Source organism: Acipenser ruthenus, chromosome 1 (genome assembly GCF_902713425.1).
Source record: "Acipenser ruthenus chromosome 1, fAciRut3.2 maternal haplotype, whole genome shotgun sequence".
NCBI lineage: Eukaryota > Metazoa > Chordata > Actinopteri > Acipenseriformes > Acipenseridae > Acipenser > Acipenser ruthenus.
Window position 1 is genome coordinate 73,591,244 of NC_081189.1, and position 262,984 is coordinate 73,854,227.

Below are 262,984 nucleotides of genomic sequence, written 5' to 3' on the forward strand. Positions count from 1 at the left end.
GGAAGATGGTTAAAATTGATGGGAAGATGGATGGAGCCAAATACAGGACCATTCTGGAAGAAAACCTGATGGAGTCTGCAAAAGACCTGAGACTGGGACGGAGATTTGTCTTCCAACAAGACAATGATCCAAAACATAAAGCAAAATCTACAATGGAATGGTTCACAAATAAACATATCCAGGTGTTAGAATGGCCAAAGTCAAAGTCCAGACCTGAATCCAATCGAGAATCTGTGGAAAGAACTGAAAACTGCTGTTCACAAATGCTCTCCATCCAACCTCACTGAGCTCGAGCTGTTTTGCAAGGAGGAATGGGCAAAAATTTCAGTCTCTCGATGTGCAAAACTGATAGAGACATACCCCAAGCGACTTACAGCTATAATCGCAGCAAAAGGTGGCGCTACAAAGTATTAACTTAAGGGGGCTGAATAATTTTGCACGCCCAATTTTTCAGTTTTTTATTTGTTAAAAAAGTTTGAAATATCCAATAAATTTCGTTCCACTTCATGATTGTGTCCCACTTGTTGTTGATTCTTCACAAAAAATTACAGTTTCATATCTTTATGTTTGAAGCCTGAAATGTGGCAAAAGGTCGCAAAGTTCAAGGGGGCCGAATACTTTTGCAAGGCACTGTAAATGGTAAAACAAACCAAATATAGAAATACATTTTTTTAATTTCCATAAATGAACTACTAGCCGGGGTTAACTGTATACTAGAACAGCATTCAGAATTGCCGACCTGCAGACAAGCGGGCGTGTCGCTCGCATTCCTCATGCCAGCGTGGTTATTTTCTCCTGCTGGAGGTTCAAAACAGTTCAGAATCAAACCACTTATTTTACCTCCTCACAATTTATTTCATTACACATCACACTCCTGCTGTCCTTATTGTAATACAGACTACTCAAAACGTCTGACAAATTCGTAATGATCGATTTCACAGTCTTATGTTCTTCTTATGTTCTATATCTCTCAGGTGTTCCTGGTATATGTTCCCCTGTGACGTCACGCCAACTTCGTGCATCACCAGTGCGTTGTCGGTATTTTCCGGAATTATTGATAGTTTTACGTCTCTCAGGGGTCTAAAATTGATCATGGAGATTTAATTTCGTGTTCATTGTAAAAGTAAACCAAGTACGACCCCAAAGCCAAAAAATTATTTTCTGTGTGAGATATGGACTTTAATGAGTCTTATGATTTCTGACATCTGAAGTGGTGTCCTGCAGTCTCCACTTGCTTGCAACTTTCACAGATACTTAACACAGAACAAATTAAAAACAAAACAACCCCCCACAAATATAATGAATCAGCAAGCCAAGACCATTTCAATTTAATCACCAGTCCCACAAGATGAAACTGCAGGTTTGGAAGCAGACCCTGCTAGTTGGTCTGCTTTAGTTTGTTCTGTTTTTGCAGATACATTGCATCAGGCCTAACGTACAGATTTTGGAAATGTTTCACAGTCTGTACCAAAAGAGAATCAGTAACTCTTCCTGTCCGATTTCTACTTGAAGAATTGTATTTCTAATCTCTCTAAAGCTGTCTGTATCGCTGGCATTGACAGACCTGAGCGGGACAATACCGCTAGTCCTGTGGTGGCGCTGAGTGGTACCACTCAAATCGAAACCAGAGCGATTTTTTGTGACTGCCGCACGGTACAGTCGGTGGATTAACCAATCACAGCCAAGTACTGACAACACATGCTTGCCAGGAAAAATCATGAATGAACTGTTGCCTACAGAGGTGTCCAAGCACCCTGAAGTGTTTGATCATTCCCATATTTCATACAAGGACAGGCAAGTGAGTATTTTATATATCGCCCCTAAGCATCCTTCTGGTAGCCAATTTGATACTGGTATCACATTTTGACTTATTTTAAATTTCTGTAGTTCACTATTATTTCTACTAAATAACTGACTGTAAAAGGATATATTTTCTAACACCAGTAGTAGGCTGCTTGCTGTCAGCAATGTATTTCATGTTTCTTTGCTAAGCTGATCGCTCATTTCATACACCTGCATATAGATGACAGAAAAACAACTTTGAAAAACAAACCAGTGTTTTTAGTTAGTATTATTATTAATTTCTTAGCAGATGCCCTTATCCAGGGCAACTTACAATTGTTACAAGATATCACATTATTTTTACATACAATTACATTATTTTTTTATGTACAATTACCCATTTATACAGTTGGGTTTTTACTGGCGCAATCTAAGTAAAGTAAAGTACCTCGCTTAAGAGTACAGCAGCATCCCCCACCTGGGATTGAACCCACAACCCTCTGGTCAGGAGGCCAGAGTCCTAACCACTACTCCACACTGCTGCCCTAGAATATATGAGGGGCATTACAGCTATGGCCAAAAGTTTTGCATCACACCCTACAGAATTGATAATGTTACATTAACATACTGAAGTTACATCACTGTAGTTTTCCAAAAATTGAAAAATGTGACATTTTGAAACCTAACATGAAACACTGTACTACTACTATTGTAGACTTTAGAGATACTGTTTTGTAGTTTCTTAAATTGCATGATGTTAAATAAAACATCGAAATTATGTTCATATAGTTTAAAGATTGAGTGTTGGATTTAGGAATTATTAATTTAAGTAAGGCAGTCAAGTGGTGAAGGAGTAGGGGTTGACAACTTGGCTGGAAATAAAGATGGTCCATCTATTGCTCATTGCTTCGTTACTTACAACTTATTAAACTGCTCCCTACTTTTGTGCAGTCTCCCAGTTTTAAACTAGCCCTAAGGCACTTTTCTTTGAGTGTTCCCATTTCTTGCCTGTGCTGGTGAGAGACAATTCTTCTGCCACCTGGGGGATACAGTCATGGTCGAGCATCACGTCTTCAGTCACCTGTACTGGAATCAATCATGGGGTTTCCATGCGGGTCAATTTACACTGAAATGGCGATGCGCTTGCACGTTTGGGAGAATTACTCAGGTAAATCAGGTTTGTGGCCAAAAAAAAACGGCCAAAGAGAGGGATAGGGTAAATCTCATTTACTCGTGTAAATGATGAAACACACGGGAAAACCACACCCAGTTTCGCATGGAAACCCGCATTTCACGTGTAAATGTTAATGAGCGTGTTTATCCTTAACTATAAATATTGCAAGGGAGCAGGTCAGTTGTTACTGTGGATTCCAAGACAGCAGAAAGTAGTGGCTGATGGGCGATTTTATGGTTAGCAGTGGAGTAGTTCACCTTAAAGATAATGCATGCGGCCTTTTTTATTATTGTTTTTTGCTGTGTCTGGTCTGTCATGTTGTATATAACTTGTGGGTTTACAGTTCTGTATAAAACCACTTACCACGAATTGTGTTATGCATTTGTTATAGTATTAAAGCAGCTGTTTGAGAATACCCTTGCTGTAAAAACTACGCTAAAGTTAAACACGAAGAGCAAGTGAGCTGCTTAACTGAATTAATTCCTGTCCTTTTTTGATCCCAGCTATGTCCAATGACAATGCGCGTCTGGCCTCATAAGCCAGCTCGATCGCCCAAAACAGCACAACATCCAAGTTGTTGATGTCCTCTCAGAACTGACCAAATAAAATTGCAAATGAACGTATTGATTGTATTTTATTTGATTGCATCATTGATTTTTAATTCAGCAGTAAATCCAACACAACTTAAAAGAAAGGAGAGCATTTCTGACAGCACAAGCCTCCACAAATTGAAAAACAAGTTGGTCTAGAGCAGTAAAGCACATTATTAACCAAGCAGGCACAGGGTATTTTGCTTTATTACAGCAGCTTAGATTCACTCGTCTACCAGTTATCTGCGAATGGAAACCACATTTTCACAAAATGTCACTAGTAATCTTCAAAAACACCACAAGTACTTTACGCATATTTAATTTACATATCAACCCCCACCTTTCCCATTCATTTGCATGACGTCGGGTGAAAAGCCCGGTTTACTCAAGTAAAATAAACTAAGCGAATGGAAACCCAAAAAAGCATTTTACACAAGACATTTTTCTCGTGTAAATGTCTCGAGTTAAAAAAAAAACTTGCATGGAAACCCCATGAATGAGACCATTTTTTTTTTAAAAATCAAATCAGGCTATATTTGCATCCTGAACCATCCTGTTAAACTGGTAATTTCGTATCAGAGAAACTGGAGAAACAGATAATGACATACAACGTCTATACAGCACTGAAACACTACGTTTTAAAAAAATGAACTGTAACGCTGAACCTCGTCTTCTTTAATATTAGCATCAAAAGGGTATCCATCTCGGGGTTCTGTGACGGTTTATAAATTACTCGACCTTCGGTCTCATAATTTATGATGTCACAGAAACCTAGATTAAATTATTTTCCTGTAACTCACTGAAGCCCATCTATTATATATTGTAGCGTGCATGGGGGAAGTCAGAGGCAGGACTGGTAGGTGATATAATCACATACAAAGACATGAGCCCGATATACGCTCCTTGCAAAGGAGCCGGCTCTTTTGTACAGCAGTATTGGCGCTATGCTGCAGTGCGAGAGGTCCCGGGTTCGCGCCCGCCCTCCGCCTGTGTGTGGATTGCCTCGCCCTGTGTGATGCGCCTGCCTGCGGGAACCAAGATCACTACATTGGTGTCGGAAGTGGACGCAGGTACCCCTGTATGCACTCGTCGGAGAGAAATTCAAATCGCAGAAGTGGATGCAATCGAAGTTCCCTTTGTACTTCACCAACTTCACCATTTACAGCATGATCAGAAAATGTATAGTAGAAACAGTTCCTGCTATAAAGAGATAATATAAACGTATGTTTTGTGATGTGAGACAAATTAATGAATATTATAACGGGCAGGATTCCCCCCGCCCTCTCACAAAGGGGTTGTTAGACAGTACTGTATTTTGATCTGGAACAAAAATAGTTCAAATACTTGCACATATGGTCACATATCTCACTTCAACTACCTGTTATTAAAGCTGATTTATTCTCCTTAATTCAAATTAGGTTATTGTCTGTCCGTGATAGCCTTTCATCAATAACCAATTACACCTGCTGAAAATAACAGAGCGGTTTTAGGTTCATTTCAACTGTTTAGCTTTTTTTTTTTTACATGTTTAAACCTTTAGAATAAATATCTGAATATTTGAAAAGTATAATAACTGTGTGAAAAAAAGAGTCAAATCATTTTAATTTGTATTACAAATCATTCATAAGATAATTAATGACATGACTCGAAGGCGATTCACACCCCCTGACTAAGTGGCAGTAGCACATGGACTGACGATTGTATCTTGTTGCCTACATACTTCTTTGTCAGCCAAAGGTATTAGAATGATGAGAACTCACAATGTGTTGCTACGGGGATAGCAGAGTGGTTAGTGCATTTGAAATTGCATATGCAAAGGTCTTCAAAGGAAGAAAAAAAGTTTTGTAACCAGGGTTAAGCGACTAATAAAGCTACATGGTATTTTAATTTTAAAAATACAACTGCTTTTCCTATTATCATTTATACATCAATAAACCTTTGCATTTAAAACGTAAAAAAAAAAACGTGTAAGTCTTTAAACTTCCATTAAACTGTGTACACGTGCAGTCACCTTGAAATGGTTTGCATTAGCTGTTATACATGCTGCTGTCAAACTTTGCCAGAAGCTCCTGGGGAGGCCTGCTGTAAATTATTGTTGTTAACCTCCAACACGGGTGCTACTTGGAAGCAGTTTGTTTTATTCAAGGCAGAATGTGGAGTAGCATTGTTGATATGTTTCGTTGTTTTTGCATGTCATTATGGTGGGCTCTTATTTAGACTCTGCAGTATTTGCAGAAGCCATTGGCTGTGTCTCCTGGATCAGCAATTGAAATAGCCACCCTAAAAAAAAAACTTTACTTTTGCTCTTTACTTTCAATGTTTAAAGATGAGCTCTTTTAAATTACTTATTTTCAAATACAATGGGAACTGAAAAATATCCACAGGAATAAAAAGCTGTGTATTTTGTATTTGAAAATAAGCCAATTACTCTTAGTCATGCTAAATTCTAAGGGGCACTTTCTTTTATGAACTGTTACTTAGCTTTCTAATATATTAAATATTTCCTTTTTATTATTGTTTATTTCTTAGCAGACACCCTTATCCAGGGTGACTTATAATTGTTACAAGATATCACATTATTTTTACATACAATTACATTATTTTTTACATACAATTACCCATTTATACAGTTGGGTTTTTACTGGAGCAATCTAGGTAAAGTACCTTGCTCAAGGCTACAGCAGCAGTGTCCCCCACCTGGGATTGAACCCACGAGCCTCTGGTCAAGAGTCCAGAGTCCTAACCACTACTCCACACTGCTGCCCCTTTATGGGTTAGTTAATACAGTATAACTTGAATATTATTATTATTATAGTTAGCATTCCTGTATCTCCCTTATGTTTTCTTCCCCTTTCAGAATTTGATTGATCCCTGCTAGCCATTTAGCAATAAAATTGTGATAATGTATTTGTTCTTGCCTACTCCTCTCTTCACCACACTGCCCCCTCCTACCTACAATCCCTTGTCTCCCTACACCCCCTCTCGCCCTCTCCGCTCCTACTCTACTGGATGACTGATCATGCCTTCCCTCCACTCTCCATCCTCCTTCTTTAGATTTTTTTTTTAAGATATATTACCCAATCAACAACCCTTTGTAAATCAAATTAACATTTAAATGTAGGGCTAATTGTACTGCAGAATTTGCAGCTTAAAAAATTTGCATAATAGAAATGAAAGGAATATTGACCTCAATGACATTATAACTATCACTCAGTTAATCATTGGTAAAACTGTAACTAGAGCAAACAGTCGTCAGCAATCTCTACCAGGTACGGATGATCAAATCTACAGCAGGTATCAAAGTACTCATAGCACAGTTTTTCAGATAAGCAAGAATAACAGGTACATTTCAATATCCTCTGTGTATTTATCTAATTATTTAATGTTTTCATAGCTGTTTGTATGTGTATTGTGTATTTTATTTGATTTTTTTACAATGGGCCCTATCACACATCTTTAACTCCTTAGTATATTTAAAGTATGTTTTTTTACGATTAAGACTGTTGATGTGAGGCCCAATATCTAAGATTTATTATTATTATTATTATTATTATTATTATTATTATTATTATTATTATTATTATTATTATTATTATTATTATTAATGTGGTGTTATTGTTATTGTATGGAATTTATGACTGTGAATATATATATTTTTAATTTAAAAACACCTTTCTCCATTAACAGCAACATGAGATAAAAATAAAATTATTTATATTATTAACAGAAGCCCTGAGCTGCATCCATGGAGAAACCAGACCAGGATGACATTTGCCTGAATGTTCTTCTGCTGGGAAAGACTCAGAGTGGGAAAAGTGCAACAGGAAACATTGTCCTGGGAAGCTATGAGTTTGTGAGCAGACTCTCTGTGGGACCTGTGACTCAGGACTGTCAGCTTTGCTACAGAAACTTTCCCAAGTTCATTCGTCGAAACGGCAGAGAGGTTGCACTATGTGTGAAGGTGCTGGACACTCCAGCATACCCTCATTGCGAGCTCAGCCCAGTGGAGGTCAAGGAGGCTATTCAACGAGCCCTAAAACAGAACTTTGAACAGGGACTGCATGTGGTTCTGCTTGTGATGAGGGCAGATGTCCCGTTTTGTGAAGAGGACAGTCAATGTATACAACTAGCAGAGGTGAGCTGAGCACATTTATTTACCATGCCTTTTTATATTTAATATAATATACAATACCTTCCAACACTTGGATAGTACTTGGGGGTTAAATTGATGTATTATTACCATTAGCGGTCACTTACTCACTAGCATAATTCAAGAGTCCAGTTTGATTTTTGGCTGTTACCAGACTGGCATTTTCAACCAGCACAAACATTGCACTAGAAAATAGACATGCACAGTTTGATTTGTGCACTCACAACTTTTTGCAAGCCCTGCTTTTGACAATTACAGGGCCTCGGTTTTACTTTACTTTTTTTTATTCACCCAATTACAGTCAACTGCTACTCGAGAAACACATCTTTCGTCATGATAAGATCTGATGACAGCATTGTTTATTTAAACCATACGTTAAAAAATCCTTAACTGATTATAGATTCCACCCCATGGTTGAGACAGAAGTGCATGTATAATAATCCATGAACCTCAAATAATCAAACTGGTCATTTGGTGATCAGAGCCTGTGATTATGTTGTTACTTCTAAACAGTTTTGTTTATATGAGTCCCTAATTGATTCTATCCATGAACACCCCATGGGAGTAGATCATAAAATACATCCTCTGACTGTGCCACATCACTAAGGATGACAGTTTTAATTCTTGCAAGAAAACTGGAAAAAGCAATCTATGTATTTTAAAATATTAGAGTCTCGCCAGCCTAGGGCATCTGATTTTCAGGTAAAATTTATTTCCAAATTCGGGTAGAATTATTTAATGAAAAAATCGAGTGAAATCGGGTGGATTTTTTTGTATATATAAAAAAGAAAGAACACACATTCGGGTAGAAATTGGGTTGTATTTAGAAATAAATAAACAAATGCTTAAGCACAAAGTGTTGACAAAGTTGTCCTTGACAGTTTAAATCCCCAACGTATGCATATTTCCACACATTGGGTCTGCAAACTCTCTCTCTCTCTCCCTCTCTCTCTCTCTCTGAGGATTGTGGGAGGGGCCTGCTGCAAGCTGGGTTTGTGAGCTGTGTGAGAATAGTAGTGGTGAGCTATATCGCCATTTACTTATATATTTATTTATTATATATTTATTAAACGTTTTTTAAAAAATATTTTATTACTCCGGTGGGTTGGGGGGGCTTACTAGGCCCCACGGTTTTAATGTTTTTTTCTGAAAATAATGATTCTGTTGAAGTTTTGAAAATATCAAATCTGCCTCACGGATGAACAAAGCTATAGTCGTTTTCCTTATTCAAGAAAATCAGGTTAACAAAATTGTGGAAGAGGGATTTATGTTGAATGATTCTTTGGTAACTGTAACACTTTTATCTACGCCTCTTACCAAAGTAATATTGTCAAATATTCCCCCTTTTATTAATAATTCATTGATCGAAAGAGAGCTTTCCAGATATGGTAAGATAATGTCATCGATCAAAATGATTCCCCTTGGATGTAAAAATCCAGAGATTAAACATGTCATGTCTTTTAGGAGACAAGTATTTGTACTACTTGATAACCCGGAAAAAAGTTTAAATGTAGCTTGGCGTTTAATATAGAGGGCAGGGATTATGTTGTTTTTGCCAGCACAGAGGTTTTTAAATGTTTTTCTTGCGGGGAACAGGGGCACCTTAAATGGACCTGCCCCAAGCTACAAACTGAAAAAGAGGTTCAGACTTAAAAAATATGTCTGCTCAGTTCGGAAAACGTTAGCCGCATTTAAACATTTAAAATTGCTAATTTTATTAAGAAAACATTTATTTTAATATGTTTGTTATTTTTGAATAATCTATTTTTATCAATGGAGAAAATTATTTTAGGCTCTTTTAACGTGAACAGGTGCAGGGATTTTAATAAAAGAGCACAAATATTTGATTTTTTAAACAGCAAGCGTTCAAACGTGATTTTATTGCATCAGTCTCACTGGCAGTCTGAGTGGAGGAGCGACTGTATTTTAAGCCACGGTTCTAATTTTAGTGCTGGGGTTGCTGTTTTATTTTCTCCAGGATTTGGGGCGGAGATTTTATCTATTGAGGAGATTGTTCAAGGTCGACTTTTAAAAGTACAGATAAAACACGCTGGTATTTTTATTGATTTTATTAATATTTATGCACCAAATGTTGGGGAGGAGAGGATTTTATTTTTTAAAAAGCTCAGTCAGGTACTCTGGGGTTGCAGTACGGACAATTTCCTCATGGTGGGGGGAGATTTTAATTATTTTATTGATTTTAATAAAGATAGAAACCACGGGGAACCCCATCCCCAATCTGTCAGGGAGCTGGCCACTGTAAAATAAATAAATAGGTTTGATCTGGTTGACATTTGGAGGATTTTTCATCCCACAAGTAGACAATATACATGGATCAAATGTAATCAAAATCAGCTGTCAGGGGCGCACTTGGATAGGTTCTATACTCCACAACAGCATATTAACAAATTCACTAAAAGTAGTATGGCACCCAATAGCTTTTCTGATCATCATTTTGTTTCCGTCACTGTTTCACTACCAATCAAATCACATTCAAAATCATATTGGCACTTTAACAACAATCTGCTACAGGACAAAAACTTCACTGATTATTTTGAATTGTTTTGGAAAAACTGGCAAAATGAAAAAACTAATTATAGTAGTTTAAGACAGTGGTGGGATATAGGGAAAATTCAAATAAAACTTTTCTGTCAACAATACACACAAAATGTCACCGGTCAGTGGATGCAGTGGTCAGTGAGCTGGAGACAGAGATTGTTGAGTTTGAGAGCCAGCTGGTCAGCAAGAGTGATGAGGGGGCATATCAGGGCCTGCAGGAGAGGAGGCAGCTCCTGGGCAGCCAGCTGGAGAAGAAGGTGAAGGGCTTTCTGCTCAGAGCCCGCTTTACTGAACTCAAAGATTTGGACGCCCCCACAGCCTTTTTCTTCGGCCTGGAGAGGAAGACAGCGGAGCGCAAGACAATGTGCTGTCTGCGGCTGCCCGGGTGGAGAGAGGTCTCCAGCCCTGCGGAGCTCAGGTGTGTTGCAGTGAGCTTTTATACTGATCTCTACAAGGCTGAGGGCTGTGACCCGAGAGAGATGGAGCGGCTTCTCCAGGGTCTCCCCAGCCTGGACAAGGAGGAGAGCAGTGGACTGGACACTCCGCTGGCATTCCCAGAGCTCACTGCGGCCGTGGCGCAGCTCTCCAAAGGGAAGGCTCCCAGACTGGATGGACTGTCTGCAGAATTCTATCAAAAGTTATGGAACTGTGTTGGTGAGGACCTGTACCAGGTCCTGCAGGAATGTGTTCGGGATGGGGAGCTGCCGCTGAGCTGCCGCAGGGCAGTGATAACACTGCTACCCAAGAAAGGAGACCTTCTGTAACATCAAGAACTGGCACCCTGTCTCCTTGCTGTGCTCCGATTACAAACTGCTTTCCAAAGCTCTCGCTAATCGCCTAAAGACCAACATTGGATCAGTGGTGCACACAGACCAGTCATACTGTGTGTCCGAGAGATCGAGCTTTGATAATTTGTTTTTATTAAGAGATCTTTTTAATGTATCCAAAGTCTATAATGTTGATTTTGGTTTAATTTTGCTTGATTTTGAAAAAAAAGCTTTTGATAGAGTTGACCATGTGTATCTGTTTCGTGTTTTAAAAGCTTTCGGCCCTGTTTTTACTTCTTTTATAAGACTCCTTTATCACAATGTTTTTAGTGTTGTGAAGATTAATAACGGTCTGACTGTCCCCTTACCTGTGCAGAGGGGGATACAGCAGGGCTGCTCCCTCTCAGGGATGCTCTATGCCCTCTCTATAGAGCCCCTGTTACACCAGCTGAGAGAGAAACTGCCTTGATTGGCAGTACCAGCTGCGCCCAGTGCAACCCCTATCAAGCTCTCTGCATATGCTGTTGATCTGACTAACAACTGACTGAGACATCGCTGTGCTGGAGTCATTATTATTATTTATTTCTTAGCAGACACCCTTATCCAGGTCGACTTACAATTGTTACAAGATATCACATTATTTTTACATACAATTACATTATTTTTTACATACAATTACCCATTTATACAATTGGGTTTTTACTGGAGCAATCTAGGTAAAGTACCTTGCTCAAGGGTACAGCAGCAGTGTCCCCACCTGGGATTGAACCCACGATCCTCCGGTCAAGAGTCCAGAGCCCTAACCACTACTCCACACTGCTGCCCATGCATGATAATGTACGTAAAGGCAACCTCAGCACGAGTAAACTGGTCAAAAAGTGAAGCGCTTCTTGTTGGCACCTGGGAGGATACCCCCCCCCCCCCTCTCCATTACTGTCTTCAGTTTTAAGCTGGAACAAAACTGTGGTCAGACTTTTAGATATTTATTTTGGGAATGAGCAGTTCATGCAGCAGAACTGGGAGGGGCTGCTGGACAGGGTGAAGGGTAGGCTGCAGAGCTGGCAGTGGCTCCTCTCTCGGCTCTCCTTCAGGGGCAGGGACCTCATCATTAATAATCTTATCGCCTCCCTGCTTTGGCATAAGCTGGTGTGCCTGGATCCTCCCCTGGTTTTGTTAAATGAGATTCAGAAATGCCTGGTGCACCCGGCTGTTTTGTATCTCCCCCGTGAGGAGGGAGGGCAAGGGCTCATTGATATCCCTAGCAGGATGGCAGCGTTTAGGCTGCAGGCTGCCCAGAGGCTGTTGTACACCCCACAGCTGAGCTGGAGAGACCTGGCATTTTGTTTATTGCAGAAGGTAGGGAGGCTGGGTTTTGACAGACATTTGTTTTTAATATCTCTTGATTGTTTTAGTGATGCAGGGTTGGAGGGTTTTTATAAGAATCTGTTAAATGCTTGGAGACTTTTAAAGATCACAAGGTCAGAAGAATCACAGACCACACAGTGGGTTTTTGAAGAGCCCCTGTTTTTTAACCCAATTTTTAAATGTGAGGTTTTTAGCTCTGTTTTTTATCCACTTTGTTTTTTAAAGCCGGTTTTACTAAACTGGGGCATTTAATTGATTTTAACCTTTTTAGTTGGAAAGCCAACTAAAAAGAGGGTTTTAACCTCTGCACTGAATATTAGATCAGAGCGTTTCCTGGAGAAGGTGCTAAGTGATCTCCAGGCATCCCTCTGTCCGACACTCTCCCAGTTTTTGAGCAGGTTTCTGGAGGAGCGCGTGGCTCCAGAGCAGGAACCCCTGTTCCCCGCAGTGCTGGTCTCCCCTTCAGTGACAGTGGAGGAAGAGGAGGAGCCAGCTGGAAACCTGCTGTCGCTTATGAAGGTCACTGAGGTGGCTTTCCACACAATTGAGTCGAAGACACTATATGAAATCTGTGTGAAAACCAGACATTTTAATAAGTTGAAAGACCTGATGGACACTAAGCGGAGGGCTCACCTTGGTGTCCCTGTTGATGAAGTTTCTGTCTGGAGGGTGCTGTATAAGCTTCCCTTGCCTCAGCGCTCCGGAGACCTGCAGTGGAGAGAGCTGCTGCATGGCATTTTTGCCACAAATCGTTATCTGAGCCAACTGGAGCCGGGGGTCAGTGTCCAGCGCCCCTTCTGTCCCGCGGAGGAGTCCGTTTTCCACCTGTTTGTGGATTGCCCTCGGCTGCAGCCCTTTTTGTTTTTAGAGAACCTGCTGGCTTCCTTGGGGATTATTTTTACTAAAAAGTTTTTTGTTTTTAGTGTAAAGTATAATTTTGCATGGAGGGATAGGTGCTCATTGGTTAACTTTGTCCTTGGTCAGGCGAAATTAGCTATTTTAAAATCCCGAAAAAATAAGATTTTAGCCACTGGTTTTATAAATCCTATTAGTATTTTTAGGATCCTGATGGTCTCCAGGATCAAGATGGAGTTTGCCTATTTTAAAATGGTGCACAACCTGGACAGTTTTGAGAGGCGTTGGTGCATTGGGGAGGGGGATGTGCCATGAGTGAGGAGGGGCAGCTTGTTCTGCTCATGTGAGAAACACTCTCTGAAAGACTGAGCTCCCATTGAACTGGAATTTTTGAAACTGGAATGAGAAATGTTGGAGCTGCTATGTTATTTTGCACCAGTGTATTTTGTTTGTTTTGTTTGGCTTTATTTAGTTTTATATTGTATTCTAATTTATAGAATAAAGGGATTTAAAAGTCTCTCTCTCTCTCTCTCTCTCTCTCTCTCTCTCTCTCTCTCTCTCTCTCTCTCTCTCTCTCTCTAAATTACAGCAATATGGCTTTAAGGTTTTTGCTTTATATATATATTACACTAAGAAGCCACATTTTTCAGCTTACCGTCATCGGCGCCAGTTCTGCTCTGTTGCATTTGAATCACAGACAACTGTGCATGCGTTTATCCATATACAGTATGTGCCTATTCGAGAAGTTTTCGGATTTAACCCGAAGGCAGAAGTGGTGGTGGGGTGGGGTCAGGGGGATAAAACCAGGAAATCAGAAGCCTTATACATAGGTAGCTATGTCATTTCAAAGTTAGGTTTATCTTTGTGTGTGAAGATCTGTTATTTTCCAGATTGCGTGTCTGCAGTTTTAATGGCATCTGTGATGAATGAGGTAATTTCTGAACATGTAGAACAGTTTCCCAGATTATGTGTTGCTTCACCTCATAAATGCATATAAACACTGCCTCCCAGTAATGTTTTGCACACAACTGTCCACAAAGGCACGACATACTTGTAGATTGCAAATGTGGTTCCCTTTCAACAAGTACGAAATGTAACCATTACCGCATGGGTGTTTACCTCCTAAAGACCACAAAACCTGAATATTCTATACCAAAGCCGCTGAGCCTAGCCTGTGACACAGTCATGCCCGCTCCCGAGGGTATAAAGGACTGTGCACAGATCTCAGCGCCTTTCAAGATCTGACCTGACAGGGGGGAGCTTGCAGTCTCATTCCACAGTATCTCGCTGCCATTTTGGTGACTGGCTTCCCTCAGTCTCGTGTGGGTACTGACTGTGTGGTTTTGCCAGTAGTTTGTACAGGTGGGCATACCTGTACAGTGCTACCCACGGGAACTGCAAACTTGTGGACCCGTACCATACTGGTACCAAGGTCACCGACCTGCTCCTTTCCTGATCCGGTACTGTACCGAACCGGGACCGAGGTTACTGCACCGGTACCGTACATCCAAACTCGGTGCTAAAGTAACCGAACCGACCTGGTACCTTCCTGGTACCGTCCTGGTTCTGACCCGCTTCTGAGCAGCGCTTATATCCCCCCGGTCCGGTACCAAGCCGGTCTTGTTTGGGTCTTGAACAGCCCTGTTGCTATTTAAGCAGACTGAGGCATCACTTGTACAGTGTTAATGTACATTGCATTGCCACTTGCATAATGCCTGAGTTTTATCCCTGCGACACATGCAAGGCTAGTCTGCCTGTTGAGGACAAGCATGGCAGATGCTCACCTGCACAGCGCTCTTCCCCGTCACCCTCTGGTAAACTCTCCCAGTGATCAAGAGGGCCTCTGCAGTCTTGTAAGTGTCCTGGCCTACAGAAGGTGAGACAAGGCAGTCCGTCTTTGATTACGAGCCTACCACCTATCCCGTGTACCACCCCCCCACCCCCCCCCCCCCCCCAGTGCACCTGTACTTTCTTTTTGAGATCCAGCTGTCCTAAGGGTCACCCAGCTACAGCTCCTGCTGTTTCCTGGTCTATGGAAAACCTACATAGGGTACGCAATGCAGAGAATCTTGGCCTTGCCCAGTTTCTGCCGGTAGAGGCTTCAATTGCCGCACTGGTACAGGCGCCTAATTTAGGTATCTGCCCCAACAAACAGTGCTGGGTCTCAGAGCTGATCCTCAAGCATGCCTATTCAGCCAGTGCGTTCGCTGTATGGCTGGGCAACTTTAATAGTATTCTGGTAGTCTACCAGTCCTATTTGCTGAGGTCCCTCTCTGACAGTCACAGGCCCTCACCCAACAGCTGGATGAGCTGCGCCTGGTTAATAAGAACCTGTTCTGTCTGCCAAAGCTGAATGGGTAGGCTGTAGGTAGAAACCAGGCAGAAGCACGCAGGCAGCTTTGGCTTTCCCAGATACACGTGTCTGGGAACAAAGCACTGCTGTTGGATGCCCCTATTACACCAGGGCATACCTTTGGTCCCATGGTGCACAAGATGTTGCATCACTCTCACTGTGTGGGAATCCACAAAGGAGCTGGTGCACTTGCTTCTCAAGTGACCACTCCCAGTGTGCAAACCAGTGGCAAACTGGCAGCCTAGGCGCCAACAACCTCCAAGTCCTGCACAGCCGGCTGCGCCTGCTGCCAGAGGTGGTGTTCAGAACCGGCCCGCAGCTGGTCGCCACAGAGACTGCAATAGGTTCCACCGCCTGGCGCAGAGGCAGAAGCCACAAGGCAGGCAGCAGCCCTAGGGGTTTCCTGCCACAGGCCCAGGGCCCTATTCAGGGAGCCATCTGGAGTATTGGTGTCAAAGCACCACGGACATCTGGGTGCTTACTACCGTTCAGACCGGCTACTATCTGCAGTTCAAGCACGGTTCCCCTCCCTTTCGGGCCGTGACTGTAACATCAGTCACTGACCCACAGGACGCCGCAACTTGGCTGCAAAAACAGGCTATTCGCATGATAGACCGCCTCCAGTTGGAGGCAGGTTTCTACTCCAGGCACTTCCTAGTGCCCAAGCGGAATGGTAGCTTCAGACCGATTCTCAAAACCTACCCTCGACCCCACCTCCCTCCAGAGCTACCGTCCTGTCTCCCTCCTACCCTTCCTCTCCAAAACCCTCGAGCGGACTGTACACCGCCAGCTCTCTGCTTTCCTGTCTGGCTTCCGCTCTGCTCACTCCACTGAAACCGCTCTCCTGTCTGTCACCAACTCACTTAAGTGTGTCCGAGCTGCCTCTCTCTCCTCTGTCCTAATTCTCCTCGACCTCTCTGCTGCCTTTGACACTGTTGATCACTCTATTTTACTATCATCTCTTGCTGACCTGGGGATCTCTGGCACTGCTCTGGCCTGGTTCTCCTCCTACCTCTCCAACCGCACTTACCAGGTAACCTGGCGTGGAGCAACCTCCACACCTCACCCTCTCTTAACTGGAGTCCCCCAAGGGTCAGTCTTGGGTCCTCTCCTGTTCTCTCTCTACACCCGCTCCCTGGGCCCCCTCATCGCATCCTATGGTTTCTCATACCATTTCTATGCTGATGATGCTCAGATTTTCCTCTCCTTCCCCACCTCTGACTCCACCATCTCCTCCCGTATCTCTACCTGTCTGTCTGCTATTTCCTCCTGGATGCACTCGCATCACCTCAAACTCAACCTCTCTAAATCTGACCTCCTTTTCTTTCCCTCCTCCTCCCCCTCCTCTGATCTCTGTTCCTCTGGAATCTACCACACTCTCTCCCTCTTCCTCAGCTAAGAACCTTGGAGTCACCCTGGACCCCTGCCTCTCTTATTCCCAGCACATCTCCACTCTGGCACGCACTTGCCGATTCTTCCTGAGCAACATCCGAAGAATTTGACCCTTCCTCACCAACTATGCTACCCAGCTCCTGGTCCAGGCCCTGGTACTCTCCCGCCAAGACTACTGCAACTCCCTCCTGGCTGGCCTCCCTGCGTCCGCCACCCATCCACTCCAGCTCATCCAGAACTCTGCTGCCCACCTGGTGTTCTCTCTGCCTCGCTTCGCCCACGCTACTCCACTACTCCGCTCGCTCCGCTGGCTCCCGATCACCGCTCGCATCCAGTTCAAGACTCTTGAACTAGCCTACAGATGCCTTGACCAGACTGCACCCAGCTTCCTCCAGACCCTCATCTCTCCCTACACCCCCACTCGACCTCTCCACTCCGCCTGCACTAGAAGACTAGCTCTACCTCCGCTACGCTCCCCTGCCTCCAGAGCCCGCTCCTTCTCCACCCTTGCTCCGCAGTGGTGGAATGACCTTCCTACAGGACTGCCCAGTCCCTGACCACATTCTGGCGCCTCCTTAAGACTCACCTCTTCAAACAGCACCTGTAGAACTCCTCTGTTTATATCCTGGGACACTATCACCCTTCATGTAAATGTGCTTTATTTTGCTCTTATCTGCCCCCTATTTTACTGCATTTAATCCTGTACTTCAGAATACTGTAATCTGCCAATCCTGATGTCACTATCACTATTATCTGCTGTATTATTGAATTGTGGTTTGTCACACTTGTACTTTGCTTGAACAAAAGTTATTGTATTTCTTGCTCTTATTGTAACGCTTGAAATGTATTTGCTTACGATTGTAAGTCGCCCTGGATAAGGGCGTCTGCTAAGAAATAAATAATAATAATAATAATAACCTCAGACAGGTCAACCTGTATCTGAGCCAAAGGAGGTTCAAAATGTTGACAATGCAACAGCTGTTGCAGTCAATCAGGCCAGGCGACTGGTTCACCACAGTGGACCTCAAAGATGCCTATTTCCACATCCCCATAAAACCAGCGCACAGGAAGTACCTGCGGTTCACCTTTCAGGGAACAACGTCTATCTGGCTGGAAACAGTCTGTCCATCTATGCCTTGGCATAGCACTGGGCAGTGTTACGAGAAGGAAGGTCGTCACCATTGATGCGTCCAGCCTGGGCTGGGGTGCTGTGTGGAATGGCAGGGGGGCGCAGGAGGAGTGGAAACCCCCTTGGCAGGGTCTCCACATAAATGTTTTGGAGCTGCAGGTAGTTGCCTGGCCTTGCAGCATTTTTGGAAGGAGGTTCGAGGGAGACATGTGCTTGTCCATACAGACAACACAACAGTGGTGGCTTACATCAACCACTAGGGCAGCCTCAGGTCACCCAGTCTCTGCTCTGGGCACACGATAACCTCCTCTCACTGCTGGTAGTACATCTGCCCAGGGTGACAAACTGGGCGGCGGACCTCCTCTCATCGAGAGTTCCCAGCGCCCCGGAGTGTAGGCTTCACCCCGAGGTGGTGAGCCTCATTTTGGAGAGGTTTGGGAGAGCATAGATAGATCTCTTTGCCTCCCAGGAATCGACCCACTGTCCCCTCTGGTTCTCCTAATAGGAGGCAGGGACCCCCAGTGTTTTATGCCTTCCCACCACTTGCCCTGCCCCCGCTGTGCCTGGGGAAAATAAGGCAGGATCGGGCCAAGGTGCTCTTATCAAACCTGATGCAGCTCCTGAGCGGCCAGTCGTGGAGACAGCCCAATCGCCACAACTTTTCAGGCAGAGGGAACCTTATGGCAGCCTGTAGCTCTAGGTCTGGCCCCTGAACGGCTTAATTTGAACCGTCTGGGTTCACACATTCCCAGTACGAGTACAAGTGGAGCGTCTTTTAGGCGTCGTGTTCAACCCCACAACTTGTCTCATAACAGTTATGCAGCTTGCCACGTCAAAATTGATGATCTCCTGAGGAGCTCAGTTTCTGGCAGGGCAATATTTGACAGGAGATTGGCGGCTTCGGCCGCCTATGAAGGATATTGTTCCTGTGTGCTGGATGCACTCAATGCACTCCATTTGAGCCCTTGCATTCAGCTGAGCTGAAACTGTTATTGCTCAAAGCGGCTTTCTTGCTTGTAATCACCTCTGCAAAGCAGGTGAGTGAGATGCAGGCATTTTCAATTGCAGAAGCCAGGACAAATGTTATGCTCTGTACCGATCCTGCTTTTTTGCTGAAGACTATCTCGGCATTTCATGTCAACCAGTCTGTGGAATTGGAGGCTTTCCATCCACCTCTTTTGCAGTCTGACAGGGAGCGACAGCTCATATGCTCTGCCCAGTGCTGGCCCTGGCGTACTGCGTTGACAGGATGAAAAGTTGGAGGCAGTTCGAACAATTTTTTGTGTGCTATGGGGTGAAGTCCCATGGTCAAGCCCGTCTAAATAGAGGCTGTCCAAGTGGATAGCAGATACAGTCAGGACTGCCTATGAGTGAGCCAACTTGCCCCCTCCAGAGAAGCGCACTGCCTATTCCAACAGGAGCATGGCAACTTTGTGGGCTTTATTCCAGGGGGTATCTGTCAAATACATATGCAATGCAGTGGTGTGGGCTACTTCCCATACCTTCACTAGGTTCTACAGACTAAATGTCATGTATCCTCAAAACCCTGGCTTTAGAACTAGTGTTAAGGGTGGCTTCAGAGTCGACCCTTATAACACAGGCATTCCTCAATTTTTTAGCCTTAGCTACTTGTTACTGGGGTTCTGTATGGTAATGCACAAGGCAGCCTCTCGACTTAAGCCTTGTAGCATTCCAGTCGTTCTGCAAAATTGCCCTTGTGATGGCTGTGGTACACTTACCCAATGCGGTAATGGTTACATTTCGCACTTGAAAGGGAATGTTAGGTTATTATCATAACCCTGGTTCCCTGAAATAGAAACCATTAACATTCAATGTCGCTGCGTCCATGATTGCAGCTTGCTTGAAGGAAAAATGACGCTGAGATCTGTGGGAGCAGTTCTTTATACCCTCGGGGGCGGGCATGACTGCGTCACAGGCTCGCCTGAGTGACTTTGGTATAGAATATTCAGGTTTTGGTGTCTTTAGGAGGTAAACACCCATGCGGTAATGGTTATATTTCTATTTCAGTGAACCAGAATCATGATAATAACCTAATGTTCAGAAACTCTGATTTCTTTTAGAATTACAGTAATTCATTTTACTTAGTGATCTGTAATTTCAAGCAAAACATTTATTTCAGATCTGTATTTACAGTAAACAGGAGGCCAGTCTCAGGATCCAATCAACTAGAAATTTAAATTTTTGTGAACAAAAACAAAGCATCCCTGGGGTGGTGGCTGCAGTTTTGCTAAATTGCTGATATTGCCAAAACTGCATATTTAATATATTTATCACATTCCTATACGGAATTAGAGGTTTCTGGCAAACAGTATGGTGGTTTGACTATTTAAAGTAATATTGTCAGTAATTGCCTTAAATCAATATAATGTTTTTAGTTGAACATTTGATTTAAGGTAAACAGAGATTCAACAAGATCAATTAATATGAAAACAGTAGAGTTTATTATGTAAAGTTAATTAATAAACCAGAAATAAACAACTCAGATGTTTTATTAAAGGAGCTTATAAGTAATTTGAAGTTGTTTCTTATATGTTTTAGAATTGTATGTGCTTTTTCAATCCAGAAAAAAAAGTCTTATAGCGATTTGGGGTAAATAACTTTGTGAATCTGTCCCTTGATGTTTTATGGCTCATAAGTGTATCCTGGTCCCACATGGTACAAACCTTCCTGGACCCCTTTTAGCTTTTTGATGTGCTGGTCTGGCTTGGACTGTAAAAGTTCCTTTCTTGATAAGGGAGTTTACACCTCTGTACATATTCAACTGTTCTCAACGACAGACTGTATTTGGCCACAGTGGAAAATCAGGGCTAATATCTGAAGCATTAGGTCTTTATCAACCAGATACCGAAAAGTCACATGATCACAATGCTGTTAGATTTTGCTGAAAACCTAATAAAGCCATCTGAAATGTTTTTATCAACACAGCTACCCAATTCCATTTTTACGGTATGGTTTTAGAAATGTATTCCGTTTTTGTTTCTGCAGGAGCTTCTTGATCCAGATTGGAAGACATACACCCAGATTATCCTCACCCACAAGGACAGCCTTGAAGAAGCTAGATTTAAAAAGGAAGATTATATAAGCAAGGCCTCTGGAGCCTTCAAATCACTTCTGGAGTCAGTGGAGCACAGGTATCACTTTGTGGACAACACTGCAGCCTTTCTCCAAAAAGAAGGCAGACCAATTCTAGAAAAACTAATCTACCTTTCAGGGCAAAATAAATACAAAGGATTTACCGTGAAATAAATCTTGGTTGGACACCTCTCCTTAACCGTAGTCCAAAAACAAGAAAGTACCTTTGATCTTACACCATTATGATGAGGGTGGTGTCAAATTAAATTATGCATTTTGTTTCTAAAGGGTGTAATTTCTAGAATCTTGCATTTATTGTATACAAGTCCTCATTTTATCACTGTCCCCTTTTTCCTGTGTTACTATCCCAATAGTCAAATCTACATTAATAATAACTACCATATATGTTTAACACACTCCACTTGAAACAAGCCCAGGTGTATGCCAATACAGTACATCATCAGTATCACTGGACCAAGTCTCTTTCTGGTACTATGTAATACTACATAATACTTCAAAACTTTAGGTTACAGCAAAGCACTGGTATTTTCCAATAACTACACAATGCAGTTGGTGATGTAACCTGTGGTTATAGGAAGTTATTCATCACAGCATGTGTCTTGAAAATAATCTGAAGTGGGTTTGGACCAATACTCATTGCTAATTCAAATATGGGTTCAACTGGATTTAAGATTTAAAACGGATACACAAATTGCTGTATGGGAATGTAATTTAGGACAACTTTCTGGATATTTTTTATTAATTATTTGTTTTTTAAACAAAATTGTTTCTTCAGCTGATTGAGCACCATTCAAGAACTTAGATCCACTGTTCCAGTTTCTCTGCAGTCATACCTATTTATATCGACCCCCGGTTAAAAATAGTGGGTGTGAATTTCAGCAAAAGCAGAACAAAAAAAAAATGGCACATACATTATAATAAAAGAAAAAAGCAAGCATAGCACCTCTGTTACACTTTGCTATTAACATTAAATATCACAAGCTATTGGGAGAATTATATTCTAGGGATATATGGGTGTGCTGAGCTTTGTAGATGCTGTTGCCTTTGATTTCAAAGCCTGCCCCCTTTATGTGAAATTAACCTTGGCAGTAACATTATTTAGCACGCTTACACTTTTGCATGTATCTGGAAAACCGTTTAATAAATTGTGATGAAACTTGGTATAACATTATTTAGCATAAGTTATTGGGGGGGATCTACAGAGTTGTACATTAAGTCCCATAGCCCTCCACTACTCTGTGAAGTTAAGAGTTTTTGTTCAATGGTGTTCATTTTACGCGCAATACATGCAACTAGAGCAATTTATTTTTGATTGTCCCACGGAAGCCATGTTTTTTACTGTAGCAACTTCACTTGGGAAATCTTTAACCCTTTGCGGTCCATTTATTTCAGCACTCGTCAGGCACGTCAGATCCAATTTATTTTCACACGCACTATTTAAAAGTTATTTTATTCTTAAGTAAAACAGGTTTAAAAGGCACTGCATATCAACAGCACACTCAGTACTGCATCCCCAGCCCCGCCCCACCCCTTGTTCGCTGTATTTATCACATACCTCTTCATAGTCGTGCATACTGATAAATCATCTCCTGATCACTCGTTTTATCACCAAACTCCTCAGTAATGCGATCCAAGTCATTATTTTATTACTATAACATCTCAAAAAGCTTGGTAAATGTCTGTGATATTCTTTGAGTGCTGGCTGCGGAAACAGCGATCTTGTTTGTTTGTGTCCGTGTTATGTCTGTGGTGAAGGGACTATGTGTATTGCTCAGATCCGCTCCCCATTTTTTTTCGGCTCCTATTGGTCTCACTTGGACATTGAAAGGTTTTCTCTGCTCTTTCCAGAGAAAAAACGACGAGAGACCTGTGCTTGATGTCTTTTTGATGATGTATGACCGGAAAGGGAAAATTGTAATGTCGGACCTGGTCCGACAAAGGACCGCAAAGGGTTAAAAGAAAACCATACTTGGATCATGTATGCAAAGTTTTGCTTTGATCAGATTAGCGGTTTTGGAGAAAAATACATTTGTGTGTTAATTAGGTTATCTAACATGGCCGCAATACAACCAATCAGCTTCATTTCGAGCACCGTGCATCTTGGACAATCCCTAACCAAGTATCCCAAGTTTCAGAACTCTGCAATACGTGGTTTCCGACAAGATGTTTGTAAATTGTCCCCATTAGCGTCTACAACTCTGTGAAGTTTTCGTGCAATGGTTTTCATTTTATGCAACTTCTAAGGTTTTGTTGGTGGAAAGAAAAATAATGAATCATCATCATCACCTTAACAACAACAATAGGCTTCCCAGCCATGGGCTTGGAAGCCTAATAATAATAATAATAATAATAATAATAATAATAATAATAATAATAATAGCAGCATTTGGACTTTCAAAATCTTTATTGTGCTTGATCTACAGTCATTAGCCCCAGCTTGGGGCTCCCCTTTATTCTGGCACATAAATTGTTGTTCAAGGTAAAACCCCCTTTTTTATTTAATTCCACTGTTGCTCATGGTCTGAGCTTTGCAGACCCCCTTGCCTTTGATTTCAAAGGCTGCCCCCTTGTATGTTGCGATACACTGACCATCAGTGCGGAGGTCAGGCTGGATTTGCTCCCAGACCTTCTTCTTGGGGTTCAGTTCCTTGTCAGGTTCACCTATAAATATAGAAGTGAAACACAGACAAGGGTTATTATATAAAAAATAATTATATATATATATAAAAAAACAGATAAAAGAACAGCATAACTAAGATCTACACCATTGCCAAGTATGTTATATGATTCACAGCAGGGGGCTCATATTCTTTTGCAATATTTGTTAAATTAAAAGGCACATTGTTTCCATACATAATGGCTGACAGGAACAATCAAGATCATTTTTGAGTTGAGATATTTATTTCCTCTTCTCTCTTTTTTCTATACTTGATTGGGCTGAATAACCAATAAAACTAACTTCTCAAAGAGAATTACATTCTTGACTTACAATCAGAAAAAAATCTGTCATAAAAACAAAAACAAACAAACAAAAAAAACCACACTAGAATTTGAGAGGTCAGTCAAATCAGTTTAAAATAGAGGTCCAATGGTATTAACCAGAATGTAGCGTGTACATTGTTCACATACAAGCAGTACAGTACTTGCCGATATGCAGTACAGTTGTCCCGCGTTATACCGCCGCCCTTTATAACGCCACCCTCGCATACCGCCAGCTATTCTCTCTGAACATATGTCACCAGTATAAAAACAGTGCTATTTGTACCTGTTATAACGCCACCCCGCTGTTAGCCATCCGCCAACTTTCCAAGCCAAGCAAACATAAATATAAGCATTGTAGTTTACCTCATTGTAGCGCCAGCGAAATAATCATGGCCAATTAAAACAACAAAGTTATGCAGTTAACCTTTGACTCGCTTTCCTAATTCGTTGTTAACTGAATGTTCATACCAAATGTCATCAACACTCCCGCTCCCAAAGCAAAACAGAAAGTACAAAATGGCGAGTTGACCCTACAATTAACACCAGAGCAAAAGGAAAACATCTGCATGTATGCATCTGAAAATAAGAAAGCAAGACATTGCAAATGTTTTCTTGCCTAAGTAAGTTAATCGAAGGACAATTGGAGACATTGTAATGGATAAAAATGGCTTCCCTTGATGGAACGGGTTGATTTGTTTAACCTGAAAAAGGCTTCACGCAGTCTAAAATAAGTGACTTGTAAACCACAGTAAAAAAAAAATTATAAAGTACGGTAAGAGGTTTGTTTGTTTATGTGCAACTTTTGCACAAATGAAGGCTGGTATCAGTTTTGTAAACAACAGAATATATAATTTTTTGTTTAAAAAAAAAAGGTGTTTGCCTGTACATAAACTGCTTAAAAAAAGAATGCTGTTGAGCTTAAATTGCTTTGTGAAATAAATAGATGTTCAATGGGGGATAGTATTCAGAAGGCTTACAGTACAGTTAAAAAAATAAAATAATAATGGTAAGCTTTGTTTTTTATGGAATTGTTGTTTGGGTGATTTGACACTAAATGAGTTTATTATTAATTTTTTTTTTTTTAAGTATGAACTGTTCCTCAAAAGTAACCATGTATGTTTCATACGGATGGGAAAAGATGATAAAACATCACTAGTAGACCCACTGTTGTGTTAAGAACTAGTACTGTAGTTTTAAAAAATGTTTTATTAAAATGGCCTGGAGATACTGTAATTGTATAGCTAACATAAAATAAAATATTTGAATTTATTGCAAACATAGAAGGTTGTGAGTTTTTTTTTTTTTTTGGACCCTCCCTATAACGCCACCCTCGCTTATTGCCCGTTTTTTGCCCATGGCCCTTACCAGGTGGTATAAAGAGGGTTGACTGTACTTTAAAAAAAATTAAATAAAAAAATAATATATTATTATATAGTATATACACACACACACACATTTATATTTAAAAAAACAAACAAACAAACCAAAAAAAAAACACAGGGCCATCAAAATGCATTTGTTTTTTTTATGGAACAGTTACATACCAGGAAAGCCCTCAAAGGTGACCCTGTCCCCAGGTACAGCTCCGCTGGGAGGGTCAAGGATCTCCACCTTGTCAGGAGAACTGGCACACATCACCATGGCCTGAGACACCACCCCCCTCATCTTGGCAGCCTTCAGATTACAAAGGAGCACAGCCATCCTGTTTTGCATCTGTCAAAACAAGAGGAAAAAAAATATATATATTATTTAATCCATTTAGAATTCATTGAGGCATATTCATTGATGAAATACAGCCATTAACATGACACCACAATCTAACTGAATTCAAATTTTCCTCAGCAACACAGTTGTGACTGTACACAGGGAATGTCCGAAATAATGCCAGACACTATTTCAACATCAGATTGTTCAGAAACTGATAGGGAGATGGAATTTGTGGTCGAATTCGATTTTCCCACTTAAAGGTGTGCAGATGATTGTGCGTGTGTTGTGTACATGAAGAGAGAGAAGCAACTGAGGCTGCCTAAATCCACAGAACTGTGGTTATTTCTCCAAGATGTTTGGGCCAACCTACCTTCAAAAACTGTGTGCAAGTGTACCTAGAAGAATTGATGCTGTTTTGAAGGCAAAGGGTGGTCACACCAAATATGGATTTGATTTAGATTTTTCTTCTGTTCACTCACTTTGCATTTAGTTGATTGATAAATATAATCTATAGTAAAAATAGTCTATTTTTGAAAGCATTCTTACTTTACAGCATTTTTTCACACCTGCCTAAAACTTTTGCACAGTACTGTATATATATACACAGTGTATATATATATATATATATATATATATATATATATATATATATATATATATATATATATATATATATATATATTTATTTGGGGGGACGGACGGACGACACGGGACGACGACAGTAGGCAGTGCATTTTTGCACTGTCTACTGCTCCCTGTCTCTGCTGCTTCCTAACTGCCAGTTTGTCCACTCTATCCACGATGACCTTCTCTGCTATCCCAGTCCTCCTCTCCTCTCGTGCCTGCAAAATCTCTCACCAGCACTGCACTAACCCTTGCAAACTAATCTCTACCCATTGATCCCACCCCCCATCCTCTGCTCCGTCCTCTTTCTGGTGCCCTCTGGAACAAGGCTGACTTCCTCTCATCTCTCTCTCAACTTTCTGTCCCCGACAGCAACACAGATAACCCTGGTGAACACTACTACCCCAGCTACTCTCTCCTCTCTGTCTCTCTCCCCAGTGGGGGAAACTGGATTCTTACTTTCTCCATCCTGGAAGGTTCGATACCCCCTGCTCTCTCCTCTATCTCCGTCAGCACTTTTGTGTTTCACATCGTCAAATAGCATTCTACCTGCCATCTGCTTCTTATTGTTCTCTATCGCTCCCCTGGTCCCCCAGCTCACTTCCTCGACTTCTTTCTCTTGTCTATCACCACCTCTACTCGTATCATTTTGTTAGGTGACTAACATTCATCTCTCCAACTCAACTCATTCTTCTGGCTTCCTCCCTCTTGATTCTCTCTCTCCAACGCTCCCCCTAGCCGCCTACTCACAAAACTGTCCGCCAGCTGGACCTGATTTTCTCCAGAAACTGCTATCCTCCTTCTACCACCATCACCCCCTCTTCTCCTTTTCACTTCTACCTCCTCTCCCATCCACTATCCCTTTCTTTTTGCTGCTCCCTTTCCCCAACCACCTTTACTCTCCCCCCACTGACCCTTTCTCTCTGCTTTCTGCAGACTCTGCCACCACGACTCTCTCTTCTTCTCTTACCATGATAGAAGATGTAACATAGTGGTTAATTAACATCCGAAAGCCGCAATAAAAGCAAAAAGGGGGACACTCGAAATATTAAAGAAGGGGTGCCAATACTTTCGTCATGAACGAATACTTTAAATTTTAATATATATATTAAATCAAATATTGTTCGGAAAGTTCTTCCCAACACTGTTGCAGAAGTTCCCACAAATGTGTTGCACTTGTAGGTTGCTTTGCTTTCACCCTTCTGTCCAGTTCATCCCAAACCCGCTCGATGGGGTTTAAGTCTGGAGACTGTGCTGGCCATTCCATGATTTGAAGCCTACCGTCTTGTTCTTTTCTTCTAAAGTAGTTCTGACATAGCCTGGAGGTATGTTTTGGGTCATTATCTTGCTGTAGGATGAACCCCTGACCAACTAGGCGTATACCAGAGGCGTATACCACTGCTGTGGTAGCAGTTTTGGTTCAGGGTGCCACTCGCTCTGTGCAAGTAGCCGACTCTGGCTCCAGCAAAAGAGCCCCAGACCATCACGCTTCCTCCTCCATGTTTGACAGTTGGTGTCACACACCGAGGAACCATCCTTTCACCTACTCGACGGCGTACAAAAACCCTGCGTGATGAACTGAAGATTTCAGTCTTCAGTAGTCCACTGGCGGTGCTTCATGGCCCAGGCAAGCCTCTTTTTCTTATTTTGCCATCTTAGCAATGGCTTTCTTACTGCCACTCGACCTGTCAAACCTGCAGCTCGAAGTCTTCTCTTCACAGTTGAAACTGAGACTTGCTTACTTCGACCAGTGTTAAGCTGTGCTTGAAGCTGTTGTCCTGTGAGCCGCCTATCACGCAAGCTGTTGACTCTCAGAAACTTCTGATTCTGTTGTGGCTTTGGGTCTGCCAGACCTCTTCCTGTCAGAGTTTCCTCCAGTTTCCAAGTGCCTTTTGATGGTGTAGGAAACTGTACTCGCTGACACCTTGGCTTTCTTTTGTTAATTGCCTTTTTCTCGCCATTATGAGAGCAATATACTACTTCCTGCAGTACAATACTGTCCAAATAATGCTTAAGAGGGTGTAGTAACACAGTCTGTTCCAACACTGCTTTTATACAGACAGAGGGTTTGTAAGTAATCAACAAAAGTTGGGACACCTGTAGGAATTGTTAGCATCAACTTTCAAGGCTTAATTTACTTCCATTGCTATAGAACAGCTGTAAGTTGTTAACCCATTACTTGTTCCCTGAAAAAGGCCTTTTTGTATAACTGAAATGTACATTATTTTTCAGTTTTTGGTAACCTAAACTTTTTTTTTTTAACCTCTGGCAGTTTACCGCTTACCTTTGTACCATTCCAGGTTATTCACTGGACTTGAACTGCTTAAATTTCAATAAAAACTGGAAAAATGGGGGTGTTCTAAAACTTTTGACCGGTAGTGAGTGTGTGTGTGTGTATGTATGTATGTATGTACACACACACACACACACACACACACACTAGGGATGGGACGAATACAATGGTGCCGAATAACGTTCCTTTAAGGTCTCACTGAACTGACACATTTCACAATGAAATTGGAATTGAAAGCCGGTTAAACTTTTAAATCACACAATTAGGTTGTGCTGTGTTTATAATCTCCAAAGTTCTTTCAATTAAGAACAAATTGTCAGCTTTTAATCTGTAAGCAGGTGAGTTTTGCATGGCAGATGCAGATCCACATTATAAACACATAAGCATAACAATAGTGTGTAACGTCTTCCCGATCTAGAAGTATTTGTATCATTTGTACCTTAAACTGTAATAGTAAAACTAAAAAGATATGGTTTATCAGCTTTTGTTTCCCCCCTCCCCTCCCCATGCCCCATCATAATGACAAAGATGACCCTCTTGGGGGAGATGGCAGTGCAATCTCCCTGAGAAACTGAACACTCTTCAATAAAACATAACAAAATAAACCATGTCAGCGGCCCTGGTTCCTGCGACTGCAGCCAGTCTCACCGCAGGAGGAGCATGATGAAAGTGCGTGCACAGACGATTGGGAGACAAGCACAGAATACTGTGATTAGTTGAATTTGGACCCCAGGGCCTTCCCAGACAGAAGTGCTATACATAAGATGTCCGTGCTTTGGCTGGACATCTTTACAAATGCACAGAATAATTTCACAAACCACTTATCTGGCCATTGACACCGTAAATGACCAAGCGGGCACAAATGGGCAAATGGACAGTTTTAGGACTGATGCCACAGTGAGGCATTGATTAGACAGTGCATCAATGCCAAAGGTCGAGGCATTCACTATTCTTTTCATTTTTTTCTGTGGGATTCAAAAGATGAATAGGATTTTTATTTTAGGTGTTAGCCTTCCACATATCTTTAAATAAAGTTTTCCAACTGGGGGGGGGATTGAAAGCATTTAATGAAAGCAACAAAACGGTCAATTTGCATTTAATGATTTTAATAATGATACTTAACAGTGAGAATAACAATACATCGGTTTAACAAACTTGAAGACAAAACAAAATGTTGGTCTTCCATTCAGAAAAGAAAGGGTTATATGTTTATATGTTGTAATAGTGCAAATACAAATTCTGTATCTAAATGTTTCAGACCAGACTGTTGGCTCATGTTCATTATTATAAAATTAATTCCACACATAATCAGTATCTGCTGATGGGATTTATGAAGCATCAATTCGAGGTTATTAAAACTAGACCCTAGGAAGGCATCTACAAATATAATATACATTAACAACAACAACAACAACAACCTCCTCCTCCTCCACCAAACTGTAGTTCTGGACTGAAGATTCTTCTGGATCAGTGCCCACATGGCTTCATCTCTGAAGTGGCAGTGATATAAAGCAGATCCTCCATACACTGTGTGTGTCCCAAAACCAGCATGTCACCGCAATTACAAAACTTTGTGTTGTGCATGGTCCGGGAAAAAACACAGCCTGCGTAAATGTGTGGTTTCTGGGCTGGGAACGCCAGAGGGAAGCGAGGGATTTTCCTCTGTTCTTTCCATCCACAAACCACAGCCTTCCTGCAGTGTGGTCCACAGTAATGCAATAAGAAATGGAGGAATGAGTCCATCGGACACTGACGACTGGGAGCTTTTACCACCTCAGGGCTTGTAATTTATAATGGCTTGTATGTGTGAATTGCGGGACAATTAATATTAGAAGACTTTGTAACAGATTACTTAATCTTTATAAAGCAACCAGGTACAGCAATAAAGAAAACATTTAAGTTTGGTAAATGCCAGTGACACTGTTTGCTTCCTACTACAATAATCACCCAACAAGTAAATAAATACCCTCTATTTAAATTTTGTTTGAACAGTACTCATTAGATAAATATAACTAAACAAAACAAAACATTACTGTGTAATATAGTAGAATAAGCCGATTCCCCAAAGTAACCGACCAATTTTAACTATAGTATACAAAAACACACTATAGTAATATACCATACTGAGAAAGAAGTCAGTGATTTTAAACAATCTCTAAGTACTCAAATAGGATTTCAATTGACCCAACGAAATAACTACTTATATATCTTGAAATTCTACTATTAAAGCTAGCAGCAGAATTAACATCATTAACGTACAGCATAAGACAGTGGTGAAATACACAATGCAGTTCTGTAAAACATGTTGAAAAATAACGCAAACCCCCCACAAGTTCAAAATTAATGTTTAAAGTTCCAAGTATCCTCACAAAAAAAAAAAAACTACCTCCTGAAACAACCAAAACTGAATTTCCATCCAACACAAAAAATGTGTACTCTCTTTGGAGATTAATTTTTTTAACGCATGTTAAATCGTACTCCTCTGTCTTGACCCTCTTAGCATTTCTTAACTCATTCCCAGCGTCACCATTTTAATATACAGTACTACTCGAGCGCATGCAATGCAATGAGTGCAGTCGGCATTTTCATAGAAACTTATAGTCCAGGAGCCAAAACTCAGAAAGATCTTCATTTCTGCGTTGGCTGCACCCGTCAGACAAAGTTTTTGTTGGTGTCAGTGAAATGTACTCATTGCAGTGTAATATGTAGTTCCCTGTGAAAATTCTAATTTCTGAAAGAAAATATTAAAAAAATGTAGAGCTTAAAAATACATACAACAAACGTTTGCCATATTTACGCACTACCTGTCTCATTTAGTTTGCTTCAGGTAAATAATTGAACAGTGTATAGAGCTGCACAACTTCTTTAAAATGCCTTCAAAACGCAGAAACCAGCTGCATCAAAGACTGGAAAAATTTCTACTAGAGATACTCTGTTCACAATTTTTACAGTGAAAAAATACAACCCAGATTATAATCCATATAATTCTAAAGTTTTACTATTGATCCACAGTCATTCCAGCAATTACATGAAATGTCGAGATCACATCTCAAGATGACAGTTACCAAAAAAAAAAAAATGTATAGCAAATAACTAGCTAAAAAACAAAACAAAAAACTATAATGCGTTTTATTTAAATTCAGTTACCCAACTTCATCTTCTAACAAGAGTTGATTTGTATTCCAGTTTATACAAAACAAAAAAAAATACTAAAGTTCTCATATCGAACATAAAATACTCCAAGTTACCTTACATATGTTAGTAACTCTACCTATGCACTGATCAAATGATGTGCCTACTTTTAAAATTCCTAAATTGAGATCTGATATGGGCCAACGTGGCTTTGTATATCAGGCATCTCAACTCATTGCCTTCAAACATAGCTTTTAAATAACCAATATTTATTATAAATCTGACTAGGGTTGCAAATCCTATAAATACTGACTATGATCAAGATCATGTAAATTGAAATTGCTTCACTGTTTTATGGTTTTATTTGTACTTAGGTTTGTATGATTGTTTGAAGTGTTTTTGCCATTTGAATTACTTATTGATTTTATAATGTTATTTCTTGTTGCCTTCTCTTGAAATAACATGTATATCTCAAGGGTTCTATCTTGAATAAATAAATGTGAATTTTAAAAAAAGAAATGTGGTGGTGTGGCGAAGTGTGTCGCCCCTTTGTATATTTTATGATTTATTGTATTGTTTGTGGCATTGACGAAAAAGCCGCCGCCATTATTTGTTATTGTTTTATTTTATTTTAGATACCTCGTGAGACTGCGTGACAGTCAGCTACTGATTAACTAGCTGACGGTCACTTAATAAACTCGTGCAGACTATGGGTGAGGGGTAAAAAGATAATTAATACCTCTGACAGAATTATAAAAGGACCTGCGGTTTGCGGTGATGAGTGTGTGGAAGTGTTGAGAGTTGTGAGAAGAAAAAGAATAAGAATGAATTCTACCAGCCAGCAAACAAGGTACTTTTTGATATAAAAGCAATCATTTGTTATTTACCTGTTTTGTTTGGCCAACGTGCCCTTTTCTTTGTGTTTTTGTTTAAACTGTTCATTTTTGTTTAATAAAACACTGAGCGCCATAGAGCCTCAGTTTCACCCATCAGTACTGCCTGTCTGTGTGTTCCTTCCTGGTCTGACATCACCACCAAAGCCAGCTTGTTCACAGGTGCATATAGGGAATTGCATTGACTTGGATCTAGGTGCTTAAAATATCTCCTGTCACAATCCGAACTGGTTCTTACTGGTTTGATAACGAATTACTTATTACACAAGATCCTTATCTAATACATTAATATTATATTATTAAAATTAGGTTGCTTTGTTCCAATATAAAAGTTATTTGATTTTGTTTAAAATAAATCTGCCGACTGAGATTGGGGGTACTGGGAGCAACCCCTAGTGCAGTGGGTAAACTACACTGCATATGTTTACAAGGATTGTTGGCACCCAGAAAATAACTTTCTTATTCTAGAATTGTTAAATCATCATACGATCACTGCGTTCCAAGCGTGGAGGGCCTGGAGGGGGTAGGCCAGTGCCACTTTGGTATGATTAACATTGTTCAACTTGATGCAATTTGACACACGGAACAATCATCATTTTACTGAGACAGAAACACACTTCCTTATCTCCTGTAATCTTCAACACACAACTTCAGAACAAATAAATGTAACTATCATAAGAGTAAACCGAAACATTTTCTTGCAGTGTAAACTCTGGAAGTGTGCACGTACCTGTTCTATGGGCACATGCTTCACTAGGCCGCTGACGACAGTCCTGGGAGTTGCTTCTCCCACGTCTACCTCTTCCACATATAGAGAGTCAGCATCGGGATGTTTCTTCGCCGTCATGATCCTGCCAACACGCAGGTCAAGCCGAGATACGTCAATTGGCTTGGATTCATCCTCCCCCCCTATAGACTTCTTGTTTTCTCCTGCAAAACGACAAGGAAATAGAATGTAGTTAAAACAAAAAGTGACTGATCAAGTCCAATTTATGTGAGCTGTACAAAGGAATTACATGTTTTGTGTGCTGCTTTGTCTAATGTGACATTTTGTACACGTGAGGCAGTGAAATATGTGGTCTGTTTTATGTACATTATTACTAAATAAAAGGTTAGTATCCTGGATTTTTCTATTTACAGGACTCTGATTTCAAATGATGTTATAAGTCAATGGCATTCTGGGTACTTGGAAGTTATTTTGGGGGCGTCATGATCACGCATAGCAGCAGAAAATGGCTTCAAACTAAATATTTTAACCCCAAAATGTAAGGGGAGGGCGAAATGCCTCTCTGTAAACGCCAATAAAACCAAAACAATAAAACATATAGCAGTCTTACAACAATTAATTCATTAAGGACACCCCCTTGAACAAAATGATGTAGCACAGCACCTTTTTTTATTATTATTTTCAAACTACATTTATATACTAGAGGTGTACATCGTTTAGAGTTTAAACATTAGTGAATTGTAAAACATTTTTTAATTTTGCTTAATTGTTTAAACATTGTCAAAAATGTGAAGGTGAAATATTAAGAAGCGGGTGTCTGCAAATAATGGCTACTCAGGTTTAAAAAAAAAAAAAAAATTAATTACTTCCTATCTTTGTCACGTGGCATCACTGTCACTGATGTTTACCTTCCAATATCTAGAATGCTTTTGGTCATGTGACTAGTTTGCTTCTACTAAAACTGGATCTAGCGTGGAGGAGGTGGGGCCCAGACATGCAAGCGAAAAGTTAGGAAATGCGATAAAATTCGGGCTGAAAACATAACATGGTTGATTGAGACAGTTTCAAATGTGGAGGATATTGGATTCAACTTTAACGTCTTTTGTTGAGCCAGATTACAGATGGCTGTCTTGATCTTTTTTTTTTTTTTTTTTTTTTTTGCTATTCTGGGACAGACTCCGATGGAAGCAATCTTCCAAAATGGAAGATTGCTTCCATTTTGTTTATTTTTAGGTCTTTTATTTCTACTGCTGCCAGTTAAATAAGTACAGACTATTGCTATTAGAATATTATTATAATTTTTTTAAATTGGAATATTGATTCTTTGAATTAACGTGATACTGTACTTGGAATAGTGAGTTTGGTGTGAACATAACTAGTTCTTGTCTCTTATATACAGTCATCATCATCATCTTCTTCTTCTTCTTCAGCCTTTTTCAATCCACTGCTGGATGAAGGCCTCCCCAAGATTCTTCCACAAAAGCCTGTCTGCTGCGTCTCTCACCCACGTTGCTCCGGCGTGTTTCCTAATTTCATCTTGCCATCTTCCTGGAGGTTGTCTTCTTGGTTGCTTTACATCTCTTGGGATCCAGTCTAGTATCTCCTTAGTCCAGCAATGGTCTGTACTTGCTACATGTCTGGCCCACTGCCATTTCATTTTTTTCGCTCTTATAAAAACAGCACATACTTTTGTTTGTGCTCTTATCCATTCCGTCTCTTCTCGTTATTCCCAGTACACATCTTTCCATACTCCGTTGAGTCGTTTGTAATTTGAGTTGTTTTGGATGAGCTTCCAGTTTTCGCATCCGTAAGTTAGCACTGGCAGCACACATTGGTCGAAGACTTTCCTCTTGAGGCATAAGGGTAGTTTCCCTTTCAGGACCATGCTTAATCCTCCAAAGGCACTCCAGCCCATTTTTGCTCTTCTGTTGATTTCACACATTTGGTTCACCGTTGCCGAAACTAACTGTCCTAAGTATACGCGGTTATTGACTTCTTCAAGCTTGGTCCCATTGACTTCAATTGCCTGTGGAGTGGTATATTTATTGAAAATGACTTGAGTCTTCTTCAGGTTCATTTTCAAACCCGCTTTGATGCTAGCCTTGTGTAGTTCTTGTATTCTTGTTTATATTATATACAGTAAGTAGGATAAATGAGTGATTTGTATTTTAGCACTTTTTGAATAATTAGACTGCATAACATTTCTGTAATAATGCAATTACTGCTCGCCCTCTAATCAAAACAGACCATTATCGTACCGCCGATGCTATTATTTTTTCATATTGCTTCACTGTTTTTATACATTTATTTATATATAGGGATACATTTAGTCATTTATTTGATTTAATTTAGTTATATTTTTCTGTCAAACAACTTAATGAGCTTTTAAAAAGACCAAGCCTTCATTTTTCACGTACAAACGAGATCGCAACATGTTAATAAGTGACTAATCTTTTTTAACGCTATAATGAAAAATAAAGCGTTTTGCTGGACACACTATTACAATTGTTATGATGAGTAACAATTTAAATTAATAAAAATAAGTCGCTTTGGCATTTAAATGAAAAAGTAAGACTTACGATTTAAAAGCCTATTTAGTGGCTTCATACACAAAAAAAACTTAAACCAATTTTACTATTGACACATTTCTCAGCTGTGATTGAGATATACCAGTGGATTAACAGGTATCAATTCCATTTAAGGAGAGTAGAAAAGCCAATGTAAGAGACCTATTTATAGACATATATGCATTAATTTATATTATCTGTTTCAGTTTTGTACTCCTAAAAAGCCATTACAGGAGCATCGTATCACCAGTCTATCATTCTATCACCAAATAATAAAGAGGAATATTTGTATGCCTTTGTGTTATGTAGGCATTCACTTAAATCCAGGCCACTGGATTTCAGTTTACAAAAGCTCCCTTAATTTGAAAACTAAATTGTGACAGGTATGTGAACCCACTTTCACAGTCAGCTATGTTCGCTGAAAGAGTTTCCACTGAAAATATGTTTGGTTCAAGCTAATGTACGGAATGACCACCCCTAAGTCACGTGAACGGGACCTAAATGACTTTGAGTTATTTGGCATAAGCATTAATATTAGTAACCGGACAACCAAGAAGTCGGGTGGCAAGTGGCAAGTTTGCCTGCGTGTATGGAGGAGCAAGACTTTTTGACTTATAAAAAGAGTGGTTTTAACCTATATTAAAACCAGCTCTGGTGCCGTCTTTTCTGCACCGCTGCTGGAAACCCAGCACACAGTCGCTACATTGTCAGAAGTGGAGGCGAGGCAGGCACCCTTGGCAAAACTAGATTGGCCTGAGCAAAACTAGACTAGACCACTGGGTTTCGCCTTATATATATATATATATATATATATATATATATATATATATATATATATATATATATATATATATATATATATATATATATATATATTATTGTCCAGGCTTGCTCTAAACCAAATTATTCATTTGCAGTGTATGAAACATTTTTGTTCTATTATTGTTCTTGCCATTACAGCAGTGTGGAGTAGTGGTTAGGACTCTGGACTCTTGACTGGAGGGTCGTGGGTTCAATCCCAGGTGGGGGACATTGCTGCTGTACCCTTGAGCAAGGTAGTTTACCAAGACTGCTCCAGTAAAAACTCAACTGTATAAATGGGTAATTGTATGTAAAAAATAATGTGATATCTTGTAACAATTGTAAGTCGCCCTGGATAAGGGCGTCTGCTAAGAAATAAATAATAATAATAATAATAATAATAATAATAATAATAATAATAATAAACGTTGCTTATTTTGTCTACATGGGTTTTTTTTCCTGTATCTTTTACACTACAGTACATTCACAAATATATGTCCTACTGCCGATTTGCTTAGATTGGTTATTGTACAATGAAAACGATTATGCTATGTACAGAATACTGGGGTGAGAATTGGTCAGAGCTAATGTTCATCCTCCCAGAAGAATACTGGGTGAGAACTGGCCTGATAGGGTGAGGATTAGCCTAGGACAGAACTCACCCAGGGTGACAATTAGCCTGGGGTGAGAATTAGCCTGTAACACCGGCACTGCTGCTGACAGTGCCGAGACACTGAATATCCGGTGCCAAGAGGCGTATGGGAGTGTGTGCTGGCAATGTGATTTAAATACACTACCTTTACAGTAAATACACATACATAAAATGTGGTTATGTGGCTGTGTTATTTAATCATAATTGAACCGCATGCATATGTATGTATGTATCAATCAATACATAATACCCTTGGCTCTGATATTATTGAAAACCGCAAACAAAATTTCAACAGATTGTGACTCCTTTGTATCCTGTAGCATAAAACAAGGCAGGCGGAAAGTTTATTAATGAAGATGCACCCTCAAAATGAGACAGAGACAGCTGTGAGGTGGAGACAGGGGGGACAGTGGGAGGATGAAGCAAGATGACAGTGTAAACTGTAAACTATCACTTGCCACTTTTACTAGCTCACGCTGCTCATTCTGGAAATAAAAAAATAAAATAATATGAAAAGTTTTACCTACCTACCCTATTTTTTTCCCCCGGCGTAACCAGAACCACATTATATATATATATTTATTTATTTGGCCTAAGCATGAAGGGAACTGTGTCTGCAGTTAGAAAAGATTGAATCAAAAGAGTATTTATTTGTTTTTCCAGGTCTTTTTGTGTATGGGTATGTAAATATACAAAAATGGCCACTGCAGTATTTAAAAATTTGACATAAAAATATATACATGCACGATCACTATGATCTAACACATGGCTGTCGTAACATGTTCAGTTGCATGATCTCTGACAGTTTAATATTGTCTGTAGACAGCTTGTGAACTCATTTTTTGTATTTACAAAGTTTGTACAAAGGAGGCGAAAAAACATTAAACACATTTGGGTCAAAAACACAAAAAAAAAACCAAGAATAATTCAGCTTGTCTGACATCTGGACCACATAAATACAAATTATTTCAATCAATGAACCAATCAGTATTTGTTGTTGCCAGAAACACACAAGGCTTGATTACACATTTGGACATTTCTTTCTTTAAAATTAAAAAAAATAAATAAATAAAAATAAATAAAATAAAACAAAACACTCCAATAAACCAATCATTTACAGCAATAAATGTTGAGCATTACAACTTTTCCTTACTGGAATGAAAATGTCAATACATAATTTGGCTGCCATTTCCAACATGCCAGTTTGTCTTGCAACCAAAAGTAAATGCAGCATTCACCCAATACCTAAATAACTGGGGGTATGTCACCCCTACATCTATAGAAGTGTTTATTCAATTGTTGTGTGGACCTTTACCACAAGTGATGCTATCACAGGGTAAATGGAGAGGATGGTATCACTCCAGAATAGTTTTTTCCTTCACAGCGAGTTCTGGGCCAGCTCCCTACTGTGATGGATTGCAATTGCACACTAACTGGTCAAGAAGTGAATCCAACGATAAAATGCTATGGTGTCGTAGCAAGGCTACACATAAATGTAATAAAAATATCTAAAAGGGCCCTTTCAGATTTCAAGACAGTTACTTGAAATAACATGAACTTATGTATTCTGTAACTTATTTCTGTATAAAGTAGTCTCCGACTAACAGAACACCCTTTGGGAAGCAAGCAAAGTGTTCTTATAGCCAAAGTGTTCTAAGACGGAGTTAGCCACCATGCACAATATGAAACAATCAATCAATAAATATGTATTACTTGTCATGGCGCACGTGCATCAACATATGAAATTACCTGAATAAGAGAAAAGCAATAGGCAAGTGTATATTAACAAACTATAATAAAGTAACAATCATATTAACATTAATAAACTGTCAAACTAAATTAACACAGCACCCCTACACACGTTAAATGCAACAGCAGCAAGATATGCACATTATTTAAAAGAATGGTGAAGCAACTCACCAGAAGGGGAAACACCAAATTGCTCAGCGGCTTGTATCCGATTCCGTTTTTTTTCAAGACTCAAACAATTTCCAACTTTGTGTAGAAACAGAAACAGCAGCACATTTCCCTGTTTATTTACATGCCATTTTGTAGCAATGAGGTACACTTGTGAAAATCAGAATACAAAACAAGTCAACAATAGGACGGCGGTTCTGGGAAGATTTAATAAACCAATCAGTGTGCCTCGACATGCTCGTGATGACAAGTCGCTTTTGAAAAAAAAGTTATCAGGTTACAAACAAGCAATATATCCATTATGAAAAAATTGCTAAATCGGTGCCAAAAAGGTGTTCTTTTAACCCTTTGCAGTCCATTTATTAAGTGCGCGTCAGGTCCAATTTATTTTCACACGCGCAGTTAATTTTAGACGTGCTGTTTAAAATGTATTTTTTTCCACAGTCAAACGGGTTTAAATGGCCCTGCATATCAACAAAGCACTCACTAGGCTTCTCCAGCCCCGCCACACCCTTTTGTTCGCTATCGCTTTCATCTATGTAAGAAATAAATAATAATAAAAATAATAGTCGTATATACCGATCAATCATCTCCGGATCACTCGTTTTATCACCAAACTCCTCAATATTGCGATCAAAGTTATTATTTTATTACTATAACAACTGAAAAAAGCTCTGCAAATGTCCATGATAGTCTCTGTGCGCTGACGCACTCAGCCAACTTGTTTACTATGACCGCCCCGTTATCTGATACCAGAGCCATATGTATGACTATTCATGAGATAAGCCTTTTTTTTTTCCCCCCCGACTTGTCTCGGCTCCTGAGGCTACCACTCGGCAATTGAATGGTTTTCTCTGCTTTTTCCGGAGAAAAAACGACTAGAAACACGTTTTTTGCGTTGCTATAATGATGTCGGACCCAGTCCGACAAAGGACCTGAGAGGAATAATTGCAATGTTGGACCCAGTCCGACAATGGACCGCATAGGGTTAAGCGAAGTTCCTGTTCCTTTAGCTGGAGCATTTACAATGGGAAAAATCAGTTTCAGCACAAGGGTGTTCCCTTAGGTGAAGTGTTCTCTTAGGAGGTGTTCCTATATGCAGAGACTACTGTATTGTAATAAGAGTGCTGTATGACCAATGGAAAGTTTGACTAACACAAACTTAATTACTTAAAGAAACAAAAAGCCTGGTAGGTCTCCATGCCTGAAATTAACTTGCGCGATTGTGTAATTTTAAACACAAAATTCTGCTCTCCTTTGAAATACATTTATTGCATCATTTAAAAAAGACTCAACTTATGAATTTGTGTATGTTTCATTCTTGAATTTATACTGTTCTGTGTGTCACACAGCTGTTCTCCCACACAAACTGATGTTATCTTGCTGCTTCCACTTCAAAGCACAAGGTAAAGTTCAGTACCTTTCTTCTTCTTCTTGTCCTCATTCTCTTTCGGAGACTTTTCTTTGTTGGCTGGTACTGCTGGAGCTGTGGAGGCAGCTGGTTTCACAGTTTCGGAGACAAGCACTTTGGAACTGGACTGGACAGCAGCCGCTGTAGGCACTGCAATCTGTTTAACTAAAGGTTCAACACAGTTACATGTCACACAATGAAATAAGCTTTGCAGTTAACTAGTGTCAATGCAAGGGTTTGTACAGTATGCTACTGTATATTAAAAGCTAATTTCTAAAAAACTAAAAAGGATAATAAGAATTGTGAATTATTTAGATATTGAGGATAAGGTATGGAATACCTAAACAAATATTGTTAATTAAAATAATTAGTTTGCACTGGGGGTAAATAAAGAACAAATATCCTACAGAGTCATTTTACATTTGGTAGTAAATGAACATCTGGGTTGTAACTGCACTTGAGAAACACTGCTTAATAAAATGTTATTTATTTTTTATTTTTATTAATTTTTTTTTTTTTTAAAGAGGGGGCAATTCAGGGAAAAGTTATTTCAGACATAAATAAAAATACATATACTGCTTGTTGGCAGGTAGATCTACTTCAAGAGTGGAAAGTTTTCAATATATCTTTGGTATATTTATGTACCGAAATATAAATAAATTTGTGAAAATACAAAAATGACTTATTTCGGTCCAATAAACATCAAGTAATACTTGTTTTGAAAAGCACTTTTACCTTCCTGCAGAAAACATTTCATACAGCAATGCAAATGCAAATATAGCACGTGTGTACCCACGTGTGTAAAGTCTGACGTAATCACAGATGCCTTAGTACCTCCATTCCTTTTTTCTTTCTCGATCAGCTGTTTTTTCAGTTCCTCAACATCCTTTTTCAGTTTAGCATTTTCCACTCTAAGTTTTTTTTCCTCTCGAATCGAGGCCTGCAAGACTAAATGGACAAAAACAAGTTATTTTGCATTCTATTGATTGTACAATAGAACCTTATCGTGATTACAATCTGAAAAATTCTTAATGCAAAAAAAAAAAAAAAAAAGTTAAAAACACATTGGAGAAAAATAAGTCTGGTAAGGTATGTACAACGGGTAAAACTGACCCAGTGTCTATTTCAGCCGTCAGGAGCAATATGATTCATCAGTTATGTGTAGGGTACAGAAACATGGATGTTCTTCTGCATACAGTATGCATATTGTTATGGCCAGATGAAATCAGTATAGGAATTGACAACTGACTTGCATTTGAAGCACAAAAGAAAAATTGCCACCATGAGCATATATTTACAGGGAAGGCAATTGTATGTTTCATCAAATAAAAAATAAATAAAAAAAATCAGTATACTGTGTGTCCTCCCTATACAGCAAACCTGGGGTGTGTTCAATAAGCAGAGCGCTCCAGAGCGTTACATGGCGCTTTCTATTGAATGACCTGCACGCCGAGAGCGCTTCCTAACAGTAGCGAGTCAAGCTCAAAGCTGCCTCGCTGGAGGTCTAAAATGGCCGACCTGCATTATCAGTGCTGTGGCTGCAAATTGATTTTTTCAAATAAGAATTTGTGTGATCAACACACGTGTGATTTTTGTTGTCATTTTTGGCTTTTTAAAAACAGATTATGGTATTTTTTTAAGTGATTGTATTAGAAAAGGAAACATGGAACTATTCATAACTTGACAAATATGACTGGTGCCTCAAGATGCTAAACAAAATTACATAAAAAATATACAGAAATGTCAAAACTTGCTTAAAAGCAACTGTTTTAATACACAGCGGTGTATTGCCTGTTATTGAGAAACTGCTCGCTCCTAACAGACCGTTTAATAACTGCTAACACATCGTGCAGGGCACCAAGAGAAAGCGCTCTGCTATTGAACGCAGGGCTGTACTACAAGACCACCAGCAATAAGCCTATTTCAATGTAATTTGTGTTAATAATCATTCACCATTTCCATGTTTGGTAATGATCAATCTTGTATAAAGAAATGCCAGGATTTGAATCACTTAAGTGCATGCTAAAATACTATCAAATAGGTGTGTTATATTTTAGTGAATACCAAGATCTTTTTTTTTTTTTCTTAAGTGAAAATGAAAAGAAAACTTTTAACAGACCCATATTTCTACTAAGGTGCCCTACAAATCACACCATTTAATAATCCACATGGTATTCTTACTGGCTTTTTCCTTCAGCAGGAGAACTTGTTGCTTCAGGTATTCAATAACCTCGTCGGCTTCCACGGTCCTCTGCTCCAACCTGTTCAGCACAGGGTTATTAGCTGACATCTTTATTAATGAGCGTGCTAAAAACCTGAAAGAACAGAAATCCAGTTATCTGATGACAATTCCCCCTTGTTGTAAGTGTTATTATGCATGAGAAAAACCAATAGAGATCTGCACAATTATTCTAACGGGATGGCACATATTGCCACCCAGCGAGAAAACAACAACATTGTTTTACAAGGACAGTATTATTTTAATTTTGAAACAAATGAAAGTCTTATGACACAAACTCTGTAGAAACAGCTGGTTACCAGTCTCCACTATTGTTTTACTTGGGATTTGGCAAGATTCCCTTTCTGACAAAGGATTTTACACGGAAAAATAAAGACTAAACAGAAAGTCAAGTCTAGGGTGGTGCTGGAAAACAATTGGCACTAGATAAAAAATAAAGCTCAGATGAAGAAATTAGAAACATCAAAAGGGCTGGAGTTGGTAATATCATGGATCAAAGCATTCCATTTGATGCTCACCATGAATTCAAACAGGCCTGCGGACAAGTACTACAGTGCTTCTACTGTGCCTGTATTTTGCAGATTATTATTTTAAAAATGAGTAAGTAAATACTTATTTAATATTTTGGTGCTTGTTACTTTAGCGCTCATGAAAAAGTGAGTGACAATAGAAAAGGCTACATCGAGACACAGAGCTAGCAGATGCCAAGAAAGGTTCCACGTACAGCTCTATGAAAGCACCTTAATCCAGACCTGAACAACCCCTGGGCCTTGCAAGCAGACTGTCCATTTTTGCCAAATTAGGTGCAGTAGTTGTTTTTTGATGCAGATTAATGTCCACTGCACCGGGAATAAAACTGACAACTAATTTATACTGAGCTGAATTTGAGCCTTTGCCTCAAGAATGAAATCCTTATCCTTATGATTCTCAATTTGTCTGTTTCTATATCACTCACTGGTGTCTTGTATTAACAACAGTAAATCCAAGCTTTCCACAGGGCCCTCATTGTAGACTGACTCAGTCCCTTGTATCATTTTAGAATATTGGATTTCCAGGATTAAACACTCCTCTGAACTGGTCTTTTTTTTAATCCTTAAAGTGTTCAGCAGTATATTGGAAGAACATCTGAATACTGGTAAATTAATTTGGAGAGCCTCAGATATAATAATTGTATACTGCATGCCAGAAATCCAGGCCTTCCCTTGAAAGGAATTCAGTGCAGCTGTGCTCCTGGTAATTCAGAGACTGGCTTGGACAGCAGAGGTCTGTGCAGGCTGGCACTAAACAGACAGCAAGCAGCTGCAACAATTCCCAGAGACACCGGCAGTTCCATGTGTAGTACTTTAAATGCACATAGCTTCAGCAAAGGCAACTTTGGCCAGCAGCTTGTTTGAAAATGACATGTTACTCAACTAAATATATTAATATTGAAAAACAAGAAAACAAAAACCCTTCATTGAAATCTTAAAACCCTTTCCACTACACATGCATTACAAAAGGCCATGCAATACTGATCACGTGTTTCCATAACGCATGGGAAATAATTAACATCACTCTAAGCAGTCACCAATTATAATTCAAGAATAAAAAAAATAAATCAAATAAAAACAATATTATTTAATTACCTCAATGAAGAGTCTCTTGTGCTTTATGTTTCACTCACATGATCTCCCCCAACAACTGATCCACATCATGTGTCCCCCTCTAGTCTATGGTATCTTATCACATTGCTCTACTCCAAGTGGTCTGACACAAGCCTATTGCCTCTGATCAGTCGACCAATAGTCAGTAGCCTAGACTCAAGTAGAACATTTCTGAAGGTTGTGCTCCATAACCTTTTTTTTTATTTCAGAAAAACATTCAAAAGTTTAAAACTTACAAAACAAAAAAAAAAAACACCATCCTACTTGATTAACAACCACCTCTACATATGCAAGTCAAACAAAAAAAGGATAGTGGTTCAAACATACCAATTAGTAATAAAATACTCAACTACAGAGGTTGGTTATTTAATACTGTACAGCACTGCCTAATGCCTTTTAAGGCTTCTCTCATAGAACAGTTCCTGTGTTAAAGTTGGCATGCAGTTGTTCCGTAAGATCATGAACAGTGACTGAGGGATGAAAAGTGACTGGAATGGACAACTGACGCCATTACTTGTATTGTACACCTCTCATTTCTTTCTTTTTTGTTTTACAACAATTTGTTTGCGATTTAGATATTAGTTTTTAATTTCTTCAAGTACAGATAGCTGAACCTGGCCAGATTAATATAAAAATAATATTAAGACATCAGGCATATTTTTACAACTGAGCTGGAAAAACTAGACTCCCAACCCTTTATAAATCATGACAGTTATGATATAGGAGATTATATATCATACCAGATCCATTCAACATTTTAATGCACATAAAATCAGAGTGAATCAAAAAACTTGTGAAGTTGCAAAAATATCTACGTTTATTCAATTAATTTTAGATTTCGGCAGCATATGGTATCTGCAACAAACACATTTTAAGAAAGCCTAGAAATAAAATGATAACCAACGTGACAGTTATATTTAGCAGATACAGTTAACACTTTTCAAACACTTATCCTAACTAAGCAGGTTGAAACTTTCACAAGTCACATTCCCATTTTACCACGAGGTCCAGCTGAACAAAGCGTGGTTTACTTTTGGGGGGGGGGGGGGGAAAAAAAAAAAAAAAACCACACTGCGCAATAAAATTTAAAGTGAAACAATGGGTCTGGGTGTATTCTTTTTTTCCCCTCAAATTAACAGCAGGGATCGAAATTAACGGCGGCCATGCGGCAATTGCCATGAGTGCCCTTATCAATCAATCTTACGCCGGGGCTCCGCCCATCCTAGTTACTGTTGCTAGGTCCAACAAACAAACGTTAGGTTACTTACTGTAACCCTGGTTCCCTGAAAGAGAAGACTACCACTAAAACATTACTTATGGGATATGCCTTCCTATTGGTAGGTATTCACTGAGCTCTTTATATCAGAGCTGCCGATTAGCCCCTTGGGGTGACGTCCTCGATCCCGCCTACCGAGGGATTAAATCGTCAGCCCGCGGAAGCCATGCTCTCTTTTTGCATCGAACCTGTGACGGCGACTGATGAGACCTCACTGGTTGGTGGTCTTCTCTTTCAGAGAACCAGGTTTATGGTAAGTAACCTAACGTTCCCTTTCAATTACTTATGGGAAAGTATACCAGAGCCGCCGCGAGGGAGAAGGAACGGCAGCATATGAGGGACGCATCAGAACCGCACAACCCAAGGTTAGTGGTGCGAGCATGCAACCTCAAGGACCCTCGTCCCTAATGAATGCAAGGAAGGGTTTGTACGTAGTGACACCCTGCTGCCATCGTCCCAAATACGCATCCTGGAGCGATACTTCAACTCTATGGAGTGTATGGGCTCAAACTGGGCCTTCGTGAGAGCCTCCAGTACAATATCAAGGCTCCATTCGGGGAGAACGACCCTCCTTGGGGGTGTAATCACCGAGCACCCTTAAGAAAATGGGTTGCCAAGAAATGCACACCCGGAGATAGAGTCTATAGGGGCATGGCACGCAGAAATGGCCGCTAAATACACCTTCAATGTAGAAGGTGACCTACCAGCATCGAGCAGTTCTTGCAGAAACTGCAAGATAACTGGCATAGAGGTGGAGGGAGTACCACAGGGGGCAGTGTGTCGTCTCCCCCGAGGCGATGAGATCGACCTGCGCCTTCCCGAATTGTTCCCAAATGTGCTCCACCACCTGAGGGTGAAGCCGCTACTCTGACGGATGAGCACCCTCCCTGGAAAGGCCGGAAGGAATACAAATATTTATTTATTTCTATTTGGCACTACTATCACTCAACAGCAGGGATACAGCAAAGCCTAGCCCCGGTGGAGGAACTGTGTTCTCCCCAAGAAAGTAGGCAGAAAAGACACACACACACACACACTCCTTTAAATCAATACTGCACAGGCAGTCGCTCGCATACAACAGACAGTAAGAAAAGGCAGCCTGCAACACAAGCAAGGCAGGCTGCTGAAAAAGGAGAAAAAAGAGGCTTTGATTTAGAGCCGCTAATTCCACGAAAGTGGCAAGCTAGCTGTCAGCCCGAATGCAGGGGAACTGCAGTCGACTCGGAAAAGCTATTTCTGAAATACGCTGTTTCAACACAGAGGTCTTACCAAAAAGAGATAATTTTGTACTTCAAAACCTTGCAACACATGTTAATGAATAAATACCAAAACAGATGTGGAAAATAAGTATAATAAAATAAATATTTTACTATTTTACACTTTAAGATGTGTAATTTAAACCATTATTGTCATAATAAAAAACAATCATTGTTGAGCAAATATATCTGAATAATATAATCTTATTAATTTAGTTTGTAAACTTAATGTCCTTCGCGCATTTTCACATGTATTACTGTGTAATCCTTACTTTAAGTTTGTTCTTATCGTATAGCGACAGTTTGTCATATTAACAGATCATATTTTCAATACATTATTTTAACATATCCGTCTACCTAAATCAAAGAAGGGACACCAGGAATATGTGCCTTGATTTATCTATTTATTTATTTATTTATGTATTTATTTAAAAAAAAATGGACAATTGTTTTTTTTTTTCCATAAGAACTTTGGGGAGTCGTGTAGTAATTTACATTTCTATACAGTTATAGACTTTTAAATAAATTATTCAATATTTTTTTGATGTCTAAATACATATATTCTTACCTCGGTGCACACAAAGAAATGCTTGTTCCCATGAACTTTATTTACGTTCAGCTGGTCATGAGGTCGGCTGCATAGCTTAATCCAAAGCTGGCATTTTTCTTTTTGCGACATTGGTTTCAGAAAAGGGATGAACTTCATTTTAAAGATACGATCAATGATTTAATTGTCTGACTGTCGCCTCAGTGTATTTCTATGGCACCACTTTGTTTGTTTTGTCAGACCACGGAACACGTGTTCTTTGAGCTAGCGCTGTGATTGGTCGAGTTATGTCACCAGCGTAAGATCAATTGCTGTAATGCCCCTCAAAATGTCTATTCACAGCCATTATGGCCACAGTGCCCTTTTAGCTACAGCAACTAGAGACGCCTGCACAAAGATCTTCTATATAGACAAGATGGTCAACTCCGCTGACTTAACATTGGAACTTCCGTCTATGCCTAAGCGGTGAATCATGGGAATCCAGAGAGTTCCGGTAGCAACTTTTCCCCTATCTGTAAAATTGCCTCATTTCCTATTCCAAGCTTTCTCTTTTTAAAACGATTGCACTTTTAAAAACGATTCACCTAGATGTATTTAGAGACACCCACCCTTAATATACGTGTTATTATTTCTACAATCTATGTTTTCACCTGGCCTGACAAGAGGTCTTTATCGCCTAAGTGGGGCAGCAGTGTGGAGTAGTGGTTAGGGCTCTGGACTCTTGACCGGAGGGTTGTGGGTTCAATCCCCAGTGGGAGACACTGCTGTTGTACCCTTGAGCAAGGTACTTTACCTAGATTGCTCCAGTAAAAAAACCCAACTGTATAAATGGGTAATTGTATGTAAAATAATGTGATATCTGTATAATGTAAAATAATGTATAATGTGATATCTTGTAACAATTGTAAGTCGCCCTGGATAAGGGCGTCTGCTAAGAAATAAATAATAATAATAATAATAAAGTTCTGTCAGAAATTGCCACCGTCATGCATATTCATGAGCAGTCAAGACTGGGGCGTGGTTTGGTAGAAGGGTAGATTAGGTCTATTATTATTATTGCAATCACTACTACATAGTACTAATGCCTCAGGTGTTCTGCATTTAATTGTGGCAACATTGTTTACACATTATTAAAAAGCGTCTATTAAAAATATAATGTCTATTATTGAAAATAGTGCCTATTATTAAATACTTTGTATATTTAATGTGGAGAGCTACTGTGGCTGCTGGTTTTCGTTTCAACCAATCTCTGTTACTTAATTGAACCAATTATTGGATTAATTAGTCAAGATTAACAGGTGTTCCAGATCTTTAGCCACTGATGATGTAAAGACACCTATAAAACCTGCCGAATAGGGGCTCTCCAGGACCAGGGTTGGAGACCCCTGATTTAAAAAGATGTAAATTTAAAAAAAGATATAAATGATCAGATTGTATTTATATTCTTAGCTCAGTTCTCAGTTACGGTTGCAATTCACGACTGAACAGTTTTGAATACTCTAACAATAGTAGTTCTTAATGTATTTTATGTATGTTTTACTTATATCCTCTTAAACTTTAGATTTCATTTACGGATATCAAAAGATCATCACGTGCAAAAAATGAAAAGGGAGATATTACTATTTTTTTCCAATATTGCCACAACCTCCGTGGCATTATACTGTAGTACTAGTTGTTGTCTTGCCTTGACAACCAAACCACGCCCCAGTCTTGACTGCTCATGAATATGCATGACAGTGGCAATTTCTGACAGCACTTCGGAGATAAAGAGCTCGTCAGGCCAGGGGAAAACATTGATCGTAGAAATAATAACATGTATGTGTTAAGGAGGGGTGTCTAAATAAATCTAGGTGAATTGTGTTTAAAAATGCAATTGTTTTAAAAAGAGAAGACTTGGAATAGGAAATGAGGTAGATTTTACATTATACAGATAGGGAATAAGTCACTACCAGAACTCTTTGGATTCCCATGATGTACCACATCGACAGGAACGGAAGAAAAGGCGGAGTTGACTATCTTTTCTATATAGAAGATCTTTGGCCTGCATTAAATCCAAACCATAACATGATTATATGTTTTACATAGTTGTCGTATCAACGGGGAAAAAACAACAACGAAGACATTAACACTACCCTTTCAAGCACATAGATTTCTATCGAGTGGAATAGCGCAACCTCAGAAGAGTCCAGAAAAAAACAAAAAAAAAAATTTGAAAGCCCTGCTCAATCTGCAATGAAATGTGCAAAACATGACCATTTTTAAGTCATTAGTCCAGAAATGTTTATGATACTTAAGTGGTTTACTTTCAGGTTTTAAACAAATGATTTACTGTAACCCATGCCATTATCCCCTTATTTTTTAGCACACGACACCAAACAGGTTTTTAAAGTTGCCCCTAAACTGAATGAAATGAATCAGTAATTAAGTGTTACACCTTTGAAATATTGACATGTTGCTTAATTACCGTGAGGTAGCATAATGATACAAGTCTTATGAAATTCCAACAGTAAAGCATCTTAAATATGATGAGATCTTCACAATAGTACTCAAAGAAATGAAATAAGTTATTTACAAACCGCTAACCCAGATCATGCAACAGTCTCTTGACACAGGGGTTGTACCGACAGACTGGAGAATTACAAACGTAATACCGATCCACAAAAAGTGAGACAAAACCGAACCAGGTAACTACAGACCAATGTAAACTTATGGAAACTATAATAAGATCCACAATGGAACATTACCTATATGGTAACAGTATCCTGGGAGACAGTCAGCATGGTTTTAGGAAAGGGAAATCGTGTCTAACTAACCTGCTTGATTTTCTTGAGAATGCAACATCGACAATGGATAATTGCAAAGCATATGACATGGTTTATTTAGATTTCCAGAAAGCTTTTGACGAAGTCCCACATAAAAGATTAATCCTCAAACTGAACGCAGTAGGGATTCAAGGAAATGCATGCACATGGATTAGTGGTTCACATGTAGAAAACAGAAAGTACTGATTAGATGAGAAACCTCAAAATGGTGCGAGGTAACCAGTGGTGTAACACAGGGATCAGTATTAGGTTCTCTGCTATTCCTACTCTACATTAACGTTTTAGATTCTGGTATAGTAAGCAAACTTGTTAAATTTGCAGACGACACAAAAATAGGAGTGGCAAACAATGTTGCAGCAGCAAATGTCATTCAAAATGATCTAGACAGCATTCAGAACTGGGCAGACACATGGCAAATGACATTTAACCCTTTGCGGTCCATTGTCGGACTGGGTCCGACATTGCAATTATTCCTCACAGGTCCTTTGTCGGACTGGGTCCGACATCATTATAGCAACGCAATAAACAGGTGTTTAGTCGTTTTTACTCCGGAAAAAGCCGAGAAAACCATTCAATTGCCGAGTGGGAGCGACAGGAGCCGAGACAAGTCGAAAAAAAAAAAAAAAAAAAACATATCTCATGAATAGTCATACATGGTATCAGGTATCAGACAACGGGGGCGGTCTGAAGTAAACAAGTTGGCTGACAATCAGCGCACAGAAAACACGGACATTTGCAGAGCTTTTTTGAGATGTTATAGTAATAAAATAATGACTTGCATTATTGAGGAGTTTGGTGATAAAACGAGTGATCCGGAGATGATCGATCGGTATATACGACTATTATTATTATTATTATTATTATTTATTTCTTACATAGGTGAACGCTATAGCAAACGAAAGGGTGGGGCGGGGCTGGAGATGCCTAGTGAGTGCTTTGTTGATATGCAGGGCCATTTAAACCCGTTTGACTGTGAAAAAAAATACTTTTAAACAGCGCGTCTAAAATTAACTGCGCGTGTGAAAATTAATTAGACCTGGCGTGCCTGATGCGCAATTAATAAATGGACCGCAAAGGGTTAAGGCAATAAAAATGTGCATTATAAATATCATACGGGAGATACTATAAAATGTGCTACTTATTAAAATAATTTAAATGTAACTATCAATACAACAAATAACACACACACACAAACATGAATCTCACTCTGTGACTAAAATTAAGGATACCAAGTAAATTAGATTTAAATAAAAACAATAAATCTTAATTTAATTAATATAAAAAAAGGTTAATTTCACACTAAGGACAAATATCCTCTTGTCTTTCTGATTGCTAAAATCTAAAAAACCTTCACAGCCCTGAGGGTGAGAATTGGCCTGTCAGGATGAGGATTAGCCTAGGATAGAACTCATCCGGGGTGAGAATTAGCCTGTAACACCGGCAATGTTGGCACTTCCTGTAGCACAGTGCCACCACTCAGCTCTCAAAATGTTCTAACCCCTTCTCTATTTCTGCGTACTGGTAAAACACTTGTACGGAGTACCGGCAAAATATTTTGTCGGGGTAATTTTACATTTTGATTTATCAAAAATTATTTTGTAGGCTAAATATTTGTTTCTTTGTATTTTAATTCATTTCCCACCTCCCGGCTGCTTCTTGGTTGTCTGTTTACTAATATTGATGTTTAAGCCAAATAACTCAAAGTCATTTAGGTCCCGTTCATATGACTTAGGGGTGGTCGCCATGGTAACATTAGGGGTGGTCATTCCGTACATTAGCTTGAACCAAACATATTTTCAGTGGAAACTCTTCCAGCGAGCATAGCTGACTGTGAAAGTGGGTTCACATACCTGTCAACATTTAGTTTTCAAAATAAGGGATTTTTTGTAAACTGAAATCCAGTGACCTGGATTTAAGTGAATGTCTACATAACACAAAGGCATACAACTATTCCTCTTTATTACTTGGTGATGGTCGACTGATAGTCAATGGGTGAGCTCCATCCCAGCGGTCAAGCCAAACAACTCTTTACACCAGTCTGACCTACAGTAAGCATGCGATGTTACAAAGATATTGAACCCAGATGGTGAGGCCCTGGGAGATCTCTGCTTGGACTCTATCAGGGTCACTGAAGCACAATTCCCTGTCAAATTCCCTCACTAACCCCAACGTAGCAATCCCTTTAGCCCCCGTCAAGATCAGCAACTTCCTGTCCATGGGATTCTAACCATGTTCATGTGATTCATTCACACCATACTCCACACAGCAATGCTTTTACTACTACGGACCCCAAAAAAAGTTTTTGAAGCCTTGATTTAACACACAATAATGAAATAGCAGCATTGCAGATGTTTTATAAAATGCATTGCATATTGAGTGATAACAGCTCTGGTTTCAATCTGAAGGAACACAATTCAAAAATGATGAAAGGCATGTTATAATGTAAACCAGTAACAATGCATGAAATTCTTGAAATATGTGGTTTTGGCAAACTTCAAACATCAGTGTTTTCTCAGACAAACTGGCTTCATTCAATTTCAATAAGCATCCGACAACACGAACCTGTATGACCTGGCTATGCTTTACAGCCTTCAACATTTTTTGTTGTTGCAATCTACAAATGTTTAACCTTTTATTAACAGACAGTTCCAAGAAATAATATTGTTTCTAATGGTAATACAAAACTGAAGAACACGCAATAAATACATTACAAAATCTTAACAGCATGTTCTCTTCTGTCAGGTCAGCTGTTAGACTTTTAAGGCCTGGTCACGTGGGCAACTTTTGACAATGGCAACAAGAGAAACATATTTGTTGCCTGCGTGTTGCCTTGCAAAGCAATCATAATGCTAGTGTCTGTCACGAGAAGTAAACATGCTGCGAAGGAAGGCTACGATATAAAAATGTACTAATTACATTATAACAAACAAAACAAATAAATAAATACATAAATAACAAAATAAATAAATAAAAATAGAAATAAATTACATCTATTTATTTTTTTAATTTTGCCACACATTATCCTCCATAACTGCATATACAGCAAATTAATTTAAAATAAAACATTTTAAAAAATAAGCTACACGTGTATTTTATTATTGTAGAATTGTATTCATAGCTTAAATATGTTATTGTAATCACGGACGTTAACCACATACACACTGTATTGCATATCTATAGACTACATATATTGGATGAAATGCAGGAATCAGAATGCATCATATACACACTGTCTGACGTTATGGTCGAGCCTCATCATCAGTTTTTTTATTTTTCTTAAAAATATTTCCCTAACATAAAACCAATGTCACCTTACAATAATTGATTTTGAGTTTCAGCGTTTTAAAACAAAATATCAAACAGAACAAAATTTCAATGTACCATTTGTAATTCAGTAATATGAGAGAATTGGTCAGGGGTCTGAATACTTTTGCAAGGCACTGTATATGTACAGTTGTAATCAAAAGTTTACATACCCCGATGGAAATTTAGAAATGTCTTGAAAACAAATAATTTTAGGAAGAATCTTTTGTGGCAAAAGTTTTGCTTTTATGGATGAGTTAAAAAAGTTACAAGAAAAAGATGTCTACAATTATTTATTTCAGCAATTTTTTGGCAAAATTCAAACTTCTATTTTCACCCTGCATTGCGTATGCCCAGAATTTTTTTTCCCTCAAGACCGAGGACACTCATCAAAAACTGCTACTTATTTTTTTGGATGACAGAGTACGTGTTTTGTAAAGTTACATTTCACTCCACATGTAACAATTAGTTTTATATTAAATATAGACAGTTGGTGTTAACGAATACTAAAGTGTACTAAACAGCTAGGCACATTTTTTTTTAATAAAAAAGCAAAAGATAAAAAGGCAACTATAGGCTGACTGCAATTAGTTTTACATTGAAGCGTAGCGTTTTCTTGACACTAAGTAACCCTTAAGAACACCTTTGTAAAATTGTTTTTCAAAGGCAGTATTAATATTATTAATCGTCTGAATATATTACGTTTCTCTGGTATCATTTAAAAATGTATCAGATACAATGGAAGACAAATTTAAATTCATTTGAAATTATATTTTGAAAAACGTTCACCCAGAAGGCAAAACTCGTGATGCTTGGCTGCTACCTTATCTATTGAAGGTTAGTACACTGATTATTCATTTTCTGTCTATATCCGTTTTGTTGTTGAAAAATTATTCTTGCCATTTCGCACCCATCAAATTGTGCTACCTTCATATATTGAACTGGCAAGGTATGATCATTTGACAGTCGTTTCACACCCATCAAATTGTGCTACCTTCTACAAAGAACATTATCAAAGCATGATATATTTGTGGCATCAATCAATTACATTTTCACAACAGAGGATTTGATACATATGGTAACTGTATGAATTTATATTTATGTTGTATTATTATTATTAGAGATATTTCCTGGTGTGAATTCCAATCATGTTGTTGATATTTGTTTAAAAATAAGTACTGTTAACTATATTACATTATTTTAGTTCTGCTATATATTTTTTTTAGAATATTTTCAAACTACTCTCTATATAAACCATCGAGATGAATTGTCAGATCGTTATTTTTTGGTCAAGTTAAAACATTTATAGATAGATTACATTCTGATACAGGTATCTGATTTGGACAAGGTAGCAACATGTGATGCTTGCACATGTCATATTTTGCTACCGGTGCAGTGTTATAAAGTGGTACATCGTCACAATATGGTATGATAAATATTTGCATACTGTTTTCTTAATGGTGGCATTCATTTAAAAAGATGTAAAAGAAGGAAAACAGCATAACGTACCAGATATGAACGGGCACTTCCGTGTGTTCTTAGCGGAAGTTGTTTAGGTATGCGCGAGCAAGCGCAGTGCGATGTGTATGAATTTTACCCGTGTACCTGAAAATAACAGTACACCGGTAGCAAATTTTTACAAAGTAGCAAACATTTACATTACACAGGTAACCCAACAAAGTTTGTATACTGACGTGTATTTTTTTTTTGCAAAGCCACCAATAATCATGAAATATTTGCAGTAAACCTGTATGCCAAAAAAAATAAAAAATTTACCACCATGCTTAAGAAAGAACATGCGCATCAGTTTCTGGTAGCATAATGTAGGTCTGTATAAAACACTCAGATTGTAAACTATAAGATTGAACCTAGAATGTTGTGGCGTGCCAAATGCTGCTATGGGTAAATTTTTTTTCTTATTTTTCACCCCCCAATCCATCATATTCTGGTAATCTGAATTATTTTGGTACTAATTAAGATAATTAATTACGGCCATATCCTGATAGTTAAAAATAAAAATAACTAATTAACAGTAGTTTTTTTGCTTTTCTGCTGTTAGAATGTGTATTCTTTTGTACTTTCAAAGTCTATAAAAATAACGTCAGGGTTACAGCGTCTAAATGATACAGTACCAGGGTATTCTTTTTTTCAACCCAAACCTAAAAAGACCACGCATGCGCATTGATGTAGACTATAAATGCACTGCAAATATTTGTGTGTTTAATTGTTTAACTCCTCTTCTTATAAGTTATTTAAGTTTCACTTTTATATACCTACACGCAGTCGAGAAAAGCATATTTTCAACTATAAACTGGTAGAGCACGTTACGTTTACCAACAATAAAAATATTACAAAAATACACAAAATAACAAAACAAAAACAAACCACACGCACACTACATACCATAACATTTTATACACTTGGCCTAATAAAAATCCTATACAATAATAAGCTAAACAAATATATTACTCACATGTATTTTACACTGAGGGCAGACACGCCCGCTTCAGGCGTTTCATGGGGCTTTCGTGAAAGGAGAAGGAAAGTTGTCTGTCGAGCGCCTATATTTACTTATTGTATGTAAGTAAATCCATATTTTTATGTAATGTTTAAGAAATTAGTATATTATTACTATTACTTGTGCTATTTTATTGTGTAGAACAAAATAATAAAAACACCATGTATTTTGCAGCTCAACAAAATTATATAATTATAATTTAAAACATTTTCTTCAAGTGCGTAGCTATAACTGTTTCAGCAAATACAGTATATTTAAATTAATACATATAAAATATTTTACTTAATTATTATTAATCTATTTATTTTACATCTGGGTCCTTTTTCGCACCTCGATTGTCACTGCGATTTGCAGTAGAACCAACCGACCATAGTCTGTGACGTAAAATTAAAAACAGCTGCAGCTGTCACAGATCAGAACTTGAGGAGGAAAATGCAGTAACAAAGTCCACTTAAAATACGGAAATAGAGTAATAAGGATGCATGTTGGACGAAGGTAAACATTGAATGTGAAATTATCTATCTATCTATCTATCTATCTATCTATCTATATCTATATCTATATCTATATCTATATATATATATATATATATATATATATATATATATATATATATACAGCTCTGGAAAAAATTAAGAGACCACTGCAAAATTATCAGTTTCTCTGGTTTTACTATTTATAGGTATGTGTTTGGGTAAAATGAACATTTTTGTTTTATTCTATAAACTACTGACAACATTTCTCCCAAATTCCAAATAAAAATATTGTCATTTAGAGCATTTATTTGCAGAAAATGACAACTGGTCAAAATAACAAAAAAGATGCAGTGTTGTCAGACCTTGAATAATGCAAAGAAAATAAGTTCATATTCAAACACAATACTAATGTTTTAACTTAGGAAGAGTTCAGAAATCAATATTTGGTGGAATAACCCTGATTTTCAAGCACAGCTTTCATGCGTCTTGGCATGCTCTCCACCAGTCTTTCACATTGATGTTGGGTGACTTTATGCCACTCCTGGCACAAAAATTCAAGCAGCTTGGCTTTGTTTGATGGCTTGTGACCATCCATCTTCCTCTTGATCACATTCCAGAGGTTTTCAATGGGGTTCAGGTCTGGAGATTGGGCTGGCCATGACAGGGTCTTGATCTGGTGGTCCTCCATCCACACCTTGATTGACCTGGCTGTGTGGCATGGAGCATTGTCCTGCTGGAAAAACCAATCCTCAGAGTTGGGGAACATTGTCAGAGCAGAAGGAAGCAAGTTTTCTTCCAGGACAACCTTGTACTTTTTGCAGTGGTCTCTTAATTTTTTCCAGAGCTGTATATATATATATATATATATATATATATATATATATATATATATATATATATATATATATATATATTATCTTCTATTACTGCAGCATTGATATTGTTTGAGCAGTGCCAACATACGATGTTCCCCTTGAAAGATGCACAGCTTGGAGCCTTCACCTTCTTTGCTTCTGCTCTCCCACATGATGTTTGTGGGAGCAATGGGCTGCCCCTCACTCCAAACTCCATCAAGATACTGGGGAGGTTCCAAATCCTAAAGACCATAACCCACCCCAGGCTCTGCCAGTATGTGGACATCACGAGGGGAAAACACGGTAAGCTGCTTTCTCATTATCTTGAGAAAGTGCACCATTCAGACGATTTTGATGATTTTTTTTTTTTTTTCTGGATTTTTATTTCCCCTTTTGAGAAACATGTGCTCTGCCTTTGTACTTGCCAGAGAGAGGAAAGTTAAGGGTTGAAGAATCTGAATTTGTGCTGTTTTACTCTAGCACAGCTTGTCATTTCTGTTGTTTCAGAGAGATTGGTGGTAGTAGCTGAACACCATGAGAGCAGTGTGGAAGACTTGCAGAAACAGAGGAAACCTGTGAGGTAGTATATCATATATATATATATATATATATATATATATATATATATATATATATATATATATATATACACACACAAACATGTTGATTGTGTGGTAGTTCAAACAAGACCTGAGGAAATAGAGATCAGATAAAGGCAAGCAGGTTGTGAAGAGATGTTTCTGAAACAGTAATTTAAAATGAATGGCAGTAGTACAGTATGTTAAAGAGCAGAGAGCAGTTGAATTTATAATACTGGGTCCTATTTTGAAGCAAGTGGAAAGGCAAATGCAAAATTCCTGTGAGAAATAAATTGAAACAGCATTTTTTCCATCGAACCCGTGAGGGCGACCGGAGCGACCTTGCGTGTGGTGGTCATCTTCTCTTTCAGGGAACGAGGGTTACGGTAAATAACCTAACGTTCCCTTTCAATTCGAAGACGACCACCACTACATTAGGTATGGGATAATGTATACCAAAGCCGACGCGAGGGAGAAGGAACGGCAGCATATGAGGGACGCAAAGGCACTGTCTAACCCAGAGGTTAGTGGTGTGAACTTAGTGAACATCCAGTGTGACAGACGCTGCTTAGAGAGGGGCTGTCCTAGGGTCCGTGTTCCGTGACAGACAAAGAGCTGGTCAGATTGATGCAGAGCTCTTGTCCTAAGCACGTAACATCTCAATGCCCGCACTGGGCAGAGGAAATCCAATCTCTCAAACTTCGTCGAAGCAAACTGAGGTGGATGAAAAGACTCCAGTTTCACAGACTGGTTAATGTGGAAAGCTGTAATCACCTTGGGGAGGAAAGCGGGGTTGGTGCGCAGCGACACCCTGCTGCCATCCTCCCAAATACACATGTAGGAGCTGTGCACAGACAGCGCCTGCAGCTCACTGATCTGCTTAGTGGAGGTGATAGCTAAGAGGAAGGCTGTCTTCATAGACAGGTACTTCAGCTCTATGGAGTGTAAGGGCTCAAACAGGGCCTTCGTGAGAGCTTCTAGTACAATATTAAGGCTCCATTTGGGGAGAACAGTCCTCCTAGGAGGGCGTAATCGCCGTGCGCCTTTAAGGAAACGGTTAGCCAAAAAATGTGCACCCGGAGACAGAATCTACGGGGGCATGGCAAGCAGAGATAGCCGCTAAATACACCTTCAAGGTGGAAGGTGATCTTCCAGCATCAAGCAGTTCTTGCAGGAACTGCAAAATGACTGGCATAGGGCAAGTGATGGGGTCATGGTTTCTAGCCAAACACCAAGCTTGAAAATACACTGAGTGAGGTAGAATACAGTATTGGTGCACCGAAGCATCGGGGGCACCGAATGCAGGTGTTATTGACATGCTGTGGTGCTAAGCACCGAGGCATGGAGCATCTAAACACCGAGGGCGCCAAAGCACTGCGAGGCACCCAGCTTTAACCGCGAGACAACACAACCCGGGGTAGCGCATAGCATATGCCAGGGTGGAGCACCGGCTCAAGGAGCTGTGGCATGTTAAGCAGGAATAAAAGTGTACTGCTTTTTTTTTTTAACTGCAAAGGCAGTAATAGGAAAACATACAGGCTTATACACACAGCCATTCAGCTATGGGAGAAACACGTTCACCATGCCAGGCGGGTGGCCAAGCCGGCGGATTCAACTGAACAGCGAGGCACAGCAGAGCTGGGTCCCGGTGGATATCATACTACATTTTCTTTTTGAACTGCAAGGCAGTAAAGAAAAAACACATATACACACACAACAGCAAGGTTGTGAGGGTAAAATAGCAGTCACGACGGCAGCGCGTGTAACTGCCTTTTTTTTTTTTTTAAACAGCGCACCGAGTAGGCAGGCTGAAACAAGCCGGCGGAAGCCACTCAACAGCGGGGCCAGCAGAGCTGGATCCCAGTGGAAGAATCACGCTTGTATTACTTTTTATTTCTAATCTGCAAGGCAGTAGAGAAATGAATACATACACACTCCACAGCAAGCTGTGCGGGTAAAAATAAGTTACAACAGCAACGCGGGTAACTGATTTTGTTTTGTTTTTACCAGCCCACCGAGTAGGCGGGCTGAAACAAGCCGGCGTAAGCAACTCAACAGTGCGGCGCAGCATAGCTGCGTATTATTTTTTATTTCTAAAATGCAAGGTAGTGAAATAAAACCACACATACACGCGCACAACAGCAAGCTGTGAGGGTAATACAGCAGACACCACGGCAATGCGGGTGAACTGGATTTTTAAGTGCACGAGAGGGTGGGCTGAGGCAGTCCAGCAGAGTCAACTCCACGGCGGGGCACGGCAGAGCCGGGGTCCGGTGGAGGATCACGCGTCTCTTTTTCTTTTTAAACTGCAATAGCAGAGGAAAACACAAAAGAGCGACCGCTGTAAGATTTTAAGCAGACTGGAATCGCAAGTAAACACAGCGTAGTAACTGAACAGGGGTGTCTAGCCTGGACTACTTGCAGTCACACAACCGGGACAGCGCGTAGCCTACAGCGGAGTGGAGCACTGTCTACAGGCAGAGGGCAACGAGGCAACGAGGCACCTCGTGCACCGAGCACCATGGAGGCGCTGGGCACCAAGTGCCACCGACCACTGCTTGCTGTGTAGTAAGCAGTGCTTACGCAACGAGCGCAAAGTGCACCACGTGCACTGCTTGCCCTGTGCATCCCAAACGCCGTGCGCACTGCGTACCGTACACTACGTGTACTGCGTACCATGCAGCACCGTGCGTAACCTCACTAGAGTGATAGAGGTCCTAGCACTTGCGCACCACGTGCACTGTGCATACCGAGCACTGCGCACACCGAGTACTGGGGCACTACGTACACCACGTACCGTGCAACGCTATTGTGCACTACCACTGAGGCGCTGGGTACTATATGCCTATATGATAGCAATACATTTTTAATTTTTCAACAGCAATCGGTTTATTATCAGATGAGCAAAATCAACTGCACAATGCAGATAAATAAACTTAGACAAAAAAACATTTTATAGACTTTATAGAAAAAGTTATATATATATAATTTTCTTTTTTTTGACAAAAGGGTATTCCTTTACCTTGAGTCTAAGGTTGTTCACAATCAACACAGATAATGGGCTTCTCCATGCAGCATTTTTGCACAGGGCACAGCTGTCCGAAGTTTTATTTTTATTGCACTTGCCAACATGTCATTGGCATCTTTTGCGGGTCTCAGCGGGGTTGCCAGCTTCAGCTGTTGATACACGCTTGGCAGTCTCCTTCTGTTCCAAATGCTTCTTGCGAAGTTGCTGTGCAAGAAGCTGTAAAATATATTCTCTCCTTAGTAAATTCTTCTCTGTGCATTCTTTGTAAAGTATCCAGGACTTGATGGCTGCTAGGTCCAATACATTGTAAAACACCTGAACAGACCACCGTCCGGAGCCAGCTTTCACGGAATACTTCCATGCCATCTGATCCAAAACATCAACTCCATATTTTGTTGCGTTGTAAAACTCCACGGTCCCTGGTATTTATTTTCACTAGTCATGATAAATGCATGAAGTTAATTGAAAGAGACACTCTGGTTATCAGGCAACTGAAGTCTTTCCAAACCCTCACATGCATTGGTTAAGAAATATGTTTGCTGCTCTTTTGCTGTTGGATGGATCACTACGTGTGTGGCTTACAAACCTTATGTGTCAGTATTTCCTCAATCACTTGCCACCCCCGCCCCCTCCAAAAAAAAAAAAAAAGTAAATTTCAATTTTTATTCCCTTAAAAAATTGCCTTTGCCTTGGTAATCAACCTAACCTAATAACCGTCCCTTATTAGAAAGCAGAAGTTCAAATGCACGGTAATAAAGGGGGCACTGAAAATGGCACTCAAGCCTATGTAGGAACATAGATTTTAAAGTCATAGTTTAGGCTGCACTGTAGTACCTGTTTTATGTCATTTAAGATAACTGTTTTAGTACAGACTGGTGCTGGTACACCACAGTTGTGTTTATACAGGGAGGTTTGCTCTGTTTGATTATGGACATTTTCCAGTCCACAAAAACATCGAGCTAATTACAAAAACATTACAGCATTGTGGACCTGTATCCCCTTTGTCATTTATTATCTGCACATGCTGTTCTTTTTAAATATGAATCATGTTTGGAAGAGTAACTGCTTCTTTGTTTAATTGGGGAACAACCACTGCCACATAGGGCCGGACCAAATCAAAGTTAGCGCTTAGCGAACGAGGACGCAAAAGCATTCGTGGTAATAAAACTCCAAGTGAAATCTCGCAGAACCAAACAAGCCCTTTTCACCCTTCAAAAAGCAGCTATCGCTTGTTGACTATAACTGGGTTGAGAAGGGGGAGTGGTTTGCTATCGCCCGACCAGATCTGCGCTATTCCAGCTATAAATCACTTTGCAAGTCTTTCACAGGACCGGATTTTATAGTCAACTAGGAACTTGTCGAAAGCTATCGCTTATTAAGCAAATAGTAAAAAAATTACACTAAACATCCTCATATTTGCAAAAAAAAAAAAACCAGTACATGCCTCAAGATGACCTCATATCGAACACTTGCACACAACACTGAATAATTTAAAATGAATAATTTACAGTATCAAATATTATTACCGTGTTTCCTCGAACTTAAGTCGCCCCTGAATTCAAGTCGCACCCCCAAATACGGACACCAAAAAAAAAAAAAAAAAAATACCCTGAATGCAAGTCACATTTAACTCTTAATGAAAAAAAAAACACCAACATTAATGGTTAAATTACTTTTTAATTTCTAGGTGCCAGCAGGGAACACTGTATTACTGTACATTAAAGCATCAGAGTACGTCACCTACTAGATTACAAATGGGAAAAGAAAATATGTACAGTACAGTACTTTCAGTATTGAATGACAGTCATTGCAATTTATGGTAGCTGTGAAAGGGTAAATTACCTTGAACTTTATTTCAGTCAGCTTTATTGTCCTTGTTTGTTTAATTTAGCCAATGTGACTGTTATGTTCGCAAGCAAAATTAGTGCAAGACAGAAATGTGTCATTCATTTTAGGTTTGAGTTAGGACTTTGGCATTTACACTAGTGGTGTTCCCGTAGTTAAACCAGGCACAGACCATAATAACAGTAAGTTAGAGAATCAAAGAGCGATGGAGAATCCGCCATTATCTTAGTTTTCTTCAGCAAACAAAATTACTTTTCTTTTAAAAGTTGCATTAAAAAATGTTCATGAAGTTGGCTGTGCAGCCATTTTAATATACCGGTACTGTACCGAGAGTAATATCTCTAGTGGGCAGTACTGTGTACAGTTGGTCTTGTTCAAGCGCACCAGAATAATTGACAAGCGCAAATGTAAATTGGTACCCTAACTAAAAACCTTGAATCCAAGTCATCAGATAACAGTGGCCATAAGGAAACAAGCTGGCTGATACTGAATCAGCGCACAGAGAATATCACGGACATTTGCAGAGCTTTTTTGAGATGTTATAGTAATAAAATAATGACTTGGATCGCATTATTGAGGAGTTTGGTGATAAAACGAGTGATCAGGAGATGATTGATCGGTATGTACGACTATTTTTATTATTATTATTATTATTATTATTATTATTATTATTATTATTATTATTATTATTTATTTCTTAGCATATGTGAAAGCTATAGCGAATGAAAGGGTGGGACAGGGCTGGAGATTCCTAGTGAGTTTTGTTGATATGCAGGGCCTTTTAAACCCGTTTGACTGGAAAAAAAAATACTTTTAAACAGCGCGTCTAAAATTAACTGCGTGCGTGAAATTAAATTGGACCTGACGCGCCTGACGCGCACTTAATAAATGGACTGCAAAGGGTTAATAAAGCAATACGTATTATTTCTTTAATACATACAAACAATAAACCTTTTTCTACTTTTTCTACTGCATGGAGCAGTGTCTCTTTCAGTGATGGTAAAGCTTTTTAGATATATTTTCTTTTATTTCTTGTCTTTGTTGTAAGCTACGACTACGGTACATTTTTAGTTTTAAGTCCATGGACATACTCGCACGTCATCTGTGACGTCACCTACTTCTGTTCAAATTATTCATTTCTTAAAGGCACAGTGCTCCATTACATTGAACTTCGATCAAACTCGAGGAAATGTAAACAACTAGAATACTAATAAAGAACATATGAATGTTTTAACCACTTTAAAGATATTTTAGTTTTTAACATTTGGTTACTCTCGTAAAGTACTTCAACGTGTTGGCCTACACAGAAACATTATGAAGCCCAAATTCTCAGCATGTAAGAACAAGCCCAACGTTCCAGTACAAGGGAGCACACATTTTATTTTGGCTATACCGTGTCAGCATGCCAAGCGGTCCCCTCGAAACGTGTAAATCTGTGTAGATAACTAAATTACGTAACATCTATAATGGTAACATCTATAATGGAGTTTTTAAATTTGCTTTGGGTTTTTGACAGAAGTAGTAGTAGTAGTAATAATAATAATAATAATAATAAATAATAATAATAATAATAAAATACAACTACCCGACTGTCCGTTTAAAAAAAATAAAAAAATCTGCTCACAGATTTTTTTAGAGGATAGTGATGCTCACATGATCGATATGATCTGCAGTGTGGGACTTCATTCATGTATAATCCAGTTAATAGTATTGGTGAGTGATTACAATTTAGGGCTTTGCATTTTGTATTCTTTAAGATGAATATACAATAGTTAAACGAAGTTGGAGTGTTGCATGCATTTGGAGATAGAAATGAACGAGGGAATGCCAGCACATTCTTTTCGGACCATTTATCAGGAATTAATCATTTTTCATGTTTATGTTAATCTGTTGATTAGATCTGGACAATTAAACGTGGAGAAAAAATATGACAAAAAAAAAGCTGCGCTCAGAAAGAGCAAACAGCTAAATAATAATAAAAAAGAAGAAATAGGCAAAAAACGCTAAAAACCCTCCCCTAAAAAACACCTTATTGTAAGTTAAGGCTTTTGATTGGAGATTTGTATGGTCAGATTTAAATGTAGGATTGTCTGCTGTAGATGTGCAATGTAGGCTAGATGAGTCAAAGTGTCCTTATATTAGTAAGCATACGCACAATCTAGTACACATAATTGTGTATTTCCAGATAAATAAAAAAGTTACTTTGCCTGATCTTCCAAAGATATGTCAGGCAAGTAGAACTGAAGAGCCGCTCAAGTAAAGCACAGAACTACATAGAATATGTGCTAACAGTATACAAATATAAGGAGACAGTAAAAACAGAAGAAAATGAAATCTGAAGGTGCTTGCTCTTTAAATATATGTATGCTTTGAATACAATAAATAAAACGTTAACTGTCAGAATTCTTACAGAGGAAAATACAAAACAACACAGACATTTTTCCATGTTGTATTTTATGTATTTCCAAATATTACCCTACAGTACTTGTATCAATGCCCTGCAACTGTGAAGCTACAAATTGAGTACACAAATTAATAAATCAAAACAAAACAATTTAGAACAGTGAAGCATCATAAAAACCATAGTAAGAAACAAGGTAAACTGCAAATTTACACTGCAAACTACTGTGGTAAATTTTTCTAAGGGAACATTCGATACAATTATTTGACTCCTCTATGAGCTATGCCTTTGCACTTGCTTTACAAATTAATCGTTAGCACATTTGCATTTGCACTTGCATAATAATACAGCCCTATGAATTGTGTTGTACTTAACTTTTTTTTAAGATGTTTTTGTCTTTCTTGACTAAGTAAAGAAAAAAGACTTCTGTCATGATAAATGCATGAAGTTAATTGAAAGAGACACTCTGGTTATCAGGCAACTGAAGTCTTTCCAAACCCTCACATGCATTGGTTAAGAAATATGTTTGCTGCTCTTTTGCTGTTGGATGGATCACTACGTGTGTGGCTTACAAACTTATGTGTCAGTATTTCCCCAAGCACTTGCCACCCCCGCCCCCTCCAAAAAAAAAAAAAAAAAGTAAATTCTTGTTGACTGCCACATAGGGCCGGACCAAATCAAAGTTAGCGCTTAGCAAACGAAGACGCAAAAGCATAAAACACATAAAACACAAGAACAGTTCCAAGTGAAATCTCGCAGAACCAAACAAGCCCTTTTCGCCCCTTCAAAAAGCAGCTATTGCTTGTTGACTACAACTGGATTGAGAAGGTGGAGTGGTTTGCTATCGCCCAACCAAATCTACTCAATTCCAGCTATAAATCACATCGCAAGTCTTTCGCAGGACCGGATTTTATAATCAACTTCGAACTTGTCGAAAGCTATCGCCTATTAAGCAAATAGTAAAAAAAAATAAAACGCTAAACATCCTCATATTTGAAAAAGAAAAAAAAACAGCACATGCCTCAAGACGCTACACTGACCTCATATATCGAACACTTGCACATAACACTGAATAATTTAAAATTAAGAATTTACAGTATCAAATATGATTATGTATTATGCCTATTATTATCATAATATATGTTGTGTTTGTTGCATCATTTAACGAAACACACACAAGACTGTTTTCTTAAATGTTTAATAAAGCAATACGTATTGTTTCTTTAATACGTACAAACAATGTAGAACTGGAATTATCAGCAAAATGTTTTACTTTACCAAAAGATATGTGTCAAAAGCACCAAAACAAATGAATTAAAATAGACATGATAACTGTTATTTTTTAGATGTTTAATTAAAGGAGCTAACCAGTCTGAAGGTTTGGGGATATAGCGATAGACAATTTGCATGCTGGTGAGTATTTTGCAGTGCTGTGCACATGAGGGTCCTTAATATCATCTTTTTACCAAATATCTGCAATTTGCAATTTTTTTGTTTCGTAAAAAGGAAAACAAGTCTATTAATTAGGTTATTTAAAAAGTGTTTTTTTTTTTTTTTTTTTTTTAGTTTTTAACATTAAAAACTAGATTTCTCTGTTTGCAAAATGTGTTTCAATTTGCACTTTTGCTCCTGTTTCCTGGTTCTTCCCTCCCCAAAAACTGTGAACTTGCACCAGACCAGTGACTGGTTGTGTTAATCAATAACATGAAAATGGTTTGCTCTCTGTGGCATGTTTTCAGATCATTTACTCCAGTATATAATTTACTATTTTTCCAGCACATTACAGTTTGGAGAGAACATCAGACTTTTAAAGTTTTTTTTTTTTTTTAAATACTGTCCCCACCGTAGCCACATTCCACAGCAACTATAAGGATTAGATTACTGGTGATGTTAAATGTAGATGTTTAATCTAATGTAGTGTCTTATTATTTACCTTGTTTGTCTTTCTCTTATATCAGCTTCCAGGGTTTGTTTGGGTGTCAGTAAATTTGAAAGTTCTCTCTGGAGATTTGACACTGTGGTGTCTTATCACTTGGAGTTTACTATTACTACCTAATTAGATACTTACAAGCTTGCAATATATGGTGGTTTTTTTGTTGTTGTTGGTGGTCTGTTTCTGTACCCTATCTAGCAACAATTGGAAGAGCTAGGTAACTTATTGTTCTGAGCAGTTATTTGCAAGTGTTATACTGTTCAGATCTGTTGTATTCCTTTCAAATCTTTGTTTTGATATGGTGCCCTACATTTTTGAGAAATGTATTTAATAAATCATTCAGAAATATTTTTAATAGCTGCGTCCATTGCCATCTAGTGGAAGCAGAGAAGTGCAGTTCATAGTTTTTCCTTTATGCAGCACAATTAAATTGAAAGTACAGTACTTGAGAAGAATACTGCCCTCTAGTCTGTAAATTAACATGATGTGTTTGACACATCTAGAAAATAAACAAAACTGCTATTGTTGCATTGCTTAACTTGCCAGGCCCAAGTGTAGGAAAGATTCTTTGATCCCTAATAGTTCTACTGATGTGCTACAGTTGTCTACTAAATATATAACATCTGCTACTGCAGTATGCCGGATGCAAAGGGTTAAGGGGAAGAAGGTTACTACTGCATAATGTTCTGATCATATTTGATTTATTTCACTTGAAATGTAAACACTCAGCTAAAGAAAATATTTGATTGATATACTCACCTGCTTGACCTAGTAAGTACTTCTCATTGCTTTTGTTCCAGCCATGTGAAGGTCCTCCAAATTGCCTATGAGGTATTAGAAGGACTGGACTACATGAACAGGCATGGGATGGTTCACAGAGCACTAGGACCTCGCAATATCCTCATGGATCAAAAGGTGTGTTCTTTTATCAATTCTATAGACAGCTTATATATGTTTATAGATAGTGCATATGTACCTTGCAGGTGCTCCATAACTACTGTATTTGTTTTGTGGCATGCTAGGATATGTTAATGTGTCTAAAATTATACATCTTCAGTCACTCTAAAACAATAAGTGGGCTGCAGTGGTGAGGTTACATTCAAATAGGTTTCTGTCTTGTTTTGCAACATTAATGGACTTCAGCAAAAATATAATACAGTATCTGGCTTATTGTTCTGTAATGCTTTTCATAAGTGCATATGAAACATCCTGATGCTTTTCTGTTAGATGCTTAATCTGCAAATTAACCAGCATGGTTTTCTTTTTGGTTTCAGGGACACATAAGACTGGCCAAGTTTGGTCTCTACCACATGACTGATCATGGTGCTGATGTTGACTTTCCTATTGGGTATGAACAAACTGCATCTGCTGTGTTTAAACAAATAGTCTGACAGAACATTTTAAGAAGGCACTTCCCATTACATTTGCAGAGCGTGGCCTGTTTGAACACTTTCTTACAAAACACTTTCTCATGCTGTACCCCCACATTCAAATACTTTCTTACTTTAGGTTCAGAAAGCCTTTTGCCACACACACACACACACACACGCATCCAAACCTGCTTCTTTTGAACATCTCTCTTTGTACCTGTGACCTGCCATCTACTTTTGACATGTCAGATAATATAGTACAGTCAAAACCATGACATATTTAAGAGGATACAAAGTCTTGTAATCGGACTGTATCTGATAGCTGAAGCTTAAAGGTAAAGGTAAATAAATTAGTGCTGGGACAAACATGGGATTTTCATGTTCGGATAATTTAAATATTTGTTCGGATATTCATTTTTCAAAAAGTAATAAAAGCCATTATATTGCTCTGATCGCAGGCAGAGACAGCATAGCAGGAGGGGCAGGGGGCGTGGCCATGGACACTGTGTGTGTCTTTATTTTACAGCAAGACCCTACAATATGTTACATGTTAAAATAGAAAAATATCCCAGGAGTAAAGAATAAGTTGTGTAGGACTTTGTTTACCCCAGTGAATTAACTACAAAACAAAGGATGCCAAATAGCAGTTCAAGTTAAACGTTGTTTTGTTTATTCCCGAAATGGTACATAAAGGTGACAACGCATTTTAGTTTTTTCCTTTTTTTCATTTCTTGCCATTGACGTTTCTTCATAGTAATCAGTGACCATAGACACGTTTTCATAAAGTAATAACATGAGGTTTACTTGTGCCGTTTTGTAGCTGAAGCTTCGATTACATATTGGTGAATCAATGCATCAAATTAGAACCCAGTTTGAAGTCTCCCATTGCTGGTTTGTGTTAAAACCTTGAGTGTGTGAGAGTGCGCTCCTGTTAGTGCTAGTACGGTAGATTAGCGCGTTGCTAGGATACACACTTTAGACGTCTACATTCGCGTTGGACAAGTCAAATCAGAAGTAGGCCTATTTAGTAACATTTTCTTGATTTAAAAATGAAGGCAATAGAAGCTGAATTTAGTACGATAGTTAAATTAGTCAGGATTTGTGAGATTAATTCAGATGCTTTGCTTTTGGACATAAAATGTTAACAGTAATGAACAACCACAGATCAGATAGAAATTACTTCTGTTAAAATATAGTATGTTTTTATTATTATTACAGTGTTAAAGGGACATCTGATGCGGACGCATGTATGTTCTTTTGTATGTTCTTTTCAGTTGTTAAAAACTCAAGTCCTTTATTTCTTATTTCTTTTTTTACAATCGGAAGTGTTCTAATTTGAATATAAGTTGTGCCTTTTTTGTTTAACTATTATGCGCAACAGTGTTTTTAGTTATTGGGTCTTCTGTTAAAAAAAAAAAAAAATTTAAAAAATGAATGTTTGTTCTTTATTTTGAAAAATAAAACGTCAATGCATCGATTATCGTTGAGTAATTAGAAATGAGGGTGCCGATTGCACCACTAGAATATATAGTCTCAGCAGCCTATCCAATGGCCAACGCATCACAGACTCACAGGGTTTAATGCAGTTCCTCAATCAACAAGAGCTGAGGAGCTCTGACAAGTTGGTCCCTCTGTAAGAAGCAGAATCTGGGCGTGAATTGGCAACTACAGTTCCCAATCAAGCATCTTAATAACTGTACAAAAGGTTGGATCCCGCTGGACCAAGCTCATCTTCCATTGCTTTATCTACAGTACACCCACAGAAGGCAGCAGTATTTTCAGTAAGTGTCATGCATGATGCAACACTGCCAGTGACTTAATTTTGTTACAAAGAACAAGAGGGGAATAAATATGCAACACATACATATACAATGTAAAGTAAAAACTCGGTATTTCATTAGTATAATGCACATACTTTAAATCCATGAAAATAATACACATTTTTGAGTTAGGCTTTTCAGACTTCTAAATACCCTCCATCACTGATGTGTTTTTTTCTACTTTCTGCTGTAGCACATTCACAACGGCAAGTGATGTTGGGCAAACAACAGACAGCTTCAAATCTTTAAAAGGCGCAGTTACCAGTTACAGTACCTTCTTATATTGCAGGCTGGACTGTATATATCATTGTATATGAAAGATCTATGGCCTCAATAATTGGCAGATAGGCACCAGGCACTGTGCTTTTGCCTGTAAACGTTCCTAGTTTCCAACATCGTCATATTAAAAATATATTAATCTTTAGATTTAATCTCATAATTCATTCCAAAAAGAGTACTGCTGGTGAAGACCAAAGGTGTGTTTCACACTGTTAATATGAAAATGTAGGCGACTTAAACCTATTTCACTACATTAAGAAACAGACCCTATAATGAATGCATTGTTAGGCATAGTTGCCTCTATTTACAATTGAAACCACGTGTGGGTAATCTTGGGGACTATTTCAGTGCGTTTGGCCATGTGTTTATTGCTTATAACTGGAGCCACATTCAAAACGACAAATACAATAAAGCCTGTTTCCGTAACATCCTATTACAGAATGGAATGGAAGCTGATTGACAATTTATTTGTGTGTTGAAGAACCCCTTAAGCCATAGTATCCACTTTCAAAGAGACTGCTGTGGAAACCTAATAAATCCAGACATTCTAATATTGTGCTTTGTACTGACTAGTGTACTGTATATGTTGAAACTATATACAGTTTCTAGCATTTACAGAGTTTATATTTATACGATCCACATGCTTAAGTGTAAAAAGTAAGCTAATCTTAGGCATTTGAAATATGATTTGTCTTACATTTTCCTTGTAATATAGTATATAAAGTATATGGGCAGTTTTGGACAGGGAGCATCTGCAGTTCCTAACAAAATCGATCAGTCTTGCCTATTGTGAGTGCTATTTGCAATAGGGAGCTGCATATGTAACCAAATGGCAGGCGTTCCATTAGCACTAGAGGGACAGCCTGTTTCTAAAAATTTTGTGACATGCCTGAACTAGAAACGTTTAGTTTTAGAATGAACAAATATAAATACAACTTGGCTGGACAGTGGTTCATCATAGTCATGACACCATTGTGTCTTATAATGTTTTGAATTTTAGAATGCATATCACATTATTGTAACCCTATACTAGAATGGTGTAGACTACACATACTGTACATAGTTGTCATAGACAGGTGTATTTACTGTGAAAATAAAAAAAACAAAACTATTTGTTTCTTTCTACTTTTAGAAAGATTGATTTATAATTAAGTTTTAATATTGTGGTAGCTTACAGGGCTGAATATGCGCAGCTGGTTGTGACACTTTGCTTTGTGATTTTATTTATTTTCCCTGCAGCTACCCCTCCTACCTGGCCCCTGAGATCATTGCTCAGGGCTTTGTCCACCCGACTGATCCCACACGGAGTGAGAAGCTTCTGCCCTCAGGCCCCAAGAGAGACGTGTGGTCCCTCGGGGTGATTGTCTTTGAACTCTGTGTGGTAGGTAGCATTGTGTACAGCAGGTAGAGCCCCAGTTACAAGAGGTCACTGACAATCCCTGCAAGGTTTCACAATATTGATATGTGGATGAGTCATCTTTTACTTCACAGATTATCTTATTTTAACCGAATTTCAAAATGCTGCTTTCCGGTAACAACATACCTTATATTGGTCCTGTAACTTGCCTTGTACGTTTGTTTCTGGCTCTTATTGGAATAGTGTAACTTTTTTTTTTTTAAATAAATAAATGTGTATGTTGCCTAAAAACAGGATGAATATGAAGTACCTGAATAATTCTAAAATTAATAAATACAAGTTATAGGCTGGTTTCATAGACCCTGATTAGCACTAGTCTTGGACTACCATACCTAAAGTAACAGGAGGCAGTCCAAGACCTGTGCTAATTGGGGTCTGTGAAACCAGCCCTATATGTTTTGCCTAATCCAGGTACAGTACTTGCTGCCGAAAGCTACAGTGTAGACTGAATACAGTTGAACCTAAATACAATACAATATACAGTATGAAACAGTAAATATTTTCTGGTGCCACTACATTTGTAAATCTTCTACTACAATGTTATAATCCCTTGTCAGCTTGCACAAAAATACAGCATATTCAATGACCAGGCAATACCTGTGTGTGGCCATTCAATGCATTATTAGGCATAATTGTTTTGTTTAATCATGTGTATTTCATCCTGTTCTGTGTAAACAGTGTACAGTTGGTTTGTTGAGAATAGAGCGGAAGAGGTATGCCACATCAAATATGAAAAACATGCTTTTTTCCAAACATACCATTTCTTGAAAGTAATGTCAAACACATGCTTTTTTAAACACTGCTTTAAAGTGTATAGCCCTTCTTACAAACACCTGTGAAAAATAATACCTTGGAAAGTGAACTGCCTATGGTAAAATACAGGTGCAAGGTTTATTAAGCTGTGTGTTGAGTAGGTGTTTGGGAGGTCTTTTTTATTTTACATTTTATAAAGGTTATACAGGACTACACTATTTAGTAAAGAAAAGTCTTGATTATAAGTACAGTAGTACATTGCGTATCTGACTGCGGTGGGACCAGAAGGGTGGAAATGTAAAAAGTCGGATAAATTAATGCTGTTTTAAATACCATTATACACAGCTGTAACAATTACTATATTCACACAATTGTTTTGAGATTCAGCTTTTATTAAGAATTTCCCATAAGTCCCTTGTTTAGAAAGATACAGTGTATTAGGCCTAATGCTTGGGACAGGGAAGCCATCTGCTGTGTGGGTGTGTGCATTCACTACAGAGTGACAGGCGGTTTCAACTTGCTTACTCACTCTTCAGTATCGATCCCTGGTTGTGGTTCTGGTTCTCACTCACTCACTCACTCACTCACTCACTCACTCACTCACACACACAGCAGGCAGGCTCTCCCGTGAGTGTCAGGTACTTCATTACATGGACTGAATTATCATTTTTACGCAGATGACACTCCAATCTATATTCATTCTAAACCTGATATTGATGCTGCTGCCTCTGTTCTTACTGCCTGTATCTCTGATATAAAATGTTGGATGCTGCAAAATGTTTTACACCTAAATTGTAAGAAGATTGAGGTTATGCTGTTAAGTACTTCCCATCAGCTACGTAAAACCAATGCTGTAAATTTGTCAGTTGATGGTACCATGCTTGAGTTCAGATCTAAAATTAAAAATTTGAGTGTGAGTTCTGATCCTGGGTTAACCTTTGAACTGCATGTGTTGATTACTGTCAAGGTTTCATTTTTTCACCTCAGAAATATAGCTAGGCTTCGACGTATGCTCTCTGTATCTGTGGATGAAAAACTGGTTCATGTGTTTGTTTTTTCTAGGATTGATTATTGTAACGCCCTGCTCACTGGTGTCTCTAATAGCATTCTCAACAAATTGCAATATGTTCAAAATTCTGCGGCTAGAATTTTGTCTAGGTCATGCTCTAGAGATCACATTACACCTGTGTTGGAGGCCTTGCATTGGCAGCCTGTTAGGTTTCGAGTGGATTTTAAAATCCTTCTCCTGACCTACAAGGCTCTCCATCGGCTGGCTCCACTTTATTTGTGAGATCTTTTAGCCTTTTACACACCCACTCGCAACCTCCGCTCCACCGATCTTAGACTGTTGTGTGTCCCTTCTGCCCGCCTGCACTCTATGGGCGACAGGGCCTTCTGTTGCTATGCCTCAAAACTGTGGAACTCTGTTCCGGTAGAGATCAGGGATTCAGCAACTTTGAGTGTTTTTAAATCTAGCTTAAAAACTTACTTTTTTAGAAAGGCATTTTTATGATTCCTTTTCCTTGTTTATGTTTTTGTTTCTATGTGTTATTGTTTTGTTGAATTTATCTTTGTTCTGTGAAGCGCTCTGAGACAATTGCTTTTAAGGGCACTATATAAAATAAAGTTTATTATTATTATTATTATTATTATTATTATTATTATTATTATTATTATTATTATTCATTAATTAATTACAACAAATACACACTATTTACAATATACATTTACACAAAAACCCCTCTCCATGTGCAGGGCTCCTGCCCTGCCACAGTGCTGTATACACTTACATTAGTGTCTGGTAATTTACATGGTAGCAAAATGCATAAGTTTACGGAAAAAAAACAACAACTTTTAATTGTAACACAACTGGCTTTTGTTTTCCTGTAGCCATTTTGCATTTGCGCTGTACGCGTGGGTGACGTTGCTGAAGAGCTTGATCATGGCGGATAAACGGTTAGGGTGGATATGTGACAAGCGGATACTGACACCCATTCTATCAGAAGAATATCTCTTTCAAAGATAGTACCAGCATATTAAATGTATGCAGTAGCATGTCTATGCAAAATGTGATAAATTAAACATGCTGCTAGTTGTCTTTCTTAGACAAATTGATTTATGATGTTTATTAATACTGATGTAATTCTGTTTGCAATGCAGGGAAATTTAAATTACTTCTGTCCTTTTTATCTTTATTATTTTTTAGGGGAGAAGACTTCTACAAAATATAGAAATAAACAAGAGATTAAAATTCATTCTCAACCTGGGTAAGTTTTTACATCCTTCATAAGGTTTAAGTGCAGCCTCAGATCTTGGCTGAGGGCCCACAGGAAGCGTGGCATTGGCCTTTGCACTCCTGCTTGCATGAGCCGGGGAGAGTTTACTGACTCTGCAGCAACCTCTACTGGTAAAGCACCTGGCAAGTACAGGCAGAGACGTCCGTTGTGTAGATTCTGCTTGGATTGGCTCGACAGAGTTCATCTGTGTTGATCTTCAGTCCCCCTGATCAGTAAATGGGTTGCAGCAGTGAAATACCGTCAAATTGAGAATTAAAAATTGAGAAGAGAAACGGGTAACAGAAAAGAAAAAAATCTAAAGTCAAAATATTGTCATTTTAAAGAGCATGGTAACGTTTTGTGGGCATTGATTTGCAGGTTGCATGGATGACATTGTGACTGTCCTGGCTGAAGAACATGGCTGCTTAGAACTGGTTAAGGTTTGTTTATAACACTCATCTCCCATTGTAACAATTACAAACCTCATCGGTTATCTGAGCCAATATGTCATACATACAGCCCTCTAAGATTAGCTGTAATTTATTTATTTTATTTAATTAATGGATTTTTCAGTCTGGTTTTTATAAATACAATTTACAGTGATGAAGATAACAACAGACTAGTGCTGTCTCATGAATATTACATTGTATTTAATTTAAAGATTTGTGAATGGGGCCTATTGTTTCTGAAATGAATACATTATGAAGTCGTTTCTAAAAAAATGAAACTTTTTCTGACTTCTTCCTTTGATACCCTAATTGAATGTTGTACTGTACTGTTAGTTCTCTTTTTTATTTAAATGAAAAACTCAGTGTTAGTAGAACCATTTACAAATAGTGTAATGCTTTTGCCTTTTTATCTCTGACAGGAGCTTCCTGAAAATGTTTTAGCTTTATTGAGGAAATGCCTCACATTTCTGCCTTCCAAAAGGTAACTATACTGTACAAAAATGGCTTGGCCTATACTATTAGGATTTTTGGTGCGAAGCTGCAAAATCTAAATCTGAATAACAAATATATATGCTGTATGGCATGTATTAAGTGAACGATAATAATGGTGTGTTTTTCCACTCTTTGTTGTTTTAGACTTACTCCTGCTGAATTGCTGAGAGACCGTGTGTTTGACGAAATTTCTTCCTTCTACAAACCTTACCAGAAACCGGTCAGTCTTTTCTCCTCCTCTCTGCGTTGTGCTAATCTAACACTCCCAGAGGACATCCGTGAGCTTTGCAAAGGTAAAAGTATTTTTTGTTGCCTTTACATGAAGGCAGGCCTTTAAAAATATGTGGTTAGAGAGCTTTGTTTTCTCTGCAGATTGAATATTGATGAAGATACTCTTATTAGTAAAGGTGCATTTTGTGTTGTTTTTTATCACTGCTGCATTTATCGTTATTTTATTTACTAACTTGGTGGCTTTATATATGTGAATAACACTTTTTACTTTTATTCTAGCAGTTATTTTATTCTGTATTTTTTGGTGACAGGACATTAAAAGTCCATAGATCTTAACTGTCATACATTTCCATCCATAATGAGGATTGCATATGTTCAATTTTAAATGAAGCATAGCAAAACAAGTATTCTTGTTATTTTTTTTATTATTATTATTATTTTTTAAACTGTATGCCTTATTTTGGGTTAGTCTTGAACTTCCTAGTTCATTTGACCTGGAAAATGAAACTGCACATATAAGATGTACATTGCGAATGGGAGTGCTCAACAGGTAGGATATACTGAATGGAATTTTCAGAAGATATACAGTAACCACATTTAAATGGGTGGTTCAGTGAACAAATTAATCAAGCTTAGAAGACAGGTGAAATTAGTCTTGAGCTCTCAGATTTGCAGTACAGTCAGCACTCGCATATCCGACCCTATAAAATTTTGACTTCAGTGATAGTTAAACGTGTGTGACGCATATCTGATTATTTCATTTTGGCCCATTCCAACCCTTGTATCTTTTTTGTGTTCCCTGAAAAACTGACAATATCAAAAATACTTATCTGAAAGGACTGTGTTTAAAATAAGTAGGCTTCCATTTAGATGTACTGTATTGGTTTTGTTGGTACAATACAATATTTTTAACAGAAGTAGTATTTTAATTCAGAACGATATGATTCTGAAAATATCACTTGCCAAATTAAAGAGACTACACGTTAACACTAATACAGTACATACTTTTAAATCCGGTATGTATTGTAGCACTATGTAAAACTTCCCATTAACGACCTAACAGCAAAATGAAATCTAAATGTTATCCATGCACAGAACTGTGTAAAACGTAAAAGGTAATGCAATTTAGCAAAACCAAAAAATTTTAAAAAAAAAAACAGTTTCCCGAATTAAAACTTTTTTTTTTTTTTTTAAACGCGGGCTGTGACAGATAGTCAGATCAATTGTAACCTTGAAGAGATGGGCTTTGTATCAGAAAACTGGTGACAGAGTCAGAAATTGAGTGTGACGGGTAAGTGCGTTAATTTGTTACATATATATAATGGGGATTGATTTTATTATTAATTCATGGTGAATTTGTTAGAAGTGAGGGAAAATGATTTGTAGCAGCTTGAAGAGTGCCATTTACTTTGAAGGGGGGAAAGAATGATAGGAAAGCAAGTCTCAGTCTAGCGATCGGGAACCTTGGTGACTGAAGGCTGGTGACACCTGAGACCTGTAAAAAATAAAATGTTAGTCCCCTACGCACTGGAGAGCCGCGGCGGTGACTTGGATGTGGATGCAAACCCATAGGGGGAAGAGGATATATGACCCATCTCGGCGGGCAGAATGGACTCACGATTGTGCCCTTGAAAAGGAAAAGAATAGATATAGAGAGACCCCAGCGTTTAGGTTGGCATCGGCAAGACATAGCAGAATAACTTGACAACCTAAAGGAAAGCCATCCGCGCAGTGGAGAGGAAAAAACACCTTTATTTTTTCTTTCTTTAGGTGGAAACCTCTGGTGGTCCTGGCAGAGAGGGTGCCCCACTCTGAGCTAGTTAACTAGGGATTGTTGGGCAGTGACAATGTCTGAGGGAACTGTTCGAATATATGATTCAACTGCTGACGATGTCCAGCGACCTAGAGATTTTATAGTATGTTGGTTAAGGCCTGCTCTTGCAGCAGAAGTTGCTGCTCCGATTCTGAAGGAGTGTGAAGTGAAGAATTGCTGTGGCAGGCCTGCTTTAGCTATAAGAGAGTACAGGGAAGAGAACCAGTTTCTTGTAATGATGGTTTTTGCACAGTTAGAGAACATAGGGTCCGATTGACTGGCGTTCTTGAGTGCTAAGAGTTTTGCTAGAGAGCTGTAGCGACATAAAGGAGAGTTAATCTTAGACAGTTGAATACAGTGACCAGAGTGAAGTTGATCTTTTTTTGATGATCTCAGGAATAGCATGAAGTGCGGATCTTGAGCGCAGTAGAGGTCTCTATCTCAAACTCCTGATGATGGGAAGTTGGAGGGGGATGAAACCATGAATTCATTGCATCTTAGGAATCTGAAGAATGCTGTTATGCAGATAACTTCCATTACTATATTGTCTGAGGGACTGAAGCATCCTCGACGAAGGATGGAGACCACTTTGAAAAGTATGTCCGTCGTGATTGGCAACTTGTTGGGAAATACAGGAGAGACAGTGCAGCAGGGCGGTAGTAAGCCCTGCTAATTTAAATGAATGTATTTATTTTTAGAACGGGGTCCCCCTCCGCCCCTGTATTATTTTGTATTTGTTTTGTATTATTATTATTATTATTATTATTATTATTATTATGATGATGATTTATTTATTATGTATAGAAGACGGCGAAGCACCACAGGTTTTGTTATTGTTTATTATTGTATCCGAAAGTCAGGCGGACAGTAGGATCCTGACATTCATTGAGCACAGAATCAAGAGTATGCATTCCATGCAGTACGATATGATGTATTGGTAGCAGGAGCCAGGGCTGCAGACATATAATCCTGAGTAGCAGACAGGAAAGCAGGCGCAGCTGCGCTGGAAGAGGTGGCAAGAGCGGAAGCTCCGAGAGTAGAGGCGGGTGTAGGATGCAGACTGTGTTCTGATAGAGCTGGGCCTCCACTGCAGGTTCAGAGCCTTAAGATATAATGTGTGTTCACAGCTCCTTAATGGCAAACAGAAGAAAAGTCATGCGTTAGCTGCAGCAATATATATATATATTTTTTTTCATATGTATATATAGACTGCAGTCATCCCTCTATAAATATAAAAGCAGCTTTTCTAAATAGCGAGGCATGCAATTGAAATCACTTAGATAGCAGAGTAAATGACAGGTATTGCATGATTCATTTAAAGTATTACAAGATTTGTCATTGATGTTGAGAGGGTAAGAGATCAGAAAACCATATGTGTTGCTGCTGATAAAATCCAATGATATTTATCATGGGTTAAACAGCGAAATATAGCAACAGATTGAAAGCACTTAGCTGGTATGGCAGTGAGATGTAATATAATGACAAGGTACTATATAGCAATGAATTGAAAACACTTAGCTTTGATCAGCAGCTGGTTGCCATGGAGCCGGCGCTGGAGCGCATGACGTCACCTAGAGACAAGCAGGAGCATAGGCTCTGATGAAGCAGGACAGGCTGCTTTTCGAGCGTCAAGCCTGATGTTGATGGTTGACACAGCCTCGACCAGCGGCTGCAGTTAGTCCTTGATGTCATCGAATAACTATTCGAAAGAATGGTCCGAAATCTGTAAGCAAGGGAGATCTGAAGAGCGAGGGTTTCAGCCAAAAACAATAAAGCGAAATGGTCAAACCAGGTACATAGTAATAATAGTAAGGAATCGACACCAATACAAACAAACTCAAAAGAGACCGTGTAGAAAAAAAGAGAGTGTTTTATAGCAGGTAGTAGATTGCATGAAAGATCAATGAGATCGGGTTACAGATCTGGTTATCGTGCTGCAAGGGAACGTGTCATGAGCTGATAGGGAAATCAGATTACAGTGAAACTCACAAATGCACCTCGAAATTCAACCAAAGTTAACACTACAAGGGTGACTGACGTGTATTTGGGTAACGGATATCCGAGTGCTGACTGTATTATCCATGTCACAGAACCTCAACACAGTTCAGCATAAGTGGCATTGGGCAGCTTTACAGGTATGCTAAAAAATAAAGAGGGCAAAGATAGGATGGGCATGACTGCAGGGTAATGTGGAAGAACATACACTGACAGTGTTTTGTTACGATATAGATTGTTGGAAAATGGTTTCATTACGACTATCTCAAGTAAGTGGCTATCCCAATTAAACAGAAACAAAATGAATCGCTGTTTTATTTCTACATGAAAGGAAAAATAATGAAATCACATCTCATCACAAAGCAAGGCACCTGCGATGTTCAACAGCAGCCTGAGAAACCATAGGGTACTCCAGCTCCTTCAAACGTTTAACGTGACTTACGCAAGTCGCAGCGCAATCATGTACTCACATGCTCACTGTGCTGTGCGAACCTGTCTTGCTCTGAAAAGCGTTCTCTGTTCATCAGTTGAAAATACTGTATCCCAAGTGACGTCCCAGTTAAGCAACATAAATAGCATTGGGATGAACCGTCTCCCAGAGTTGAATCCCATTTAAGCAGAAATCCTGATTATTAGTATCCTGATTAGGTGGTGCTGACTGTATTAGAAAACGTATGTCATTAATGACTGTTAATTATCTTGCAGCAGAAGAAGAGGACTACCTAGCAGAACGATCTTTTGATGAGGTATATTACTTGTGGTGTCTGGCTGGAGGAGATTTGGAAAAAGAGCTCACAAATAAGGGAATAATCCAATCAAAGCCTCCCATCTGCACATTGCCCAAGTACGTTTGCATATATAATTATATATATATATATATATATATGTGTGTGTGTGTGTGTGTGTGTGTGTATATCTCTTGTTTTCATTTATTCGATGTCTGTATGAATCTGGTAAAAAAGTAGGACATACAGTAAGACAGAATGGGGGGTGGGGGGTGGGGAAACGTTAATGTAACCCCGATTTTGCTTTCAGTATGACATGTACATATACCCATAATGATTGAACTAGGGAAGCAGGTGCATAAGCCTAAAACCTATAGCTAAATCATTTTTTTTATATAATAATTGCATTAATGAAAGATACATGTCATTAGGGCTCCATGAAAGTTTTACAGATAGCACCTTGTTAATTCCCAGTGAAAGCATGTGAATGTGGGTATTGTGGTGTGTTACTACTTGACAAGTGTTAGTGGAATCTGAATTTAGCAAGATCATTTAAACAAAGCATCTCAAAGCATCTCCTAAATTGTATTTTATTTTTTTTGTATGTTTAAGTTTTCTCTTAGAAGATGGAGAGGTATTTGGGCAAGGAAAAGACAGGAGCTTTCTCTTGGATGATACAACTGTGACTCTATCATTGTGCCAGCTTAAAAACGTAAGTATCTCATCAGCCTTACTTACACCCAAAAATAGTTGTGAATAAAACTATGCTGGCAAAAGGCTGTAGATGATTTGCACATTTACAGTGGCTCTCAAAAGTATTCACCCCCCTTGGACTTTTATTGTGATACAACATGGAATCAAAATGGATTTAATTAGGAGTTTTTGCCACTGAACAACACAAAAAAAGTCCATAATGTCAAAGTGAAAAATAAAATCTACAAATTGTTCTAAATGAATTACAAATACAAAACAGAAAATAATTGATTGCATAAGTATTCACCCCCTTGAGTCAATATTTGGTAGAGGCACCTTTGGCAGCAATTACAGCCATGAGTCTGTTTGGATAAGTCTCTACCAGCTTTGCACATCTGGACACTGCAATTTTTGCCCATTCTTCTTTGCAAAATTGCTCAAGCTCCGTCAAGTTGGATGGGGACCTTTGGTGAACAGCATTTTTCAACTCTTTCCACATATTCTCAATTGGATTGAGGAGGGCCACTCCAGGACATTGACCTTTTTGTTTTTAAGCCACTCCAGTGTGGCTTTGGCTGTATGTTTGGGGTCATTGTCCTGCTGGAAGATGAATCTTCTCCCAAGTCCCAGGTCTCCTGCAGACATCAGCCGGTTTTCCTCCAGGATTTCTCTGTACTTTGCTGCATCCATTTTGCCCTCTATCTTCACAAGCTTTCCAGGCCCTGACGCAGAGAAGCATCCCCATAGCATGATGCTGCCACCACCATGCTTCACGGTAGGGATGGTGTTCTCAGGATGATGTGCGGGGTTAGGATTGCTTCAAACATAGCGCTTAGCGTTGAGGCCAAAAAGCTCTATTTTGGTCTCATCAGACCATAGAATCTTCTTCCACTTGGTCTCAGAGTCTCCCACATGCCTTCTGGCAAACTCTAGCCAAGATTTGATGTGAGTTTTTTTCAACAATGGCTTTCTTTTTGCCACTCTACTCTCCCATAAAGGCCAGTTTTGTGAAGCACCCGGGCTATTGTTGCCGTATTCACAGTGTCTCCCAGCTCAGCCGTGGAAGACTGTAACTCCTTTAGAGTTGCCATAGGACTCTTGGTGGCCTCCCTGACTAGTGCCCTTCTCACCCGGATACTCCGTTTTTGAGGACGGCCTGTTCTAGACAGATTCACAGTTATGCCATAGTCTCTCCATTTCTTAAAAATGGACTTTACTGTGCTCCATGGGATATTCAGTGCCTTGGAAATGTTCTTATATCCTACCCCAGATTGGTGCTTTTGAAGAACCTTATTCTGGATTTGCTTTGCATGTTCCTTCGTCTTCATGATGTAGTTTTTGTTAGGAAATGTACTAACCAACTGTGGGACCTCCCAGAGACAGGTGTATTTAACCTGAATCATGTGAAACACCTTAATTGCACACACGTGGACTCCATTCAACTAATTATGTGACTTCTAAAGACAATTGGTTGCACCAGAGCTTATTTAGGGGTGTCATAGCAAAGGGGGTGAATACTTATGCAATCAATTATTTTCTGTTTTATATTTGTAATTAATTTAGAACAATTTGTAGATTTTATTTTTCACTTTGACATTATGGACTTTTTTTTGTGTTGATCAGTGGCAAAAACTCCTAATTAAATCCATTTTGATTCCATGTTGTAACACAATAAAATGTGGAAAAGTCCAAGGGGGGTGAAATACTTTTGAGAGCCACTGTACCTGTGTAAAGTAAATGAATGTATATAGAGTCAGTATATTAACAATTTAACTCAATATATTTGTTATATGTACTATTTATTTGTCTTTGCAGAGATTGAAAGATGTTGCAGGAGAAGCATATTATCCATTGCTGGAAGATGAGTAAGTACATACAAAGACTTTTGTACACTATTACTTTTTAAATCTTTCACTCTACAGGGCCATATGTGTAAAGTTCCACAGTCTAAGAGTTGTTAACACATCCAAAACACAATGATGTTGTCTTTCTGAGATTATGTCTACTTTTAAGCCTTAACATTGAAAAGGTAATACAGATGCATTTAAAACCTTTATCATAATCTCCCATGGTTTCTACTTCATTTTGATGTATTGCTCATTGTCATACTCCTACAGGGAGTATTGGCTTGGCTCCGCCATTTTGAAAAACCTGTTATTCACAGGAAGTGGACAGTCCAACAACATGGCTTTCCAAGAATCTGTAGAAGCCCCATAACACACCACGCTAGCAGGATTTTTCTATATGTAGTGGGTCACAAAAAAAATTGCTGATTTTGGCCACATTTGGCACTTTGACTGTACGCATGCAATAAAATGAGGCAGCGATACTAAATACGTGTGTTTCATTTAAACAAGGAAAAGGAAATTGTGCGTTCATGTGTTCAGCGTGTTAATGTACCAATCACTCACAAATTTAATCTAATGAAGTACTAATAAATACAAGATGATGTTAAATAAATGTAGACAACACATTTTAACAAAGATTTTGTCAGTGTCATATGAAATAAAAAAAAAAAAATGTACACCATTTTATAACAAACCAAAAAACTCCATTAACCCATATTTACATAAAACAATGTTTTAAAAATTCATGAATCACAGGAAGTCGTCTTTGGCCTCCCTCTGTGTTGCACAAAAGTTTACAAACAGGTAGCTTTTTGTATTCATAGGCAGTCAAATTTACCCCAGTCAAACAGCAGCAATGAGCTGTCAACCGCTGCAACTCTTCCTCTCATCATTCGAGAAAGAGACACTGAATACCAGCTCCACAGGATCATTCTGTTTGACAGGCTTCTGAAGGTAGGGACTTAGAAATTCATAATCGTTAAAGTATTTGTCACAATTTTAGTGTCACCAATTAGTTAACAGGTTACAACAGAAACTGCCAAATACAAAGTGGGATTAATTACTATGCAATTATTCTTGCATATCTTATTTTGAAACAAAATTCTATAGGTGGTTGATTACTGTACATGGTATTTGCACTGACCATACTATGTTGATAATATAAAATGTTCTAAATCAGTCAATATATTCTTAATTTGTGAAAAATATTAAGCCTTGTCCAAAATAAAGAATCTGTTTTTTCTACAAAATTAAATTAAATACTGCTGTCACACCAGGGAAGTATACTATATTTGGGTTATCACTAACCTGAGGGATATACAGTAAATTTGCATACCTATTCCTCAATTATTATTATTTTTTTTTAAATATACCGTAGCTTCAGTTTAGTTTATTACTACCAAATATTCAGCCGTTCAATATACCCTTATACTAAACCTAGAGATATCGGCCACTTAATTGATTCAGTATGTTTTTGTCATTGTGTGGGAGGGTCCCAGTATTATGTTTCTTTGACTGTGACAAGTGGAATCTGTTTGTTTTTTTTAAACTGTGTTCATCAGCTGATTAGGGTTGCCGTCTTCGCAAACATTTCTGTCAATTAAAAACTGAAATAATTGATGTTAGCTTTACACAAATTGAGGTCAACGTTGACACACAGGCAGAAATAAGAATACAAGGACTGAGAAATTGAGAATGTTATTAAGGAATACTAGGAAAGATTTCTAAAGGATATGAGGTAGTTTCTTTTATTTCCGACAGACCTTTTAATTTGCAATTTGTTTTACCTACTACCCAAGTTGTGAACCTTGTAAAGGTGTGAATAAGTACAGTCAAACCTGTCTAATCCAGCCATGCTTGGGGCAGAGAAGAAAAATGATATACTGCACTGGTTTATAAACAAGGATCTTACTATAGATGTACTGTACAATACCCACAGTACATGTTCGTATTTCCGCAACATACTTGACTATAAACTTAGAAAACAAAAATCACATGACATGGTGCCAGACTGCAGAGTCAGATTTACATTGATTTTAGGCAGCAAGATTTACAAATTATGCCAGATTCGTGAATAGATTAAATATAACACTAGTTCAGGATTGTAGAGGGTATTAGCTTCAATAGTAATTTGGTCAGGGCCCAAAAATAATGCAGAATTATACAGAATTACAATTTGTAGAGACGCTGGATTAGACAGGTTTAAGTGAAATCACACTTGTAAAGCACTTAGGTATTGTTCTGTTTTCTTAACAGGCATACCCATACAAAAAGAATCAGGTTTGGAAAGAAGCACGAGTTGATGTCCCCCCTCTATTAAGAGGTCTGGCCTGGGCGGCACTGCTGGTAGTTGAGGTGAGAATAAAAATCATCTGGGTGACCTATGGCCCTCATTTTTAAGGGTTGGTGCTTATGTATATGTGATAGAGAGAGAAAGGATTGATGCTGTAAATCTCCCTCCCGATTAGAAAGGGCGCTGTGTAAGAGGGAAGGTAAGCTGCCTCTTAGATCTGCCTCGGTGGTAGGTGGAAACCGGAAGGTAACCATTATTATTATTATTATTTATTTCTTAGCAGACGCCCTTATCCAGGGCGACTTACAATCGTAAGCAAATACATTAAGTGTTACAATACAAGTAATACAATAAGAGCAAGAAATACAATAACAATAAGAGCAAGAAATACAATAACAATACAACCATATTAGGAGGGGCGCGTAGCTGCAAGTACTCAGGACAATTCCATTGCAGTCAGCTGCGGGGCAGCCCTCTATTGGAGAAACCATGCGACGCGTTGATTGCAGGGAGGAGTTTTCTGGGTACAAAGGGGAAGCAGCTACATCAGTATCTCCCCTTGCGCTGAGACAATAATTGACCGGCCGGAGCTGGTGTATGTTTGTTTGTTTTGTTATGTGTTTGTGTGTCTTCGTAGAGGAGCAGGAGGACGGGAAGCTGTCACTACCAAGCCAGCATTAACCCCAGAGCATGCCCCTCATCGCACAGCACAACACAGCACAGTGCACGCACCACAGTCCCCTTTGGAGAGAACACAGTTTCGTGCACGGAGGATTGTGGTTAAGAAGTGTCTTTTTGTTTGTTATTTTTGGAACGTGGACCTTGTTTTGTTTTGCCCTGATTACCATCGCTGGTATCAGGGTGTATTATTTTCCTGTTTGGATTGTTTTTGTGGATATTTCTGTTCTTGTGTGGATTATTAAATTACTTGTTTTGGGAGAATACGTTTGGACATTTGCAGTCTTTTGCACCACATCATTCATCCTGTCGCAGTATAGTATGTATTAAATCTGCATCACTTTCACCACCTGATATCCCAGAAAACATTTGCGATATGGATTTTATACTCAGTTTGGATGTATAAACTAATTGTGCAAAACATGCCACCAATTTTGACCTAATATGACTACTAATTGGGGTTTTGTCACTTTTTGCTTCCCTGTTGAGTGTACTTCAAATTTTACCTTTGGTGTATTTTGTCTTGTACATGATATATCCCAGTGATATACATCATCTTATTGATTTGTGTCAATAATGAAAAACAAAAAGGAATATTAATTCTTATTAGAAAATCCAGAAAGCTAACCTTAAAGTTGAATAAGCAGCAGCAAATTGTTGTAGTAAAAACTTAAAAAAAGACTTCATACCTTTATTTATGCATTGCTATGTATTTATCAATGTATTTGTTTGATCCTTAAAGATGCATCAAAACTGTTAAGTGTGTGTAGGTATATATATATATATATATATATATATATATATATATATATATATAGTACCAATTCTATTATTATTCCCTTCTGTTCTTTCTGTAGGGAGACATTCAAGCTAAATATGACGCCACTGACAAAGACACACCTATCCCAACAGACAGACAGGTATGTGGTGCAGAATTGTGTTTGAGAGCAAATCAGTCCTGTCTCAAGCTTGCCAGTTCCATACCTGTCAACTTCTCAGTCTCTAGAATGACAGACAAAGATAGAGATTGAATGGAAATATACACATAACAATTTATTTGTAAATTTCCCCGAATTTGTTAGATTTCTTACTTAACAAAAAAGTGATTTACTTCTGTTCCACAGATTTTGTCAACAGAATTCCATTTTTTAATATCTACTTGTATTTGTTTCTGTCTGCATTACAGTAAATAAGAGTACTGTCATGCATCCCCAGGTCTTATTTTATTGCTTTATACGGATTAGTAAAATAATGTGAGAGTTCACAAGTCCAAGTTAAATAAGCTACACTAAATACAAGGACAAGTTTATTAACATTTTAAAAGCACTAGTAATACTGGATAGTATTTCTTACCAGCAATCATTACAAAACTTTTCAAATTTGACCTTCGAAATACAGTAAAAAATAAAAACACGCAAAATAACACTAGAAGATTATCCCTCACATTGACATTTTAACCCACTTGTGTCAATGCTCCTCAAATGTGGGACCCTCAAAATACAAAGCAGGAATTTCCCTGTACAGATTTTTTTTCTCTTGTGTTGGCACGGCTCCCATTTCCTTCCTTAGTGCTGAATCTCTGTGGTTCCAGTATATGTTCTTTAATCTTCATCTGTCATTGTTGGATGTTTCACAGATTGAAGTGGATATCCCAAGGTGCCATCAGTATGATGAGCTGCTTTCATCCCCCCCAGGGCCACGTAAAGTTCAGACGGGTACTGAAAGCATGGGTAGTGTCTCACCCAGATCTTGTGTATTGGCAAGGTGAGCCTTTCTGTCTCCCAGTTATTATGTAATGTCTCTGTGTGGAGGCTGGTAAATGGCATTCGATTATATAATGATCAACTGGTTGCATAATTATTCAATACAGAACAGTGTGGGGTCTTTTATAATGATCTAACCACCCCACTTCAACACTTTTACCTGCTGGTGTTTCATCCAAGGTTTTTTTTACATCACTACATACAATAAAAAATTATGCTGGTAGGTGACTTCGGTTTTAGGTGTGGCAGCATAGAAAGTCTACACTTTTTTCACATTTTGTTGTGTCAGTGCCTCAGAGTTTCATGCATTTAAATGAGGATTTTTTTCCACTTATCTACACACCATACTCCACACTGTTAAGGGGAAAAAAGTTTTTATTGAGAACAAATTTATATATTAAAAATACAAAACTGAAAGATCATAATTGGATAAGTCTTCACCCCCCTGAGTTAATACTTGGTGGAAGCACCTTTGGCAGCAATTACAGCTGTGAGTCTGTTGGGATAGGTCTCTACCAACTTTGCACACCTAGATTTTACAAAACTGTTCAAGCTCTGTCAAGTTCCTCGGGGAGCGTTGATGGACAGCAATCTTCAAGTCATGCCACAAATTTTCGATTGGATTTAGGTTGGGGCTCTGACTGGGCCACTCAAGGACATTTACCATTTTATTCCTTAGCCACTCCGGTGTAGCTTTGGCTGTGTGCTTTGGATCATTGTCATGCTGAAAGGTGAACTTCCGTCCCAGTTTCAGTTTTCTTGCAGGGGGCAGCAGGTTTTCCTCAAGGACTTCTCTGTACTTTGCTCCATTCATTTTCCCTTCTATCCTGACAAGTGCCCCAGTCCCTGCCAATGAGAAACATTCCCATAACATGATGCTGCCACCACCATGCTTCACAGTAGGGATGGTGTTCTTTAGGTGATGTGCTGTGTTGGGTTTACACTAAACATAAAGCTTTGCATTTATGCCAAAAAGTTCCATTTTAGTTTCGTCAGACCACAAAACTTTTTTTTGCATACTTCTAACGGGATTCAAGGTGGGCTTTCTTGAGTAATGGCTTCCTTCTTGCTACCCTACCATACAGGCCAGATTTGTGGAGTGCTTGGGATATTGTAGTCACATGCACACTTTGACCAGTCTTGGCCATAAAAGCCTGTAGCTCTTACAAAGTTGCCACTGCCCTCTTGGTAGCCTCTCTGATCAGTCTCCTTGCTCGGTCATCCAGTTTGGAGGGACGGCCTGATCTAGGCAGGGTCTTGGTGGTGCCATACACCTTCCACTTCTTAATAATCGTCTTGATCGTGCTTCAAGGGATATTCAAGGCCTTTGATATTTTTTTATACAAATTCCCTGATCTATGCCTTTCAACAACTTTGTCCTGGAGTTCTTTTGAAAGCACCTTGGTGCTCATGGTTGAGTCTTTGCTTTGAAATGCACTACCCAGCAGAGGGAACCTACATGAACTGCTGAATTTATCCTGAAATCATGTGAATCACTACAATTTAACACAGGAGGCCACTTAAGTTGGTGTGTGATTTTGAAGGCGATTGGTTACACCTGAGCTAATTTAGGATTGCTGTTACAAGGGGGGTGGACACTTATCCAATCAAGCTATTTCAGTTTTTATTTTTAATTAATTTTCTACAAATTTCTAGAATATTTTTTTTCACTTGAAAGTTGTGGGGTAGGATGTATAGATAAATTAAAACTATTTTAATGCATTTTAATTCCAGGCTATAAGGCAACAAAAGATGACAATTTTGAAAGGGGGACTTTGTAGACTTTCCATGGGCACTATATATATATATATATATATATATATATATATATATATTAGATGATTTTGGTGGATTTTAATGTTAGGGATTTTTTTAGACTGCTTAGGGATTGTTTCTAAATAGCTGGCCTTTATGATTTATGCATATGTTAAAATGGAAATTACATCCCTGGATATGATTTACACACGCTAAAATAATACACCATAGAAGTCTTTGCCTGTGGATTTGTTCACTACTTTCCCAGTAATACTGTATAAACAGTATTGTATATATATATATATATATATATATATATATATATATATATATATATTTTTTTTTTTAATGAATCACATTACAACAGTATATAGAGAAACCTTTATTTTGGCTTGTCTGCATTTTAATGTAAAAACAACATTGGTTTAGTGGTTTGTGTTAGTTGAAATTACTGTGCATGAATGGTGTCTAAAGCATAGTAATAAAATACATTTTACATTCTTTTTTTGTATAGGTTTAGACTCCTTATGTGCTCCTTTCCTGTATCTGAACTTTAATAATGAAGGTAAGTAGCATATTGTATTTCCAGTATGTATATTGTTTGCACTATTGTTACAATCATTGATTGTAATTGAAGCCGCCAGTGCTAGTGCTTGAAAGGTCCAACTTTTTTTAACCAATATTTTTTTTTTTTTTTTCTGATATACTGTACATTTTTGCAGAAGACTCCCTTCTTGTGAACAACTCCATAAAAGCTATTAAGATTGAAAAATCTCCCAGCCTTTTCTAAAGATTGTTTACAGTCACTTTGATGGTCGTAATAGAGGGATTCCGCTGTATAGGAGTCGATTTGAATCAGATTTGGAAAGAAGTTCTTGCCCCGATAGGTTACCATAATTGATATTGAATGGATTTGATACCTTGACACACAAAACTAAAAGTTACATTATTTTTAATACATGTATTCATTTATAGCAACACAATGCTTGTTTGGTTCATTTTATTTTCTTATTTCTTCTTTCAGCCTTGGCCTATGCCTGTATGTCTGCATTTATTCCCAAATACCTTTATAACTTCTTTCTTAAGGACAACTCGCATGTCATACAAGGTACGTGATCTCCCTAACGTGATTTCCTCCAAATGAAAATGAACAGGTACAGTACATATTCACAAAACTGAAAACTCAAAGGAATCTTTCAAACCTCTCAATTCACATAATATTTAGGGCAAAGTATAGAAGCATGAAAGTCATCGCAGAACAGAAATGACACCTTGCTTTTACTATTTACTATTTTAAACAAGCAAATTATCCATGGGTGCTGAAACAGTAAAAAAAAAAATATATATATATATATTATGTCCTTACAGAGATATAAGGATATTTATTGAGAATGTAATAAAGTGTGTAATAAATGCCCCATTCACAAACAAAGACAGGCACTCTAGGCTCTGAGATATCTGTTTGTATAGTACAGTTCAGTCATTATTGTATTTTGTCTTTCTTTTTATGAGGCTGTAACCTGTAACCTAGAGAAATAAATAGTCAGTTGCATAAAAACAACCTTACAAGTATGAGTTACTTACTTTGCTAGCGTTGTTTTCTACCATAGACAAATTGTATACACACTTACAAAATAGACAGATGACAAGAGTAATTATAGTAAAGCCTCCCCTTTGCATGCTAGGAAAGCAAGAAAGTTGGGATAGTATTAGTTAAAGATACTTGGCTTTTAATAAAGGTATTATAAGCATGTATTCTTAGATCAAGAATAGAAGACTATACAATTTCATGTGTGCAGGGCTCAACAAATTACAGTAGTGTTCCGCATTTTCTTTTTTTATCTTTTAAAAAAATTCTCGGGAATTTTTCAGAGTTTATTTTACATATATTAAAATAGGGATAAAATTTGTAAAAAAAAAAATGATTTGAAACATCGGTAAAAACTGGGGGAAAAAATCTCAGTATACACACTTTACATGTGGAATATGAGGCGTAGCAATTATGGTTTCTGATTAAGCTTAATGTCCCTGGCATGTATGATGAATTTGGCGTCCACATTTTCCCAAGTTAGCTGGCACTTTGCGAACGTTTGGGCAATCACTGTGCTGACGGAAATAGAATCTGCAGAAGGTATGAACATGACATCAGCACAAAGCAAGCCAGGTTCATTTGCCTTGAAATCATAAAAAGAAAAGAAAATTGACAGAACTGGACAGTGCAAGACGGGAGACACATCAAAAATCACACTGGAGGTTTACCAACTAAAGCATCACCATTTTCTGTCAAATATTTACGATTGATAGTCGGCGTTAGGCAATGTTTTAGCTGATGGACAGTACTGTCGCACAAAGTCACCAGTACATACCTCTCTGCAGTAAACAGTGGCTGTCCAGCAAAGCACAGCGCTCTGACAAACTCATTAACACAGTCATTCTGCGCTCTCTTTTATTAAAATGTGTGGAAAAGCCACAGAAATGGATTGCTTGTCTCTCAGTTCATTTTCTTGTTTTAGTTTAATGTGTCGCTTATTTTTCAGTATGTTCTGCGTTCTCTGCCTCATCTGACCTACTTCTGCTATTTTTGCTTTTTGTATACTTCGAAACATTACTTTTTCTTTTGAATATTCATAAACTGATTTACATTTTCTACCAATTCCTCATCTGCAAAAAATATTATATTTTCATGTAAGTGTTTCAATTTAGTTTCTGATCAAGGTAGTAGTTACTACGCTCAGCAATTGCCACAATAATCAGACTTTGATTCGCCAACATAATCAGGTGATAGAGAACCATGTTTGAATGTTATTTGATCCTCTGATGTATAAACATACCTGCTGTATCCTAGGATGCAATGTAGGGCTATTTATTACAATGTCAGAGTCAAAATAATACAGCATTTTAATCAAAATATTGTTTATTTCCTAGAAAATAGTACTGGGAAAATATTGAATAGAAGACAAAAATTGGGTATTGTGACGGGGTACTCCCCGCCCCTGTGCATATTATGTTTTGTGTTATTTTGTATTAGTTGTATTATTGTAATGTACTGTTTTGTGTATTTAAAACACACCGTTATTTGACATCCAGATAAAATCATGAGAATGCGTGGTCAACAGCAAGTGATTATTGACAAACTGGCTGTTGACCACGCAGATGAGAAACCCTGTGCCGAATGTGGCAGAGGGATAAACTAGGTAATTAAGAGCCAGTTAATCTCTCTGCCATAATATAAAAACCCACAGCTTTGGCTGAATGGGGTAGAGTGTTCAGAGGTGGAACAAGAGAGCGAGACAGTAAGAACTAAAACTAAAAGAATATAACAATTGCTAGGCGTGCTGGCTTTTCACCAGCGCGATACTTGTTTTATTTAGTGCTCGGTTTGTTTTGTGTTTTGTCTGTTTGTTTTGGCAATGAGCCGTTTTAGGAGTTTAAAAAGGTTTTGTAAAGTGTTTATTTTTGTTTATTCAAACCTTTAGCGCATTCATGCTCCAGTCTGCAGTTGATTTTCATTCTTTTCCTGTTCTGATGTCACAGCAACGCCTCCAGAGACTCAGGCCAGGGAAAGTACTGTGGGTGACTTTTTTTTATATATAAAGAAAAAACAAAACATTTTTTGTGTGAGAAGAGTGGAGGAGAAAAATAAAAATAAATTTAAAAAAATGGACAACTGGATCTGGGGGAACCGCGACACAGCCCAAATTAAGTGGGATGACGGGCTGGAGGACCTCCTCAGTGGCCTTGAGGAGCAAGGATGGTGCCTTGCATGTGGTGAGTACAGGCACACGGTGGTATGCTGCCCCCTCCAAGAGGAAGTGGAGGAGCTGCCGTCCCAGGAAAGGGGGGAGCTTGAGCGTCCAGCGCCAAGAAGGGGGGACCAGGAGTGTCCACAGCCCAAGAGGGGTAAGACCACATCTCCAGCACCCAAAAGGGAGGAAGCCAAGCATCCACAGCCCAAGAGGGGTAAGCCAGCATGCAAGAAGGGGAAGCCCATGTGTCCAGAGCCCAAGAAAGGGAAGCACCGGTCTCCAGTGACCGAGGGAGAGCCGTACCGGTCTCCAGTGACCAAGGGAGAGCAGATCGTCGTTGCCGGGGGATGCCTGCACGTCGCCACCCGGGGATGCCTGCACGTCTTTTGACAGTCATTTGATGTTTGAAATACTGGGTACTGAAGAGGCAACTAACATGTGGTTTGACATTTAACAGGTTAAGAAGGGCTACATGATGTTTTTTGACCATGAAATGTGACCATGAAATGTTCCAGTATGTTCTAGTAAAGAGATAAAAAGAGATGTGGTTAGGGCGATGTTTTGTCTACCCTGAGGCAAAACTAAAAACAACCCCCTATAAGGGAATCTTCATTTTTGAGAAAGTTCTATAACCATGCTGGCATGTTAATCTGCCTATTGTTGCTACGCTAGTAGTGTATAAATAGAGACTCAGGCCAGGGAAAGTACTGTGGGTGACTTTTTTTTATATATAAAGAAAAAACAAAACATTTTTTGTGTGAGAAGAGTGGAGGAGAAAAATAAAAATAAATTTAAAAAAATGGACAACTGGATCTGGGGGAACCGCGACACAGCCCAAATTAAGTGGGATGACGGGCTGGAGGACCTCCTCAGTGGCCTTGAGGAGCAAGGATGGTGCCTTGCATGTGGTGAGTACAGGCACACGGTGGTATGCTGCCCCCTCCAAGAGGAAGTGGAGGAGCTGCCGTCCCAGGAAAGGGGGGAGCTTGAGCGTCCAGCGCCAAGAAGGGGGGACCAGGAGTGTCCACAGCCCAAGAGGGGTAAGACCACATCTCCAGCACCCAAAAGGGAGGAAGCCAAGCATCCACAGCCCAAGAGGGGTAAGCCAGCATGCAAGAAGGGGAAGCCCATGTGTCCAGAGCCCAAGAAAGGGAAGCACCGGTCTCCAGTGACCGAGGGAGAGCCGTACCGGTCTCCAGTGACCAAGGGAGAGCAGATCGTCGTTGCCGGGGGATGCCTGCACGTCGCCACCCGGGGATGCCTGCACGTCTTTTGACAGTCATTTGATGTTTGAAATACTGGGTACTGAAGAGGCAACTAACATGTGGTTTGACATTTAACAGGTTAAGAAGGGCTACATGATGTTTTTTGACCATGAAATGTGACCATGAAATGTTCCAGTATGTTCTAGTAAAGAGATAAAAAGAGATGTGGTTAGGGCGATGTTTTGTCTACCCTGAGGCAAAACTAAAAACAACCCCCTATAAGGGAATCTTCATTTTTGAGAAAGTTCTATAACCATGCTGGCATGTTAATCTGCCTATTGTTGCTACGCTAGTAGTGTATAAATATTGTGCTACCTTGTCAATAACCAAGAGAGCGTGTGTTCATGTGACAGCTGTTGCTCTTCCCTTGCGCATTGTAATAAAGCTTCTTGAGCTGCTGCCGAGTGGAGTCATCAGTCATTTCATACTACGGGGTTTTACCTACTACAGTACTAGAAACATTATAAAATTATATTTTGTTTAGGCCAGATTGTTTTATAGTTGGAAGATGTGTGTCTGTATTAAATCAAAATGATAGCACTGCCATAGTCTTTGATTTATAGGCTAGGATGTTGGGAATTGAACAAAATACTTCCAGAAGGTTGAAAAGCAAGTAGCTTCAATTGTCATTTTGATCTCTTTTTTTATATTGCACCTATTTGATGGTGTTTTCAATCATTCTGAGGGTTCTGAATTTGCTCCAATTTTGAATTAGCATTGTTCTCTAGATCTGCTGATACTTAGCTTTGAACTGCTTTGAGCTATAACCTTCGTCCATCCAAATCATGTGAAAATGTAACCCTTCAACTCTGCTTATAAATGTAAAGTAGGTGGGGCAGATACAGTAGAGTTGAAAGGTCACATTGTCATGATTTGAATGAAATGAGGTAGGCTCGAGCTCAAGTTTATAGCCCAATTTAGAGAAAATGACAGTAACTCAATATTTGAACAACAGAACCTAGAACCATTTAAATTGCCTTTTGAGCTCTTACGCTTTAAGAAAAAAAGAATGTTTGTCACAAAGAGTAGTACGATGTTTCAAATCCATTCCAGCGTCTAGAACGTTTTGAGAAAAGAAAATGCAAAGAAACATGTTTACAAAGGGGCTCATGTTGTCTTCTGCTAACATAGTAGACAATCAACGTTTCTCACCTGGGTTGTGGAAAACTTCAGTTACCTCACACCATTGAATTACTATAGATTATGTAGCTCATCTTCTTTGACTAAAAAATATACATTGTGTCTCACCACAAAGTCTCTCTGAACCAAACCTATGATTTTCAGTCCCACGTAAAAAGGCTGTGTAAAAATGTTAAAACCTACTGTGCGCATCCAGTTTAAGGTTTTCCGTCATTAGTGATAATTGCATGTGCAATTTTACTTCCTTGCAACTTTTTTTTTTTTAATAATCCATTACATCCTTTTATATAATTGAATTAGGATGCAAATACATTATTATCATTAACTTTTAAAGAACCCTTTAATCAAAACAATACTATATGGATTTGCCTAAGATCAGACAGTAGACACAAGAGCTAGCTTGGGGCTGTGTTTTACAACATGTCATGAAATCAAAATGTATTAACATGCCAGTCATGCTAGTTCAAGTTCACATACTAACATATTTTTGTGTAATGGCAGATGCTACATTTTTAAAATGATTCAATTTATTTTTATTTTATTTATTTATTTTATTTTATTTATTTTTTGTTTAACATTTGAGCCTAGAATTCACATAAAATGTGCACAAAAACTATTGACGATTCAGACCTGGTAGGTGATGTAACATGCTTGGGAAATGTTGTTAGAACAGTCCTCTTTTTGTACAGACTGACAGCACATTGAAATCTTTGCTGGTTGATGGTTGTTAACGTAACATTATTCAGCAGGTTTCATTTGACTTTATGGAGTAAAATTAGTTCATTCTATAGGGTGATGCCAAACATTTGGCCATAGCTGTACCATGTACCAAGTAATGACTGTTTATAAATTATTCTACATTCTGTTCTTCTTCCACAGTATCTAACCGTGTTCTCCCAAATTATCGCTTTCCATGACCCTGAGCTGAGTAACCATCTCAATGAAATTGGCTTCATACCAGACGTAAGTATTTGGTCATTGGCATTGCTCACTAGAGGACACTATATTGCAAGACCTGTGGTTCTGACCACAGTCAAGCTTGGTCAGGAACAGAGCATTTTCAAATCTCTGGTTTTGACCTCAGTGCCTAGTCAGAACCACGACTTGGAGGCTGGTTGTAACTGGAGAGATCTGATTTCAAAACGGTGGTTTTGATCCATAATGGATAATAAGTTCATTCATTTTTGGGAAATTAAAAAAAAAAAGGGATTGGTTAGGAAAAATAAGTTCAGCCTGTGTGAATGTTTTCTACCTCACATTATTGTTTTTAGTGTAATACAATCTGGGTAAATCCCAAGACTGGCACTCATCCGTTTGCTTTAGGCTAGGCAGTCCTCTGAAACTCTCAGGAAAGCTATCAATAACAGCTCAAATAAATTCACATACTTTGAAAAATTAAACGGCACCTGTTTGTCTCCTTAAGTAATGTTAGAACCCTTGATAACAAAGGGTTTGAGAGTCACAGAGCCTTTTGGTTTTCTCTCCCAGACCTCCCTATTTATTTATATAAGGTTAAACTAATTAAAGAAACAGTATATCATTTTGTGCACATCTGTTTTACTCTGCAATGGAAATATCATCATATTGTTTATCATGTGTGTTCCTTAAACTGTCATTTATACTTGATCGCTGTGAACTTATAAAGTGATGCGTTTGTTTAGGCCTGACTAGCCTTCGTGACAGTATTCATGATTTAAATAGAGGAAATATAGCTGGTTGGGTTAGTAAAATGAGAAGGCAGTCTCAGAGGGTTCACATTTTTATATTGTGTTGTCTGAATGCATCTTTGGACAACACTTTACAGTGTGTGAAATACAGCCACCATAATAGGACAGCCTCTGTTTTGCCTACTGTGAATAGAGGTCACGGTTTGTTCATCTATCCACATCAGTAAACTTTATTTTTGTTTCTACAGTATATCTTCAGAATGTTTGAGTGTTTATAGTATAGATGTATAGTAAACTGGTTTACCTTAGTATTAATGGATTTTATGAAAATATACTTTTTTCCCCAAGACCTGCTAGGTGGCAGTGTTTGCAAAGGAGATTCTGTGAAACTGAATTAATTACCCTAAGACCTTTTCTTTCTTTTTTTCCTAGCTCTATGCCATTCCATGGTTCCTCACAATGTTTACACGTGAGTGTTTTATAATTTTTTTTTATCAATATCTTTATTTTTTATACCATCTTGTAAATCACTTTGTCTCTCCATACCCCAATGTCTACTTAATTTATCATTATAATACATTATTTATAAAAGCTAAACTGATATGTGTCCCAGTCACAATATTTGATTTAATAAGGTTTGGATTTTAAAAGTAGCCTTGGTGGTTCAGTGGTTAAAGAAATGGACTTGATACTAGGAAGTCCTCAGTGACCCTGAGCAACTCGCATAACCTCCTTGTGCTCCGTCCTTAGATGTAAAACTGAGGTCCTATTGAAAGTGACTCTGCAGCAGCAGTTGTTAATGCATAGTTCACCCCCAAGTCTCTGTAACTCGCTTTGGATAAAAGCATTTGCTAAATGACTAATTAAAAAAAACAGGGTACGTCTAATCAATTTACACATGATAAAGTTGCACAAACCCTTTTTCAATCCCAGTTTAGTAGTGAGTTTACAATCAACATATACATGTTTCACATGACTGAACAAAAAGGTGCTATCATATCCTGCCAGTGCTTTTCTCACATAAAACTCCTTTCGGCTTTAGAGTGGGACTTGTGAAGCCAATAACCCAAAAAACCTGTTTTGTTTGGCAATGAGACCATATCATTGGCACTGTGTTCATTTTGCTTTTCAAATCATCAAGTGCAGACTGCTAGAACAGCAATTTAATTTGCTACTAGCAAAGTGTTTTATATATATATATATATATATATATATATATATATATATATATATATATATATATATTAGAAGATATCTGCAAGGAATATGGTCATCTGTATTATTATTATTTATTTTTTTTAAATTATAACAAAATGCTTCCAAGTATTTGTTTGAACTGATCTGACAGGAGAGTTGTGGCAATGTGCCCTGCCCCTGTGTTTTATTTTGTGTTTTATGTTGTATGTTGCGTGTGGTAATGTTGGTATATTGTAGTTGGTACACGGGATATAATGTGGGTAATGAGCACGAGTGTTTAAAATGTATAATGGTATTTAGGCACGGGGATTGCACTTCACTTCACGTGCATTTAAAGTATTTAATATGTGAGCACAGGGTTGCACAGAATTAGTTCACGTCCTGAAATTCAAGTGAATAATTAATTAGTAATTGAATCCCGGCACAACAGTATATATAGATGCACGTTTTACTCACTCGGGGTTGTGTGTTCGGTGAGTGGAGAACGGGTGTGGAGAAGGAGGAAAAGTAAAGTATACTAAAAGAATAATTGTTATTTATGTATTCTTACTCACCGTGTTTGTTGGTCTGTTAGTCCACTATTTGTTTAAGTGTTAGTCCGTTTTGTTTGTCTATTTTATTTTGGCGTAAAGTGCCGTGTCCTGTTTTCTGTTTTGTTCAAACCTTATTTATAATAAACCAGTGCAAGCAAGCACCTTCATCATTTCATTTCACCACTCAGCCAACCTGTTCACAAGAGTCTATTCAGATAAGTACTGGTTACTTTTTCTGCTATAGATTTTCGCATTTATTGTGATTTTAGACAAAAGCCCCGCTGTTGGATGCCCCTATTACACCGGGCATACCTTTGGTCCCGTGGTGGACGAGATGCTTCAGCGCTGTCACCGTGCACGGGAATCCACAAAGGATCTGGTTTGCTTTTTTCCGAAGTGACCACCCACAGTGCACAAACCAACGGCAAACTGGCGCCCTAGACCCCAGCAGCCTCAAAGACTAACACAGCTGGCTGCACCTTCTGCCAGAGGTGGTGTTCAGAACCAGCCCTCAACTGCTTGCCGTGGAGGCTAAAATAGGTTCCACCGCCCGACGCAGAGGCAGAAGCCTCAGGCCAAGCCACAAGCCATGCAGCAACCCTAGGAGTTTGCTGCCACAGGCCCAAGGCCCCTTTTCAGGGAGCCATCTGGATTATTGGTGTCAGTGCACCACAGACATCTGGGTGCTTAATACCATTCACACCGACTACTCACTGCAGTTCAAGCGGGGTCCCCCTCCTTTTTGGGGCTTGACTGTAACTTCAGTCACAGACCCACAGGACGTCACGGTGGTGTCTCAGGAGGTAGCAGCTCTGCTGCAAAAATGGGCTACTTGCATGATAGACCCCCTTCAGATGGAGGAAGAGATCTACTCCAGGTACTTCCTAGTGTCCAAGTAGGATGGTGGCCACAGACCGATCCTCGACATCAGACAGGTCAACCTTTATCTGGACCTCAAGGATGCCTATTTCCACATCCCCGTAAAACCAGCGCACAGGAAGTACCTGCGGTTTGCCTTTCAGGGAACAAAACAAAAGGCACAAGGGCCAAAACAAACAAGGACATGGACGTCAATACAGTACACAATGCCACCCAATATCCACCCCCCACCCCAAACACGCACACCCGTGCTTCGGCAGAGCTCAAGGGGAGTTCCCAGCACTTTAGAATGGAGGCTTCACCCTGAGGTGGTGAGCCTCATTTGGGAGAGATTCGGGAGAGCAGAGATATGTTTCTGGAGAAAATCTGGCAGAACCGGGCCAAGTTGTTCTTAGCAGCCGCTTATTGGCCCAGGAGACTCTGGTCTTCAGCCCTGCTGCAGCTCCTGAGCAGCCAGTCGTGGAGACTGCCCAAGTGCTGTGACCTGTTCAGTGAGGCGCGGGGGACCTTATGGACCTTCTATGGGGCGAAGTGATTGCAGCAGGCTTTGAAGGAAAAATGACACTGAGATCTGTGCGCTCAGTCCTTTATACCCTCAAGGGGGCGGGCATGACTTCGTCACAGGCTCGGCTGAGCAGCTTTGTTATATCTTATTCAGGTTTCAGGTCTTTATGAGGTAAATACTCCATTCGGTAATGGTTGCATTTCTATTTCTGGGAACCATGGTTATGATAATAATGTTTTGCTACGTTTGCTCAAGCAAGTTTTTACATTACAAAAAAGGTAACATTCTGGTCAAATTTTCTGAGGTCTAGTCTTACTTGATAATAAACAGCTGGTTTCTTAGACCCAGATTAGCACTAGGTTTGGACAACCTTACCTAAGGTAACATTAAGCAGTCCAAAATTAGTTGTGTATTAACTGAGTGGCTGACTTTTTGTAATCCTGATGATGTCTCTACAGTATAACTACAGCATGTGAAGTTAAGAAAAGTAATTTTAGTTAGCTGCAGGCCTTTAGTCATTTCTAAGTTAAAAAAAAAACAAAAAACATTAAAACATTTATAATAACAACGTTAGTTATGCATCATTGTCAGTTTCATTGTTTAATAAATTGTAAGTCTCGGTTTCTTGTCAGGTTTGAGAGACTGCAGTCATAAAAATGTAGACACAAACTGCCCGAGACGCACCAGATGATTATTCCCCCCCCCCCCCCCCACCCCCCCGAAATATTTGGAACATTAATGCCAAGTGCACTTAAAAAGACCTTCTTTACATTTTTTTGGTTTGCTTATTTTGACACTAATATGGAGCTTTGGCCCAGATGTTGCACATCATAATGTTGCTTAGTTCAACATTACAAAATGTTACATACTTTAAGTTCAATCATAATTGCTGGTGTTTCCAAAGAGGGAAGCTGCCATATTACAATTTTAAATGACTGTTGTATTGGAGAGTTTTAAATTGTTTGACCTAACTGTATTAGGAGAATATTTTCTAAGTATAACTAAAGAAACTTTTAACATTAGAAAAGATAATTACTGATAGTAAGTATCTATTTGGGGGTAAAAATGATCTGTTGATCCCCAATGACGGCATTGCTATATGTTTTGCCATTGCTAAGGTGTTCTGCACACCTTTTGGCAGGGATCAGCTTTTATAAGACACATGTTGGGGGGGGGGGGGCTAGGCTAACTGCTTTATTGGGTAACTTAGTGATTCATTTATATTTATAATGCTGGAAAATGTCAGTAGGCTTAGACTCTGAAATTACATGCGCCCAACATGAGAGACTGGCAATACACATACATAAGTGCATTTAGTGTCTGGTCTTGACCTGCTGTGCTTCATTCCTTAGGAGGAAAGCCAGCAGTGTTGTTTTTGCCCAGTGTGGATGAATCCCAGCTGGTTGTTGATGGGGCCACCTTGCTGAGGTCATGAGGACTGCAGAGCTGTGCAATTACACGCTCTCCCACAGGCCATGTGTTTATTCAGAATGTGGGACTTGCAACCTCAAGACAGGAAATAATTGGAAAATATTCTCAGATTACGTCAAAGCAATCATTATTACTTAAAGCTTCTTTTAATAACATGGTATATGCATGTCTACAAGGCACCCTTGTATCTGTATCTTTCAGTTGATGCTCTACTATAATATCCATTAGGTTAAAGTGGTTGTTGCAAACAAACAAAAAAATCTCTAATCGAAACAGACTTCTCGAAAGTAAAATTAGTAAACTGTTTGCTGTAACATGTATTTCAGAATTGCACAATTGAGATCTAAAAAGCAAATATAAGTTCAAGACAATAAATATTTATGGATTATTTATTTTTATTTTATTTATTTTTTAAAGAGTGACTTCTAATCTAAGGGTCCATAACATGAGCAGCTTTCACTTTAACCTATATTATAAACTAATTGTGACTTCTTTGTCCTCTTATTTTCCTGCAGACGTGTTTCCCCTGCACAAGATCTTTCACCTGTGGGACACTCTGCTCCTTGGCAATTCCTCGTTCCCGTTCTGCATAGGCGTGGCAATTCTCCAGCAGCTGAGGGACAGGTTGCTTGCCAATGGCTTCAATGAATGCATCCTTCTGTTTTCAGATTTACCAGGTAGGCATATCTTCCCAATTTAGCATTTTAGGTCATTGTATTGATTCTGAATGCAGAAGACACACATGCAGTGTGTATGAAAGTATAATCTATCACACTTGTCAATTTGTGGTTCCCTTGCTCATGAAAAACTCTGAAGAGAAGACAATCTTAAGCCACAAAGAGACAAGCATGGCTTTTAATTTATGATATGTACATCGATCGTCATTTGTCTATTCACTTTTTATTATTTTCCCCTGCAAGGGGGGGATGTAGTGGAAGCAGTCGTGCGTATTTGCATATATCTGAAGAACTGCTTGACCATTTGTCATGAATCTTGGTATTAAGTTTATTTAGCATACGTTATAGAGAATAGCAGGTTGTGGGGATATATGGAGGCGTTTGTCCGTTCTTCCATCTGTCTCCCATGTCACACATTTTTTGCATATATCTGGAGAATCACTTATTATTGTGATAAAACATTTCATTGCTAATTCTTATTTTATACTGTTCTGTAGATACTGTTGGAATCTGTCATGGTCATCAGCGTTTTCATCATACTGATAGCTCTAATTTTGAATTTACAGCTGTGCTGGGGGTATAAGTTACTGACATCAGCATTTTGGATTTGTGAATTATTGGTTATTGAAGGGCACATCTGTCTGTAATGATGACATTGTGGTCTGATGGCCTGTTTTAATGATTTAAACAGTGATGCATCTGGATACCACCACCATACAACTTGTTCAGTAAACCAGTTTTATAACGGATCTATTCCTGTCATATTTTATTGTATTTAATGATCTTAAGTGGGACAATAAATTGCCCATGCTGGGAGGAAACACCCGTTTTCTATAGTGTGCTATGAACCCCAGTGTGGTTTTAGAGGTAAAAACAATATATGATCTCACTGCGTGGCTTTTGACAAAAGTTCAATGTTAGGCACAGTTGCCAACTACAGTAACAGCTCATTTCCAAATATAAACCAGCACCAATTTTTTAGATCATGTGATTCACGTTACTTTGTGTTGACATGGATTTTATTATACTTGCAAGTCAATGCCGGTTAAAGTCATGATGGTAATTGAAACAAATGGAGGGGTATTAGTTTTCGCATTGGTATGTACAAAGTGCGGTAAACCGGAATATCCAATATGTTCAATTTAACCTGGCTGTTGTAATTAAAGCATTTAACTTGGTTGTTACTATTTGTGATTTAAATACATCCCTGTTACAAGTTTTATCTTGAAAAGAACTCTTGGCAGTGTTGGTTTTCTAAATTATTATTATTATTATTATTTATTTCTTAGCAGACACCCTTATCCAGGGCGACTTACAATTGTTACAAGATATCACATTATTTTTACATACAATTACCCATTTATACAGTTGGGTTTTTACTGGAGCAATCTAGGTAAAGTACCTTGCTGAAGCGTACAGCAGCAGTGTCCCCCTACTGGGGATTGAACCCACGACCCTCTGGTCCAGAGTCCAGAGCCCTAACCACTACTCCACACTGCTGCCCTGACTAAATGCTCCCTGTTGACAGAGACAAACAGATGTTGATTACCAAAAATATGATTTTAATGTAATCCATTTTTGACTCATTCCTTTATTACATTTAACATCTGTTAACCATTCATTTAATGATGAGGGAACCTGTGTTTTAAATGTGCTTTCTTACCTCTCATTGGCCTGTCAACAGGCTCAAAAGTCCCCTTGTCTTTTACAAAATATCTTTACATTTTCCCAAAGTTTATTTTTACTTTGAGTGATTTAAAGTAAGGACACTACACTATTATTCAGCCTCAAAAACAATTCTGACTCCATCTGCGCACCACTCCTCACTCTGTTTCGCGCATACTTTATGGCTGCTGAAGGGTTAACACAAAGATCTCCACTATTTCTCAATTTCACTATTTGTGCTTTACTGAAGACTAGTCCCAAGATAACAAATGCATCTATAAAGCTGGGGAACCCATGATTTTCTTCAGTTGATCAGCTGTACTGCAAAAGAAAGAACTGCAGAAAGTGCAGTAACTTTGCATTTGTTAATTGCAAATGTATTGTTGTCTTAAAGTAAAAGATAAAAATAAGGGCATGAGGCTGGTTCACATCACTAGGCTAACCACTAGATGAAATAAGACCGTATAAAATCTTGAAAGATTCTGAATCTTGTAATCCATTTCCCAGTGGAATAAAAAGCCATAGCACATTGAAGAAACGTGCATAATATAAATAGCGTGACAGATATATTTCACCAGAATAGTTGTAACTTTGCTGTAATAATTTTAGAATACAGGCAGCCTTATCCACATAGTAAGTAAAGTCTTTCCATATAAAAGTAAAATACAATTTCCTGAGGCAGTATAAACACTGACTAGCACTGCTTTTTATAATGAAAGGCCCTTATTGTGGCCTCGGGCTGTCAGCAGTTACAGCAGTTGAACAAGTTTCTCAATTCAGGCTGAATTGAAAAAAAAAAAAAGAAACATTTTCAGTGGCTGCTTTTTTTCTTCTTTTTAATGGCTACTCATTCCATGTGCATTATGTTTTAAAAGATTTTGCTTGTAAATTACACTTTCCTTCCAATATTGAATAACACTTTTTTTTAATTTTTTTTTTTATATTGCTTAGTGGATAAAGTTTTTATTAAGTACAGTTAACTCGACACCCCACGGGGATGCCATTTAGTGTTGACTTATCCACGGTGTCGCGTTAACCACGGGTGCACATGAGCCATGGAATTAAGTAACAGAACATTTACAGTATTACAGTATTTACAAGTTATATTTAGTTAAATTTCCTTATGAAAACGGTTGAAAGAACTGCAGTGAATGAATCGATTACAGTATACAGTACTGTACAAACTCGGTACAACTCGTATAGTTTGATTGAAATAAGAATTAATAAAAAAACGACAGCGTTATTTTTGCGAAAACAATCCAACCACAAACTGTGCACAAACAGTTGACTATATACTTTTATTTGTACTTGTACTTGTACTTGTACTTGTACGTGGCTTGTACTGTCTAATTTGACAGTTTAAATAGCAAATGTACATTATACAGAATTAACTCGGTGAACATAAACAATAATACACAACTTAGTTTCACACAGAAATCAAGCATTGCGCTTGAAAGTTCTGCTGACATGCTTGTTAACCTGAATGACCTAAGCTTTAAAGCCAATTCAACGAGAACTCATCTCGCTTCTCACTCATTGAGAACTGGTACTCTAACCAGCTGCACTTGGTAGTTGCGAATGAATAAATGAACAATCCGTTTCCAGTCAGATGTCAGTCATGTGAAACGACAGTGTTGAGTTATGCACTAGTCTTTTTTATCCTTTCGGTACTGGTAATAAGTGTTGAGTTACGAATAAAGCGTATTGGTTTTTTTGCCAGACTAAAGTTTCTATTGCTGCCAAGTTTTTGTGGTTTACTTGGTCATGTGACCACAAAATACAGCTATTATTGTAAACAAAATGCTACTTTTTCATAAAATGTATTATACCTGCATCACATTTAGTCACTAAAATGCTAATGTTTTTATGTAAGAATGTAGAAACTTTTAAGCAGCTGGATGTGCATGTGCCTGTGTGTACATATTTTCGTTGGTTTTGGGGGATTTACTTGTTTTAGACAGACACCAGGCAACTTTGACTTTTCCACTTCAAAATATGCAGCCCACGGTCCATAGCACCCACCCCAATTTCATGTGCCCAGTACGCCACTAAAGAATGAGATACCCTGGCATAAGTATACATTTTTTAAAACTGCATAAAATCAGGATTTTAGAAATGGGTAACATGACCTTGCATGTCAGTGGTGTGTTACCCATAATTTTTCTGCAATTTGAGGTAATGCCACTGTATATAGCAAAAGTCAATTGTTTTACTTATATTTGGACCTTTTGAATCTGTTAGTTTTTGTTCCACTGTTAAAAGGACAGTTGTTTTGAATTGCCCTGAGTGTCCCGAATTACAGGCAGGTGATAACGATTACAGGTTGGAGCCAGGTGACTCTCCTTCTGGCTCTTTCCTGTGGCATTCTGGGGGCTGTAGTTCTTTAGCCCCTCATGAACTACATATTTTCCTCTTCCTCCTATACCGGTATATAGGTATTAAAACTGCTGCTACTAACCGTAATCAATGTTGGAAACCTGCTTGAAAGATTGTTTAAGGGAACATCTTTAAGCTCTGTATGCTGTTATAGAACTCTGACTGACATGTTTTTATTGTTTTGCAATGCCTTTCCTCTCCTGTTACTATTCCGCTCTGTCTACTGCAAAGAAATTCTGCATTGTCAAAGCCAACCACCACCACCACCACTATTCCTCCTAGTATCTGAAGCCAAAGCAAATGACAGTGTTGCACAGATATCAGACCCGAACCCGAACAGCTGCTCCTGGAGAACCTGTTAGATGTTATGTAACTTGGAGTACAATAAGGCCTTGTCACACACAGCCTAAATGCATTTGCGAGTTCACCTTAATGCGGTTTAAGTACAAACACGCAGTTTGGTTGCAGAAGGCAGGGACAACCGCACTAGTTAATCCTGTTGGAAACAAGTAGTGAGTTCTGTTATTAATTCAGTTCAGTTACATAATGCGCAGCAACTGTGTGTGTGTGTGCGTGTGCGTGTGTGTATTAAAACTGCACTAAAACAACCTCAGTAGGTGCTCTGTAGATTTCTGCGCAAGTATTGATGTCATTGTTTATCTGATATTTCCATGTAGTAAACATGGTTAAAAAAAAAATATATAGATATAGGTTCCTGATGAGCCAAGTTGACGAATATTGATGAATAGTAAATAGTGCATACATATAATATGTTTTTTTTTTTATTTAAAGTACAGTATAATATTCTGTTGTAAGAAAACAAAAACACAAAAATTAAAACAATATGGGACGATTCATGTCCCCAAATGCCACAGTGTGACTGCAACTTGTTTTTCCATCGATACCGAACGTCTCATCTGTGTATTTTGACATCCAGGAAAGGTCTCAGTAAATGACAAAGACACATATACGACTCCTTAGACATGCATACATTTTTTATCCAGTCATTTGGAGACCACTGAAGTTGTTCCCACCAGCCTTCTGGTCGGAAGATCGTCCTAGTTTCAATCTACCGTCATGGTACTGCAGATCGTCACCACTGTAGCAGTGCAGAAAAAGCAAAACGACGTCTCTGCTGGTTTTGCAGAAAAGAGCATAGCTGTGCTTGACGAGCTCTCGATCGATTATGTACTGTACTTTCTTCCAAAAGCATATAAACAAACACAGCCTCCATGCTGCCGCCACACAAACATATCGCATTTCGTTTAATGGTGGTCCTAGTTCAGTGGTTTGTTTAAACAGGGAGTCACTCACTTCAGTAATGAAAGGTGTCTGTGTACAACAAACAATCGCAGAGAGTGCAGTTTGTTAATACTGTTGTCGCACTAACCGCAGTGTGTGTGTATGAGGCCTAAGAGAATCATTAAATTGTTGGGGGATGCAGACATATTTTCCGATGTTTCGTCCGCATGTAAGTGGCACTTTTCATATACTGTATCTAGAAAACCGCTCGTGACCTTTTTTTAACACAAGTTATTGAGTGTATCCAGCGATTACACCTGCATTTTTACATACCCAGAGAACCGCTTATCTAATTGGGATGAAACTTGCTAAGGACTTTCACTATAATATAACCAATATACTTATTCACAGACGCTGTCTAGACAATTGCTTTTCCAAATGCAATTAAATATTTCAAATCATCCTTTAGTACATTATATATCAGTTATTGAAAGTATCGTAATGTGATCTAATGTGTACACTATTAAAGTTAGGCTAATGTAAATTAATTACAACTTATTTTTTTTCTCATAGGATACAAAAAAAAAAAAACCTGCTCTGCTTCTAGCAGTTCAGCCTTTTTAAGTTTCACAGGAATTACTCAGGAGCTGCACAGCAGGTGTAGTCCACCTCCCGCAGCAGGAGAGATCACAGCGTTGCTGTGTTAGTGAGACAGAGCCACAGAGTAGCACTGGTGAGCCAGGTAGAGAACTGAGACGGGATAAGTATATGAGTGATTTGCAGTGCACACCTGCTCTCCAGGGATGGAAACTCTTCTGTCATCCAGTAAGATTGATGTCCTTATACCTGAAGCTGAGATTCCTTTGTTTAATTAATTATTTCCCACTTGTTGCTACATGATTTCCGTGTGTCTGCGTTAACAGCTTCAGCTCAGCAAAGGATTCGGAATAGAACAAGAATTCCTTCCTCGGCCACCCCCAAGCAAGCACACATACAGTGAATCCCTTTTTATTAACAGTACATCACTCTTTTGTTCTTTTATTATTGCTTAGTCTACACGTGTCTCCTTTGGTTTTTGAACATAAAGCTTTGGAAAAATGTGAAGGTTGTATATTGCAGATGTCTGGCATGAGAATTTTCACAATTGTAACTGTTTTTTAACTTTGTTTTTTAATTATTTTATCCTATGCACTACATCAATGCGACCTTTCAACTCTGCCAGCTGCATGCATTCTACTTTTATGTAGACAAAGAGCACACTTGGGGGTTAGCAGAGTTGAAAAGGTCTAAATTAGCAGAATCAACATTTTGAAATTGTTCTTCATCAATACTCCAGTCGGAGCCTGAATAATGTTGGTTAAATGTATTGGGTAAACCCAAGATGTAGCTACCATTTTACTGGCCTCTTCTCAGGAGAGGAAGGTCAGCTGCCTTTATCACTGCATGTTTCTATTCTTGTCTTAATGCATGAAAAAGTTTGTGGGTTTTAAATGTTCCAGGTACTCTTGTATCTGCAGACACTGGATAGCTCTGCTGACATTAATTATCTTTGACAAGGCTATTACAGTAACCCCTGAGAGGGATGCATTCTTTAAGGAGCTCTGACTGAAAGTGTCTCGACTCATTTCTAGGCTACAGAGCCATTGTGGTGCCCAAGAATGGGTTTAGAAACAGAAAGTGGGCCCCAGCCACACTAATCTTGACATGTAGTATCTAGAATGTCAAGCAAGTAGTCTTTTTCCATATACAGTCAATTCTCCTTTATACGAATTTCAAGGGACCAGAAAAAAAAAGTTGCATTATCAGGAATTCATATTATCAGGAATCTAATAAAATTTCATTTACAGAACAATTAAAAGTAATATACATTTAGAAGTACTGTGCATTTTATTGAAAATGCAGTTGCAAGTGACATTTTAAAAAGTATACATTGCAAATGAACTTTACTTGAAACCTGCATGTCCCATTCTGATCACTGACATTTTTAAACCTTAAAAACAAGCCATCCTCAAAATCAGGTATTGAGCAAATTGGAAACGCTGACAACTTGCATCCACAGTTTGCTGTTCATAGGCCTTGTGGCAAAGTGGTTTGCAGTGCTCAGTAATAACAAACACAACACAGTTCATGGTGAAAGACAGCTCTTTATTTGTGTTGGGTTGCTTGTTTGGCAACCTTAGATAATAATATCTGGCTCTACACAACGATGTGTATAGCGCAGGTAAACCACGGGGGTCAGTCCCGGAATAATAATAATAATAATAATAATACTAATAATGACACACACTTTATACACACACGATCACAAGTTCAATAGTGAGGGCTCCTAGTGCAAGTGGTGATTTAATACAATAATCAGTGACAACAATAGTGCAGTGCAGTCCGGGTTTGATGCTGGCTTAGTGCGACAGCTCCCAGGTATTTAGCTGTCTAGAATAACAAATAACAACAGTTAAACAGACAAATAAGACAACACAACTCAAGGTACTTTTTCATTTGTACGTCCTTTACAGGTCTTTCCGTAACAGGAATAGATTGCTTTGCCACATCCCCGATATACCCTCAGTCACGCTGCCTTCGGTAGTGAGTACAATCACGTATTCCTCCAATCCATGACTGACGCATCGCCTACCGCATTAAGGCGATGACTTCTGGTATTGTGACTCCGCCCCCTACCATCCAGTCCGGGGCCTGTATTATTGTACCCCAATTTTTCAGAATGGTTGACAAACTGTTCTGTTCTAAACCTTGTAGAAAATCCGTAGTATCAGGAAATCTGTCTAATCTGAGTTCATTTTAATGAGTATTGACTGTATACATATCTCAAGTTCAAGAACATCTCTACTGTGAAAATAGTTGATTGAGGAAACTTGTCTGGAATCCGACTCAGATGTGAAGGCCCACGTGGAATGTCTTTTAGCTTTAGTTTTGGTTATGTTAAATACTTTACAGAGTTCTGCCGTATTTATTACCTTGATTTACATGAGTCAGGAAGGAATCAAGAATGTTGGGTGTTTTGAAAAGAACCGGTAGTTACCGTTACCAAAATAAATAAAGTACTGAGACATGTCAGATGTAAATAGACACCCAGAGCATAGACAGGTGCAGTTTACATGCTTATTCTGCCTGAAACTGAACAACAAAGGCAACATTATCATTATCATTATTATTTATTTATTAGCAGACACTCTTATCCAGGGCGACTTACTGTTGTAAACAAAAATACATTTCAAGAATCACAGTACAAGTATTTAGTTAATGCCTTGTGTTTTAGCCTTATGTAAAACACAGACCTGATTTGGATGTCCCTGAATAACATTGGCAATCTTCTCCTGGGGTATGTTGATCCATAATTCTATTTACTTGAGAATTTGTGAAGAACAGTAATTCATGATGAAATTTGAAACCAACACCAGAAAAACCCTGGCCAATTTGTAATTGTCACAAATCGATAAGGAGTGCAGTTCACAATTATGTAAATGTTATTTATTAGCACTGGCCACTGTTCTCCATTTTGGTTTTGAAGCAGAATACGGTATAGTTACAAAGTATGCATTTTCTTTTCAAAAATAAACTAAAAATAGGAAAGTGTTATAATTTATATAAATGCATTGTACTGTATTGGAATGATAATAATAATCAAACTGTTTGTGTCCGATTTTACTGTGTAGAAACTATACTCAATTGTTAACCTAATCTGTTGAAAGAACAGTACTTTGGATTGCTTTAAGAGCTGATTTACTTGTCAGCCATGTTCTGTAGTCAGTTCCTGCTTGTCTTAACTATAACACATATCCAACGTGGCCCATCAAAATCCCTGAAATGAATTCTATTTGATGAGGTAATGCCTTAAAATAATAATGTAAGAGGTATTTCCTAAACTGTCCTGCTTCGATTCCGTCATCAAGTTATCATTAGTGACAGGTATTGTATATCCAGCAAGACTGAACTATTCTGTTTGTCATTTACAGGGGTTAGACAAAGCAAAGAGAAATGCCTCCGAAAACAAAGTCAGTAGTGTAGGACCAACAAGGACTGCCAGGACAGGATTGATTCAATATGACAAGTCTGTAAGGCGTTTAAATTGTTCTGGTCGGATACATAACTGTTCCTCATAAGTGGTGGGTAGAAATCTGTAGCAAAGTTTGATATGGAAGCACCTGCAAATCAAGCACATTAAATTAGCCTTATTAGGTGTGCTGGGTGACTAAATATAGAACATGTGTCAGGAATTATATTTGCATACCAAATCAGTCATAAAAAAATTGCTGCAGTACATGTCACAAGGGTCTCTACTGTTATGTCCAATCCCAGTGTACTGCCCATCTGGAAGATTGGATTGCATGGCAACATAGATCTAGGGGGGGAAATAACAGTGAACTCTTCTGCATTCACACTGGGTCCGTTTCAACAGACTTTGTTTTGTTTGAAGCAATGTATCAGTGTGCTTGCTGTTCACACTTATTTGCGAGCAAAGGGCCCGAGTTTGTTTGGATTTGAACTAAAGTTTTTTTTTTTTTTTTTTTGGTACCTTTTCCACTTTTTTCCAGGACGAGTCTGTTTGTGTTCACAATGCAGTTTCCAAGTGAACTCGGTTTGTTTATATCAGGGCTTCTCAAACTCGGTCCTGGAGACCCCCTTTGTCTGCTGGTTTTCATTCCAGCCAAGCTCTTAATTACTAAACTAGACCCTTAATTGAACTGATAGTTTGCTTCATTAGACCTTTTTAGTTGTTTTCAGCTCTTAACAGATGCAGTTCAAGTTACTTATCAAACGTTGATAAGTTAACTTGAAATATGCAACTGTTTAAGAGCTGAAAACAAGTAAAAATGTCACATGGGGTCCCAGGGACCGAGTTTGAGAAGCCCTGGTTTATATGGTGTATAAACCGGATGTTTACACTATCCAGCAAGGCATATTGAAAGATGGCAGCTATTGATGTAGTGCTCCGGTTTTTAATAGAGCATGTTTTAAATTCTTACATATTGCTGTGGAAGAAAGCATGGGGGAGCACTTTGCTAATTTAATTAATACATGTATTGAATGCCTACATTAGGAGAATAACGCAGTTTACGTAATTCTGCGTGGTACTCCTACTATCAGCATTAAACTAAGTAATTTAAGAAAAGACTGATTACCTCAATATTGTACTAATTTTGTGAGTTTTCTCCAGTTCAGCTTGGATTTTGGTGTCTGACCAAATTTCTGTCAGAGCTTTAGTTTCTCCCACATTCCAGGTTTCCATAGTGAAAAACTTTTTTTTTTTTCTTCTTCAATTCACTAACGCCATAGCAACTCTGAAGTCGTTAAAATCACAGTATATGATAAAACAATAATAGTTTAAAAATTAAACATCGGGTGAATTTTTATTGCAGATCATAACAACTCATTTTCTTCATATTGTCATCTAGGTCAACACGTTAAATGTACGAAAAGTCAGATTTTAAAAAAATAGATCAGCTATTATCATTTAAACATATGGTATACACATAATTACACTGATTAATTGTTTATTTTTTATTTTTTTGAATGGTGCTAACCCAACCTAATACATTACTCTGCTATTAACTAGTACACTGATGCAGTTTTGTACTTAACAAAACCATTTAAAAAATACAATAGCAAAACCAGGACGATTAACAATTTTACTGTTTCCGACCGGGACAACAAATTAAGGATTAAAGATTAACTGTGACAATCTCAGTTTTCACAGGTTGTCTGGTAACCCTAATGTAGTTCCCAAAGAATATGAACTAAACTACTCACGAAATGTTTACTTCCGAGTCAGGTTACCTTGTATAGTTTGTTTCCTATGTGCAAAAGGACTAAGTCCAGCAGTTGTTCATATTGAGGTTTAGCAAGTGAACCAGACTCGGTGCGTTTGCCAAATGGACCGACACCACCTCTTCAGGTGGACTCGGTACGGTTCGTTTCCCAAGCGGACTTTGTTGTTCACACATTATACCAAACGTACCGAACCGTACTGAGTGCGGACCAAACCCTCTAAATGGACTCAGTGTGAACACACCCTTAGTAGACCAGTAACCTGATCAGATATGCAAATATGTGTATCTATGGCTATGTTTATTAATTTTTCGGTATAAGACATTGAGGGCTGGTATCACATACTCTGATTCACACTAATCTTGGACTACCTAATGTTACTTTGGTAGGTTAGTTCAAGATTAGTGCTAAACGCAGTCTATGAAATCAGCCATACAAATACAGTATTAGTTATCCTAGGGTAGGCTTATTTAAAGATACTTTAAGTGAGGGTTGAATTAATTAGTCAAAATGACAAATTCTTAATTGACAACAACTTCCCACCTTTCTAAAGGACATACAGAGCCAGACAGTTCAGTATATTTATCCAGCAACAGATATATAGTGGAGGCAGTTGTACTGTATTTCACACTTTACAGTTTTACATATATTTGGAAAACCAGTTATCCATTTGTAATGAAATTAGCATTATTAGCATGTTAGCATTATTAGCATGTTATTGAGTGTTTGGAAGTTAATGATGGTGTCTGTCTGTACATTTGTCCATCTGTATGTTACACCTACATTTTTGCATGTATCTGGAAAACCAATTTTGCATTTTTAGCTGGGTGGGGGATATATGTTTCTGATATTAGTTGTTTCAGTGTAGTTAGAGGTGGGCAGGTTGACTAGCTGGATATGACCTTCATCTGGGTCCATTTAGTCCTTTTTTAATCAGATTTAAATCAGAGCTGGGTTGAGGAAAATTTCTTTACAGCGTATTGTCAGTAATCCTGTACTCTTTGGCATGTAGTCCAAGAGTAAGGATTGACATTTAAGAAAAAATGTAATTTAATTATTTTTTCATATCAGGAATTTTAATTGACCTTCTAGCTGAAGACAGAATTGGCTGAAGTCCTAGGATTTACAAATCCATGATGTGTGTGTGTGTGCCTTTCAGAAAGTGAAAAATACCAGTCTCCTCATTAGTTCAACACAAATAAAGAAACATTGGTTGGTGTAAAAAAAAAAAAAAAAGCATAATTTAAACTTGCAGTACACTCATGAAATGTTAAAATTCAGAACTGTTTTTTTTGTATATGTTTTTAAATGTTCTTCCATAAAAAAAGTACATAAAAAGAAATGTAGTAGCCTAATATTGTAGACATATCTAGTTACCTTTCCACATATGCTAACTTACAGATATGTTCTCTTTCTTTGTTTGCTTTAAAGAAATTGATATAGAGCGATGTGTACGGGAATCAATCAACCTTTTCTGTTGGACACCCAAAAGTGCTACTTACAGGCAGCATGCCCAGCCACCCAGACCTGCTAACGACAACAATGGATTTAACAAAACATCATCTTATTACTGCACGGACTATCAAGAGCTCCCTAAAACAGATCTGGTAAGTGCATAGATCCAATAATCTAATGCTATACTGTATCTTTTTGTCATAGCCCACTTAAATATCTGAATCATCTGAAAACCAATATTTTTTAATTATTAGATTTCGAAATCTGGACAGAAGTTTATATACCAAGACTAAAGTGCCTTGTAGCAAATATTTTGAAGAATAAACCATAAAAGAATTTAAACTATTACATCATCATCTTGTAAAATTGCAGTCTTTATGTTTAAACTGTAACCCCAAAAACTGAATTGATTATCCCAGACCAATGTCTGACTGGCTGGAATTCATAATCATATGACTTTGCATTATGACCTTGCATTGCATTTGAATAAAAGCGTTACTATGAAAGCAATTTTTTTCAGTTTGACTTTAAAAAAAGTCAAGATACTACTTACAATGCAATATTGTTGGTTAACGTTTGCAAACTCGGAAGTAATTGCTGTTCTTTACGGAGACATGAGGACATACTCTAAATGTTTTTAAACTTTTTTTGCCAACCTGCTTGAAATATGAGAATTAAGACAAGACTTTTTAGGTACAATGGTGTGCTATGTAGCATAACATTCCTAATTTTATTATTATTATTATTATTATTATTATTATTATTATTATTATTATTATTATTATTATTATTTTGTCCTCCATAAATAAAACAAGAAACCGGAGGAGAGATGGCTGGTATGTAATTGATAGGACTCATGTTTTAGAGGGGTTCTTATCCCCTAAATCCATGATGATCTTAACAATTAAACTAACCCAGTTAGAGTCCAGACAGCTACCAACCATTCAGCAGTTGAATACAATCTTAAATATGCTAAAGCAGGTCAAGTTTACTCTAAGGAAGTCCCAACTCCTTTAATCAGAAATTGACTATGCACAGTTTCCTGGTCAGAAGCACTACCATTTAAAAATTCCTTAAAATCTTTAAGAACCTAATCCACACTGTCCATTGCCATGTAATAATATTTTGAACTCCTTGGCTATGTTCTTGTTATATCTGTGTCTGGCAACTTGTAAGTAAAATGTTTTGCCTAGATGACTGAATTTTAACTGAATTCATAATACCAATAGGTTTAAAGTAAAGCAGTACTTTGTATAACGTATGTAACTAAGTGTTTGTATTCCCCTTGTGATACATCTTTTAATAAATGTAAGTGTCCCTGTATGGATACAGAGTTTTAGATTACTTGATGAAACACACACAAACAGTGGTTCATACAATAGCTAAATGGTAATCAATGCATCTGAAATGTGTTTCATTCCAGTTAACCCTGGTTTCAATGATAAATGTGTTTAAAAAAACAGGACCTATGGTTGGACAACTATCCTCTCACTTTGCATTCAGAACTTGCTAAGTAAGCTTACATTACTGTACCACATTTCCAGGTAGTCAGTATGCATTTGTAAAAGCGTTTTGTTTTTGATAGTTAGCTCCCTGGTCCTTGGTGTTGACAGTAACAGGAAATGAGAACCCTCCCTAATTTACATGTCGTCCTTGGCATGTATTATCCAGCTAGAATATGCCCTTTATGGCAATCGTTAAATTACTGTTTGTATGATACTAATATATGTTTATTGTGCTATTGTCATATATAATATATACGTTACAATAACCCTGATATTTCTCACCCATACCAAGTTACTCTGTAGTGAAATGGCCTATATGCATCAGATTCAATACACATCCTTCAGGCTGTGTGGTTTCCAGTGAAGCATGACAGTCTTGTAAAATTTCAATCTGTTGCAATTCAATGGGCTTCATGGTGTATTTAACAATACCACTAAATCCAGATGGGAAACAATGATTCTGATAAGTGACAAAGGTTTATTATAGTTAATCTTTAGAACCCCTTTGGGAGACCATTTTAGTACTTCCTGAGTACTAGAATTTTGGAGACTGTCATTAGAAATTGCACCCAAATCCGCAGGTTGTTGTACAGCTACACACCTTCTACCAGTTTCTACAGCTATGGCCAAAAGTTTTGCATCACCAAGAATTTTAGGATTGAGACCAAATAAAAATAAAAAAAAAACTATATGAACATAATTTAGATCTTTTATGTAACATCATATAATCAAATAAACTACTAAATGATGTCGCAAAAGCCTACCGGAAGCCATAATAGTAGTACAGTATTTCATGTTCGATTTCAGAATATCACATATTTCAATTTTTGTCAGTTTTTTTGTTAAGTATTTAAAAAAATACAAAGCGGTATGTAATTCAATGTGTTAACCTAACATTATTGAGCAGGTTTCATTCGACTTTATGAAGTTATTAATTAAATAGGGTGATGTAAAATTTTTGGCCATAACTGTGCAGTCTTTGTATTATCTACCAAGGGAAGACAGTGGTGTTGAATGAGTATGATTCTCTAGTAGACCATAGTCGATTCTACGGCAAACAGAGCTACTCTTAATGTAGAAACAAAGCATTCAGTTTAATTAGCCAGCAGCCTTGTTTATTAATCTTTCCTGTACAAGTATCCTCACAGAACTTGGCTTCTGTTTTGCTGAGTTAGTGCCTGACTCACGGATACTTCGCCATGCATAGTTTCTGGTGAGTTCAGCATTTTGGTCATCTCATCTGTCTGCCATCTTTGACCAAGGTAGTACTGCTTCGCATCTTGTTGTAGTAATGATACCAAGTACATATATAATTTAAATGCATGAATTTAGCAATTATTATAAACTGATGGAAAACCAGTTTCAGCTTTGATTGTGTATCAGAGGCTATGGTTCTTTGATCTAGGGCTATTCCTTGTTCAGTCTGTAAATCTTTAAGCAGCCTTGATGTTTAATGAAAAAGATTGTGCTGTACCTGCCACAAGTCCCATACTTTCCTTATAAAAGGCTGTTAGTGAAGCAAATCAACATCCTTCTGGAATGCATTAGCAAAGTGACGCAGGTGGAAGTAAAATAGAGAGACCACACCTTAGATATTATACTTCATGGCACTATGCTACCAAGTGTTATAACAGCTGCTAGGTGAGACTGGAACTGCAGCAGCTGAAGGAACTTCTGTAGTGTCTCAATACTGTACTGTACAGCATAGGGATGCAAGAGTTATCATTTTCCCAAACCGAAACCGATATTTGCATACAATTCTAAACTCAAATGATACCGACAAAAGATAAAACCGAACTGAAATGTTTTTTTAAGGGTTTTTCTGTACTGTATAGTGAAAAAACGTCGGTAGTCTCGGCACTAAGCCACCAGCATTTTCTGTAGCTCATCACACACTTCCCTTTGTACCCTAACCTAAAACTTTTTTTTTTTAATGCATCCTAAGAACTGAAAAGCTGATGCTAAATAATATATATATATATATATATATATATATATATATATATATATATATATATTATTATATTATTGTTGAGTCTGTCACGTGACATATTCTACGGTAACAGAGCGATCCAATTGTTTATAAAGCATGTGATGGTGTATGATTATTCATAAACTACAAGTCTCAGTGCCACATATTTGTGATGAGGGGGTGTGGCAAAGTAGTAAGTGGTAGGTGCAGGTGCAGTGCAGTAATCCAACAAGAAACGGCAGACAAACAAAGTAGGGGTGAAAAGGTTTCTGTTTATTTTAATCCAGGGGTCTGATGACCAACAGAGACAAACAATGATGGCTGGCAATACACAACAATGTGTATCGCACAGTTAATGATGATGGGTTGCAGTCCCGTTTACAATAAACAATTATCCCACAAGAACAATAATCCCAATGCAAATACCCAAACACAAACACGGTCACCTCTCCCAGTGAGTGCTGTAGTGCTGGTCGTGAATTTACAATGTTATTTTAGTGAACAGTCAGTGCATTGTTGTCCGGGTTTTGTGCTGGCCGTGGGCGACAGGTCCGGATCGTGTTTAGCCGTCTATTCTAATAGTACACAAGACAAATAAGACGATATAGACAGACTGACAAAAAACAAGCAAAACACTCACGTTCTCTTTAAACACAGAAATACCTGTCCCTTCGGTTCAGTTTCAAAACCACAACAAATGAACAGATTACGATTCTCCGTCCCCCTTATATGCTGTCACACATGACCCCTTGGTAAACGAATGCAGCTGCCTTTACAATCTGCGACTGCTACATTGTTTCCCTTCCGGGTCAATATGTTCTTGCAACAGAGTCTTGCCTTTTTCCAGACTGACCGACTTCCCGACCCGAGGAAAGAACTGTCAGGCAAGCCCATCCAAATAACTCGCTGCTTAGCGCCCTCACAGGTCGGGAGGGAGATTTACAACCAAGATTCATTATATTTCTGTCACAGGGGGTCATCAAGCTCACCAGTTATGGAATTACAGGTTTCCTATCATAAGTGAAGGAAATGATAAGGCTAGTATTTTGTGTTGACCCATCATCTATTAATGGTTTCTGATCATTGACACAATGTGATGCTAGGCTATTGGATAAATGGAAGGCAAAATAAAATACATTTTTAGGTTCAACTTGTGATTTATACATTATGTTATGACAGGAGATAACCAGGATACAGCACTTTTTATTCCCACTCATTGCTGTCTGTTTTGTTTTATAGTCAGTCTTCAGTTTCATCAGTTGCATCACACATTTTAAAAGATAAGTTTTTAGTGCATACGTAGGAGTGGTATAAGAAAATGAGCCTGACTGTTGTAGACTCACCTCTTCCAAAGGGGATGGCAGTAGAAGATAACAGGTGTTTCTTTCTTGTCACCAGTCTCGTGAACCTGTACGACTAAGCGACCTGAAGGCAGAAGTGTCCCCGCGGATTTCAGCAGAAGATCTGATCAGCCTGTGTGAGCTGACAGGCCTCAGCCATTCCAAGACTCCCACCAAGAAGACCAAATCAAGCAAACCCAAGATACTGGTGGTCGATATTCGCAGTGGGGAAGAGTATCCTTTTCATTCTAACGTGTTTGTATGCCCAGATTGAACATTTTGGCTGTTAATGAAAAATAACATTGGCATTAGTTTCTGTATTTTAAGTTCCCTTTCATTAGGAAAAAACATTCTCCAGTCCAGTCCAGTTTTCACTTTTGCCTTTCATGAAGCCAATTTATCACAACTTAACACTTCATGAGTTACAAGTTAGGAGACCCAACCTAAGTATATTCTGTACTTCACATAGGAAGCTATTTGGAGTCAAGTGAAGATCTTATTACGTGTAACACAGGAATGGGGGGAAACAAAAGCATGTCCATCAGACTTATAAGGCTGTGGCAAGACATGCTTCATCACAGTCGGAAAGAGAAAGTTGTGTCTGGAAAACCAAAATTTCAACAGCAGACAATAAAGGCTCATGTTTTTGTGTTAGTAGAATGTTTAAAGAAAAAAAAAACTTAGATTTTCTAACTTTAACATCCTATTTCTATCACTTTTGAAGCTTGACAAGTTTCTGTCAAAATGTTTGTTAATCCCCCTTCAGCGAGAGAAAAAAATATTTTGAAAGACTGGATTATCTAGTCCATATTGCACAGCAGGTCATGGAAATTTTGACATGGTAGTAATCCTCATTTATTATCTTAACTAAACATAGAAAGTTAGTTGTTTGGAGAGCAACTTTGCCTTCTATTGTGATTTTTACCACTTTGAGTCTGCCCCCCCCCCCCCCCCCCCCCCCATCCCACTCCCACTCTCATATCCAGACAGACACATTTATTGTACAGAACATAACATTTTATTTATGACTGCAACAAAGCTGTGCCCTGTAACCTAAGTTCATAAACCATTTTAATCTAACTACGTGTTCTCTACTTGATAAAAATTACTGGTGATTTTTCCCAGACATAAAAGACATATATTTACAAAAGTCTTCAGTAGTAAAATCACCTTTTTATGATCTCACTAAGAAGAAATGCCTCTCTAGGCTATGCCTATTTTTTCTTTGCTTTCATGGGTGCCAAATGCTTTAATGGTCAAAGAAGTGTCACTTTCTCATTTATCTACTTTTTTTTAGGAAGGCTGAACCATACAGTAACTTGCAGTAGCAACAGTGTTTTGGATTAAACAGTCTTTCTGCAATGTAAAGTTGCTGTGTCGAATCTCTGATGAATGGGGGGCAATGATATACAGATAATTCAGCATCAAGTGTCAGAGCCTGGCATCACATTAAAAGTGACCCATCAACATGAACTTTTGTCCAAAAAACATGCAGATGATCAAAGTAGTTTGGAAGTGCATAGCTTTTTTTTGTATTTATTATTGTAACGCACCGGTAGATGTTTAAAGCTTCTCATGGATTCAGATATCCCAGTTGTCTGGAGGTTAATTTCGTCTCTGTTACACTGTCTAATAGACCAATTGGAATTAATAACAGTAGCTCCAGGAAGGATTTAAATTTTGCTTTAAGTTGTAAAATGACCTTTCTATTTCTTCCGAGTACTGTAAATGGTACCAAAGATATTAGAAACAGCAATTTGATCTTCTGTTTTAAAGGTGGTTTATTTATGTGTATCACAATACTCTTTGAGAAACATAAAAAAACACAGAAAAACACAAACACAGTAAACACAATAAAATATTAAAAACGATCAAAGCTGCTGAATCTGAGAATGAAGTTTCATTAAACTGTGCTTTAAAGTTTGAAAACAAAATACTCTTTGAGGTCAGTACAATGTTTGAGCTAATTGTTTTAAGCGAGTTATAGAACTGTTAATCTTTGTGGATTAGTGGAGGGGTCTTGTTAAGACAAGCCTTGAAGATTTAAATCCTTCAATGGGCTCCCAAAAGAGGGGCTCTTGGGATGGATGGTACAAGAGAATAAAGTAGATTTAGGTACTTGGTACCAGCATTGCCTCATAGGATTTTAACATGTGACTAATCCAGAGCTATAATGTTTACTACAGTAAAAACTTCATTATGTGTAAAAAAATTCCAAAAAGAGATACCATGTTACTATAGTATACATTTTTTCACCTACTTTGAGAATGTTTGTTTTTAAATGTTCCACTTGAGTGCAAGGCTAATCCATCTTTATGTTGCACATTTCTGGAAGCGCAGTATAAATACAAGGACATACCCAATTTGAAACACTTCTTACCATTGAATGTGTATATAAATGATAATACTATACTATACTGTATTCAGTGCTTTTCTGTTTTCCTACTTTCCAGCTTTTGTCCTGGAAAACCTCTTTATTACTCCAGCTTCCAGCACTTTCACTTCCAATGAATATGCATATATCCCTTAAAAAACCTGCCTAGCAAAACAATTATATGTTGCTTAAAGTTGTGACAGTAAATTTGGAATTGCAAGTCAGAGAGAGAGAGATTAATTGATTCTGACTAGAATGCACTGATTGCAGTGAGCCCTTTGGCACAAAATGAAAAATGCTACCTTACAAAAACAAAAACTGTTTTGACAGCTCAATTTATGACACAAGAAAGTTAACTGCTAATCATTTATCATTAGAACCGGCTACTGAAAGGGAAATAAGAGACATTTAAAAAAAAAATGAAACAGTGTTGATTCTGTTTAGATAAAAAAACAAGAGCTTCCTCTTTCCCCTATGGGATTGGCGGGATTGGCTGTTGGTTTGTGAAGAAGTGTCTTGCTATGGTTATTAATAAAATGGAAAGAAAGAAATGGTCCTTGTTCTGCAAGAGCACTTTATGTTTTTGTTTAACATCAGTTTTTAGTATGCTATATTTGGGTTATCTTCTACTAATTTCAATACTGGTTTGTCCTTTGTGGTACCCACTGTTTTTCTCTTTCTCCTTGATATCTTAGGTTTGATTACATTTTTCAAGTGTGGTCCAGTTTAATTTCCTTTTTGTAAAACCCTCTTTGCTCAATTCCTTTAGCATGTGGAAACAATATAAAACTAAACATAAATATTAAGGTTCATTGCTACAATTTCTAATTTTTTTTTTTTTGCACTGGGATAATGCAGAAAAGGTGACACTCTAAAAATACTTAATTCATTTTAACAAGACCATTTAGACAATGATTTGTTTAGAAATGGGTGATGGAGTGAGGTTGTGTCTGTATTTGAATGACATTTTAAGTTAGCGATTATAAGCAGTTATCTTGAATGTTAAGAACATAAGAACATAAGAAAGTTTACAAACGAGAGGAGGCCATTCAGCCCATCGTGCTTGTTTGGTTGTTAGTAGCTTATTGATCCCAGAATCTCATCAAGCAGCTTCTTGAAGGATCCCAGGGTGTCAGCTTCAACAACATTACTGGGGAGTTGGTTACAGACCCTCACAATTCTCTGTGTAAAAAAGTGCCTCCTATTTTCTGTTCTGAATGCCCCTTTAACTAATCTCCATTTGTGATGCCTGGTCCTTGTTTCTTTTTTTAGGTCAAAAAAGTCCCCTGGGTCGACATTGTCAATACCTTTTAGGATTTTGAATGCTTGAATCAGATCACCGCGTAGTCTTCTTTGTTCAAGACTGAATAGATTAAATTCTTTTAGCCTGTCTGCATACGACATTCCTTTTAAACCTGGGATAATTCTAGTTGCTCTTCTTTGCACTCTTTTTGCAACGAGGTGACCAGATCTCCTTTAATTGAATCTGTTAAACAACTGTTATGTGCTTTTTTTATTTCCTAATTTTAATAGTGATTATTTATTGTCATATTTGATCAGCTTTTATTGAGACATTACTGTATGTAAATTATAATTGTATTGGTTTGTTGGGCCGAGGTTTCCAGGAACATATAGTAGCAATGCATCACAAGCTGTACCGTTCATGTTCTGTTTTGCCTTGACAATGTTCTTTCCAGTTTTAACCGGGGCCATATATCAGACAGCATAAACATTCCCTATAGCACGGCCTTCGGACCGGAGGGGGAGCTGGTCCAGTGTGGCGCCATGACAACTTTCCAGAGCTTCAAGGGAAGAGTCATTGTAGTCGTCAGCCATGCGGTGAAGAGTGCAGCCATTGTAAGTACCTTTCATCTATTCATGTATTAAGTGTTATGTACATAACTTACACTTGTGTATGAGAGGGTCAATAATCAGTGGATTTCTTTCCCAATTGAATATGCTAGCATCAGAAAATGTGGGACAAAGTGCTCTTTCTTTCAGTATGTATACTATAAGAGTTTGAACTGTCTAACCAAGGTGAACATATGAATAGTTGTTAAGGATGCACTTGGCAGCGTCTCCTATGCAATAAAAGTTCCGTAAATCAGAGTAATTACGGTATATCAAATAGAAAAAGTGCCATTACAGCAGTCCCTTTCAAGAATGGTATGAAGACTTGACTTACTACATGCTTGATGTAAAAGCAATGGTAAAACCAATTGAGACTCAAAGCAGGTGCACTACAGTATTACTATTTACTCAGCCATGACAAACGCACTTGCTTATCTAATTTCACAATAAATGTAGTTTAGATTTAAACGCTTAATAACTGTGTGAACACCAGAACACGATACAGATCAGTTCCGACAGGTACACTAAGCTTTGAACTTTGATCCTCCTGAATCCCTTATTCAGTGAAATTACCTCTTCAGGACAGGAAGGTGTTTTTAAAATTGCATAAACAGAGCAAGAGAAACTAAAGATTAATTGCATGCTCCTTTAGACAATACCCTGAATTTTTGACAAATACTGTAACAATGCGCATCTGCATTCAATTCCATGTTTTGTCTATATTTTATAATATGTTTGAAATGTATTTTCTTCAGTTTTTGTTTTACAGACTCTCAAAGAACTAAAAGTTATTGTAAAAACAAAGCATTAAAAATTATCGCTAATTAAGTTTGAGCCATAAATAACATTCATATAATATTAGCATTAATATATCATTAGCCTGCTATTTAAAGCTACTCAATTGATCACCGGCTTCGATTTACCATTTAAACGTCTATTTGAACTGTCCGAGTCAACAGGATTTCTGGACCTCTCAAGGAAAAAAATTTTAAATTAAGCTTTTCCTATAAGTGGCATGCATCAGTGCCTTAACGTCTTGTTCTTTTAAAAAGCTTTCTTGCACTTGAGGTTGTTGTTTTTCAGGTAAAAAGTATTGGTGATTTTCATGGACAGCACTGCCACCATTGCTATCTGCTTGTGTTGTTTAAAGTGACTTGTGATTAGAACCACCATATTCCAGGAGAGGAATGTCTAAAACTGCTACGAAATGGGATTCTTTTTTCCATACGTGGCATAGTGTTGTTTTGAACAAACTCAAACTCAAGAATACTTGATTTCTTGTTTGGACCAGCATTTCTTTGGTAACTTAGTTTGTTAATTTACTTGGATTGCCATCTCAATTGAGTTTCAGACACAAACCACGTTGTACTTTGAAAATCCTGCATTGTGGGTCCATTAACTCTATTACTTTACAATCATTAAAAAGCTGAAAAGGCATTTTTATAGGGACTGTTTATCCTTTAAATCAATTCAAACCAATTATATCCTGACTGCTCTCAAGTACTACAAACGAATTAAGTGACTGGAAAGACCTAAGGTCACGAAACAGATTGAGTGGATTTACTGTTTGTTTTTGTGCTTTGAAGGGCAGTATACGTTTATTTCAGAGGATTTAGAGAAGGGAACTTGATTGCCAATTGAGCACTAAAAATAGCAAAGGATATTGTGATTTTTCAACCCCAAGACATCATATTTTGCCATGAGAAATAAGACATGGTCTTATTGATATAAACGTTGAGCGCTGCATGTACAGTATAGCTGTTCATTTAAGTTTGGGAACCTGCCTTAACAAAATATACAGTTATTAGTGTTGTGGCAAGTCTTCCGTAAGTTTGCTGTAAACTTGTGGTGAATATTAACGACAAACCCACCACAAGGTTGCTTTTTCACATGCAAATGAGATGTTCTGGCAAACAGTTGCATCAATCTTCTGGCAAACAGTTGTAATTAGAGTGAATATTTTATTAAAGCCATAAAGAAGTGGCCACTATATGTATTTATGGAATCAAGTGAGTTTCAGTATACACAGCTGTATATACTGTATTTTACCAGCAGTTGGTTCAAATATGTAGCACACAGTTTTGACTTCAACACATGTACATGAACTTAAACTAGCATCAATTAAATCATAATTTTTCAGGGTTGTATTATTGGTGGTAAAGGAAAATATAGAATATACACACTATATACATCATTGTTAAATCAATTATGACTCAACATTCAAGGACTGTGAAGGCAACAATTTTCCAACAAATTTCCAATTTCCAACTTAAAACAATAGGAAACCAGAACTGCCTTCTAAAACTGATGTAAAACTAAGAAGCTGGGTCAAGTAGTGAAACATTTCAACAAGTATTTATTGATGCCTTCAAAGGTCTGAAACTGAAAGGACATTCAATCACAGGCCAAAGCATTAACATAAGTGTTGAGGCTTCTTCAAACAAATAATCTATTTGGCTCCTGCCAACAAAAAAATGCATGGAACGGGCTAATTATCATGGGAAAGGCTGTATTTATTTTAAATGGTTATCACAGATTTCACGTTTTCCGTGAAGAATATACACATTTTGTATCACTTCAAAATAAATAAGCCGTATTGACGCACTACCTGTTACACTGCATTTAGGAACCTGGCAGCTGGGTCAGTTAGTTTGCTTCCGCCTGGTAAATGATTGAACACATCCTATAGAGCTGCACAATTTCATTAAGATGTCTTCAACGAAACAGCCACCAGTTGCATCAAAGATCGGAAATGTTTCTGCAAAAGAGCCCTGTCCAGTACAAGAAGGGGACATTTCACGTGTCTGTTGTTATTTTTACAAGTGTTTGTGTTTTTATTTTGTTTGATAATTTACTGATGATGAAAATAGAATGTCTTTAAAAGGTGGACATAAAAAATGAGATATTCTACAATGTAGCATTTACTGTTTTTTAGGTAAGCATTTAAATATTTAGGAACATTTGTTGTATAATAACTGTAGAGAAAATGATAAATTTTGAATGTGACAATGCTATATATATATATATATATATATATATATATATATATATATATATATATATATATATATATATATTTATATATATAGTTTCATTCCAATTCATTTTTTATGATAGCTGTAATTATTCTAGGCATTGTCGTGAGCAAGACTTTCTCCACAATATACATTTGTATATTAAGGTACAAGGTTTTCCTTGCGTGATAAATACAGTATATAAAAATATGAAAGACTTTTGCATGCATATTTCCAAAATAAAAAAATGACTTGTTTTCAAAATATAAATACATACATTCTATGGGATTTTTTTTTTTCAGTGAGTGCATTTTGTATGTGCTTTAGAAGTATTCTTTGTTGATGTGTTCATATATAAGGCTTTGGAATGTAAAGAGAGGTTGAACAAAAGTCTCTTGTGTAATTTGGATATTATGGTGTCATCCTTAGGCTAAGATTAAGACATAACACATGGGATACACTGCAGTTAGCAAGAAGCCAAAAGAATAAGCTAGATGCTTAGTAAATAAAAGGCAATCCTGGTTATTCAATTTCAGGAGTTTAGCGAGTAAGATGTGTCCCGAGGATGTGTCATTGTCATTTTGGAAGACGGACAAGGTTTTAAGCATTCATCAACCTTTTGTGAAAAAAATAGATTTTATCCTGCTGTGCAATTGTCCTATTAAATTGAGTCATTGCATGGGACTGATATTTATTTGTATCATTATCACCAAGCTAATAAGTAATAGACACTTATTGATGTATAGTGTGAAAGTGTGAAATTAAACTTGCACTTTATTTAAATGTAAAACATCAACTTGCATGCTTTGCATTCAAAATCATCAAGCTTTAACTCAAATGTAGCTTATACATTAATATTATTATATATTAACTGGTGAGAAATGTTTTTCAATGGGTTCATCCGGTTGATATTTCCCGTATCACACGCTCATTAATACCAGCAACAAAGCGCGACCCCAGTGCAAGCTGTCAAACTGTCAAACAACAAAGAAACCCCTTCAAAGCCCTCCACATGCAGTGAAATCAGGTAAATCCAAGAGAAACACAAGTTTCCAACATTTAAACTACTTCAGCAACATTCTCTCTGCTTTCAATCTTCGGGCCAAACTCCATTTTCATGAGGGAGTCACCGTAAACATCTATAAATCGGTCACCCGAAAAATCTCCCATCTATAGATGAAGATGCTTTGTAATATACTCTGATTCTGACTGAAGGTAAGCCAGTTCTCACAAAAAGGTACACAGAAGTGTTAGCAAACACAATCACCCTCAAGACAAACTAGTGAACATAAAAATGGCAAAATAGTAACAATGTTTAAGCGCGTAATTGTAATGCGCTTCCTAACCATTTTTTCAGCTTTCCTCGAAAAAAACAAGTTGCCACGGAATCCTGACGGCAAAAAAACAACAGAACTGACACTCTGTACTGTCTCACAGAATGCAAACCTTATTTTTAAATTTTGTTCAAGTTATCAAAGTTGGTACTATTTTAAATAAAATTGTTTATGCCGTCTGTCTAATAACTCACTGACGTAAACTAAGGCTGCGTTCACACTGGGTTCATTTCGTTTATCAATGTGCTTGCTGTTCACACTTTTCTGCAGGCAAAGGGACCAAGTTCGTTTGGATGCGAGCTAAAGTTTTTTGGTCCTTTTTCCGTTTTGTTCAGGACAGAATTCGCTTGTGTTCACAATGCAGTTTGTAAGTGTACTCAATTCATTTATATGGTCTGTGAACCGGATGTTTACAGTATCCTGCAAGGTATCTTGAAAGATGGCAGCTATTGAAGTATTGCTCCAGTTTTTAATAGCATGTTATAGATTCTTACATTTTGGTGTGGAAGAAAGCAGGGGAATGGGGGGGAGCACTTCACTAATTTAATTAATACATGTGCTGAATGACGTGCAGTAGGAGAATAGTGCAGTATTCAGTGCACTGTTCTCCTGGCATTCATTTGAAAAAATACTTAATATATTTTACTATTTTTTACTTGAGTTTTGTTCAGGTGTTCTGCTTGGAGTTTGGTGTCCGACCAAATTCATATCAGAGGTTTAGATTCTCGCACTGTCCATGTAATTAGCGTTACCAGAAAAACTGACACCGTACCAACTCCAAAGCTGTTAAAATCACAGTATATAATAACACAGTAAAAGTTTAAAAATTAAACATCAGGTGTATTTATTGCAGATGATAACAACTTGTTATTTTCTTTATATTGTCATCTCAAAACATTTTAAATACACAAAAAGACTGTGTATCAGAATGATTGCACAAATAATCCATGATTGTTTATTTTATTTTTGAATGACGCTAACACAGCCTAATAAACCACTCTCCTATTATCTTGCTCAGCACGCCGATGCAGTTTTGTACTTTAAACAAATTGCTCACCAGAGATTCTAAAAAATACTGCATGGGGTAGTGTGTCATAAATGAGAATTTAATGCCCACCCCTCAGGTGTGAATTCAATTCTCATATTACACACAACCCCATGCATTATTCTCTATTTATTGTTATACATTTACACGAAATTCAAAAATTAATTTCTGTTTGGACACTGGCACTGCAACCAAACTAGTCAGATAACGTCATTTCTGACCCCACAAAAAAAAGTTCAATGTAAAAGATGTACAGATGCAATGTAGTTTTCTTCACTCAACTGGAATCAAACTTGTTTTATTCTTTTAAGCAAATGAAATGTTTAGTGATAAAAACAGCATGTGACGAGTACATGGATCAACACTGGAACAGACTGAGAAATGCAGTCCTTGGAAGTATGTTCTGTTGGAGCTTCTGCTCTGTTGAACTTAATGCAGATTCTATTTACACAACAGGGACTTCTCCCCCCACCCCACCCCACCCCACCCCACCCCACCCCACCTCCCTCCTTCTGTTCTAAAGAGTCGTGTTTTCCTTTGCTGCCGGAGTTCACAGAGCATTTGCATTCCTGAGAGAGGGTTTAGAAAGCAGATTGGCAAGCCTGATTTGAAGCCATGTTTGCGGAACATGAGGACCTAAGTGGTCCCATGACACGGTTAACAGCCGGTCTACAGGTGGTATTTTTACAGTCAGTCTGAGGACAGCTTTCATCTGCACTTTGCATCTACACTTTTTTTTTTTTTGCAAACTTTAATTAAAACATAATTGATTTTATTTAATGAGATAAAGATGAGGTAATCACACCCCTGGAAGCACTAGGAATCATGACTAACATAAGCATAAATGTGCACATGTGTTTTAACAGAGTTGTGTAATTATTTGAAAATTAAGTTTCTTGGCTGGGAATGCTAACTTGGCTGACACAAACGGAGACCCGTAATGTAACAGTAAAGTGCACCCTAGTAAACCAGGAATGTATGTGCTAGTCCAAAATGTAAACTAAAAAACTAAGAAAATGTGACCTCAGATATTTAGGTATTTAGTACAGCACAAATATAGTAACATTTGAGTTCCTGCTGATTTTTGACAGTTGAAGGAATGTGAGCGCAGTGTTTTGAATTGTCTTGTTAGAAAATGATTCAGTACGGTCAGCCGGTCAGCTTCACACAGACAGTAGAAGTCTGCTTTTCACGTCAGTGGATCAGCTATAATTCAAATCAGCTTTTCATCATGTAAGCCTCTCAGTGTCCATTGTTAACCCAACTGTCTCTTGCTGTAGCGCACATCAGTATAAGTCTGTACCTGATTCCCTGCTGCTGTCTAAAAACTGTGCTACTATAGGCTCAGAGTATGCTCTTCATCTTATCTTTAATTTTTTAACAACAACATTCTCTCACAACTCCATTATATATATATATGTATGATCATTAGCAGAGGTACTGCTGCAGTGGGAGAAGCAGCCCACTACAAACACAGTTGATGGATGATCTAATTTTAGCAGAGGTTTGTAGGGCAACAGTTAAGTTGGATCCATGTACAGAATGGCACAAGATGATTGGTGTTGTATAAAAAAGATTGTTCACTAAATAACTTTCACAAAAATCTCTAAACTTTCTCAAGCAGTGAAAGGGGAAAAGGTCAAATCTCCTTGCTGAGTCCAGTCTGGATTCTAAATGCTGTACAACAGAGTAATGTGCCTCCCTAATTATTTGTAGAAAACAATGTGAACTGGATAACATCTTGCGTTCACTTGTAAAACAGTTTAGCAGGGATTAAATAGCACTTAACACCAGTTACAGACATGAAAGACTTCATTAAAAAATATTTAAAAAGTTAACTTTTAAAATAGTCTGAACCTATTCCTAAATATACTAACAGGTTTTATTCTCTGTAAAACAAACTCGAATTAGATTAATTTCTTGATACTACTAATTTTCTACATGATCACGGACAAATTTAGCAGTCACTTGTTGTAAATTGCTTCTTATAATACAAATTCACTTAACACAAATTTCATGTTGCCACAAATTATTGTGGAGCAGCTCCAGGGAAGAACATTTTTTAATGAAATTATATAATGTATTTTGTTGTAGAATGTGTATTTTTTTCTATGAGCCGCAAAATTAAAAATAATAAATAATTTTTTTAAACTGCCAATTTTGACGTCTTTCTAAGTTAGAAAAAATATTACAACATTACAGTTGCGAAATTTAATGAGGATTTCAAATAAAAAATCTGATTTTAAATATCTTCCGTTGAGGAGCTACAAGATTTTGTCTAAGCTATGGACTGTATGATAAAACAGCCCTATTTACAGACACTGTCATCTGTTTTATGGAAGTAGTCCAGACTAAGGAAAATATCACAAAGTACATTGCCAAATCATATGTAAAACCTTTTAACCATGAAATATATGAATAAAAGTAAAAAATGCAATTATTCAATCATTTTTCATTATGAAGAGAAAAATCATATTTATATACAGACGTTATAGAATTCTATATATCCACGAATAGCATTGTTTTTTTTAAGTTTATAGAAAAACATGCTATAACAACAAAAAGTTTATAGAAAAACTAACTATATTATAAATGGCGACAAAGCAGTAAACCTAACTATTTTGGACTACAACAATAAATGTGGCCACCACTGTAAAACAAACAAATAAATAAATGCATTTAATTTTGGAATATAAATATAATGTACTGTGTCTTGACTTTCAATCGTTTTTCATTATGAAGAGAAAATCATATTCCATATACAAAAGTTATAGAATCCAATAGAACCATAAGCAGCAAATCAAAAAAATAAATAAAAAGTCTATAGAAAAATGAACTATATTGTGATCATAAAGCAGTAACCGTAAAGGTAATGGGGTGATGCAATAAATGTGGCCACCACTGCAAGCTAGCAAATAAATAAATAAATAAATAAATAAATAAATAAATAAAAGTGATGTAGTGTGGTGTACGTACTGTCAAGTACAAGCCTCCTCTCAATCTTGTCCTCCTCTTCCACTTCAGAATATGCGCTGGTAGACGTGTGTTTCCTGTGTATGCTTATTTGAAATGTATCATCAAAACTGGCATCTAGGGATACCATTTTTTGTTCCTAGTATATAGCTTTATCCAATGACAAGGCTCAGAAAGACTGATTTGATTGTCAATGACAGCCGTTCAGGGGCCAGACCCAGAGCTACAGGCTCGATGGGTTGGGATGTCATAAGGTCCCCCATGCCTGACTGAGCTGGTTGCGGCTTTTTGGCAGACTCCACAGCTAGCCGCTCACGAGTTGCATCAGGGTTGAAAACCAGTCTTCTGTGCCAATAAGGGGCTACTAGGAGCACCTTGGCCCGGTCTTGCCTGATTTTCTCCAGACACAACGGGAGCAGGGCAAGCGGTGGGAAGGCATATAACAGTTGCCTTGGCCACTGGTGTGCCAAGGAATCTATTGCCAGTGGGTCCCCGCTTCCTATTATGGAGAACCGGAGGGGACAATGGGTTGATTCCTGGGAGGCAAAGAGATGAGGCTGGTGCCTCAATCTGCTTATATATATCGACTGGGCAGGTCAAGACATGAGCGGGACTGGTTTAGTACCGGACCGGTGACCCAGTTGGTAGCGGGCCGTGTAGGACTGGGTAGAAACCGAGTCGGTACTGGGGCTATACTGGGTTGGTTCGGTATCTGTTTGGTGACTTTAGCACTGGGTTGCTACGGTACCGGGTCAGTATCGGGGTGGGACAAGGTCGGTTTGGTACCAGTTTGGTGTCTTTAGTACTGGGTTGGTACAAGGACGGTACTGGTGCAGTAACCTTGGTCCCGGTTCAGTACCGGTACAGTACCGGAGCGGGTTGGTGACCTCAGTACTGGTACGGTATGGGTCCACCGGTTCGCTGTCACCGCGGGTGGCAACATATAGGGATGCCCACCTGTACAAGCCACTGGCAAAACCACTCAGTCAGTACCACACACGAGACTGAGGGAAGCCAGCTTGTTAGAATAGACCTTCAAAATGTTGATGCTAAAGCTCTCACCAAAATTGTATCAAGGTACTGTAGAAGAGATTGCAACCACAGCCCAAGCAAGTATCTTGGTCCTGCGCAGTGCTGCTGAGCCCAGCAGCTGCTGTTGCTGCACATGTGCTATAGCACCACATTGCAGACAAGCCTGCGAGTAGCCTCTGTAAAAAAACAGAAAAACACAAGAGAAATCTTTCTCAACAAAACACTGTAATATTATAATTACATAAATAATATTACACGGCTTGTATTTTTAGCAAAAGTCAAAATAAGAAATTAAATAACCCCAGCTGTAGCTATGCTGCCTGGGGGGAGAGCACAAAGTCAGCCGACTTATGTTGCTAGATCCCTGGGAAGGAGCGACTCAAGCCGCTGGCTTCACGTGGGGCACAAGGCCGCAGTGGGACATAACAAGCAACAGGCTGTAGTGCACATAATATACGTAAATAGTAAAACTATTACAGCAGTTAGTAAAATATCTCATATATGTTGTGTAAAAACACAATAAAGGCGAAAAATATACAGATAGAAGCAACAATGTACTCATCTGAACAAGGCTTTCCAATCAGGTCAGGACAAATGGCACCGAAATCTATGAGCACAGTGTGTTTGTGCCCTCGGGGGCAGGCCATGACTGCGTCACAGACTCATGGAGCAGCTTTGTTATACAATATTCAGGTTTCTGGCCTTTAGGAGGTAAATACCCATATGGTAATAGTTACATTTCGTACTTGAAAGGGAACTTGTCAGGATGTTAACAATGAAAAGAGAAATTACAGGTACGTTATTTAAACAGTTGTAGCAACACGTATAATGCTATATTTTTCAGAACCCCGCTACTTACTCTTTAAATGCCAGGTAACTATTTACTGTATGAATACAATGCCAGTGAGTGAAGTGTATACATAAAATGCCAGGAAATAGAACTATATTAATCAAATGCCAGGGAGGATAACGATATAAAAAATCCAGGAAAGTAAACATGTTTATTTGCTTTTGTTTTAACTCCAAAAATGCCAGGTAAGCAACACAAAATCTGATTCATAAAAAACGTAACCAATGCAATTCATAGCAGAATTTACTTCAGCTCAAAATACAGAACTGTTTACTTTACCTTTACAAGAAAGGAGAGCTGCATCTTTACCTAATCCTGTATTTTCTTAAATTACGTTTCAACCTGTGTCACCTGATCTGAGAGCTCTGAGGAAAATTACTGTGATGAGTGACCTGAATTTCCCTGCGAAATAAAACCCCCGTTGATTTAAATGCACCGTGTATGTAACACATATCAAATAGACTACAAAATAGTTTAAAACATATTTTAATAAAACACAGCAGTTCCCAAATGGTTCAGCTTGTATTGGCACACTACAATAACGTAATTTAATTTACTGAAGCATATCTTGCACATCTGACAGTTGTAAAGTTATAAAAAATATATATTTCTGAACACTGATTTTTAATTTTTTTTTCTCTCAGTATGATCTCTAGAAAACGTCTCAGACAAAGCAACAAAGCACAAAAGTCTACAACAGTTTGCTGTTACTATATATTACAGGTTTACTGCATAACTTTACTCCATGAAAAGTGTGATGTGATGTGCTGTTGCATACAGGAGTATGTTTGCATTCAGCAGCTGCGTGACGTGTTTACTGTGTGTGCCACCAGTAATTTATGGAATTGAGAGCTGCGACAGAGTTCATCAAATTCTTGTTATTAAATACAACAGTTATGTTCAATACCAGATTCGTGGCTTTTATTTAAAGAACTGCACACATTGGAAGGATGTTTTAAAATTGATGTGTGTCTGGGCGGATTCGGTTCATCGAATCCTAAGTATTCGTCCGAATCCGAACCCTCCTCAAAAAGTAGGTATTCGGGCCGAATCCAAAACCAAATCCTGGATTTGGTGCATCCCTAAACATAATATTACAGCAGAAAAAATAGCGTTGTCACATTTTCTCTAGAGTTATTATACAACTGTTCCTAAATATTTAAATGCTTACCTATAAAACAGTAAATGCTAAATTCACCATTCTATTTTCGCCATCAGTGAATTAGCAAACAAAATAACAACAGACGTGTGAATTGTTTGTTTGAGACTGTATGATGTCTACATTGGGTGACTGAGCAACAAATGCAAGACTGTTAACTCCCTGCCGTATCGCAGAAGCCTAATGAAATCCATTAGTCCTGGTGTTTGTCCTGATGTTTGTCATCCACATGGCTAATCTGTTTTTCCTGTGCTTTAGTTTGCAGAGCGAAGGTGTGCTACCCACGGGTTTGTATTCTGGATGGAGGCATCAACAAGATGAAACCCACAGGCCTGCTCACAGTCCCCTCTCCTCAGATCTGAGCAACAACTGAACAAAAAGCATTGAGAGGGATGATTGTACTTGAGTGCAGGTTATGCAGATTACAAAAAGTCAACCGAGATGAAAGGGCATTTTTTATGTTACATGGTTACAGAACAGTGTTTGCAGTGTTTGCAAGAATTACTTTGCTGTATACTGTGTTGTCCATGTCACAGCAATTAAAAATAAATAAATAAAATCCATATTTTTATATTTTTTGTCACACATCTTGGGTCATTAATCACCTGTAGAATGCATTTCTCAACTGTTCGCCAGGATAAACATAATTTATTTTATAAGCGTCAATAGTTTATCTACTGTACGCTGCTCCATTTTTTTCAATCAGCACACCAGCAATTTTGGAAGAGAGCGCATGAACTGGGTATGCTACACTGCCCATAAAAGTCAAAGTTGAGGACTATTTCCAGATGATTTATGACCTATGATGTGGTTTCACCAAAGAACAGTATGTATGAAATTTAAAATGATCGTTAAGTAAAGAAAGTCAGTAATCCGCACTATTTGTGAGTGGATCAAAACATGAAACACAGGTCATCATTATACATTACAAAATCAAAGCATTGACTTAGTATAAAGGAACCCTTAACAAGAGTTCAAACATGCGTACTGTCACACAATACAAATCTAATCAAACTAAGGGAGCAGGATACAAAAGATTGTATTTGATTGTATTATATATATTGTATTGGTGTGTTTGTAAATGATATGTTCCTTAATAAAGATCTGATCCTCTCCTTTTTAATTTCAATTGCAAACTGCTGCTCTTTTAAGTGTGTTGGTGCCTCCTTTTGTGTTTTACAGTTCATTGTTGTGCGTGGCTTGGCAGCAAGATCCAAGTGTTTTCAGAACGTTCCCTGCTTTCAGTGAGGACAAGAAGAAAGAACATAATTTATTTACCTCTGGGCATCTTGGATGGCATTGAGTCAGAAACCTGCAAATGGTTTAACTGCTGCACACTTCAGGCTCTAAATGTTGATGTCACTCGCTTAAAATAAATATGGGAAATTTGAAGTAAGCTAAGATCTTTGCTAAGGTAGTCAGACAAAATGAACTGCTGCCTGGAATAGCTCAGCAAGGGAGTAAGACATTCTTGTCGACAGCCATCATATTATTTTATTAGATTTGCTTTATGTATGCAGGATAGTTACAAAACTACATCTACTAAGAAAAAAAAATACTTCCAGACACCTCCCACTGCCAAGTTGAAAGAAGTAGAAAACCAGTGACCTCAATGCCTTTCTCAGAAAGTTATTTTTGGGTATTCCCAAATGCTTTGTAAAATGTTAAATGTATGTCGGAGAAGGTCAAATGAATAGGTGTGCATATCAAAATTAGCCAAATAAACCCCCCAACCACTGTATTTGCTCAAAAGTCAAGTCGAGTTTCCCATGCATAGTCTTTTTTTTAAGTAGGACATATCTAAACCTTGGTAACGGTTTGTTTGATATATTTGCTGCATGGACATCTCATAACCTATTGTGTGCTTACTCAGTGTGACGACTTCAAGATGTCACACGCTGCAGACCTGAGTACAGGTCAAACAAAGATAAGTCAAAATTGTAGACCATTCTAATCTAGTCTAGTCTAATCTAGTACTTTATACTGTAGTACGAAAGATAACTCTCCTCTGACAATAGACCAGCAAACTCATATACTAATAAAATGTCCATCTCTATTTTTTTGTTTGTTTGTTTGTTTTGTTTAAGACACTGAAATTACAGGTATTGAAATACTGTATCAGTTTCTCTGTAAAGTTACTTAGCCCTGAAAGTTAATAACCTTTATCTTCACAACTCCCTATAATTTTTTGTAATTTATAAACTATAGGGGATTACATTATTTGTGGTATACATTAAATAAGATACCTTTTTTTCCCCATAGTTGAGTCAGCAACTTGAAAATAAAATGACAAAGTGACCCATGCTTTTTTTTCTTCTTTATCTTCTGTACTCCTTTTGATAAAGGGCAGTTGACTCTTTATTCCAGTTGAAAGTTTTTTTTTTCTTTTTTGTTTTTCAATGAACTTCAACATCTCCCACTGCTGTCAGACCCATCTAAAAACAGTCAATTAATAGTTAAACTGTTTGTAGTAAATCACAAATATATCTCTATATTTTTTAAGATATGCCATTGGCAACATCAGCATGTGTACTGTTTTTACACAGATTCTCAAAAACACATGAAGGCATGTAACACACAAGAAGGGGTGGGTTATACTGCCTTCAACCACCTGAGAAATGGACTGTATCAATACAATCCACGTCTTCAAGACAAAATTGCACCGTCGGTATTGGGGTTTTCCTGATTGGAATGAAATGAGATACAACTTACTGCTTATAGTCTTTTAATAATATGGATTTGGAATGTAAGCAGAAAGGAACTTAAGAGGAACATTTTACTCGAACTGGGAAATCGAGGACCACTGTCACGTTTTCAAGAAATTGAAAACACGCTCTACGTGCAGTCGGAAGTTACTGATGGGAAACAAACAAAGGTTGCAGAGGATTGAAATAAACATGGCAGTCAATACACCGTAATCCAAAGACCGTATGCAGGTATTGAATTAGCTGTAGGGGTTAAATGCCCTTCTAAAAGCTTGCCACAGTAATTTGGCAGTTGTTCCATGGTTACACTATGCATTTGCCATGGTTTGCCATGTTTTAATATGCTTGTGACAGAAAACTGTCACTGTTTAAAATAAACAAGCTTACCCAGAAGGTTTTTTAAATATAATGTATTTTTGCTATTGCTGTAATTATTATTAAGAATGTATTTTTGTATAAAATATACAATAGTACATAGGTAGAGTGTTTACATAAAAGGAATACAATGTTACAGGTAAACTAGCTGCATATTAGTGGGCGGAGTTGTACCGCATATATAAGCACAGTGGTTTAGGCCGGGGGGGGGGGGGGGGGGGAGAGGTGCTCAGTTGGTCGGCTCGCCAGAAGCGGTGATTTATGCAGTTTAAACATAGTAACTAGTAGGATCATTTAGTGAGCTTACAAGTTCTGAAGCCAGTGTCCCACAATAAATAAGGGTGTCAATAGTACTGGTGATAGGGGTGAGGAAAGTGAAACTGATAGTTTGTACCTCTGTTCTACGAACTGTTTGTATCCTGTGCTACAGAATAAACATTCTATTTCTCTACTTATAATACCAATGTCCGAGTCTCCAATGGTTTCCAGCCTCTGGTTGACGTGATTGTGGTGGAGAGCAGGCTTTTCGACTTCTTCACAATGCTTTACAATGCATACCTACCATGATTTAATTATGCTTTATTACACTTTGCTATGCTTTTACTATGGGACACTTTTATAATGGTTGTTGTTTTGAGTAGATTGTTACTAGTTTTATATGTCAGCACTAGGTTTTCATGTCCACAGTATTGCTACCTCCTTGATACCAGAAATGCGCTTCTGTTCTTTGCAGCCACACAGTGCTAGTAATGAGTACTGTATTAATTAGATTATAACAACCTTGATGCTTTTAATGTTGCCATGCAATTAGAAGGCAGCCAAACAGAACACTGCTAACCTCCTGGCCTTCACTGCGTGTGCATACTGTAAACACTGTAGTGACGTCTTCCTTGGGCTGTTCCCTGATAAGCTACACAGCGACATAAACCTGGCACCACAAAACAAAGAAAGCACTGTTATATGTTCTAAAAAAAAAAATCTAATGATACCAAAATGGAAGATCTAAAGGAAAGGCTTTCACATTTCAAGTAAATGAACTGCCTTTTTCATGGGAGATAACCATATTTGCTTAGGGCATTTTAGGCGTCACAAGTATTTAACTTGGCTTGATGTTGAAAATGTATTGTGAGAGTTTTGCTCGTCATACAGTCTCAGACAAAAGTATTGGCACCCTACACTTAATATAAGATAAATCAAGAAACAATGTTAAATACGAGCATTTAGTGAACATTAGCCACTAATTAATATGGCAAAGACTAAAATGCACATCTGGCTGGAGTTAAGTTAAATTCTTGTTTTTCAATTACGAGATGTTTATTTTCTGAACTGTAATTGTGTTATTACTGTTTTCTGTGTTTTTTTTTACAGAAATATGCGCACAGCTGTTGGGCTCAGCAGCACTGTGCTGGACCAAGAAATGCGCCTCAGTTGAGATTGCTTGCAGTCTCTCCCACTGTATCTTGCTGTCGCTTTGGTGACTGCTTTTGCATCACCATTGCGAAGGCTGTCAGTACCTGTAATAAGCAGGCTTCCCTCAGTCTCGTGTGTGGTACTGACTGAGTGGTTTTGCCAGTGGCTTGTACAGGTGTACATCCCTGTACATTGCTACCCGCGGTAACTATGACCGGTGGACCTGTACCATACCGTACCGAGTTCACAACCTGCTCTGTTCCCTATCCAGTACCGTACCGTAAAGAACCGGGACCGAACCAGTGCCGCACCATACCATGTTTGTACTGACCCGGTGCTAAAGTCAACACACAGGTATCGAACTGACCTGGCACTTCCCGGTACCATTCCGGTTCCGACCCTGTGCCAACCAAGTACCATTCCAACCCGGTGCTATAGTCACCAAACCAGTACCAAACTGACCTGGTACTGTCCCAGTTCTGACTTGGTACCGTACCTTACCAACCCGATGCTACAGTCACCAAACCAGTACCATCCCAGTCAAACTCTTTCAACAAACCATCTACACTTTGCCAAGAAATATGAACAGGAATCTGAAGCATTCTTCAACAAAATTCTCTGGTTCAATGAGACTAAAATATGACCTCCCCCAAAATGCACCACAGTATGTTTGGAACAAAAAAAGGGAAAGCCTTCAATGAAGAAAACTTTGTACTTACAGTTAAACATGGAGGTGGTTTGATCATGATATGGGGCAGTGCTGGGATTTACTAGCCCTGGTGCAAGACTGAAGTAGATCCCCCACTCCCCACACACAAAAAAAGAAAAAAACATGCAGCACTGCTGCATCACAACCTACTTAACAAATTAATATCCAAAAAGCATGTATTGTTTTTTAAATATTGAATGTTGACCATCTGTCAATTAAAGCCACATTTTGTGAGGCAGACGCACTCCGACACATTCAGCTTGTTCGATGTGGAACAGGAACAGATTTTAGCCTTTTCACGAAATCATTTAGTTCCATTTCTGTTCTAGCATCATGGCAGACAGCGATTTGGAGAAGCTGTTTGTGCATCGCGATGATTTATTTTTTAGACAGAAAGTTCCAAACAGTAGTTATATCATATGTAATAAACTATAACATTAATATTATGTGTCAAATATATAAACACATCTCACTACACAGTACAGGCCATTGTAAATCAAGACTATATTTATTGTATTTTGCCAGTATTGCATATACAGTTGTAATGTATCTGTTACAACGCAGTGAATTAGCAGTACAGCTATGGTCAAAAGTTTTGCATCTCCCTATATAATTAAATAATTTTGCTACATTAACATATTGAATTACATACCACTTTGCTTTGTAGTTTTGCATACTTAACGAAAAACTGACAACAATTAAAAAATGTGACATACCTTAAATACCACTTTACAACTATTATGGCTTCTGGTAGACTTTTGTGATATCGTTCTGTAGTTTCTTTGATTACATGATGTTAAATAAAATTATGTTAATCTAGTTTTTTTAATTATGTCTCAATCTAAGGAAAAAACATAGGTGATGCAAAACTTTTGGCCATAGCTGTACCTGCGGAACTTCACCATGTTTCACCGTGTGGGACTGGTCCTCAAGCAGACCGGACTGTTTGACTGAGCAAGCAGAACACCTTCCACAGCAGGAAGGTGGGACGGTTTCGCCAAATCAGATTTTCCAGTTCTGTTCAGTCTGTTTGGTCTCACGAAATTACACCTTAGGTGTCATATCTCCCAGCAGAGCAATCACATGACCTTAACACTGACCTATTGCCAGAGCACTCACTCTGCATCCCACCTCCAGACAGACATTGTCAACTGTAATTTGCGCATTTGTGTTTTGATTGACAGTCCGCCTTTTTTTAATCCCTGTGGAGTAGACAGCACTTACATATTTTACATCTAGTCATTAAAGTGGGTGCAGTTGCGTTCCTTGCACCCCCACCCCAATATATATAAAAGGTTGGCATTGGAGAGGGCTCCTCCCCTTCTGGCACTGGAGATGGCAATGACAGCTCCTCCCTCTCTGATGCTTGGGATAGCAGCAGCTCCTCCCACTATGGCCCTGGAGATGGCAGCAGCTCCTACCACTCTGGCCCTGGAGATGGCAGCAGCTCCTCCCACTCTGGCCCAGACTCACTCAGACCAGCAAATATAGGATACAGTTTGGTGAGTAAAGGCGCTGCTCTGCTGATTTATTAAATAAATAAAAGGTTTGAACATAAAACAAAACACTGGACAAAAATAGCACTATGGCCAAAAGACAGACAAACAAAACACAGCAAACACAAACAAGTATTGTGCTGACTATTTCAGCACAAGTAGCTATTGTTGATAGCTTTGGTTATTCTCTCTCCCACGTACCTCCTTTCTGTACACCTAACCCTGAGAGTGAATTGTGCCTCTATATACAGCTGTGTCGGGACTCAATTGCTAATCATTCAGTCTGGCCCCGGCAGTCTGGATGTGAACTAATACAAATACACATTTTAAATCACTCATGCTACATCACCCACACTATGCCCCGTGCACCAATACATACAATAACACCACATAAAACACGCACAGGGGCAGGGGTACCTGCAGTTCTGCACCGTCTCTAAGTGTGCTACCCCACTTCTAAAACCAAACGTAACAAGACAGCATCAGGAATGAGACTGAGAGACCAGAAAGCTGCAGTTTAAAGCGCTGGTGTGCACATTTATTAACAAAATAAACAAAACAAACACAGGAACAAAGCAACTGGTACAAAGGCCAAAATAAAAGGTTCACACAAAACAATTCAGCTATCAGGCTGGGCATTCACCTACACTGACCACTTTCTACACAACACAGTATATACACAACTCACCAGCACTCCTCTCAAACACCAACCTCTCACAAAGGATTTCTCCTCCCTTATATACACACACACACACACACACACACACACACACACACACACACTATTTGCATGTAGGGATTTCGACCTGCCACACCCATACTGTACTTAGTAAAGATACAAATAATACGATTAAAGTAACAGACTGCTAGGTACTATTACAAACAATTACAAAACAATGCACCTCAAACCACAGCAGTGAAATAACTTTAGCATTTTATTAGTGATGAGGGATAGTCTTTCCTTAAGGTCAGCTTGGCAAAGATTAAATCATGTTATCTTGGTCAAAGATTTACTAAACTATTGGTACAATTATTTTAACCATCCATACATCTTTGGCAATTAAACATCTTGACATGTATCCAACAAGTTATATAGTATTAAACCACATTTGCCAAACATTAGCAGCTCTCTACACCAACTTAGACACAGGGCTTCCATATAGTCTTTCATCCGTATATGGAAAATTGCAGCAGATGGTTTTACCTATATGCCTAATTTGCAATGAAATCAGGATGGACCCTTAATGTTTTTTACCTACTTGACTTTTCCTTATAAAGTGTTCTCGATCCTTGGCAGACACTGTGCTATGTAGATTATAGAAGATTGAAGCCATGCCAACATACATAAATACAATGAAGGAGTGCTTTCTTCAGGTATTAGTCCTGCTTTAGCTCTGAGTTAAGGTGAAAGAGTACATAACAGGTTTCAAGCGTGACATTTTCCATGAAGACTACCAAAAATGGAAGGCTTTATAAGGAACCACTTAGAGCTTATCTTTTTTGTAATATAAGAAGGCTTGGTTGACAATATGAGATGATACTTATACAATCGTCCATTAGTGACCATCACAGGAATGTTTTATATTAGCTTCTAAATGATCAGTATTCTAGTCGAAGTAAATGGTTGATGAAATATTGTAGATTAATGTAAAATACACTTTTTAGCTTAAAATAACATTAAATTGATGTGTGTATTTATTTTCATATAAGACTTCAAATTCTGAAGAAGTTTGCTGAGAACAGAAACAGTATTTGTTTACAAAAAAGGTTGTTTTCTTTTGGATTAAAACTGACAAAGAGGTAGAATCTCAATTATTATTATTATTATTCTTTACTCCAAATCACCATTATTATTGACGGTGGGAGCAGTAATGCCAGCAGTGGTAAGTCCTGCTTTAGCTGCTTCTAAGTAATATTGGATACTGGAGACGCCCACAGAGTAACATTGGAGCACTGCACTTGGATAGCTGCATTGAAGCAGTTTGATTATTATTCATGTAATGAGTGTATGCATAAGTTCAGGTAGCAGGCCGTGCATGTCAGTAGACTTAGTCTTTTTTCTGTTTTATTATTTTATTGATATTAAGAATGATGAGCAATACATAACGTAAAAATTGTAAGAAACAAAGTGTTACATTAACATATTCAATTACATACCGCTTTGTAGATTTCCATATACTTAATGAAAAACTGACAAAAATTGAAAAATGTGACATTTTGAAATCTAACATGAAATACTGTACTACTATTATGGCTTCCGGTAGACTTCTGCGATATCATTTTGTAGTTTCTTTGATTACATGATGTTAAATAAAATATCTAAATTATGAAGTTTCAGAAGTTCTGTATTACAGACATTTTATTAAGGTATTTTACAGGCATTGTATGAAGCAGCAAGCACACACCAAAGTACAGTAGTCCAAAAAGAATACCCTTAAAATGCAACTAAAATCTCCACAGCACAGCCAAAACAAAAGCTTAAGGAACCAGTTACTATCCACAATGCACATTTAATATGTATATTCTAATTAATTTACAGTTCCACCTCGATTTCCTATTTTTCTTATTAAAGGGTCAATTCCACGTTCCAATCACCTTCTCCCTCCCACCTTCCTCCGATTGTGATAGGTGAAATTATTCTACAAATATGTTTTTTGTGCACTCAGTACAGTATATGTTACCTACTTTTTTAACTTTGGACTGGTTGCTTGACTAGCTATTGACATTTACTTATTCTGAGTTTCCCAAATACACACATTTGGAAATCTCTCTTTAATATGTTTTTTCTTGGACAGATTCTACAGACATTAAGATAATTTTTAATCCAAATTATATTTGGCATAATATTTTTATTTGAAATTCAGAAGTGCCTATGGAAAGTAGTTTACAATTGTATAACGGCATTCATGTACATCATATCCACTGTAAGCACCGAACCATTGAATTGTTCATGCACGGTGCAAAACTAATTTATAATACATGGCAATTTTCCATAACACTATTGGCCCTTTTTTAAAAGCCATTTTCTGAGGGGTAAGTTTACAATAATTGAATGCTCCCCTCTGTAACTAAGCTGTTTCTTGTGAAAATGTGTCTTTGCTTCAAAATATTTCACTTGTGAGTTAGGAATATTTTCAAAGACATTTTTATAGTAGCATTACCGACTGGATGATAACATTTCCACAACACCATGTTGTATTTATTTACAATGGCACTGAATATAGGTTAATTTAGAAAGAGGCCATACATTGTGATTATTTAATATGGCATAATATTTAATATGGCGTCATATTTTCTATTGGTGTTTATGTTTTGTTTTTGGATAGTCACACCTATGTTCTCTGATAAAGATGCTGAGATGCTGGTTCTTGACTTTATTTCTCAGCTATATTACTGTAATGCTTTGTTTGCTGGCCTTCTTGATTCTAAACTGCTTTGGCTCCAACTGGTTCAAAATGCTGCAGCTAGTGCTGACTCACACTCGCCGTTCACAACACATTACCCTAGTTCTAAAATCACTACATCGACTCCCTGCAGGATAGATTTTAAAATTCTTCTTACTACTTATCAGGCGCTTCATGGTCTAGGGCCTTTATAGTTGCAGGAACTGTTGGTGCCGTATGCCGCTAGATCAACAAATGCTGGCCCTCTGGTTGCTCCTAGAAGTCAGATAAAATCAGGGGGGCAAGGGCCTTTAGTAGTTGTGCTCCCTCCCTTTGGAACCCTATTCCAAATTACACCAGGAATGCTGGCACAGCTGACATTTTTAAATCAATTCTAAAAACATATCTGTTTGAGTTTGCTTCTTTTTGAGCTGGATTGCTAGACCATTGGCTTCCTTTTTATTATTATTTTTTATTTTGTAACGCACCCTGGGATGCTTGCATGAAGAGCACTATATAAAAGTAAATTGTATTGTATTGTTGTATAAATATGCCTGCAAACAGGTTAACTTTGGGAGATGAGAACACAAGTTCAATACGTATCCCCCTATCACAGAATAACTTCACTGACCCACATTCTGTAGGCTGTTGAAATGGATGGTTACCTAGAAGGACTGTTGCCTGATTTATATACTTCTGAGGATGCCACATGAAATTAAATATATGTATCCCATTCACTGGCAGGTGGTCATTTGAAAGCAGTACTCTTCAGCATCAACCCTGACATTCTCAACTCAACATAAAGTTATTCTACAAATGGTAGGTTACATACATGTGTTACACTTCCCAAAGCTACCATGTCTTCCTGCAATCTGTATAATCATAAGTAGGGCGATGTGACCAGCTCAAAAACGTAACAATCAATACAAATCCCCACTTAATCACTATATGAAAACCGAATATTTATTTTGTTTAAAGTGTCTTGTGATATCTGGTGATAATCATCGTTGATTCAGGGGTTACTGCTGGCTGATTTATCTACAAAGACAATGAATAATTGCTTGATTTTCTCATTTGTTCCAAAATGAACGCAAGGTTCTCATTTGTTCCAAAATGAACGCAAGGTTTAACAACACTACCAAAAAACACAAATATATAATTTCTTGAAGATTATACGCAGTGTACAGTTAAAGATATATATTATAGATTCAGAACAGTACTATAGATGGTTTTCACACTTTGGTTTAATGTGATCATTTCTTTTTTGACACTTCATATTTTTGTGGAATTCCCATTCGCAACATAAAAAAGTTGTATTACTTTGCCTGTGTGTGCTGTGTGTTGGCCCATGGTGACAGCTTGCTATAAAGTCATAAACAAGCAATATTCTACTGTGAAAAAATGGCACTTTAACGGAATATGCCGTAATCCACTTTACTTCAGCTATTTAAATGCCAAGGCACTTGCTACGTTTCCTATTTCACAAGCGGTGTACATTAGTCATAGTCATTAGGACAATATACTATAATTAATGGTGCAAATTGAAAACCACTGTACATATCTATATTCTGAATATTACAAAGGACTATTAATTACATGTTTGTTTTTATCTTTTACTGGTGTTTATGGAAAACATGATATGTCACTAAATGTGTAGATTTAATGTTTGACCAGTATATAGGAGTTAGTTAAACAAAAATGGCTTAATTATAAAAAATGAAATAGGTTTAACGTGAAAATAAATCAATACATTTATCAATATAATAGCACCAATGTGCCCATTTAACATTCTAAAGGGGCAGAACAAATCTATGAAGCTAATAAAATACATAGAAGTACAATCAATATTAAAAAATGACAGTAATCATACAGTACAATAATTTGGTTTGATAATATTAGACAGTCATAACAATATCAATGCAAAGCAAACATTTGTTAACTGGAAGAGATGCAACCCTTACAGGTTCAACTAAATCCGGTGTGTTAAAAATATACACATACTGTTTACAAGCGGGATGAAAATAGTATGAAAAGCAATGGAAAAAAAAGAAAAATACTAATTTCGCAAAGCCTACAATAACTGCTTGAAGTAAATACATGACATGCACAACACAACAGAATCTACTATGTTTGGGAAAGCAAGGTTTGGTTAGGCTTCTTAAGCAAGAGATGGCTTTTGAAGACTGCAGTCCTCAGCATTAGTGGAGCATGCGTCGATTACATACAGGATTCACGTACATGAAATGGGAAGGAAGTAAAATAGAAACTCCCCGGTTCTGGTAAAGTTTTCCCTTTCCCTCGAAGAATCTCTTATTTTGAGGGGCCTGGTTCACTGGACTTGCTCTGACAAGGCTGCATTCCCCCCTGGAGCTCAGTCTCCTGGTAGGAGTGGAGCTGGTGAGTGGAGTTCGCTCCAGTTTTCCGCATTGTGTTAATGTCTCCTCAGAGTGTGTTCCCCAGTGCAGGAGCCTCTTCTCAGACTAACATCGTCCAGGCCGATCTCTCCAGGCCTCTCATTCAATCGCTCCCCTTTCAATATGACCTGAAAACCAAATGAGGGGCAAAGAAAGTAAGGCCTTGTCACAAAGACGGCCGGAGTGGGTGGCGTCAGACCAGAAGCAGGAAATAAACAGACAGAGATGTGTGGTTTGGTGAAGCTGAGCGAATGCTTTCGCTCAGCATTTAATAAACAGAACGGAAACTAAAAGGTTTTAAACACAAAAACACGGGACACGGCACTACACGCTAAAATAAAAAGACAAACAAAACGAACTAAACAGTGCACTGACAGACGAACAAAACACGGTGAGCAGATTTTAACTATTATTCTTTACACAAATACCTCCGTCTCCAATCCCGTTCTCCACTCACCGAACACCCAACCCCGACTTCAGGTGGTAACCCTATTTATCCTAGGTAATCCTACAGGAGTTTAGAAGTTATACAGTATGTACTCTAATATGAAAAAATATATATTTGAGATAAAACTATGTATTATCACTTCTTCAACAATATTGGATTGCTCCTGAAACAGTAATAACTCAAATAAAGCACTTCAGTGGAAATAAACGAGGGACAACATGTTAAGAATACTCACACTCTGCAAGCCAGCCCCCCACAGTGTGATCTGGGTGTGCCTCCAGTCATGCCCACCAGTCCTGCCCCACACTGCAGGGCCATGTGCCCCGTTCCTCTTCACGTACACCTGCAGGGAACCGGAGTGCTGCCCCGACAGCTTGTGTCTGAACGAGAGGCACAGCTCCCCCGAGTCCACCGGCTGCCTTAGAGGAAGAGCCAACAGGGCTGCTCTTCCACCTCGCTTACCAAAAACTTCAGGAATCGTCAAGTATTTTCCACCTGAATAAGAGAAATAAGAACAATCAAGATGACGGTTCTGCAGGGAAAAATTGGGGCCAGGCAATTTTAGGCCGTTTTCTACTTAAAAAAGAAGAGCCTTACATCCTGTCATCTAAATTACACTAACAGGGCTAGGCTATCATTGCACATTCAATCTTGAAACGAGCTGAAAAGAAACCTAAAATACTGTACAGGAAGGCAGAAAGGTGCCATTGAACAGGGAATAATAATAAAACTGTATTGCATTTTGGTTGAATCCACCTTCTACAGTCACAGATACAAGACATTTTTGCTAGTGAAGTAGTGAGCGTGGGCTGTTTCATTGCTGACCTTAGTTCAAGACTAATGTTGAACTTTAAACAGCCCAATTCCTCCCTGTATGTCCCCCCTATGTGCTTGGTTTCTCTCTGCTGTATTACTCACACCAGGCAGACTTGGATCAGAGTATGGTGACCTGCTCTTACATTCCTTTCAGTCATGGCTTAAGGCTCAGCTAAAAGAAAGGAATTGCACAGATGCTTGTTTGGGACTGTGGCATGTGTGTCACTTAACCTATATCTGCTCACAGCTGTGGAGGGGGTATGGAAAAAACAAGCTACTCAAGCTACTGTACACATCCACTGCCTTGCAATGGCATGAGTTGCTTTTAGTAGTGTGCTTAACTTTTAAAGATGGCAGAAAGTCCTTGATGCAATTACAGAATTCTGTCACTATTACATGCAAGCAAGTTGATATAGAGTTAAGTAAACAATTAATTCATATTTTCAAGTTCCATAGTGGGTTTTTTTAAGATTTACCTGTGCTATTTACTCATATATATATATATATATATATATATATATATATATATATATATATATATACACACACACACACACACACACACACACACACACACACACACACACACACACACATATCAGATTCCGCTTAAAATGTTGCCTCTTGATTTTAATACTTTCCATAAAAACCAAACCAAAACTACTGAAACCTCCCAGAATGCATGTAAGCTTAAAAAGAAAGACCAGGACATTGTTTAAAAAGAAAAAAAATATAGCTTTACTTACTGTTCTTACTGAGACATGACTAAAATACTAATATGTTGCATGATGGTACCTTGATAATTATATAAGTGACATTTTTTAAACACTCTGGTAGTTAAAGGAGACAAATATAATTGCTGGGATGTGGGATGGCTGTTACCTGCAGCATCTGAGCTTGCTTCCCAGTGTAGGTCACTTTCTCTGTCCCTGAGCCATCCACACAGACCATGGTCAAAGCTACAACTGTGCAGAATAACATCTGGAAAAGCAGTGACAAAATGGGCATGATGATGATGTTTTAAAGATACACTACGGTACTTAAGGAGAACATTTGGGCGACTGAAGCCAAAAATGCTATATAAACCCAATTGACTAGTTCAGGAATACTAATTAGGTTACATTAGGAGTTTTTTTAGGCAACTGTCGAAGCAACCAGTTGTAAACATTTACAAATGATATGTTCAACGTGCGATGTTCCTGCAACAAAATACAAACTCTAAATGTGAAAATTAGCCTTTAGGTCTTTAGTTTATCCACTCATTGCTCTGTTGCCTGAGCCACTAAAGGGAGGGTGGTGGAAACATTCCAGGCCTTCCCCCTAGGAAGAGAGGATTACTGTACTGCAAGGAGGGTCATTTATGTAATTCAGTAAGTATAGTATACAGCAAGTTTAGTTGAAATAAGAGGTTGTCACTGTGTCTTTCTGTGCATACCAGATTTGCTATAGCACTCTTTTTTTAAGAAATACTGTTTAGAATGATAAGATTTATTTTGGCCCCCATTTATTGATAGCGCACAAATTTTTTGGCAATGACAATACATGTTGATCTATGTGTACTGAACATAAATCATAATATTTTCCATATTTTTTAGTTATTCCCAAGGAAAGTTTCACAAGAAGACGTGTGCCAAATCTTGTTTTTAAAAGATGCTCTTTTCATGTTTGGATTAAAAGTATTGTGCCAAAATAAACACTGGCCAAATGAAATTATTTATAATAACCAGATCAGGTTATTATGTGTTATTTATAGCAACATAACAACAAGAATGAAAACACTTCAAGAGAACCGACTTTAAAAAAAAAGCTTTCATGTGGTTTCACTCCATGCCAAGAAGTTAAGCTGCCTTTAACATGTTTAGTAATTTCCAGGTTGTCAGCTGAATCAGTGCTCCAAAAAACAACCACATGTCATGAGAAGGGATTCATTACGTTCAGAGGAAGGTCAACAGGAGACTGCTATAGAATGTGTTCCAGGCCATTTTTAAATGCCAGTTCATACAGTGGTGCAATACTGCAGCAATGAAACACTGCATTAAAACAACACTAATTCAGCAGCTACTTATGGCACCTTGTTAGTGGTGTTGTTGACTAGCTGCATATAAAAAGTATAAATTAGTGGCGCAGTATTGTTAAAAGACTTCATGGTAAGAGTGATCAACTGTGCACAGATAAGGCACTCATCACATGTCCAAACCCAATCAACTCAGCTGAAAATGGCTACTGTACATTCAGGCCGGTATGTATAGCACTATCAACAGTCTTATGTTATGTAGCAAGTCAAAAAAAATCATACTCTAGGCCAGTAAGGCATTTTGAGAACTGACAGGTATACAGAGGCTCTCAAAAGTATTCACTCCCCTTTGGACTTTTTCACATTTTATTGTGTTACAACATGGAATCAAAATTGATTTAATTAGGAGTTTTTGCCACTGATCAACACAAAAAAAAGTCCATAATGTCAAAGTGAAAAATAAAATCTACAAATTGTTCTAAATTAATTACAAATACAAAACAGAAAATAATTGATTGCATAAGTATTCACCCCCTTGAGTCAATATTTGGTAGATGCACCTTTGGCAGCAATTACAGCCATGAGTCTATTTGGATAAGTCTCTACCAGTTTTGCACATCTGGACACTGCAATTTTTGCCCATTCTTCTTTGCAAAATTGCTCAAGCTCCGTCAAGTTGGATGGGGACCTTTGGTGAACAGCAATTTTCAACTCTTTCCACATATTCTCAATTGGATTGAGGTCCGGGCTTTGACTGGGCCACTCCAGGACATTGACCTTTTTGTTTTTAAGCCACTCCAGTGTGGCTTTGGCTGTATGTTTGGGGTCATTGTCCTGCTGGAAGATGAATCTTCTCCCAAGTCCCAGGTCTCTTGCAGACTTCAGCAGGTTTTCCTCCAGGATTTCTCTGTACTTTGCTGCATCCATTTTGCCCTCTATCTTCACAAGCTTTTCAGGCCCTGACGCAGACAAGCATCCCCATAGCATGATGCTGCCACCACCATGCTTCACGGTAGGGATGGTGTTCTCAGGCTTGCGCCAAACATAGCGCTTAGCGTTGCGGCCAAAAAACTCTATTTTATCAGACCATAGAATCTTCTTCCACTTGGTCTCAGAGTCTCCCACATGCTTTCTGGCAAACTCTAGCCGAGATCTGATGTGAGTTTTTTTTCAACAATGGCTTTCTTTTTGCCACTCTCCCATAAAGGCCAGTTTTGTGAAGCACCGGGGCTATTGTTGCCGTATGCACAGTGACTCCCCACTCAGTCGTGGAAGACTGTAACTCCTTTAGAGTTGCCATAGGACTCTTGGTGGCCTCCCTGACTAGTGCCCTTCCTGCTCGGATACTCAGTTTTTGAGGACGTCCTGTTCTAGACAGATTCACAGTTGTGCCATATTCTCTCCATTTCTTAATAATGGACTTTACTGTGCTCCGGGGGATATTCAATGCCTTGGAAATGTTCTTATATCCTACCCCTGATTGGTGCTTTGAATGTTCCTTTGTCTTCATGATGTAGTTTTTGGTAGGAAATGTACTAACCAACTGTGGGACCTCCCAGAGACAGGTGTATTTAACCTGAAATCATGTAAAACACCTTAATTGCACACAGATGGACTCCATTCAACTAATTATGTGACTTCTAAAGAAAACTGGTTGCACCAGAGCTTATTTAGGTGTGTCATAGCAAAGGGGGTGAATACTTATGCAATCAATTATTTTCTGTTTTATATTTGTAATTAATTTAGAACAATTTGTAGATTTTATTTTTCACTTTGACATTATGGACTTTTTTTCTGTTGATCAGTGGCAAAAACTCCTAATTAAATCCATTTTGATTCCATGTTGTAACACAATAAAATGTGGAAAAGTCCAAGGGGGGAGAGCCACTGTATATATATATATATATATATATATATATATATATATATATATATATATACAGTATATATATATATATATATATATATATATATATATATATATATATATATATATATATATATTTTTACCCATCTTGTGTCGTCAACACTAAAACCTACACACTGATTCAGGAGGAACCCTGGACATGAGGATTCAGCTTGACTGGTCTCTGTGTGGCTTCATCTTGTACCTAAACAGCAGGGGTCGCTGTAGCGCACTGAGGCAAATGAACCTCAGTTGTTCATGGGAGCACAAAGACCAATCAAACACACCTTGTGGGGTCTCAGCCATGATCATCAACTTAATGCAGCACAGCACCAGCATGACACACCCTGTACTGCACTGGGCAGGGACTTTTTCTATGTGAGACTGGTGAAGACCTCCGAAATTGACAGAAACTTTTTTGGTATTCGGGATGAAGTTTATCAGGCGGCCCATGTTTAGGGTATTTAAATGGATTGCTCATCCAGACAGCATAGTTTTAAACCTGCAGTACCTGAATCGTCTTGGACTTCCTCCCCATCAGCAGTCTCTCCCAGTTCGATGCTTCCAATTACGATATTGTTCTCTCCAGGGTTCCGAAGAACTGAAAACCAATAGCACATCATTAGAGGCAGCAGTTAAGGGATAATCAGGTCACTAAACATATAATTAGTTCTGAGACAGAGAAAGCCCTGGAGCATTTGAAACTTCAGCATGCAGGATTAGTGTCTTTAATACCTGGATAAAGTATAAAAGGCGATGAAAAGATAATGGTACGAGCTTGGTAACTACCTTCTTAACACATTCAGCACTACTTGGAGTAGCATTACAAAATAACATCCATAACTATAAAACTCAGTAGTGCTAAATGTATACAGTAAATGCTTAAAGAAAATTAATAAAATCATTGCCAAACATTTTGACTGGATGTCTTTCTAAGACATGTTTTGAAAACACTGAGAAAGACTCAAATGTATTACATATTCATTAAATTACAAAAAGACCATCATATTATACAGTAAACTTCTTTACCCACTATATACTACATGTATTTGAGGTAACAACATAGTCTTCAGGTTAATGAGCAATAAATCTTTGGATTAACAAAACATTAGTATTACCATAGCAGCGCTCTTTTTTTAATTGTGTGTGCTTGCAATGTAAAAACGTAATAAATCCTGCAGTTGAACAGACTCCATGCCTAATAACAAAAAAGTCTTAAAAAACAAACAAGTCAACCTGTGCCAAACTAAATTAAAGTGTTGTATTACCATTAATAACCTCAAAACAGATTTAGATTTTTTTTTATAGATAGAAGGAATTAGGTTTAACCTGAGCACACAAGGGCTAAATTCTTCGGAATTCATGAGACTTGCACAAAAAGCATGGACAATTTGACATTAATAATAACACCATAAAACATGATTAAATAAGTATTCGTTTTTAAAATCCTGCCTAAAACCACACAGTCTTATATGAAACTATAAACTTGTAACTTGGAGACTTAAAATTGCTTGCATGATTGGCTTCATGATTACCCATAACTACTAAGCATTTAACACTGCTTATGGGCTGGATTCCCACTGTGCAACATACAGCCTAGGGTGCATTCCTCTTTGACTGTATTAACACTAGAGCACAATATATTCTATGTAATCCTACTGGCATCACTGTTAAGTGTTATCCATTTGTTTACTGTTATTCTTCTATATATATATATATATATATATATATATATATATATATATATATATATATATATATATATATATTTATCCATTTAAATCTGCTCTAAAACAAATCTTAAATCATTAATATGTTTTTCAATCAAAAACTCTTCCAGTAATGCTTTATTTCCTTTTTGAAATGATGGTGCTTATAGAATGTGCTGGATTTGTAGCACTGGAGACCAAATGTATCAACTGAGCACATATAGCACAATCAGTGTCAAGCTTTATGATGTCAGGGAGGAAATAACTTAGTTGTCTTGCCCATCCAATCCTGGGTGTTGAAAGTCAGTTGAAACTACCAAACTCAACTTGTTTTTAAACACTGGCCTTGTCCATGTTAAGAATGTACCACAGTTATAGGCAGACAGTTAGGAGCAGACCCTTCAAAAGACAATGGATTAAATAGTGAGTTAAAAGGGCAAGTGCACTGGCTTCTTTAGATATTCCAGTGGCTGTAACAGTTTGATACATGAGGCAATCCTTTATCAGCTTGGCTGAGGAAGTCGTACTTTAGCAGACCTCTTCTGCTTGGATAATAAAACGCCCGGAAATGTCAAGAATCTCTAAAAGGGGACTGCTAGCATTGTTTGTCAGCTTACTAAAGTGTTCCTTATTTTGGAAATCCACAGGTGTTGCAACTTGAATCCTCATACTAGAGTAGCAGTATTGAAAGTAGTCTCTTGTTTTTATATATAGATTAACATACAGTATACGAAACATGGCTAGTGCATACTGGGTATGGGTTTGATGAAAATGAATTCTGATAGATGAAAGAGAGAGAATTATTAGCAACAGCATGAGGGGGTACTGCAACTCCACACTATTCCTGATTTGGGCATCTGCTGGAGATGAGATGAGGTCACTTTGTTGAGAATTGCTACAGTACAACAATCTTATAACAGCTCCCAATTAGGAATATTCTATCTATATCTTAAATTTCTAATTTCTGAAATTAGATTAAGCATCAGCCACAATTATTAACTAATTTAGTATTTTATGATGGACAGCTGTAGTCCACAGCCAAAGGGATTCAAACTCTCGGGCCTCAGCTGTCTCTGACGCACGTTTTTACTAATCATAAACATATCCTGTAGCCAAGGCTTGCATTTCCCGATGGCCGAGAACAAGTGTGATTTACACTTAAGAGCCAGAACTAAGCTTTTGCTTAACATAGCACCAGTAGTGCTTTTTCATTGAGTATTACCTTACCACAGCTTTGATAGGATTTAGATGACGATAATCCAGGGGAACCACGTTTGCCTACAGTTAAAACTTCAACACAAACCATTATATACTTTAAAAGGAAGCAATCTAATAGCTATATACATTTTTGGTATGCACTGTATAGCATATGTTGTGAACAAGGTCCCATGCCAAGTGCATCCCACATACATTATTCATTAAGTAGATGTCATATCATGTGTTTGTTATGTAATATAATGCAATATAAAAAAAAAAAAAAAACAGTAACATTCTTCATGTAGACAATGTTTTGGCATATAGTCATATCTACTGTAGACATTTGCTTTGGAAGACTGTTGAACTGCCTGATGTACTAAGGAAACTTTTTGGCAGAATTAGATAAAGTAATTGAAAAGGTCAGATAGTTCACAAGGCTTGAACACAAATAATGGTTTATAAGTATATTTCTTGCTTAAATATAAATATAAATATAAATATAAATATAAATGTAGTAGTACTCTATATCTTACCAATAACCATTTTAATGCTGCAGTATTGTCACTGCTAGTCACTAGCTCTGCAAGTTATTGATTTGAATTACTCTAATGCCTTGATAACAAACATGAAGTCACTCCATGAAGAAGAATTTTTTGTGGGACAATGGCAGCCATTTGCACATTCAGGGCTCCAGCTACATGTCACCGGAGAATGATAGAAATCACAAAGGCTGTAGAGGAAGCCACTGCAAAGTAACTCAGAGCTGTGTGCACTTTTGGAACAAGACAAACCGACTCTTATCCTTCTCATTAATTCATCCGAAGCAGATGTATTTAAAACATTTTTTTCCCATGCAACTCCCCTGGTATTCAAATGCTTTTCACTGAGAAACTAACTTCACAGCAGTGGGGGCACTCAAACAAATTTCAAACTGACTGAATTATTTTACTTTAGCTCCCTTTTACAGATTCTTTGGGGAGGAAACCCAGGCTTGGGCTGATGCTTGTAATAGTGAGGTGAACCTCTGTGCACCATCCTCATATGCAAGTATGAAAACCATTTTATGATTAAGAAGCAAGTGGCTTTTTATAATTACAAGGAGCTATGTTTACACATAACTGAAAACTTGTATGGATACCGAGATGAATGACAGAAAAAAAGGGAAAAATATCATATATGTGTGCCATTGGCTTATTAGGGATATTGGAAGTACCAAACAAGTGTCCCAGACCACTTGTCAAACTACATCACACTTTATCTCTAGTAGACTTTAATGCTCAGCTGTTCACATGTGAATATAACAATTTTGTAACCAGCTGTGATTGACAACTAGCTGTGCTATCCACAAGAAACAAAGGTACATAGTGTGTGTGCGTGTGTGCGTGCGTGCGTGTTTGTGTGTGTGCATGGTTTTTTGGGGGTTTTTTGGAGGGGGATACACAACTATCCAGTCACAGATTATTATTTTAAGAAGCTCTTTAGAATCTGGAAGTATTCTATACAACTGACATTATGGACACATTTTTTAAATCATGCTTGGTACTTCATATGCATGCCAATGGAACTGCTGTTTTTCTATGGTGTTCCAATTGAATTTATCATGACTGTGGCCATATTTTTGTAATTCAGTAAAAAATTGCTGAAAACACAAAACATATTATTTAAAAGTGTTACTGTTAGGTTTAGTGTTTCTTCTTTTGTAATTTAAGTACACGATTCTCTGCTACATCACTTTCTTTAATGTGCAGGTTGATTTTTCGGTTTAAGTTTGAACATTTTTGATAAGTAGCATGTTAGCCGTTTTCTTTCCTCCTATATTTTGCCAATCATCAAAAGTAGCTTGAGGTGTATCAATATATGCATCACATAAATGCACTATGATCCCTGACCAGCTACAGTATGTAACAATTTAACAACTGAACACTGCTGAGCTATGACAGTGATAGAATGTAATAGAATGAAATAGTTCCAATCTAGAAAAACAAGCTGAGTAAAGATGCCCAGATAACATGTTGGCACCCCAGCAATGCCAGGCATTCTGCTGATTAAGGGGTTAAACAGAAAAGGACCTCCCAATGAGTTAAATTAGCTGAGCTGTAGATTCGTTTCTTATTTAAGCATGGAGGTATCAGTGACAGAGTATGTTCGTTGCCAAGAATCCTGGATGGGTGTCAGGTCAGAAAGTAGCTAGAAGACATTTTTCAGGAATGCTTGTATCCGCCAGGAGAAAATAATTGCCTTTGTTCCTTTTTTCTAGTTGAATAAAACCTGGGGAAGTTGCTTCTCAGGTAAGTTTAGCCAAAAAATGTACAAGTAGTAGCAACTTAATTACAAAGCAATATTTAAAGATATCCACTATCATGACCAGCTTTCTGTTAGGACGACTGTATTCAAGCTGTTTGTTGGTTGTAATAAAGGCAGTCTTCTGTACTAGTTGAACATCAGCTAGAGATGTGTCTAAACTCATTGTGCAAGCTTGGTTTCAGTAGTGCCTCTAAAGTTATAAGTCCTTGAAATATTTTTTTTGGCTGCTAATATGTGGCATCAGAGAAACTGACAAACTTGGATTACATCAACACCTTCTCAATTAAACTTTCAGGATTGGCGCCTTGTTGAGCTGTCTCTTAAATCAGCTTGTTGTGGGTAGTCTGTTAAAACCTTTTCCCCAAAAATCACAGCTGCTTTTAAGTGCAAAATAAAACACCCTTGTTTCATCAAAACAGCAAAGTGGCCACCTCATTAAAAAAGCAATATTATGAACTTACTTGTAAAACAAAACACCAACATTATGGAATCCTTTCATAAGGTACAAAAGTTGGCAATGCAGACATGTTTGCTGTTAAGTGAAACACATAACAAAAAAATATTATAAAAATGTACTTCTGATTTGTGCTTATATGTGGTATCGACCATATGTACACTCAACAGCATAATACGGTAGGTTTTAGAACATAGTAGAATAAGTAGCTTGTCTACCATTTTAATCTCTAGGTGAGAATCCATTTCTAAACATTTTACTCAATATCAGGATCACCGTTCTGACAAGCATATTAAGAACGAGGTGGTTTTATGCCACAACAAATTAATTTGTGTTCACAAGTAACCACAACTGGTGGCATGGACCCAAAGCTCTAAGCACACAATTTCACCTGCTCTGAACTAAATAACCTATTTGTTTTCATTTGTACTTGTGAACCAAGAAACCCAAAGCAGGCAGAGTGTTTTTAAAAATCCCTGCCAGTCCTATAATTAACTCCAGCTATAGTGAAGATAAACCAGGGCGCACAGTGTACTTTGGCAAGCACCTGTGAAAACATGCACGCACATTGTAATGCAAGGTATGAGGTTAGCTGGCACCAAGTCAGTTGAATATCTTCAGCTGAAAGCTCTCATATGACAACTCTTTGTGCTTTACTTACTAGAAACCATTATCCCCAATCTATGTTAAACTACGGGACCACAATAAAGCCTCTGAGGCCTACTTTAAGACCAAGTAGACATGATGAAGCAAAACTGTTATGTAATCGACCTACTGTTGAGGTTTCCATATTGGTTTTAGCATTGTGATAGCAGGATTCTTTACTCACTCATGGATGCCCTCAAGCCTTTACAAATAACAATGGGTTTGCTGGAGCCAAGGGTTGTATCAGGATTGACTCAGGTATCTCCAAATGCTGCCAAACATGCAGTGTTCATTCTCTATAGGAGGTCACAGCTCAGGGTTTACTTGGATAAACATCTAAGATCTATGTGTGGGAAAAGCTAAGATTGTATTAGTAAAGCTTAGGGTACCGTCCATAAAATGAGATACACGTAAACCCAGAAACTATATTTAATGTTAAAAATGACTGGATTTCTTGAATGTTCATTGACATCACTGTTGATGGGAAAACCTTGTTATGAGGAACTTTAAGAAAACAATAATAAAGTGAACACATATTCTGGGTCATGCCTCCTTTGTTATTATTATACGTTAACAAATAACACATTAACTTACTGTGCACATCCCCTCTCGGTTTAGGGGAGACCTCAATACGTATCCTGTTGTCCACAGTAGTATCTCTCTCTGGAGCTGTAGTCACAATAGGCATTTTGGTAGTGGTGACCACCACAGGCTTCCTGGTGACAACTGGGGCTGGGGTGGTCCTCCTTGGAGGTGCAGTACTTCTAATGGATTTGGTGGTTGTGGTTTTTATTTTAGTGGTAATTACAGTTCTTTTGGTGGTTACGGGTAGACGGGTGGTGGTTATCTTTCTGTCACAATCAGGATCAGGGATTTTATTTTGACATCCGTTGCCGTTTGTGGTGTTCTTCATGTTTCTCATATTTTCTTTTTTGCCTGGTACTGGTGGGTCAATTATGACTTTAGGTATGGCTAAAAAGGAAAAAGAAATAGGCACTTAGTATTACTATTAATTTAAGAAAGCAAATCATATAATCTTATTTTAGGGATCTAAAATACTTTATTCGAGTAAAGATGCTCATATGGTACATTCATAATAAACATATTATGAATTATAGATAAGATAACCAAATAGACATTAGAAAACGATTCAGTATCATCAGCCAATCTACTTCCTGCTAATAGACAGTAGATGCATGCTGGAACGTCAGTGCATCCATCACCTGTTAATCAAATTTAAAATCAATCCGCGCAAGTGCCGGCTTTTTCATTTTGACTTGATGTATTGAAAGCTCAGTTCCCATCTATTGGACAGCAAATACTACACAAAGACACAATTAAATTTTATTATCCACCAAATCCAGTCATTCAATACTTTGCACCGACGAAAGCGACCAATCCTGTACCAGCAACTGCAAAGTCAGCCAATCACAGGGCATTAGTAAAGAGAAGCAACCAAGAGGCCAGTGGTAACTCTGAAGGAGCTGGAGAGATCTACAGCTGAGATGGGAGAAACCGTCCATGGGACAACTATAACCCGGACGCTCCACAAAGCTGGGTTTTATGGAAGAGTGGCAAGAAGAAAGCCATTGCTGAAAAAAACCCATATCAAATCCTGTGGATTTTGCCAAAAGGCATGTGGGAGACACAGCAAACGTGTGGAAAAAGGTTCTCTGGTCTGATGAGACCAAAATTGAACTTTTTGGCCTTAGCACAAAATGCTATGTGTGGCGCAAAGCCAACATTGCTCATCACCCTGAGAACACCATCCCCACGGTGAAGCATAGTGGTGGCAGCATCATGTTATGGGGATGCTTTTCATCGGCAGGGACTGGGAAACTGGTCAGGATTGAGGGCAAGATGGATGGAGCCAAATACAGGAGGAAATTCTAGAGGAAAACCTGTTTCAGTCTGCAAGAGACCTGGGACTGAGGCGGAGATTCACCTTCCAGCAGGACAATAACCCTAAACACACAGCCAAAGCTACACTGGAGTGGTTTTAAAACAAGAACCTGAATGTCTTAGAATGGCCCAGTCAAAGCCCAGACCTCAATCCGATTGAGAATCTGTGGCAAGACTTGAAAATTGCTGTTCACCAACGGTCCCCATCCAACTTGACAGAGCTTGAGCAATTTTGCCAAGAAGAATGGGCAAAAATTGCAGGATCCAGATGTGCAAAGCTGGTAGAGACTTACCCAAAAAGACTCACAGCTGTAATTGCTGCCAAAGGTGCTTCTACCAAGTATTGCCTCAGGGGGGTGAATACTTATGCAACCAACAAATGTCTTTTTTTTTGTTTAACTTTTGTGTCACAATAAAAAATATTTTGCACCTTCAAAGTGTTAAGTTAAGGGCAGCAGTGTGGAGTAGTGGTTAGGGCTCTGGACTCTTGACCGGAGGGTTGTGGGTTCAATCCCCAGTGGGGGACACTGCTGTTGTACCCTTGAGCAAGGTACTTTACCTAGATTGCTCCAGTAATAACCCAACTGTATAAATGGGTAATTGTATGTAAAAATAATGTGATATCTGTAAAAAGTGAAATAATGTATAATGTGATATGTTGTAACAATTGTAAGTCGCCCTGGATAAGGGCGTCTGCTAAGAAATAAAAAATAATAATAATAATAATAATTAAGTATGTTGTGGAAATCAAATGGTAAAAGTTCCAATTAAATCAATTTTAATTCCAGGTTGTAACACTACAAAATGTGGAAAAGTCCAAGGGGGGTGAATACTTATGCAAGGCACTGTGAAACTTCTAAACATAAACGTACTTGCCTCAGCAGTTGCACTGACCTTAAGGGTTGACTGGGTTATTAAAAGGTGGGCTAATAAGTAGAAAAGCCCCTGAGGATGAATTGAGAAAATGCCGACAGTAGGTGTTAATTAAGCCTCAAATGACATTTCAATTTCCTCACAATGCTTACTAAAGTACAATAAAATACCATGCAAATTGATCGCAAAGGACTTTGCCCACACAAAAATGGAAAAATTGCCACATTAAAAAGTATGTTTTTAATATACTTTTAAAACACCCAAGTGAATCAGCCACATGGATAGATTCAGGCAGAGAATTACACAATATGGGGGGCATATTGGACAGTATCCTCCTGAGCATGGAAATCTTATTTTCAAAACCGCTAAACTTTGTTGGTTGGATGCAAACAATACTTACGTTTACAGTCGAAGCCGGTCCCCCTGAAGCCTCCTTTGCATTTGCATTTGTACGAGCCTGGTGTGTTGTAACACATGGCAAAGCTGCTGCAGTGGTGCACAGAGGAAAGACACTCGTTCACATCTGTAAGAAAATCGATAGCTTCAAGGCCCCTTCCCATGAATGTTGTGGAAGAAAACAAAAGCAATGAATCCTGGGGGAGATATTGGGTGATGGACAACAAGATTCTAGGATCACCACCTTGGCTATTCTATATGGTAAGTGCTTTTCCATGATCTGAACAATATGGCTACTTCTCTTCTGAAAGTGAACTCCTACCTTTCAGATAAAAAAAATACGAATTTTACTGGGACATAAAACACCTCATGATGAAAATGCATCCAACTGTCCTGGTTGAATTCCAATACAGGTGAGTGTGACAGGGCAAAACTCACTTGGCTAATTCTATTTGCGATCACTTACACAACCCCCAGTTGAATAGAACATCCCTGGTAATTAATGTAACTGCTTGACAGTGGATAATTTCATGTCTAAATACAAATAAATAAAACTGCTGTTATTTCAAAGGTTAACTTTTCATATAGCAGTTTTCACATTTGAAAGGCTATACTTTTAACTAGACAAGTACAGCACATCTGCTTCTCTTTAGAGATGATTACCTATGCACTGGTATTTTCCGTTGATGTATTTTAGGTCGAATCCCTCATGACATTTGCAGATGTAACTTCCAAAGGTATTGATGCACTTCCGGAATCTAGGACACACAGCTCTGCCAGTGGCACATTCATCCACATCTATAAAATCAATATTTAGTTACAACGTACTCGATGAATTATGAAGCTGCAAGATTGGATATGGCTTAGTCAGGAAACTAAGTACCATGAGGTCCACAATAAATTACAGTATCATAAAATCCTATCCTAGCCATCGTTTAGAAGAAGTGGCAATTATTTTTTGCCTGGTACTGGTGGGTGTCAGGTTCTTTTCTGTAATATACACTTTACAATCAATAACAAGTAGGAACTTAAACCTGCCTTCCAATCCTGGTAAGACTCGAAATTCACTCATTAAACAGGAAGACATTTTAGATTGGATCAGTCTTAAAAAAAGTTTATAATGGAAAAAGAATAGCAACGTGTATTAAAGAATAGTGAAAGCATGGTGAAGCATTCAGTAGGCAAGCACGGTAAAACACAAAGAGAATTTGTAAAGCATGGTAAACCATAGTAAACATGCACAGTAAAATGGGGACATTGAAAAATGACCATATAATGTCGCCATTGTAAACTATTTTGAAGGGATGCATGTTTCGTTTTTTTGTTTATACTTTTTTCTAAATATTATTGTATCAACTGGGAGAAATGTTGTTTCATGCCAGTTAGGTCTTCTGTGAACAATAGCAGTAAATTGCATATGAAAGGAGTAGCACAGTAAATTAGTAGTTTGTGTAATTATTTACATAGTTTGTATGCTTTGGCTATGCACTGGACTCTTATGATGAAGTCAAGCTGCCTGTGTGTAAAGCGGAGAAAGGTATATTTGTGACATAGAAAATTAATCATATTTACAATGCTCTATTCTTGTATTCTTGTGAAAGATGGTAAACATCTATAGTTACAAGCAACCTATTGCACCAATTGCTCCGCAACCTGAGGTTCACTTCAGACTAGTTGTGAGCTACTATGAGCCAGATATTGAAAAGAGATGCAAGTTTCACAAATGCAGTTGCAGGGATGTTTTTCCCTTAATTTTGCCTTGAGAAAAGCGGTGTGCTAGAGTTTCTGGAAAAAAAAACGTGTTTTTTCCTTAACTCTGAAGTTGTGAATAATTATGCAAGTTCACCGACAATTGCGAAATTCAAATAAAAGTTTTGCAGACAAATTTGTTGCATGTTTTTTTTACTTCACTTAACTTATTCTCAACACATTCCCTCCAAGATATCTGCAGCTCCAACTGCGCCAACAGAGGATCCTGATGTTCCAGTTATCGGTTTCAGATCCTGGTGCAGTAAAAACAGATGCTGGTGGCACTGATGGTTTAGCTGCACTCAGAGTGCTCCCAACCTCTATGGGAATTGTTAATGACACCCTTCCTCTGTTCAAGTGGTCGGCTCTAAGGCAGGTCCTCCACCAGTGGATTTGGTAGATTTTCGAATCTGAGAAGTTTTTCTTTAACTTAAATTTCATCTATATACTGTGGAACAGTTGCAACAATATTCATGTTATCTGGAGTGTAAATAAAAGCCGACCGAAGACAAAACTGCCAGGATGGGGCACTAAAACAGCGTGGAACGTCTTGAAAACTATACCACTCGTTTACTCAGCATCTATATATATTAAAAAGCATTGTTACTACATAAGTTCATAGCCTACTTCTTCTGTCGTGTAGTATAATTAGACATTTCTCACTGATTTAGTCCCCATTCTGAACAGATTTGTCTTGGTCTGGAAGCATTAAAAAACATAAAAGTTCATATAATGATAATTATTTTTAATTTTAGACTATCGTGATCGTATCGTGAACTAATCGCATGGTATAGTTTTCGCATTGTTTAGGACAAAATCTTATTTAATTTTTTTTTCTCTTTTTGTCAGCTATTATTATAATCTACTCTACAGTAAAGTTTCTATGCTTTTCAACATTTTGAGCCATTGCCTCACCTGGTCAGCAAATACACCTGCATCAGTTCGGTGTAGTCTGGGTTGCGATTCATTTCCTGTTTATATTAATTGAAATGTATTAATTTCTGCAGTCTTGCGATATTTGCAAATTCCCGGCAACTCTATTGAATTTCAACTCTGCTTACATTGCAAATATCTGCATATATTTGCAATCTAAGCATATTTGCATAAAAGTTGAATAAATTAACAATATATTTGAATATCTGGTCCTATATTCAAATCTGCTTATAATGACCACTCCCAGCACTGTCTAAATTTGTATTTAGAGACAGGTGGTCTTGTGATTTAGCATGTGAAATACACTTTCATGCAGCGATTCACCAGAGGTCTGACCGTACTTCATTGTGTATAGCTGCACATACCCACACAGGTCCTGCTATCGGGCCCCAGCTGTAGCCCAGGTAAGGGGCAATGGCACCGGATCTCCCCTTTCACCACATCACAGCCGTACTGACAATTTGCCATGGAGCAGGAGCGGGCATCTGTGAAAAGAGGCCATGTGTGTTAATACTGTGGTCCAATTCAATTTATAAAGCTGCTTCATGTTAGATTTGAGTAATGAGTAATGAGAGTTTTATGAAGAATCTGTGTGAAAAAGCATAAAATAAAAAAGGTTAATTCACAATTTCTGATATATACACTGCTGTGCAAAAGTCTTAGACAGGTTGCATTTTTCTACAATTTACTCAAAGCCTCCACTAATGTTTTCTACTATTATAACAACCTTGACTTGCATAAAGAAGGAAAAACATTGAGTGAAATAGCTCACATCACTCGATTTTCAAGGTGTGGTATCCAAAGCATAATCAACAAGTACAGAGAAACATCATCTGTAATTGACAAACCCAGGACTGGAAGACCCAAAAAGCTGTCTAACAATGATGAGCAATACTTGAAAATAATATCCTTAAGAATAGAAAGAAGACAAGCATTGAATTGACAACAGAACTGGCAGAAGGCAGAGGTGTCGTTGTCCATCAAATCAACAGTACGAAGGTCACTCTTGAAATCAGGACTTAAAGGATGTGCTGCAGTAAGAATACCTCTGTTAAGAAAGGGGAACACTTGAAATGTATTTGCTTACGATTGTAAGTCGCCCTGGATAAGGGCGTCTGCTAAGAAATAAATAATAATAATAATAATAATAATAATAATAATAATAAAAAAAGGCTAAAATATGCACAAGAACACAGAAATTGGACTATGGAACAATGGTTAAAGGTGCTTTGGACTGTTGATGGATGGACAAGGACACCTGTGCCTTCTGACAGTTCTGTTGTCAATTCAATGCTTGTCTTCTTTCTATTCCTTAAGGATATTATCTTCAAGTATTGGTCATCCTTGTTAGACAGCGTTTTGGGTCTTCCAGTCCAGGGTTTGTCAATTACAGATGATGTTTCTCTGTACTTGCTGATTATGCTTCGGATACCACACCTTGAAAATCAAGTGATTTTGAGCTATTTCACTCAATGTTTTTCCTTCTTTATGCAAGTCAAGGTTGTTATAATAGTAGAAAACACTAGTGGAGGCTTTGAGTAAATTGTTGATGCTCATAATACATAAGAGTAGAAAAATGCAACATGTCTAAGACTTTTGCACAGCAGTGTATATATCTTTATCAAATTTCCGTTTTATACAGATTCTAGTCCACATTTACCCCACCACTAATACATTTGGAAGCTGTTCCCCAGAAGTAGTCATTGCTACAGTACTTTATTTTTGTGGTATATATATATATATATATATATATATATATATATATATATATATATATGTATATCTACATTACTTAAAGTAGTAGGACATACTTAACTGTGTCAGTTTAGTTCTATAAAAAATGTTCACTGTCCATGTTTACATCCCTTTCAACTGTTACGTAATTATAAACATAATTCCATTTCTTGCAGAGAGAAAACAAGTAGTTAAAATAAACATAACAAAGTAAAATAAAAAAATAAAAAAAACTTTGACATATGTTTCAAAAAGACACTGAAGTTTCTGACTTCTCACTGATTCTTTTTTTGGTAAGACTATATATCTTATGAATGATTATGCATTTAAAGTTACTGGTGATAAGAAAATTACAAACTCCCCAGCTGAAAGCAGAATAACTCACTATAGCTTGCTCGGGGTCAGATCTGGATATTGTCAATCCAATAACACCCCAGTAAATGGTGTGCAACCACTGTACTGACAGATTAGCACTCCTTTGAGTGAGATATTCAACTGTATTAAATATCCCATATCACTTGCCCTTGTTATACTAATAAATCAGTTCATTTTTAGCTTGCAACCTTGTCATAAAAATACTTTCTCTGTTTTAAAAATAATATTGTTACATTTGAGTATGTTGCAAAATGGAATAGTAAAATAATAATAATAACAAAAAACGTAGAGCTGTAATGTAGGACACCTTCAAAACTCATTATTTCTAAAATAGGTGCTTCATTTACTTACTTCCACATGTCCCATCAGGCATGAGCATGTAACCATTCAGGCAGTAACATTTGTAGCTTCCATAGGTGTTCATACACCTATGTTTACAAGGCCGTGGCTTCAGTCCACACTCATTGAGATCTAGAGATAGAAAAGACATTGATTAAAGGTCTTGTTAAAAGGCTAGTGACATCACAGAGAGCATCCAGAGGTCAGAAGTCAACATTGACAGCCCATCTTTTCTTGTTTCCCTATTGCATATGACCATGTAACTTTACAGGACTCTGGGAATGTAATGCTGTGTTTCAACAGGCCCACACCATCTTGTGCATGACTCTATTTGGAACTAACTGTCCACTCAGCCCTACTCATTTGAACACATTTCAGCACATCCTTCAATTTATCTTTTTAGTATATCATCTTAAAAGTATCACCTGTTTCAACCTTTGTCCTTGAATAGTTCTAATAATCCTGGATTTTTCTTCAAGAACAAAGTATTTGTGTTACATCTGCACTATTTCCCAGTGCACGCAAAAAACAGCCTTACCATCTTCTAAAAGTTTAAACAGTTTAAAGCTACAGTACAGATAGTGATTGGTCGATGTTAAAGGTTATTGATCAATGTTATCAGTTATAATTGAATACAATACCTGCTATTTGTATCTCTTTATGATATGTTCCAAAAAAAATTATACATATGTTTTTGTAACTCAAATGAAATAAATGAATGCAGTAACTTGTAGTTCCTTAGATGTATGATGTCTGGTAAAACTTTTGCAAATATTGCTGATGTATATCATGACATGATTACATATCATGTTATGACATTAAAGCCTCAAATAAAATTTGATTAGTTTGGAAGCTTAGGCTCTGTGGCACCAAAGACATTGAAACCACTGAGGTGCTAAAAGTAACATATCAGCCAGCATATGGGTCAAGAGTGGTGCCATTCTAATAATATCATAACAACTATATAGGTTGAGCGGGTTGTTTCATGTGTTTAGCATCATTTAGTTGTGTAATTTCACGCATTGGAAATCGGTCTTTCTTACAGTCCACGTGTAGCAGCTTCACAGTAGAAGCAAAATGTGACATGTTTAGCTTTAGGAAAATGACTGTAATTCAGCCTTTAAAGAGACATGCTGTAAATATTTCACATGACATGTCTTTAAATAGATGAATGGCTCTCAATCGCAGATGCTGTTTCTGTGTACAGTCACATTAACAATTGACCAGTTCAGTTTTTATGGAGGGAATCAGATCACATGATGCAGGCTGCTACATTCAGCATTTCTTCCTGATACTCACTTCTGCTAAACTGAAGTATCTGGTGTGCCACCATGTACTTCAAATACTTTATACACAGGTGTACAGTATCAAACGTGTAGCCATATGTATGTTTTTATTTAAATACAATTATAGTATATAGAATTATACTATCTAGCATTTCATTTTTTTTCTTCTGATAGATAGATCTCTAACTACATACCTATGTTCATCATTCATTACTAGCAGGACTGTTGTTTCTTGTATTTGTAATCAATGTGCTGATTCCAATGATAAATAAAAACAGCAACAAAACAATGACTAAATAACATCTTCAGAGCAACAGAAGTAATTAAAAATAAATAAAAATCTGATTCCATATTGTTTTCAGCAAATTTGTAAGTTGCGGTGACAACCGGTTTCAAAACTTTTAATATATATATATATATATATATATATATATATATATATATATATATATATATATATATATTTTTATATATTTTTTTTCATCAAAGATTAACTGCATAAAGGACGAGGAAATATATATATATATATATATATATATATATATATATATATATATATATATATATATATATATACACACACACAGTATATTATCCTTGATGGAATGTTTCAGTCTGTAGTCCTAACACAATTCTGGAGTGCTAACAGCTATTACCACATATTACCACAATGATATATGACTTATAAACAATGAAAAAAAATAACCCTTTTTTTAAGATTAGAAAGTATTCCATTTCAAGTTTAGAAATGATGCATTCCCAACAAAACAAAGCATTTTAGTCAGAATCTGTGATCAGCAGGAGCCATGATAAGTCAGAGATGAGGTCACCTCTCTGTTTGAGTCTCTTTTCCTCAGACCCTCTCATGTTCCCCCTTAGCCTCCAGATAAATCCTTCAACGGCTGGAAATCAGAGCTTACATTGAAAATCGTATATCAACAGCCAATCCACTGACACCTGGCTTCTGAAACCTTGAGTCACCTCACGTCAAAGCCTTCTCAGTCCAGACAAAAATAGCCAATTTTGAAGTTCCCACTTTTCTGAAGTGTTTCTAAATTTTCTGGAAATCTTGTAGGTCATACATATAATGTTCTGATATTGGATCAAGACTTGAACTTGGATAACAAAAAATGTTGTGGGAACTGAATGCATGTTAAAACTGCTACCAAAATGTGTACAGGGCCTGCCAACAACCCATGTTAGAGTATCCATTAAAAACAAACTTCAGCACACTCAAATGTATTTCTTGCATATTTTATATCACCAAAAGACTTTATATTTCTTAGTCAGTCCAGCTGGCAGGACCAGTAAAAATATTTAGTAGATACTGAAATCCGAGTGAACTAGTGTTTGTTTTTGATATCCTGGAGTTCTGGTTTGGCATTGTGTACTTCAAAAACTTCAGTGCATGTCGAATGTTTCAAATACTCTTAGGGTCTTAATAATCAATCTCAGTAGAACTATATGCTTTGAAAAGCAAGGCATAGTTTAACTTCAGTGCTAGCTCTTGCTGGCACCATATCATACTCTCCTGCTGTGCTTTTCTATAGCTACTGAGCTGTTCAGAAAATGCCAACTGTACTATGCTGAGAGGTAGCCCTGCACTGAAACCTGAACCACCAAGACAGCACAACTAGATGGAGACCAACTGGATTACTGCTTCAGTCACATTCAATTTCTGGTCTCTTAAAAGAAAAGTGGAGCAGCATGCTACAAACAGTCAAATGCCTGTAATTAGGTATTCCAAAACAGGAATATTATGAAGAAAAAAAAGAAAAAAATATTTGGCAGGTTTTGTTGTTGCCAAAATGATTTTAATATACAACAGCATGCTTTATGTTAATGCCTCAAAAACCCAGTGAATTTGCTCAGCTGGAGCTGACTGACAAAAGTGCCTGTTTAGTTTCAAACTGAGATAAAAATCCAGACCTTCATATCAACATGGCTTAGAAACTACAAAAAGAAAAAGAAAAGCTGTTATCTTCTTATCTTCGTCACCTATGAGGAGTCAATGGTAGAATAAGTAAAAACAAAACCAAAGTTAATTTTGATTTACATTTTCTCCAAAAAGCAGGTCCACAGCAATTCCACATGCTGCTAAGCAAGAATATTTCTTCAGCAAATAATAAAGTGGGAAAATAGAAATTAAGACAATGAAAAATACATACTGTAGCAGAGGACATTTACCACAACTGCGTAGTATCATTTGGAATGTACATGGTCTACTTGGCATGTTCATTATAATTTGACTAATAAAAAAAAAATAAACAAAAAAAAAACATTCAGTGAATTACTGGGATGATGTCTGACTGAGGTACATTTCAAATATTTTATTCACCTCTACCTTTTGATAAAAACTTGGAAACACTCATGTAACATATATGGAAAGAAAACAATTAATTGATAGCACTTTACTTTTTAAAAAGTAAATCAGTTTCAGAATTCAGCAGCACACAAATATTTTTTATAGCACCTTGAACTGCAGGTGTTACACATATAAATAAATAGTTTTTTTTTTTGTTTTTTTTTGATCAGCCCGATTGTTGGGTTTGCTTATTGACCTATTTACAACTTACATTATTTAATTATCCAAGTACTGGTATCACAACGTAGTTACTTGGACAATTTGAATCAATGCCCAATTGTGACTTCTAAAAGCTCTTCAAAGAGGTACATAACACTAGTTTCTGACAGCTCCACATATATCACCTGGAGCACAAGATAAGATAAAGACCATACCGACAGTCTGGGAAAGTGTAATTTCAGATTTTTACCTGTAAGACAGCTACTCAGTTCTTTTAACATCCATGTATAGATTTTTGCCTGAACAAACAAGTGTTCAAGTTTTCAACTAGAAAGGGTATACATGATAACTGTTGGCAGGATGTCAAAAAAAGAAGAAAGTGGATTCTGCCTGTGGAATTGTATTAATAAACGATTACCATGGTAGTAGCCCTTATACAATTCTCTGCATCTCTAAATTAAACAAACAAGCGGAATTACTGACGCACTGGCATTTCAGGCACAGTCATAAAAAAAAGAAAAAGAAAAACACAGTTGCCCTGCATATGAAAAAGGAGAAGTACAGTAAGAGAGTTTATAGTTGAGAGAAGAGAGAGGTATTGAAAAGATGAAGGGTCTTGGGAGGCTCAGCCAAGGCCATGGACTTGTGTGAGCACATGCTTTGCTAAGGCATGTTTTTGCATCCACCAGCCAGGGCGCTATCAGGACAGGCAATGCTTTTGGTCTGGTAGAGAAGGGGCGAGGCAGCAAGATCGCCGGTGTAAGCCGTGCAGGTCTAGGTAGGGTTGAGGGGGGGAGCCGCCTTAGGAATTACAGACTTGCTCACCCGCTGTAGGTGCACCTGCTGGTTGGTGATCCATGGGAAGAAAGAGAGGAGGGTGACTGTCCCACATTGGGGGAGTAACATACACCTGCTCATCTTCATGAGAGCCAGAGGAATACCAAAGACAAAAACAGTACACAGGCAGGTAATGAAAAATAAAGCTTTCTTTTTTGCAGTTTACTCATCAGTGTGTAGAAAATTAAAGTGGACTTAAAACGTTTTTTTTTTGTTTTGTTTTTTTGTAAATTCTGATTTCTGTTTAATTACATCTTCCACTGGCCACCACACTGCCACACTTAACCTGTCAATCAATTATATCATGTGTGGCAAATTCTTAACTTTTTTATACATTTAAAATACTAGTACCACTGACATAGGACAGGCTAAATTAACCACAATAGCTGTGAGTGTATACCCTATTCTACAATACATGTCTATGGTACCACTGGAGATGGGATTGTGTGGGAACCTAAACATTACTCTACCACCGAAATATACAACATTTTTAAACTCTTATTTGATGCTTTCTAAAATCAAAACTCATTTGGCAAGAGCGTTGCTTCAATAATACATGTTAGACTAAATGCAAAATATTATTAAAGAAAAAACTGTTAAATCAAAGAGTTCTGAAACACAGTATACGCTTTCTAGTACATATAAGGTGAATAAATTCAAAGCACTCATTAGAACCTTAATCTCATTTCAAAAGCATATCAAGTTTGGTTAAAAGTTTTGGTTAAAAATGTTGGGGATTCAAGTTATTTTCATTGAAGGTTTATTGCACAAAAAAAAGGTTTAACTCATTTATATTTTATTGTAGATATATTCAGTGTAGTCAAGTCTGCTTCAACAGTTTTTCTTTGGCACAGAACTCTTATTCAGAAGCAATACCTTTACTGAGTGCTGGTGCATAATGATGATTTTTCAACATTGAAGAGAAACAACCGAGCTGATAGTTTTCTGTGTACCTTGGATCCTGAACTAAATATAATGGGAAGTTCCAGTGGTAATATATGGCTTCTTGAGTAGTTTTAAGCTCTGGTCAGGTTATTTGAAAAGCATGAAAGTCTATAAGTGTGTATCTGTTAGTTAGCAGTGAAATAAAATATTTCCTAACAATGGGGGTATTCAAAGGAGGTTCAGATCTTTGGTGCTCATTTAAAATAACTGAACAGCTGACCCTCAGCTTAGAGCTACTTTATAGTAAATGTATGTAGCTTATCATCTTATCAGTGGAGATTTCATGTTGTGGTAGAATAGAACCAGGCTGCAGGAACAAGGGTAAAACATTTAATTTAACCTATTTGGTACTCATTAAAGGTCTTTTTTACATACAGTATACCATGCAGAGCAAAGTAGGGTAAACAAAACTTCAGGGGTCCAGAAACCCACATTAATAGCCAGCATTGACAATTTTATAAAATGGCTACCATATTCTTTGGCCGTATTACTAGCTAATTTTAAATTGAAAGTCAGTCTACAGAGCTGCCTTTTTAACCTCTAGTTAACCTCCTTTGTCTAAGACAGAATTCCCCCTGGCTTCTAGTTCATTTATATAACATCTACAGTAGATTTGGGGTTTTCATCAACAGCAGCATTTCGAGAATCTAATGTGAAGCATAAAAGGTTTTCTACCAACGAAACAGGCCGTACTATTATTAGTATTCCATTAACCAAGGTGACATGCATTACCAAAACAGTGAAATGTGAGCCAGCTGATTTTTACATTCCTAATGGGATTTTTTAGGGTTCATAATTACAGGGTATCCTATTGCTGACTTGGGGGTAGGTTGTGAAAATAATGTTATGTTTCTAAACCAATTACTGATCCTTTGTTGACATTCTTGAATGGCTTCCACAAATGCATATCATTAAATGGAAAAGTATATGTTCTGCAGCATTCTGGGTCTTCTCTTTGAGCTAAGTGACAGTTTTGTAAAGACAGGACGACAAAAAAATAAAAAAATAAAGCATTGCTAAAAGGTATGCTTTGGTTACCTGGTCCAAGTGAAAAACTAAAAATTGCTTCTGAAATATTTTAAATAAATAAATAAATACAGAAGTGTCTGGTAAAGCATATCCAAGTTTAAAGCTTTATACACTGAAATACATTGAGATTCTCTTGAACTTCCTTTTTTCCTCAATCTCTGCCTTTTAGTTCTTTCATTGAAGAACACAAATTGACAACGAAGCCTAACAGACTGAGCTTTTCTAAGACGGAATTTTTGGAACCGTACCAGTCTGAAAGGTCAACTAAACAATTTTAAGTGCTGATACCAGATTCTGGTATGTGGGGTAACCCTCTGTGTTCTAGTGATTATATGAAAGTTTTAAGTGGGGTTAATGTGGCTTGTCTACTGGTAACTCACTTCTGCTTTGTCTTACCCTGGTTACAAGTTTTCCCTGTGTAGCCTGGGTAACATTTGCACTTGTTTGGTCCCACACACTCCCCATGTTTACATCCAGGTTGGCAGAGAGCTGTTGGGGAAAAAAAATAATAAACATGTTCATTAATGTCAAATATTGGATAGCTTTTAAAACTAATGGTTTTCAGCACTTTCATATGTATGAAATCTAAGTATTTAGGAGGTCAACCACATAAAAAATACACTGTGTCTCTACCTTTACTATCTACAAAAGCCTTTTTAAATTTGACAGGGTCATGTATAGAAAAATATGATATACTTTAGTAGACCAAGACCAGCAACTTCAACAACAGATACATTGATGCAATTGACTGTGTCTCATCCACTGTGACATTCAAAACTTTTGGTATGGTAATCATGTTTTACAGGTTTTGGCTTTGTTCATGTTACTTCTGCCTAGACTACCTGTTTCACAGACATGTGGATTTAAATATCTTGTCATCCAAGTGTTAATAAGCTTACTTAAAGCTGAAATAACATGTTTTCCACTTTATGGAAAAATGTAACAAAAAATGATATGGAGACAGCCAAATACTGAAATACCCACAAATGCTGTAATGCTTTCTGAAATGACAGGTATAAAACATATAATTATAGTTTATAAATATGGTCCAGTGGTTAAAGAAACAGCCTTGTAACCAGAAGGTCCCCGGTTGAAATCCCACCTCAGCCACTGACTCATTGTGTGACCCTGAGCAAATCACTTAACCTCCTTGTGCTCCGTCTTTCGGGTGACACGTAGTTGTAAGTGACTCTGCAGCTGATGCATAGTTCACACACCCTAGTCTCTGTAAGTCGCCTTGGATGAAGGCGTCTGCTAAATAAACAAATAATAATGGAGACATAGGCCTACATGTTTTAATTGTAAATTTTGAGGTAAATATCTACATATAAATTCTTAATAAAAATCACTTCGTTTTCTGTATCATGAAACTAACTAAGGAGATGATGATAAATGACTGTTCTTTATTATTTCTTTGACCGTCATGGTGCTTAACAGTGCATTATATAAAAACATAAAAGAGATCACTAAAGAACTGCATGAATACTGCGTTTGACTGTGTTAAATCACAAACTTATTGTTTAATTAAAACCAAGACCTTCCTAAAATTGTTTTAGATTTTATATTTTCATATTAAGCTTAGATGCACGATACTGGCATTATTCACACTCAAAGAGCAGTGTAGTTTTTACTGCACAATGTTCATACCGTCTTGTCTCTGTTGTTGAAAATGCTGAGGTCAGGAACTGGAGTCATTTGTCAAGTCAGTCAAGTGGTGAGTGGCTGTGTTTGGCAACCTCATCACTAACCTACATTATATTTCAATAGTTGCCCATAAAGGGGGTAAGTTTTCCTTAGATAATAGATGCCTATATAATGTTTTTACATGCTCATACTGATGAAATTCGGTCAGATCTGTTTTTGGTAACAGTGCTGAATAAGTGTATGGGAATTAGGCCTCTCACAAGCCAATTTATTGTTTTAGGCCATCAGACAATAAAAGTGTCCAGGAGTGAACAAGTGGAATACGTCTGTTTCATCTCATCACCTTTACCACCTGAAACCACACAGTTCTCCTAATGGGATGAAAGTGAAAAGCACTACGATATTCTTCCAACTACGTTTTACATACACCCTTGCATTCATATAGATATGAACAAGAAGAATGGAAATAAATGGTGGGGGACTGAAACATTCCAATTAAAGTCATCCAAGGTGATTACTTTTGCCAGCAGGATGACTTAGAGAGTCACTTGCCAGCCTGGGATTATTTATACTGTATGGTCATGTGTGTTTAAATATACTGTACACCATAAGCCTTCAAAGAATGCTTCCTCAGAAAGGGCCTGTTTCATGCTTCATAAGATGAAGGCCATTCCTTTTGGAAATAATTGGCCAGGGGTCAATAATTCCTTGCACTTCTTCAACAGATGCTATGGGATAATTTGAAAGATGGCATCTCTAACAGCACCTAATCAGAGCCTTGATAGATGGGAATCTGTATGGATTACTTCAAAGCAGTATTCAATCAGTGACCCATTGCCACCACTAGTTCAAATGGAGGATATTATCCAATATGGAGGCATAAGCAATTAGGAAATAACACTTACTACCCATGAACCAAAATGGAGGATGTTATCCCTGTCCTTCAGTACCCTTTTCAAGACAAAGCTGTCATAATCTACAGAGCCACTGCACCCAACTCCTTTAACAGTAGACAGATTGCCACATTAACATTATTCCTGGTTGATGGGTGCAATCAATAAACTAGTAAGAGGCTATCCACAAGACAAACTGTAAGTCTGTGATGGCTCAGGATACAGCCAAGATAATGAAGGTATTTTGACTTGAAATGCAACATTTTAAACCAGTAGTCTTCAGGACTGAATAGCACTAGTGGTTTTCACATCAAGATTACACTACCGGTAATTGAACTTTAATACAGTGCCTACCTACTTTTTTTATATAAGCAGGTGTTGGGTTCAATTCAATAATAGAAAAAGCATAAGTACAACACTGTTCTCTCGGGGAGATTATTCATGATAGACTGAAGAATAAATATATACATATATACATATATATATATATACATATATACATATATATATATATATATATATATATATATATATATATATATATATATATGTATATATATCAATTGTATATATTTCTATCATACCTGTTTGTGTCACATTGACAAAGACACATCTCATAAAATGTTAACCTATTAAGTGTGGTTCGGGGGGTGGAGTTAGGCCCCCTGCATCCTATCATCTCCTTCCATCAATTAAATCTACTCTATTTAACCATCAGTCACCCCTGTCTAATTGTCTTGTGTTTTTTTTTCATTTCATGTATCACTACAGACCCACATCTAAAGCGATTACACTATGTAACACAATTTTTGTTCCTGGGTAGTAAGTGTTATTTCCTAATTGCTTATGCCTCAAAAGTATAGAAAATGGCTATTATTCCACACAAACTTTGCTTTTGTGACCAGGACAGTGATATTTTGAAATTTACCTATTTCCAATGAGAAAACGGGCGAATTTGTGTCTTTTCGTTCACATAAAGTCCGAAAAAAACAACATATGAATCCAAATTAACATGTATTTATACAAAAGTAATACAAAAATGACTACAAAAGATTTAGAAGTGAGTAGTTTTTCGAGATTTACGATTATACTGTAAATCACTTTCACGAATCAGCCCCCAAATGTAGTCTCCCATCATGTTCTCGTTATACTGTCCTTGGTAGCGGCGTTCAAAGTCCAGTATATCCTGGTGGAAGCACTCGCCTTGCTCCTCCGAGTACGCTCCCATGTTCTCCTTGAATTTATCAAGATGAGCATCAAGGATATGGACTCTGAGGGACATCATACAGCCCATTGTGCCGTAGTTCTTCACCAGAGTCTCAACCAGCTCCACATAGTTTTCGGCCTTGTGATTGCCCAGGAAGCCCCGAACCACTGCGACAAAGCTGTTCCAAGCCGCTTTCTCCTTACTAGTGAGCTTCTTGGGGAATTCATTGCACTCCAAGATCTTCTTTATCTGTGGTCCGACGAAGACATCGGCTTTGACCTTTGCCTCAGACAGCTTAGGGAAGAAGTCTTGAAGGTACTTGAAGGCTGCCGACTCCTTATCTAGAGCTCTGACAAATTGTTTCATAAGGCCCAATTTGATGTGCAGTGGTGGCATCAGCACCTTCCGGGGGTCCACCAGTGGCTCCCACTTGACGTTGTTCCTCCCCACAGAGAACTCGGTCTGCTGTGGCCAGTCCCGCCTGTGGTAGTGCGCCTTGGTGTCCCTGCTGTCCCAAAGGCAAAGATAGCAGGGAAACTTGGTAAAACCGCCTTGGAGACCCATCAGGAATGCCACCATTTTGAAGTCTCCTATGACCTTGATGCCGTCTCAGAAAAATGCAGATATGTATCCACTTAGGCAGCTGGAACTAAACTGAACTGGTGGGCTTAAGGCCCCTGTATTTATACTACTATTTATACTACTGGAAAGTTCTAGAAAGTTCTAGAAGTTACTCCAAGTTTACTCAGCACTGAATCTATCTGGAATGTTCTGGAAAATAGGTAAATTTCAAAATATCACTGTCCTGGTCACAAAAGCAAAGTTTGTGGGGAATAATAGCCATTTTCTATACTTTTGAGGCATAAGCAATTAGGAAATAACACTTACTACCCAGGAACCAAAAAAAAAAAATAATAAAATTGTTACACGGTGTTATTCGGAATTCAGAAGAACACTCACCCGCAGCAATTTTCTTTTTAGAATCGGGAAATCTCAGATGATCGCATCATTCCTCTGTCCAAATCCAGATGAAATGGCTAAAGAAATCCGCCCGCTATCCTGTTTTATCCTACCAACACCAACACAGTGACTCGACCTCTCCGCACAACTCTGGCCTTCCACATCAGACACTGCGATGGTACAGTACTCGATCCTGCTGCTACTGTCTCCAGTGTTCTGACCTCCAGAGCTAAACGAAATCTTCCAGTGCGTATTTTAAAAGATTGACACATTCATAGAATTCTGAAAGCTCTGTTCGTAAAGCTATTTTTTTTCTGTTGCAATCCAGTGTTTAAGCAGCAGCAGTCCTCTCCCCCAGCTGTTCAGACTGACCAACATTTTTACTCTCAGACTGTGTTACAAGCAGCAGCTGCAGATTATCTTTCTGACCTTTCATAATTTCTAACGACAGCAAGTTTATTCAACTCTCAATGATGTCCTTTGGTGCATAATTGCCTGGAATCACTCGATATCAGAATCACACTATTCTGTTTATTTTCTCGTCATAGCAGACGCCATTACAGCCTCGTCTCTCCACACCCATATTGGCAGTAGATCTCAGTCATCACGTTGCACTGTTTCAATACAATCTCTTGGCTGCAGTGATCCATTGCTACTTTCTTCCAGTAACTGAGACACAAAATCATAATGGGCAAGGACATTAATTTGGTTTCAATTCTCATTTCAACACAGGATCCCCAGCTTGTTTTGAAAACTTTACTCTTCGTGAAATTGTCCTGGTTTCGTGTTTTGCAACGTATTTGTGCAGTCCACCCTCTCAGTATGACACCACAAATTTGTGTGTGTTTTAAGTAGGGCTGCAACGAAGGGTACATTTTGACCTTTGAAGGTTCGGATCACATTACCGAAGGAAGGTTCGAACCTTTGATGGTACTTACTTGCATAATTTACTGGTGACGTCACCATAGCTACTTGTTTATATTTGACTGAAAATCCTATTATTTTACAGGCAATCCATATACATGGAATAAAACATTCACATGTAGTTTAAAAATATGTTATATAGAACAGTAATCATGTTTTTTTATAATTGAAATAAAAATAAAAACACACGTTGTTTATTTACACGTAATTGAGCCTGCTTGCGATATACACAGTAAGCTTGCACTGCAGCAGCACCAACTGCAGCGGATAAAGCTTTATTTAACAGTCACCGTTCCAAGAAGGTTATCAGTCACATTTTACTACTACTAAAAATATTAAAAATACTACTAATAATATGAACTTACGCTTGTGAAGTTTGCACAGTTTGCATTCAACTTTTTTTTTGGTCGTCTGGCATTTAACAAAAAAATCCCAAAGAACAGAGGGGTTTTGAGACATTTCTTTCAGTACAGCTTACGCTATACAACGCTTTTCTATCGACATGGCGAATGAAGAAATGAAAGGTTTGCCTCTGGATAACATAAGCTGGAGCGGGGAGGGGCGGACAGTGCTCAGTTTTTGAAATTAAAATGATTAGTGTTAGCGTATATATTGTATGTTTCAAACATATTCTACCATAGTACTTCTCTTACACCGTCTTGTACACTGGGTATTCAGTACACATTTTACTGAAGCACTGGAACCACTAGAGGTACAAGCCCACTACTTTGGATACTATACCCTGCTCCAGTTGTACATAATGTAGCGGATTTTAGTAACAACTTTTATTTACGTAATATGCATTATACAAATCAAAAGATCGAATTTTGCATGTGCGTGACATGTAATGTTTGATTTATAGTATTCACACATTGTCAAACATTTTCTGTTAATAGGAAGAGAAAAAAACCTACAGTGCGTGAACCCGTCTGACGAACCTTCGAAGGTTTGAAACAATCTTCAAATCTCTGGCTAGCGAACGAACCTTCGAACCTTCTGACACAGCCCTAGTTTTAAGCAATCTTATATCATTGTGTAAGAAAGCCCTGTTTTTTTTAATCTGAGGAAACGCAACTTGATGTCCTTTCCTGGTCACTTCAACTTCATAATCTGCATCATCCTCTAGGCCCCTCATGACCTTGCCTTGTTATTGAAGCTCCATTTGCCGGGTCTCCAGCGCTTGGCACCGAGATTCAAACCTTTCAGCTCAATTCAAATCTACGGCCCTCTTGGAAACCTACCCAATCATCTCAGCAGCTCATTTCTGGGGTCACCTAAGGTTCAAGAAATCCATACTCTTCTTCTGCGATAATAAAACCAATGTACACATCATCAACAAAGACCGGTCCTCTTTGCCACTGGTCATGCAACTCCTCTGTTGTCTAATATGGATTTCAGTCTCCAATCATTCATTATGCAAGACACCACTTTCCTGGTACTCACAATGACACGGTTACAGATATCCAGATTCCATCGTTAAATCATAGCTCCGCAATCAAATCATCTTTTCAACTAAATCTCTCCCTTGCAATCTCCTGGATTTAGCCCAGGATACATGACATCTATTGTCACCCTTCAACTAGATCATCCTATGCCTCCGGCTGGAGAATTAAAAAAAAATAATAATTCAACAATTTCTGAACTAAAATAGGATCTCCTCAACCCCTTTCAATCAAGATTCGATTCTCGCTTTTTTTTCATACCAAGGACTCTTTTCACCTTTCACCAGCCACTATCAAATCCTACTTATCTGGAATCCAACACCACTATCATGCAATATCCATTCCTTCTCCAATGCTACACTCCATTCCAGCTGTTTATCTTCGCCTTCATGAGATCTTTAAGAACTGTCCAACTACTTCTCCTTTCATTTGCCATCTTACTCTTTTTAAATACTTTAATCTCTCAAGACCTAGTGATTTAGCCACTGTAATTTCTTGGAATCATACTGGCACTGAATGTTTTAAGCAAGCCTCCCTGTATCTAAACTCGACCATATTCATTCCCTTATTCAGAACTTTCAGATCAATAATATGATCAAGAAACGTGCACTGCTCTCTTTGCTGGACCATTTCAATTTTGTAATTCGCATGATTCCCAGGGTCTGACATCTGACATCTCGATTACTTGCTCGTTCATTGACAGCAAAAACTTGGACTCCTACATCAACATTTCATCAGAAGCTAGGAAAGCATTAAAATGCTTTCCTAGCTCTCATTTAGCATTGAAACGGCCTATGTATATTCTAGGATGACTTCATTTCAGCATCGCACGACTGGCTTATTTTACGGATGCTTAATTTACAGGATTTGGAGATTTCCAGATTTAAGTCTGGTTCCTACAGCCCTGCCAACTCCAGCAACTATCAGCAGACTACTCTATTCAGCGCAAGCATACATGGCTGCAGCACTAGCTCCTTCTACCAGATCCCCTTACTCCACCGGCTGGACCACCTATTTGACTTTCTGCTCCCAAAGCAGGATTAGTCCGATCCCATTCAACTAGGACTGGATTATGGCTGTTATAGTGCACACAAAGGACTCTTTACACCTTGAACCAGCTACAATCAATTCGATATCAATTTTGTTTGATGTCTATTACCTCCATAACTCTCCTAGCAATACCAGTTGTCCGTCTTCTCATGTGCAAAATCTTTAAGAGCTCTCCGACCGCTTCTCCTCTCCAACTCTACTGTCAATCCCAGCTGTCCATCTCCGACTGCAAGGAATTTCTAATAGCTCTTCGGCCTCCTCTCCTTATCGCCTGCCTATCTCTATAGACATTCTTGGCAATTTGATTTCAATTCTCCGTCAAGGCTGCTTCTCTCTATTCGATGATTTAACAATGGAAACCATATGCCTATCTGCATTTCTGGGTTTCTGAGATGCTCTGAATATACAGTTCCTTCTATTTCTGTTTTTCCTACTCTGGGTATCCGCTGCAGTGATCTCACGCTCATTCTAGATTCCCATTGTATTCTCTTCCTTTTTATTTCAAAAATCAACTCTCCTCTTTGCCCTTACGCTTCTATGCTGAAGTATATCACAGAACGCAATATCATTTCATCCTCTGACCCTCTGATTATTATTTCAAGCCGGTTATCAAGGCATTAGTTTTCTTTACATCTCTCCACTGTGGTTTCCAGAGCAGGTCTTCCTCCGCAATTCTACACTACTCATTAATTCAGAATAGGGGCAGCCACATTAGCAGCAAAAGCAAATATCAACCAGCATCTAATCAAAGATATGGAGCGCTGGACCTCATCAGCAGTTGAAGATTATATTCATTCTGCACCATCCTCTGCCCAGCAGTCCATTGCTAGTATGTCCGGAGTGGGAACAACCTTTCCACCAGGGCCACCAAAGGTTTCCTCCTAAAAAATAAAGTTTTTTTTCCTTTCCACTGTGTGGAGAGTCTTCACATAGTCAGTAGGGAACAGCTTACTAACCCCTTTGTCACGTTAAATGTTTTCTTTTCTTGTGTTAAATGTTTGCTCTCCTTTCTCTTCTTATGCATTGGCGGTTCTCCTTTTGTCTGTACACGTCTTTAGCGGGGAGCCGGGGCTCCATGCTTTGGGGGGTTAGTGATTCCACTTTCTCCAACCCTTTGTTAAGCTTCGCTTCATTTACCTCTTAGAGGAGGGTTCTCCATGAGTCAGAGGGGACCCAAGCCAAAACCCACCTCTAGCATCGCATGATCCTTTTCATCTTCTCTTCCAGATTTGTTTATGTGTGGGCCCCCAAGCGGCGGGACCCCTCTTCGTTTGTTAGGTCTCCACAAAGATGGTGACTCCTCTGCTGTTTGTCGGGTCTCCTCAACGACGGAATGTAAATGTTGGGCTTTGAAGAGCCGGTACACCCCTCTCTATATGTTCTAATATCTACTAACTCCATGTTTTTCTTTCCGGTTCACAAGCCTCTTCGTATGTCAGGTCACCTCAGAGACAGTGTCCCCTCTTTGTATGTCGGTCACCTCAAAGACGGTGACCGCCCTCCTGTTTGTCAGGTCTCCTCTGCGACAGAACCCCCCTACTATGTTGGGCCTTTCAAGAGCCAGAACCTCTCTCATGTGTTTAATACATACCAATCCATGTTTTTCTTTCCATTTGTGAGCCTCTTCGTATGTCGGGTCATCTCAGAGACGATGACCCCTCTTCGTATGTCGGTCTCCTAAGAGACGGTGACCCCTCTCCTGTTTGTCAGGTCTCCTCAATGATGGAACCCCACTTCTATACGTTGGGCCTTTGAAGAGGCAGAGCCCCTCTCGTTACATGTTCTATGTGTTACTAAACTCCATGTCATTAAACATTACATGAGGTGGCCTTGCTCTGCCCCATGAACTTACAATTCATTACCCTTTACTGAACATGGCCCTTTACTTCCTATCATTTACTTCCCTAGTTTGGGACTTTACTATCTACATATAATAGTGAAACCCAATGGGAGGAGCAGTACAGGAGCAGCCACTATCAGTCAGTGCCTGCCCCTATTTCAGATTGAAAGAAACATTTGCTGCTGCACAGGGCTATTTACATCTCACTTAACCCAGAATTTAAAGGCCATGCCTTTGCCAAGATTATTGCAAGAAACATGTTGAGCTAACCTTGGGGCTGGCACCTTATCCCGACTACTCTGTAGAGAGCTGCAAAACAAATGTCCAAAAAAAGAAATTCCAGACTTTCCAGAAACATAAAACATGAAACGAGGCTGGACTTGGTTTCTCGACAGCATGCATTCCAAAAGAGTTACACACACGCATACACACAAACACACGCACACACACACACACACACACACATGCATGCATACACACGCACACACATGCACACACACAAACACACGCACACACACACACACACACACACGCATACACACGCACACACACACACACGCACACGCACACACACACACACGCACACGCACACACACACGCACACACACACACACACACACGCACACACACACACGCATGAAGCCCCTGGATTGATTTATTTTATGAAAGCATGACCAGCAGTTGTTTAGGAGACAGTATCCTTGATAACCATGTAACCTATTCGTAACCATTTGCTTGTGGTTTTATTTTTCCTAGTTAAAATATTGCATGTTGAATAGTTTAAACTCACAACATTAACACAACTACTTACAATGCTGATATAATAAAAAATATTATCATAGCTGTATTGCACATCCCTATTGTTAACCCACAAAAGGTCAACCCCCTATATAAAATAAACACAATTAAACTAAATCCTTTTTTAAAGTGAACATCTCAATTTAGAATAACATTTTTTTAAGGTTTTAAAGAAAGCATGTAATTTAAGTGATATTTGTATAATTTGTTCGAGCAGTTTCAATTGTTGTAGCTACTGATGTATACAAAAAAAGTAATGATTATATTCTTAAATTAGAATAAACTATAAAGCCTTCCACTGTTGCTTAAAATAAAACAAATGTTGACATGAGATTTGAGAGATTCTGGGGATACATGGGCGTGTCGGTCTGTATGTACATCTGTATGTAACACTTATATTTTTCATGTATCTAAAAAAAAACACTTATTAAATCATGATGAAACTCAATATTAACTATTCAGCACAAGTTATTACAATTTTCAGATTGTGGGTATTTATGGTCTGTCTATGTCTGTATGTGACACTTACATTTTACATGTATTTTGAAAACAATAGAAGTTGTTCCACATAATGTAAATTAGTGATTTTAATACACTACCTTGAACACATCATTGCCTTAAATACCAAATATGGCTTATTCTATACTATTCTGTATAGACTATTGTGACAGAGAAAGAATGAATCTTGGTTATAAATCTCCCTCCCGACCTGTGAGGTTATGGCGTAAAGGGAACAGAGTGCCCCGGACTGGAAGGTTGGACAATTCATTCCAAGGGTTAGGTGGAAGTCGGCCATCTAGAAAGGGGGCAGAGCTACAGTACACCAAGTCATTGCCCCAGAAGGGAAGCGATGTGGCAACCGCGGATTGGAGGAGAAACGGTTGCACTCGCTAACCAAGGGGGCGTGACTGACGGTACAAAAGGGGACGTGGCTAGGTGATCTGTTTCTTTGTTTACGGTTTAGAGAGAAACGATCAAGGACGAAAGTAAAATAACCGTGAGTGTTTAGTGTTTGTTTGTTTTGTCGAGTCTAATTGTACTGTTTGTTATTTATTAGACGGCTAACACGATCCAGAGCTGTCACTTAAGGCTAGCACAAACCCGGACAACACTTCACCATTGTTCATGGGTAAATTGTAATTACACCACTTGCACGTTAGCACTCATTGTGGACGTGATCATTGCTGTGTCTGTGTATTGCCTGGGATTATTGTTACAGTCACAAACGACCTGGATTACAAACCCTCCTCAAATAAAACATTGTTTGGACACTGCAATCACTTGTTTGTCATTACTTGTGCACCGCATCCGTCTACACCTGCGCACTACAGCCACTTTGCCACAACTATATATTATAATGATCAACGTTTTTGTCATACTGATATGTGTCATTTTTAATGTTACGGACATACTTGTTTAATGCTGCATCAAGGAAATTCTACGGGTTCAGCTGGGTAAAGGAAGCCAAGTACTTCCTACTTACATTTGCAGTATATTGCCAGCATTTAAGAGATACTGAGTTTGGTCAGAAGTAGGGGGATCTCTTTATATATAATGTCAAGGAGCACAGCTGCAGACTACCATATGTAATTGGATATTTATATGTGGTTTGAAAAGGGTTAAAGACATTGATGTCTATTCAATCAATCCAACCCGTGGTAGATATAATATCAATACTGGTTTAAATCTTTCTAACTACTGGACCAGCATCTCTAACATTGTAGTTTTATATTTAAAAGTAATCAAAATTACAGGTTTGCGCCAAATTTAAAATTTAAATAGTATTGTTATTTAGATCCCCTAATCTTTATATCAATTGGATAGACCCAGTTGTATTGTATATTACACATGTGACACAATGAACAAATTGGGAATGTTATAACTAATAGCTTTTTAGTATTTAGTGCTGTTGATTGTTCTTAATTAAATGTTTTTTACAAATGTACAGCTACTGAAATCTTTGACATATCTACATGTCAAAACAGCCTGAAGGCTGAAGGATAATGTTATTTAGGATACTTTTGGAGCTGCGTGGGCAATTCAAAGCTTTCAGGCAATACACACATCATGATTCTAAATGTAAGAATAAAGAAAAGGTGATGAAAACTTAAAAAAAATAAAAAATCTGGCTTTGGCCTGAGGCTATGATCACTGGCAGAGCAGTGGAGGGGAAGTCTGGCAGTGTGTTCTCTGTTTTCGAATCTGTACTGTGTGCTTTTGCACTTCAGTCCCTGGTGCTCGGCCTGGTGTTTTGAAAACTATAACTTTCATGAGTTTATGTTACCCAACTCCCCCCACAGTACAAGTCTTCCTAAACAGGGTTATTTACAACTGTTTATGTTTCCTGTATTACATTTGACACCCTTGGATTCTCCTAGTCTTTAGATTTTAAATAAAATAAAATAATAAAATGATTAAAAAAACTGTAAGCCTAAAGATGCTACTATGGGGTAAAAGTCATCACTTGAGTAAATTTCTTCTACTGTACAGAAATTAAGGGTGTCATTTGTTTAAATAGAGATGATTCTTTCTTTCAGTCAGTATGGTGGAGTTCAAACTACACACACACACACACACACACACACACACATATATATATATATATATATATATATATATATATATATATATATATATATATCCATGCTTTATGAAAATGTAACTAAAGGTTAATGAGACCTATTTAATGTAATGTAGTGTGTCGTGAAAACATAATTAGGCAGTTCTTGAGTTAAGCTAGCCTTCGCATGATTTAATTCATCCCAGAGGATCCCTGCACTTCGGAACAAGTCATAAAACTCACAGTATTTTGTTATCTGCACAACTTCAGCACAAAATGTTGTGTTTTTGCAAGAAAAAGGATACTGTCCACAAAACACTGCCAGCTAATGCAAGCATTGGTTTCTGTTTTTTTTTTTTTTCTTTTGGATGTAAGCATTCATTACAAAAAAGTATACTGATTGTTATGAAGCCCAGTTAAACACAGTTCTTCAATAAAGATGAATGTACACATCAGCTGCATGCATGCCACTTTGGTAAAGCAATTACATTAACAGATATTTAGCTGTAAAACAAATTATTACAGATGCACAATCTTATCAAAAGTATTTAACCACCCATTTTTGTTTGGTTTAGTCTAAACCAGTGCCTTGTATGGAAGCATAGTGTCAGGAACATACTGTTCAAAAGTAAAAGACAACAGAGATTGTTTTGCAAAATACACAGAGCATAACGTTCCAAATGACTCTCTTTAGAAGGGGGAGGACTTGCCTTCATTTTTACTTATTAATGATGGACTTGGACTGCCAATTGAGCCTAATTGTGTTGTGGTTTGGTGATGTGGGTAATGCCCATACTGGACTAAGTTGGCTGAGCCTGATTCAAAGACCTTCAAAGGACAAAGGCATAAGAGGCAAGTGAATTAGCTAGTTCCACTGACTAGTTCCTTTCAGCTTTAATAATTGAAACTGGGAGGTATACGAATATCCCCAATTATTCCTTTATTATTTGCTTTACAATGGAGTTAATAGGAAACTTCTTATTTCCAACCAAATCAAAGGTCGGTATTTCTGTTGCATACCCTAATTTTGCTATGAAGCCTGTCAATGGCTGTGAAGACGCACACCGTCTGACAGCCAAACTGTATGGTAAATGCTTTAATGAGCTACTGTGGCCAATGCAATATCAAGATGCTAAGGGCAGGATTTTCAAAAACCAGTGTTATTGTATCGAACTCGTGGTATAGTGACAAGAGCTTTAGTAGCAAGTGATTTTCAAACGAAATGTGTTAATTAAATTAATCTGTTAATGCTTTGAAATTGAGTCGATGAGGTCGTTAATGAACGCATTTCTCGTTAAAAAGCTTAATTGTCGCAGGTCATCTACATCACTTCCTGTCTCAACGACTAGATAAGGGGAACTCTTTAATCAAAATGCATTAAAAACAGAACTTTTGATGTCTGTGCCCCATTGTGAAAAGGCAGTCTGTGGCAAATCCACTGGTACAGTTAAAAAGCGTGTTTTCTGCATAGATTGTACATAGAAAGCTGTAATAGAACTCTGAACAGACAGACAGAGCCTTTGAACTCTGTTTCACTCATGTTGCATAAGTTGTTAGAATGTTAGATTTCTGTGTTATGCAATTTTTTAACTAGTTATTTATGTTTTATAACTTTATATGTGTGTACAGCTTTCTACACCTGTTTACACAGAAGTTTATTGCGTAAAGTTTATTTTATTACAGTTTTTCATGTATATGTATATGTGCTCTTTTTGAAAAAAATAAGAAAAAAGTTACATTTTCAGTGTAAATACGGTGTTTCTGCTCTGAAAATGTTATGTATGATGTTCATAAATAAAAATATTAAGTTGTATCCGATTGTTTGTTTTTCATTTTCATATCGAAGCCGTTTTAAAATGGAGCCGCACATTTTGCGGGTGCGGCGGTTGTATCTAGTCCGAAATCTCGGCAGTTCTAGTGTTAAAGATACATTATTTCGGAAATCAACATAATTTCAGAAATCACATTAGGATGATTATTTAATAACGAAATAGGCATAACAACCGCTTGAAAATGCCAAAATCAATGCTACAAACCGATTTCTTGATTAACACTGGAGTTATCATTTATGACCTTTTGAAAATCCTGCCCTACATTCTGTAATGAGTTCCTATGAGGTTCTGGCGCTGGCATGCTATACAGTAGCTTGATGGCAAATGTAATGTTATAATGAGCTCCTCTAGGGCAGTGGTACTCAACTCTGGCCCCCTCGAGATCCATTCCAGTCCTGGTCTTTATTTCAACCAGGTCCTAAATTAGTTAATGGCCTCTTAGCAGCTTCAATTAACTATATTAGAACCTGCTTGGAGTAAAAACCTCGACTGGAATGCATCTTGAGGGCCAGAGTTCAGTACCACTGCTTTAGGGAGTTGTCTCTCAATCAGGCTTTAGTCAGCTTTATCATTTACATTCTCTTTTATTCTTGCTGCTGATAGATGAGCAGAGTTAGGGCAAATGGTAAGAGCCTGTTAGGGATGTCTGAGCAACAGGAGTTACAGTAAGGGGTAATGTTTTATGATTGTATCTATTTTCTTTTGCCAGGGTAATACTGGAGGCAAAGGGGACACTGGCAAAAACATGAGGGTATTGTCATAACCCTGGTTCCCTGAAATAGAAATGTAACCATGACCTAATGGGATATATCTCTCATAGCCCGAATTACCTGAGTACTTATATCAAAGATGCTCCTTTAAGAGCCCCGTATGCCTCAGACGCTGTCTCTGCCCCCAGGAGATAAATACAAGTGATGCATAAGGCTCAGCGCATTGGAGTGAATGCAGTGACCTTGAAGGGTAATGGTTACATTTATATTTCAGGGGACCAGGGTTATGATAATAACCAAACATTCTCCTCAAGTACAAAATGTAACCATTACCTAATGGGATACAATACCCAAGCCGCTGCAAGTGAAGGACTTGCAGCACTGGCAGATGTGCTAAAAAGGAAGATAAACTACCTTTAGCATTCTGGCCGAGTACCAATAAGGGTCCATGGCATATAGTCCACAGTACAGTGAGGGAGAACCCTCATTCAGTGTATATGCTACAAGGTAGAGTCCTGTATCAGGTCGGATACTCTTAGGGTGCCCGCGAGTGACCCGCAAAAGCGGGTCAGTTCGGGTGGGAATGTGAACTTTTTCGCGGTTTGTGGTTCGGGTGCGGGTCAAAATTTTAATTTTCGGATCAGGCATGAATGAATTTGAATCACTAAAAAACATTTTTTGTCCTGTCAGCATACTCGTTTGTAACCCATTCCCAAATAACATATTAGAAGGTAAATGTACCAATATTTCCTGCACTAAAGCAGGAGGCAATTAGGGAGGAGTCAGCTGACTAAGCAGTGTTCTCAGTTTGTATTGCCGCTTGTTTGATAAGTCGCAAGATCCTTTTCTCATGTCTGCTTGGTGATATTAAAAATGTCTGTGGACGAGGTGAAACAAAAGATAGTGCAGGGTTTATATCATGTAGTGGATAATAGTTTGACAGGTAAATCACAAAAGATAGTGCAGGGTTTATATCATGTAGTGGATAATAGTTTGACAGGTAAATCACAAAAGATAGTGCAGGGTTTATATCATGTAGTGGATAATAGTTTGACAGGTAAATCACAAGTGTGGAATTCTTTTGGAATCATAGCAAATGAAAATAATGAACAGAGTTGGAGACCCCTGTTCTAGAGCATTATAACAGTATATTAATGATCAGTTTTTTTGTCAGGGAATACAACACTTGGAAACCGAATGGCAAATTCTGATATTGTGTTGTCTCAACGATCTGTTAAAGTCTTAACAACTTCTAAGTGGAGGTTAAATACTTTTGAAAGAATGCATCATTGCATTCAGATATATTGCATGGTAAATACAGCCAAATAAATAAACATACTCTTTATTACAGCATATTTAACAAACAAGAAACATGAAGACAGATGCATGTAACTCAAATGTTGGGAACCAAATGACAATTGCATTCAGCTTTTGAACAGCCTGTTGTAACATGGTGGACAAAGCATTTTCTATTAGTTAAGGCTTGAGCGTGTGTACAATAATTACAGCAACTGCATGCAACAGTCCAAGCATGGCTTGCAACTACAGCACCCTCTTACGAAGAGCAAAAGCCCCAATGTACAAATAACCCAAGCGTTTACTTTGTGCAAGCAAAAGCTGTAACATCATGTTGCAGAAGCCATGCAAACTATCTTGAATTTGTTCTATATATTGGGTGCCTAATAATGTCCAGATCACAGGCAATGCCTTAAAGACTTTCTTTTTTTTTCCAATGGCAAGTAACAAACCCCACTGAAATGTTTTAACTATTGAATATAATGCTTAATATGCTGAGGCTTTGCCAGTTTAAAAAAAGAAACTTCAAGCAAACATCATAGTAATTACATTTTCTTGGAACCAATTTACCAAAAACGCAACTTTTGCAAGCAATTTACAAATGTATTTGTGCCAGTTCTGAACTGACAATCTGCATGTACTATACATTTGGTTTTGCACAGAGATAACATGAACACACATAGATGCAACAAATGCTGGTTTTAACTTATTGTAATCCTAATGATCTGTATACACCAATACCACCAACATATCATTTAAATGGAATACATTCAAAATGAAATGTTTTGGATTTTTGCACATGGCAATCAGAGGACTGGTACTTGTCACTCCAAGCTCACAGATTCATATGCGTTAGGGAGGCTCTGATGCTGTACATGTCAAAATACTGACACCTGCCATTTCTATCAAAAAAAGCTGTGGAACATACCACACATGTTGCAACAAGAACATACGATTCTTCAATGTCGGATAGGAATTGTTCTGCTGTTCTTCCACCTGTTCTTCACTCTTGTAAATAGCTTGCAAAATTAGCATATGTTGCAAAATAAATGTAAGTGAACCTGTGAGTATTGTTCTGAGATTTACATTATAATAAAGTAGGAAACCCATTTTGTACCAGAGAGTATCTAAACAAAATCAGGCCCAATTTCTAATGCACATTCACTATAAAGCTGACAAAGATTCACCTACAAGTGCATATTCCAGCACCACCACTAAGCCCCTATAGCTTTTACATTACAAAATGCCTGATTTCTTTTTACCAGTATGTTTCTACAGTAATGAACCAATCTTTTCCAAAGTCATTTTGTAAAAGATTGTCAAGTGTTTACAAAACCAACATGGACACATTTCCGTGAATGTTTGTGTCTGTGCTAAAGCTCCAGGTGTTTCTAAGGGTCTCTAGCTGTGCCTGTGTGTTAAAGCCACTACACGTGTGTAAAAGCCCCATCTAAGTCCTTACAAGCCCCAGCAATAGCAGTACTCACGCTGACACTGGCCCCAGGACTGTCGTGTCCATCCCCAGCAGCAGTCAACCCGGGCTCCGTAGCGGCACAGTCCATTTGAGGAGGACACCCGTCTGGGCCACCTGCAGAAGGGAGAGACAAAGACATACCGCCCTGAAACACGGGGACATATTTTTAAACCTTGGATATATTTTCTGCTATTCCTAAGAAATACAAGTTTTAATCATTTATTTATTTATTTATTTATTTATTATTTTACAGTTTTTCTTATTTTAAGTTTCAACAGCATTTTATTGAACAGCATTTTAAAGTTATTCTAGAAACTAAAATACATGTTTTGAATCTGTATTGTATTGTATGAAGCTGGAATCATGCATAATAAATTCAACCTATAAACTCAGTATTCTTCTTGGAGAGCTGCATAGTCCACACAGGAAAATAATAAATACAAATAATTACACTTCAACTTATTATAATTCATGGAATAATTATGGGCTTAATCAAGCATGATTAAGCGGTTGTTAATTTTTATGTTCTATGTCTATTATCAGTTTTCCAATATTATTATATATAATATTACTATAAAAACTGGATTAAATGTTGTAACATCTCTGTTGGTAAATGAACATCCAAGCATTCTGGAGACAGTCTTACTCTTAAAACTTGCATATTGTTGTATTTGGACTGTTTTGCATGCCAAGTAGTTCTCTAAGCTGCAAACTGTGAGTTTTAGACACTGTGTGACAGAATTACAACAAAGTGTTACCTTACTGTTTAAATGTTAGCTTGCGAGGTTCGGGGGGCGTGGAGCTGGGGGGGCCGCTAATCTTTCAATTTTCTAATCTCCCGTTAATTAAGTTCTATTTACTATTTAAGACCTGATCACCTGCACCTTTTCTGTCTAGTGTTTCATTTTCCTCCTCCTCCCCTCCTCCACCTTCTACATGTCTTTGCATCGGTCATCTCTGGGGGGCAAGTGAGGCTCACTTCCCCGACCTCAGGGCTAGGCAGCCGCCTCCCTTACCTTCAGGGGTCCTCACCGCGTGAGTCAGAGCGGACCCCCGGCCAAACTCTGTCCTGTCGCAGCTCCTGCGCGCCTCTCACTCGAGGCTCTCTTCTGTTCTGCCTCTCTTCAGGACGTGGTCACTCGTGCCGAGTCCTATACTAACCTCAATGCTTTGTCCTTATCTTCAGGTCCCAGGCAGCGTGATGTCTCGGCCAATCAGGGGTTTTACGAGCGCCCCTTACAGAAGCCTCAGATGCTGGGTACCTCTCTCATCTCCTCCCGAGGGGCGGCTTTTCAAGTCATAACCCTCATATGTGTTTTCAGGTTGCCGGGTCCTCCGCCCCTGGGATGTCGGCAGCGTCGGCCCCAGTCGGTGACCTCTTTTCTATCCCGTTTCCGGTTGCCGGGTCCTCCGCCCCTGGGATGTCGGCAGCGTCGGCCCCAGTCGGTGACCACATTCTGTCCTACTAATTGCTCCTTGCTACTTCTTCTGCCTTATCCTTCCCCCCCCAGCTCACGCCCAGTGAAATTATGCTAAATCATTTGTAAGTGCTATCATTTTTGGGTGCATGTTGTGTTAGAAGCCTTCTATTAAGTAGGGTATCCAGTGGCTCTTCTACCACATTGGTTCAATATTGGCAGGGTGCCACACATACAGGTACATAAGAACATAAGAAAGTTTACAAACGAGAGGAGGCCATTCAGCCCATCTTGCTCGTTTGGTTGTTAGTAGCTTATTGATCCCAGAATCTCATCAAGCAGCTTCTTGAAGGATCCCAGGGTGTCAGCTTTAACAACATTACTGGGGAGTTGGTTCCAGACCCTCACAATTCTCTGTGTAAAAAAATGCCTCCTATTTTCTGTTCTGAATGCCCCTTTATCTAATCTCCATTTTTGACCCCTGGTCCTTGTTTCTTTTTTCAGGTCAAAAAAGTTCCCTGGGTCGACATTGTCTATACCTTTCAGGATTTTGAATGCTTGAATCAGATCACCGCGTAGTCTTCTTTGTTCAAGACTGAATAGATCAAATTCTTTTAGCCTGTCTGCAAATGACATGCCTTTTAAACCTGGGATAATTCTGGTTGCTCTTCTTTGCACTCTTTCTAGAGCAGCAATATCCTTTTTGTAACGGAGGTGACCAGAACTGAACACAATATTCTAGGTGAGGTCTTACTAATGCATTGTAAAGTTTTAACATCACTTCCCTTGATTTAAATTGAACACTTCTCACAATATATCCGAGCATCTTGTTGGCCTTTTTTATAGCTTTCCCAGATTGTCTAGATGAAGACATTTGAGTCAACATAAATGCCTAGGTCTTTTTCATAGATTCCTTCTTCAATTTCAGTAGCTCCCATATGATATTTATAATGCACGTTTTTATTGCCTGCATGCAGTACTTTACACTTTTCTCTATTAAATGTCATTTGCCATGTGTCTGCCCAGTTCTGAATGGATGGACACAACATTGACCTTTGCACTCTTGTGGGTTTGGGAGGAAAATCATCAAGGCATAGGTCACCTCATCCCACTTCAGCGACCCTTACTGGCCAGGTGCTCAACAAGGCTGGGCTGCACCTCCAGGATTCAGTAACATTTGTTGCTTAGGTTTGTCTGGTGAAAAAACAGTGGGGACGGAGGTTGCCCATTGATCTTCACTCCTCCTGTTCAGGAGGAAGATTGCAGCTTGTGAGGTAACTATTTTTTAAATACATACTGTACAGTACACTGTTTGCCATTGGTAGTCAGCATGCAGTTTTCTTTGAATGAATGTAACATTGCATACAGGTATTTTTATTGCTCCTGCTCTCACAGGCTATGGGAGTGCTCATGTAAACAAAACTTTAGCAGATCGATGCTAGTGGTCACTGCGTGATTTATAATGATGATACTGAATTCAGTCAGGATGAACTTAAACAAACCTAACAGACTGGTGTTTATATCAGTGCCTTTGGGATTGGGAAGTCAATGTTTCAATCCCCAGCTGCTTTAGATAATACCCTGAAACACAAATATACTGGCAGTCCATTCAGAGGTCAATGTTATTCAATCAGAAGATGCCCATCCTCCACTTTCCAACTTAACATATTTATATAATCGTTAGGGAATTAGATAAAACAAGTGGAATGCCCAGAGCAGAACTTTGGATTTGGAATACAATTGGGCCCTACTGTTCTTGATAATAGTTCTGTAGGACCTTATAGTGCAGTGTCTCCTAACACCATGCAGGCAATTACATGCAGGGAGGCAAAAGCTCCCTGAAGTACTAATGTACTGTTCGTGTATGTGTAGGCACAGAGAGTGAGCTGATTGGAAGAAGGAAAATTGCTAAGGAGTGTTTTGAGAGAGTTGGTTTTAGACAATTAGAAAAAATAAGTGAGGGTCCATACAATAATTAACAGACCATACTCAACATGTCTTTCACAATCCAGCAAACATGGACTTTCAGTTACAAAAGGGGCATGCTTGTCAAACAGCAATAAAACATAACCTTTTAGCAATTCTAATCCCACATCCTAATCCTTTCTTTCACATACAGTAATTTGATTTGATTATAGAAATATTGCTTTGTTAATTCCGCATTTCAAAATACAGGTACAAAAAAATGATCTACCGTCCCTCTAGCTACATTGGTGGGCTTCAGATTTACATACGTGGTGGTCCAACTGGCCCCTCACAGATAAAAAAGGGTTTCATCTGCTAAACACAGGTCTCCCATTCTACCAAGCTATCAACAACATCACAACAGTCATGAAGCCACAAAATCTATATCCTTTAAAAAATCATTTTGATAATATGCAGTTGTGCAGTATATTAAACTTGGATAACTGCAATTGTTCTACATATCATGACAATTTGTGCATTATAACATCTGTCCTAAAAGTACACATTTTACTGACTTAGACATAACCAAATCTGGTGACTATCATTCATGGGGTTTCCATGCGGGTCAATTTACACGTGAAATGGCGACATCATGCAAATGAATGGGAAAGGTGGGGGTTGATATGTAAATTAACTATGCGTAAAGTACTTGTGCTGTTTTTGAAGATTACTAGTGACCTTTTGTGAAAATGTGGTTTCCATGCGCAGAGAACTGGTAGTCGAGTGAATCTAAGCTGCTGTAATAAAGCAAATTCGCTGTGCCTGCTTGGTTAATAATGTGCTTTACTGCTCTTGACCAAATTGTTTTTCAATTTGAGGAGGCTCATGCTGTCAGAGATGCTCTCCTTTTTTAAAGTTGTGTTGGATTTACTGCTGTGTTAAATATTAATGATGCAAATAAATAAAACACAATCAATACGTTAATTTGCAATTTTATTTGGTCAGTTCTGAGAGGACAATAATAAAATAAGCTGCTCGCATTAGCATTAAGGTGAACTACTCCACTGCTAACCATAAAATCGCCCATCAGTCACTACTTTCTGCCGTCTTGGAATCCTCAGTAACAACTGACCTGCTCCCTTACAATATTTACAGTTAAGGATAAACACGCTCATTAACATTTACACATGAAATGCTGGTTTCCATGCGAAACTGGGCGTGGTTTTCCTGTGTGTTTTGTCATTTACACAAGTAAATGAGATTTACCCTATCCCTCTCTTTGGCCGTTTTTTTCGGCCACAAACCTGATTTACCCGAGTAATTCTCCCAAACGTGCACGTGCATCGCCATTTCACGTGTAAATTTACCCGCATGGAAACCCCATGATTGATACTTAAATACTTTGCAGAAATAACAGCATAAAGTACACAAGACAGCTGAGAAAGGTGCAATTAACTGCAAGGGTGGCCTAAAAATACCCTGGTTTAATATAACTGCAAGAAACACAAAAATACTAAAAGTAGCATGTGAATTTACTGTTAATCATTCAATTTCTTTTATCACATATTTAACATTTCTTATTATAATTATTGTTATTATCAACAACAACAACAACAACAACAACAACAACAACAATAAGCACAGTGGAGCTAAAATCTGGCATCTTGGATTTGATGATAGTTTGATTGTTATTTTGTCTGCAAGCATTTGACCTAAACTGGCAACCCTTTGTATCTTCTCCTTTGGCACCCTGCATGCTGACTCAGACCTCCAGCACATTCTTATACTTGGCTACGTGTTTGTTTGTTTGTTTGTTTTTGTCTATCTTAAAACATTTCACCTGAATCATGTTTGGACTTTAACTATTAGTCTGAGAAAATTCAATCACTTACACTTCAGCAAAAATAAAAAATAATGTATGCCTTGGTGCTTTGCCATTTTTGTTCTGAACCTGCCTATCAGCTGCTACTTCTGAATTGTACAATAATGAAAGCAGAGAGAATGAAAAAGTCTCCAATCCATCTCACAGGGAACACAAAACAAAATTAGCCTGATGCAGCATTTTACTATCTGTATGCCATACTATATATGCACAAGCACACACACACGTGTGTGTGTGTGTATGTGTGTGTGTGTGTATGTAAACAACCATGTGGATGTCTAAATACAGAGTCCCACCTGATTCAAGAGGAAGACACATTTAGGTTTGCATTGTCTTGGGAGTTTCAAGTAGCTGCTTATCAGTGCAAACATAACATAAAGCATGGGAAGTCACTATTTATTTTTCCTATGGGTTACTTAGTCAAATTCAGACTTGCATTCCCAATTTAATAACACATATGTTCAAAGCAAACTTTGGTTTGTGTCAAAACTGTTAATACTGTATAAAATAATATAGTCTTACAATGGGTAAAATACACTCAATTTTCCTTATTCTCTTTGTAGCATTACAACACAACAGCTGAACATCACATAACTGCAATCATTTAAATTATGTAATTATATTTTACCATTACTGCAACAGAATTCAGTAACTCTTTTTTGTTTAGCAGTGCAATGCAGCAGTACAAAATATATAGATAGATAGATAAATATAGATAGATAGATAGATAGATAGATAGATAGATAGATAGATAGATAGATAGATAACTATGAGCCACTGTATTCGTGACACCTGGTATTACACTAGAGGTAGATCTCATCTTACCTGCCGTCATAGTCACCAGCTGCTCCCAGATACAGCGTTGACACAAGCACCAGCTTAATCAATAACTCCATGAACTGACTCTGACTGTAGTCCGCAGAAAATAGTACTGAATTATGTCTTTTAAAATCCCAACGACAGTCCAGTACGAGGGAGGAATGGAACCCGGGAACTGGAAGTTTGGGATTCTAATTCACTTTCTGATCCTGGCTGCTTTGTAAATAACACACGTACAGTGAGTGTAAAGGGAATGTGACTGAGTCTGTTTTCCAGGTTTGTAAGCTTGAAGCAAATGTTGCTGGTAAGACTGTCAGTGCCCTTGAGAAAATTACACTCTTTTGGTTCTGAAGACCAGCTCCACAGGAGCACAGGAGAGAGTCCTCACTGGTTGAACAGAGGCAGTGCACTCCCTGCCGGAGTTACACAGTTCAACAGTTTATTTCTGCAGATAGAGACCTGAGCTCCCCTCCTCTTACAAGATTCCACGATTTCGGTGGCGCACGTTTAACTTTTTTTTTTTTTTTTTTTTTTTTTTTAAACGAACTTACCCATGAATCACAACATAATAATAAAAACAAGTTTTCCTAATAATGGGTACTTTAAATACAGTTGTTTAAAATACGTTATTTTATTTTCAGCCAGTGTACCCAATTTAAATAGGCATTTTCCACAGGTAAAAACAATACCTGTTCATGCAAAGCCAGATGTGTTTTACCTCTATGGTGCGCGGCGCTTTGCAGTAGATGGGCTTGTTTAAAAAATATGCTCGCTCCAGTCTGTTCCCTCGGAACGCGCACTCTCGCTGTCTCTTGGTATTGAAGAAGGTTCCCCGGGTTTCTCCTCAATGAAGGTAATGCGGGGCTAGGTAGACCCCACTGTAGCTACATTTGCTTCATTCAGACCATTACGCCAATACACTGACAGCTCAGGAACACCTTTCATTATGCTTACATCAATTTCACACTCAAGCTTTCAACAAGGTAAACACCCTATGTATTTGCACCTTTGGAGAAAACTTGGGATAAAAGAGAAAGCACAAAACGTTGTCCAGACAGTTAATGGCACGGAGTTAGGATAGCGACGCGTTTTATTAGAATTTTCAAAGTGGGAAAATATTGGATTAACATTGGATTAAAAATTTCAGCATAGTATCTTCCAGAATAAAATAGCAAGCCTCGTCATTTTTTTGAATATTAAAACTTTAAAACGTGTACGCAGCCAAAGTTAGTTCAAGACCTATTAAGTTACTGGTAAATATTCGAATAACCAGTTCTTCTTAGGTTATTTTTAAAACGATTTATTGTGCTTTCTCACCTACACTTAAAATACAGAAAACATTGAATTAGTAGGTGTCCTTATAAAATAAAGTACTGTCTGCAATTGCTGGTACTAGTGCTATAAAAATAGCCTAAATTTAATGAACCCTGAAATAACTATTATATATATATATATATATATATATATATATATATATATATATATATATATATATATATATATATATACAATACTGTGCAAAAGTTTTAGGCAGGTGTGAAAAAATGCTGTAAAGTAAGAATGCTTTCAAAAATAGACATGTTAATAGATTATATTTATCAATTAACTAAATGCAAAGTGAGTGAACAGAAGAAAAATCTAAATCAAATCCATATTTGGTGTGACCACCCTTTGCCTTCAAAACAGCATCAATTCTTCTAGGTACACTTGCACAAAGTCAGGGATTTTGTAGGCATTTAGTCAGGTGTATGATTAAACAATTATACCAAACAGGTGCTAATGATCATCAATTCAATATGTAGGTTGAAACACAATCATTAACTGAAATAGAAACAACTGTGTAGGAGGAATAAAACTGGGTGAGGAACAGCCAAACTCAACTAACAAGGTTAGGTTGCTGAAGACAGTTTACTGTCAAAAGTCATACACCATGGCAAGACTGAGCACAGCAACAAGACACAAGGTAGTTATACTGCATCAGCAAGGTCTCTCCCAGGCAGAAATTTCAAGGCAGGCAGGGGTTTCCAGATGTGCTGTCCAAGCTCTTTTGAAGAAGCACAAAGAAACGGGCAACGTTGAGGACCGTAGACGCAGTGGTCGGCCAAGGAAACTTACTGCAGCAGATGAAAGACACATCATGCTTACTTCCCTTCGCAATCGGAAGATGTCCAGCAGTGCCATCAGCTCAGAATTGGCAGAAAACAGTGGGACCCTGGTACACCCATCTACTGTCCGGAGAAGTCTGGTCAGAAGTGGCCTTCATGGAAGACTTGCGGCCAAAAAGCCATACCTCCGACGTGGAAACAAGGCCAAGCGACTCAACTATGCACGAAAACACAGGAACTGGGGTACAGAAAAATGGGAGCAGGTGCTCTGGACTGATGAGTCAAAATTTGAAATATTTGGCTGTAGCAGAAGGCAGTTTGTTCGCCGAAGGGCTGGAGAACGGTACACGAATGAGTGTCTGCAGGCAACAGTGAAGCATGGTGGAGGTTCCTTGCAAGTTTGGGGCTGCATTTCTGCAAATGGAGTTGGGGATTTGGTCAGAATTAATGGTCTCCTCAATGCTGAGAAGTACAGGCAGATACTTATCCATCATGCAATACCATCAGGGAGGCATCTGATTGGCCCCAAATTTATTCTGCAGCATGACAACGACCCCAAACATACAGCGAAAGTCATTAAGAACTATCTTCAGCGTAAAGAAGAACAAGGAGTCCTGGAAGTGATGGTATGGCCCCCACAGAGCCCTGATCTCAACATCATCGAGTCTGTCTGGGATTACATGAAGAGAGAGAAGCAACTGAGGTCGCCTAAATCCACAGAAGAACTGTGGTTAGTTCTCCAAGATGTTTGGGCCAACCTACCTGCCGAGTTCCTTCAAAAACTGTGTGCAAGTGTACCTGGAAGAATTGATGCTCACACCAAATATTGATTTGATGTAGATTTTTCTTCTGTTCACTCACTTTGCATTTTGTTAATTGATAAATATAAACTATTAACATGTCTATTTTTGAAAGCATTCTTACTTTACAGCATTTTTTCACACCTGCCTAAAACTTTTGCACAGTACTGTATATATATATATATATATATATATATATATATATATATATATATATATATATATATATATATATGTGTGTGTGTGTATATATATATATATATATATATATATATATATATATATATATATATATATAATAGTTATTTCAGGGTTCATTAGTTGTATCCAGCTCATCTTTCCCCCACCCTTTATCCTGGCTTTGGCCTGCATATCAAATTGATATTGCAGTTTTGGAAGTATAGTGATTACTGTTGTTTTTTTTTTTTTGTTATTATTATTTTATTTTAACTACCTCTGTAAATTCCAAATCTTTTCACTAGACAAACAAATAAAAAAATAAAAATGACTAACTATACAACTGTGCCTTTGTGCCTTTGTTCCTCACACAACTGTTTCATTCTTGAGTATCTCTAAAATCTATCAGCATCACTTTACAAAACAAAGAACATACATAGAGCTGAACAATACTACAGACTACAAAGTGAACATTAAATAATGAACAATGATATTTCAATAACCTCCCCTCAGAACAGACATATCACATCAACAATGTTTTGTCTAACAGACTCTGTGAAGTCTATGCATGTCTTTCAAATTGCAGCCCCTTAAGTGCTGAAACCTTGGGAGACCCAATAATCTGTGTGTGACTGGATATTTCGGCCACATACGGTATTTCAGCTTTCGACATCGCCTACTTATAGTTGATGAAAAGGCTTTACAGAAACATGACCTGAATGAAAAATAGATTAAGGGATTAAGAATAGGAGCTGTATAATGCAAATGAAAAATCAGATAGGGATTTGTTCAATAGACTGAAATGCATCAAGTGTTTCACAAATAAGGTAATTCGTATAGGAAATAAAAAGTAGGAATTATATACAAAGCCATGCATGGTAGAACATGTGAAAAAGGAAACCTCCAATTAAAATATAAAACCAGCGTGCTAGCAGGTCCACAGTGTATTTGTACTATGCTTGTTTTGCTGTCCCTCCAATCACATTGTCTTTGATGGTGATGTGTTACCGAAGGCTTCACATTTTCTGAATTGTCTCATAGCCACAGAATAAAATCTTTGATGAAACATGCATATATGATGTATGCATGCAACACAGATGTGCATCTATCACTACCTTGAGTGGATTTGACCCTAAACTTACTGTACCAATAACATTAACTTCAAAATAACAGCAGTGATATCATTACCACAGATAATTGTGGGTTCACTTTTAAGTTTATAGTTTCATGTTAGAGACTTTTTATTGCTGACATATACAAAAAAAAAATACAATCCAATATATAATTAAAATCCTGGCATGGAAATCTTCAATAGCAAGCATACATGCATTCCCATATCAAATAAAAGTTCAGGATTTCATTCATATTTAATTCATACTACACTTTATCAGAGCAGATAATGTGTCTCTTGTTACAGTTGGTACAGTGTTAGCAGCCAATGAGTTGCAACAAAGCTTGCTTAGACATAGTTATTTTTTGTTGAACCTGTTATAAACATTTAGAACACAATGAATAGTGGAATTATGGTGTTGAAACAATCATTGTGTTTCCAGCAGACACGTACTTGATCAACCTCATGTTAAAATATGCACTGGCATATACAACAACGTTTCATGGGATAAAGCATGTTCACACCAATACCATGTACTGCAGCGCCATTCTCTTTTCATACTTTAATTAAAAATCATTATATAAAACCATACAAAATCTCCAGTGAACATGTTACATTTATTTGGTACAATGAACAATTAAGACGAGAAATGTTCTTCCAAAGCTATATTCCTAAAATGACCTAACTGCTTCTTATGAGTGGCAATTATATGCCCTGTTAGTTGTTATAAATGCCACTCAGATAGTGTTAATAACATTAACTTTTGGTCACGATGATTTTAATATAACGTCTCAAAATACTGCAAGCAATAAAAGTCTGGCTTTGGTGTAAATACATAATGCTGGCAATTTTATTTCAATTAGTCACCGTTTAGAATCTAAACTATTTGTAACAATTTCAAAAATACTCTTTTGAACATGATTTGTGAGGTTAAATTGGTGTAGTTTGTTAGCATCTTGCACTGGGGCAATGGGCAATGCCTGTGTGGTGACACAAAAAATAAGTTAATGTACAGTATATCAATTATTATTTTATTATTACTTTGACATTTGTAACTATTATTTTCATATCTATTTAAGAATCATTGGTGATGTAAAATTATATATTTTTTTTATCCTTATGACATTTTAATGAGGCACACACATCCAACTATTACATGATGAAAATATTTTAAATACAGTAAAAGTCCAGATTTATTTGTACATTTTGGACATGTGAAATATTTTCTTGACAAGGATAATTTATACTGATAAAAATATGTGTCAGCATGGTACAGGATATGAAGTTAGTTCAATACAGTAATTTCTGTATCCCTAAATGAAACACATCTTTCCTCCCAAAAACAACCACAATATCCTTTTTTCCAGTAAAATGCCAAAAGGAAAAATGACACCTTTAAAAAAAACTTGTCTGGAACACCTATTCATTTATTTACATACAAATTGAAACCTTAGGCTCTTCAGTAAATGTGCTGCGGTCAAAACCTCTAGGTGTTACAATACACAGACAGCAGGAAACCAGCTGTACAGTCCTGATGCCACATTGTGCTTGAGGATCCCGTTCCAAAGGTAGGATCATTTGAGACCTTGTTGATTTCCCAGCAAGATGGGAGCAAGAGACATTCGGTCAACAGTTACATTTGGATTAGTGATGCTCAGCAGGTCATGAAGGTACATCGCATTGCTTCATCTTCCTGAGACAATGGGGAGATGGGATAACGTTTGGAGATCTGTGAGGCAGCTTTCAATGCCCCACACAGCTTTGATCATGAAGATAAATGTGGATTCACACCGTTCAGGTTAGTTCACAGCCCACAGGAACCCCTACCACCATGTTGTTCTTTGGGGAGCAGCTCTCTGGCTCCATGGACATTACCTAGATGGAGCAGCTATTTCTCTGTGCAGCTTGGGCCTGATCCAAGTCCACCAGGCCCATACATTGCTTATGCAGACATCTATTACAGAAGGCCACAAGTTGTGGCCAATTAGAACTTATCAGTGCTGAACTCTATATTTATCTATCTTGTTGCTGCTAATTGTTACTCCCCTATACTAAACTCTATATTTAACTACCTCATTGCTGTTAATTTTTACACAATTGCTACTAACTGTAACTCCCCCTCCTGAATTCTATCTTTAATTACCTTATTGCTGCTAATAGAATATTTGATTGAGCTAAATTGAGTCAGGATATAAAGCGGCAGGTTTTGGGACAGGTGCAGGACGAAATGCGTCAGATGGTAACTGGGCTAGTGCAGGAGATATGGACAGAAATGCAGCAACACCAGCTTGAGCGAAAGAGAGGAAGTTGGCAAGATAATCAGAGATCAAGGCAGAGAGTAAGCACTCCAGATAATCAGTATGATGAAGAAGGGAGACCTATTTGTCGTCATTGCAAACAGAGTGGACATATACAGAGGCGGTGTAGGGTAAGTGTGAGTTCTGATCAGCAGGCTTTACACTAGTTTACCCCACTGTTGAGGCCCAGACAGTGGGTGGGGCAGGTGGTGGGGGCCAGGGGGAACCTACAGATTTTTGGGTTGGACAGTGCCCTGTAACAGAGGTGTTGATTGGAGGAGTTAAAACCTTGTGTTTGATTGATACAGGTTCGCAGGTCACCACTTGGACAGAGTTATTTCAGGAGGAACTTTGAAGGTGTTAATGAGGAGATAGAGCCAGCACTTAGTAGGTTTACTCTGCTTGCCACACATGAATTGCAGATACCGTATGTTGGTTATATGTTGGTAAAATAATGTGTAAAAAAATAATGTAATTGTATGTAAAAATAATGTGATATCTTGTAACAATTGTAAGTTGCCCTGGATAAGGGTGTCTGCTAAGAAATCAATAATAATAATATATAGAGGTGGATTTGGAGCTGTGTGGGCAAAATATACCTCGAAGAGGGGTACTGATTGTTAAAGATACGGGGAGACCAACACTACCAGGTTTAATTAGAATGAATGTCATTGAGGCCTGTAGGGAAGAGTTGTTTAAACAGTTTGGCCTGAGTTATCAGGAGACAGTGGTTGCTAATGGGATTGAGGGGATGGTTTGGCAACAAGTCCTGACTAGCTGTGAAATGTCGCAATTTAGTGATTCCACTGGACAGGTGGGGTTTGTATCATGTGCTAGAGGACCAGCTATAGAGATCCCAACCAGCTCACAGATGTTGATGCATCCTTAGACACTCCCTCATCTGGCTGGGGGTGGCTGGGGGTGGGGGGGGGGGGGGGGGGACATATGTGGGTTTAGAGGAGCTGTTGCAAGAGCAGGGAATGCCAGGACAGCTATTGGCTGCACAAAGTTTGAATTTGGTGGAGGATGGAAGAGTGTGGGTGCAAGTTTTAAATATAAATACTGAACCTGTTGTGCTTCCAGCTTACTGACGCTTGGGTACCATATCAGAAGTAGAGGTCTGTCCAGAGGCAGGATACACTGGAGGTGGGGGTAAGGCAATGTGAAGTGCAAACTCAAGCCGGGTCAGATAATGGAGATTGGACTGTTGATATTCTATTAAATCAGGATCAATTTACAGCGACCCAGAGGCAGGGCGTAGTAGAGTTATTGAGGAAGCATGTACATATATGTATTTTCTAAACAGGATGATGATTATGAGCAGACAGACAAGGTTCTTCATGTTATCCCTACCATCGATGGTGTACCTGTTTGAGATCGGCATAGCCGAATACCACCCAAGATGTATCAGGAAGTCTGAGGCCTACTGGAAAAAATGCTAGCTAGAGGGTTATTAGGGAAGGTCATAGCCCTTGGGCAGCACCCATTGTACTAGTTAGAAAGAAGGACGGAACACTATGTTTTTGTGTTGATTATCAAAAACTCAATAGTAAGACCTGTAAAGACACCTATCCCTTGCCTCATATAGAGGAGTCTCTTGCTTCTTTAAAGAAATCTTGTGTGTTTTCCACCCTACATTTTGCCAGCGGTTATTGGCAGGTTGACGTGCAACCGGCTGACATGGAGAAGACTGCCTTCATTATCCCCATGGGTTTGTATGTTTAATCGGATGCCATTTGGCCTTTGTAATGCCTCAGGCACTTTTCAGCCCCTGGTACAGAGCTGTCTTGGGGATAAGAACTTTGAGATTCTACTGCTGTATTTGGACAATATTATTGTTTTGTACTTTCAGGTTTGGGGAGGGTGGGTTGAGAGGGGTGGGGTCTGGTGAGGTTGATGGGACACCTGATGTGGGGGATTGATTTTGGCAACAACTATTGTTGGGAAGTTGTGTTACAGGTGTTGCTACCCAGGCCAATGGAGGAGATCAGTGGTCCCAAGGAGATGTGAAATGTATTTCTCCCCCTACCATCTTTGGTCCAAGGTCCCCACGCACACCAGAGCCCCCAGAATGGAGGAAGCAGTATGAGTATTCCCTTGCCATTATTAGTATTAGGATCACCTCCTCCAGGGCAAGGAAGCAATGTGACTGCGTCGGGACGGTCATCGGAACAGCTACAGCGTCGAACTCAGCGTACTTCACAAGGTATTCGGCCAAAGAGATACCATGATTAATGTGTTTTGTCTGTTTCTTTTTTTCTGGATTTGTGTAAAATCAGTGGAACCATTTTAAATAGCTGGGGGAGGATGTAGACACCTATTACAGAAGGCCACGAGTTGTGGCCAATTAGAACTTATCAGTGCTGAACTCTATATTTATCTATCTTGTTGCTGCTAATTGTTACCCCCTATACTAAACTCTATATTTAACTATCTCATTGCTGTTAATTGTTACACCATTGCTACTAATTGTAACTCCTCCTCCTGAATTATAGCTTTAATTACGTTATTGCTGCTAATAGAATATGTGATTGAGTAATTGCTGAGAGTCATGTATCTGGTTATTAATGGTCTTTGTTCTGAATAACTCTCTGTCAATAACTTGCCCTCATTTAACTGAACGTGACTATAAAAGTTTCCCTTTGGTCTGTTCCTTTATACTGTATTATAAATCTACCTTCTTGTCTATGGACTAGACCTGCCTGCTATTTGCAAGTTCTGTACATTTGATGCATAGACTATAACCAGTGACTGTTTGGTAAAGAAATTTTATTATAAACAAATTGTTACACTTTTACTTCTTGGTGATCTCTCTTTGTTCTTGCCCAGTATAGTATTTTGCCCGATATAATGAACCTGTGCATATTTTAGGCGATTTAGTAAATTCAAACTAAATTCTGAAGGCGCAATACCTTCAGTGATGTAGTCTGGCTACACTTACCTGCCACGGGTTACAAAATAAGACAGCTTGACTTTTGAAAAATTCTTAAATCCCACTGAGTGTTATAAGGATAAAGTCAAACAAAAAGAAACATCACTCACAATACCAACACTCACTGTGTGCCTTTCAACAAGAATGTGTGAGATTATATTTTTACACCCCCCGCCCCCCCCAAAAAATATATGAAATATATAGGACACCCTGTAATTTATAATGTCAAAATGTCTCATTGAAATTAGCTCTGTGGTTAAGCCGGTTAAGCCATTTGTAAATTATTTTTCAATTCCATTCTATTTTGATTTTTTTTTTTTTAAAGCATACATGTGTAAGATCTTTTTGTTTTTGTTTTCCTTGCAAGATGTAATGAACATGCAATGAAAACTTAGAAGAAAGCTCTCTTGTTTTAGGGGGGTGGTTATTGACTCACCATATGATTTTACCTTAATACCTCACGATGGAACATGTTTTGTTTTTTATTTTCTCTACACTAAAATAACATGCAAGTCAAATTACCCTGTCTCTCAATTTTGATAACAAGGGCTTATGATTCTATAAAATCACTTTTGCAGTATAAACAGATACTGCCTTGTTTAACTAAAAATCTACTCTATTTTTGTAGTTCAAATGACAGGTTTAGGATGCAAACTGGCTTATGCTTAAAAAAGAACAAAGAAGGGGTGAGGGAGTGCTAGCCAATACAATCAAAAACTTGCCTGGTATGTGCTGTTTGAAAAATGTACAGTAATTTTATTGAAATATAAAAAAGCTGGAGATGAAACGTGGATCATCTTGAGCATTATGAGACATTCAAGACTAATAGAGTACTGCAGATTGTGTAAATACAGTTGATTCCTTTTGTGGAAAACATTAAGACTGTCTTCGCTGCGAAACACCATCGTTTTTAATTACTTTATTTTAAAAGTGCATCAAAAGAGCAGTTCTTCCCATTATAATGCAAAGCAATAAAAATAACATTGACATTTTGACATAAAAAAAAAAATTAGACAAGCATCCTATATTTGGATTCAATACGGTTTAAAAATAATCTAGGGTAAAGTACTTTTCATAAAGAACTCCACTGGCATGGCTAATTATTTTGATAGCTGCTTCTGGGAATACACAACAACGCTCTGAAGAGGATTGCCCAGCAGTGGCTAAAACATTCTCTCTCTCGTCTATTTAAAGAGGCATCCACGGCCTTCTGAACTAAATTTGCACTTTAAACTGTGTAATAATTCAATGCCAGGAAGAGAAAGGTAAGACGCACCTATTAAACGCCGGTCAGCAGGCAGCTGGACTTCTGTCGGGTCTGCAAACCTGCACAGGACCATGTGTTCCTAAAGGAGATGCATGCAGAGGGACAATTTTACAAGATTCATCATGGCATTAATCAGACCATGCTTCCTCTTTTGCATGAAAGATCAAAAAGCTTCAAATAGTGCTGCAGTCAAAATGGTGACAGATTCAGATGTTATGCCAATTATTTCCGTATTACAGACACATTAGATTGTGAAACCCATTTCAGATAATATATACTGTGGTGTAATTCCTATTTTTTTCTATTAAAAACAAGCATGTCAATGACATTCACCCCACACTAATGATTTCCATTACATGAGAGTAGATGTTTAAACTTCATGCTGATTTGAACTCGGCTCTCGCCAAGATAAGCACCAACTAAGATGTAGCTTTACAGTAAACTAATGTGATCCATCTGTGTCTCCATCTATTTGCGTTTCCTTCCATATGATGATGTAGATATCCTTCTGCCTGGTGTTGATGGCTGAAGTGTATTTTTGTTTACGACTGTAAGTTACCCTGGATAAGGGCGTCTGCTAAGAAATAAATAAATAAATAAATAAATAAAATAAATAAATAATAATGCTGGCTCCAGGGATCAGCTTATTTTGCCTCCCTAGCGCATCAGCGCACACAACGGCTGCGATGCTGGCTCCGGGGATCAACCACAGTGCGGTCTCCCCAGTGCATCAGCATGACAACCGTCTGGATTGAGCTAAGTAGGGTACATCTCTGGGGTCTTCAAGTGGGCACCTTCCATCCTCGGTGTTTCGTCGACTAGCCCACGACACTGCTTGACGGTGGTTCTGGCGTCCCAGCATCACCGCCCTCCGTCCCCCACTCAACTCAGCCCAGCTTTCTATTGTGCTCGAGATCCCCAACCAGAATCTTTCCGTCTCAACCACAGCCAGTTGCTGCTCCTCTCTGCTGCTTCAGATAAGTTCTTCACTGTGCGACGCAACTCTTGGCCACTGAATCCGACGTCTCTGAGAAACCGGGTTGTAGAGTGTGCCACAAATCCTCGACATCCTCCCATGGCACTGTTAACTCTACCAAGTGAACAAGGCGTGCTGATCCACACCACAAGACAATATCTGGTCAAAGGTTAGTGGTGGCAATCTCAGATGGAAAAATAAGCCATTGACTAACAACTGCCAGCATTTTCCAGTCTCTAGCAGTTGTCCTGGGCAGGGCTTGATTTTAACACCTTTTCTTGGCGGTTGCTCTCCTGGGTGGAATGTTTTGGTGGAACTGGTGGCAACTTATTGGTCATGTTACACTTGTCTTCCAATGCGAAGGCCAAACATCGCAGCACCTGGTCATGGCATCAAGTAAACCATCCTTGGCTAAGAGCCACCTTACATTCTGTCAAAATGTGCCTTAATGTTGCAGGTGATGAACATAAAGGACATGAGGGATCCACTCCTACCCAGAGGTTTAGGTTCTGTAGTGATGGGAGAATATCATATGTTGACCCGATTAGGAAACTGATCCTGCTCTATTCCATTGTCCATAGCTTGCCAGCCCATCTTGCGTTGTTCCACACTCTCCCATCTCATCCATTTTCCCTGCTTGGCCTGGGAAATGGCCTTTATGCACCTCATCCTCTCGTCCTGCTTTTGCACCTCGTTGACTACCAGCTTCCTCCGTTGAGCAGGGGCTACCTTGTGCCATGTAGGAGAAGCTGAACTCAGACCAAGACCCCCTCTTCCATGCTGAACTTGCCCCATGATATCACCGATTCGAAGGGCAGCCTTTGCATCTTCCAAGGCTTTCTTTCTCACAGGTGCTGCCACCCTTACGCATTTGTCACATGACTCTACTAATGTCATTTCCAGTCGGGCCTTGGTGCACTCAAACTCCTTGGTTAGAGCGGAGACTGGTAGCTGTAGTACTCCTTTATCATAAAGTCCCACTCTGCTGAGGCAGTGTGGAACTCCCAACCATTTGATGATGTATGAACTGATTAAAGCTTCCAGCTTCTCTACTGTTGTCAAAGAAACCTCGTACACAGTCAGTGGCCACAGCAGCCTCGGCAGTAGACCAAACTGAAAGCACCAGAGTTTTAGTTTGCCTGGTAAAGTGCTGCTGTCTATACTCTTCAACCCTTCCACTGCTTGTTGTCTAACTTCTCCCACACAAACTGTGTCCTTTAGATCCCCATCGTACCATCTCCCAAGACTTTTCACTGGCTTCTCAGACACTGTTGGTATTGCCTCACCATTAATGTAGAACATTTTATCTACTACTTTACCTTTAATTATAGAGGTGCTCCTTGATTTAGTGGGCTTGAATTGCATTCGTGCCCATTCAATGTTTTTGGTTAATTTGCCCAATAACCGATTAGTGCAGGCTACTGTTGTAGTCATGGTTGTCATATCATCCATGTATGCTCAGATTGGTGGTAGTCGCATTCCAGAAGCGAAGCGCTCTCCTCCCACTACCCATTTTGATGCCCTAAGGATTACTTCCACTGCCATGGTAAAGGCTGGTGGAGAAATGGTGCATCCTGCCATTATTCCAACTTCTAGGCATTGCCATGTAGTGCTGAATTCTGAAGTTGAAAAACTAAATTGCAAATCTCCAAAGTAGGCTTTCACTAAATTTGTTATTGTCATCGGTACACTGAAAAAATCAAATGCTGCCCAAGAAGTTCATATGCATTATCCAAATCCAGGAATGTCACATGGAGCTCCTTCCTCTCCTTTTTAGCTGATTGAATTTGTTGCCAGATCACATTGATGTGTTCTAAGTATCCTGGGAAACCTGGAATGCCCACTTTTTGTACTGAAGTGTCAATGAAGCAGTTCTTTAATAGGTAAGTTGACAATCTCTAAGAAATAATGCTGAAGAAAATCTTGCCTTCTACTTTTAATAGGGACATTGGGCGAAACTGACTGATGCTTGTAGAATTTTTTTCTTTAGGTATAAAGACTCCACCTGCTCGGCGCCATGCTCTTGGTTCAACCTGTTTTTCCCATGACTTTCATAAGGATTCGTAGAACTCCTAAAGCACTCTGTACACTCTGTACAGAACTCCATTAGGCCCTGGAGATGATGATGCCCTTGCTTTTTTCACTTGCTCTACTTCTTTCCACTTGGTATTTTGGTGGATTGATAGGTGGGATGTCTTAAGGAATTGACATAGGCTCCTCCCTTTTTAAATCTGTATGTGTTTCCTCCAAATACCTCTCCAGCTCAAACTTAGATGCTTTTAGTGTACCATTCTTCTCACTGGTAAATAACTTCTTTACAAATTTGAATGGGTCTTTATAAAAGTTAGTTCTCACACACTCCTTCTTTTTGTAGCGTTTCCGTAGGCGCACAGCTCTGCGCAATGTTGCAAGTTTGTCTTTTATGACCTTTTGTAACAGATTGAGTCCCTCCTTCTGACTTTGTTCTGCTCTTCTCTATTGCTTCCTCAGCCGTCTCCTTTCTCTAACTAAGCGTTCAATCTCCTGCTGCCATCTAGACTTTCCAGGAATAGTTTGTACTTTTTCCTTCCTTTTTTCAACTCCAAACCTCTCGCTTCTATATGCATAGATGATGTCCCCAAATTTATCCAGCTTCTTTTCAACTGTTACACTTAACCTTTCCAATGCAAAGCAGAGATCTGTGTTTACTGTGTCCCACACAGTTCTCACAAGCTCTTGGCCATTTAACTCCAGGCTTGTACCCATTGAGGTTCTTTTCTCTCTTATACTGGTTTGTCTGACCGGGTTCACAAGGATCACATTCATCACTAAGTGTATCCATGCAAGTCCTCCTCATGTCTATGACAGGGGTGCTGATATCCTGCAAACTGTGGTTTGCTTCCTGTCGCTGGATTTCATTCGACTGACTTGACTGACTTCGTAAGAAGTACTGATCAATGCAAGGCCTTTGTCCCTTCTCCCTCAAGCATTTCATTCTCCCTTGATGAATCTTCAAACCCCTGACCGTTGTCACCTTGCTCCAGCCACAGACACAAACCTGGAGGTCCATGTCTTTGCTAACTGCAGATCTTGAACTAGTCTAAAGCTGTAAATGATAAATTGAGGCCATCAGTAACATAAAAAAGTTGATTACCAAGAGCTTTATCAACTACATATGTAAAAATGTAAGTTTGACATACAAATAACTGGAAAGCTACTGCATCGCCATATACCGTGCTTTCTTGGCAAGATAACTAGTGGTGGCCATTATAGTGCCATGACACCACCATTTCTTTTTTTCATTCTTCAAAAAAAAGTAGAAAATACAATTTACTTTGGGAAGTGTATAACAAAATATCCATGCATTGCTGGCTGTAAGAGGAGATTACAGCAGTTAGTCTTCAAACATAGCATAATACATCAAAGAGTCGCAAGTCTCATAAAAGAAAGATTTGACACATTCTTTGTCAGGTGCAAATTTGTTGGTAACTTATGTAGTATGTACTTGTATGTACTATGTACTAATATACTTACTATGTACTAATATCTACTTATGCAGCAGCTCAAGAAGCTTTATTACAATGCGCAAGGGAAGAGCAGCAGCTGTCACATGAACACACGCTCTCTTGGTTATCGACAAGGTAGCACAATATTTATACAGGATTAGCGTAGCAACAATAGGCAAATTAACACGTCAGCATGATTATAGAACTTTCTAGAACTTTCTCAAAGATGAAGATTCCCTTATAAGGGGTTGTTTTTAATTAAGCAGTTTCGCCTCAAAGTAGACATAACAGCCTCCTAACTATATCCCTTTTATCTCTTGAGAAACACATTTAAAGCAGTTCTCACTAGAACATACTGTGCTCAGAACACCACATGATAACGCACTGTGCTCAGAACACCACACAATTGTCCTTAACCCTTTAGATATCACATCACATATTTGCTGCCTCTTCACTTACCACATGGATTGCTTCATAATTGCTTGAAATATAATTACAGGCTAACTTCACTATAACAAACCACCCTGGGACCTGGATAAATGTTCGTTATATCAGGGTATTCACTATAATAGGGTTTGGCATTTTTCTGTATCAGAATAATGACAAAACGGCAAATTTGAATTGAACATCAATATATAGTAATTTTATGAAGATTCCTTCACATTGATCCACATTTAAAAGGTATTGTGACAAGGTACTTGTGTCACATGTGTGGGTAACCGCATTGCAAGACAGAGAGACATGGGAGCTGGAGTTGAAACGCCAGCACAGGCCCACAGGATTTATTAAACACAAAACAGAAAGTAAACAAACTGGTCATGTGATGCTACCAACGATGGTAACGCACAGAGGACACATACAGAAGACTGTACAAAAGGCAAAATAAAACACAGTACAAAAACTACAAATAAAAGGTGCCAGAAAGGGCGAGCGCTAGCCTTACTGAATGAAGCGTCCTGCTCCAGGACCTTCTACACTACGTACTTGGGATCAATATCCTGCTACACTATGTACTTGGGATCAATATCCCCTAAACTAACCTACTTATGAGCTGGTATTCTTACGATGACTCCTGCTTCTTCATATGGCCTTGGCTGGGCATTGCCTTCACAAGTACTGTGTTGCAGTTTAAGGTTTGTGTAGCTTTAGTTACTGCAGAGCAGACGCTCTCCTCCTGAGTGTACAAAGCGTCTCTCTGTGTAGCATGGCATTGCAGTCGCCCAGAATGATCCCCACTGGATGTTTTTATGCTGACGGACACTCAGTCGAGACCCACCCACCTGCTGATTGAGGACCGGCACAGCCAATCACTCACTGCCCTTCCTCTCAACCAAACCTAGCAGGCAGCAAGTCTCAATCGAGCGCCTGTCTGTAAACAATCACTTGATCAAACATAACTTCAAAAAGCACACAAATCAAACCCATTCCCACATATACATTACACCAACACTAATTCCCCCCTATGCAGGGCATGCTGAATAGAGTAATTACATGTCCTTTCTCTGGAAAAAAACTATCCAGCGTAGACTGCTCCTCACACCCGTTGCCTGGTTGCAGTTTGTGTGAAGATGACGGACAGGCAACGATTGCATTCGTCATGCATGATTCGTACTACAATAGGTCATCTTTGAATTAGCATTATCTTTGAATTAGTCAACTATGGTCTTTGATTTCACTGAGAGAATAACACACTTGACACTGGACACTTAAGTGTCAGTCAGTACTGAGATCATTCTATCCGTGTCGATCCTGTACGTGATCGTACTAATAGGGCTAATTTGCATTGAAAAAAACGGTTCTTGCTGTTGGGAATGTTAAAAACAGGTATTCGTTATAACAAATACATTTACTTTTCATTTATTAGCCAAAACATTATTTCTGTTCCCCCTTTCATTGAGCTGAAATATGAATATATTATATTAGTTTACTTGAGTAAAGTTATCTTGTCTACAATACTAGAGCAGTTTTGAGTGAAGTTAGCTTTCCTAGACCACTATACAGGTAGACCTCCTCCTACAGAAAAGTGCTCTAATATGTCAGGGTGGTGGATAGAGGACCACCGAGGACCCCTAGTGACACCATTTTCTACTTTAACTAAAATGTTTATAAAACAATGTATGTTATAAAAATTTAATCGCAAAAAAAATATATTCCAAACATGCAAACAGACCATTGTAAATTTCAATGTCTATAGAGCTTTCTGTAATCCCATTTTTTGAAAATGTGCCACTTGTTTTCAAATGTCCTAAATATAAATGGCAGTATGTTGAGAAGTAGAGCAGTAAGTCAGCCTCTGCCCGAAAGAAATCCAAGTGAAGGACATTTTTGAGACGGCAGTACTGCTCTCTATGGAAATGAAATGCCCTCACGTAATCGTACACTATTTCCATTTATGCTGTCTGCTTAGGAAAGCCAAAACCTACTTTTGCATGTCATCCTGTCATAGTAGGGCTGCTACTTACTTCAGTTGGAGGACTAAAACTCCTTCCCTCGGATACAGTAGTGTAGCCCCTCAACCTTATTACTGTATTAATTAACTCCTGCAAGAATGCTGATCTATTTACAGGTAGCGGACAAAAAAATGGAAACACCTGGTTAAATGAGGGACATCAAGTATATTGAAAGCAAGGGCTTTCACACAGGTGTGTCTCATGCGTTAATTAAGCAGATAACATCCCAGCATGCTTAGGGTCATGTATAAAAATGCTGGACGGGCCTGGTTGCCTATAATTATGGCTAGCATGGCTGCAAGAGGAGACCTCAGTGACTTTGAAAGAGGGGCGATTGTTGGGGCGCGTTTGGCAGGAGCTTCAGTGATCAAGACAGCTCAACTTGCTGATGTTTCACGAGCAGTGGTGTCTAAGGTGATGTCGGCATGGAACTCCGAGGGAAAGACATCATCAGCAAAGGGCAACAGTGGGCGGAAGCGCATACTCCAGGATCGTGATATCCGTGCATTAATTCGAAGTGCATGCCAAAACAGGCGAGCAACTGCAGATCAATTAACTGCAAATTTCAACCTGGGGCACAAGCAGCCAGTTTCATCAAAAACGGTCCGCCGAGAACTCCACAGAGCGGGATACCATAGTGGCCCAACGCCCTATTAAGTGACTTTACATTGGTGTTTCCATTTTTTTGTCCACTACCTTTAGATTTACCTTTCAAACTACCTGCCACAGACATACTATGTAATAGTATAAATAAAAAAAGGCAGTAAAAATTAGCAATTAGCAATTTGTTTTCTTGCATAACACAACAATGAAGAATCTTTGAAAGCTATGTGAAATTTAGCCTCTGCATACCCTTTGACCCAACCAGTGTATACACAGTTAAAATTTACGGCCCCTTCTCCACTCACCTCTTTCAAGCTGCTGTTCCTACTCTACTCCCCTTCATCTCCTCCCTTCTCAACACCTCTCTCCTCTCTGGCCTCTTTCCCTCTGCCTTCAAACAAGCCTCTATCACCCCCCTCCTCAAAAAACCTACCATCGACCCCACCTCCCTCCAGAACTACCGTCATGTATCACTCTTACCCTTCCTCTCTAAAACCCTCGAGAGGGCAGTACACCGCCAGCTCTCCGCTTTCCTGTCTAACTACTCTCTGCTTGAACCTCCCCAATCTGGTATCCGCTCTGCTCACCTCACTGAAACTGCTCTCCTGTCTGTCACTAACTCGCTAAACTCTGCCCGTGCTGCCTCTCTCTCCTCTGTCCTAATTCTCCTTGATCTCTCTGCTGCCTTTGACACTGTCAATCACTCTATTCTCCTGTCCTCCTCAGCCAAGAACCTCGGAGTAACCTGTCTCTGTCCCTGCCTCTCCTACTCCCAGCACATCTCCACTCTAGCACGCACCTGCCGTTTCTTCCTGAGCAACATACGAAGAATCCGACCCTTCCTCACCAACTACTCCATGCAACTCCTCATCCAGGCCCTGGTACTCTCCCGCCTAGACTACTGTAACTCCCTCATGGCCGGCCTCCCTGCGTCCGCCACCCATCCACTCCAGCTCATCCAAAACTCCGCTGCTATTGTACTCGCCTACCGATGTCTTGACCAGACTGCACCCAGCTACCTCCAGACCCTCATCTCTCCCTACACCCACATCTGACCTCTCTGCTCTGCCTGCACTAGAAGACTGGCTGTACCTCCTCTACGCTCCCCTGCCTCCAGAGCCCGCTCCTTCTCCTCCCTTGCCCCGCAGTAGTGGAATGACCTTCCTATGGATGTCAGGAATGCCCAGTCCCTGACCACCTTCCGGCACCTCCTCAAGACACACCTCTTCAGACAACACCTGTAAAACTCAACTCTTCCCTTCTAGACAATATATCACTCTGCCTTTAATGCACTTTACTTGCATTATCTGCTCTCTATTTTACTGTATTTAATCCTGCATGTAACCCAATCTGTAGTATCTTGTATTTTACTTGCGCTCATGTCTAACCCTGATATAACTATCAACACTGTTAACTACTATTGAACTACCCCGATATCAAATCGTATTGTGGTTTGTATTTGCTCTTATTAGGACTGAAGTCACTGTATTTTGTATCTTGCTCTTAATTGTAATTCTTGATACGTATTTTTTTTTGTATACTGTGTAAGGGCGTCTGCTAAGAAATAAATAATTTTACAATGCAATGTTTAATATGACAATGTGAAACACTTCTGTGACAGGATAGCGCTGTGGCCCCAGATGTTATCAGCAGGAAACAGACTCAGAGACAAGCAAGCTGCAGTTTAAGCACTACAGTGCACATTTAATAAAACAAAAAACAAATAAACAGGAACAAACAAACAAACTGGCACGAGGGCCAAAATAAAGGTTCAAACAAAAGACTAACTGGCTATAGGCTGGGCAATCGCCTTCACTACAAGTAATCACAAGAATCACCTACTCCCTCCACCAGAGGAATGATTTCTCCTTCCTTTTATAAATGTGGCCACTCCCCAATTGGCACTCAATTACCTAATTGGGGAATGGCCACACTTGTGATTGTTGGCAGGGACAGATTTAACCCCATCCCTGCCAACCTTACATTCCCACACACACACTATTTACAGCAGCAGGGCTTTTGCCCTGCCACAACTTGGAACGAGATGTTACATCTCAAAAGGTTTATCCTGAAGAGTGCAATTTACTGACATACATACACACATACATACATACACACACACACACACACACATGTTCCAATAACCTTCACAAACTTTGCTGACTTTGTAAAAAATCTGACTGTTAGCATGATCCATGAACAAATATTTTTTCCAACTTGCAAAGATCAGTCCTAAAAAAATGACCTTCCTGACTAGTCAATTGTGGACTTGCATGCATGTCACTTTGAAGGATTTATGTTTGGTCTGTCTCATGTTCCCTATTTTAATGAAAAATAGCCAAGTTTATTTCTCTAAAACAACCTAAATGGACTGTTTCTTTTGCTAATTATGGCGACACAGAAGTTCAAACCTAATCACTGATCACTGACTTTTGTCCCTTATACACTAGCCAACAAATACAAATGACATAGTCAAGCTTATATCACTTTAAAAACAATTCTACATTTTACTACATTTCACTTTTCATATACTGTAATGTGTATGCTGTACAGACACACAAGAAAAGGACATTATTTGATTACCAGCTTTCTTGGACAAAGTACTGTATCTGTTCAAATAAATATTGTTTATCTTTTATGAAAGATTTTCATATTTAGATATCATTGAGTTTGTAGAACAGGATACAACAAATCTGAACTTTTTGAAATGATAGCAGGCATGGTTTCACAAGGTAACTAGGTAGTCTGAAATCAGTGCCTTTCCAGCTGCAAACCAACTTCTGTTTTTAGTGTTTGCAAAGGGTGAACCTGTAATTAACATAGGATGACACAGTGACATAAACACAGACATAAAAGGTGGATGGATGGATAGCTTTTACAGAAAAAATGTACCAAGTCTGTAAAACTTAATCTCCAAACAACAGGCCGTTACATATAGTTCAGAGATTATCACTTTTGTATATAATTCCCATTTATAAATTCCTTCACTTGCCTCCAATAGTTCCAAGGTTCAGTTTTTTTATTACATTTTTTAAAATGTATTTTTTTTTTTATTTCAATTGAGGTTTAACAACTGTAACTTGGGTCCTTCACATTTGATGCTCATCAGGTAAGATCTGCCATCAGAGTTGGAGAATTTTTTTATTATATTTGAACAGTCACGTTCAGACTAGTTCGTTCTTAGCCTGCTGCTGATCAAAACAAATTGTTTTAATGTTCAGATCAGTCCCAGTGGTAGGAAATTTAAAAACATGGTTTCTAGTCACTCTGGAGCTACTTCAGATCCGAAAGAAAACCTTTTCATGGGCCCATTTACTTAATTTAGCATTAACGTACTTCACATTTGGTCTGTTTGCTACATCTCTCCAAGTTAAAGGAACTTTCAGGTCTCAGGCTAATGCAGCAACTTCTTTACATCAGGTATTAAATGGGAATATTGGCTGATCCCTTGCCTTTCTGTAGAACATGTCATAGTTGGTCACTTGCCTCAGACAAACCCACCAGTTAAATCTAATTGTACAAACACTACTTGAAATACTCAAAGTCTGAAAGCACAATTACTTGTTGCAAAGTCCCTGCATCATTTACACAGGTCTACCAAACGTATGTACAAATATACCCTGTTTACACTAGACGTTTTTAAGCAGGCCTTGAGATGGCTTAGGTAGCTTTTTTGTAGTGTAAACACAGCCATCCTAAAAGTGGTATATGATGGTGGTATTTTTCTCCCCCACACCAAACAAAGTGTTATGGCAGGTATGTTTTTTTATGCAATTGATGAAAAACAGCAGTGGGTAAACAAACACAATTTTCATCATTTCTGGCTCTCAAAGCAGGAGCCACTGTTAGGCCGAATTAAACAAGATCTAAAAGGATCTAAAGGACTTGGAAGTAGTCCTCAAACATGACTCCAAAGTGCATTAAGCATCCAAAAAGTTCATCTTGGCTTGTAGATTACATGAAACCACTTCTACAAACAAGTAAATAACACCTGAAAATGTTAACAGAACAAAGAGAAGTTCTAACAGAAGTAAGAACACATTTGCACATGTTTTGCAACACTAAAGAATGTGTCTCTTTTGTTATCCCAGCATATACAGTTTTATAGACGTCTCAGTCATGTGTATCTGTGTTTGTTTATCCTGGAACTGAACTCTAAAACTGCAAATCTCACACCAGCCTGGAATGGCTTTTTGGGGCAGGATTAGGGACTACTTTCATCAGCAGCCATATTCATCTTTCTTTTGTTTTTTCTAAAGTAACTTAGAATGTCCAACAATACAGAAATAGTTTAGCGTAATCTATAAAGAACTGATGGTATACAAACATGTAGGTAGAAACAGAATTACTATAATGTTAAAATACATGCTGAAATGTAATAAAGAAAGAAAAGAATCTCTCAGAGGAGAGGAGTTTGTACAAAGAGGTCATGAATTCCATTTCTAGCTTCCTATTTATAAGAACTCCTTATACTGTCATACTGAACCTTTTTGTTTTTATTAGGGTCCTCGATTAAAAAATTGAGACCCTTATGCACTAATCATGTCCCATCTGTCGGTCTGCAAAACATAGTAAACATGATGCACTAGTCTTCACCAAACTGTTACCATACAGTCCTAGCCTTCTGTTTATGTTTCAAATTACATTTGGCTATAATTTTATACAAATATTGTTTACCTTTTATTACGTGATAATTAGTATCCTCTGTATGTGTGTAAATAATTATTCTATTGGCAATTTAAAATAAATATGGATAATGGTTTGTGGCAAAGTGGTTTATATTGCGCAGGAGTGGAAGTGATGCAGTGCATGAAAGGAAGTGACCAAACAGTTTCACGATCAAAAGCAATCCGGGTTTGATGCTGGCCTCTGAGATACAGCTCCCGGGGTGTAAGGTTTTAGCAGTCCAGTAACGACACAACACAAAACGTGAACACATACACTAAACACTTGAACACTCACGGTTTGGCCTTCAGTTCGTCGGACCGTCATTAGCCTTAAAAAAAGGAACAGTTTACTTTGCCATACCCTCTTTTATACCATCAGTCACGCCCAATTGGTAGTGGGTGCAATCGCCCTTTCTCCAATCCGCGATTGCCACCGTGCCAACCGCACAGCCAATGACTTGCGATATTGTGGCTACGCCCCTTTCCTGGATGGCCGACTTCCAACTTTCCCTAGAATAAATTGAGAGCCCATCCAGTCCAAGGCACTGTTCCCTTTACACAGTGCCCTCACAGGTCGGGAGGGAGATTTACGACCTGGATTCATTCTCTCTCTGCCAAGAGTTGTAAAAAACTGCAGTATGTACAGAAACTCAGTAGATGCTGTATATATAAATATGTGTTGTATTAAATATATGTTTCACCTTGTTTCTATAAAGGTACTGTAGATATATTGCTGTAAATATATACTAGGTTATGTCTGGACCAGTATGATGTTCTACTTTTGGAAGTAACAATTATATTAAAATGCGTTTTCAGATGTCAATTTTCACCAACCATATGGTAATAAAATGTATAACAGTTAAAGTATATATATATATATATATATATATATATATATATATATATATATATATATATATATATATATATATATATATATGTGAGAGAGAGAGAGAGAGAGAGAGAGAGAGAGAGAGAGAGAGAGAGAGAAATATATGGATGATGGCCATATTTGCATCATGGGTCATTCGAAAAAGTAGTAGTGATAATTCCTCTCGAGGAAAATATACTTGAGCTGTGACCCTTTCTACTCCTCGAGACCATCACTTTCAATTCAAACACAAAATGTCTCATTTTCAATCACTCGACCACATCCACAGTACGGAAATGTTCATTAATGATTAACAAAATGAGTATTTAAAAAAAAAAAAAAATGAAAGCTGATACATTCATATCTCAGAGAAACTGGAGAGGAACAGGAAATTAAAACAAGGTAAAAGGCAATCATCCAAATGAAGCTGAAGCACTAACGGATAACGACAGAACGTCTGTACAGCACTGAAACACGTGCTGCTGAACCTCGTCTTCTGTAATATTTCTGTGACAGTTTATAAATTACTCTCCCTTCAGTCTCGTCAGTTATGGTGTCACAGAAACCCTAGATGGAATTATTTTCCTCTAACTCACTGAAGAAAATATTACATGAAATTAAGTGACACCTGATGTACCATTTAATGAAACCTGCTTTAATCCAATTATTTCACTCAATTGGTTAGTTTCACAGACCCGGATTAGTTCTTATCTTGGAATACCTTACCGAAATTAACATTAAGTAGTCAAAATTAGAGCTAATCGGGGTCTGTTTGGGTCACATTGACTAGTCAAATATGTTTATTCAATAAAAAGCCATAAACTGTAAAACATATTTTCACCCAAATGGGATTTGTGGATTAATTAAAATTTAGAACTAAAAAAATGGACCAATATCAAAAGGGTTTCTGTGATTGTGTTTCAGTGATTACTCACCCCAATCTTTGTTATCAATCAGAACCATCTGAAAGAACAGATGAAGTTAAAAGGCTTATTTTGATTGGAGGTCAGAACCTATAATTGTTAAGGGCCAAACAATCTCATAATGTCAATATGAAGCAACTTTACTGGATGTCTTTCTGCAGTTCTGTCTGGTTGCATTGGGTAAGCAGAATCTTCTAAAAAAGAAATAGATAGTTTTAGAGGTAGAGACTTGTCCTCTTCAGAACCAGATCTTAGAAACTGTATAAATATGTCTGGCTCACTTGCAAAAGCTGTAAACCTGGTATATTTTCCTTTGTGCATCTCATTTATGCCGCAGGGGTGAGTCCGACTCCTCTTATCCTGTGCCACATTAAGTTTTGTAAAGTACTTCCAAATATTAAAAACAAAAAAAAAATTAATAATAGGCAAGACTATATTTAACACCGTGCTGTCTTGGCTGACCATGGTGGGCCTAACCCCCCCATGTATTAGAATGTGCTGTGACAGGTGTTTCTAATTGTTTATACGGCTGCTGAAACCAAAGAACACCTTTTCTTCCGTCTTTCACATTTTTTTGACTTTCTGCTTTACATGTGGTTATTCTTCACACCTTTGATGTGAATGCTAGCACCTTGTAAAGTGGCCTCTGTTGTATACGCACAATAAATCACATCGGTGCCTCCCTTTGCTCTTTGTGACACATCTAACACTTCTGCCCGACGCCCTCCAGATCACATATACCTCCTGCAGTTAAGGCTATTTTTCTCCAACAGCTTTCAAACAGCTGGGTTCAAAAATAATATATGGGAAAGCAGGCAGGTCAAATTGGGAACTTCATGAATGACAACCAATCAATGTCAGGCTGTTACTCTATAGTATAAATCACAGACATTAAAGCTTTCAGTTCTCTTTCTGTCATGCTTCAACTACCAGCAAGTCAGTTGGAATAACTGAAATACCATACGTATGATCTTCCTGTTCATGAATTTCAGAAGATGATATATGTGGAGTGCTGAAAGTGATGGTGTGCCGTTTTTCCTAGCATAGCCTCGTATACTCAGTACAGTCAAAGTGGAATTTCCTGATATTACATTTGTTTTTTCTGTTTGCAATATAGTTCAATATATATTTGATCTCTGAATTTTCTAAATAGGTCTTATGAATCATAAAAAATGATAATTATTCAGGACACACATTGACTAAGCCCTTTTTTATTTGGATATGAATACAATTAACAAAATTATTCTTTCTTGATATTTATGGGCCATTTAATCTTTTTCATCTGACAGATCTCAATTGTAATAAGTTCTCTGGTATGCACTTGACCCTAGTCTCTGGGAAACCCCTGAATAATAAAGGATCAACTTTGGAAGGGATGGGTCCCTAAAGCACAATTCGTATGAATTTCCTTACGTGCTTTTCCAAACAAGTATACTAAATAAGTAAACAAACAAAAATAATAGATTAAATGAACTTATTAATAAGTGTATTCTTTAATACCTCACCATTTGATTTCAGTATATGACTACCCCATCTACAACAGTGCTTTGGATAGTGAATACTCCTTATAACCTTAAGAAACATGCCAAGTCTCTTTGCCTATGTAAGTCCAAGGGATTACAGTTCTAGTGGTGTGGACCAGAAATGATGTGCTATAATTTTTTCGTTTGATACTTTAGAGTGCATATATGGAAAGCTTTTATTCTTTTTTTTATTTCCCTGGTATGTTTTGAAAAAGCCATTAACCATTTATAACAGATGGAAGATGTCTGAACTGCAACCCAAAATAAATGTAACCCAAAAAGGATGTAAACTTGATCCAGCTTGGACAGGATGGTATTTCATTGTCAGGTGAAAATTATAGCCATTGACTCCTGTAGTTCTGAAGCATTCCACTTCTATTAAAAAGGCTAATTTGGCGTTTCCTTCTGGTTACACAGAAGCCCGAAGGTAAACCACAGAGCAGTCAGACACTGTTCAGACGCAGTGCCCATTGTATCAGGTTGGGGCCTGTGAAAATAGTACTCGACCAATTTTTGTAGGCATGTACAATCACATGCATGCCTTCTTTAGCTTGCCATTTTACTGCAATAATTAGAGATCTCTTGTCCTTTTATCCTTTCATGCTGTTTTTCTGAACTTGCTGCAGCTTATACTTTTCAGCCTAACTAGTTATACTAGTATTGTAGGGAGTATCACCCAATTATTAATGTTACACTTAACCAAGCAGTTTTTACAAGGCACCGTTGTAAATAAAATTAGCACAGGAATGTAAAGCAGTTGTCTCTCTGAGAAAAGTACATACATGAAACAACTCATCTGGAGGTAAGGTATAGGTATTTAGAATATGTTTATTATAATAATTAAGCTAAGAAAATAAGGACATTATGGGAACAGAACACACACTAGCATGTTCAACAGAGTAGCCAAGGCTGTTTTCCCATCTCTGGTTTCCTTATTTCTTTCCATATTCCCTTTTTCTTTAGAAATGCTAAAACCTAGATTCTTTGAGATGGTTATTAGCTTGTTTTCCCTCTTAAAGGCCATATCTAACTATGGTCTGGTAACAGTACTGCACCTTCTATTATATAAGTACAAATACTACAGTATCTGCTTTCGATTAGTATTCTATCTCCTTGCTAAAGTAACCTGCCACATTTGCTACTTATTCCACAATGGCCTATAAAAAGCTGTTCGCACGGTTACAACAATTAGTCTAGGCAATTAAACTACATTTTCAGTAAAACAACTGCAGCCTACAACAGGAAGGCCTTGTTCTGCAGGTTTTTTTTTTTCTTTTCATCAATATTCTGGAATAAGATATTTCTGAATATTGGAATATTGCTATAATGTGCACCATGTTCCTGGAATGCTACCTCAGTTACTGAGCAGCCCTGTGTGCAACACAGTTTATTTTCTCTGTGGGAGCTTTGCAGACATACGTAACCACACTTCAAAGATTCTAGTGGTCATCTAAAAAAAAAAAGAGAGCTTTTGTTTTGAAGAGCAATGTTTTTATTATTTATTTCTTAGCAGACACCCTTATCCAGGGCGACTTACAATTGTTACAAGATTACACATTATTTTTACATACAATTACCCATTTATACAGTTGGGTTTTTACTGGAGCAAACTGGGTAAAGTACCTTGCTCAAGGGTACAGCAGCAGTGTCCCCACCGGGATTTGAACCCACGACCCTCTGGTCAAGAGTCCAGAGCCCTAACCACTACTCCACACTGCTGCCCAATGTTGTTGGAACTGTGTTCATACTGCTCCTTTCACAAAATTGAATGCAAGTACTAATGTCTTCTTTGAAACAAGTTTTATCACTGGGGCCACCCAAGTAAATGTTTTACATACAGAGCACAGTGACTTTATATAATTTTACTGAGAGCATTTACTGCCAACCAATTTCAGTTCATTAGGTTACCCTAAGAGAAAAGTGGAGTGGACACTTGTCCTTTATAATTTCTGAAAGATTTCACCAATTTTAAGGTTCATAGCCCCTTTAAAATAGACCCAGGCACAATATTTAAAGTGTTTTAAAGCACTTGCATGCCAATTTTAATATTTATAATAATAAAATAAAACAAAACAAACACCTAACACCCAGTCAGAGTACTTACTAAACTTTTCTTCGCTGCCCTAACTAACCCACTGGATGGCTAAGCCGTTTACCAGTCAAAACAACACTAACACACACAGCGTTGCACACTACACACACACACAACAAAAAAAGGTCTTCACTCTACCTTTTAAACATCATCTTCTTGTTGTTGTTGTTGTTGTTGTTGTTGTTGTTGTTGTTGTTGTTGTTGTTGTTGTTCACACACACTGGAGACTGCCCAGAACAAACATTTTTGCTGATTAAATACCTGCCTGCAGGCAGGTGATATCCATTATCATTTGGAGCCAGGTGAATCCCATCCTGGCTCCCTCTCGTGGCATTCAGGGAAATGTAGTCTTTCGGAACCCCTCCTGCACTATATTTTTTCTCTCTCTCCCACCTGTGCCACAAGTTATTTTGGCAACAGTGTAAATACCTGGATTTATGAACTGCCAGTGCCAAATCCTTGACATTAACAGAAGACAGGGTGCTTGTTGTTTGAGATGTGTATTACTAAAACAGGGAAAACATTGAACTAACCCTTTAATGTTGTAATTTGGAGGGGCTAAGGACAACTTTTTAGAAGGCAGATTGATGATTTACCACAAAAAAAGTTGTACCAATATGTGAAAACCTTAAACACACAGAGAGATTCCAGAAGGAAAATAAATCAGTAAAAGCAACACTTCTGAAGAAAGTCAGTGGAAGACAAAGTAGCAAATATGATGATGTGATAAAAGCTAATTAATTATTATTGGCATATTAAAACATGCATGTTTTTAAGAGATGCCAATAACCTCAACAAAATATTAGAGCTTTCACAGTTTAAGAACACAAGTGTCAAAAAGTGTCAAAAAGTAAAGCCCCAAATAATTGATAGTTTAAAAACATGTTTATTTAAAAATTAACATTATAAATAATTAAATATTATTGGCATGATTCGTACATTTCAGTGCTGCGATTGAGTAGTGATTTGAGTCACCTGCACAGTAAAATCATTTAAATCTGATACATTATACACTTACTATGAGGAACATGTCCAAGCTTCTTTGGCAAACAGTGGAAACAGTTGAACTGTTTGCAGCTACTACAAACTACCGCTTATTTTGGATGGAGGTCGCCCAAAAAAAGAAAATTCTGTCCAGCGACGCAGACTTAGAAAAAGAAAAGCAGAAGGACAATGAGGAAATAAAAAGAATGGCCACCCACCTCTTTCTGAACTATTCTTGTACAAATTAGGAATGTTTTTATGTCTGTAACCAAGAACAGATCCCCACCCCTTTCAAGATGTTGTTGAAAAGTATCTTGAACTCATTAAAATGAAGCTACTATGTATACCTTACATGTCTCTATAATATAAGGCTATATTAACAGCCCCTAATAAGCACTAATATTAGACTACCTTAGTTCCTGAATTTTGTTTATAATTAACATATTCTAAAAAAATACTTAATATATGTCTTAAAAATGGTTTTACTTTCATACTGAAGCAAGTAAGGCACATGAATTGCTTTTCATGGATAGCAATCCCTTTGGCTGATAGGAACTATTTGACAACATGCGAAACCTTCAAATATCAGTCCTCTTGCATAGAGACATATTTGAGAGATGACAAAGTTTGGGCCCAGAGGAGCCAGTACACTTGGATATAATTCATTGCTTCTCTGCTCCAGTGTTTAAACACTTTAGATTTTTGTGGTAGAGGAATCTTATCAACCAAACATCTTTACTCCTACTCCACAAGTCTGCTCCAATCATGGTTTTCAAATGAATGCTTCAAGTGCTGTGCTGCTGCTTTCCCCCCAGGGCTTCAGTGACCTTTGCTTCCAAAGTCCTAAATATCCTACTATATAAACAAATACATACACAAACAATAAAACTAAAGGTTAACAAAATGAAGCATTACCAGCTTCAAATAATAACAATATCATTTTCCTCTTACAATTTCTTATACTTCTAAAGTGCTTTTTTATAACAGGAACATTTTCCAACAATTAACTACATTGAACACATTTTTAACCAGTAACCTCTTACAGTACGAGAGCTGCAAAATGATATAATGAGCCCTGAGGGAAAGCTTTCAAATAAGAAAGAAACCACATCACGTGCTCACTGTGCGATTTGTTTATTATACTGAATCCATCTGCCCATTGTATATGATACTCATAAATACACAATGTATAAAACGAGTGCACATATGGTATTGTGACATTGTCATAATAACATTTTCAATTATAATTATTTTTAAATCAAATAAATAAATGACCTCTGAAATAATAAAGATTGAAAGCTATGCTGCTGTCCAGTCTGCTAATGTATACCAATCCTTCTCATATTCCTCAGGAGAGCTTGAAAACATAGGCCATTTTCAATAGCTCTTAATTCTATTGTCCCTTTTGAACAATATAACTGTAACAGGTCTTCTAAGGCCATTGAACACAGTGGTAAGCCTGCTTGAAACATTTCATTAGTTGGGTTTTGTGTGAGGTAAAAGTAAGGGCTTTGAACTTTTCCACGACACAGTTTTGCAAGCCAAATAATCAAATACCAGGACTCTCAACCCTGAACTCAACATGTGTATTCCAACCCAAGGAAAACAAATGAAACCAGGGAAAACTGCATAGAAGCTCACATCAATAATCCGTGATTATGCCTGCCAGCTCTTGATTAGTTAATGTTGTAGCAGTCAGCAATTGCAACCACAAAAGGGCTTATGGCATTAAGTCATGACAAGGGGAACAGAAAGCTGCAAAAATGTAGGTATAATCTGTGACAGTCTGGCACTTATTTTATTATTATTATTTTCTATTTACACTTAATTCACAGAATATCCTTATATAAAGAGCAAAGTAAACAAACATTAAATCTCTGACCCTTTGTTAAATAATGTTAACCATTTGCTACAGACAATTCGACATCCAAAATATATTGATTGCACCTAGTCATGATGACCATGTTTACTCTTTGATTAAGAGATCGTTCTACGTCATTTATGTTGTTGCTGTCAGCCGCACTTCACACGCACTGGAGACTGCCCAGAATAAACTAAATGCAATAATCAAATAATATTTCATAATTAGGTTGGATTGCTGAATTTAATGATAGGAATAGGATAGGAATGTTCACTCTCTTTTGTGCTTCTTTGTTTAAGCAATTTAACTGAAAGAAGATAGTCCTTCAAAAAATTAAGTTCCCCAACAATGCAAAAGACCTAAAGTTTCACCCTGTGCAGCTGTTTTAGTTCTGCACATAAAACTAAGAACTCTTCAGATTCGTATGGAGTGCCACATTTTGTGCAAACATCTAAATGATTATTTTTGACATGCCCATCAGAATAACAAATTGGATCTCACCATCTAGCATACTATTCATTAGATATGATATCGGCCCCTTTATTAATCATGAGCCATGTAATTTAGTTGATACATTTCATACCAAAAAATGACTTCATGCCAATAAAAGAAAGGCCCCAACTGAAACCAGTTGTGTTCACCCCTTAAGTAAATGTCATAAACATGCAAAAAGACCAACAGAAGCCATTAACAATCATGGGGTTTCCATGCGGGTCAATTTACATGTGAAATGGCGATGCGTGTGCACTTTTGGGAGAATTACTTGGATACAAAAGGGTTGTGGCCGAATAAAACGTCCAAAGAGAGGGATAGGGTAAATCTCATTTAATCATGTAAATGACAAAACACACGGGAAAACCACACCCAGTTTCGCATGGAAACCCGCATTTCACGTGTAAATGTTAATGAGCGTGTTTATCCTTAACTATAAATATTGCAAGGGTTCAGGTCAGTTGTTACTGTGGATTCCAAGACGGCAGAAAGTAGTGGCTGATGGGCAACTTTATGGTTAGCAGTTACCTTAATGATAATGCAGATGGTCTTTTTTATTATTGTTTTTTGCTGTGTCTTGTCTGTCATGTTGTATATATCTTGTGGGTTTACAGTTCTGTATAAAACCACTTACCATGAACTGCGTTATGCATTTGTTATAGTATTAAAGCAGCTGTTTGAGAATTCCCCTTGCTGTAAAAACTACGCTAAAGTTAAACACAAAGAGCAAGTGACGTGCTTAACTGAATTAATTCCCGTCCTTTTTTTGATCCCAGCTATGTCCAAAGACAACGCGCGTCTGCCCTCCACGTTAATGAACTGGATGTCATAAGCCAGCTCGATCGCCCAAAACAGCGCAACAACATCCAAGTTATTATTATTATTATTATATGTTTATTTAGCAGACGCCTTTATCCAAGGCGACTTACAGAGACTAGGGTGTGTGAACTATGCATCAGCTGCAGAGTCACTTACAAGTACGTCTCACCCGAAAGACGGAGCACAAGGAGGTTAAGTGACTTGCTCAGGGTCACACAATGAGTCAGTGGCTGAGGTGGGATTTGAACCAGGGACCTCCTGGTTACAAGCCCATTTCTTTAACCACCGGACCACACAGCCTCCTATCAGTTGTTGATGTCCTCTCAGAACTGACCAAATAAAATTGCAAATTAACGTATTGATTGTGTGTTATTTATTTGCATCATTAATATTTAACACAGCAGTAAATCCAACACAACTTTAAAAAAGGAGAGCATCTCTGACAGCATGAGCCTCCTCAAATTGAAAAACAATTTGGTCAAGAGCAGTAAAGCACATTATTAACCAAGCAGGCACAGCGAATTTGCTTTATTACAGCAGCTTAGATACACTTGTGTACCAGTTCTCTGCGCATGGAAACCGCATTTTCACAAAATGTCACTAGTAATCTTCAAAAACAGCACAGGTACTTTAAGCATTGTTAATTTACATATCAACCCCCACCTTTCATTTGCATGACGTTGGGTGAAAAGCCTGGTTTGCTCAAATAAAATAAACTGAGCGAATGGAAACCCAGAAAAGCATCTTACACAAGACATTTTTCTCATGTAAATGTCTCGAGTTAAAAAAAAAAAACTTGCATGGAAACCCCATGAATGTTACAGCAGGTATCATGTATTATTAATTTTGCTATGGCTTAAATGATCTTAGCAGGTGTCTCATACAAAACAAGGACTTTCTTTCATGTGTTGCCCAAAATAGGCATACCAGAACTAATGTCATCATAATGACCTCATCATTTTTTTTGTCAGCTAAAACTTTAATTAAAGTTACACATCTTCTTGAACTACCGTAATAATCATTTGTGTAACATATGTTAAATCCCTACCAAAGTTAAAAATCTTGCATAAAGGTTTTTTGTTTTTTTTTGGTACACTGTATAGCAGAGTAGCAGCAAAGTGGTGTGCCCCGAATAGCGAGGCAGAGCTCCACAAAACGAACAAGAAGAGTTGTCCTGACTGAATAGGACGGTATCTGAATATAAAGGATCCATCCTTAGCGGTCTTCCTGGAATATATTTTCAGATATATTTTCTGGGAATCTGTAATTTGTGATTTTTAATAAGGTGATTTCTTGTCTACTTGGTGCAGTTACAACTATACTGACTTCGTCCTGTGCTTAAAGGGTTATTTTCAAGAGATTTTACTTCAGAGTAATTATACCTTATCTGGAGTACGTCTGGATTACTTTTTTGGTCTTATCCTCTTTATTTCTTTTATTTATGTATTTATTTATGCATGTACCAGTTATCAGTTGGGAGCTACTTTGTGTCTGAAATAAAACAACTAGTATTTTGTTTTGTGTATCTGTGGTAGTGTCCTGCTATACCCTCCTCAGGCAGCCGAGGAGAACACACAAGATACTGAGGGCGGGAGATGTTGTTACGCCAACACAGGCACACGGGACTTAATTAATAAACACAAACAAAAATTAAACAATAAAGTCATGTGACTCTACCAGCAATGGTAGCGCACAGAGGACGGTACAAGACTGTAAAAACACTACAAATAAAAACACAATATAACAAACTATAAATCAAAAGTACTGTAAAAACAGCAAGCCTTGCAGCAGCCCCGATCCTAGCGATCGCCATGTTTTTATAATGACGCTCCGCTGAGAAACGCCCACCTGCCTGCTGGAACAGCTGATTGCTTTCAGCTGCTGCTCCACGCAGACAGGTAGCGGTCCCAAACGGAGCATCATCACAATGAAATAATTCAATTAATCTATTGACACAAATCCATACAATTAATCTCAAATATACAAATATACATAATTCCCCATGACAGGGCTTCCGTCCTGTCACAGTATCATAAAAGGCTGGGCAAATATGTTGTTGAAATGTACACATCTTAAATGAGCTAGACAGTTACAATGCACTACACCTACACTGTTGAAAGAAGCACAGTTTTTGTGCAGGTCACACGGAAACCAAAATAAATCAAGACAAACATTCTATAAAAACAGCCACATGTATGCTATTTCACCAGCAGAATATGCAAGAATGTGAATATTTTATTGTGTTATTTCATTTCCAGTATGTTGTTTTTAAAGCTCTTTCAATAAAGCAAGGCTTATAAGGTTTATACTATAAATTTGTCATTCTATAACATAATTCCCAGTGATTGTTCCTTCAGATGCGTTCACTGTGCTTTTACAATGCACTACGACTGTGGTATACCAAGGGAACTTTTAGAAGAGAAACTACAGTAGACATGGATGTTTGGTCATTTCTGTCAAATGCACAACACTGAAGATATGAAGGCTTTATCTTGGTTTTATCAGGTAGAAAGGTAGAAAGGTAAAGTAGCTGTGTGGACAGGGTTGTGACATGCTAATTATAGTCACTAAACAATGTAGAGCAAGTCCAGACCTGTATACTTTTTTCTGCATTACCATTCAGTCTTAAGGCCAAATAGTAACATAATTGGACAGGACAGAACAATATTTTCATTCTCCTGAACTATTTGCAGCTTTTCATGCAAATAGTTGTAGGTGACATTTACAAGACATTTCTTTCATCAGGTGCAAACTTCAAGGAACAAAATTATGAACTCTACAACTGTGGTAGTTTCTCCAACATCTGCCCCACCCCCATCTTGGCTGTAGTATGCTAAGGTTGAAAAACTTTCAGTTGATAAATTAGAATATTACTGTAAATACATAAGTTGGCTCTACGTTCTAACCCGTTATCTTTTGGCGCATATTCCCAGCATGATAATATGTCTCATTGTCTAATATATGCTGTAACTGATTGTGTTTGTGTGGGGCAGAGGTAGGTTGGTTAAAAATCAGCTAAATATTGCAAAACATGCCTGACAGGGCCCTGGCAGTAATATCCATGCAAACAAGTGTAAATAATTCATTAGTAGGAAGGTATTGTATCCCTCTTGGCAACGAAACATGTCCAATTTCATAGGCACGTCACTGCAATTTGCAATGCTTGTTGTTAGAATACTGTGAAAGTTATGCCAAGACAACTGAAGGTACACTACAATAAAAGTCGATTGTGCTCATGTGTTCTTCATTATATATACACACACACACAATGGTCTCCACAAAGCTCCCTGTGGAATTCCCAGTGAAGACCAGTGACCGCAGAACCAGGTCTGTATTACCCTGCATACCATGTGGCTGTGCTTTTACCAGACAAGCCACTCGGGGGGCTATACCATGTGCCACCTGCCCTGTTGCATTTATGACACCAATTAAGAGGCCAAGTGTTTGCCTTGTGGGTATTTATTTTTTGTTTAACAATCAGGTAGTGTGGCACTGCCAGTAAACCTTTGACATTGGTAATGACTCGGTGATCACCATTTATGGTGTAAAGGCTAGGCAAAACCTCCCAAGTGTCAGTGTTCTCAAGCAGTATCATCTCTCAATAAACATGAAGTACATGAAGTCAGACAATGACATCATAACACTGACACCCCACCACCCTCCACATATGTACGTTCATTACCATAAATGTGCAAGGCATAACCAAACTTAAATGTACACATACCTGGCATTATCAATCAATTACCGGTATATAAGCTTACCTAACTTCAGTTGTAAGGTCATTGTGCCTTGCTGTATCTTGAAGCAAGCAAAAAAAAATCTGAATAATAAAAGTAACTGCTCCATCCTGGAACTAAATAGTTTCATATGACATTTATGTTGTTTATACAGATATTTGAGTTACTGAGAAACTGAGAATTTGTCTCTTTCAAATTCATGGCAAGATTACAAGCATGAGCCCCACATATAACTCCAAGCAAACCAAACTTCAATCCGCATCAAACCATCAAACGAACTCGGTGTGAAAATGCCCTAAATCTAAAAATACATAGAGAATGCATGATGGATCTATGTGGGATAATCTGGTAGAAAAACACTAATTTTGCTCAAATTATTTTAGGAGATTTTGTTAGCACACAGAACAAAGTTATGACATTATATTATTTGAAACACTTAAAAAACAGCTGTGTTTAATATCACTGAGCATCTATGATGAATTTAACATCTGGATGCAATTTCACTTTTAAATGGTTAATATTATATTGTATCAGAAACAAATATCATAGGAAGGAATCTATTTTAGTTGACAGCAAGGGAAACCTGGCTTATATGAGGTTTATACAGAGAAGTCTATTGTTCTAAGATAAAGATGTAAAAACCTCAAAATAAAAGTTGACATTATACAAACAATACCATGCATGCACACCCCCCCACTCCAGAGGGTCTACACCACCGTTCTACATTTAACACTGCAGAGTACATCAAGTGCTGATAGGACATGTCATTGCTGGTATCTGGATAGACAATAAGACATCATGTTATTTAGTTTGTACAACACCCTTCAAGCCTGCTGTGCATGACCAGCACAAATCTAGCGATTACGCTGCTGACGCGACATTACAAAAGGGGGGGCTGTCAGCAATGCCAAGTACTGCACGAATTCCAGCACTTCGGGCACTAAAATGGACAAAAGAGCTGAGAAGTCTGTTGTGAAAATAAAAAATAAAATAAAATAAAAAGTCAATTCTTTGGGTATGTATTCTCATTCCTCCTACCATCCATTAATGCTACTATTGTCCTTGATTGTCTGTCTTTTGGCTATGTCCCATTGAAGATTTTAATGGGACCTCCTGCTGTTAGTTTGCATTCATTTACCCCTCTACTTTGTGGTCACTGTGGGTGGCAAACACTGTTGTGATATATTACATTTTGACAATTTTAGGGAAATATATTAATATATATATCTTTGGGTGTAGATTTTGTTTTGTTCTTTTTTTTAATTAAAATAGGTACTTCTTCAACGAAATCCGTAAAGACCTTAAAAGCCTTACAACTGCTTATAGGGTAGTGAGTAATTTGCTTCACAAACTATTTATAAGCTTAATTACAGTTCATACTAACGTGTTTATAGCCATAAACACAGTTAACAATAAATAACCTTTATTTAAATAAACTTAAATGCAGTTGATAATAAATAATGTGTGTTTGAATAAATGTCATAACAATTTGTAAGGAAAGTATGTGTTTAAATAACCACTATTACAGTGTGTCACATAAAATAAAGCCTAATTCCAGAGGGTTGTTCTTTCTTTTCTTTTTTCTTAATTTTTTGTTTTGCCTTGAAACTGCATGGCACTCAAGTTACTCCATAAAGAAATTCCTGTTTGCGACATAAAAAACAGGCTGATGATTCCAAAAACATATTTTGAGTTGCTAAAATCAACCAGCAGCATTGCTTGCAGAAATCTGTGTAGTACTGTAAAGTAATACCTATTTCTAGCACAGACAATGATAGGTAGGCTTATCCCTGTCATGAAATGCCAATTGCATCGAGACGGTCTATTCCTCAGCACTGACACCCCATATCTGAAAGGTATCGAATAAAGGACCTGTCACATTTACAATAAGCCTTTTGTTTTTCTTAGCTGTCAAGTAATACAGTGTGAGGTTCTGCTTTCTATCAAAACCGTGTCATCTTCCTTGGCCGCAGGCTTCATAAATCACAGCAAAACATCTGTACCTCGATTCCCCCCTGCATACTCTCTGGATTACTAATACTGGCTACAATCCAACCACTGTCTTGTACAGTCTTCATTCTTAAAACTGAAGGGCATGTACTGCTGACAAAGCAAGGATCTGACTGCCTTGTTATAAAACTCCGCTGCTTTCAAAGATAAAAAGAATTAAGCTTGGATGACAATATGTACAAACTACTACAGTATATGTACAGAATGCAATAGTGTAGTGATGCTTAAATTATTTAAGTAACACCATTGTTATGTACCATATCTATTACTATTCACTAGCCCCCTCTCCAAAGAATTCTAACAATCGATAGTATTTATAAATGAATTACACAGATATAAGATTCAGTGGCTACAAGTAGACAGTACTAATAGACAAAAAAAAAAAAAACATCTTTCGCACTGATTCAACAAGACGTCTCCAAGCTGTTTGAATTGAATAAAATATAAAAGGTATTTGGCCGTTCATCACTGATAACAGTCTCCAATCCCTAAGGGATGAGCCACACTTTTCACGGGTCTCAAAACGACATTCAGTTGTGCAGTACTGGATATGGAAGCACACACCAACCAACCTAGGTCTATCAAAGACTGTCAGATCTTGCCCATCAAGACTACAAATTCTTTAAAGAGAGGAATGCAGCTTTTATCTATTATAGCTAGAATAACTTATTTACTACTACCAAAAAAAAAAAAAAAACATCCAATTACAGGGATACCTTATTAAATACCGTAAGATAAAATGTGAGACAGACCATTTGTACAATATGCACTACTTTTCATAACATATCAGGTGTTACACATTTTTGCCCACAAATGTACTGTACTGAGTACAGCAGGCACTAAAAAGGATTACCATACCATCTTGAATAAAAGCGTATAAGCCTTGTGTTTTCACAAGATGTTTTTTTCTGCTTGTCTTTGATCTGATAGGTACTTGCAGTTATATTTGCTCATAACAACACAGTAAAAAGAAAACTTCAACTGACCCAAAATAATCTACAAAAGGATAGTAATGATAGATGTTTTCACGCTTATATACAAGGTTCTGCTTCAATTCTCCAGCACATTAGTGCATGCGCCTGTATACACACACAGACACCCTTGAATATACTGTTAATAATAATTTATTGAATTTATAAAGCGTCTTTCATTAGATCTCAAGGCACTGTACAACAGTAACAATACAACAGACCCAGCAAAAAAAAAAAAAAAAATTAAAAAGAGGTCTTTTAGATATTTAGGAGCCAAATCGTTAAGTGCCCTTTAGGTAAGAAGTAAAATCATGAAAATCTACCCTGAACCTCACTGGCAGCCAATGGAGGGAGGCCAGGACTGGGTTATATGTTCAGATCCAGCAATTCTAGTTAAAACCCGAGCTGCTGAATTCTGTGCCAGCTGGAGTCTCTGAAGGACCCTGCCAGACATCCCAGCCAACAGACCATTACAATAATCAATGCGTGTGGAAATAAAAGCGTGAACCTTATTCTCTGCATCTGTGATGGACAGAGACGGTCTTAAACGTGCAATATTGCACAAATGAAAGCATGACATTTTCATGATGAGACCCAAAAGATAATGCAGAGTCAAAAATTACACCTAGATTTTTTGCTGTAGCAGTAGGATTTATTTCCACACCATCAACTGAGGCTATTGGCTTTTCAAAGCTGTTTTGAGGAGCAAATTAACATCACCTCAGTTTTATCACAATTTAGCTGCAAGAAATTTTGTTGCATCCATATTTTAATTTCCTACAAACAGTCATGTAGAAGAGAAACATCCAGTCTTGCCCCAGGTTTAACCTGCAGATATAACTGTGTGTTATCAGCATAACAATAACAATGTATTCCATGATGACAAATTATCTGACCTAGGGGTAAAATGTAAATACTGAAAAAGAGAGGTCCCAAAACTGAATCCTGAGGGACACCACCTGACATGCATTTTTTCAGATTTAAAACTCCCCATTTCCACAAACTCTTTGTCAGACAAATAGGATCTAAACCACTGAAGAACCAGAGATGCTTACTGCTTACATAATTCTCAAGGCGGCTCAGCAATACCTCATGGTCGACTGTGTCAAATGCTGCACTCCAATCCAAAAGGACGGGAATATTAATTAGACCTGAATCCGCCGCCATCATGAGGTTACATTCAGTATGATTTTTACAGTTTAAATACCGTATTACTTCAAATTAAAGCACCCTCGAATTAGCGCCGCCCTCGAATTAATGCCTCACTCAGATATCAGCTTTTTAATAGACTCCGCCCTCGAATAAACGCCGCTCTCAATAAAGAAACGGAAAGGTATTTTTTTCTACCCCTGCTCAAAAAATAAAGAAAGAAAAGTGCAACCCCGAAGAGACTGCAACCTCAATCCAGAATGTAATACAAACTAATGTACACCCACCTTAGTAAGCAAATGTTATTTTATAGTACAGTCCTGACAGACAATCCAAGATGAACTACTTACAGCACAGCAGTCCTTCACGTCCCTTTTTGTCCAGCAGAGTTCAGTGCCAACACAGCTGGGGATAAAACAAGGGCTGTCTGTTTACCTCGTCATCAGCTTGGATGGTGAAAACTTAAACTCAGAGGAACTTAGAGCTTTGCCGGTCACTCTAAGCGCTATCCGAAAGCTGGCTGAAGTTATCTTCTTGTAGGGGGTTTAGTTGTTTTGTTTTTTATTCAATTGGAATTTTACACAGTCCTGTACAATTATATAAAAAAAAAACAAAAAAAAAACAACTTGCTCACTATCTATGAGAAGATTTAGATTCGGTTTCTCTTATAGAGAAATTACAAACAAGCAGGTAAATTACAGTGAGAAAAAAAATAACGAGTAGGATATATTTTAGTTTTAACAGAAATCAAACCGATATTCAGAGGTAATATTTTTCGTTAAGAAAAACAACTGCATCACACTCACCTAGCGTTCTCTCTTCTCTTCTTGTCTTGCTCCATAGCAAACAATACACACTCCTGATTCACTGGTACAGTACTCCCCTGACCTCCCAACTCCCACCTAATAGGCTCTCGTTAACTGTCAGTAAATGTACTGTATTCAAGTACCCAAAAACACACAAGAGTATAGTGCTGCAGATCGGAGACTCTCATGGCGCCTTTTCTAAAATGCCTTAAATCATTTAATAAAATATTGCAGCATTTGTAAAGCATAGTATTATTAATAAAGGCCACCCTCGTTTAAGGGCCGCAGTCATTTTGATCAATTTAAAATAAACGCTGCTGCGCCAAATTGAAGTAATACGGTACTTTAATAAAGCAGCAGAACAGACCATAAGACAGACAAAGAACATAATTTTTCTCACAATCAAAAACAGATGGCATTAGTCAAAGTGCTTACAAAATCAAAATTTAAGTTTATGAAACCATTGGAGCAATTTTCAAAACTCTTAACACAAGAACCAAAAACACTAACTCTAGTGGCAGAAGCCTGTTAAACACACAAAACCTTGAGTTTTGCATCCAGTTTAGTTAATCCATTTTGCAAAACAACATAGTTGGCTCCAAACCAGAATTTATTAATGAAATACCATCACATCATTAGTTTAGTCATTGAAACAAAAGAAAACAACAGCATTATTGCTTAATCATTTGAACAAACAGTGAACTCAAGAACAATAAACTCATGATACATTTGTCAAAATACATTTTCATCATTGAAGAGGAATACAAAATCTGCAAACAGAAATTAATACAAATGAATCGTTTAAACATAAACCATATCAGGTCACTCAGGTACATCTTGCCTCTCATGTACATTTTGCCACAAGTTCTTGACATCACAAAAAATGTTTTCGTTTGCCATGCACCTGGGAAAAAACCTTCTTGCATGCCGAATCTATGCCTGACATTGTTCTTGGGGTAATGTCATAGCATGCAGCACCCATGGCCTGCAGAAGGGTGGCATGCTTATAAGGTTGATGATTGTAAACCCTCCACCTCCAAGCAGGATTGAGGAAAGGTGAGTATGGTGGCAGGTACATTACAATGAATTGCTGCTGTGCTGCGAACCATTCCCGTACCACCGCTGCGTGATGGAAGCTAACATTGTCCCACACAATGACATATGTGACCTCCTGATCAGCTTGAACAAGGTTATTGTGCAGCTTATCTCGAAAATTCAGTAGATGTGTGGAATTGTACGACTCAAGTAACGGCCTACGGGCCACCACGACATCATCTGAAATGGCAGCACACATGGTGATGCTGCTCCACGCTGCTCTTGTACTTGAGTTGTCGCACGCTGGCCGATGATATTCTTGCCACGTCTTTGTGTTTTGGCCAAGTTGAAGCCAGCCTCATCAACAAAAATGTATCTGTGCTGATTGACGTTCGCATCCAGCTCCATTACCTTCTGAAAATAGCGATGCACAGTTGGGTTTACTTATTCACAGTATTACAGTATCTGTACCAAACTCACATGCTAACAGTATCATAAGAACATTACTGTGCCTGTGTATGCACTTCTATTGCAGTACACTGAGGCATGAATATAGTGTTCTTACTTGAACGTACTCTGTTCGCAGTTGCTTCACCCTAGGATTGTTTCTTTCAAAAGGCACCAAGTAAATTTGTTTCATAGTTACTTGGTGCCTTTGTAGAATACGAGCAATTGTAGGTCGACTGATGGTGTTCATGCTTTCGAAAAACATTGTTGTCTTCAACAATGCGTCGCTGGATTTTGGTGAGGCGAATATCATTTTTTACACGGACCATCTCTACAGATATCTCCAGCTGATCAGGAGTAATCGAATGCGGCCACCACTGCATGCCTTTTTCTCAATTCTGGAAACAAAGCACAATATGCATGCTGTGGTTACTCTTTACTCTGCTGCTCAGTAAATGTACTGTAAAACTGGGTACACTAAGCATGTTCTATACACTTACCGGTTCTCGGTATGGAAGGTCCGGATGATAGAGGCTACTGTTGACCTTTTCATATTAGGTTGGACAACCAACCCAGCTGCTCTCATTGACAAGCCTCTGTTGATGACATGGTCAACAACTGTTGCTCTGATTTCATTCGGCATGGTAGCTCTTTTTGATCGTACTTCATCTCGTCTTCCCTGGCATTGTCCCTGTCCTCGCCCTCGCCCTCGCCTAGCATCTTGTTCTGCAGCCTGCTCCATGTTGTCACAAACTGCATGCAGTCTACACAGTCTTTTATGTGGTGTTGGGATGATTGTCAATTAATTCTACTTGCATTTTCACGGTGTGAATGCGATTATCAATAATGAGACGTCGTTCTTGGTAATAGCAGTTAGAGTGAACCATTTCGAAAAACAGATAGAAACATTTGAAATATGTATTTCTGACTGAGCAAGTAATGTAGATAATTGTGAAAGTCATGTTAGATTTTGTAATTTTATGTAATCAAATGCAAAAGTTTTTGTGGTTCCGAAACAATTAGATTTGCAGGTTTGTGTTAAGAGTTTTGAAAATTGTGCCAATGGTTTCATAAACGTGATTTTAGCAACTGAAAAAAACTGTAAGAATAAAATTAATCCTGTTGATTTTTTTTCACGTTTACAAATAATTCAGATGTGCTGTAAGATATAATTTTGATGTGAATTACAGTCTAATGTTTACCTTTATAGAAACCACTTTGTCAGAAATTAAAGTAAATATTATTATTTGTTTATTTAGCAGACACCTTTATCCAAGGCGGCTTACAGAGACTAGGGTGTGTGAACTATGCATCAGCTGCAGAGTCACTTACTATTACGTCTCACCCGAAAGACAGAGCACAAGGAGGTTAAGTGACTTGCTCAGGGTCACACAATGAGTCAGTGGCTGAGGTGGGATTTGAACCGGGGACCTCCTGGTTACAAGCCCTTTTCTTTAACCACTGGACCACACAGCAATGTAGAAAAAAATATTGAATTTAGTACATACAATACAGTAGGCAGAAAAGACTTAGTTATAAGAAAGCAAAGTGTGGATGAACAGCAAAGGTATGCTTCAAATCCAGTAAACAAAGGTGTGTAATCCAATCCTAACACAACTACATTTAGCAAACAAACAGAGCTTCTGTGTTTAGGTCCTTTACACGCAATCTGCACTCTACATGAACTGCAACATAACCCTAACAAATAGTCTAGTGCAAAAACCTTTTATTCTTTGTTCATTCTGACAAGTCAATTCAGATGCAGACTTATTGCCTGGATTACTAAACTTAATGCACTCGCTACTAAAATATACAAATGGCTTTGTGGTTAGCATTGTGAATTTGTAGGATAGATCTTGATGCAGAGCTGTCTCAATATCAGACTATAAAGAGGCAGACAGTCTGGCTGCCTGAATGGGTAAGCAAATATAAGTTGGAACCAGAGTTTACTACACAGTCCAACAGATTTTGAAAGAGAAAGATGCAGACAGCACAGGTTTGACACTAATGCTAATCAAGAACAGAAACCTTGTATCAAAACATATATTCCCTGCATCTTAATATAAATCTATACTAGAATAACCCCTAAAATACCCAGGCAAACTATTGCAGAAAGTTTTGTTTTCGTAAACCACAAGATAACTAAATATGAAAGTAAAAAAGATCCATTAACATGTTACATTATTATGTTATTATTATTGAGTAACTTGGTCATCACGGAGACTGTCTTGTAAGAAGTTACAGTTTTGTACGATAGCTAAAACACTTTATTCAAAAGATTATCAAAACGTTCAAAACTCTTAACAGAAAAAACAGAACTGAGTTCCAGAATTCTAAACTCCAGAATTCTAAACTCGAAACACATTTTCACATGTTTACATACAAAATGCTAAATGCTTAATCACCCACTCAATTATTTAAGCGCTATTTCCTCTCTTAAAGACAAATTTCAAATGCTAATATCTATTCTTGCAAAATACTTATATATTTTCATGTACTAACAATTAGTGCTCATTATTGCAAATGGCCTTGTCCATGTGTTAATTGATAATTACTACATCACTACATATAAGGCTGTGAGGAAACAGTAGCAGTTTGTGACAACATGGAGCAGGCTGCAGAAGTTGCTGGTCATGGTCGTGGTTGTGTTCTTGGTCGTGGCCATGGTTGTGGTCGTGGTCGACATCAAGGTCAACAACAACCAATGAAATCAGAGCAGCCATCATTGACCATGTAGTGAACAGAGGCTTGTCATTGAGAGCAGCTGGACTGGTCGTCCAACCCAATCTGAAGAGGTCAGCTGTAGCCTCAATAATCTGAACATTGCGTACTGAAAACCGGTACGTCAAGTGTATACAGTATTGTATTACACTGCATGCACATACGTGCAGTATTACAGTAATTGCTGAACGTTCTCGGTAGTAGTGTTGTTCACAGTAGTGTTGCTGTGAAATCTTTTACGTATGCATTACTGTTCTTTATGTTTTCATAATTGAAAGGAAAAAAGGCAGTGGCGGGCATCGCCGTATCCTCACTGCTGGGCAGGAGATGGCCATAATAGAAATGGTGCAAGCCAAGAATGACATTCGCTTCAGGGAAATCCAAAGGAACATTGTTGCTGACAACAACATGTTTCTGGGGATTGATTCGATAAGCACAGTCACAATTGGACGTATTTTGAAAAGGCACCAAATCACAATGAAGCAGATCTATTTGGTCCCTGCTTTTCAAAGAAATGAGGAAAGGGTGAAGGCATTGCAACATCAATATGTTCAAGTAAGTGTACAGTTATTTTAGAAGCACTACAGTAATGGTATGAACAGTAAGTTGCATTATACTACTTACTATAGGTATGTCAACCGTGTTCTACAGTACAGTAGGTGGTGACCATAGTTCTGTGAATTGTGAAAGTGAGTGTAATCACAACTGAACATCTTTTTTTTCACTGAGGAGGATGGAGTTTGATGCCAGTGTCAACCGACATGAATTCCTTTATATAGATGAAGCTGGCTTCAATCTGGCCAAACGTCGACGCCGTGGTCGGAAACTCACCGGCCAGCATGCCACAGTCGATGTGCCAGGACAGCATGGTGGGAATATCACCATGTGTGCCGCCATTTCTGAGAATGGTGTTGTGGCATGAAGCCCATTACTAGGGGCATACAATTCAGTACATCTGCTGAATTTCCTGGATGTGCTGCAGTAATCACATTTGTCGTGGTGTGGGACAATGTAAATTTTCATCATGCAGTGGTAGTGCAAGAGTGGTTTACAGCACATCCACAGTACATAATGATGTTCCTGCCACCCTATTTCTCATTCCTTAACCCTATCGAGGAGTTATTTTTGGCCTGGAGGTGGAAGGTGTATGATCGCCACCCATATGAGCAAGCCACCCTTCTCCAGGCAATGGATGAAGCTTGTGACGACATTACAGCAGAGCAATGCCAGGGATGGATACGTCATTCAAGAAGGATTTTTCCATGCTGCCTTGCAAATGAAGACATTAGATGCGATGTCGATGAAAATCTGTGACACAAGCACAAGAGAGGGTTGATGCTCAGGGATGACTGGTCTATGCATTTGCATCGTATTGTATTTGACCTTATTTTGTATATTTACTAGAAATAATTTATATTCTTTTGTTCACTATAATTTAGAGCCCTTTACCCATTTGTAATTTGATTGTATTGTATCCTGAGTTTATTTTACTTTTATTTAGTGTTAGGTAACAATATTTGACAAAGATTAATTTATGTTATTTTGCTTGGATGATTAAACTCAAATTTTCTAATTATTTGGTGTTTTGGTGCAGTATATGCTTTTGCAAGATGTACTTATCAAATCTGACCCCCAAACCTGGGTTTTGTACTTGAGGCTTTTTCTGCTGGAGTGAATAGTTTAGGTTTTTGTGTTAAGAGTTCTAAACTTTTTCACAATCTTTCGAAAATTGTCTTTTATCAATTAAAAAAAAACTGTAAATCAGATGTTTATTCATACAATTCTGTTTCTCCAATCCTTTGCCCCAAGGAACTCTGTTCTAACAAGATCAGTTTCCTCAATGTTTCTGTCATAATATAAGATTCCAATGTACTTTCCTAGATATTTGAGGTTGAATGGATTTGCTAATAGAAGAACTAACAAAGAGATTTAATAAAGCGACAATAAGATGGCAAATATGTTACACTTTTCACAACTTCAGTTTGCAAACAGCAAATGGAATGAGCAGCTTTTGGGCAAGTATTGGACTAGGAGAAATACAGAACAGATCATTATTTTTTTCCTGGGAGGGACATGTGTCTCACAGGAAATACTGAACCAGGAACAGAGCTGAAATAGAACACTTAACATGGGTCTACCTTCCATGTAGAAAAGCAAAACAGAGCTGCAAGTTTAAAATGACCATGCTATTTAAATAGGAAGGCTTGGATAATATGTTTTGGGTATGAATTCCATGTAATTTGTATACTGTTTGGTAAAACAAGGCCTTTAATTGCCATACCATATGCAAGTACAACAGCAGTGTCGGGTTCACCTTACAGAGGTGTGACTATAGCTCATGAGTAACCCTGTAATCCACTCTGTTTAGGGTTTAAACAACGGGTAACAATTTTTCTATAATAAATATCAAATCAATTGTGAATACTTGTTTTTGTTTGTTTGTTTTGTGGACCCTATCATAAAGCTTCAAAATAAACTGTTCCTCCTTTTTTATATAAATATATATATTTGGGGAAGGAGAGACCATACCAAACCATGTGATATGGGATTGTGAACCTATACTCATTTCAATTGAACTCATGAAGATGGAATTGTATTCAAAACATCTGTCTTAAAATGGAATGCATTTTAGTATTGCAACATTTACTACCATAATTTTTTATACTGTAGTTGTGAATGATTGTTTCGTATTAGTAAATAAAATGTGCTTTAGATATCTCACCAGAAGATCTTACAGTATACTGCAACAACTGCTCAATGACCCATCTACTTGTGTCTTTTTAAAACAGTAGTGTACAAGCATTTAATTTGGGAAATATACTCAGATACATTGGAGTGGTCACAATTGACAAGTGGTCCTTGTGAGATAATGATACACTTCCCTATATTTTAGTCTTCAATACTATAAATATGCATACTATCCTGCTCAATTCCATGGTGGCCATTGCTCAGTAGGGGTGCTAGTAAAAGTGAGTAAAGTCTTGGTGCTTTTCAAAAAGTTAGCATACCGTGTTTCTTTACAGTATGGGACACAAAACAATATAATTCAGCTCCCTGCTACATTAAACACTCAATCATAAAATGTTATTAGAATGTAAACGTAGTCTCAGCCTTGTCAGTTATCACAAAGTGTTCAGCTGATACAGTATCTGCATGGTGTCTCTACCACAATCAAGTTCCAAAACAAACACATTCAAACTAAAAACGACATGGTACACACACCCACAAATCCTATTAAAGCCCACAGTGCAAGCATTGGACTCATTGTCCCATTGCCAGCTAACAACTAACACCTGTTTAGTGTATTTTCTGTATGTTTTATTACAATAATTTAAACAACTGTAGTATTTAGTCAAATGTAATATCGGTATATTGTACCTGGGTTTATAAGTACCCCCCCCCCCCCCATCCCCGATCCTATTATTTGTGTCAGTCCATGTACACCCCTAGCTTGGGATGATAAAGGAAAGTGATAAGGTTGAGACAGCTGCAGCAGCGGTTTGCCAGGACTCCAGGTGAATTTATTTATTAGCTCTCATGAGGACGTGTGGCACAGGGGACAGGACAACAGCTCCTTTGCTGGAGCTCTACCTGCTACCGCCTGCCTCCTGGGCATCCTGCTTTGACAGCAAACAATTTGCTGAGGTCAATATGTTAAATATTCTCAATAGTGCACAGTCTTTCCCCCAGGCATGGGGGGTGTGTGAGGGTGGGTGAAGGTTATGGAGTACACATGCTGGTATGCAGCTGCACTGGCCCAATATTGGTGTGATAGTAGCCTGCTCTCAAACATTTAAAGGGCTAGCTGCAAGCAAATTTTTTAAAGCAAATTGTTACTATAGATTAGCTATCTTGTTAATTACAGCACCCATGTTAATTAATTTTATACAATCACATTCAATCAAGCACAATATTTATACATTTTTTATAATGGAAGTTTTTTTTACTTTTTTTCTAATACAGTGGTGTGTTTGGATAGTTAGCCCCACTTATCTAAAACTTTAAATATTTACGTTGAACAGCAAAATAATGCAGTAACATACAGGTATTTTTTGATTGAATCTGCTTCTCAGTTCTGCTTTCCTGTTCTAGCTATCATATCCTTACAATTTCTGATTAAACAATGTGTATTCTTGCCATGGACCGATTATTCTGAATACTTTTGCTGTATACTACCTGATTACGGTATTAATTTAAATTAAAGACATGAACAGCAGGAACAATAACTCAGCATTTAAAATAAGTGAAATATCCTTCCACATAAAGTGCAGAGAAAACCAGAGCTAATAGAGTCACTCCTACAGCCAACAAGGTTGACTCCTCAATAGGATTAAGATAACTGACTACATCTGTTTGACTCAAGCCTTTATGTAAACAAGTAACATAATACTGATTTTGAATAGGAGTATTTAGAATAATCTGGCTATATGTATATATATATATATATATATATATATATATATATATATATATATATATATATATATATACACACACTACTGTATAGTATTTGGGCCTGTAGATTGTTTTATTTGTTGCAAGGGCCATTTCCTTTTGGAGGATAAAATAAATCTATATAATGTGAACCTGGGTTAAGGGTACTGAGCAGTGGTGGCAATTTATTATAGTTTGATAGAAGTGACTGTTCAGTGTTTTGAACACTGTAGGCAAGATGTAAACCAGAACCAGATCTCCATAACTCCACTGCCTACAGGATCGATTTCAAGATCCTGCTTCTGACCTAAATGGCCATACACAGCCTAGCGAATGCATCATATCCTACACATCCTTGCGAACTCTGAGCTCTTCTGACCTGCTTACAGTCCCTCTGACTAAACATAGTAACCAAGGTGCTAGGGCTTCCAGCCACTGCCAGCTGGTATTAGGGAGCTCAGCTCAGTACCTTTTATAGCAATTCTGAAAAGTTTTTTTTGTCTAGCCTTTTCCAGATATGCATGTAAAGCACCTTGAGATTGCCACAGCTGTACAGGGAAAATATCAATTGATGGTTGTTGTTGTACTTATCTAATACTTCCACATAAAAATGTAGATATCTACAAGACATGTTTTGCCTATCATGGATAAGAGAGTTTGCTATTTTTCTATTATGTATGTAATATGAATATATTCTTAAAAGGGAGTAGTGCTCCACAGGATTTTAAAAATAGTTTTTACATATTGAAGACAGTTGTTACCTTATAAACCCATCAGCTCTGTTTCCTGTAAAACATAACTGCAGTATAACTCAAATACAGGACCATGTTGGGGGGTAGATAAACAAGAATGTTCTGCCTCTCCGAGCAAAGGTTACTAACATAGACAGGCAGTAGCAGGGGTTAGACTGTGTGGCCTCTGACCTCTATCGGAAGAGGCACTTGGTTAAAGGTATTTTTATTGTAGCGGAGGTAGAAACCGGTACTTATCATCCATAGAAATTACAGCTGCTGGTAGACTGTCCCAGTCCAGGGCCCATAACGAGCAAGGATGTGGACAGTAAATAGCCTCAAAGTCAGCCTGGAAAACCTATACTTCTGCTGCCTACCATAAGTTACTATTCAGCACATTTCAGAAATAGCATGTTGTCGATCTCTTTTCTAATAATTCTATAAACACTTATCTAGTTCTCTGGACAGACAGACTTACAAATAGAAGCCATACATCATGCTTCCTGTAAAGGGTTATATCTGATACATTTCAGAAGTTAACTGCTAAGTGATGACCAGTCTGTGGCTTATAGATACTACAGATCAGAGTTCATGCTGGAGGGCACACCAATCAGTGTCGTTGACCAGGAAGTATTATAAATTATGTAATGATCACTTGCCAATCACAGTTCTACATGCTATGCACATATAATATATAGAAAAGAGATATCAAACGTTAAAATGATGTTTGAATGCAAAACTCCATATATACTCCATAAACATGATTCAGAAAAATATGTTTGGTTGCTGTTGTTCCACCAGGTTTTTGGATTCACATCCTCTTATACATTTGCAGCAGATGTCCCATATGAAAACAAATCTTGTGCTTATAAAATCTAACAGTACAACAAACATATTATAATATGCTGTGGTATTTGGCCATGTGTAATCAGATATGCAATCTACTGTGCATTATATAAAACTGTTCTGAAAAGTGTGTGACACAGTGGCCCAAGATTTCACGATTACAGCTGTAATTTGAGATGCAGAAAAAAAAACATTTTCAGAGCTTAAATGGGGATGGATAGAGGGTGCCGCGACTAGTCGATGCATCTGTATCCCAGATAGCAACTGCAACCAGAAAATCAAGGATTATTATGTCTTTAAGGAATTATTACAACAACAACAATTACAACACAAAAATAGGAGGAGTGGCAAACACTGTTGCAGCAGCAAAGGTCGTTCAAAATGATCTAGACAGCATTCAGAACTGGGCAGACACATGGTAAATGACATTTAATAGAGAAAAGTGTAAGGTACAGCACGCAGGCAAAAAAAATGTGCATTATAAACATCATATGGGAGATACTGAAATTGAAGAAGGAATCTATGAAAAAGACCTAGGAGTTTATGTTGACTCAGAAAAGTCTTCATCTACAATGTGGGGAAGCTATAAAAAAGGCCAACAAGATGCTCTGATATATATTGAAAAGTGTTGAATTTAAATCAAGGGAAGTAATGTTAAAACTTTACAGTGCATTAGTAAGACCTTATCTAGAATATTGTGTTCAGTTCTGGTCACCTTGTTACGAAAAGGATATTGCTGCTCAAGAAAGAATGCAAAGAAGAGCGACCAGAATTATTTCGGGTTTAAAAGGCAAGTCATATGCAGACAAGCTTAAAGAATTTAATCTATTCTGTCTTGAACAAAAAAGACTACACGGCGATCTGATTCAAGCAATGTCGACCCAGGGGACTTTCTCAACCTGAAAAAAGAAGGACCAGGGGTCACAAATGGAGATTAGATAAAGGGGCATTCAGAACAGAAAATAGGAAGCACTTTTTTACACAGAGAATTGTGAGGGTCTGGAACGAACTCCCTTGTAATGTTGTTGAAGCTGACACCCTGGGATCCTTCAAGAAGCTACTTGATGAGATTCTGGGATCAATAAGCTACTAACAACCAAACGAGCAAGATGGGCCAAATGGCCTCCTCTCGTTTGTAAACTTTCTTATGTTCTTATGTTCTTATGTTCTTATGAATGACAAGCCTCACATCTACAGTACATGAATGGTTGCTCACAATAAACCAAACACTTAATGCAAGCAATGAACAAGCTACATTAACCAGAACAGTGTGCAAGGAGTTACATTCTTGCAGATGTTGACATAGAGAGCTCCACTGCGGAGGACAGCATGTCACTGCTGGAACCAGAGCTACAATAGGCTTGACTCCAAATGTGGGTTTGTTTGCCCAACGTAGGACAGTATGTGCAGCAGATGCATCCAGTCTGATCTGGGGAGATGGGAATCTGTAATTCCACAACAAGTGAGGGAAACCATATTTACGAGGCCTGCAGTATATGTTACTTTTAAATTACTTCTTTATGAACTCCTACCATAGATGTTTGTTTAAACAGCAGGGAGTCGGACAAAGGAAAATTATACTTAAATAAGTTATCTGATTAGTCTGAGGAGTCTGATTAGTTCAGTGTTAAGACCACTGGACTGCAGAGCTTGAGTCTAAGCTTGGTCAACAGCTGTGAATGGGTCTGATACTGGGACACACATAATAGCGCCATAATAGATCTATTCTTTCCTGAAAGGGTACAAGCCACAACACAGTCCAAAGTTGACTTAAATTTAACATTGACAATATTTCTCAAAACCAAAACTATGAAACAATGACAAATATTAAAATGACTTTCAGTTTGGTCTTAGTAGGCCTTGGCCAACTTATGAAAGGAGCCTCTGCCTTTTCCTCTTCGTGATTGGTAGGGCTCTGTGGTTCCGAATGGGGGGCAGGCTCTTGTACTGGGAGGCTGAGGAAGTGGATTCCACAGCTGCCAGCTGCCCTGCACACTTCAGGTACCTGCAGGATACGTAGGTACCACAGCTAAAGAAGAGGCAGTTGCTCCATTCTGCCTGGTTGCTGGCCAAGAGAAATGTGAAAAAAAGTCAAAGCACATTCATCCATCAAAATGTCACCTCCAATTAAGCAAGCTGACAACTTTCACAACATAACAAAAACCCTAAACTGGAGTCCTGTTGCTGCTGTAGTCGATGATGACTCGTCTGCAATTAAAAGACAGTCACTTTTCCATTTCAACTGCATCTAGATTCATCTGAGGAGACATGCTAGACTGACTGTGAAATCCAAAACCAGCCCAACACAACTGACCCAGAAACCCTCATTGTTAGAACAAATACGTCAAGCTTCCTCTCCATCCGATGGGAAGGAGATTGGGGATGCATGTTAAACACTAAGCATGTAACAGAATCCTCAGCCTCAGAAACAACACTCATCTGATTAGGCTGCCGTCAGAGCCCACATTTTTATATAAACCATGTTATACCATCAGGGATCTCAGGTGTTACAGTACAATATATGTACAGTACTGTATTGTAGAGGTACAGTAATACTAAATACAAAGCATGCCTAAATACAAAGCAAGAGAGAAACATTTGTAACATTTGGACAACTTTCTTAAAAGTTACATATAAGTTAACAGTTAATAGCTTAAGAGTGGGCTTCAATGCTATAAGAAAACTGCCAGAAAAAAGGAAAAAAAAAGTGAATTCATAGAAAAAGAGACTACTTTGAAAATTTAGCAGTCACCAATTACTTTTTGCATTTTCTCCCAATTTAGAATATCCAATTATTTTTAGGCTCAGCTCACCGCTACCACCCCTGAAGTGTGTGCCGTCAGCCGACTGCTTCTTTTCACACTGCAGACTCACCATAAAGCTACCTCAGAGCTACAGCGACACTCGGCCAATTGTGCGCCACCCCCTGGGAGTTCCTGTCCACAGTTGGCAGTGGAATAGCCTGGACTTGAACTGGCGACGTCCAGACTATAGGGCCCATCCTGCCTTTACCGGATACGCCTCTAGGGAGCCCCTAACCTTTTGATCTGCCCTCGCAAAAAGAATATCCAACTTGTTCAGCTGAGTGCTACTGTAGGTGTAGTCATATTAACACAGTCCCTTTGAGGAAGCAACAGCTGACTCTGTTTATGAAAATAGCATCTAATTTTCCATTTATCTTAAAATGTAAAGCTATCAGAGTATAGATTAAAATGCTGATAATGACTGATCCACATTCCTAGCTATTTAAAATATGTACCAGATGCCAACATACATCTTCATCAGCAGAATGGATTTTCAGTTGAGGAATCACATTGGTTTACTCCAAAGTCCCAAACAAAATAATTGTATTCTGTCAATCATAAGCACAGAAATCAAACACTGTGGTTTATTAAAATAGTCTAACGAAGTTGCCTGCAGATGTAGTCAAGTAGAATAATGCCTTTAAGAATAATATTTGCTTAATATTCACTGCCTGCTGCAACTTCCACCTATTAATTGAACTCAATCTAGTTTAGACATGAAGAGGAAAATACTATTCATTATAAAGCATTGCATGCTGCAGTAAATCACACCATGAAATGCAGTGTTATTGGCTATCCTTGTCTCATATTATTTGTTAAAGTGTAAGTAGTTTTAAATGTCATTTGTTTTGCTTTTTTTTAATATGTTCCTTTCTATTTTATGGTGCTGTGACCAGGATGACTTGTGGTGACGTCAAACCAGGAAGAGACAGACTCAGTACTACGGGGTACGAAGCACTGACGCGTGTGTTTATTATAAATAAATAAAAGATTTAAACAAAACACTTTTCAAAACAAAAACTGCACGATGGCCAAAACAGACAATAAACAAACACGGTGAACAAACACAAAACAAGTAACATGCTGGTTTAAAGCCTCTCGTTCCACCTCTGAACCAAACCAACCCTGATGAACGGCTGATCCACTTATTTATACAGCTGTGCCTGAGCTCGACTGCTTGGTAATCTTCCCCTGCCGACATAAAATAACTGTGCACACCAAACATTTTAAATAATAATAACACAACAAATACAAACTAATACAAAATACGCACAGGGGAGGGGTGTGCACATCTTCCCCCACACATGGCCTCAAAGGCCACCTCCCCCTTAAAGGCCCAAAAGTCTCGTTCCAGGTCCTGGCCCCTGACTGGAGCTACTAATGGGCCTAGAGGCAGCCATGGTGTGAGGCCCTCCTTCACTAACACCTGCAATATTGTCAACGGCAATGCTGACATTGGTAAAGCTGGCTCCTCCAGCCTTGGCAATCCTGGCAGCGGAAATGCTGCTACCGGCAACGCTAGAGCAGGGTTTATATCATGCAGTGGATAATAGTTTGTCAGGTAAATCAGAAGTTTGGAATTCTTTTAGAAACATAGGGAATGAAAATAATGAACATATGACTGGATTCATTGCTTGTAAACCCAGTCACTATGTTATTGTGTACAACAGCCACAAAACTGGTACATCTCTGAGAAACCACAAGTTTAGCTCCCTCTAAACTGGTTGCACTAAAGGAATAGACAGGTATTTTATAGTCAAGTAAGTAGAGATAGTTAATATGTTACAATGTTAAAATATATGCAGACCAGTAGAGAAAGCTACTATGCTGTATAGTCTATTGTATAAACTCAATAAAATCAATCTATGGAGAACAGTAGATATATCTGTGTGTGAATGTGAGAGCGTGAGAGAGTCGGTCGATGCAGGCAGTAGGTAAAGGATAAATACTTGCAGGTCTTGTTAAAGCAGGTCGTGAGTAGAAGACAGTGCTGCAGCGGGTTGCTGGTCTGGGTCGGAAAGGGTCATAAAAATCGGACCCGCGCAGGACTCTGCTTTATAGCCCTAGATGTTGCAGGCTTGGCATCCCCAGGCGTTGCAGGCTTGGCATCTCCAGGTGTTGCAGGTTTGGCATCCCCAGGCGTTGCAGGCTTGGCAGCCCTAGGCGGTGCAGGACAATCATGTGCAGACCTGCACATCAAGGTGCTTTACACAGTTAAAAAAAATACAATATCTAAAAGAGAATTAAAGCTTCTTAACCAAATGCGAGACCGCCACAGGTGCCTACAGTGAGTTAGTATATTTTTCTCTAAATCTGAGTTGAAAGGTTACATTGTCATATGATTTTGATGTATTGATATAGGCTCAGTATTCTACCGACAAGCTCAAAGCCAATTAAAGGCAAACAGAGAAAAATGAAAGCTCAATATTGACCTTTTTCTGGGAAAACTATAATCAAGGTGGAGGAACCTCTCATCTTCAGATCTTGGCAAACTAAGGAAGGTATTATACTATTCATAAAGTATTAAATTACTATTATTTTACATGATATACTGTACATTGCTATGCTTCTGTCATAAATTGAGATTTATCTAAAATCAGTTTCTCATACTGTAAAGAAATATAGACCTATTACATTCACAATCAAAAACAGGTTCCCAATCAAGTGCAGCTCTTTCAGATATCTAAATATGTCCCATACCTCATCTCCAGACATACTGTAAACATTTACCTGCCATTTGATTGGTTTTGGTTTTGCACAGCAATTCAAAGTACCGGCATGCCTGCAATCAACATGCAGATAAAGGTGGTAGTTACAAAGCCAACACTGAATGAGTTTCTGATTAAGTCATGCAAACACAGGAGCAACAACAAATTCAAACAACAATATCTAAATGTGTTTTTGACATTCCAGCATACTAAATGGCTTAAGAGGTTTTGAAAACATATAGTCTTGTTCACAGCAAATAGTCAAATACCCGGATGCAGGCATCTTTCGTCTGCCTACCAGTCTATGGAAAAGATGCATCACAAACATGACTATGTAGTGCCTTTACAGTCACCTTATTCCATTATTTCTTTTTTGTGCGCAGTTGCTCCTTCTCGCACAGTAGGCATCTAGGTAATACAAATAGTAATGGATAAAGACAAGCTTCAGAGCATGTAAGACTTGTTAAAGCAAATTTTAGACGTGCATATGATTTCATACAAATGACCGGTGTAACCAACCCTTTTTGACTTTATGGTTTCTTAGTTTTGGCATTACTAGCTAGAATCCTGTGACACTTTGTATATGGTAGGAATCAGCAATAAATTACGATACATACAAAACAGACAAAAACTTAGGAAAGTAGATAATATCGTATATATACTGAGGTATATAAATTACAGTATATGAGATTACTCCATAAAACATTAATTCTGAAGGTCCTTTCAATTTGAAATGCCAGGGGGGCTTCAGGTGGTGTGTTGGAGGAAATAGCTTGACTTTGACTTTATTAGACTATAATCTTTACAATCATTCTTATTTTCCAGACATCAAGGATCATTATAGAATGCAGTTGTTGCCGTGTCAAGCCCAGTGTGCCTCGTTGTGAGCACAGGGCTTTCACCAAGCAAACAGAAATTAAGTTTTTGTTATGGCATGATCACATTATGCCTCGTTTGTAGGACAATGCATCTCAATTGGGCTTGACAGTGATAGTTTGCACATTTCCTACATTCTTTGAAGCATAAGGGTGGATACAGTAATTTTATGTTGACATTTGTTAACTCTGTTCCATGCTGGCATCACTTAAGCTGATCATGTCAGACAAAATAAAGTCACATACAGTATCTAAGCATACGCATACTTAGAAGACTGAACTAACATTCCCCAGTCAGTGACAAAACAAGATTAAAAGCATCAGAGTGCAGTGTTCCAAAGGATGGAAAGAAGACTCCCATTGCATAGCAGTTTGAGCCATTCTTGATTATACTAGGAGTATAATAAGACACCTGAGCTTTGTTACCTATACACTGTGGCTAATCAAGCTTGTAATAAACTTGGAATGGTGAAACTTCTACGAGTCTTATTTCCATCCCTGTGATATCTAGATAACGGTTTACTATTTTCTTCCATAGAACACCTTTGAATTCTTGTTAATCACAAACCGGTTCATTCCACTGCTACAGTAGCTATAGTTTTTAAACATTTACTCTTTTTCCTAAACAAAAGTGGAGCAAAAAGTTTAGTAAATCAGACCAGTGGCCTCTAGTTTTAACTTATGCTTAAAGACAGAAATACACCTAAGAGACTCACACATGTGGTTAGAGATGCTGGCCTCCTTATTTTAATGATTTAAATGATGGTGGTATTTAGATCTACCATCTTCTGAGACATTGAATTTTCATACCATTTTTGTAACATTAACATGTGTTTTTGACTGAAGAAAAGTGGGTAAATTAGAAATTGAAGTGTTTGAAAGGAGAACACCAGTTGAAACACCAAAATGAGTGGAATTTAGGCATACTTACTGTAAATTAAATTACCAAGTTTATTTCAGGTAATGGTGAAATTATACTGTGGTGTAAAAAGCTTTTAAAACCAGGGTATTTGCTTTTTTGTAACAAACTGAGCAACAATAATATGTTTCAATTCATAGATGTACCCATACTCATCAATTAAGCTATTCAACAAGTCTAAATTGACTGTGGGAGGCAGGAATTAAGTCAAAGTAGCGCCCTGTCCCTTTATTATTGAATGCCCTTAGTATGTACAGAATAGTAATGTTGTGACAGTAGGGTATATGGGGGTCCTTCAGTATTTAGCATAACTTAAGGTACTGAGTACCAGATTCTGGGGATATAATACCAAGGTGTTAAAACAGGTATTACTGTAACACCAAGTTTCATGACAATTGGATAAGCAGCTCTCCAGATATATGGAAGTGTGACATCATGTAAAACCGCTTCCAAGGGGGATAATAAAAGAGGCTGGTCTTTAAATCCCCATATAGGTTTATCTAAGCATTTGTTTCAGTGCTGTTACATATGTTTGAAGCTGCTGCAAGAAAAGGATGGGATGACCTTAACATTAACTTACGAGAAATTGATGAAGGCACGGTAATAGGACAACATCAGTGAGAGTGAAGTACAGCTCCTCTGCAAACATGCTCCAAAGGTGGGAGCTCAGTGGTTTTCACTTTCCTGATCTGAGGGGGCCCCCTGGTGGCAGCAGACTATCTCCTCCACAGAGCGTTTGGCAAAGCAGCTTGGAGTTCCAGCTGATCTGGGTTACTCTCTACTCAACCACCCTCATGTCCTGCCTCTGGCGTGCCTTTCTTCTGCTGCAGCATCTGCCTTCAGATTTTATCTTCATCATGGATCCTGACAGTCTCCCCAAGTGTCTTCTCTAGGTGCAGAGGGCAGCAGGGATCTCTGAGCGAAGGTGCTCTGGCTGCCTGCACAAGTCTTCCACAGCACAGGTGATGCTGAGCACACATAGTCTGGTCCACTCACTCGCCTCCAGGGAAAGGCATACCCAGGTTAACCCTTTCATGTCCTAACTAGCATCACCTAACACCACTTAGTGCTGCATTACCCAAGGTTCGGCAACTCATCATACAGTGTCATTTTAAATTTCCTTTGAAAAAACATATTTAATAGGCTATATGCTTATTGTGGTATAATTAATAACTCCTGTTGAACAGCAGTGTGAGATTATTACTGCACACAAATTTGAAATAAAAGCCTGGAATGTCTCGCTGCTAAAATGATTCCCTGCTTTTTTTTTTGTTGTTTATTTACTGACTAATATAATATACATTTATACTTGCAGTTGAATTGATACTTTATTGTAATGTTATTATACTGTAAAATTGATAACAGAAAAAAAAACCAAAACAAAACATTAATGGTTAAAAAAAAGGATTCCCGTTGCACAGAATTGAGTTTAAGCCATCCCTGGCTTAATTAAAAGCACTGGACCAAACAGAGGCCACAGGCAATCTTGTAATATAGTACATTTTAAAATTATGTAAACTGTATAATTCTTGTGTAACCATCTGTGGATCTGATCAAGAAGGAACTCAACAAATGCACCTGTAATGCGAGACAAATTATCTTTGGGATGAGCTGTTAAAGAACTGTAGAACATTGTGAAGAACAAAAACGAGCCAGTCAAATTTTGCAAATGGAAGTATGTCTACGTTTTAAAGCCCTGGGGATTAGTTGTTTCAAACAATTCTTTTAGGAGGAACTACAGTATATGTAGACTTACTTCAATACAGACCTAAGCAGGTCTGCTGTCCTGAAGCTGGTTGGTTTTAGTGTGGGTTAGTGCAGTGAGCTTCAGGACCAGCTGGCTGAGGGGACTCTTCTCTGGGCTCTGCTCTTGGTATTGCAGGGCTTTATGGTGGTAAGAGTTTATGTTACTATTTTTAAGATGGAGCCCAAATTGAATTGCTCTTTTTGGGATATTAATCAAAAGTGGGTATTGGCCTAATTCAGCCCTGCATGCATTGTTTTTCGTTTTTCGTTTTGCAAAACTCTGTATGCAGGGCTTCTGTTGGGTGTTTGTCCCATTTTGTAAAATCCTGCTCTGTGAGCGGACCCCATACTTCACTGCCATACAGGGCAATGGGTTGGATGATGCTTTCAAAAATTTTTAGCCAAATTTTAATTGGGATCTTTATATGAATTGTTCTCTTAATAGCATAAGATGTCCTGCATGCTTTTTCTTTTAGTGCATTCACTGCCAGGTTGAAACTCTCTGACACACTGATTTTTAGGCCTAGATAGGTGTAATTTGTGCAGTGTTGTAAAGTGTTTTTGTCAAGGGTGAAGTGGTACTTATTTCCCTGAGATCTGACTTTCTTCTGGAATATCATGACTCTGGTTTTATTCATGTTTAGTGCCAGGGCCCAGGTCTGACAGTACTGCTCTAGCAGTGACAGGCTCTGCTATAGCCCCTGTTCAGTGGGCGACAACAGGACCAGGTCATCTGCGTAGAGCAAGAATTTAACTTCAGTGTCATGTAGAGTGAGGCCAGGGGCTGCAAACTGCTCCAACACTGTGGCCAACTCATTGATGTAGATGTTGAACAGTGTCGGACTCAGACTGCAGCCCTGTCTCACTCCCCGCCCTTGTGAGAAAAATTCTGTTCTTTTATTGCCAATCTTAACCCTGCATTTATTTTCTGTAGACATAGATTTGATGATGTCATATAGTCTACCGCCTACACCACTTTGGATAAGTTTGTAAAATAATCCTTCATGCCAAATTGAGTCAAAAGCTTTTTTTTAAATCTCTCTCTCTCTCTCTCTCTCTCTCTCTCTCTCTCTCTCTCTCTCTCTCTGCAGATCTTTTATATTCTGGCTGAGGGGTTAACTAGCTATTAATTATCTTATTACCCCTCGGCCATAGTCTGCAAGGCTTTATTAAGTCTGCGTGACTGTCAACTAGTTAAATAATCAGTAGCTGACAGTCACGCCTTCTTACAAGGTATTTTAAAATAAACAATAACATGGTGGACAGCACCTTGCTCGTCCTGCCACACAATAATAAAATACAAATAATACATTGGCATAAATAATAATAAATAATACATATACATTAATAATAATAATAATAATAATAATAATAATAATAATAATAATAATAATAATAATAATAATAAACAAATATATACAAAGGGACGGGACACTCCACCACACAGGGGTTTTTGTGAAAGCATCAAACTTGATTTTGAGAAACTTAAAAATAGTCTCCATCATATTGCCGGAATTCATAGATTAAAGCTATGCATTGAATATGAAGCAAATGTCTCATATCCTGGGTCTTTTGCACCAGGAAACCAACATGGAAAATATGACGTGTATGTAGACAGGCAGATAGGAGCAGTTAAAAAGCAGCAAAGGATTTCAGAAGTGGGACTTTTGACGTTCTTAACTGTATATATTGTGATGAAGTTGACCCTTGTATGTAGTGTTCTTCCAGGTGGCAGCTCTCATCAGCCACAACTTTCTTTAGAAAATAAAGCACTCAAACAATTCCTTTCAGTGGAAACAGGACAGCGCCTATGTGCTTATTTCTTTTCAAACTAAAATAACCAAAACAAAACTCCTCCCAGGAACTCTAACTAAACTTTTATCACCATCTTAACTAACAACCGGACGGCTAGTCTGCTTACCAGTACCCAAACCAATAAACCCTCTTCTTGTTTTATTACTGTTTTCTTGTGTTCTTCTCTGCACACACAAACTCTCTCTACCACCCATTTCAATTCAATTCAATTCAATTCAATTCAATTCAATTCAAATAAGAGCAATTACAAAGAACATGAGTATGGTTACCTATAAGAGTAAAATCAAATACAAGGTTTAGTACGGTAAGTAGTTATAGTTAGGAGCAGTAGTTGAATGTGGTAAGGTATGGAGTAGTTCAGTACAAGTACAAGCTGATGCAAGTACTGGTACAATTGGGTGCCATATAGTCCAGTATGGTCAAGAGTTGTGATGTTTACAGATGCTGTCTGAACAGGTGTGTCTTGAGGAGGTGCCGGAACGTAGTCAGGGACTGAGCAGTCCTGATATCCATGGGTAGGTCATTCCACCACTGAGGTGAAAGAATGGTAAAGGAGCTGGCTCTGGAGGTGGGGGAGCAGGGTGGGGGGGGGGGGGGGGGTACAGCTAGTCTGCCGGCGGTGGAGGAAAGGAGGGGGCAAGATGGGGTGTAAGGAGAAATGATAGTCTGGAGATAGGAGGGAGCAGAAAGGGCAAGACAGCAATAGGCAAGTACAAGAGTTCTGAACTGGATGTGAGGGAGCCAGTGCAGAGAGCAGAGCAGCAGTGTAGCATGGGAGAAACGAGGAAGGGAAAAGACAAGGTGAGCAGCAGAGTTTTGGATGAGCTGGAGCGGACGGGTAGCAGGGGCAGGAAGGCCAGCCAGGAGGGAGTTGCAGTAGTCAAGACAGCACAGTACCAGGGTCTGAACTAGGGAGCTG

General features: G+C 38.2%; 4 protein-coding genes across 12 annotated transcripts; 2 read left to right on the forward strand and 2 right to left on the reverse strand.

Annotated features, from left to right (window-relative positions):
- Positions 1-7,276: 7,276 nt before the first annotated feature.
- Positions 7,277-23,492, forward strand: LOC117420451 (GTPase IMAP family member GIMD1-like). The gene is made up of 2 exons (XM_034033897.3): positions 7,277-7,681; positions 21,123-23,492. Exons 1-2 carry the CDS (start codon positions 7,292-7,294, stop codon positions 21,381-21,383), a joined length of 651 nt encoding a protein of 216 aa, XP_033889788.3. The 5' UTR covers positions 7,277-7,291; the 3' UTR covers positions 21,384-23,492.
- Positions 23,493-23,615: 123 nt separating this feature from the next.
- LOC117421259 (aminoacyl tRNA synthase complex-interacting multifunctional protein 1-like) lies at positions 23,616-56,645 on the reverse strand. Of its 3 annotated transcripts, none has more exons than XM_034035417.3 (7): positions 56,496-56,645; positions 43,118-43,251; positions 41,771-41,884; positions 40,946-41,101; positions 33,592-33,791; positions 25,757-25,925; positions 23,616-23,891 (listed from the first exon to the last, which is right to left on the reverse strand). In XM_034035417.3, coding segments are annotated over exons 1-7 (942 nt in total). In that variant the 5' UTR covers positions 56,498-56,645; the 3' UTR covers positions 23,616-23,724. The 3 variants fall into 3 exon arrangements, with proteins under 3 accessions (XP_033891308.2, XP_034777453.1, XP_033891309.1); XM_034921562.2 differs by lacking the exon at positions 56,496-56,645 and adding an exon at positions 55,532-55,630; XM_034035418.3 differs by lacking the exon at positions 56,496-56,645 and adding an exon at positions 44,801-44,956.
- Positions 56,646-56,849: 204 nt separating this feature from the next.
- Positions 56,850-137,444, forward strand: LOC117420452 (TBC domain-containing protein kinase-like protein). Its single transcript, XM_059029524.1, is given in 28 exon segments — positions 56,850-57,035; positions 57,949-58,173; positions 58,378-58,450; positions 68,456-68,570; positions 68,930-69,003; positions 72,364-72,505; positions 75,501-75,561; positions 75,949-76,010; positions 76,439-76,500; positions 76,656-76,804; positions 81,256-81,394; positions 81,888-81,987; positions 83,784-83,833; positions 84,640-84,769; positions 86,072-86,170; positions 87,644-87,706; positions 88,423-88,473; positions 88,475-88,550; positions 90,819-90,869; positions 91,329-91,412; positions 97,333-97,418; positions 98,555-98,591; positions 103,183-103,344; positions 115,843-116,018; positions 120,742-120,917; positions 124,755-124,914; positions 126,740-126,753; positions 136,581-137,444. Coding segments are annotated over 28 exon segments (2,727 nt in total). The 5' UTR covers positions 56,850-57,022; the 3' UTR covers positions 136,678-137,444.
- A 10,656-nt stretch (positions 137,445-148,100) lies between these two features.
- On the reverse strand, positions 148,101-200,648 carry LOC117421432 (nephronectin-like). Of its 7 annotated transcripts, XM_034035857.3 has the most exons (14): positions 199,883-200,648; positions 193,866-193,966; positions 185,453-185,491; positions 175,619-175,711; positions 173,237-173,329; positions 168,614-168,733; positions 166,519-166,638; positions 164,135-164,269; positions 163,476-163,598; positions 160,895-161,272; positions 154,503-154,592; positions 150,954-151,052; positions 149,491-149,750; positions 148,101-148,935 (listed from the first exon to the last, which is right to left on the reverse strand). In XM_034035857.3, exons 1-14 carry the CDS (start codon positions 199,951-199,953, stop codon positions 148,825-148,827), a joined length of 1,833 nt encoding a protein of 610 aa, XP_033891748.3. In that variant the 5' UTR covers positions 199,954-200,648; the 3' UTR covers positions 148,101-148,824. The 7 variants fall into 7 exon arrangements, with proteins under 7 accessions (XP_033891748.3, XP_033891749.3, XP_033891750.3 ...); XM_034035858.3 differs by lacking the exon at positions 185,453-185,491 and having other exon boundaries at positions 199,883-200,641; XM_034035859.3 differs by lacking the exon at positions 173,237-173,329 and having other exon boundaries at positions 199,883-200,640.
- Positions 200,649-262,984: the final 62,336 nt, after the last annotated feature.

Excerpts from the sequence above, each read along its gene's own strand:
- LOC117420451 (XM_034033897.3), top strand. The coding sequence starts at position 7,292 with ATGGAGAAACCAGACCAGGATGACATTTGCCTGAATGTTCTTCTGCTG. Across the intron at positions 7,682-21,122 it reads AATGTATACAACTAGCAGAG|GAGCTTCTTGATCCAGATTG; the intron begins GTGAGCTGAGCA and ends TTGTTTCTGCAG.
- LOC117421259 (XM_034035417.3), bottom strand. Across the intron at positions 41,102-41,770 it reads GAAAGAAAAAAGGAATGGAG|TTAAACAGATTGCAGTGCCT; the intron begins GTACTAAGGCAT and ends TTGAACCTTTAG. Across the intron at positions 25,926-33,591 it reads AGCATGTGCCCATAGAACAG|ATGCAAAACAGGATGGCTGT; the intron begins GTACGTGCACAC and ends TTGTTTTGACAG.
- LOC117421432 (XM_034035857.3), bottom strand. The coding sequence starts at position 199,953 with ATGGAGTTATTGATTAAGCTGGTGCTTGTGTCAACGCTGTATCTGGGA. Across the intron at positions 168,734-173,236 it reads AGCAGGTGCACCTACAGCGG|ATCTCAATGAGTGTGGACTG; the intron begins GTGAGCAAGTCT and ends TTCTATCTCTAG. Across the intron at positions 148,936-149,490 it reads GGGGGGCTGGCTTGCAGAGT|GTCATATTGAAAGGGGAGCG; the intron begins GTGAGTATTCTT and ends TTTGGTTTTCAG.